General features: G+C 38.0%; 6 protein-coding genes across 13 annotated transcripts; 3 read left to right on the forward strand and 3 right to left on the reverse strand.

Moving 5' to 3' along the window:
• Nucleotides 1–15,937: 15,937 nt before the first annotated feature.
• Nucleotides 15,938–47,720, reverse strand: ypel1 (yippee-like 1). Its single transcript, XM_020640764.3, has 5 exons — nucleotides 47,483–47,720; nucleotides 41,934–42,218; nucleotides 25,759–25,802; nucleotides 23,613–23,721; nucleotides 15,938–21,594 (listed from the first exon to the last, which is right to left on the reverse strand). The coding sequence occupies exons 2-5, from the start codon at nucleotides 42,048–42,050 to the stop codon at nucleotides 21,505–21,507; spliced, it is 360 nt and encodes a 119-aa protein (XP_020496420.1). The 5' UTR covers nucleotides 42,051–42,218; nucleotides 47,483–47,720; the 3' UTR covers nucleotides 15,938–21,504.
• Nucleotides 47,721–53,274: 5,554 nt separating this feature from the next.
• mapk1 (mitogen-activated protein kinase 1) lies at nucleotides 53,275–82,864 on the reverse strand. The gene is made up of 9 exons (XM_020640738.3): nucleotides 82,492–82,864; nucleotides 63,830–64,012; nucleotides 62,906–63,095; nucleotides 62,440–62,556; nucleotides 61,943–62,057; nucleotides 61,341–61,472; nucleotides 60,164–60,273; nucleotides 59,866–59,994; nucleotides 53,275–57,839 (listed from the first exon to the last, which is right to left on the reverse strand). The coding sequence occupies exons 1-8, from the start codon at nucleotides 82,635–82,637 to the stop codon at nucleotides 59,878–59,880; spliced, it is 1,110 nt and encodes a 369-aa protein (XP_020496394.1). The 5' UTR covers nucleotides 82,638–82,864; the 3' UTR covers nucleotides 53,275–57,839; nucleotides 59,866–59,877.
• Nucleotides 82,865–84,950: 2,086 nt separating this feature from the next.
• Nucleotides 84,951–92,823, forward strand: grsf1 (G-rich RNA sequence binding factor 1). Its single transcript, XM_020640778.3, has 10 exons — nucleotides 84,951–85,367; nucleotides 85,622–85,766; nucleotides 86,408–86,563; nucleotides 86,826–86,960; nucleotides 87,137–87,275; nucleotides 87,389–87,510; nucleotides 88,500–88,585; nucleotides 88,688–88,823; nucleotides 89,769–89,820; nucleotides 90,138–92,823. Exons 1-10 carry the CDS (start codon nucleotides 85,149–85,151, stop codon nucleotides 90,139–90,141), a joined length of 1,194 nt encoding a protein of 397 aa, XP_020496434.3. The 5' UTR covers nucleotides 84,951–85,148; the 3' UTR covers nucleotides 90,142–92,823.
• Nucleotides 91,607–108,590, reverse strand: rufy3 (RUN and FYVE domain containing 3). 2 transcript variants are annotated; one of them, XM_020640783.3, is made up of 18 exons: nucleotides 108,045–108,590; nucleotides 102,326–102,499; nucleotides 101,956–102,073; nucleotides 101,631–101,732; nucleotides 100,980–101,103; nucleotides 100,364–100,428; nucleotides 99,779–99,844; nucleotides 99,619–99,688; nucleotides 99,413–99,502; nucleotides 98,509–98,592; nucleotides 98,097–98,264; nucleotides 97,159–97,256; nucleotides 95,966–96,085; nucleotides 94,972–95,089; nucleotides 94,820–94,863; nucleotides 94,696–94,723; nucleotides 94,397–94,474; nucleotides 91,607–93,623 (listed from the first exon to the last, which is right to left on the reverse strand). In XM_020640783.3, exons 1-18 carry the CDS (start codon nucleotides 108,295–108,297, stop codon nucleotides 93,480–93,482), a joined length of 1,944 nt encoding a protein of 647 aa, XP_020496439.2. In that variant the 5' UTR covers nucleotides 108,298–108,590; the 3' UTR covers nucleotides 91,607–93,479. The 2 variants fall into 2 exon arrangements, with proteins under 2 accessions (XP_020496439.2, XP_020496440.2); XM_020640784.3 differs by lacking the exon at nucleotides 108,045–108,590 and adding an exon at nucleotides 104,560–105,200.
• A 5,445-nt stretch (nucleotides 108,591–114,035) lies between these two features.
• On the forward strand, nucleotides 114,036–172,248 carry slc4a4a (solute carrier family 4 member 4a). 7 transcript variants are annotated; one of them, XM_065966691.1, is made up of 28 exons: nucleotides 114,036–114,191; nucleotides 114,930–115,027; nucleotides 120,114–120,187; nucleotides 126,970–127,143; nucleotides 138,892–139,027; nucleotides 141,030–141,190; nucleotides 143,060–143,239; nucleotides 145,859–145,954; nucleotides 147,518–147,594; nucleotides 151,674–151,831; nucleotides 153,832–153,919; nucleotides 154,279–154,433; nucleotides 155,413–155,538; nucleotides 155,905–156,079; nucleotides 156,174–156,307; nucleotides 156,516–156,790; nucleotides 157,859–157,929; nucleotides 158,383–158,568; nucleotides 158,703–158,816; nucleotides 158,991–159,152; nucleotides 159,997–160,175; nucleotides 161,926–161,998; nucleotides 162,725–162,793; nucleotides 162,886–163,059; nucleotides 163,749–163,910; nucleotides 165,573–165,666; nucleotides 166,351–166,430; nucleotides 169,010–172,248. In XM_065966691.1, the coding sequence occupies exons 2-27, from the start codon at nucleotides 115,011–115,013 to the stop codon at nucleotides 166,392–166,394; spliced, it is 3,354 nt and encodes a 1,117-aa protein (XP_065822763.1). In that variant the 5' UTR covers nucleotides 114,036–114,191; nucleotides 114,930–115,010; the 3' UTR covers nucleotides 166,395–166,430; nucleotides 169,010–172,248. The 7 variants fall into 7 exon arrangements, with proteins under 7 accessions (XP_065822763.1, XP_065822759.1, XP_065803730.1 ...); XM_065966687.1 differs by lacking the exon at nucleotides 165,573–165,666; XM_065947658.1 differs by lacking the exon at nucleotides 145,859–145,954.
• Nucleotides 172,249–212,694: 40,446 nt separating this feature from the next.
• Nucleotides 212,695–242,158, forward strand: npffr2a (neuropeptide FF receptor 2a). Its single transcript, XM_029278674.2, has 4 exons — nucleotides 212,695–212,913; nucleotides 218,705–219,039; nucleotides 229,226–229,325; nucleotides 233,210–242,158. Exons 2-4 carry the CDS (start codon nucleotides 218,712–218,714, stop codon nucleotides 234,060–234,062), a joined length of 1,281 nt encoding a protein of 426 aa, XP_029134507.1. The 5' UTR covers nucleotides 212,695–212,913; nucleotides 218,705–218,711; the 3' UTR covers nucleotides 234,063–242,158.
• The last annotated feature ends 16,789 nt before the right edge of the window (nucleotides 242,159–258,947 follow it).

A 258,947-nucleotide genomic window follows, 5' to 3' on the forward strand; every position in this document is an offset into this window, starting at 1 on the left:
TAAACCTTTTGTTTCTGTTTCCTATTTTCTGTTTTCCCAAAACCCTTTTAAGTCTAAATTGGCCATTAAAAAAAAAAGAAGCATTTCCTAGGAGCACTTAAGTGTTTGATTGTTTCCTCAACACTGAAGAGAAGTAGCCATCCTTGAACGTCCCTGAGCTATACAATGTGAGCAATTACCTGAAACCCCTTAAATTTTCCAGCTTCTATAAATATCCATGAAAGACAATACACTTTTGTTGTTTTCTATGCTAGCAGTAAGGTGTGAGATTGTTGCATATTACTATCCTATTAGATTTACACTCAAGTCTGAAATAAATAGACAGTGAGCCTTTTAATAATATAAAATCTTATTGACTGTCTGATTGGCCAGAAGACTATTTAAAGTCATTGTTTATGAAACGGTAAAGGGAATATTTGTAAATGTCACATACTATCCTCCTTTTCAGCCGGTTAAAATAAGTCTCAGAGGTCCTCAAAACATGTCTGTGAAGTCTCTAGCCTGAAATCCACTCTGATCCTTTATTTTAGCTTGCCTATAAACCCCTCTGATTCAGCCCTGCTCAGAACAGGCTGTTTCTGTGACTGTAGCTTTAAATGCAAATGAGCTGTGTTCTTCATGACAAGGTTTTTAGTACATTACGTTTAAGCTAACCGACTAGCTAGCTGTTTGCATACGGGGCAGAGGGGCAGTAAACATTGCCAGCAAGCTCAACCAATCAGAGAAGTCGCTGTGACACTCTGTGGTCATGGGTAGTCTAGTTCTCTGCCCTGATGTAGCGATTAAATCTTGTTTTTCTTCTTTTTTTTTTTAAAAGTGTCTTCTACAGGAGCATACATGGTTTCACACTCAGGTAGCTCATAGTAAGTCTACCTTGGATGGTTTCGATATTATGGCTACTAATTAAATACACTATGGGGAAAATGAATGGTATTTTTACTTCTGGAACCACACTGTTGAGCCCCATGGTTTACGCTGAGAAGGCAAACTCAGAGGACAGAACAAGCACCTAGCTGCGGGAGTGTCACACACCGGGCAAAAGGCGAAAAATGAAGAAGATGGACTTTCCTCATAATTTTGGGGTTTGTTGACAGACTGGGGACACATATTTGTGTTAGAAAACCATGGTAAAGTGCATTTTGCATAATATGTGACCCTTAATAAAAACCAAAGACAAAGTTTCCTCCAGAAAACAACAATACATTGGAAAATGTTTATTTAAAGGTCACATAAGATGCAAAATGTACTTTACCATGTTTTTCTAACACTAATATGTGTCCCTAACCTGACTACAAACCCCCCAATTATGAGAAAAATCCAACCTCTCCGTCTTTTGCCTGCTTCTCTTTTTGGAAAATGTGTGCTCAATCAGGCCGTTCGGAGATTTTCCCTTCATGACAACAGGGATGAAAAAAGATATTATCTTGAGCTTGACAGGCACGTAAGAAGACTGTTCCCTGCCCTGCTCTTCGTTCAATCCACTTTCTCTACCTGCTAGGTTAAAATTTGGATCAGTTCGGTCTATGCAGAATGACATTTTCTTGTGAACATATATTAATTACTTTAAATATTGCCATTATACTCAAACTCTATTTTCGGCATAACAGCAGACTTAACTCAGAAAAGACTGAAGTTATTGTGCTAGGCCCTAAAAACCTCAGAGAGACTTTTTCTAGTGATTTGCCTGTCCTTAATGACATCAGCCTGGCATCAAGCACCACTGTTAGGAATCTAGGAGTTCTTTTTGATCAAGATATGTCCTTTAGCTCTCACATCAGGCAAATTTCAAGAACAGCCTATTTTCACCTTCGTAATACATCCAAGATCAGGAATATCCTGTCGCAAAATGATGCAGAAAAACTAGTTCATGCATTTGTTACCTCCAGGTTGGATTATTGTAATTATCTTTTGTCAGGGTGCTCTGCTAAGTCTCTAAAGACTCGCTGCAGCTCGTGTACTGACTAGAACTAGGAAAAGGGACCACATTACTCCTGTGTTGGCTTCTCTGCACTGGCTCCCTATACAATCTAGAATAGAATTCAAGATCCTTCTTCTCACTTACAAAGCTCTAAATGGCCAGGCACCATCTTATCTTAAGGAGCTACTAGTGCCGTACTGCCCCTTGAGAACATTACGCTCCCAGAATGCAGGCCTACTAGTGGTACCTACAGTCTCTAAGTGTACTATGGGAGGTAAAGCCTTCAGTTATCGGGCTCCTCTCCTCTGGAATCATCTTCCAGCCGGGGTCCGGGAGGCAGACACAGTCTGTATTTTTAAGAATAGACTTAAAACTTTCCTTTTTGATAAATGTTGTAGTTAGGGCTGGTGCTGGTGTAGACCAGCTCCTAGTTATACTGCTATAGGCTTAGACTACCGGGGTAGTCTCTCTCTCTCTCTCTCTCTCTGTGCATATACAGTACATCATATTACTGCATTTATCTATCTGTAAATCTCAGTCACTAAACACCTATTTTCGTGGGAGCTCTTGAGCTCTCTTAGGTTCCTCAAGATCGTTGCCTGATTGAGCCTGAACTTTTGTGTCTCGAGATAACACTTGTTATGAGTTGACGCTATACAAATAAAAATTGATTGATTTGTTGATTGAATTGATTGATTGACATCAAGCAGAAACATTGAAAAAGAATTCGGAAGTACATGAAAAATGTATGACGTAGAGCACATGCTCCCCTGGATCTGCAGGCTTGACATGATGGGGACATGCTGTAACTGGAACTTGAAGCTTTAGGGATTAGACGCCTCTTCTAAGACAATTTTTCCACCATATGGAGCAGAAGTCCCCTTTGGCCTCTTTAAAGTCTTGTGGGAAGTGGGCTTGCAGAAAGAATCTAAGTTAAGATGTTCATGTTTGACCTGGAACAACAGCAGACAGATATTTCTATATCTTCTGTGGTTTTTATCCCCATTGGGTATAATATAATAACTGACATGTCTTTTGGAAAATGCACACTTGCCTTAAAATAAAATACATCTTCAACTTAAGTTTAAAGTGACAGTAATTTGAAATTCAAAGGCAGTTCATAAGATTCACACAGTTACACAAACACATTTCAATGGACAACAATTACACAACTAACAGTCATAACAATCATTCTTATTACTTTATATCTTCTGAGTTCAGGTCTATTAAGCAGCATGCTGATGTTTGGTTAAGCAAAAAAATAGACTGATCAATCCAATACTTCTTTTTACGATGTTGCATTTAAATGGAGCGACTAAGCTGTTACTGGAGTTTTAGCAACTATTAGCTTTTTTTTTTAATGTTAATACTTTGTCTTCAAAAGAGTAACACAGGCAAATAATATTTCAAATCTAAAGTCAAAATAAAAACAATAACACACAGCCAGTGACAGAAACATTTTTATGATTTGGAATGATGATTTTGAAGCTTGGTTCTGCTCCACTTTAAATAATAAGGAAGCCTACTGGATGACGTTAAGGGCAGCATGCATGGTGATGGTGCAGACGAGGCTTTAGAACCCTTTGGATTTGATTAAACAGTTTAAAGTTCAACAGAAAGGCCACAGGACATGTGGAGTTTTCAAGTCCAGAGCAATATTTTAAATGAGCCACCACGGGCAGCACATTTTCAAAGAACCTGTTGTATCTTGAAAACACACTTACCCAAAGAAAATGCTTCCCAAAACACCTTAAAAGCAGATTTTTAGAGCAGCAAATATAAAAGCTTTGATGGTCTGAGATGCATCAACATCACCATGATGCAGGTGATAGCCTAAAATGAAGATGTGTGGGATCATTCTTTTTAAGATCCTTGCAGCACTGCCGAAAAATAAATTATTGGTGATAGCACCCTTGTGTCACATAACATATAATTTATAGTATGCCTGGTTATCGCCCTAACACTGCTCCACTTGAGCCTCATTATATAGCTACGCTCCTGGCAGCCGCTGCCAGACTTTGGGCTTTTACCTGAATGAAAACACCCCTGAGCATCCTCAATGTGTCCCCTGCCTGAGCAAGAGGAAGTTTTGTAAATACAGAAGGTGGGAAATGAAGTTGGTGCCCTCCAAACTCTAGCTTCAGACCTACATGATTATCCTTTTCACACATGGAGAGCTAAAATTGAGCTGCAGTGGGATGGGAGAGTCATTCATTTTCCCTGCTGTCTTGTTAACACAACAGCATAAAATGACTTCCTGCAAGCTAAAAGTCATTCATTTAATGAATAATTGAAGGATGTGGTTCTTCAGGACTGGGATACTTGAGACTTGGGAGTGACAAGCGAACAGTAACTTTATGTTGGAAGTCATCACTTCGTGTACTTAATAGTCAAGCAAAGACTGGCCTTTAAAATATACTGAGTTACCAGATCATGAGACACACAAATAGATTGGGTTTTGTGATATTGAATGTTTGCCTTTTTAAAAGCAGGTGTTTAAATCTTACTTTAATAAATAAATAAAAACAATGCACATATGATAGGATAAAATAGGATACGATACAATTGTTGTCCCTGAAGGGAAATTGGTCTTGGACTTTTCTGCTGCTTACATTCAGCTGCCACCACAGTGGTACTGATTAAAAACAATAGAAACAAACAACGATTAACAAGCCACGTTTAACACAGTAGCACATACCAGTGACAAGCATACAACATACTGTATTGCACATTTCTCCATATTGCATTTTTCACATAAACATGACGTCCACTCCCTAGTGGAATAAGTTCTCTGTCGATGGAGTTTTGCTTATTTGCTTGATTAAGATGTGGTTGTCCAATCAGTGATTAGTCCAGTTGAAGCTGTAAAGTTACTTTTCACAGAAAGGGCAGAGCTGTTCCAGCAGTGCCTAAATGTACCAGAATACATTAAGAAAAAATAGTTGCTGCCTCTGTTCTAGCTTTGTTGCATTTATTCAGCCTTCTGTAATCACCTCAAATGAATATGCATGTCACCAAAACACTATGAAGAACAACAAAATCCTCTGCACATAGAATTCAGGACAGTTTTCCCCCTGTTCTTCTTAATGAAGTTTTCAATGCCACCAAAGGCAGAAATAATTAGGCCTGTCATATTCCAGGACACCCACTATGTCAAATGAAATCTTTTGTTATTCTCCATTAAAGAGGTTTTTTTTTTCGCTCCCCTTAGAATCTGTAAAGACACAAAGAGGAAGCCAAGTTTGTAGATCTTTCTTCATTAGATTTTTAAGATTAGACAGTTATAAGAGTGGTAGGAATATTGGTCACTACATCTCAGTATGAAGCATTCATTTACCTTAAGTTGACATAGAGCTGTTTTTCAGCTGTAACAGAAAGACAAGCAAAGAGTTGTGTGTTTGCCCTTCAGGTGATTTCTTGCTTCCATAAAAATGAGCTAACTTTAATGAGCAGGAACAACGAACTGCAATAAACGCAATGATGAGCATCATGTACACAGTTGTTATATTGGATGCTTTTGAACATCGGCCCTGTTTGTAATTAGTTTTACCCATAGACTGTAAATAACAAGTATTACCTTATATAAAAAGCAAAGAGAGGACATAGTCTTCATAAAGACATCACCCTCCTCTTCGGTGCTTTGATAAAAAATGTTACATTTATGTGTGTGTGAAACTGTACTGTGAGTCTGTGCACATTGTCATCTCTCCCCTCTCGTTCTTCTATTTTCAGGCCTCCTTTGAAGTCGACCATTGAGAATAGACATCAGCAGACACTGTAGAGAAAGAGAGTGGGCATTTGTTGAGTTACTCAGCAGTCGCTTATTACTCCTTGTCTAGTTCAGCATCATCCTACAGTCTGGGAATATTCTTATTGTTTCTAACTGTCAGTCATGCTGTCATTTATGTCTGAACTTTTTTTTAATCAATTTTTGCACCTTGTGCGGGACCAAATAAAATTAATTTTAGACTTGTAGATAAAAAACATGAATTTCAATCTGTCCACCGCTTTTGTCTGGATTGAATTCTCTAAAAATCTGCTGGATTGATTGCCATGAAATTTGGTACAGACTTGTCTTCAAGACAATTGATCAAACAGGCTTGAATGATTTTCTGACACCTGATATTAAGTTGATTTTTGTGTTTTTGGGTGAGTTTTAAAAACAAATGAATGGAGTGGCCATGAAGTGTGGGCCTGAAAGTCATGTTTAACTCCACGCTTGCCATGTCGCGGACACTGATACATTTTCTCGCAGAATTGGATCGCTGTCTTTAATGCTCAATATTTTTGTTTGGGTTGTACTGCTATGTTCAAAAACTGGCTTTAACAGCAAATATAATTTCTGTGTTTTTGGCCAAAAGAACCCAAACAGACCTCCAACCTTGAGTCTTGTTGGACCCTGAGTGACCTGCTGTCAACACCAGTCTTCATGCCTTTTTATATCCCTCCATTTTAAAATGACAACAATCAGCTGTTTCTCTGCACTCATTTTGCAGGGCGGTCCTCTATTTTACATGAGGCGACCATTTCACTGAAAGTGTCAGAAAGTAATAGAGACCACTTGTTTCTTTTAACAGAAGGAAATGAATCACCCATCCTGGAAAAATGGAGACTGTGTGACTCTCAAAACTCCCTTCCTCCCTGCACCACAGCAAGGGCAAAGGGTTTATTTGAGCTACATCTCAGCTGTAGCTTTTTAAACTAAAACATTTATGATGTTACACAGTCCAGAGGGAGATGCTGAAGTGAGCCACAGAAACTCCCCATCACCTTAAAGCTGGTAGCCGAGACAAACTTTTGTGGAGTTATGTGCTCGTTTCAAATCTGTACTGAGCCATTTAGCAGTTCAAAGCAAAAGCTGAATATTGTTTGGTAATGTAATGCCAACTTGGGATAAGTACTCTATTAATATGTAGTTATGTTTCATAGTTAAGTTAAGGTTGTGCTTTTCAAGAAAGGTAAAGAAGAATGCAGCTGTAATGTCGGCTAACACACAAGAATAACCTAGAATGCAAAATTATACATACCGGTATATTAAACTTTTTTTTAAACCTAGCTTCATTTTTCTTTAGGGAGATGTGTCCCTCACAGTTCATGGAGTAATTCTCCAATACAGTTAAGAACTATTTGGATCATATCTTTTGCTCTAATCTATGTTATAGCAAGCTAATGTTAAGCTTAGTATGAAAACCAAGTTACTTAGGTTACTTATCTATAGCCAACATAACTAGGTGTACACAGAGAAATGTTTGGATAGCGTGTATACAGCATAGATATGAATATAGGCCTACACTGTTCATCTGATATGATTAGCAGGCAAATGTTAGCATCAGTTAATTCAGTCAGTTTAGCTCTCTGATAGTATAAATGATGAATCTGTAAGTAGCCTACTTGCACGGTATACACAATACATTGTAATGTTTCAGAGATTGTATTCATACAGTTTAGATTGAGTAGGAAATAAACTAGGCCTAATATAATTATGCTACATTATTAGCAGGCTAATATTGGTTTCTTCAATTAGTTTAGTCATCTAACATGTTTTTTATGGGAAGGCTATAGCTTCTGACAAAATCAAAAGCTGCTTAGAAATGTCCTTGTATGTGTTTACAAATACATTTTTGTGTTAAGCGAATCATTCATTCACAGTTTACTGCATGAAAAAGCTTAACAGGAGGACTTAAGGTGCAATGTAAACTACTTCCATTAGCTTATGAGTTTCTGTTCTGTAGCCTAGCCTGATATGATCATCTTATGCTTTTCAGGGTGTCTCTAAATCATTTTCATGCTTTTCATCTGCAGTAAAGAAAGACGCCTTCTCATTTTACATGACATCACCAATGTTGAGCTATACAAGAAGAGGCACTGAATCATCAGCTGCGACACTGGGGGCTCATCTGCTAAATGAACTGTGACTGCAGTCTGGAGTTGTGTTTACATTTTGGTACGTTTGTCTGCTTTCTTATAAATAGTCTAACACTTTCTCTTTACTAAAGAGAAAAAATGGTAAACAAACAATCTTGATGCTTCTTTTGTGGCTCTAAGCAACAAAGGTAGCTGCTGCTTTGTGTGTGAAAGGGACCATAGGCAATTTGTTGGCTTTCAAGGTACAACATGAAAGGTTCTGAAATCAAGTATTTTGCTTTTCTCATGATATTTTACTGGGTGTTTTTGTGTGAAAATGGCTTTTGAATGCCTCAAACATATTCACCCGAGCTTTCGCACAGCAGACAATTGCGATCAAACAAAACCATCTTGACTGGGACAATTGGGCAGCTGTATCCTAATGGAAAAAGGGGAAAGTAAAACAAAAAAAAAACAGCTAGAAAGCAGCAAATATAAGTTTTTCAAAGGGTCTGTTCACCAAAATCACCAAAGAAGAAAAACTTTACAACACGTACATAAACCTGGCCTGACTTCTGCATATAATGATCGTAATTGATTCAAAGCTCAGACTATTGTCAGGAAATCAAGAGTGAGGAGGACATTATCTATTAAGCCAAAATAGTGACAAAGATTTGCCACAGAAATGGAAACAAGGCTCCCATGGTGTATAGTTCTCAGGGAACTCCCTATTGGATAGTTCCTCTTCAAAAAGTCACCGGAACTGTTTGGTCCGAAAACACCTTTTGTGTCTGCTGTTGCCATGGTGAATTGTATTCAGGACTCTATTCATTTTTTTTTTTTTTTTTTTTATAGTTGTGTTGCACGCACTGAACTCCCAGTAAACCTACTCAAAATTGATTGGGGAAACTCAAATCAGTGGTTCTGTTCTACATACTGATGTCTCTGGGTACAAATTCATATGAAGATTCACACGTGTACTAGATATAATTCAGTGCATCCTGAAACACCCTGTGATCACATCATTACAGAGGCACAAAAACCGACATAACAAACCGTACACAGCTCTCAACCCAGAGATCTCCTGGCATGTTTGTTTCAATCTAGATCTTCACATATTTGATCTCAGGCCCCCCTGGTCTCGACAAGAGCCTCTCGATAACTGCTAATGTGACAGCCTCTCTTGTTAAGTTGGTGCGTCAGCAGAAGATCTCTCACAGTCTGCGTTTGGAAAAACATCTCCGCTTTCAATGACATCACTCACCTGCTCTCTCGTTGGACACAGCACCTGTCAGTCCGCCACACACTGACCAATGGCTGCCTGTGTGGCGCCCGGTAGTTCGGGCGCAGGGGAGTGTGGCAGATGCAGTGCTGTAGCCATGGCGACAGTCGATGATGAGAGATGCCACGACTTTGTGTAGGCAGAGTCTGAATGAGGATGACATCACTCAGGGAGACCAGAGAAAAACAACATCTCCTACAGCCCCTGTGTCTGTTTTTCTGCCCATGACGAGACCACTGAATGTTATCTGGAGGCTGATGCAATACCAGAAGTGTGTTCCTGTGAACAATATACATCTGGAAATAAAGCAGAAAAGTAGAAAGAAACTGTCGGTCTCTTTATAAGAAGATTAACCGATGAGAGTTTATCAAAGCCAGTACAAAATGTATTGTATCCATCAAACCCATAATGTCTGCTTTATTTTAATTCATGGCTTTAAAGTTCACGGCTTAAATTGTTTGTCCCACAATGATTTACAAACAGCATACCATGAAGCATAGAAATGCCAGTAACCTTTAAAATATCAACAACCACTAAAAATGTACCCAAAAATATTGCGTAGACATTAGAAAATCTCACTTCTCATCGCAAATATCCCTCCCACAATTAATACAATGTAAACAAATGTCAGTTAACTACATAAAATAATAATAATTATAATTTTATGCCTTTTAAAGCCATAATTTAATTACCTGTACTTTTCTTGTGTTTGATATCATAGTACCTTGAAGAACAAACTTTTTTGTTTGTTTTTTCTCCAAGTTGTATATGTCTTTTGTGTTATACCACAAAAAAGGCCAAAAACTTAAACTTAAACATCAACATTTCTAAAAACTATATCACAAAATATACATTATAACACTGAAAAAAAGCACTTTATGCCTTAAAAAATTGTTGAGGTTAAAAAAAAGAATCGACAATCGAATATTTTTTACCACAAAAAAGATAGTTTTTATTATATATTATATCTATATTATGTATTTATTAATACATTTAAAGTAATGTTGTCAACAAATAATTGCTGACCACCAGATCAATATATGAATGACTGACATTAACTTGTGGAGGATTTTTACTGATTGTTTAATGTAGCTTTTATCAGAGAGTTTATTCAACAAAGCTGACTGGTGCATACAGTATACAAATAAATACTTTTCACTTTTTGACAGTATGCCAATATGAGCCCAGTTACACCAGTATGTTATTGCTGGTCATGACTAGTTTTGCTTCAGCTTCCAAAGCATGAACAGTTTTGCCATTTTGCAGGGGACACCATGGGAACAAAGACGTGAGCCACAGTTGTTTTGATGCTGTGTACCTCTTCCTCACTGAAACTCTCTCCCTCTCCTCTCTGGCTGTGACTCACCGCTCTGGGGATGAGGGCCGGCCCCCCCTTCGGATGACATCAGAGGGCCTGAAATAGCAGCAGCATTAAAGCTTCTAGTCATGGGAGCCTGCTGCGAGGCCTGTAACCCAGGGCAGCCACTTCCAGCTGAGGGGGAGTGAGCAGGGGAGGGGCAGGGGTGTGAAAAACAAAGTGACAGAGCAGATAATGAAGAGACAGCAGCAACAAGTAAAAGGGGGTCACTGGCTCGACATCCTTTACGAGCCTAATATCGCATACAGAGGTTGCGCAAAATGCGGGGGAAACCATTATATTCTGTCAGACTAAGTACCTGTGCCTGAGCAATTTCTCACTGTCTCCTTAATGTATATTCAAAGCATAAAATACACGTGGTCCAAACTGTAGCTGTCTATCCTGTAAAGTACAGTATGTGGTGTAAAGTAGCTTCCTTTGACCACAAGGTTGATCTTTTGGGTAGTATCTTCTTCTTGTCAACTTTGAAATAAAGAAAATCATTTAGCCTTGTGGTCCACCAGGCGGATGGCCTGGGTTCAAATCTGACCTGTGACTCTTTTAACGCATGTCATTCCCCACTGTCTCTCCCTGATTTCTGACTCTATCCGATGTCCTGTCTCTAAATAAAGGCATAACCCCCCTTGCCCCCCCCAAAAAAACAACGTAAAATGTTTTTAGTAAAAGAAAACATTTTGAAAGCGTTACAAAGAGTATTCATAGAGGTGTCAACAATGTATTTTTTTATTTAAGCATTGAATGCATACAGTGAATGACCAAGCCATTCACCCATGTTTTAAGTCATTCAGCTATATAGTTAACAAGCTAAATCTTAGTAGGCCTTTAGGTTTACTTTTAGTAACACCTGTTGGCTAGTAAAGGCTGGTCCTCCCTCACTCACTCAGTCTACTGTTCATCCATCACTATGACAGCCTTCACTTTCTGTTTCTCCATATCTGTCTCCTTCCTGTCCCACACACAGGACCTGTCTGTGCTGCTGGACTGTCAACAAAAGAAAAAAAAAAGACCCAAACCCATGGACGCCTGGGCCATGACACCACCCTTCTCCAAACACACGCAGACACATGAAGACCCCCCCAACCACCCACCCACCGTGGCAGAGCGTGAACTGTGTGACTGTGTGTCACATAGAAGTGGGTCAGGAGCCACAGTGAGCATGAGAATAACACACCCTGACATAAACAGCTAACACCACCACATCCTGTCTATTTGCAGCCATCACAACTCTGATAACAAACCCACCCGCCCCTCCCCACCACCTCAACCCCCCCCCCACTCTCCCTCTCTCCCTCTCTCTCTCTCTCTCTCTCTCTCTCTCTCTCTCTCAGGGGTCTGTCGCTCTAAAATATGCATGTACTAAATGTAACACGAGGTGCTCAAGATAAAAGCATCCATCAAGAAGAATCTGCTCTCTTTCTGACATCTGCACTCAGTCCACTCTTACTTGCATGAAGGTCAAGTAAGAAATAGTTTTGCTAAAGATGATGAATACATTTTGAAACGCAAATAAGTGCTTCCTATTTGTTTGGTAAAACTGCAACAATATAACAATATCTTCATAAGGTACTCTGAGCTAGTGACCAAGCAGATCAATACATACATACACATATATCATTTATACAAACTATTTGCTAATTTTATAACAAAAAAGTTAAAATTAGAAATTAAAGACTATTCTCAGTTGATATTTTCACTCGTTAAATAATTGAATTTGAAACCAATTTTCCACCTTTAACTTTGGAGCATATTGTTGTGTTTTTGTACTTATCTGTATAACTTTCACATCTTCAAACTGTTCTGGCCCTTATCAAACCACTTTGTGCAATAACATGTTACACTTTATGTGCACTGTGTGCATGTCTGTGATACACTGAATATTACGGACTACACTTTTGTCAAATAGCTGATCTATTTTTTATTTTTTTAAATCTACTTTCTAGTATCTATTTTTTTTTTTACATTCTTAATTTTTCTTTTTTTATTCAAATTGTACTGTGTTCACTTTTTGTTTGCAATCTTTGCTCTTTGCTGCTGTAACAATGTACATTTTGGGGATAAATAAAGGATTATCTTATCTTATCTTATCTTAAAGCATTTTGCTCTATTTATTCCAAGGACACCAGCTGCTGCAAAATGTTTGAGGATTGTTCTAGCTGACATAATAAGTATTATTGGATGGATAAAGTTCTTTAAAATGTTGCAGTTTATCCTCACTTATTTTAACCATTGAAACTTGTATCAATATTTTGGATCTTTCATTCTGCAGAGAAAGCTGTTTATGTGACCAGTGTGTTAGCCTGGTAATAATCCTGAGTCACCCAAACCCAAACATAACATTCATATGTTTACAAGACGTGTTTCTCTCTTTTTTTGTTTTGTAGTATATTTTTTATCAGACATTGCAGATACTATTTATTACAATGTAAGGAAGGTTGTTTTTGAAAGCCCTCAGGATTGTTTTTCTTTCCAAACAAGCATGTGGATTTGGGCCGCTCTTTACTCACATCCATGTGTTTTTGCACGTGTGTTGAAAAAACGAAGGAATAAAAAAACCTCAACAAAGCTGAACAAGAGAAATCACATTTAATAACAACCATATATTCACCACCAAACACCTAAGTCATTCAAACAAACATGGATATTGCATACAATCTGTGTTTTTTATTAAAGATCCTGATTTTCAAGTGGCAGGTTTGTTTTGATCTATTAAAGTATTGTAAATGTTGTTTCATATAACAGGACAGGGTTTTCTGGATAACAAGTCAGGAAGCATAAAGCTAGAACAAATCTTTTATACCTTGATTAGCTGTCATTAGCAATGATTATTGATTCATCAGTAAGAGGCTGCAGCCGTAATGAGATGTTTGCTTTGAACCAGCATCAATAACTTATGTGTAGAAGTTCACCACTGGTCTTGACTTCACACATTTGTCTACAAATAGAAATAATTGGATGTAGTGGTTGATGTGAAATTTCTCTTTCAATACTTCTACACTGTAATTTCTTTTTTTTACTTCCTGCTCTGACTGTCTGTCTAACCTGAAAGACACATTTCATACAAACTAGGGTTTACATGCACAGTCTGCAGGGACTGTTAAGACTTAAAATAAGCTGTTTGCTTCTTATAAGCACTTGAAAATGTTAAATGTTAAAGCTCTGAGAACAGTCAGAGAGTGTGAGATAATGTTTCAGTCTGACAGGCTGCTTGAAGGCGAGCCAGCCACCTCAAGGACATGAAAACATGAGACTGTGTGGGCATTAGACTCACAAGTAAAGAGACCGATAATACTATGCAGAAAGAGTCATCTACCTCATCAACTTCAGCTCATACACTCTGTACTTTATCAAGTGGTTCCCGCTAATTAGCTATTCTGCTGCAGGTGTGATTATCTTTCATCCTTGTTCTGAGTAAACTGATGATCATAAAGCTTCAAATGAGTTCATTGATATAGATCATTCAGGGAATCAAGTCCAGGTTCAGAGGTGTAAAACACAGAGATGAAAAATGCTTTTGGGAAAATAGTGTCACTACAAATGTAAGACATACATCTCTGTTGGCTTGAAACAGTGTTTAAATTTAAAATAGAAAAATGATTAATCTCACTGACCCGGCTGATTCCCTTCTTCCCGTCTAACACCAATGTGTAGTTTACTTTGAAGGAAAACTGATGACATTTCTATTAACTTTTCTCTCTGTTTAGCACTTAAAGAAATGACCTCACACATAGAGAATATTCACCCTGAGAAGTCATAACCCCTGGCCCTCTTCTATTTTTTTTGTCTTTAGGACACTGCAGGATTGTACAGACACCCTGAAGTCCCAAAAATGTCATTTTTACTTTTTTGCGCACAAGTTATTATCTTGTTCACACAATAGCCTATAATTGGTTGGGTGATACCTTGCAACATAATTATCTAGTGTGCACAAGATACTATTTTTTATACAAACGTGGATACTCTGTGCACAGTACTGTGAGTCCACCACTATCGTGGAGCAGGTGATGGCAGGAAACATCATCTTGACAGCAAATGAGGGGATTCACCGCACACAAGGCTGAATTACTTCTTTGTATTCAACAATATTCCCAAATAAACAATGCGCCATGCGGGTGAAATGGGTTGTTTGCTTTGGATTTGGGATGAGCTACATTTGATTAAAAAAAATACAGAATGACAGAAGTTACTCATCAAATCTCAATGTCCTACACACACATGGCATGAGACATGAGTCTTTAGCGAAACAAAATCAGTGTTTAAAGTGTGATGGCATGTTTCCTAGCTTAAATCTAAAACATCTAAAAACTAAATGCATTTAAATATCAAAACATTGGGTCACACCATTATTGCTTGGATCCAAAACAAGAGTGACAGCTATGTAAAGAGGAAGTCTGTCTGCAGATCATGAACCTCAAAACAGCTGACGTCTAGTTTAACGGAAAAAAAACAAACAAACAACACCAAAAATAAGAAGAAAGCCATGTCATCAGTTAACAACTCCAAAAGTCTCTCAGTTTACATGACACTTTTTCAATGTCAGACAGTCCGTCCCCTCTCTGTCTGAGACTCCCACATCAGTCAGACATCCATCAAATTCATGCTTCAGTAATTGTTCTAGATTTAAAAAGAGATTTTCTGATATACTTTCTTCTTCCCTGGGGGCGGCTGTGGCTCAGAGGTAGTTGGTCGGGGCAATCCCCAGCTCCAGTCAACACATATCCAAGTGTCCTTGGATAAGACACTGAACCCCGAGTCGCTCCTGCTCACACATGTCAGCAGCACTGTGTGGATGGGATTAGTTTATACTGATGAACACTTTACATAGAAGCCTCTGTCATCAGTGTGTGAATGTGGTGTAAGAGTGCTTTGAGTGAGAAGACTATAAAAATGCTATAAAAGCTCAGGTCTATTAACCATTTCCCATTTCCACATATCTCAATCTCCAGACAGGTTCCTTTTGTAACCTCTGAGTTGATGCAACATGATGTTCTTCTTTCATTTTTATTGTGTGTGATGTTCTCGTAGTTTTCACCTGGTGAGTGGTTCTCATTATGTAAAAATATATGACAGATATCCACATGTTGGACTGTTTGTTTAGTTTGTTCATGTTATTAAATATATGACAAGGCAAATATATTTATTGAGACCATTACTTATTAACCACAGCCATTTATGAGGACCTATTTACATAATAACAAACAAAGATGATGGAAATAAAATGTTGGTTTTAAATATTAAAGCACATACTGAGATGTTAAAGTCATCCAGATGAAAATGGAAATACAAAATAATGGCCAAATACTATTAAGATTTAGCTGGATATTTTATTCAAGAATGCTTTAATTACTTAAGGAAAAAGAGAAAATGTAGTTTTTGATTTCACATTTTAGATTATTTATAAACGGCTAACCCTTCCTGATTAGAAAAAAAGAAACAAAATGTACTGACACGCACACAACCCAAGCTATTTACCTTTTCCAGAAAATACAACAAAATTGAGCAACCACTTCACACAATCCACAATTTAATGCCATTGAAAATTTATTGTGATATCTGATAGTTTACATTAGAGTGAAAACAGACATGTGACATGGCTTCACTAAGACAGAATGCAAAGCAATGTAGTCAAATAAAAAGTATATATTTTTTAATTTAGGAAGAAATAATAATAAAACAGGCACAACATATAGCCAATATAAATACAACATGCTTCAGACCTTGGACTGTAGTTTAACAGTCCTAAGAAAATAACTTGTACAGTCTTTTCCCCTGGTATATCCATCCTGCCTTTGATTGACATCCTTTCAGGAGTGTTTGAGACAGTAACAGAGCACAAAAAGGCGGTAGCCAGTGTCACAATTAAACAAAACGACAATAAAAAGTAAACAGTTTTCAGCAGCAAATATCTACATTTGTTGTCCAGGCTGCTTTGACGCTGTTAAGTTCAGAGAATCAAAACATTCTACAGAAAGACAGTCATCAGTGACAGGATTTCTCCTCTTTAGTTTTGGTATATCAGTTTGATCTCCAGGAGACACACCAACATGTTCCCTGGCTTCCTCCCTGCACACTGATGCATTTGATAGAACCTGGTTCTTATTTGGTACACACCGGCAGTGACACTGGCACCTGCTTTTTGTTGGTTAAACTTAGATTGACTGATCATACTATAGAGTAAAGAGGCTCTGCAGTTGGGTTACAAATCACCCAGATATCACTGCTTACTCCATCTTGGAGGTCCTTTGGAGAAACTGGCTGTTTGCAGGACTACTGCGGGTCCATTCAGTAACATTTAAAGGTGACAAATTTGGTAAAGAATATCAGTTTTGTTTTCAAATGTAGCCTCCAGTGCCAGAATCTTTGTTCTGAGTTGGGACAAGTTCATCAATTTTAACGGAAGAGTTTTGACATTTAAGCCATATATGTCCATCGTATCAGACAAAAAGGGTCGGCTGACTAGATTAAAGCTTCCAACCTTCCAAGGATACAGCCCTTAAAAGTGTTTGCTTTGGTGGAACTAAAGGGCAGACGCATCAGTTATGTCTACCTAATGGTGCATTCAGGTGTTTTATGTCTACAAAAGTCTGAACCGTTTAGTTGCTGTTCTTGGAGCTTTCCACTGTATTGAAATGGGCATTTAATTGTCATAGAGTTGTAGATGTTCACATCTCAACAAAAGCCAACACAGGCAAGTACTTGAAAAAAATGGGATATTTGAACATCGGCAGCTCTAATACAAGGTGCACTGTATTTGCTGAATGAACCATAAAGCTATAAAAGACACTGTGGGGTAAAATGTTCCTGTCTACTGTGTTTCCCAAGGCGAATAATTAACTTTCTGTCTCAGGAGTAATCAAATATGTTACCAGGAAATGCCTGGTAAAGTGGTGGATACCAGCCTGTTGGTTATGTATTAATCTCTGAGAAGTTACGTGACATGAAGCCAAACACATCATGTCCTTTAGCAGAAAATGGAAAAGCACACTTGAATGCACCATTACAGAGAAATATACACCTGTCTAAAACTTTTGTTAAGATTCAGGTGAGTTGCACCTCTGATCACACCTTGTAGTGATGTCACAATGTATTGACACCTTCCAAACCATCACTGATGAGTACATAAACAACCCAGTGTCATCAAAAACAAAGACTTTCAGCCTCTGTCAAGACTTTACGAGGGGTGTGCAGTGGATTGTGTGACACAGAAGGAGGCTGCATTTGAAAGTTTACATCTAGAAAGGTCTTGTTTGACCTAGGCTAGATGCAGACCCAGTACAACAATGCAGGGACAAAGCTAAAGTAGCTGACAAGCTTCCTTCAGCAAAATCAAGCAATAAAACCAAACAGATAATGGATGTAACAGTTCATTATCAGGAAAAGTCTGCACAAAATGAACATGAAATACAATCAGATATTCACAGCCAGTGTTGCCAAAAGCTAAGGACCTCCAATATGGCCGCCATAGGGTGCGTTTGATCAGCTGAAAGCCCTCTACACAGGGGGCACTGACTGTGGTGGCGAAAGGGTCTTGGTAAAGGCTCTCCCTGCGACACGGTGGGAGATTCCAGCTCGCCCTCAACGTCTACACGACTCAGCAGAGACCTAAACACTAGCCCTCTAAAGGGCTCTCACCACACAAGCTAAATAAACAAGCTAACAGAAAAAAACCCAGAACAAAAACAGGGATAAATCACCTCCAATAAAAACTAACCTGACTGTCAACCTCACATAGAGAGAGAGAGAGAGCCAGTTAAAACCAGCACAGGACAAATAAAAACACTTCCAAACCAAATAAAAGAGGAAAACAAGAGAAATAAAGTCAAAGAAACATTCACTTTCGTATGCAGTCATGCATGTGGGCTAATACACATGCATGCGCAATGCACACTCACACACATTCAGACACACACAGCCAGAGGTACAGTGAACAAAAGTGCTTCAAGTTGGGGAAGTAAAACAACTAACCCAGTAGAAATACGTATAAAACCTTAAATATGTTACTTAATATGTACAAAAACCGTAACATGGGCCAATATCTCAGCTGTTTATGTCTTTATATTTTCAAGTAGATTTCATTGTTAACAAGTAAGGGTTTGCATTGTCATTGTTCTAAAGATAAAAGGTCGTGTGATCTGACTGACCTTGCCGGCAAAGTAATCAATCACTGCTGATTTTTTTTTAAATCTCTAACATCCCACCCTGCTGCTTCGGTTTTTATCCTCCAATAAAAAAAAGTCAAACAACAAGCCCCGGGAAAAACTTTTTCTCTATACTTTACTCTAAGAAATAATATACTTAATATCCATCTGTTTTTGCACCTCAAAATCTTATCTCAGAAAATATATGTGTTTATATATACCAAGTCTCCAAAAGAAACAGGGATAAACTCTACGAGGATTTTGGCGATTAAAGTTATTTCTGAGGGCCTTTTTTGAACCAGGATGGGAGGAGACACATCGATTCACATGAGGGTATATTTCAAAGTTATGCACCGCACAACAGAAAATAAAAAGTTAAGGAAGAGGCCGTTATTGTTTTGAAGAGGCACAAGATTCATACGGCTTAGAGGCAAATGACAGATGCCGTCAACAAAGAGACAATACATATAGTACATCATTTGACAGAAAGAGAAAAGATGGAGAAGCATAAAGTGCAAAAGGCCTATGAAAGAGGGGGGGGGGGGGGGGGGGGAGTCCTAGGATAGCAGCAAAGAATACAAAACAACACTCCTCTCTCACAAAGGAAGAGAGAGAATGTCGGCTTCGACATGTGACTATTTTCATTATTGATCACACTGACGATTGTTTAACTATTTGTAATTATTATAGAAGGATATTTTTCATTTTTGAGTGGGTGTCCCTGAAATGATTCATTGGGTAACACATTTTTAAGCCATTTGATCAATTAATGAATTAAGCCCCGCGGCTCTAGGTAAAACCAAGAAAACACAGAGAGGAAAGGCATGATTTGTCAATAAAACTTCACTAATATCAAACCAAATACTTTCAGAGCTTAAAGTAAACGGGAGGTTCGGGAACAAGAGTTTTAACCTGCTCGAAAACCTCGCGTTCTAACTTTCTTTCTGTCGTCAACAATCCATTGTTAATTTTTGAGAAGGCCATTAAAAAGCATTTTGCCTCTAAACTGACATGAACCAAAAGCCTCTGCAAAGTGCAAGAGATGTAGCATGTTCAAGTATGTCACTGTGTAATGTGTGACCACACACACAGTGCATTTATACACAGTCATAGGCATATATATATATATGTGCATGACAGCACATATATATATATATACACATGTATATAATTCTCATAGTATTTATGGATATGTAATCATACCGTGTGTATATATATTCATATGTAGTTGTGTCTCATTGCTAGACAGTTGAACAATACAATCTTCCAGAATGTTTTATGACGCAGGGACGCTGATTTCAGGTCCCTACAGTCGAGAAGATAGTGTATGAAGTTACTCCTGTGCCATTACTATGCAATCAAATTAAAAAGGTTGAAGAACATAACCTGAATCAGAATCAGAATATACACTGCAATAAAAAAAAAGATTAAAACATAAGTTAGAGTAAAAATATGAACAATTAGAAAATGAAATGCAAAAAAATGTAATGGATTTTTTTTGAATTTGTATGTTCAAAATTTTGTAAACAAATCCTCAGTTTTACTTTTATTCCAACAGTTATTTTTTGCAAATCCAAACGTCTACATTAGGAAAGTCTTGGTTGCAAATTGAATTTTTCCGTTCCAGACAGGCCAATAGAGATGTTTCATGGCGTAGGTCCCGCCCACAAGATTTAGCTTAATGAAAAACCAAATCCAAACTCTTTGATTCTGAGACAAAACATTTCCATTATAAAATGTTTCTAAATTTGGTTCCAGTTGCACTTACTCTATTGGATGCAGTGTGTTCAGTTCTACTTTTTTAAATGTCTACATTATAACATAGTAATGATGCAGAAGTGACCTCATAATACTATCTCTACTTCTTTTCATGTCTTCTCCACTTATTGTACTGCTGCAAAATGGGACCAGCCACTATCGCATTAGCCAAAACACTACACATATTTATATATCTATATATGTATATATATATATATATTTATATATAACCATTTATGTCAAACAAACGAGGTTATGTCATTAATGCTATTTGTGTGCAGAAAGGTACCAGAAGGGGGGAAAGAAAAGAAAAAAATCACATGAAAAAAAAAGGAAACAAAGAAAATTCAGGTCCACACTACTGCAATCCCATCCTTTGTCAATTTGTTTCAAAGAAAGAAAGCAAGATAATGTTACGTATTTTCCAAAAACTAGAATAAACTCCCTTTCCCCTCCGCTCCTCACCTGTCCCTGATTTCTCATTTGGACAATAGCAAAGAAAAACATGCTCAGCTATGGGAAGAGATAAACAAGCCAAACACACGAAACAAAACATGACAGACATGACAGGGAAATAAATGCTAACCAGTAACATCCATCTGCCATCAAACCAAACCCTTACCAAAGCCAGGAGTGAAAACTAAAGCAAATAACAATAAAATAACAACAGTCATCAAAGTCATTCGTCTCGCTGGATAGGTGAAAGTAAGAAAACAAAGAAATGTTCTTTCAGTGAAAACTGTCTCCTTTTGCAAAGTGGTCGCCATATCACCACGATTAATTGTAAGCGTTGTTTCAGTGGGGGGTGGGAGGGTGGATGTGAGTGGGTGGGGCTCAAACCCAAAAGCTCCAGAGCTGCGAAGGAGAACACACAATCTTCAAAGTAACGACAGGACTCCTGTGACGTGATTTTTCAACAGCTGCTCCGCCTCCTCATCGCCGTTTTTTTTTTTGTTTCATTTGCTCTGTTCGGTTTCAAGATGAGCAGGTGGGAGTGTGTGCACGTGAAGGAGGCGAGGGGTGGAGGTTTCGTGGAGGCTTTGTAATTTTTATTTCCAAAGGGGGGGGGGCGGGTTTGGGGGGGGGGGGGGGGGTCAGAAGGTGGTTAGTGTGGTCGATGGTTGACACTCCACGCAATTCAATAAAGAGCATTCCAAGGTCAGAAAAAAAAAAGAGTGCAGTCGGAGTGTCACTCCCATCCGTTGTCCTTGATCATGTGAGCCAGCTCGATGATGAACTTTCCCTCTTTGTACTTTTGACTGCTCTCAAATGCGTGCTCCTGGAAAACATACAAAGAAAGATGAGAAAACTTAAGCACTTTAACACAAACTTTCATCCTTGTAAAAGCAGAAGAGCCAAAGTTACTCTAAGTCAGACCTTTATCTTTTTACTGACTGTACAAAAACACCTCAGATGTGTAAGAAATATATTTGACCCATAAAGTTCAACATTAATCTTAAAAATAAAAAATGTTAAGATTTTTTTAAAGAGTGCTAGTTAGAAAACCTCCCACTGTAACTTTTAGTAAAGGCTATTAATATGAAAGAATATGCTTTAATGCTTCAATCCTAAAGACGTTACCAAAAAATATATCAGAAGTGGAAGTTGCCGATGTAACCTCATTCTTTGTTTGTAAGTTAGCTTGTTTCCTTTTCTTGGAGCTACAGATGAACACACTTGAAGGGGATGGTGAATACACATTGCTCTTTCTCCTTCCTGAATCATAGGTTGACCTGCCAATCAAACTGCATCAATTCATGAGTCAATACACTAATCAATCAAAAGATAGCAACATGATGAATCATTCTCTGTTTTATTGTCTATTTAATGTTAAATGGGACCATTAGTGACAATATGAGCCTCAAGCTATGCTGAAGACTTCAAACTAGTGATTAAGAGCATAGACTCATGAGGAAGATGGTTACCATGGTAACAACAAAGGGGCTTTTAATCAGTCATTGTAGTGGTAGTGATTTCAGGCAAGTTTCTAGAAGATCATCAGTAAACATTTTTAAATGTTTTACAAAAAAATTCAATCTTAATATGCAAGCTTTTTTTTTTTTTTTAAAAAGAACATTCACCCACATTTACATTTATTATCAGCAGACTACATTGTGAGATTTATCCCTCCCCACATAGTCCATCCACTCTCATGTGACCAAAGTTTAGGGAATAACCACAATTGAGATGTGATTAAAAACCTGAACAGGAACCTCAGATTCAAAGACAGAGGACTGTTTCCTTATTCAAGAACAAATGTTTTTGTTGGGCCTTTTTTGTAGAGATAGGACAGTTGATAAGACTCAGATATCAGGGGGAGAGAGAGAGAGAGAGAGTGGGGAACGACATGTGGGGAAGGAGCCACAGGTCTGACTCGAAACCCGGAGCGCCCGCCTGGAGGACAACAGTCTCTGTACATGGAGTGTGTGCACTAACAACTACACCATCAGCGCCCCTATAATGAACTTTCACTTTTTTATTCCTTATCCTCCTGCTTGCCTTTCTACTAGATGATATCCAAAGGTAATGTAGTAAGAAATCCTGATAAATGGATTTGTATTTTTTTAGACTGACAGCAAACTCACTCATATTATCTGCGTTCCCATATCTTTATCTAAGAATCTTTGAGATGCAGAGAAAAAAAATTCTTGCTAGCAACCAGACCACCATGTGTCTGAACTTTCTGTCTGATAATAGTTCTCTCTTACAGCAGTATGATGTCCTGCATTCGTCTCTACTCTTTAAAGCTGGAGTGTTGATGTGTCTCTGTGTCTCTGTGTCTTTGATTATCGGCTCAGCTTGCTTTGCCTTGTAAAACCAGCCCGGCTCTGCTGTGCTGGCTAAACCTTTCGGAGAAACTCTAATTGTTATTGTCACTGAAGGAGCGTCTTTAAGTGAGTCCTTGTCTTAAACTGTGTTCAGTTATTTTAAACCCTCCTATAGTCTTTTCAGACAATTACCAGAACAAGCCTCTTCAAAACAGCCTGACATTTAATCACTGTAGACTCTCAGAGGTACGAGTCTGCCCATCTGCAGGCAACCTTTCTGCACTGTAATTATGTTCAGCGCTAGGAGACACAAAAGTGCTCAATCCCTCTAAATACAACCATTAGGGGAAAAAAAAGTCACCATGAATTCAACACACAGCTACTAGTGCTTCATTTGTCTCCTCTGAAGCTAAGAAACCACATAGTTGCACAACAACGAAGCGGCAGTGAAATTAGTGAAAAAAAACATGGGAGATTAAAAAAAAAAAAAAAAAAGAATTCTGAGGTGGAAGTTTCTGGAGTGACTTACATATTTCCAGCCCAGCGTGGTTTTACAGTTTTCACAGTAGATATCAGCCACAGCGTGTAAACCTGTGAGGAGAACCCGCTCCTCTGCTGGCCCGCAGCCGACATTCACCCTGTGAGGAAGAGGAGACGAGGTCACAGAAGGCAGGGAGAGCGGAGGTAGGAGAGCTTACATCTTCTAACTAATGTGAAAAAAAAAAATCAAGTATTCCAAATAAAATTCAACATAACATTCCTGTTTACAACATTATCTCTATTTAATCGCTTATCAATGCATTTAAACCAAATTAAGAAACAGAATAACCTTTATCTGGGTTGTACCTTTTATGATCTTATGGGACAAATGTCATTAAGGGATTGTTTAACTATTTACCACATGTGCAGTATTACACCTGAGATTGTGTCCACGTTGCTTATGTCTTCCCCTTAAACATGTTCAAAGATTAAATTGAACTGTTTTAAAATTTTCAATAAATGAAAGGGTATCAAGCTTAAAAAAAACAAAAAAAAACCACATAGCGTGGACTCTTAAAGGTTTTCTGAAGATTTAAAATGACTAGAGCTTTAAGAAATTCAACAAAATATATACAACATCTAAGTCCTGAAAAGTGTAAATACTACATTTGTGTGCATCATTTAAATAGATAAGCTTTATTTGTTCAGGGAAATATGTTATTTTCCAGGACTTGTATAGATGAACTTTATCTCTTTGTAAACACACCATTCCCTCTTAGTAAACAATGAGCAGCTGATTAACTTTTGACTGACATTTTCATTAAAGCACACACTAATAGACATAGTGAAGTGCTGTTGAAATCATCATTACATGTAGCCAAGTTACATTAGTCGTGTTCAGGACTTTGACTTTCTACCAAATGTAGATGTTTGTTTTTGTAAAACACACACAAAAAAAACAAAACTGTTCAGAATTTGAGTTTCATGCTCATTGGGCATATTATGAAACTATTCATCTTGACTGTGGAGAGACTATAGAGAGCTCCTTTTCATTCAGTTCATCCGTGCAGGTGAGGACATTGGTCTCTCCACTCGTCTGGCACAGAGCAGTTCCACTGTCACACATATTCCCGAAGTATGTCTTCTGTGGTTTTTAGGAAGACTGAGAGCCAAGACTTAACAAAACCAACCAGCCAAGAAATAAACCTCTTAAAGTGCTTCATAAATGTAAAGAGATAAATGTTAACAAGCACTTCCTGTTACATTGTAGCTTACAACATAGAGCCAAAACGTTACATCACCTGGGAAGATTGGGAGGTCAAAAAACAAAATTCAGTTAAAATTGTTATCTCTTTGTTAACTTTGTCCATTAAGCGTAGGGCTGATATACTAACAGCCCCTCACACTGCTTAAAATATTCATCAAGAGAGTTTCAAATATTTTATCTGTGATGCCTTATATTTTGTCATTTGTATACATTTCAAAAATGCAAAACTGTATAGCTCACTTTGATAAGTGGTTGGGGTGCATTCTTCATCAATGCAACTTTTGAGGTTTGGTTCGTGCCAAAAAAGTCTTTTGCAAGTCTTCACCCCTTAAAAAACTCTCCAATTAAAGCATTTAGAGTTACATCGGATGTGCAAATGATCAGGCAAGCAGGCGAAGGGAAGGCCAATATAAAATTCTTAGTGCCCCATAAAGATGATGTGTGGCCATGCATTAAACACTGCATGTTTCCAATTTGTTTCGATGGTGAGTAAATCTGCTTGTTCCCCTTTTTCGACATGTACGAGTGGCTCCACCTGACTCCACTGTGTTCTATATCTTGTACTTTAAAACATGATATTGACATATGTGGGCAGCCGTGGTGGAAACAGCAGCTGTGTGAGTTGAAGGACTAAACTAGGGGACAATATTCAGAAAAACAAAAGTGAACTAGTGTGACAGCGAGGCAGAAGGCTAATGTGAAGGGGGGACAGATGAACTCTGGTTGAATCTCAAATAAATGCACTTAGACTTACAACACAGTTCATAACTCTGGCCAAAAATAAGCAAGAAGAGAGTGCGTGTAAATGATAGAAACAAGGCCTGTATCACTGTTAAATTATTCTAATATGATTTCGCAATCATAGCAAGTTATACATTAAAGAATAATAAAATACACAGAGGGGTTAAATGTGTGGGTAAATACTTACACTGAATTAAACAGGTAGGCTCGTCCTTGACTGCCTTGAAATGACTGAAACAAGAAAGAAAGAAAGAGAGAGAAAACACAATCAGGTAAGTAGACGATACAGAGCTGCTGCACCACAACGCTGAGTACAAGAATGTCAGCAAGTGACGCCCCGGGGTGCTTTTCACTCAGTAACTGCTGTGCATACTTGTTCTTCCACCTTGCCAAGGTTCCCTTACACAAGTTTGGCCGGAGGTAAGAAATAAAATGAAGCTCAGAGAGCACAGGAGCTGCTATCTGAACACGTAAACAACAGGGAGTCTCTTCACCACATCCACTGTCATTCTCTTCTTGGTTCTGGAGAAGTTAAGCTTCATTCATCACATTGCCTTGTAACTTAGTTATATAAGAGGAAAACTCATGTATTTACTGATAACTAACTCTTGCAATACAACAAAAAAAATGAAGGAGTGTAAAAAGCCCTTGGAAAATAATCAAATTAAAGGGGGGGAGGGATTGGATGGAAGAGGAGGAGAATGATGATATTGTGTTTTGAATTGAGGTACCTGCCAACATCTATGACATTATACAAAGTTTAGAAAAATCTAAGCATCAAAGCAGATATTACAAATATTCATCGTTTTCTTTTGCAGAACAACAAACATCTTCTACCAGATGATAGAAGGAGAGACTTCAATGAAGACACTCTCCTTAAATCAATCAGTCAATAAAACCAAAGCCAAAGTCATTGTTTACGGGTTGTTCTGTAAACTGTTCACAAACAGAGACAATCACAAAACTGAGACCTGATTCAAAACATCCCTATTAGCCCCAGAAAACTTGAAGCTGAACCCCTGTTAGCTTGTGGAGTAATAAGTGGAGTTAAAGGTTCCCTGTGGAGTTCTCTTGTAAACAAAACACTGCTTTGTTTACATTCAGCGTTCTTCCCGAAAATGCAGAAAGTGTGTCGCTGAGGTTTAACAAACATGTTTAATGTATTTCCTCTCTCATGAGGCAGGAATTAAGTTACAGTTACATGTCTCTGCAGACCTACTGTACACAGAGAAAGGCTTTATGGGTAACAGTAGGATGCAGAGATGACATTACGCACACCTTTCAAGGTCTCAACAACTCATCCTCCAAGAAAAAATTATAACTCCTAGTGTTCACTATATGCCACTACAGTCTTTCAGAGTGGTGACCCCTCAACTTGTTTGCTTCAGAGCGACTCAGACTCTCTGGGATGTCACTAACTTGTTGCCAGTGAACTTCTTAAACTGAGAGATGCTCCATCAGGTTTTTTTTTTTTTTTTTCCAGGCATTTCACAACTTTTCCAGTCTTCTATTACAACTGACCTGACTTCAATCAAATATAGGTTTATAATGTTTTGCAAATAACAACAATCAAATATAATTTAGAACTCAAGTTGTACCTGAACTTACTAGTCTTCTCTAAGCTGCTCAAAATGTCAAAAATGTTGCTGGAATAATGTGTGTGAGTCTGCAAACATTACACAGGCCACACTGTGCGAGACTGCCAAAATAAATGGCAACAGGTCAGAGACAAATAAGAAGAAGCAGAGCCTGCTGAAGAAACACAACAAGGACAGAACAAACATGCAGAAGAAAAAAAAACCCATAAAAAAATATCAGTATAAGTATTCTGCAGATAATTGAGAACAGGAAATACTCTTAACAGTAACACAATGTTGGAAAAAATGATGTCATCAGTGGTCTCAAAGTGCTGAGAAATTTAGGAATGTCATCTTTAAGTTTTGAAAATAACTGACTCGCTGTGTTCTGTCCTGCTTTTCTAAACTAAATATGAAGAGTTAATAAACACATCCATGATAAATAATATTGATGAAGTGCTTTACATAAGAGCTTGAAGTGACAATATGTGACCTGATAATGACAACAGCAAAGCCGACTGTAGTAGTGACAAATACAGATGCTTCACACATGACAGTGCTGCACACTAATGTAAACACGGAGCAGCAGAGTCAGCCTGCTCTCCCTCTCCTGCTCCGGCATCGTCATCCACGGCCGACAGAAAGGCCCCAATCAGCTTTGCTTTTTCCATTGCAAATGACTGCGGTAGATAAGTTTGTGGCTGCGGCTGAGGGCGCTGAGCTAATACCACCTAATAGGAGCACCAGCTGCCTCGTCCTCCGCTGACCACAGACACCAAACACCACCCGACAGCAATCACTGACACAGAGGCTCATGGGAAAAGTCATGTCAATGCTTATCACTAAAAAGCTCGAATGCCGATCATTTAACCATAATAATAGGAGAGAGCTATATTGTAATATCACCTTTGTGTGCATCTTATTTTTGTTTGGTGTATTTATTGGTACTGTTCTCTTATTGAAAGCTCTTGGTGAACTTTTTTAGAAGTGCTATACAAATGAAGTTATTATTATCAGTGTTTGTATGACATGATACTAAAGGAGGATTTTTTTTCCTAGACTCTGTAGGTGTTACTGTCTCACTGTTACATCCTCAACTTCATTGTTTGTGTTTGAAGTGAACTCTATACACACACACACACACACACACACACACACACACACACACACACACACACACACACACACACACACACACACACACACACACACACACACACACACACACACACACACACACACACACACACACACACACACACACACACACACACACACACACACACACACACACACAGTCAGCAACAAGACATGTGACCTTTAGCTGCGTGAGGGAACTAGGTCGATCCCAGCAGAGTCAACAAGTCCTCTCCACAGTCCATGTGACAAGAGCTGGGTGTCAAATCTGTGCTCCAGCCATCAACCAAACCACTGGCAAAAAAGGGACGGCTCCGTCTCTCCAGCCCTTATCTCTTTCCCACCGTCTATTTATACTTTGTCTGTGCTTTTTTTTTTTTCTGACTGTGCTGAGCTGCTTCGATGTAGATCACTCGGCTACAAAAACATTAAGAGGAGGAGGATGCTTGTCACATTAAAGCCCCGTTTTGAGGTTTTACAGCAAAATCCTACAAGATAAAGTGGAAAAAAAAAAAAGACAAAAGAAATTGGATCATGTTTTTTGAACGCAGACAGCAGCTTGACAGATTTTTTTCCGGGGGGCTGCACTAAAATCCTCCCAGCTCCCAACAATCCTATTAGCAACCCAACAGGATCCTGCAAGGATTGTTTCCAAAAATTTAAGAGTGCAGGGAGAGATGCATTCTGGGAGAACTCCTGCATGGTTTGCTGCTTAATAAAACATGAGCTAAAAGATGGAGCCTGGTTACAGAGCTCATTTTCTTAAGCTGCTGCAACTGTGTTAGTTCCCCCCCAAGAAATAATTTCTACAAAGCAAATCTGAAAATCCCTGAATCCTCTTGACCACACAGGACTGAAATGAACAATACCACACATGGAGAAATCCACCTCCTTTCCACCAAACACACAAAGTACAAATCCAGCCCGTGTGGCAAAACGCTTCCTCTGCACAGAGCAGGAAGTTCTCACAGTCAGAACAAAACTGCCCTCTAATTTGAATCAAAATACAAAACATGGGATGTCACTTCTTTGAAACGTGTGTTAAAATATGTCAGACTGAGACTGGAAATGCAGATTAAGAAGAAACTATTTACAAACCTGCTGAGGTTGACTTGTCTTTACCATCTGTTTCAACAGATGCCGACTTAGTCAGCTGAGGGTTCAACTTAAACGTGTCCTGATAAACCCTTAAAGCTTGCTTTGTATTCATTATAAGGGGATTGTGTTTTACGGCATTGAATATCTTACAACCTTACGTTATGTTATGTCATGCAAAGGTTTTGTCTGCATTTACATCTATTCATGAATACTTAACGTTACAAAGAGTTAAGTCTTCTATGATTGAACACAACAAACTGACATATTGTACCAGAGAAATATCAATCAAGATACATTTTTTTCCACTGTAAAACTATCCTATTTTTTTGTTTTTTAACTGTCACAGTGAAACTGTCAGTAATAGTTCCTAAAATCCCACTGTATGAATAGCAAGCTGCATAAAGTTGTGTTAGCATGACTGCTAACGGGACGCCACAGTGACAACTGAAATGAAGCCAAGTTTGTGGTTATTTTGTTAACTCCTTTACCCAGAAACATGCTGAAAACAACAAGTGCATGTCCAAAATGTGATCTGACATCAGTTGCTATTGTCACCCTGAGCACGCTGTATCTTTTCTACATCACTGTCACTTTACATTTCCATCAGATTTAAGTTACATCCTGCAGCAGACGGGAGCAGCGTCCTGAATCAGCTGGCAGTGAGCAGCAGAGAGCGCCGAGCGTGAAGGCCTGCAGTGTGAACGTGCTCCTGGAGCCGCGCGCATGACACCGCCTGAATACAGAGGAGGGAGGACGAGTGTTTTATTCAGCAGCTTGGCTTCGTCCCACCCATTAGTCTAATGAAGACCCCTCTGATGGATTCATCACACTTCAGCATTAACATAGGCGGCGTCTCTTTGGTCTCGTTTCAGCTGAAAGGGCGCCAACAGGCTGATGTTTTACATGTGAGTGACAGAAGAGTCCATCAGCTACTGTTCCCTCTCTCACTCTTTTTCAATCCTAATTAAACAAAGTTAGAAGGTCACAAAGGTCTTATTACACTGTAGTATACATGCTTTCCAGCTCTGTGGATAGATATATGGATCAACTGATTTACTGTAGTGGTGAGTGTAATATCACCACATGTTTTGACCGGATGGACTATGTGCTGCAAGTGTCAAGTTTAATTTTCCCACCCCACAATTTAGCAGGTTAATTGATCACTTTGTAAACTATTTTGTTATACAGCTTAACAGCATCATCCTCACTTTGTGTTCATTAGAAATAAACTTCTACTAACACATAAAAAAACACACCAGGCTAAGATGGTGAACATGCTAAACGCAGCATTACAATCAGATATTTTATATTATTTTCTTTGACATTGTGTTTAAGGTGTGCTTATTTCTGATTGTGAGAGTTAAGTTTTGTCATACTGAATGACACACAGTCCCGCAAACATCAGTTTAGTCTCAGACACAGAAGTTTGAGAAATGTTTATATCAGGTGGGGCGGGGCGATATGACTAAAAATGGTATCTAGATAAATGTCATATCAGTTAATATAGATAATTGTCACGATTAATGTCAGCTCAGATGTTTTTTTTGTGGTTAAATGATATATGATAATTATCGTTATCGATTTATCTCCCAGGCCTAATAACAGGTTGTTCATTTTACAACTTATTTTTCTCCATCACAGTAAGACTCTACAGTGGCTTAAAATACGATGCGCCAAAAATGAGAAAAAAAAAAAAAACAGCACACAGTGAATTCAATTAAAGTGATAATTGTGTTAATTTAGGACCTTAGTCTGAAATCTTGGTAATGCATTAATGCTCACAGCCCTATTAATCTAAGATTTTATATTTGGAATTTTTCAGAAAACCCAAAGAAAGAGAAAAACTGGTTTCTTAATAATGAATAACGTAAGTTGCAGCCATACATTTGTGTGTCAGTGCTAGCATACATCCCAGAACTGCACAGTATCAATTGCATCAAACATTTTTTTTTTTTTTTTTTGTCTGGTAGTTTTACTGCAAACAGAAACGTCAACATCTCCATTCAGGTCTGCAGCAGTAAAACTAAAGCCTCCCATATTAAGTTGAGTGTTAAAGGGCAGGAGGGCGGGGCAGAGCGAGGGCACTGTGCCTGCCACACTTCCCCTCTGGCCCATGTGCTCAGGTTAATCCTCTCTTTCTGCTGCTCCATCTGCATCTTTGCTTGCCGGCTGGCATGCCTCGAAGCCTCTGCGAACAAGCTCGGGGAGGGGAAACACATTTTACACCTGGCTCAGGAGACTTCCATCTAAAAAAAACCCCAAAAAACTGCAACTGTCAGAGAAAAATGTGCCAGAACATGCAGAGGTATCCTCCAACACGGCCCTCTGTGTTCTTTACTAGTTTCTACTTTCTGAGGGGTGAACAGCGAATAAAGTTGCTTAAACAAAACGTGTTAACAGAGCATGATATTTTACAAATATCAACGCGAAATGAAAATCATTCACGGAGAGGGCGAGTGGCCTTGGCACCGTGTCGTGGAAAACACCAGACTACGGTGTCATCTTCTCCTAAGTAACATAATCGGCTTAGAAGGCTTGATGCTGAGGACCGGTGATGCTGCTGAGGACGGCCGAACACACAAATGCCAACAGGCGTGGCAGAGCACAGAGAGCTTATTAATAGATTTTTTTTTGAGCAACGCCAGAATTATTTACGAGATATTAAGATACAGAAGATCATTGTAAAGAATTATCAACACAAAATTAATCAGTTTTCCTAAAGGCTGACCTAATTTATCAATCAAATATGAGAATAATCCCTGATAACAGTTTCTGAAAAGTTAAAATCTGCTTCTTTTCTCTGTTTCATTTTATGGTAAAACTAACATATGTAAGTTCTATATTGTGGGTCTTGTAAAAGGAACATTTAAAGATATAATACTTTTGATCTGGGAGCCTGTCATCGGCATATCATACAGTTCTGTTGGAGATTCAGATACTGAACATTTGACACAACACTTTAACAGGCACGCCAGCAATCAACACTTTCATTAATAATAACTCATTGTTGACGCTTTGTTTCACATGCGTCTCAAACCCGGGCCTTCTGGGTTAAAAGTCCTGTCCCTTTAAAGACTCCTCTCACTGAGCTTATACACTCTTTTTCTGCTCGTACGTCTGTGGAACCAGTGTGGCGTCTGAAGTTGTCAAGACAGACACAGAAACGTGATTCTGTGTCAAAGCAACCAACGTCTGATGTTTACTGTGTGAAACTTCCAGGACGCAGGCAGACTATACAGAGTAGATCCTTTAATTCAATCCACTTAATATTAAAGGGGATTGTGTGTCAGGAGTCACCTCATGGCATTGACCCAATAAACAAGAAGCACACAAACTAGACAACAGTTCAGTCCTCTCTGTAGAGATTTTAATGCTTCATCAAGCAGATATTTACTGTTATTTTCTCAGATTACATACAGGAAACACATGCAGAGACGCTTTGACTTCTGCTCAGGTTTATGAACTGTTGAGTCACAATTGATAGTTTTGATATTTCCATCTTTGCATGTAGCAGCAGACAGTTCACACCAATCCAACAATACATAATCCAAATCAATTCTGACATGTCTTCATTTGAAAAATGTTGATCATTCAGCATGTTTTCCTCCACAGGAAAATGATATAACATATCCCGAACTTTTAAAGTACTTCTTTCTTCATCTCTTTCGTGTGACTTTGACTCATGATGAGCTGCGTCTGTCGCTCATTAAGTGACAGATAATTAGACCTGAGCAAGATATATATCTGCTCTCGGGCGTCGGTGCGCCTCAGGTCAGCTGTGGGAGAGGCTGAAAATGTTTGAGCCTGTTGTGTTAGTGTTTTTGTTTGCTCTGTCACAGTCATGCTACGCTGTTCTCATGGCTCCTCACAGCTGACACTGGGAGCAGGAATGCCGGAGAACCAGTAACACCCGAGCATTTCGAATTGTGAGATGTGAATGAACAAGATTTAACTCTGTCCAGTAGCCGCAGCTCCGGGAGTTGAAACAAGTCGGCCATATTTGGAGAGCGGCCCAGTTTGGTTTGTGGTTTCTATTTACACAAGAATTAATTAATCTCCGGTTATATTGTGGTGCAGTATTTACTGATGGCTATTTTAATTAGTTGTTTTTTTAATCCCGACTGTTTGTTACGATAAGGCACCAAAATTTACAAGCATCTGGATAGAGACGTTTGGTTTGTTATGGTTTAAGTCACATGGAGTATCTTAATATAAACCCAATATAAATGCACAGATGTTGCAACAAATAAATGAAAATAATTCATCTTGTCCAAAATGTAAGCAAAAAATGTGATGTTAAAAGACACAGCATTTAAAGTAAAGGGAGGAATATTGGGAGCATATCGCATGGTTATTCTGGGGTTTAAAAAAACATGATTTGATTTGAACGTGATTGATATACTGAACAACAGTTCAACATCCCAAAAAATCAAAGCTAAAGCTTCTACTGGATTGATTTTCCATGCAAAACCATATCTGATTTTTTCTGCAGGAAATCTAATCTCAACAGTGGATCTGCAGCACACAGGTCATCAGTACAGCAAGCATCCCCAAATATATCCCAGCTGACTCTGAAATCTTCTGGGAAAAAAAAACAAAAAAAAAAACTCATTTACAAGCTGACATTTAACCTCCAGTTGGTGTTTTGGCAAAGGCTTAATTGTAGACTGCAGATTGACTTCACTCAGCTGTATCACAGCCAATAATCTTCAAAAACATTTCCTCTTTTTCCTCTTTTACAAGGTCTGCTATTCATCCCCGTCCGTGTGGCAGCAGAAGAAAGTGAAAATGGGGTGTTGAACTGTAAAAACATGGTGACATGCAGTGATAGAGAGCCAGTCAATGGGGACAGAAACAGCAACAAACACTTGACTGTTCAGTCTGCTTCACTTTATCTCCTCACATTTAAAAGTGAGGCTGAAAAATAAAACTGGCACAGATAACATGTTCCAGATCTAATAAACTAGAAGTCTTTGACACATTAATTACAAAAACTTGTGATTATTGTCACACATTGTAAAAATAGTGTGTTGAGTTTACCAAAAAATAATCTATTAACTGTTTTTCTACCATTCAATGAAGAGATTAGGTCGTTAGGAAATGCTACTACTTTTTAAAAACATTTGGCAGTTATGTGCTCAATGTAGTTCCAGGTTCTCAATTGTGAACAAATCTGCATTTCTTTGTCTTAATTAAAAACGTTTTTTTCTTCAGAGATTTGCGCTATTTATGCGGGAGGGGGGGTTTCTCAAAACGCTGTGAATTTGCAGAAACAGTAATTAATTCACAATGAAACTTGTTGGAAAATTTCAATTCAAAATGTAATTAAATACTTATTAGATTTGTATTAATACTTTTCCTTATTTTAAAATGTTTTTTTTATTTAACAAATACCATTATAACCATCTTGTCTTCTTTTTTTTGGTTCCTCTTTATTTGAAGCATTTCAAAATAAAAGAACCTTTGCTTTTCTTGAACCTCCTTGAGGCCAACTGAAACTCCTCCCACACCCGGGCTTTTGCCTCCGCAACCACTGAAGCCACAGCCCTCCGAGTCACCTAACCATGCCCGAAAGGCCTGAGGTTGCACCCACGACAGGCACCGACAGTCTTCTGGCCGCAACTCCTAGCCGCAGCTTCTACAATGGAGGCTATTAGTCTGGCCCCTCCCCTGGGACCACTTTGCCTTGGGAGACCCTACCAGGGGCTAGTGCCTCCAACAACACAGCTCCCGGGTTCACCGGGACACGCAAAGTCCTCCACCACGTTAAGGTGGCGATTCTTGGAGGAGTATAAGCAAAATGTCTTCTTTAAAACAATGACTTCACATTAATCTCATACCAGTCTGCATCAAGCTGAGTGAAGATTCTTTAAGTTCTCCTTTTTTTTTTTTTTTTTTTTTTAAGAGAGACACTCTTAGTTTTAACTTGCTGATCTTAACTCAGTTTTTTATTTTTGACATCAGTGGTGTTTTCTTCCTTGTTGTACTTGGAATCTCAACCCCATGAACGTCCTGTTTGCAGTATAAAAAAAGAGGATGTGAAACAGAAAGGAGAGTGACACTGAACAGAAATAGTCATTGTTGTCGTCATGTTGTCACATACACTGAAGTCTGATTTCCTCTAAATCTGATAAGTTTCTCATTCAAAAGATCTTCAATGTAAAACATTACTCATTTGAATCATCCATTATTCTGATTAAAGAGATGAGTATTTCTATTATCTCCTTCTCCGAACTCCTCTCTTGTTTCCTTTTTTTGCTTTTTCTGCATCCAGAATAAATTTGCTGCAGCTGCATTTAAACTTCCAGCACAGCCGGAGCCAATAAAACCTCCCAGCATCCAAAACTCATAAAACAACTCAACGCCTCGTCACAGTGTTACGGAACGATAAATCCTCATATGTGACACGACACTGGGGTGAAGATAAACGAGGATATTCCCTCTTTTCAGCCAAAGTCCCATAAGTATGATTTGTGACAGTGTTTAACTATGAAAGCCTTCTGAAGTCCTGGCTGTGCAGACTTCACAGCACTCAAATGACCATCTTGAGGCTGCAGAAAGGAACAACACAGTCTGCTGGTGGAGGCTGTTTACTGAGCTCGTCTTCCTGCTCACACTAACAAGTTGTGAGCTTCCAAAACTCTGCGCCGCAGGAGGCAAATGTATTTGGACACGGAGATGGCGAGCAGAGCAGATTGATCATCTTTGCCACTCGAATAATCAGCTTAGTGCGTGGTGAGAGTGCAGCCAGCGCACGGGGAGCACACTGTCACTGTCGTATTATAAGACGGAAAGGTCATCGCTCCAGTCGCTGAAGCTCCGGTTCATCTGATATTTTAGAACTTTGCTCAAGCAGCTGTCGTTAAAAGCAGCACTCTGACAGCTTTAGATACTTCTTTGGCTCCAAATGTCAACAACTGTTTGGATAATGTGGACTTCAGTATCCAGAAATCCTCTTTGTTGATACATTCATGCTTCTTAAAAAGAAAAAAGATACCAAAGGAGTCCAGTTCTCAGCATTTGTCACTTACAGGACAAATAAATAACCAGATCTGGCAAATAGGCCAATGTGTGATCTGATCCTTAGACAAATCTTTTCATTGTTTTTGTCTCTGTTTGGATTGATAACTATTGAGGAGAGGATGTGTATACGCATGCAGCCAATAACGTTTTAATAGTTGTTGTGAAGCTGGAACTTCTCAGGAAGTTATTATTATTAATATTTTTTTAAGAACCAGACATGTTGTATAGAAAACTGATAAGCAGCAGCTTCATCCCAGAGGAACATTTTTCTTGGGACTGTCCTGCTGCTGTAGCACAAATGGAATTACTTGGAAGAATATCTGAAGGATCCAGTTGATTAACTCCGTAATCCCCCGTCGGGATATTGATTTGCAGGGTTGGCTCAGTTTAAAAAGGCTACAGGCACTTCAGAGACTCGAGACAAAAAAAAAAACCTGTGACGGTGAAATGTCACCAAAATGGAGATGCACAGTGCAAAAGGACTTCAACACTCCAACGAGTTCAGCTGATCTCTCAACCTCATCAAATAAAATGGAAAGACATGCATCCATCAACTACCCTCTGGTAGTGAAGAGGTCCTGACAGTTAGTTAATCCAGCAGCAGTTCCCTGATGACACAGCCCACTTTGATAATGTTTGGGGCTTTCTGGTGAAACAGAGGCCGGTAATAGTGAATGGAAGCTGGATAGAGTAGTTTTGCAACCACTGTGACTTCAAAGTACTCCTGCACCCTGATCCCATTGACCATTAATGCATTTTCTAATTTGAAAGGCCATTTTTTTCTTGTATTGCAATACGTTTATTTTTGTGCACAACTGTTTTTTTTTTTCCACATTTTTCTCAATGGAAAGTCAGCATAACAAAGGTGAATGAGATGAACTTACACGCTTAAACAAGTTATAATGGGATACAGAATATCTGAAAATACATATTTCCCCACTTTTTTTGTTTTGTTTTAATATTTATTTTTGGACTTTTAGTGCCTAGAATCGGAAATCAGGGAGAGAGTGGAGAATGACACGCGGGAAGGAGCCACAGATAGGATTCAAACCCGGGCCACCCACTTGTAGGACTATAGCCTGAGGCACGCACTAACCGCTCTAGGCTGACGCCGCCCCCCCTTTTTCCAACAATTTTGACACAACTGAGACCGTCTCAATGTTTGTGTCATTGGAGATGAAGTAAACAGACTTTTTAACTCAGAGTGAAGTTTAAAGGATTGTTCACTTAAGTATTTCAACATCTATGAGAACCTTATCTTGAAAACATTAATTCAAGAAGCACTTATTTCAATCCACATCTTCACTTTTAGACACTCATTGGTAATGAACTGTCATTTGGAGTCACTTCAGGTCACAAGTATCTCAAACAGACATCTGACAGCAACACTGCATTAAGCAACTGACATGTCTCATTTTCTGTGAAAGCAGGAGAGGCGAGAGGAGAGGCTCCTGTTTAAGATGGCTCTGCTCAACAGAGAGGGATTATTGGTGCAGATGGTGATGATGACATCTTTCAGTGTTTATATTAGAGGGAAAACTCTCAAACATTCAGCCCACGAGTTTACTAAGGATATGTATCATACGTCGAGACAATACACATGCCTGACTCAGAAATATCTGCATCAAACCGAAAACTGATTTTGTCGTATGCGTCTAGGAAGAAAAGTACTAAAGGTCAAACAAAGATAATTAGTTGGATTCATTTTTGTTTTCAGGGAAAATTAATAAATTTGAGGAAGACAAAATGGGCTTTAAAATCTTCTAAATATATTTTCTTATAAAATAATCAGGTAGTAAGTTAATACATAGATTGAAAAGAATCTCTAATTGTGGCCTGGGGACACCACTGACCTCAAAATTATGTAGAATTGTACAAAGATCACTACGAGGACATGTAACCGCATAAAACAAAACCTAGGAATGAGTCCGTTCTGAAACGTTCATCTAAGTCTAAAAAGCAGAGACAGTTCCACTTTAAAACACTGACTGGCTCCTTTGAGCAAAGCAGCTTCAGTAATAAACACTAGCGTCTTTCATGTGAGTCTCCGAGAATCAGGAATAAACTTCCGATGCAGTAGCAGAGACAGGTACACAAGCTTTAGAGATGAAATAAGGCAGGTGAACATCTAATAACATTCCACTGCTGTCAAGCCAAAGTTCCATTTACCACAACAACCAGATGACACCAATCGATCTCTTTGGAGAAAATGAGGGAGATTCACAGTTTAGCTGAGCACAGATTTATTAATTATCAAATGTTACCAGGAGACTGTCTAATATTATCATTGTGTCACAATCTCGTCCAGACCATGATTAATGAGACAATGAGAGTAATTTACATACACAAGGGAGTCTGTGGCTGTATCAGGGTTCGATCTGAGTAATGAATAAACTAAAAATTCAATAAAACTTTGAATTGAACAGCTGACAAACTCAAGCACTTAATGCTCCTAATGTGTTTCAGTAGACTTTTCTCCCTGTACTCCCAAATGAGTACCAATTACCTCAAAGTTACATTGATCAATATTTTTGCTATTACATGCACTGAATCGTGTGTTTATGTAAAGGCTAGGCTATAGATGGTGGAATTAAAGCCTTACAATACTATGAGGGCCCCTCTGCGGATTTTCTAGCTCTTCTAAGCTTTTTATTGTCTTATATCTGATTGTTTGGTTTTTATGACTCAATCACTACATTATATTTCATATTAGTAGTTGTAAGACGCTGCATTTTAAATCCAATCCAATTTAAACTTTACGACAGAATCAAGGTCAAGTTAAACAACACAGCACATAAAAAGACAGAAGGAGAATTTTTCAAAGCTCAATACAAATTCAGTTTATATAAAATACATAATACACAGACACACATACAATCATACATACGCACCTATACAACAATCTTAAAAAGAGGCATCTGAACCACATAACTGGGACTGGTAATGAATAGTACTGTATCTAATGTTGGACATGACCAAGATGATTGAATTCTGAAAAGTGCCGAGTCAGCAAATACATTTACAGTATACACAAGATTTCTTAATACAGCTTGGAGAGTATTTATTCGTGCAGTTACAAACATCTCACTTGCACCGCACCATCTAGGTCTCTTCACTAGTATTCTCAAAGCGTGATTGTAAGCTAAATAAGTTTGTCCAGAAGTGTGCTGTACAGAGGTGTACAAATGCTTTAAACAAAACATCTTCACAGCATCTGAACACAGACTAAACCTGCGTGCAGGAATGTTTGCTTGCGCATACAACTTGCAGCATTGCCTGTAGATATCATCACTGTCAGCACTACTTGGGACTAAAAACAACCAGATCATCAGCATAAGATGGTTCACTCAACTGTTACCAATCATGCACCCAGTCTTATAGGCTTTCAGCTCCTCAGACAGATTACCAATATACAAATTAAAAAGAACTGGGGACAAAATCCCCCCTTGTCTCACACCATTACTTACATCAAACAGCGCCGACATACTTTGGCCCCACTTTACCTTCATAGTCTGGTTGGCGTACAAATAAACTAAGATTTTCACAATATCTTTGGCAGTCCTCTTTTGGTCATTTTATAATTCACTCGATAAAACGATTTGGATGCATCACTAAAACTCATAAGAACTGACATCTGTACCTGTTTACAATTCCCTTTAGTGCATATATATACACAAGTCTGGGCCCCCCTAATATAATGGTAAACACTGAACTCTTACTTCCTTCCAGAAACCAGAGACATTGTTATGTAACAGTTTCTTGGCCGAAGAATCCACCCTCTTAACCTGCTTTTACAAATAAAGCGGGTGGCATACTTGCATTAGTAAGCTTCTTGGGCACTGGCCCTTGTCTGGGTCTACCTGCTACTACCCATGATATAAATGCCAACCAGGCTTTAGTATGACACCCAGCTACATACTCACTCCACCCAGGCCTTATGTTATGTGTCTTCAGTTTATGCTTGTAGCAGAGCTGACTTTCCACATACAAATAGCTTTCTATACATACATACGCTCAACACTGCAACAATTAACATCACTATACATACTGTAACAGCATCTCTTGCTAGAGGAATTTTACTGAAGGGTTTGTCAGCGTGAACATAAAAGTCCAGGATTTCCTCCTGTGTTAAGAGCAGACCAGTCAAGTTTTTCTGCTTTGGCGTTATTTAGATTTCTGGTAAGTACAGTTAGACATTCAACATTAATTGACATTGCAAATAGTAGTAATACTTCATGATCTTGAGGTATATGAAGTACAGTATATTACACTGTTGCAGCATAAAGAATATTCATACAACTTGATGAGGCTCGTGCATCAGCCAATACAGTGGTCCAGTCATGATGCAGTGTGCCAGGCCTCACTTATATTAAAGTTAAACTGTCAGCAGGCAAAAAAAAAAAAGCATGTTGCTTGACAAAATTATGGATTATTCTGACAAAACTGACCCAGATGATTGGCAAATATTGATTTCCTGTCTGAGATATGTGCATTCATATCACCAATGACATAAACACTAGTCGTATGATGTTGAATCAAAGAATGAATGAAGTCAAGCTTATCTAGATATTCATTCTCATTCTGGTAACACTCATAGGGTGTATACATGTTCACATTAAAGTTAGCAAGCCTTCGGTCTAAATGCAAGTTAGTTAAATGTCATTGTCTCTTCCCAAGGTTTAGTGTTCACTAACACTGGAAGAGATGGATGAGGTTTCACGTTGCAGAAGTACAAAGCGAGATAGACCTTCTTAATGCTGTTCTTCAGCTTAAAAAACGTTTAATTTCTAACTAATTTCTAATGTTAATTCTGAAGAGAATTTAAATGATTGTGACAAAGCTGTAGTAAATGTACATACAACCGGTCTTTGATATATCTGCTAAATGTGAACTATTTAGAGATTATCATGAATGGAAACGTGGGGCCATGGAAACATAGCTAGACTATCTAACCAGCCTGGATGACAAGAGGTTTACAAAGTTTGTAGAAAGGCAAATTTATCCCCATGACTTTTATCTAATAACTGTGTAGAGGTTGGCAGTGTGAGGACAGATTGATTTGAGTCCATAGTGTGAAATTCAATCATATTCTATGATCACCATTGCTTATCGGGTCTATACTCACAGTTCATGAATATATTTCAAGTATCTTTTACACACACACACACACACACACACACACACACACACACACACACACACACACACACACACACACACACACACACACACACACACACACACACACACACACACACACACACACACACACACACACACACACACACACACACACACACACACACACACACACACACACACAATATATATCTCCTGCTGACCTTCATGATGTCACCAAATGTGGCTACTGGGAGATTTATGACACATCTATAAAGTCCCTGTAGTCTTTTTATATGAACTGTAAATAAATAAAAAGAGACATGTTGAATGACACGTGAAACGCTGCAGGGTGTCATATGTGAAGGACAGGATATACTGGATGTGAACTCACGGGCAGCTGTCATACCTTTGAGATGAGCTCGTCGTGGTTGGCCAGATGTGCCCGGCAGTGGATGCAGCTGTAGGTGCGGTGGCAGGAGGGCAGGTAAGCCTGGAAAGTCTTCGACTTGGTCATCTTCACCATGTCAGTTGGGCAGGGCTCTTCGCAGGTGTCAGGGCTGGCACTGGAAGAGTTGCAGCTCTGCTGGACTTGCTGACAGAAGAAACACTGGAAGATGCAAGCAAAAGCCGTCGTTGTTGTGGAGTGGGTGTGTGGCACGCTCCACACAGACACCACAGGAGAAATTCAAACCTGCGGGGGCAGAAAGGGAAAGGGAAGAGGTGTGGTGAGAGACACATTCACTTTCTGAACTCATGATCTAGATTGCATCTCCAATATAAACACATGTCGTTAGCAATCATTTGATTACAGTGATCTATTATGTGATAACAATGGCATGTTGTTGACCATACCAACATGGCAGAGTGCTGATGTAACTTATAATTATGACATGCCAAACAAAACATTGCTTATGTTAAACCACATAACTTATCTCATTGCTTTAATTTCCATAGTTTCAACAGAAACAAGCGTGTGTTTGTTTTGTTCCACTGAACTGATGGATGCAGGTGGAGAATATTGAAATTTAATCTTCTTTTTTCTGTCCAGGAAATCCTGAAATGTTTCAGGAAACCCAAAACCACTGAAGAACAGTTGTTGTATTATAAAGTTTGAGTTTTACTTGGAATTACAGGACAATTATTTCTGTGTTAAATATTTTTTTATTAATATTTTGCTATCGAGTTTATTTACCATAAATAAATATAACTTTAAACCATTGATAAATATGAGTACTTAAACCCTTAACATTTGTCAGTCAATATAATGAGGAAACGTCATCATCAGTAGTTACATATGTGTTGATAATTTTTGTGAGAGTAGAACAAAAATATGCATATACTAGCATTTTTTGCAACTTGGATACATTTGATCGATTAGGATGAAAAGACATCGTGAATATGGTTGCATTGCAAAGACAAAGTCATAGTCAAATAATAAAACCTTCGTTGTTTGACTGTGAAACATAAAAGTGAAAGCACCTGATATGTTGACAAACCTGTCATTTCATTGCAGGAAAACTGTTATCAACCACAAAGTACTGTAGGTGTAAGTGAAAGCAGGAGACCGTGTGAGAATTTCTTTTTTTTGCTAACCTCAGGGTTTGTTTACAATCTTTGCTGATCATCTGACTGCTCATGCTTCTAGCTGCTTTGAAGTACAAACAATGAAAAACAAAACTTAAAATATCCCCCAACCCAAAAAAAAAAAATTCTAGTTCTTAATAATCAGTTTAATCCAAAGTGAAAATCAAACTAAAAGCTATTTAGAGATGATTATCACATGAAGAGACACAAATATCTCTAAACAGGCTGGGATAAATGTTTCAGGTCTGCTGGAGATTCAGCTGCACAGCAGCAAATGCACACCAGCTCAGTTCATATACAGGCCAGACTAGAATAGACGATGAGACAATGCAGCCAAGACAATATGAGGGTGCAACCTTTTTAAAAAAGGGGTTCAGATTGACAAAAACAGGAGCAGGTGAAACACAAGCGCAGAAATTCAGCTGGACCTTTTGTGCAACTTTGTGTTTTTCCAGTTTACAAAGTATAACTTTAAGGCATACAAAAAAAAAGAAATTCTATCTATTTAAAAATCACACCTGGAGACAACATCATCAATCAGACTATTTTTATTTATGATACCGTATTTCTATATTTAAAAAAATCCACCACTCTCTGCTTCACTTTAAATTGATGCTGTCTCCATGCCACCCAAGGCCCTCTACTTATATGCATGTCATCCACTGATTTATGATCATTAATCATTTTGTTTGTGTTCGTGGTTTACAGCGAGGGAGAACTAAAAGGCTCAGCTGTCAAAGGAAATATTTCACACTGCTGTTGTTCCTGTTGCTCTCTGGGTTCAGAGACAATGGCTGTTTGGCTGCTTTAAGTGGACTCTGGGGTTTGAGGTTTCAGAGGTTTGCTGTCCTTTAACTAGTTTATTTGTCCGTGGTTTGTTTCAGTTATATTGTGTTAGATCGTGTTAATTGATCTTCACTGTATTGATGTGTTAAGCACTTAGCTTATATTTAGTTTAATCAGGCGGGATTTAAACACAATAAGCTCAAGTTACAGTTGACCTGTTTTGCAGTCATGTGAAGTAACTAAGTAGATTACTTTTAACACATTTTACATATTTAACTGTCTTTTTGTATAGTCTATCTTTAAAATAAAATAATTTTTCAAATTTGCCTTTTTCTGACCATTTCATCTTTTACTTCTAGATTCATAGTTATCTGCATGGCCTGTTGATTTTCTGTAGATATAAATGTTTTTACAGTAATGTTGCTGCTGTACAAATAAAGTTTGACATATTGATGGAAGAAGTTGCAGTAAGTGATTTTTCTGTTTACTTTAGGGGCAGACGTACAAGCTACAAATACAAAACCTGACATATTATGGTCCTATAAAGCTGTAACAGTGTCGTGTTAGCAAAAAGGCTGCGTATCATTAAGTCAACTCACTGTAACATTAGCATAGTTTTTAAACACATTTCAAAATGATGCCATTTTTCGTCCTGTTTTAACACTTCCTGTCATCTCTGTTTTGGTCTCAACCAACGCCTGAAAGATAGAATCTCTCTGTTTAGCCAAATGCTACACCTTTTTCAGCAGCTAGCAGCTTCCTCTGTCTGACTTTGTCTTTAGCTGAGTAAACTTAAGCTCTGTATTGATATGTCATGTGAAACAGAGCAGGGGCCATTCCAGTTTACGTTTGATTCATAAGGTACATTAGCCTATTACAGATTACATTTTGGGCTTTTACCTTAATTGGCTTTTGCGAGCAGCACTGTGTCGCACCAGTCGTCCACAAAGTCAGCGAGTTTGAATTCACAGTCCATTCACAACTTCAAGCTAGTTTCAAACAATTCAAGACTTTGATAGGCTAATGCTTACACTGGTTGCTAGGAAACAAGTGCAGAACTGCCCAGTCAAGATCAATACTCAAAGTAAACAGGAAGCCACTGGAGCATAACAATCTAGCGTGGCATAAATTAGTTTTTTTTAGACTTAATAATGTTCATAAAGTTAAGAATGAGGCAGGAATATATAATGAAACTTAACAAACTACCTGTCGCCTCTCATTTAGTCAAATATAATGAACAAAATGTTTGTAATTGTAGGCAAGTTGTTTTATTTTTGTGAAACTGAATTACAATACAGCTAACATTTAGGTATTAAAAACTCCCAAGTCAGTTATAGCAACATAATTCAATTTTTTTCTTTTACTTTAAAGAAGTATTAGCATATTAACAAGCTAATGCTACCTCTTTAAGTTGGATCTGTAGCCTCACACACCAGTTACAACTGATGTAAAGATTCAAGTAGACCTCATCATTTGTTTGTTTGAATTAGTTTATTACGATACCTTTACTTACATTCAAAGTAATCATGACTTTCTCCAGTAGTGAAAGGGCTGCGCAGTTGCTATGGATCTGTCACTCAAGCAGTGTATGTGGGACTATGACGTCTTGTTTCTTTTGTTGTTGAGAACAATCAAACAGCCTATAGGTGGTGCAATTTATCCTATGCACCACAGTTGTCTTCTTTTTATTAACTGAACACATTGCCATCTCCCCCCCCCCCCCCCAAGTAAAGACCAATCAGAAACTTACAATAGTAATCAAGGGATAAAAAAGAAAAGCAGTTCTTCTTTAGAGCTCCACTTCAGCTTGGTCTATAATGTATTCATATGGTTGTCAACAAATTACACTTTCTGAAATCCATATTTTGCAACCTGATGTGTATTTTAAACTAGTTTTAATCTCTTCGAACAAATGATCGACACTTTAAAAGGCAGTCTTTATTTACATCTTTTGGCTGACAATCTGGGCGCTGAAATGAGAAAAAAAAAAAACAACTACCTGTTGTGTGAAACGAAGTCTTTGTCTTAATACTACATTGTATAGATCAGCCCACCGGCTCAACAGCCACTGTTACCAACAACAAACCTTCACAACAGATCGCACCTTGTCACAAAATGACAACAATAGGCAATGCTGCATCCCTGAGTGTGAAAACACAAAGAGATTGAGCTTCAGCAGCTCCAGAAGTTTCCAGTCGTGCTCAATGTGCTGCAACAGGAAGAGCAGCGCCGAGACAGCAGCCAGCAGCCAGACGAGAAAACAAAGGAGCTTCCGCGACTCAACAGGAAGCAGCCGTGACGTTCAGCATGACTGCTCTGCAAACACACACAATAGGTATAAACACACACACACACACACACTCTTACACAGCTTGGAAGGTGCAGAGGTGACAACAGGCAGCTCGACCCAGTGGCCCCAGACAAGCCATATTTACATACATACTGTATAATCTGCACAGGTGCCCAAGGCTTAATCCCTCTATGAAAAGGAGAAAATCCCCTCTCTGAATTAGCCAAGTTTAACCTCCGCCACACGTGCACAGGGGAAAGGTAAACACACACACACACAGAGAGCTGTCTAAAGTGTCACACTTCAGCATCATCAACATTGGTGGTATCAGCTTTGAGTAGTGCATCCATTTAGACAAGATTGTCATTCACGCACAGACAATGCATGCTGTTATTTGCACCCCCCCCCCCCCCAACACACGCATTGAGGGACTGATATGACGCAGAAACCTTGCTTTTGTCCTTATAAAAGCCTAATAAGACAAGTTGCCACATTTCTGGAACTCTTGTATTGTTTCTTTGCTTTGATTCCCCTTTTGAAGACAAGTTATAGACTCCAGGCATGTGACAGCACATGGTTTTATTTTGGGTCAGTTTTGTTAGATTTTTTTTAGCACTTTTGGTGCATTTTAGTTGCCAACTATTAGACTTTTAAAAAAAAAAAAAGTAAGACAGATGTCTATAATGTTCAAAAGTTAATGTCTGGCTCTGAAGTTCATGCCTCCTTTGTTTCAGTCTTCTTCCGCACCTGGCAACAGTTTAAATTTTGCTTAACATTATGATATGTCGAAGATAAACAAAGCAAACACTCAATATAAAGGCGACATGAGTTTAGTCGACAGGTAAACACAACAGGAACAGCTGATGTTCAAACTGAGCAAAACAAAAAGAGGCAGCACACTGTGCGTCTCCACTAACAGGAAGAAGTGTCCAGACAAAGGACTCCACCGAATCTAGCCAAAAAAAAGCAACACTTTTACAACACAACATGCGTTTTCATGCTATTTTTCTTATTCTAAACAAGTTCATCTTCACATGACAAGCATTCGCAAACTCAGTAATTCCGGTTTTTCTTCATCCATCCTCTCTTCCAAATGAGTATACCTCCAACAAAGAGCACGACGCCAGCTCAAGAGCAACAGTGTCGCTGTTCTTTAAACTCTTTGTTTTTATCTCCGAGCCTGATGCAGCCTTTGAATCCAGCACGACACCAGAAACACGTTTACTGCTTTTCTAGGATTTTTTTTTTTTTCCCCTTTAATTTGGATGTAAACATTGCCCTGCTGCTGTACTCACCACCTGGATCAGATCTGAGCGAAAGGCAGCCTGGTTGAAAACTGCTTTCTGAAGATCTTTTTTTTTTTTGGAGTTAAATAAATGATTGTCGTCGTCCCAGGCTCTGGTCCATGGGTGATGCTGCCAGATGGGAACTTATTGTTGTATCTTTTGGGTGCTGACGGATCTCATTTTTCCCAACACGGGCTTTTGTTGTGTCTTTTGTGTGCATAATGGACTGGCTTCGTTACTTTGGTACGGAAACGTCACCACGTGGGAGGGAGATGGACCTGAGATTGACAGGCGGGCTGGCCAACGGGTGACAGCGCTGCCTTCAGGCTCCCGTGGGAAAGATGGAAACCAGGTTAAGAATATAGTATTCAGGTGGAAATAAAATATACGTATTTCTATATTTCTTTTTAATGCATCTATTTTCTGATTAACTAGTTCTATTCCATTAATTGAAGTTATTGTATCTGATTATTTTTGGAATAAATGTTTTTTTATTTATTTTTTTATTTAGCCTACTCATGATAAATTTGTATAGTGTATATAAGATGATTCAAATTTATCAGGTTTTTTTTAAGGATACTTCTCTGTACAATATATTTGTTCCTCTATTTCAGTTTCCCTACCTTAATGTCAACTATAATCCCAAACTAAAGTAGGTTCTGTGAATGTTTCCTTTAACTCCAACTTCAGGATTCAGTTGTTATTATAGGCCTATTGTTGTGCATTATACAGTTGTTGTTGTTGTTGTTGTTGTTGTTGTTTAAAAGTGCTTCTTTTGTGACCTTTAAATTAATAAAAGATCAGTTGCGTTTATTCCTTACATGATTTGACACAGGCTGCAGGTTGTTGACTTTGGAAAGTAAAACATAAGACTTGAAGAAATTTGAGGTAAAAGTCAATTTTTTATTTTTTTTATTTCTGACATAAGTAGGCCCAGGCAATTTCTTTTCCTTTATGTTTAGTCTGCATTAAACCTTGAAGTGGTGCATCACATTTAAAGTATCTGCACGCCAGAAAGACCAAGTCAAGAATCATTTATTAAAAGTAAAAAAAGAAAATAACATATTTGGTTTCTCAACAATAGGCCTACATGTCTGACAGTTATTGTTTAGTTATTGCGGGAGATATTATTTCCCATGCGGCGTGAACGCGCCTGAGGAGGAAAGAGGGAACGCGCAGACACCCGGATGTGTAAATAAATACAAGCTGAGAATATGAATCTGACTCCTTTTCTTTCTCTTGTGAAAAATAATAGTTTATGTTTGTCATGCTTGAGTTCGACCCCTGGATTCTTGATCGTAAACAAAGACAATTTCAAGTTTGATACCCGGTCGTTTTCTTCACATTTATCACACAATCCAATTCAGTGTAATGATTCTGTTTTCTATTTGAAGATTATCAGTCTTTGAACTGCATGTTTGAGATATTAATCAAATCAGTTTATGCACAGGATCCCGACATGTTTATAAAGGTTATTAAACAAAGCTATACAATCTGCAGTAGGAATACAGTAGGCCTATAGGCTGGGTTGAGAAAAACAAGGAGATGTCAATATAAGAAACCACAAAAGATTTGTTTCCCTGAAAACCTGCAGCCACACAGCTCTCCGAGGTTCTTAGCCAAAACAAGCCTGGCCCTATTAGGTAATTTTAGAAACGGATCAATAGATCTCTCTTCGAGTAAGCTGTTTTTTTTTAGCTTTGGTGTGTCAGACATTCTTCTATTTAAAAAAATAAAGAATTTAATAGAATAAAAAACAAAACAAAAAAGCAGTATGCCCACCCCACCTCCTCCTCCTGCTGCTGCACTGTTTATGTGTCAGTCTTTCACACACTGACATGTTGACATTGAACACATCCATGCCTGATATGTAATAATGAATTATGGCAATTATGTAGGCTATTATAAAAACCTTTCAAAATAAAATGGATGTAGGCGATCAGACCTATAGCTTCCACCCAGCTTAAAGACTACAACAAAAACAATGTTTGGACTCTTTTCTTTTTTCATATTTCCTCTCATCGACACACTAGTTTTTGAAAGCGCAAGCACGAACATATTGCATGACATTGAAACCGTGAAAAGAGATACTTCGCTGTAGGATGCGTGTTAAACACAACATTGCACACTGCAGCTTCCCTCAGTGCAGGTTATGAAATCCATCTTTTTTCGCTGTGTTTTTGTCGCTTGTTCACGTGGCATCATAAGCCCTCCCTCTTCAAAACACTGACCGAGATCTGCAGCCGTGCACCCGATGACGCTGATCATAACAGTGATAGCGCAAGCGATCGGATGAATGGGGCTGCATGGAATAGTGCATGTTGAACACGGAGATCAAATGGCAAAACAAAAAAAAGGTGTCTGATCAAAGAAAGGAGACGCCTAAATCTAACAATTAATTCAAAAGAGTGGTATCGTAGATCTACACAAACCCGCCAACACGGAGGCACAGGAAACTTCCAAATGAGCTCACAAATATCACGAGTCCTTACTATGTTAAACTGTTTTTCATGCGTTTTACAGTCTTACAGGCTTTGCGTGCAACCCAGAACACAAGTAGCCTAATCCTCTTGATGAATTTATAAATATAGGGTAGAGAAACTACAAATCCCTTGGTGCATCACAAAACAGCACAATACAATGTCTGAAACAAGCAGCAACAAACCGCACACACGTCTTTTAGGTGTTAATAAAGCAGTTACAGCTGCTCTGTGGTTGAACTAAAATGAACACGCGTGTCCTCCAGCAGGTCACTGGTTTCTTGCACTTACCCCAGAAACCCTTCGCAGTCCCTCCATCGGAAAACCCAAAACAACCCGGAGAGGAGCCCGCTGGAGTTGCTGGAGTCTGGATGTCAGCTCAAACTATATAAATTAAAGACACCTTCACCTTCGTCCCATAAAGGTAGCAGCACTCTGTCTAGCTGGGGCCGAGTGCCATTAAAAAGTATCCTAAAACATCAAATCTTCTCGCTGTGTCTTCATTGGCGAAAGACTGCGTACAGCTTGAAATCTGCGGGATTCCTCCGTAGGTCTGGTTTGAGAAGGGTCCCATCCGTGAGGTGGGTCAGAGTGTTTGCATGATGGAGCAGCTTGGAGATTTTGAAGCGTTTTAACCTCTAAGTATACCTTCAGCTCTCCGACATCAGCGGCAGGACAGGCCGAGCTGTCCCGTCTGCGGCCTTATTTATACTGAAATCCTAATTAGCTCTGTGATGCGCAGCGCGCTTTGAATAATGCACAAACACATCCGACAAGCATTATCTGTCACAGAAAACTCTCTGATGTGGAACACAGGGTGTGCACTTTCATCAGGACTCAATGTGTGTGTGCTGGTTTTAGGATGAAACTCAAACTTTAAGTGCAGAAAAAAAAAACAACAACAACAACAACAATGTTTTATCTAATACTGCTGCTGCATTTACGTGCTGCTGGAAATGAAAGGTTTCTGAATTTTGCGCACAAGAAAACAACTTGTGACACATGTGAACTGTTCATCATATCACATGAAAACATCGTTTGGCGACCAGCTGAAACACGAATCCTTAAGAAGCATGGATGCCAATAATCAGAAACAATCGAGCCTACAGGAAAAACAAAAAACAAATAGGCCTAGGCTGAAGGTCTGTGTAGCCTAAACCACAAACATTAGAACTCTAAGAAGCCTTACAGAAATTGTGAAGTAAAACTGAGGTGGAACCATAGACTAGTAAAAACCAGTCTACTTGTTTATGAAGCTTGTAACAGTAGGTCCAGCCTATAAACTCTCGACACCAACAGCAGCTGCTGGGACTTGTTACAATTATGTTAAATACCACTTTTAGCCTTTTATTTTATTATAAGTCTTTACTAATCGCTTAGCTCTTAAAACCACGTATAGTATAAACACAGAGTGTGCATGAAGACGTCCAGCTGCTTTTATTCTGACCATAACAAAAAAAAAAAAAAAAAGCGTAAGCCTTCGTATTTTTTCCCCTTGATTTCGCCAGGTGTACCTGAAGGCAACAGTAGCCTAGCTACACAGCCAGTTCTACAAATAGCGTCCAATAAGTGGGCAGAAGAATCCCCGTCTGGCCAATCCGCTGCAACGAAGGGCGGGGCCAAGTTTCACAGCCAATCAACGAAAGGCTGTAGACTTCGCAGCGCGCTCTTGAGGCTGGAGCTTGTTTTTAGCTGTGCGCGCCACCGACACAAGACGCGTGCCAAAAGTCAATCCGCCGTTGGGCGCATGCGTGGCCGCATTGCAAGCACGTGGTCAAGACTAGCAGGTAAACAAACGACCCCCGAAATCTATGTAGTTGATTGGTGTCGTGTACGGTTGTTTTTAATGTAGTTTAGTCACTTATATTGAACTAATAGCAAAAATGATGCATTTCATCCACTAGTAGGTTGGAAACAATTTCATAAAAAGGTATTACTTTTTTTAATTTTATTTTTTTTTAAATCAACTTGTACTACTATCATTCTTTTTTTTTTATTTACTTGGCTATACATTTGTATTTCGCCTGTTTGTCTGTATAGCAGAGCAATACAAAATAAAATAAAAAACTAAACATTCAGCTGTGACCTTGTTAAAGCTTGTCAGCTAAACGTGAATGGCACTAATTTATGAATCAGGCTGCTGAGCGGATCAAGGACACACTGCAGTACATTTTATTAGCAAGGACGACAGCGCCCCCAAAAGGACACAGTGGCACTGCGCCCCTACAACACAGTATGAGTGGGATTGCTCCTTCTATAGACTGTAAATATCCATCTGAGGAAAATCAGGACTTGTAGTTTTTTTTTTTTTTGTGTGTGTGTGACGTCATCTGTAAAAAATGAGACTTCAGCATTTAATGTTCAACTCCTTACAGACACATTCATCATTTTCACAGCTTGATTTAAAAAAAAGTAATTGTGATACCGTTACACAGCATTGCCTTGTCCTTGGATTTCAATACCTTTAAAAGGAAGCGTAATAATGGGAGTTTACGTCATGTGATGACAGTGAGAACTTATCTCAGAAGGAAGCATTACAAACTTTGTTAGTGCACAGTAATAAGCTCATTTACTGAAGTGCTGTAATCAAACAATATTACATTTACAAAACTACACTTATTTATAATTTAATTGCTTTCATACTGAAATTACCAACAATTTTGAACAAGCCAATGATGTAATATTATGAACATAAAAATATAGTTCTTCCCCTTTGGGTGGTTCATGTGAACCAGCAATGAAATCAGCCTATCGTGGAACAGCTACAACTTTTCAGTGTGGTACACAAGTGCATCAATTATTATTTTCCAATGTTTTATTTTCTTCTGAGATCGTAGGAGATCGTGAAGTATTAGTACTTTTACTTTGGCAATTTGAGTTTACTTTGATGGAAAACAATTGTACCATTAGTGGAAAAAAAAAAGATCAGTAATATGGCAGCAGGAATAAACGTTCAAGTTTGTTGTGCAAAAACTTTCCTAACACAGACACGTTTCAGAACTATTGCAACAGAGGTCCTGACCTAGAAGTAGTCCAGCACATGTCCACATACTAAGATAAAGCAATGTTGTTTTAGCCAAACCCGAGATGTTGTTAAGTGAGCTGAAGAGATAAGATTCAGAATGTTTTCTCTTTTGGACATGACATGCTAAGATGCTAAATAAGCTAATCTAAAGGCTGCTTTCTCTAGATCCATATCTAGAATGCACTTTGTAATTCCTCACAATGAAGCCAATAAGTCCTTTTCCTGAAGTGTAAGACCATTCCCTTAAATGCTGAGAATGAAAACAAAGTGATAGACAAAAAAGGGCACACGTCAGGTTTTTTGGAGTAATACAGCATTTTTATTAAGAATTTTCACTCATTTCATTAAACACATTTATTTGTATACTGTGTCGCTCCTTGAAACTTTTATTTTGCACTCTTGTATGTACTGCAAGGATTGATGCAGACAGCAGGTATAGAAGTCGTCTCTAATGCTTACTGTTGTGAACATGCCAGTTGAAATGCGTCTCCAACAAAGAGACCTCAGAGATGTTAATGAAGGTACGATGTCTTTAATGAACGTCTATTTAAATGACATGACAGAGTTGCAAAACAGAAAAAAGAAAAGATAAGCATAAAAAAAAAAAAAAGATTTCTCTAGTGGCAGTCAGTCTTTGATAATAGCAAAGAAATGCCTTGTTCTGGTCAAATCCTTCAAACGACAGCAAAAAATAAACTGACCGATCATTTCAAACAGTTTCTATGGCAGGTCAAACAGGAACCTTTCAAATACAACCAAGGATCTTATTTTTTTAAATTTTTTTTATCTCTTTCAGAAATGTTTAACTACACAATTAAAGGTTTATACTGATCAAAACATACAGAGTGAAGGAGTTCCACTGGAGACAACTCAAACAAGATTAGTGTCTGATAGAAACATAACATTCATTTTACAATAAAAATATCTGCACAAAAACATCCAAAAAAGAAAAAAAAAAAGGTTCAAGGAAAAAAGGGTAACGCAAAAAATATAAATGTTTGCTTTTCATCTTTTCAATACAGTCACAAATCACACAGCTGTGGCAACAAATCTCTTTAAAATTTACAATAACTGAAAGATAAGGATATACCCGGCCATGATCCCGCCCAAACCCACAGACTTGATTGTGTTCATTTTCAAAGAGCGTATACTGCAATTACAACGGATTCCCGACTAAACAAAAGCTGCACATCAAAATCTTGGATATCAAGACTATCAAAAAAGGCACAAACAGACAGGTTGCACAAAGAACTCAGCAGAAGCTTTTTTTTTTATACAACTAATCCCAGTAAGGTTTTTAGTGCCCTAAATGTTAAAACTAACCCCCCCCCCCCCAAAGTCTATCTACAGGTAAGTCAAGTCCCGGCAGGCACCTCGGATTACAACGCCCATCCCAACTACTGTAGAAGCAAGTGCATTTAATCATCGTGTATGTGTGTGACAGACGGGAGGATACAGAGACGAGGAGGAGATCTATGAGTGTAAAAAAGGTTATTTCTTCTATGGAGGTTTGGTCTGTTTTCAAATGTCATCATCATCATCATAATGCGAGTTTAACGTAACTGACTGAAACAGGTCGATTTGATCCAAATATTTCATTTCATTGAAAAAGGTTTCATTAAAAACAGTGTTTCATTTCTCACTAATCAAACAGAAAGTGAAGATTTAGACAGTTTTTAAAAAAATGTTATCTACTGTGTAAAGTGAGTTGATTTTTAGTGATTTGTCTTAATTTAATTTATACTGAAATGTATGATCTTAAACTTGAATTTTCTTCTATGCTGACAGATTCTGGGTTCTTGAATGTTCATGTTCATATTGCCAACTGTGATTTGTTCTGTAGAATGCTGTCACAACTCTTATTTAGAATGATTTAATCGAAGTGGATCAATAAAACAAAAAGGAGAAAAAATTACTTCAGAAATTGATTAGATGATTGAATATAAATGAACCATTACAGATTCTGTCTTTTATCTGGGGAAAAATACTAAACATTTGCTGGTTACAGCTTGTCGTATGAGGAGTTCCTGTGTTTAAAATCACAGATAACTCTGGTTTTAAACTGGGGATGGGATTTAAAAAAAAGAGCGATCTTGTGAGCGATCTGGACATTTGTAATGAACAAGAAAGACAGAAATTATTATTTGTTGTAGCCCTGTTAAACATAGACTCTGAATTACTTACAATTAGTACCAAATTACATGTCTCTCACGAGGAAACCAGCTGGGAATGATAAGGATTTACAGAAAAATGATTCTTTTTTGTCATCAGGTTAGCTTTTCTTAAGTTAGGTACATGTAACGTCCTTAAATCCCAACTTGCTAACTTTCAGTGGTTTAAAGTCTCACTTGGCTGCAGTGATGTAGATGTGTAACTCATGGGTGTGTCAGTACATGGTGACATCACTGGGTGGGCGTGGTCAGAGGTGCAGCAGACTTACAGACTGACCCATTATGGCTTGAGAGTGTAACAGCAGAGCTTTAGTGCGCTCTGATAGCCCCTACTCGGTCTGAGTCGACATTAATCAGAAGTAAAAAAAAAAAAACACAACATGACGTTTAACTGGTTCTTTGGCTCTGTCCACTGTGATTGAATCTGACAGAGCATCTTGGCCCTCAGAGAAACATATGTTTCAAGGAGAACAAAAAGTTGAATTTAAGGTAAATAACATCTGACAGAAACATAAAGATCTTGAGCTTACAGCTTGGGCATTTTCTTTCCCACAAAACAACTGTTGAGGTTTTTTGGGAAGAATGTAAATCAACCTAAGCAGTCGATAGTTGTTCCAATTTGTCATTAAAATTTCAATTTGAAGTGCCAGCAGACAGATTTTAAAAACAATTGATTTAAATAAATGTTGACAGTATTGTACTTAAAGATGCTTTAATGTCTTAATAATACTGTTTTTTGTTCCATAATTCTATCAGCCAAGCATTAGTCAATGATGATGCTAGCCTAGGTGAACGATGTCTATTTGAGGCCCTGTTGTGTTCAACATGAAAAGACAGCTGTTGGATGCTGCAGTGATACTAAGATCAAGTTGTTTGATGAAGCTCAGGGCTTCTGGCTTCTCTGTTACAACATATAGAATCTTGAAAGTCATAAATCCTCGTCTTTAAAAAGAAAATGTGTAAATTCAACAGTCTTCATTTAGTAGTTACTGAAAAGGATTCAAAATAGGTTTTAACTTAAGCTCTGCTTTACATAAACTCTACTGCAGCTGTCTGGCTCACCCAATGATATGGCCTATGGATTAAACAGAAAACATGATGTGATACCTTTTGAGTATTATTTTTAACTCTTTCTCAGGTTGGGAAAAAACACATTTCTATGTTTTGCAATTGTAATAAATACAAACAGTTTATAGTTATTCTCCTATTTGCAACCACATGATGACTTCAGCATGCAGATGGAGCTTGGATGGAAACGGAAGGATGAGTGCTGAAGCTAAAGAAAGATAACAAAAAGCACCATGTGATTAGTTAACGTGATATACCACAAAAGGTGGAACACAAAGAGCCTGGGCGGCCTGGCGCGTGTGGCACTTTAACATGGTCGTCTTTGTATACCGAGCTTTTAACAGTCATGCAAAGGGCACAGTTTTTTTTGTTTTTTTTAAACAAGGCGAGAGATTAACAGAGACAGAAGAAAGAGAAACCATGAAACAGGACAAAGAAGGAGGCCTGGCAACATTTTTCTCCGGACACACAGGATCCAATCTGATCACTGAGTTCTTGTCCTGACACAGTTAATTGAACCTTTAAAGAACATATTTGACTGTACATACAGACTTGTATGAGATAAACAGACTTTTCCTTTTAGTTTCTTATGGCTAAGGCAGACACTGATAGGGAAACCTTTCAATTATACGCATTTATACACAAACTGACATCTTACTGAAGCCGGCAAGAAATGAAAACGGGCGTTTTTTACGTTTATAATACAGAGAAAAGAAAGGTTAGAAACTTATTTGTCTCACCTTCTATCTTCACTCCTGCCTTCATTATATGTTAAGACTCTTTGGGCTGTGTATATATATATTTATAATGATTTTTTTTATATTCATATGTATATATTTGCATTTGGGCTTTTGTATGTGTCAAGAATTAAAGTACAAGGTCTTGGTTAAACTATAGCTCCTCATCCACACCAAGTGACAGCTTGTGGCCTCGAAAGTATCTGGCTGATAATGTGATTTCATTGCATAAATCAATATGGGATTTTTTTTCTAAAGAGAGAATAAAGATCGAGACCAAGGTATCCCTTGTAACAGTGCGACAGAGGTTAGAAAATCTGAAAGACCTTTTAATTTAATGATGGATGATTCTCATAAGTAATCTTCTGTTGTTTGTGCAATGTAGGCAGAGTTATAACAACAACAGCGGCACTGAAAACACAACAGCTAATCTATCACTGCCATTCAACCAGACAGAGAAGGTCTAGAATAGGAATAGCCAGAGCCAAACGCCTTTGAGACACACGCACACACACGCACACACGCAACTTGTTTATCTTGGCTTGAAACACAAAATCACCCCACCCCCAAACTTTAAGCTGTGATGTGAATACCCCCCCTTCCTTCCTCTCCCCTACCCCTTCACCTCAGAGAGAGAGAGAGAGAGAGAGAGAGAAAAAGAAAAAGAAAGAGATACAGAGGATGATCGATTGATTGATTCCTGATGCCATTCCTGAGCAAAGTGGACTTGACGAGTGAGACCCAAGGAATCCAGGTGATGTGGACAACAGGGAGGGGGGGGGGGGGGGGGGGGGGGGAGAAAAAGAAGAAGAAAAAACCCATCACAGCAACAGTGTGGAGGCAGGGAGGAGCAGTGGCAACGCAGAAGCCAGTCCACAGAATCATCTGAAAAGGAGAAGCAGTGACCAGGTGATGAGCGGTCACAGATGTACTTTGGTTTTTAGTCATTTATTGAATTGACATACTAAGTATTTATTTTGTTGTATGTCAAGGGGCCTTCAGAGCTTAATGCACTGCAACTTCAGAAAACACTCGCAGATCCAATTTCTTCACCACTAGCACATGGATTTCATTGGCTACAACCTTATTGAGCTGCAAACGACTACTTGTTCGTCGATTTAAAGATACATTTACAGAAATGAACAGTAGTGAAATGTGATTTAAAAGAGTGAAAATACATTTGAAAGCTTTACAGAAATGGCAGAGTCGCTCTAATTTAGGAGAATTCACACTCTGTTTTTTTTCAGTGGACTCTTGTTATAGATCAAATGCTGCAGAAAGGAAACAGTAATTACATAGGCTGGCACAAAGTGGATTTTAGGCTATAAAATGTATCACTGACAGTTATTATTACAACAACAGGCCTGACAGGGAGCAGCTGGTGGTTTGCAAAGAACAGGAGGGGAAGGACACCACATCTAAGGAGTGTCATTAGTTCAAGAAATGATGACATTGTCTCCTATTGCTCCTTTCTTTCCTGGCCTTTTATGGCATCAGTTACTTCCATGTATTGATTGTTTAATGCTCCAGCAAACAAGGTTTTTTCTATTTTAAATTATTATATTAAGGTGTCTGTGTGGTGACATGATCTTGCATTCAACAACAGCAAAAATAACTTGCCATGTAAACGTTTTGAAGGTTTCCGTTTCCGTTTGTCAGATTTCAAGAAGTCACATTAAAACAGGAACATCTGCAACAGAGCCTGAAGTGTTTGGATGAACCAACAGCTCCCTTTACAGAACATCCCACTCCACTTAATGAGCGCTGTGACACATTCACTTCAATTGACAACACCTAAATGTACAATATGTAATATTTTATAACAATGTATATTCAAATATCTAAATTAATTAAAGATGGACTAAACCTATGTTTATGGGACACAGAGAATTCTTATGATGTCTTCTTTTTGTATTGATTGACGTACAAAATGGAATCGACGTGCTGTGCCTTTAAAGAACATTAACCAGCTTTGAAAATTGAAGGGACATTTTGGGTGCAGATATAATACCAGCATTAGGTCGTACCAGCTAAGATCTGTGCTGAGATTGGGTGTAAAAAATATATATTTTTAAGCCATATTATATATAAGACTCCTGAATAAAATGTAGTCTAAAACCTGCCAAGAGTCACTTACACATAACACCATGAATAGACATGACAAGAAGGTACTGAGGGATCCACAAAGAACTAAAAATATCTGTTCATTCTGGAAAAAAGATACCGGTAGGATGTTTCGGGTGAGTCAGCATATGAAGGATGTTTAGAAAGGTTCTATACGCCTGTTCTCAGATCCATTTTCTATGTGTTATTATTCCTTTAAATGTTAGGAGTAATTAAAGGAAACATTTGGTTACATTAATGTTTGTTCATAATGTCAGTTCATCCTCCAGAGCATGAACTAAACCTTCAAAACAAATCCAAGCACCACTGTCAGACTTTTAGACATTTTATTCACTGTTTTCCTTTAAAGGACAATTTTAGATGGATGGCTTTTAGAGTACTTTTGTCCTCATGAAGAGCCTCTTCTTCACACTCTACTAAAGTCAAATTCCAATCTATATTCCATGTGCTCCGGGTTCTTTACTTCAGCTCTTATGTGGTGAATTGTTAAATTTAGCTGGACTGAATCAGAAGTTTTTATAAGGCTGGAACACCACTCACTCCATGTTTTAAAGCTTCAAGTAGTTTTCCTGATGAACACTCAATGCTACTGTGTGTTTAAAGTGGTGGAGGTGGGACAGCGTTGAGGATCACCCTGATCTCTTTGACATTTAAAAGTTTCGAGACTTCGATGCAGCTGATGCTAACATTGTTATGTAATTTGTAGTTATGAACATTGGAACTGTGTGACTTTTTTTTTTCTTCTTCCAGGCTACAGTCTGCTTCTCTCTCTGAGATGTGGACTCACCTGTGTGAGACGTTAGGACCTAAAGCCGGGCTGGAAACGTGCAGTTTCATCAAAGATGAACCCCTTCAGTGTCTCTTTGGGTAGGTCATCCAGCTCCATGTCAAACTTGAAGGGGGCCTCAGCAACAGGCTACACCAAAGAGTAGAGAGGACATATAGTTGGAAATGTATAGTGGACCCTTTTGGAGTTGATCCCACAGAGACAATTAAATGTAAGGAACTCGGGAACATAAAAGATGCTATCTTGATTAGAAAATACTTATGTGTGACATCTTAACAGCCCAGGTGGAATGTCTCACCTCATCTGTGGGGTCGTAATATTGCTCCAGGTAGGGATGCGCCAGGGCCTCCTCCACCTCGATCCTCTTGTGAGGGTTAAAGGTCAACATCTTGTCCAACAGGTCCAGAGCTGCAGCAAGGATGAGCATGTTAAACATGGTGGAGACTTTTTTACAAATCTACAATGTTCACAGTAAGCTTTCTTTTCCACTGGTGGGCACTGTCACACCCAGCTTGCAGATTAAAGTTGCACCTCCTAACCCTCCAAACTCCTTAACCCTCTAATATAACAACGTTTTATATCTATCTTAAACGTTCCCTATACAATGTGGACAAGAAAGGTGTACTGCCCTACTGTGTAAAATGGGTCTAATCCAAGCTTGATTGAGTCAGAACTGTCAATATAAGTTGGATCCTTGTCTGTTTTCTTTCCCATGGATTGTCGTCCCTGCCCTTTATTCTTTATGTTGCTTTCTGATTGGTGCTTTAAAGACATGGTTCAAAGTCAGGAATCACACAGTGAGAATTTGGTTCTAAAATTCAGACACTGTTAACAAATGACCAGTAAATAGAGGTCTTCCTCCCATCAGCGGCTCACAATAGCCCACCATCAGACAGCATGAAGGGGTTTACAGTGGACATTTCAATACAAGCAGTAGTGACATTCATTTTGGGTCAAAAATCAGCTGGATGTCAGTCAGTAAGGATGAAATGATACAACATTTAAGTTAAAAACGGAAGCACCCACAAATCCGCTTACTTCTAGGCCTTATCCTGACTCCTGCTTTTCCTACATTTGATCATCATTTGGATTAATAATGCTCTAATATTTTGCTCGTAGTCACTGGTTTCTCCACTGGAAAAGATTTGCTGAGGAGTGTCTCCAACATATTCTGTGTTTCCAGTTGTTTCTTTCAGCGTGAGCTATTACCAGGAGGGTGCTTAGAATCCCACCACAAGAGCTGCAGTGACTACAAATTGATCGGTCAACAGTTTAACAACCCTGAACACTGCTCTGTTAAGTTTGACTGTTGTATTGACAATAAAGTGGATTATCTCTGCATAATCCAAATGTCCGGGAATCCTCTCAGGAAATCCTTCAGCAGCCAGAACTCTTATCTGCGATACAACTTCTCTAAATGAATCATATTCTAGATATTCAAAGACCAGTGGATGAGGAGATGTCCTGGTCCTGACCTTTGGGATCTGCGTTGGGGAAAAGGCGGTTCCAAGGCACTTTGCAGCGTGCGGGCAGTGACAAAAGATAGTTCCTGGCCTTAATGTTGATGATGCAGTTAAGATCCTCCTGACAAGGAGATCCCAGGATCCCTGAAGGGAGAAAAGAAGATTAGAAAGAGGATTAACAATGCCGATTAGAGACTAGAGTGCACTGTTCATGCCTCCGTTTCAATTCTTCATCTAAGAATGAAAGTTTTCTTGATTGTTTTCTGGCTAACAAAACGACGGCTGGGAGAAGCAACATGTGGTCTAGCATAAAATGAAGCTGATGTTACTGATAGGAGGTTGACATGTGGTTCAAGACTACAGATGTCTAATATTTTAGGCAGACAAAACCTGTTTTACAGTTTTTTAACAGACTCACATTTGCCTCAACTGAGAGGACAACATAAAGCAACTGATGCGCTCGACTATCGTTACTCAATTATTAACTGCAGCTTCAATGAAATTCATTTTACAATATCGAATAAGAAGAATTTCACTATTAACTAGATTTAAAAAAATCACAAGACTACAGCACCACACCACTCCAATAAAACAGTGCATTCTTAAGTTATTACCCAAAATGTGGTTAAGCTGATCCAAGTAGTGCTTTCCTGGAAAGATTGGCCTGTTGGACAACATCTCAGCCAGGATACAACCCACTGACCAGATGTCTATGGACTTGGTGTAGCCCTGAGAGAGGAATACAGATAGAAGAATTACACACTAACTTCTGTGACTAATCTTATTACTGTTTTCATTCATGCTATATGAATTGCTTTGTAAGACAAAGTCCATCAGTAAATATTTCCTACGTTTTTTATACTGTAGTCATCATTTTGTCTTTGTGCCCCTCCCTGTGTCTGTCTCTAACAGTGTGACTAAATAAGATTGCCTTCAAGATTCAGAAGGAAGGAAGATTAATGTTAGAGTTTTAGTTGTAATGTAACCTGAAGTTAAATAAAAGAAAGAGCTACTATAAGGTAAAAAAACAGCACTCCAGAGATATCGGCCCAGATGTATTGAATTCTGGAGGCTGTATGTTAAAATGCTCGAGTATCACATCAGCCTTCACCTTGGAGTTCAGCATGATCTCAGGTGCTCGGTACCACCGAGTGGCAACATACTCTGTTAGGAAACCAGTGTGATCGTGGTCAGGATCAGCCACACGAGCCAAACCAAAGTCACAGATCTGGAGAAAAAAATAAAAGACAACAACAGAGGATATCAGATCACAATAAGCTGCATGTTTCTTTGGGGAAATGGAAACTTAAAGGAGACTTAAAACAGTTAGAAAGACTGGACAACATTGCAGGAAAATACATAGACTGTGGCACATCTGCACACATCTATATCCAACAAGTGATGCTTCAGTGTAACAACAGCAGCATCTTAAGCTATATCTGTTTGCTAAATGGCAGTTAATAGTTGGATTCATCAAGATAGATGAACAATGCCCCCCCCTCCCTGCACAGGAACCACACACAGCACAGTGACTAATTATCAATTTGAATAGTTTGAGTGCCTCATTAAGAAACTACCTTGAGATCACAGGTGGTGTTGAGCAGAAGGTTGGAGGGCTTAAGGTCGCGGTGCAGGACGTTGGCAGAGTGGATGTACTTCAGTCCTCTGAGGATCTGGTAGAGGAAGTAGCAGATGTGGTCATTGCTCAGGTGTTGAGTCTTCAGAAGCTTGTACAGGTCTGTCTCCATGAGATCCTGGACAATATATCTGCATGGTGCTAGATTAAAGAAACTTTTTATAATAAAAATAAACAGTGACAGTTTCTACAGACTCGACAAGTTTGCTATAGTTGCTGCGGGGCTACAGTGAAGAGCGTCTCTGCCAAATAAATGGTGACAGGTGGTTATTATGTAATAAAAATACAACTGAGAAACAAGACTGAACCACAATTTCTATGTGAGACCAATCACTGGTAGCCCAAAGAAGCAATTTACACTGTCTATACAATCTATTAGCAATTAAAACTCAGTGGCAAACCGTCAAAAGCAAAACGATTAGTAACCTGAAGGCCATAAAGCAAAATCCTGATAGGTAAACAATAAATATAAGGTATACTTTATTAATCCCACGAGGGGAACTTTAATTATACACTCTGTTATTGAGACATGCTGCACAGATATAGGCTGAAACAGAAAAAAAGCACAAACAGGATCCTATGGTCATGCATTAATTAAAATTAAAATATGTCAGAGTGAGGGGGCTGCCCACAGCGAGCGCTCCTGTGCCTTGCTCAAGGGCACATCAGCAGTGCTCAGGCAGTGAACTGGCACCTTTCCAGCTACCAGAGCAATTTCCAGATTTGGTCCGCAACAGGACTTGAACTAGCAACCCCTCCGGTTCCCAACCCAGGTCCCTACAGACTGAGCTACTGCCGCCCCAAACATGAATATATGATGACATTCTCTAAATCATAAATGTGTCACAGGTGTGTTTAAGGATACACATCCTTCATCTGGTCGATGGTCGGTGTGCGGATGATATCGTTGATACCGATGATGTTCTCATGTTTGAAGCGCAGCAGGATTTTAATCTCTCTCAGGGTGCGTTGGCAGTACGTCTGGTGCTCAAAGGGGCTGATCTTCTTAATGGCCACACGGATCTTGTTGTCCCGGTCGTAGGCAGAGCTGAAGTTTTAGAAAACACAAAAGTCACCAGTTAGACTTCAAGGTTTGGAAAGCTAAACAACACATTTTTTATCTTGAAGACATTGTTTCAAGCCATAATAATACCCAGAAAAAGTGATACTTCAGTTTTAACTTCCTATTAGAAATGTTGTGGACAGAATCTTTACTGCAAAGAAGCCTGTTTTGCTGATACAGAAAGCTTGAGAAGCCTGATATCTCTTTACCAGCTGCCACGATGGCACTTTTTTTTGGGATAGGACACAAAGCTGTGCCTTGAGCTATATGACGCAGTTAATACAGATTGCTTAAGATACTAAGCATGATGACATTTCGCAGATTTGCTGATTGGCAGCTGCAGTAAGGGATTGTGGCCTGCAGCCTTTAAAATAAGAACAGAAAAAAATAGAAGCGTATATCTTGATGTGGTGACATAGTTTTGTTGATCAACAGCAGTAACACACTAACTTCAGTGACAAATGCAGCTTCACTTCTGTGGTTTTCAAGTGGAAAGCTTTTAATGCAAGGAAATAGGTGTTTGAATGATCAGTATCTTAAAAGGCAAAAACATACCTCTGATGGAAACACTAAGACTGCTGCTATGTGTGTTAAACAAACGAACAGGAATGTAGGAGTGAAACAAAACTCCCCAGCAATGATACCTGACCAGTTTAGCACAATGACACACAGCCCGGCTGAATCAGAGACTATTATAGGTCCAAAATACTGAAACTCAGCAGAGAGGATGCAGTGAAATTAAATCTGGAGACGCTGCACCTAATGCACCTAAAGTGTGCGGCACCATGCGGGAGCCAAAGAAACAATGAGCTTGCACTTCCTGATCAAGACAAACCTGATGCAACTCTGGTTTCCCACCCGTTCACTCCTGTAATGCACATTTTAACCTGACAGCAATTTGGAATTGTGACTATAAAAACATATATAAACATGAACATTGGCTTTATTAGACACATAGTTGTTTAAATGCATCCCTGACATACCATAAGAATTCATCTGATTCAGTATTAGTGGCAGCCATAGCTTTATTTTGCAATATTAATCTTTAATATCTAACAAAGAAAAGAACAATATTTACATGGCGTGTTTGCATGCATTGGATTCACAAGTGTTATGGATTGCTTTCAGTAAAGCCAGTTGCAGAGGAGGAGCAATAAGTGAATGTACCAAGTTCAGGAAGCGTGTGCCTGTGTTCACGTCACACATACTTCTCAGCAGAGGAGATTTAAGGTCAAAAGCCAGTCAAAGCTGAAACAAGGGCTGTAAGAGTCATAGGAAGGTTTTTCCCACAGTGTGATGAAATAGATAACAAATGTATCTACTTATTGACACTCTAAGCAGTCAGCATATAAAAAAAATTTCTCAAGGATTTTTCTTCTCAGGATGTTGCTTGTCATTTTTACTAATTTGCACCAACAAGTATCAACATGTTTAATGATCACTGACATAATTTGAGGTTTCCGGAATTTTTCTTTACACTGTGCACTTTTAAATTGTTTTCTTTCGAGCACTTGTGCTGAGAATGCCGTTTTCTAGCAGCTGTAAGGTTCAGGTGTGTGTAATGACTCTTGGGAGTAAAACAGAGTGATAATTACCTACGGCCATCAAGTGTTGGATTAGGATAATCATCTTAAAGACAACAATAACTGTTCTCCAAATTAAGCAAAGTGTGATAAAAAATAAGAGTAAGAGTTTCACATGTGGGGAAATGTTTAAATTTCTGAATGGCTGATTGTTGAATTCCACTTCTCCACCTTTTTCCAGGTACAGACTTGTTCACTGTTGACTTTCTTTCCACTGGCTGGTTCTATTTCCTCACCCTAATTCATCCGTAGATACTTTGAATCACAACCCAGTGAAGGCTAAACCGGCTAACTTCATCAATAAAATCTGTCATATCAATTATTTTCATCCAATCAACGGAATTGGTGCTACAAACTCATCCATGTTTTTAGCTCAAAATTTCAGTCCACAAGTTTGGAAGTCTTTAATTTATAAGCACGTTATAGTCTGGTTTTGGTACGCAGACTGGCCAGACATCTTAGCCTGTCAATAATACTATTGCTTTAAAGACAGAAAATCAGCATTGTTTAAAAATCAGTAGTGTCAGGTCACACCAGGTTAACAATCTGAAATGGCAAGAGAAATGTAATCAGTGCATCTCTACAAATTAAGAAAACTGACATAGTTGTGATTTCTTCAAGTTTCTCAGCTGCCTCATTTACATCTAGCCCAGTGTGATTATTTCTGTGCATTACAAACAACAGCAATGGCAGAAAAAACACCCACACAGTATGACAGAATAAGACAAGGAGTTGCTATGGTGAAGGTGGTGTAGAGACTGAAATATAAACACAAGTGTGCCAGCTTTCTGTGAGGGAAATATGAGTGACCTTCCTTTCCACTTGTGTGAGAGGAATGTGTGCATGCGTGTGGGAGGAAAAAGTCCTCCATGTAACTGTTGTACAACAGCAGATACCCTCATGTACAGAGAAGCAGGGGGCTGCTACAAGACTTACTCATGATGAGAGCTTGGATCTGATCCGGAGCACAGACAGATCGTCCCTTTTTTTTTTTTTTTTTTTTTTTTTTAGAACAATGGTACAGTAGCCTGCAAAGATTTTGTACACCATTTTTTCTCCTGCATTATGTAAACTCATAAGCACAAAGTGTTTGCAGTTCTATGCCATCATTATGTGCAAGCAAAATGCAACTTATCTGCAGATTGGAAACAATAAATGTAACTTGAGTCCCAGTTTAGTCATTCATAAGTAAAAATCACAAGGGGTTGACGTCATAATAATGACATTTACTGTACCTTTGTCTGTTTCATAAAACAAGCAATCTGAACATGGAACGCTGTCCTTTAGGAAAAAAAGAAAGACTACATTTGTATTCATCACAGTTACTGTATCATCCAACATCCTGGTACTTTTGGAGAAAAGGAGTTAACATTACCTGAAAAAGTTGAAAATGAAATCTCAGCATGTAAACTGCTGATTTGAAATCGATTCAGTGTTTTTGTGATTTGTTACAATATCACAATTTTTATAACTCCAATTAATAATCCCATAATGCTCAACGTTAATGACCAGTTTTCAGGATAAATATTTAATTGCTTGCTGTCGATCTTTTCCTTACCAGTTTTAATCAAAAATAAACAAACCCCAGTCTGCATGTGATGTTGCTGAAGGCACATGAGAGGCTGTCTTTGGTGCAGAAAAAGCGAAGCACATCTTTGCTCACTCTACATTTCATCATAACTTAATGAGGCAAGCCCATCAGTTCCTTTTCAGTGTGTCCAGGCGTGTAACAGAGGTAACTTTTTGAGGAAGTACAAAGTACACAGTGAGTGAGTGTGTAGTATTAATGTGCTTGCATCAGATTAGTGCGAGACCTAGCCTGTTGAGCTGCATCACGGTGTTCTCTGTGGCTAAATATGGTGCTTTCAGGACACCCAGAATTTCTGAAATCTAACTTTGAAAGCTTTGATTGAGTTTTTTTGGGTTCTCTGTCTGGAAGGAAGTAACACGTGGCCTACTCACAGCCAGCTGATGGCAGCACAGTCTTACACAGCTAAAAGTAGTTCTAGTGGTGAAACACAAATCTCACAGCTTGGATCAGATCACAGATTTTGGTGAAGGATCGGACCGTTTTTCAGATTTTAAATCCCTTAGTAAATAAAAAGTTTGCTGCAACCAGCAAAAACAGGGCTCTTCTTTCTGATATGAGCTTTGACAATGATGAACACGTATCCTTCACATACCGTTCATATAGCAAATTTTTGTTGGTCTGTGCACAGGCTGCTCCTGCAGCACGTGTTGTCTGAGACAGACAAAAAAAGAAATGAGGACCACGCAATTAGGGACTCATTTTCAGTTAAGGGATTTTGCGGCTGTACATTTATTTTACACATTGATGATACATTTTCCATCCATCTGCTGATCATATGCGGCCAAATCCAATCCAAAGCGGATCATAGATGAACTGTGATCCACTTCACTACTAGTAATTAAGGAAAGCTGCACAGTTGAGAGTTTGAGCCATTTTAGCCAACTTTATAACACTTGAGGATAAATGTAGCTATAAGAACTTTCATAGACATATTTCATAATGCAAAGACAATTGTCATTAAATGTGATGTCAGTATTAGATGTCTCGTACTTAACTCCCTGTGCATGTCTTAAAGAAGATGCTCAGGTTACAATGGGGGCTGCAGGCTCTGGTATGCAAGAGTGAATCTGTTCTGAGCTGCCTTTCCTGTTTCCTCTGCGTATGCATTGTTCTCTGAGCATGCTCAGTGCCCAGGAAGGAGCGCAGAGGGGAGGGGGGTTTAAGAGAGAGGAGGGGGATGTTCTGTTGCCAAGGAGATGAAAATACAAGGCTTTACAGTGCAGCTGCTGTGTTATGCAATAGGGCTGTTACCATGACGATGTTCAAGGGGTTGAGTTGAAGGAAGAAGGGGAGAAGTTCACTATGCTTAAGGGCAATGCGTACCGAGAAAGTGCAGATATGAACGTCCCTGTACACACTGCACAGACGTGGCAGAGTACAACGCTTTGCAGAGGATTTAAAGACGGCTCAAAGTGGAGAGACGGGTTTCAAACAGCACACAAAGGCCGGTGTGCAGTGAGGGAGTGTTACACATGGATACAGTAGGATTAAAGGGTCCTTGCATTATGCTATTTACAGTACATTCCTGTATTTGCATTAACTAATGTAGTGTGACACTGAGTCACCGTGCATTATTACTCATGTCTCTGAGTGTTCACTGTGTTAAAAGGAAATTCAATATCATCTTTACCCACACTTTCAATATAAGTTACCAAAGTAGAAAATATTCTTCTCATACCTCAAGTAAGAATAAAACACATTTGATGCCTTCATAGCTGTTTTTATTATTTATTTGTAAGAGTTACAAAAAAAAAATCTACACTTTATGTCTGTGGTTAATGTTCTTTACAGCTCAAGATATGTTTGAACAGTTGGCCTGTGGTGGTTCAAACTGATGACCCGCCTTGGTTTTTAGTTGGAAATTTATGTGGCAATGGTTGGCAAATGTTGCCATTGTGTTGTCCATTGAATATTTTGGGGATTTTGCGTTGCTGGTTACACAAATCATGGCCTTTAGGAATGTGAATTGGAAAGCTGCGTTGGTCACAAATCTGTAGCTTTAATGTTTCATGGATTATTCACATTTTGCTCTTGCATTTTATCGTTTCTTCCCCCCCTATTTCCAAAGCAATAATTTATTGTATATATTGATTTGTCTGCCACACAACAAAATAATCCCAGACCACACTCATTCATTTTGTTAAAGCACTCTTTCTACCTTTGATTTTTGTATTTGTGTTTCATTATTCTCCATTTTGGAGACCATCCGCCTTCGTTTTATCTTCAATGGAATCTGTATCTTATAGCTGACAAGCCTCATTTGTTGTCTCTGAGGTTCCAGTTGTAAAGCTTCAGGCTTTACTGACTATCGCCCACAAGAGCTCACACAATATGGCCGTATTAGCCGAGTGAAGAAAAAAAAAGAGGATTTGTAGTATTGGGGGTCTTCAGAGTGTTAAACTCACACTTTGAGGACACAATGTGCATTTGCTGTGTTGCTAACCAGAATGCACTTCCTGCTTCTGTTGACCTCAATAACCTGTTTTGTGTCAGGTGTTAGGTGTTTGTGTTTACAAGAGCTTCTCTCTGAAGCTTTGATTGCTTAAAAAGGAGTCCAATATGGTAAACTAGCTCTGTGAAGAACCGGAAACATGTCATAGTTTTTTATCTCTGTGAAAGGAAAGCATTGATGCGCACCTAGCAACCTTAATACCAGCCAATCTTAAATGCAACCAACATGGGAAGGGCTTTACTGGAGCGATTTTATGTCCTCTTCTCTTCAGCTAACAAGAAAGACACATCTTAAAAAAGTCTGAAAAGCTCTAGACATTATTCACTATGTAAATGTTGAGTTGAGCGGTATAATAAGCAAATCTAATTGTAAAATTGCAAATACTGAACAAAAAGAGCACTTATTCTTAGCAAAGAAAGTGAAGAAACTTTGAGGAAGTGACTTTGATGAAGCAACATTTCCCTCCTTGCATAGTGCACTCGTTTGTCTGCAGTGTTTTACAGCTGAGGTGGGCCAGTCACGCCTACAACATATAACAACTCTACAGACATCATAAAAAAAATGTGTAGACTTAAATGAAACAAAACAAAACATTAACTACAAGAGGCTGTGAGGACTGGAAACTTTTCTGTAAGGAGAAACACCACGTGTTTGAAGTGTGGGTCCACATTGTGTTTGTCTGTGCTGATGAAAGTGTGATGGTTTGACACTGTTCCACCGATCAACAGATTTAAGGTTCTAGTAAAAAACACAAAAGACTTAGAGGAGAAATGAATACTGCTGTGATTACCACACTAATATTTAAGTATTTTTTTCAATCTTATCCATCAAATATTTATGAGGAAGTTAACAACACTATTAACCACGGCATAAAATGTCATGGTTAATTAATCGTAAAGGCCGCTCTACAGGGCGTTCTCATGCCTCTCAGATCTTTGGCACAACCTGCACGGAACAAAAACAAATTGACACCAGGCTGCTGCACCAGATTTATCATCTGTGCTTATCAGGATTTAGCTATGCTACATTAGCTTTACTATGGTGGAGAGACACTGCAGCGAAGCTTTGTATCGACCGAAGAAACGGGTGAAGTCGGCAGTGTGGGGGCATTTCAGGTACACCAAGAATGACCAGCGAGTAATCCAAGACGATGGAGTCTCAGTCTGCTAAACCTGTCTGAGAAAAGATTCAGCTAAAGTTTCAAACACATCAAACTCGATGCAGCATCTGTGAGATCAGATCACCATCCAGCACTATACATCAAAGTAAAGCGTAATAACTGAATCATGTTATTGGAAAGTTACCTGACGAAACATTGAGTGGTTGGGAATCAAATATAAACGTGTCTCTCACAATGAAAAGCGTAGCGGTGAAAGGTTGGCTTCAGTGTAACGTCAGCGAACTGCAGATACTGTGCACGTCGTTCCAAGAAAGAAAAATAGGCCGCTGAAGTGCTTCAGTTAGTGACCGTTTAACATTTCTTGCTCTCTTCTGTGTGGAGTAAACACTCTGCATGCATTGTAAGTTAATTTAACCAGAGTAAAACACTAACTTCACATCAGGAGACTTCCAGCACTAAAGCCTAGACTTAATTTATTATTACCATTACGTTATTAATAACACTGCATAAGAGATGTTGATTTTATTTTATTTCATTTCAACTAAAACTTCAATCGACAATAAAAAAAAGGCATGTTTTAGCTTTTATTAGGCATTTAAGACAGTTAACAAGACTTCAATTAATTACCGACATTAGGGGAATAAAACTCCCCTAGGGGATCAATTAAGTCAATCAAAGTGTTGTATTAATTCTAATGCTTAAAGTATTACCTTGTAATTATTAAAAATCTACTTAAATTATTATTTCATCAGTTGTTCTTCCTTGTTTATGTTAATTATTTTGAACTGTATTTTTGATCACTGTTATTTCTACTTCAAAAAGGCAGCTAACTTTCACATTCCTAAATAATACCCATGGGATTATTTACATGAGTAAACATGAATTTAAAAAATGATAACCATAGCACTGAGATTATTTCTCAGACTGTAATCGTACCATAAAAACCTATATTCGTTGCTTCTCTTGTTTGGAGTCTATAATTAATGTAATTATTGTTGAGTAACTTGTGAATCATCCTCCGTCATCAAATGTCTGTCAAAATCAGAGAACTTTGGTTTTAATTTCTTATTTTATAACTTTCTTATTTCTATTTTATAACAAAACTGCAAATAATGTTTGCATTTTTATTTTAGTTATCAACAATATTTAAGCCAACTGGGCAACATCAGGCAAAAAAGTGAATCAATATTATTTTCTTGGTTTGAATTGCCGTCTTGTTTGGTTTTGACTCATTCCTACTGAGCAGACTCGTGCTCAATCCACCCTGTTTACCGATTGTAAAATGTGCCCTGTATAGAGCGCCACAGGAATGAGTCCTAAAACCCGGATGTAAGTTAGCATTTGAGCGCCATGGGGTCTAACATCTAAAGGTCAATGGGGATTTTGAATGGGTTTGTGGTTAGACGCCTGAAATAAGTCATATGGTTTGTTCTCTATTGTTGTCAGATAGTCTAAATGAAGTTTGAGCCATTTCACTTTTCTGATTCTTTCAGGTGGTCAAAGCATTACACAACAGGCTGAACAGGTTCCACACTGCAGGCTACAAACAGAAAACCTGGATTATTTTATAATTTATAAAGCTCTACCTATTTGACATGTTCACTTTTGTTCTTAGTCTGTCTGATTCTCTAGTACTTTGACACAGCACATAACTTCAGATTGCATATCAGTCAGTAAACTTCAGCCTGCTGAATAACTGCTAAGAGAAACATGGTGTGTAAATAGCAGCTGTGTCCACTGTTAGAGGCTCTTAAATGGCCTCTTTGTGCAACCTTGACAGGTATGTCAACTCGGCCTGATACATCAGTGAATAAAGATTTATTTTAGTGTAAACATAAACATTTGCTGATTGTGGCCTATCAGTGGTGAGTAACTCACCCAGAGAGGAACACTGTAAATACTGTTCGTCTAATGGGAAGAAGAAGTCCTCCTACTTAAAGCGCTTATCTTTATTTTTTATTTCTCAGCCTATAAGCACTCAGCCACTCCTGGAAATAACTGCTGTTGACTGTCTAGATCTCGTGGACCTTTGTATCTCTGTTTGAGCTTGTTATCAGTAAGGTCCTCGTAGATTTTATAGCCAGTGGAGTCTCTACTTTCACAAAGGTGCAGTCATTTTTATTTTACATATATACAGTATATAACTCTGTCACATAAATGAAGTGCTATGTTGTACCAATAAATAAGGACACCAATTTAAAATGGGCCAATATATCAACTTTCTTCTCTTTTGTTGTGCTAATAAATAACAGCCAAACCAAAAATCTGATTGAAGCATCTCAAATGTTATATTTGCAGTTCTTTTTTTTAAAGAATTTGATTAAGAGGCGCACATTGAACAGCTGGTAATCTCTATTCACAGATTGTACATAGAAATGTTGAATCTGTACACAGGGGAGTGGATTGTCAGTATTGGAATTGCTCTGGTTTCAATTTGTAGTACATTTGTAGTCCAAGCTGTAGTGACCAGTTATGTGGTAGCAGGCATTGGTGTATAGAGGAGAAACAGTCGAGCTAATGGCATACCAGCTCCAATCAGCCATAATATAACGTTGATATATTGACCTGAACAGATATCTGGATACAATTCCGGCTTAAATGTTTCTTGCATCACAGCGTCTCCATTTGCAACATAAAAATTGAAGACAAGATCATAAAGATACTTTGACTTGAGCCACTAATCTGCTTGACACTGTATCCCAACAGCCAATCAGCATTCAGCAGGTAGCTCTGATTTTCGGGCTACCTGAAACACTTCAGAAGTAAATGATCCGTCCTCCATTCAACAAAACAAGCTAACAAGCTATTGTTATTTTCTTCTGCTCTTGAGGACAGACCTGACAAGGCGTGCATGTTTACTTTTTACAAATCTGCATCACAATTATTCTGTTTCACTTAATCTCTCAAGTTAATCATTAGAAAACAATCAGGTTCATACTAGGGATGGGAATTTACAGTGATCCCTGTACCCGATTACTCGAATTACCTAATGAACAAGTACTTGAGTACCCTCAGATCTAAATTTTTTTTTATTTTTTTTAACTGAAAACAAAAAAAAGGTCTGTCGGACACGGACCTCCCGGACCGGAATTGTAGACTTTATGCCTGTAAAATGACATAAACATCCAATATTTAAACATAAGTATAAATAAATAACCAACAGCAGAAAGCAATTTCAATTTCAACGACGTCGCTAACAACGACGTGTGCTAACAGGGCTAACAAATTACGTGATGCGAGACTTGTTTTCTGTCTCCGCTGTTTTCTCCTTTTGCTTTAAGCGCATGTGGTTAAGCATCGAACTAGTATTTCTATGTGTGGTATGCAAGTTTAACGCCACATATCTTGCACTGCACATTAACTTCATCGTTTTTGTCGAAGTACTTCCAGACATCACTTTTCTTGACTGACATGTCGCAGGCTGCCGTAAAACAGTTGTTTTTGCTGAAATCTGGCTCGGTGTGTACTAAAGCTGAAGCTGTGGCCGGAGAAGTCATACGTTTGTATCCCGTTAATTATTTTCCTACCTAGTATATTCAGTTAGGCGAAAACAAAAAGCTGGGTCACACATGTAACGCTGTATGAGTTCAAGTTTTGTAGCCAAAAGCAGCGCTTGCACAGGTGCGCGAGTAGCGAAATGTTACTCAAATAATGGGGTCAACGGCGAGTACACCCATCCCTAGTTCATACCACTAGGAAAAAGCCGCTGTGTAACATATTATCAATTATTGAACTGAACTGAGACCCAACAGACGAACAGGCGCTATCCAGGGATGTTAGGGCCAGCTACTGACCAGAAGATTTTCAGGATGTGCGGGTGTGATCAGTGATCAGTCTGTCCTCTCAAATATATCCAAATCTGTGCAGATCTTCAGATTCATGCCATGCACAAGTACAGCAACAAATACATACAAGTACAAAGGATCTGCTTGCGTTGCCCCTCCAAATCCAGTTATCCATGACAGACACACACTGCGCTGAAAAGCGCTCTTATTACATCCCTTCCAGTAAATGCACTCCTTCTTTATGGAGCAAGATGAACAGATCACCAAGTGAGCTGGTCACATAAACTGGCTGCAGAGTAGGGCTTTGCAACTAGTTGCAATTCCATTGTTGTCGCAATATGAGCAGTTGCATCGCAAAGGTCAGAATTTATCACAGAAAATATAAAATAATATTTTATGCAATCTGACTTAGCATGTGTGTTTTTTACTCATTGAATTGAGCCCTGGGTATAATATCCATGCACTCACACCATTCTTCAGTTAAATGAAACTCAAGCTAGATATCAGCAATCCTCAGAATTTGGAGAGAAAGGTTGCAAACATATGTATTGTCCAAGAACGAAGAACAGCAGATAAACATAAAAACTTAGTTATTAATTATACTGTGCACTACTTAGTTATTGTTTATCATTATTTCAATATTCAACAATGCCACTGCAGCAGTGCACATCGTATATATTTTCTTAAATCGTGCAGGCCTACTGAAGACAAACATGCACAAAGCTGATCAGAATAAAAAAAGTACCGGTAATTGCATGGAGAAAACAACTCACTGAGTTTGTCAGATATGTTTATCATTAATGCTTGTGGCTCTCCAGTTGCACGACTTCACTTAAAAGATGAGTCAATAACTGCAGTGCTCATCATGATAGCACTCATGTACATATTTCCATGCAACTTCAATTCCGACAAACAGACTTTGATAGAAAAATGAGAGGAAGAGATGACATCAAAGCCATCTGACCACTTCTGCACATTTTGGTTTGCATAACATCACCATCCTTTCTAAACCCTAATTTCTTGAGATGTAACGTAATCAAAAGGGTTTGTGCTCATAAGAACAAGTCCATTTCCTGTTAAATATATGGATGCAACACATGAAAGGCCTTCATGCAGCAGCAGTTTAGTGACTGAATGATTCCACCAGGCCCTGATGATGATGAACATTCAATATCTGCTTTGGTGCAACAAGCAGAAGAGTGCGTGAATCTTCTGCTTGTTTGTTGAAGCAGAAGGCGTCATGCTCGTCTCTGCAGGCGTAATCACCCAAATTACATCTCCTTGTGAATTGCACAACAGGATTTCAGAGTGTCAAGGCTCTCATTCCTCTCCCTCACTCTCCCATTGGCTGTGTAGTGGTGGTACTGATGTCACAGGCAGAGAGGTTGCCATGGAGATGGGCGCCACAGTGGCATTTCAAGAGGACGGCTCATGGCAGAATGAAGCAAAGCATCAGCAAAGGCTGGGAATCAGACGGGTCAAGGATCCCAGATCAAGATTAAACTGAGTCATTGGAGGGAGGAAGAGACTGACAAAGACATTTAACTTAGGATTTATGATTCAATGTTTACTAGACTAGGAATGTGTTAAATAGCTTTGAAATGTGTGCAAATACCAAGAAAAGGGTACTTTGTGGCAAACCCTGTATTTCTAGGCAAGTGATTACATCGATAAAAGATTATTCCGATAAATCTGACAAAAACGTCCTGTAGAGTTTGTCTCAGCTCTACAAGTGTTCACGGTTAATTGAAACCTTCATGGCATACAACTTCTCAGAATTCAAGACTTAACCTGTTTTCTCTGATTTTGTAAAACATTCTTTTTACACTTTTTGGTTGTGAAATTACAAAAATCTAAAAAAGATAATTCATTTTCTATTTATTTGTTCCCATAACTTCACCTTCATCTTCATACAATCTATCAAAGATAAGGTTAAACAATTAAGTTTATGCAAATAAGAGGCTAACCCACTGTTCTCATGAACATGGGATGAAAACTGACTAACAAACACAAGAGTTGTGAGATATTGAACTTGCCATAAACACAAGCTACTTCAGGTCAATTCCCCCATGTTCCCACTGTTGTTGTGGGCAGGTTGAAGAGGTAGAGTACACCACGGCAGCCTCCGAATATCATCACAGAGGGGGTTACAGTATCTCATGATTGTGTAAGCAGACGGTGAGCACAAACTGAGGATCGAGTTAAGAGGCTCAGCCACTAGACGACCCCGACATAAAAAGCCTTTGCATCAACAAGAGGCTGTTGTAAACAGAAATAGGCACAGTCTGAAAATGACACAGCATGCAGCACAGTCAGCCAGCCTCTTAGCTTTTGGTCAAACAGTAATACAAAGTCTCAACTGAGTATCACAAATACCCATTACAGACCTTTATAGGAGTTGTATTTTTTTAAAGGCAACAACAAACATTAAAGAAGTGTTGACTTATTCTTAGTCCCACATATATTATCTAAACTATTTACATTCAAAAAAAGTTAATTAACATAGTTTGACTACAATTTGATATCTACACTTACGAGTGGTAACAGAAATAAGATTCACTAAAAAAGAAACTGCTTGTTGATGAAAAGGATGAGAGAAAAAGATCTGCTGCACACTTGTTCAAATACCACAAAAAGTATTAATTTAATCAAACAAATGATCCCATGAAGAAGACCTCTGGTCCAAACGTTGTAATTAAATAGATCCTTCTTGTTGCATTTGAGCAGCCTGTCTCCTTCTCTCTGCTGTTTTAGTACTGCACTGCACCTACTTGATGTGTGTATAACTAGCCTCTTTTTCTAATAAAAGAAAAAAGGATGCCATCATGAAAAAAAGCACTAACAATTCTACCTTTTTTCTCCTGGTCTTTTATTAACTTCATTAATCGATGTTTAGCTTTGAACATGTTGCTACAGGCTCTGTATGCATTGTGCATGAGCAAGTTTGCATTGGTATTATTTTGAGGTGCTTACATGGCTGTTTCTTTTGTACTCTGTTATGTAACATACATTATGTGTAGAAAGAAAGGTAGAGATGTCTAAGAGCATCTCTGCAGAAGTATCGCTCCAGCCCAGATGCACCGATGGAGAAAATCACGGCAGATAACGATGTTTGAAATAAGAAGTACGATACACCGATTGTCAATTCCAATACCGATGTTTGTTTCATGACTTCTTTTGGTATAATACTCCCACAATGCCAACATTTTAAAACAAGTCAGAGTTAGTTCAACAGGTGACTTCATCTGCCCATTAAAAAACCTCTTCTCTGAGGCAGTAGGTGTACTATGTCAGTATTTAATTGATTTGGTGGAACAAATAAACTTTGGCTAGTGACATCGGCTCATGCCGAATCATTTGCCGATATGCTGATGTCTGGCAACAGGGCCAAATCAGCTGATGCTGATGTTCTCTACTCCAGCCTTAGGAATAACAAATCACCAAGCCACCGGCTTGTAAAATTGTGAAACATTCCCACGTTATCACAACATAACTTCTTGTATAGTTTTCAAATCAGAGTTAACATTGTGATTATGCATAACATCAGCACAATTAAATATGATCTTAAGGCTGTCTTGATTGTTGCGTAATGAATGTTGAATGCAGCCAAAAGGAAATGGTAACACTAGTACGATGGTGCAATACAACCGCAAAGAAACCTGATAAAGAAGAAGGCTGCATGCCTTTCTCTGGCTGCTGCACAACAAAGCATCATGACCAACAGACTCAAAACTACAGGTTTCAAAAAGAACAAAACGAGACAAGTGCAAGGAGGCTGACACGTCGCCCACTCCAACTGCCTCGTAGCATGCCACAAATACAGAAACAACACTACAGTAAAGAGGACTGTTTGTATAGCCTCTGTGGTGGTAAAAAGGATCGGTGGATACAGTCATTTAAAAGCTGTAAGAGTAAAAACAGTCAGTAGCCAAAAAAGTAAGGAACCAAAGTTTCTCCTTGGAACACCAGTGAACATGTTCAACACAGCTCTCAGGATTAGTTGGGGTTGTAAAAAGAAAAACTGTTGTGTTAATGGATACAAAAGTTTGAGAGGAGCTGTCGTTTTACCAGACAAAGAGATTTTGGATTTACTGGAAGTCAAAACAAATACAATCCCAGTCCTGGAAACCTTAGTCACGCATGATCCACCTGCCTGGGCCTGTAGCTCTAATTTATCATTACTGATATATCAGGACACAAGTGTCTTCTTTTTACTCATTCATAGTTGGTATTTCTGTTTCCTGTAGTTATAGGGATTCTCACTTCAAAAATAGTGTTACCCTGTTGTTTGTTTTCTTTTTAATTTAATGCACATCATCTCTGACCTACAAGACACAGTTCAAACTGCTATTCACATGAGCCAAACAAATGGATTAAAACATACCAAGTTGGCATTTCAGGTCACAACTTGCTTCCTTCAAATGAACTCCCAACAATTATTAAGTTTTCCTGCAGATAGGATTAACTAAAGCAAGGAGTCGACGGGCAGAGCAAATATTCATACATGGCATGCAACATTAGAAAAGTAAAACACTTGTTGGAATGCAGACGCCCTGATGGCTGTGATGGATCAGAAGATAAGGAAAGAGTTCAGTTTACAGAAACTGAAATGTTATTGGGAGAAAGTTCAGAGATTAAACGGTCACAGTTCGACCCACACAGTTCCACTGATGAACTCTGGAGGTGTCGTGTATCTTTAAAAACAAATCCTACAAGTTACCATGAGTGAAGATCATCAGAGATTCTTTGTACACACTTGTTGTTTCAGGTACGGCATTACAAACATGAACTAGGGCTGCTAGATAATGGCAAAAATCATAATTATCATTATTTTGATTAATATTGAGATCACGATTACTTACAGATGATTATTCATCTGCATCGCATTCATTATCGAACTTTAACACTATAACCATTAGTTAACTATGTTTTGGAGTACGTGGTGATGTTCTCTTGTGGCTGAAACATAAACACTTTGAAGCATTTACCACCCATGACGAAAACTTAATTTCCCACCCCTACATGAACAAGATGATATCAACCTGTACCTGTTTGCATGTTTAGAAGCTTTAACTGTTGTGTTTGGCCTTAAGGTGTACTCCAAAGTTAAGCTTTTCAGGAGGCCAGTCTGTATTTTTCCCCTGGAGCTTTTCGGATCCAGGTTACACTTTATGGCAAACAAAAAACAAACCTGCTACCAAGACATGTCGATGAGATATTTCTTTGATTAATTTCAACTACACTTTATGTCAGTTACTGCTTTACCCATTTAATAATTGTTAAAATGTCTAGACATATATTATTTTTAGGGCTGGGAATCTTTGGGTGTCTCACGATTTGACTCAATTTTGATTCTTGGGGTCATGATTTGATTTAGAATCTATTGTTGATTCAAAAACGATTTTGGATTAATGATTCAAAGTCTATTTTTGAATTAGTACATACATTAGGATCTACTCCAGTCATCTGTGAGACTGGCTGAATTTCTTGCTGCTCGATTTGGCTTTCTAAAGAGCTAGCCTTAGCACTTAGCAGGGAGTGACTGATTAGCCACAAAACATAAATTGATTTTGGGAAATTACGAATCTATTTAAAATCTCGGAAGATAAGAATCTCGATTATATTTTATAATAGTTTCTCTATCTATCTCTCTATTCTGATTGCGGTTATCATAAATTAGCATAAATGGAAATGTGCTTGGATAGCAAATTTGACTTCATCATCTGCAATGGTTACAACAGAAAAGAAAATCTGAAATACCTGAAGGATAGAGACATATAAAATATTTCTCTATTATATTTCAATTAGCAAACATTAGTTAGCTGCCACTCAGATTTTTTTTTTGTGTATTTGCACAAGTTAACATGACATGGCAATTAAAAGTAAGCAGAGAGGTAAGAACTGTCTTCAAATCAGCTAGCGTGTCTGGATAACAGTAACAAAGCAAAAATCTATTACCAATATAAATCTGAGAAAAATCCTACATGTGCACACAGCTTGGTATTTTTCATTATTCATCAAGGGCTTTAACTGAAAATCTTGTCAAAACTTGAGCTTTAACGGGTCTGTGTGTTTGATCTGGACGACCTGCATCGAGAAGCAGCATTCATTTCTAGAAGCTCATTCAATTAACCACCAGGACTGTTTGTTTTTGGTGGGTTTTCCATTTCGCTGACTAAAAAATGCCTCTCTGTGTGTCTGCACTGTAGGCAGGCTGTGTGTCGAATCAGTGTTCTCAGAAAGCCTACCAAAAAGGGAAAAAATAACTTGACTGCTGTTTGACACAAAGACAATATATGATGTAATAGTGGAGAATGAACACTTAAGGCCAGCTACAGTACAACAGATGTAACAAACAAGATTTGTATTGTGGTTTTAGAAAGTCTTTGTTAGAAAGTTTTTGATCCGTCTTTATACAATCTGTTTAAAATAAAAGAAATGTATCAAGTACATTTTGAGGGTAAAGTAGTATGAAACAAAACCAACAAGATGCATTCACGATATGACAGGTGAACATTTCTAAACAATTAATAAAAAGGAGAATATAATAACGTTTTAAGAATGTATCCCTTCCCTTGCATACTTGACAACATTGGTTGGAAAATACTCCTTCTAATATTGATGTATCTATATTGTAACCAGGCAGCAGTAACACCAGGACTGATATGGGATCATTACTATACAAGTTATAGCAAATCTGATCTGAAATAAGTCCCTTCCAAAGAGATTTTGTCTTTCTCTGGTAAAAATGACACTGTCCTCTGTACATTAACAACGGTTTGACACTAGTGAGCCAAAACATACAGTTAAGTTATTTTTAACAGAAAAGATGCAAATTAGCACCAACTGGAACAAACAAACCAGTCGGTTGACCATTAGTAATAATAGAAAAAAGCTTATAGAATTAAGGCTTCATCAAAGAATTGAAGGTTATATAATCTATAAAACATGCAGAAGATATGTGGTATATTAACGTTTGAATGTCTTCATCTTTCACTGCATTCCTGAAAGCTTATGAGGTGATAACATATGGATCTAGAGTGGTTCTGTCAATACATTCCCTCATGTGTATTGTGTATCCAGGCATCTGTCTACTGAAACCCCTTGAGGAGCCTCCTGCACTACTTTTCCACACAAATTATATAAATATAAGCCAAAAGAAACCACAACATCTTAAATTAGTTACCACAGGTGTTCATTAATGCATGATAATAGGTCTATTTGTAGAAATAAATCAAATGTAATAGTATCATGGGGACTACAAATTGCTGTATTGACTACGTATAATGTGTATGCTGTATTCAGTTGTTACGCATTAGAATTGAGTAATTTATTAGACAGATTAAAACCAGGACAATATAATTTGAAATAGGCATAACTAATAATTAAAGATGAGGGTGAACACACCCTGTTGTGTGCCTGTTGAAAACATTGACGGCCAAATACTGAAGTTTTTCATTCCATAAGCAGTAGACCTACGTTGCGTTTTAATACAGGTGATTAAACAATTCAACCGCATTTTAAAGCGATTTAAAATGTGTTTATGTAACATTAGAACCCTGCTCCCCCTTTTCAAGCAAGTTAGAGGAAAGCATCCTAATTAAATACATTTCCAGGTAAGAGAAGTGCATTCACGTCTGGTCGGGATCATCACGGTGCAAAATCATACCAAATGTGAACTTAGAACAAGAAGTTTCAACAGTGACTTTTTCTTCTTCTTCAAACAGACGCTGTGTGTTCGTGTAACTATCAAACGGCTTGGCACTGTTGCTGGCGAGCTAAAACATGAAATGTAAGCTAGTTTGTTTTTATGTTTTTTTGTTTTTTTTTTAAAGGTAAAGGTGCGAGTTAACGTATTTTAAACTGTAAACCCCGTCACAATGTGAACAAAAATGGGTAGCTTGAGTCTTTTTTTTTTTTTTGGCACACTTACCACACCATTCCATAGGCTCCCTCCCCGATGTAGGAGAGGTTGCTGTACCGAGGCCCGACGTCGAAGGCCTGCCCGCGGACAAGCTCCGTTCCAGTCCCGGGGCTGGGGCCGCTGCCAGCAGGGGCAGACACCGCAGCTGTCGCCATTATGAAGACGGATTGTTTTTCTTTACAACGCTATTAAATTAAAAAAAAAAACGTAACTAAGGTTACCAGTACGTATAGTGTGTGTTTATATCCGTCGCTGTGGCTGCAACAGGGTCTTCAGAGTGGCAGAGGCCTTCACTACGTACAGAGTGTTTTTTCGTTTCCGTTAACGTGCGTTAAAGCGACCACACCACTGCTGTGCTGTCGCAGGCAGGAGCGAGTAGCGGAGGAGGAGGAGAGATTGTTACTGCAGGGAAAAGCGGAGATGGTCATGTGATCCAGTGTTTTCTTTTTTTTCTTTTTTCCTGACTCTGCTCTATCTTTCCCCCTTTTTTTTTTAAATTCCAATGGATAACAATTGTTACCTTCAGTTACAGTAAGAAACAGAGAGGTAGAAACAACTGCTTGGAAACAACTTGTTTTAATGTTTGGGAGGGAAAAAAACGAATAAAACAGAACAGCCTATGCAAAATCAGTTTAGTTATTGATGGGTTCTCAGAATTGAATGAGAATTTCCAAAGAGTAAACACAAAGTGCTTCAAATAAGTGGCATACGCATAGCAATTAAGCAATTTTTTTTGTTTTTAGCCTTTTCGTTAGTAGGCTACATAAAAATAAAAGCACTAAAATAATTTGATTTATCATTTTACACTGACTTGTTATAAAGAAGGGCCCCTCTTTCATCACCAATCCACAATCTGAGCTTCCCTTCCTAATCTTATGAATAACTTTTAAGCAGGTGTGTCTCCCTGGAGAAGAGACTGTTTGACTGATAGCCTATACATTTTCAAATAATGAACACATCTCTGGTAGGCTATTTCATTTGAGTATAACCAGTTAGTGGTCTAGAGGAAACTCTTTCACTTCGTACTTCACTTAAACTATTAATTTCAATTTAGGGAGAACTTTAAGTGCCTTTTCAGAAACTAATTGCAGCTGTTACATTTGTTAAAATGTTTTTCTTGAGTTTGACACCAAACTTTGTAGAGGAGTTTTTCACGGAAATTCTAGTTGTTATAAGAAAGCACCATGTTAGTGTATAGAGAGACAGTACTTTGTATAGCATCATATTTTGTATTCGGAAAGATCACTGAATAGGCCTATATTGTGAGAGAAACCCCATTTTGTTGAGTTGTGATCATCTAGTTTTCCTATATATTTGATGTTTTCTCTCTTTTTATAGGCAAGTTCAGAATAGCAACCAATCAAACTATCTCCTCCGGCAGCTTAAACTGACATCAATTGAAAATGGGAGCTTTTGTCTGTCATGCAATTTGGTGTGTAATATCAAAAATGATCAACCTTTCTGAGTCAGGGGATTAGCATTAGGCTATCTAAATTAGTTATTATATTAGATGTTTCTGACGAACATCTTTATTTTGTAAATGCCTCAGAACCTGTAAACAGAGCCTCTTTGTTTTACTTTGAATAGCCTAGGAACTCAAAACCTTTCATGAGACTTTATGGAATATTGTGACATCCTAACCTCTAGGTGGCAGTGAAGGTGAAACATGAGCGACAGCGGAGCGAGAAAGAGGAAGTGCTTTCTGTAGAAAACCATCGTCAAGCTCAAAGGACTTCGTGGATGTTTTCCTGTACAGCAACCAAATAAAAGGATCTAATTAACATTATATTATATTAGATGTTCATGTGCAATTTACTTGGAATACTCATGTGATGTTTCCCCATTTGTTTCACTTAACATGTAAGTGCCTTTTTAAAAGCTAAACTTCAGAAACGTGTATTAATGTCGTGGAATAGATATGAGAGAATTTTAGCAGGCAAGAAAATAGGTTTTTCTTCTATCAGTTAGCCTAATGCGAGAGAGCTTTTTCTGTTTTTGACAATTAAATCTATTCCTCTTGTTTCACAATAGGCCTACCCTGATCCATTGTGCCTGACAGCAGGGCGGCGAGGTCAAGACAGAGAGAAAGGGCAAACAACAATAGATAGATAATGATCATAGACTGTAAATAATGATTCGATAAATGAAGAAAAGCGAACAGGAAAAGTGGAAACTTAACTTGGAATCAAGATTTTAATTTACTTTTTAATTAAATAATTAAATATATTTTTTTAGGCTACTTTCTAATGTAGTTTTCTCTCTTTAAAAAAAAACGTTAAATCGGTATGTGTTTTTTTTTTAATCCTTCTTGTTTCTTTTGTTTATTGTTTGATGCCAAATTTTACAAATGTTTTATATGCGTGATATAAATGGCAGCATATTAACTTTTTATTTTATTTTGATGAATATAACATCATAATAAAGTTAACAGGAAGTTAGTCGCGCTCTGTTGTTGGCTTGACAACACTGTTACTGTGACAACATCCTTCGAGCGCTGCTGCCCTTGACTGACCCACGTGAGGCAATCTAGCCTCTCAGAATCTTGCTTCGCCGGTATAGCTATCAAAAGTAACTAGCTGAAGGGCTTAAATCGGAGAGAATTGGTTCCAACATCTACTTGTTTCAGTCTTACGTTCTGCTCCACTTAATTTGACGTCCGGTTAAAAATGTCTGGCCACAGTAAATCGGTGCTGTTTTTACTGCAGCGGTGTGTCGCAGTTGGGCAGGTAACGTTGTCAACGGGGATCAAAACAAGGGGCAGCGTTTTGTCAAGCAAGTTAATTCAGCAGCGAACATGGACATCAAAAGCCCTGACAGTCTGTCTGCAGAGACCGTGTGAGCTCCAGTCTGCAGTGAAAACCAGCCAGTACAGCTTCTGTACCAAGGTGAGTGACACACAGAGTGTACTCACTTCATTATCAGGCAGACTGCATTTGTGTGTGCTTTACTCAGTTTGCTTTGTTGCCCAACATTACCCAATGCCTTGCCTTTTAAGTTGCAGAAATACCCTAAAGGTGTTTTGATATTAAACTAATACAAATAAACAGCAACACTTATGAAGTAGATTTCAGTCTATTGTTTGGTGTGTTGTAGCCTATTAGAAAAGAGTTTTAATCAAATCTGACCTCTTGTCTGACAGGCAGGAACATCTTGTGAAGATGAATACCCTCCACTGCCGGCCTACCAGACTGATCCAGAACCAGAGAAGAAGGACGTGTTCATTGTGCAGGTTAAAGGCTTACCTTGGTCGTGCTCGGTTCAGGACCTTCTGCAGTTCTTCTCAGGTGAGGGTCGTTTTTTGTTAATGTTGGCGAGCATCTCACCCATAGACTGCATATAAAAGTCAAATGACTCACCTGTACTTCAAGGTTTTCTTTACAACCTAATTAAGTGTCAATACCCTAAATGAAAAAGAAAACATTTGTATGAGTCCATATCTTATCTGCTTATTATTTTATCTAAATGTGTCTTATCTGTGTACACTCCTTCTGTTTGGAGCCTTCTAAGGCCCAAAGTAGCAGATGACTCTTAGTAATAGTAGAGTAAGATAGGAGGATTAGTAAGTGATGACACGTATGTGATGCGTTCCTACTTCTTCTCCTCCACATTTTGAAAAGATACTTTTCGATACTTAAAAGTTTAGCTTACTTTAGCTAGTTCCTTCAAAATTGCAATTACCTGTGTGGTGTGTAATTGTAATAAAATGAACCAATTGAGTGTGCTACAGGAATAAACTGTCTTTGTCTGACCTGTGGCTCTTTTCCTCCACCATTTGTCAATGCCACAAATGTTAGTTTTAAGTTTAACGGTTAATTGTAAACTTTGCTATGATTAAGAATCACTCTCTTGTTGTAGTCACATAGAAAAGATCCGCAAAGTAAAATTAGAAATGAATATTTCTTAACATGTTGTCGTCTTGTTTCAGAGTGTAGGATCCGTGATGGTGAGAAGGGAATTCATCTCCCTCTGGACCGGATGGGGAGGCCGTCAGGTCGAGCCTTCTTGGAGCTGGAGCACGAGGAGGACGTCAGTAAAGCTCTGGAGAAGCACCGGCAGTACCTCGGTCCACGCTATGTTGAAGGTTTGTCACTTTGGAGTCCCACCTGTGGAGCGCCGAAATACGAATACTGATTGGACTTTTTCCACGAGTATACTCTGACATCCCATAAGTAGACATTAGTTATTAATTTTAGGATGGATGACGGCTGGATTCCATAAAGTTTCCTCAGTTTCATCGTGCTGTAATTGTTTATGCTGACTCAGTTTCATACTTCTATGGCTTACTGGAAGTCTAAAATATAAAGCAGCTATCATTAATAAAGTCATACTTTGTGTTTTTGCAGTGTATGAAGTGTCCAACTGTGATGCAGAAGAGATCTTGAAGAATACCATCCAGACTCCAGCTGAGGACGGGGTGGTCCGGCTCAGGGGTCTTCCTTTCAGCTGCAATGAGGCAGACGTGGTGCAGTTCTTCTCAGGTAAACACCTCTCACCTCTATGTGCATCATCCAAATGGGACCACCATACTGACATCTAACTAACACTCACATACACTGAATGCTACAACATTTGTATTCCCCATTACAAAATGTTTTGGTGGATTCTGTGTTTTTAATTACTAAAGTTAAATTCACAGCCTGTTTGTGTTGTTTAGGTTTAGATATCGTGCAGAACGGAATCACCTTAGTGAAAAATACCAAAGGGAAGAATTCTGGAGAGGCCTACGTGCAGTTTTCCTCTCAAGAAGCGGCCAATAAAGCCCTACAGAGAGACCGAGAGGTCATCGGGAATAGGTAGGATGCTGCACACACTCTCGTCATGGCCACCACAAGCTTTATTACCCTACAGTTCTTACCTCACCATGTTACTTGGTTGCTAATTGGTTTGTCCCTGTCTGTATTTGCAGATACATTGAGGTGTTCCCCAGCAAACGTGCAGAGATTCGTACTGAATGGCAAAGGAGGTCGAGTTCATCCTCTCCTCAAACCAGCTATCAAATGCCCCTAAACCAGGCCTACCCTAGAACTGGTGAGGGGATTTCAGACCTACTTTTTGTGAAATGAATTGTCTTGATTTATATTTGGACACGTATTAGGAAATGAAATGTTACAAAAGTCAGTTTTTGAAATCTCAAATTGAAATAGTGATTTTTAGTTGAAATTGATAATATTTTTTTAAGTATTGGAGGGACTTAAGGACATAATCAGCTGCCCATTTACACATTTTTTTTTAAAATTAACTTTCAATTACCAAATTAATTTTGGAGTTTTAAACATAAAAAGAACTGGTAAAATTTGATGTTCTTGCAACCCCCCAAAATAACAAAAACAATTCTGTTGGTAGGCCTGCACAATGTTAAAACAATGTGTGATGTGGGACCATGTTGTTCAGTATTGTATCACCCAATATGAAGTGCAATAAATACACAACAATTAAACAGTGCATAAACGCTATAGCCCAGTTTTAATGTCAATCTGCTGTTCTTCATGTTTTACACAGTACCTCTGTGTACAAAGTGTTTCACCTGAATCCAAAATAAATCCAATAAGCAGCTTTTTTTTCTTCACAACTACACTGGCACCAATTAATCTGAGAGTAACAGGACGCTAGCTTAACCCTCATCATACTGCATCAAAGTGTTATGAAAGGATTCCCACTTAACACAGGCTTCCATCAGATAGTTAACATGTGCACATGAAGGGTGAGAGGGCATTGCTTATTTACATAAATACATTTTTCTTCTAGTTGAGATGAGATTATTGCAAATGATCGTTTCCCAATAATGTTGAAAGTGCGCTTATTTGCACAGCTGTAGTTTTTAGAAGAACCTGATGAAAATCAGTCGAAATGTTAATATTTAAAAATGTATTTCCTTTCTAATAAAACATCGGTAATATTCAGGGACTGTTCAGACTGTGGTTAAGCCAAAACGGAAGAAAATGAAGGGAAAGCTAATTCAAGTTTTTAGAGCAAACGTTTGTGTTCCCTTATGTAAACTGATGTACCTCCTCCATCAGGACTCCGTCAGAGCTCGGCCCCCCCAGTTCATTTCATCCACATGAGAGGACTTCCCTTCCAGGTTTCCGGAGAAGACATTGTAGAGGTAGAAGATTCTGAATAACAAACACTGAGATGTAAGAGTTGGATGAGTTGCTTCTGTAAAGATCTTATGTATTTCATCATGTTTTTGTTCTTCTTGTTGCAGTTTTTCTGTCCCCTGAAGGTCTCAAAGATCCTGATCGAATGTGGTCCTGAGGGGAGGCCGAGCGGAGAGGCTGACATTTTTTTCAGCTGCCACCAGGACGCCACCACTGCCATGACCAAAGACAGGCAGCACATGGGTGAGACTGTTAGAAATCTTCAAGTACAAGGATCACCTAAACTCAGATCTGTCAATTAATCTATATATTTTAGACTTTTTACCAAAATCTGATCCGGTGTTTGAGTTTAAAACTGCTCATCAGTTTTAACATAACTGTAATGTACGCACCCTAAGATATTGACTTATCACTGGACCGGTGCCTTCTTGCTTAGCTACAGCTCCATCTATTGGTTCAATGACCTCATGTTGTCATGATCACTCCGACATCATACCTAAACTTGTCAACCAAATGCAGTTACATTCAGGAGATATGACCTGCACTAGGAGTCTGAATGAACTTCAAAGGAGAGAGAAAGCAAAAACTCAATGGAACATCAAAAATGAAAAAGACTACATTTACCAACATTAAGTTGGTCCACAGATGTTCTCTTCCAAATATGGTGTATATAACCCTAAGTCGATTATGACCGAATTCAAAATAGAAGTCTGTGAAGTTGTAAATAAAGTTTGGTTTCTGAGACGCGCAGTTCTAATGTAACGGGCCAGTTCAACATCTGGCCAGGTTTTCTGACATGCATACAGGACTATATTTTTCTGTGTAACCATGTTCATTTTTAAGCGGGTGCCATTTAACATTGGACTTTTCCCTCTTTTTTATTAACTTAAGATGATTGTGCAACCTTGGTAAAGCTCTGCATCACGAGTGTTTTTATATTTACTGTGAGATTGTTGTATAATGTTGACATGACATGTTGGTGCTAATGGGGATCTGTTAGCACCAACATGTCTGACTACATGAATGAAGAAAGAAAGACAAACATGCAGCAAAAACAAGGATCATGTACTTCATTATTAATGCATCATAAAAGTGAATAAATGTGAGAATATAAACATCTGGAGCAGCTCTTCCTCTTTATTATTTACAGTCTTTGGCTCTAACATTTCAACGTTGTCTGATTTTCAGGAGAAAGATACATCGAGTTATTCCTGAACTCTGCTCCAGACTGTAATGGAAGGTAAGTAAACACTGAATAAGATCCAGAGTTTGAAATTCTAGCATCTTGATTACAAAAATAAACCATTTATGTTTCTTACTCTTGTTTTTAATGGAAGTTATAACGACTGTTCAGTGGTCAATTCTAAGCTGTAAAACAAGTCAGCGTTTCGACCATTCAGTTATGAATTTTCAGCTTTTTTATTTTTAAAGAAAAACACGTGGAAGTCTCCGTGCTGCTCTTGATGTTTAACAACTTTTACAAAATAAAAATGTAGATGTGTTTTGTTTTTACAAACTATGATGATCTAATTTACCGTCATGTGTTTACTCCTGCAGGTGAATGTCGACACAAAGATGCCAAACACATAAATTGGACTCTTGTATTTATTCATCGGCCTGACATGTACATCGAACAACAATAAATTACCTGGATGTTAAGACAAACTCTGCTGTCACTGACTGCCCTACAACAGGGGGTTATTTAGGGTTTCTACAAATATATAATATGATAGAATATATGAAGTCTCTCCACTGAATCATTTTGTACATTTACGTATATATCACTGTGATCATTTACACACACTCTGCTGGACAAACTGTTTTTTATCCCCCCCAAGAATTTTGTTATGCATTATATTTTCTATAAAAAGTCTTGTATTGGCATATAGTGTCAAAATATGTACTTTGATATTCATGGGCGGATAATATTGGCTGGTGCTTATGTATATTTTGGGGCTTTTGCCTTTATTTGATAGAGAAGGAAACCAAGGAGAGAGAGTGGGGAATGGCATGCAGGAAAGGAGAAAGGAGCCACAGGTCAAACTCTAACCTGAAAGGACTACAACCTCCTTTTATGAGGCGCATCCTAACCGCACGGCCATCTGCGCCCCTTTCATAATAACTTCATAGTCAATTAGTAAAATAATAATTTACTTGCTTGAAATCATAAATCATGATGAAGCAGATACCAAACAGTCAGTTTTCAAAATAAGGGAATAGGTCAGTGGAATAAGACAAAGCTCAATAAAAATAATACAGTTATTTCTATAAATTGGGTACACATAATTAAGTCAACTTTAACTCTCAAGATACACCTGAATGTCACCAGGTGAAAAAGATAGAAAAAGAAGAGTTTGATAGAGGCAGTGGGGGAAAAAAACTGAAAAGAAAAATACAAAAAGAGATGACAAGTAAGGGATGATGGGGACAATGAAAGGGACATTACTGCATTGAAGTATTACTTCAAATCCAAAGGTAGGCTGTTATGCAACTTATTGAATGCCAACTACCTTTAAAAACCAACAAAGAAGAAGAATGCCTGCAGGTGAAGTGAGAGTTATTGTTCTTGGCAGACAAAATATTGACATCAGCACCATCATTGGAAAAAATACAATTAGGTGTTGTTCATGATACAGTATATTTAGTTTTGGAAATCACTGAGCATGGTGAACTCAAAACTCCAAAAAGCTTAAACATGTAGAAATCTACTGAAAAGGAGGAATTACACTACACTGGTGGAAAAAGTATTCACTTAACTAAGTCGTCCTTTATTAGATAGATATATACTTTATTGGTTCTTAGGGATATTCAAACTATTACTATTAAAAACTAGATTTGAGGGTGAATGTTGTGTTGCCCTTCAAAATAAAAGGTTGCTTTGAGTGGTGAAAAACATTGCAGAAGGATCTTTTTTTTGATCTGAAATATGTTGAAGTAGAAAAAGGAATCGGGGGTGGGGGGGTGCTGCTTATCTTTAATAATTTAAAATGTCCTCTAAAATACTTCATGAAAGAGAAACACACGAGTAAAAGTGAATAAAAGTTTATTGATCAAAGAAGCATATCCATCTCTTGTGCTAATTGTCTTTAACAAGAACATCTACCTCAGACATTACACTGAGCTTCTAATTACTCTTCATATACATCAACAGAACATCAAAAATAGCTTCTATAAACATGACCTGATATGTCTACTTCAAAGCAAGCAGGCACAGAGCCGAGCCCTTAAAAAGGCTGAAATATGTTAAGAGCTCCAGAAAGGAAGTCCAGAGAGAAGCATGGATTCTAAATATGTGAATGTTACATTTCCAGATGTTAAGTGCTGTTAATAATCCAGAATCGGATGAAAATATGAACAGGAGATCACTTTGAATCACGTTTTGTTAATGCCACTTCTGGCTAATGACAAAAAAATGACATTAAAGATATATTACATCAGAGATATTCAGCATTTTAAAACCACTCTTATGTCTGTACCCTATTTACGAATCTACAGCAAGCAGCTAGATAGCTTAGCATAGCGTTAACACTGTGTCCCTCAATTTAAACATGACAGAATCTGCCTTCTTAGCAGAATCTCTACAGCTGCTTCCGAACAAATTCAAGACTCAACGAAACCTTGCTAGCTGTTCTCTGTCTTGTCAGTGTCTGTGATTAGCTCAGCAAAACAATTTCAAAGTGAACAGACAAATCTCTCGCTCATGGGGCTCCAAGAGAGCAGCCCGGGTTCAAGTCCGATCTGCGTCTCCTCTCCTGCATGTCTCTCTCCACTCTCTCTCCTGATTTCCTACTCTATCCACTGTCCTATCTACATGAAGGCAACAGCCCAAAAAGAAATCTTAAAAAAAAGAAATAAACCTAACTGCTCATCTTGTGCAAGAACTATTCCTTTGAAAACTATACAGCAAAATCTACTTCCTTCTGCAGTCTGACCCCCACAGCTGGATGTCAGGTCATAAATCACGATAAAAGACTACAGAGAGTCCAGCACTTTAGGATGACTTACATAGAACTTCAATAGCTATACTGGTTTTTGATTATTTGTAAGGCATTAATAATGCATTACAGTTTTTCATTTTTTCTCACATCAGAAAACTGAGTCTATCATAAAGCCATGTACATCTAAGATTGTTTTGAACAATTTCATAGTGTCTAAAAAGCTTTGTCAGCACATAGAATCTTACACAAAACACTGACATGTCTTTTATATCAAAGTATAATAAATTATTTGGTCAAAGGTGTTATGGATATTTGATTTTGTCAGTATCACTTTGAATCAAAGGACATGTTTAGCTCTAAAGTCTGGATGTAAACCCTTCGGTAAAGTTAAGGAATGAAAAGTTTCCATTGTAGATGATGTTTTTATGTGTTTATGAGTAACCATAGTGTACTGATGGAGGGTAATTTAATTTGAACTACAGAGTTGAAATAGAAGACGTTTTTCCTTTTTTGTCTTTTAAAACTGAGTTTAAAAATATTTCCAGTTGACCACTTACAGTAGTAATAATCCACTTAGTGGACACTTTGTAAAGTCAGTTTTTTAAATGCATGACATGATTCAAGTAGTCTTTTTATATCACTGACCTTCAATTAGGTGCTTTTAAACTTTTTGAATGCAGGTTTTACAAAAACAAAAAAACACCACTTCATATCAATTAACAAACTTTCTGCAAGAAAGGAGGAGTTACAGCTTCACCAGTATTTAAAAATTAAAACCTGCATCGAAAAAGCTCCAAACAGTTTGACACCGCTTTAAAAGTTTTGCGAGTTCAGAACTGGCAGGACTCCATCAGCTCTGTCCCATCGTCTCCAGCCATGAAGTCAAAAAGTGCATTTTTGCAGTGCCAGACGTACATGAAATGTGACTGATCTTCTCTGTGTCTTTTGGTAAACTGCTGCTTCATGGTGGTGTTGAAGCGTACTGTTGGAGTAACAGAGAGTAGCAGGCGGTGCACACAGTCTCTGGGAGGATGGAGGAAGGTAACGGCAGCTCGTTGGACACGCAGCTCAGACAGAAAACCCTGCTACAGTTCTTACACTGTTTCTACAGAAAGAAAAGAAGGGAGATTAAAAAAAACAAAACCTAACTCATTCATGTTTGTCTCCGTTCAGTGTGATAGTGTTGGAAATATGATAATGAGCACCAAAGTTAAAGAACAGCAGAGGATGGTCAACAATTCTCTTTTGTTTATTAACCAAAATGTTGAACCATTAATTTTCCCTCCATGCAAAGCAAACGGATCACTTGCACTACGTTTTACAGCAATGTATGTAAAAGTTGAGCTATTTGAAGTAATATTAAAGAGATGGATCCACTGACCAACAGACTTTGAGTTGTGGTGGTTGAACAGTCTGTTGTGATTTTAATGGAAGGTAAAACAACAATTTACCATATATACTTTTATAATAATAATAATAATAATAATAATAATAATAATGTATCCCTCCCACCTGCTCCCATCAGTCCTTGCTTTTAATTTAACCCTTTGTTCATAGGTTGGTTTTGCTTGTGTGGATATGTTATCTTAAATAACTCCAAGGGACCAAAGTGACCTTTAGGATTAAATTCTTGATTCTGTAACTGGTTCTGACTGGTTTCAGAGCAGAAGACAAGTTGCTTTAGAAGTCTCATACATGCTTCTCTTATCTTGGACCTTGTTTGCATAATGTATATTAGCTGGAGACATTTAGCCCTTGACAGATCCGTTTTAATATCCACCACTCGTGTTGTTGAACTACGAGCTGTTTTAATAAACACTCTTCTTATTTGATAGCATGTATCGTAAACTAGTGCAGAGACCTCTTTAATCCTCATACCTTTGTCTTCAGGAGGGAGTCCTCCTTCTCACACATCGTACAGACAGAGGGCTGACTGATTTCCACGAGGGATTCCTCCTTCAGATAAAAAACAAATATGGGTTTTAATTACCGCCATCACGGGAACACTCAAATATCCAGCGACAGCAGTGCAACAACGCTTAATGACTGTTTCAGGTTTAACTTCAGTGCATATTTGAATCTTCACAGTACAAGCTGATATCGAAATTTAGTTTCCAATCATAGGCAGTTGTATGCGAGAACAATTAAATATTTATTTAGTGCATCTTATATGTCACCTGTTCATCCTCATGGTGTGACAAAGACCTTAAAGGAAAAGAAAGTCTAAATGAATAAAGAAACTTCAAACAAAAATGTCCTCTTGTGATCATATATTCTTTAAAAGCTGTCAAAAGTACTTACAAGCTGGAGCTCAGACTTGATCTATCCTCTGCTCCAGAGTGACGCTGTAGGTCAAATCACACATATCATCATAGGGAAAAAATGTAGATGACAGCTAAAAGAAGCTGAGCAACAAATGTTTAATTTCTGCACATTTTGGATTGCAGGTTTACTTTTGGTATGTTCTCTGGTTGTTTCCTCTGAGGAGTCCCGGGCAGTAAGGGTGAAGAGTCTTGATGCTGCTCATTCCTTCGCTCTCGCTCTTTTCTTAGCTCCAGGTCAAGATGATACCTGAAGCAAGACAAACACAAGGTTGTGATGAGAAGTTCTTATACTTAATATTTAGTACATTTCTGCTTTATCTAAAAAAAAGAAAAAGATAGCCAGTAAACCTACAAGGAAAGCTATATGCAGCACTGAAGTATGAATGAAAGGGCTTCAAACTAGAATGTATAACGTAAGATAGGGAATCATGTGGATTCCAGCTTAAAGGTCTAAGAGCTACAACTATTAATATCAGCCTTACATCTATCATCAGTAATATAAATATAAAAGGGAATCTTAGAGCTGAAATCTCGGAAATTGTTATTTAGCGTTCTAGTTCCCTTAACCCAAAATGAAACCTACACAAAACTGATTTAAACTCCAAACAGAGAAGTGAAATGTTTGTATTTATCGATTGTGAAAATAGACTTTCCTGATAGCCCGGTTTCAACGCTGATTAGACTTGCCTGCAGAATTTCAAAACCGGACAACATGCTGAACACTTAAAAGTTTTCAAAAACACTTAAAGGATGTGTTTTTTTCTACTTTATGATCAGTTGTCTCAATAAACAGCAGGCCACCAAAGATTTTTAGACAACACAAAGTTGAAGGTGTTGTTTTTTTAGGATTAATAAATGAGTATTTTTAGAGGCAGGATGGTTTATGTGGGACTGAGCTAAAAAGAAAAAAACATTGTGTGTGATTATGAAAGTCGACGGACATTTAATGAAGTGCAGTAGTGTGTCTCATATACTGTATGTGTCTGTAGTAAGGTTTCTGACAACAATAGAGCTGTAAGACAAAGAAGAAGAAAATATCAGACCTGGGCTGCACAGATGATGATACTTGAATAGTTGGCTCATATTTTGCTATGTTTACATTAAAAAATCCCTCAGACCTTACCTGTGCTTCCTCAGCTGCTCCACCTCCTCTTGCAGACTCTCTATTTTATCTCCAAACTCCTGCTTGAAGAGCCGGTTGGCCTCAAAAGCAACGTCCCTCTCTCTCTCGGCCTGTTTGCATCTGGTTTGGGGAGGGAGGGGGTGGGGGGTGTCAGGAAAAACTCATGGCAAAATAAAAAATTGATGGAAAGAAGAGTGGTTGGAAAGAAATGTCAACTAAAACTGAAATAAAACACAAAAAAATGACTTGAAGATTAAGTGTCTGACGCCCAATGAGGTCAAAAGGAAGCGTTTGCCAAAAGAAGATGAAGCAGGCTGTGTTTGTTTCAACTTTTTATTAGCCTAATGATTACTACAGTTAACACCAATGCTATGTTCACATACAATTCAAAATTAATCAGTTCATTAATTTTGCCCCATTCTTCTTACTGTATCCTGATTCTGTCCTGTACCAAACACAAGTTCATATTTTCTTCTTGTTTTATTATTTGTTGATATATTAAGCACAGTCTCTGGTAGTTGTTGGATTCTTTGGAAAAACATTACAGCATGTCTTCTACCTCCCAAATGTCCAAGAGGTGTTCTTTAGCTAGATAGTATTTGAAAAAAAACTGTCCACTTTGGGATCCCTCTCCGTCTTCTCGTCTAACCCTTGCCAGAAAGCATTCATGGAGTATTTGTAAGAAATGCCTACCAAACTTATAAACCTGATGTGGCAAATACATCTGTCAAGGAACACAAGGAATAGAGGGTGCCAAAAATCAGTCCACACTACTCAAAGCTGATGCTGGAGAGCCACTGCAGGGGGGTTGTGGGATAAATGTTTTTTCTTTTTTTTTTCAACAACAAAGGAGCATCGTACAGAAAAGATAACATCCTAGTTTGGTTATTTCTATATTAGGCAGGGATGTATGTTTGTATTATGATTTTGTATGAAGCTGGGGAGCTGCTACTATTGTAGCTGAAGCAGCTTCCCTGCTGCTGAGTTCAGGTTTTTAGCCTGCTTCACCAAATGTTTCTCACTGATTCAATGATTAAAATGATCATGAGAACGAAAAAGAATGATAATGAAAGTGGAGAGGGAAACAAAATAGTGACAACCAGGATAACAAGAGGATTTGATTTTGTGAAGAAAACAGTCAAATGTAACTTAAATTCAAAACAGCAACCATGGCTGCAGAGAAGTGTCCTTACCTTGTCTCCAGATGTTTTACAGTCCCAGTCATCTGGTTTATTTTCTCCTCCAAGCGAGTGATGGCTTCACTCTTCTGTTTAGAGCTTGTTTCAGTGCTCTGAGAGATGAGAAAAAAATGTTGGTCAACTGGAAACAATAACTCAGTATGTGCCATTTGTCTCAAAAGACTTGTCTGGAAGACTTTGGTGATTATTTTTATATAAAAGATACCTAGTCAGCAGCCAAGGCTTATGTGTTTTATAAAAGGGGACAAAAATGAAACCAAACTTTGGAGAAACAAACTGTATTATTTCTGATTTTGTTTAAAAAAAAGTATCTTAGTCATCTGAATAACTATGGAGCTAAATGTTGTGTTAATGTATGATTTTTTCAATGTGGCAACATGTGCATAAAGAATAAGAAGGGACCAAGGATGGAGCCCTGAGGAATACACGTGGGTTAAAGGTCACTTTTCGGGCTACGATTCAAACTAGCCAACTTTTCCAGATAGTTCAATAGAAGGGAAAAGGTTATAGGTCATTTTAATAAAATACATTTTGCCACTTTGATGCAATTTGTCACAAATATTATTTATTATTCAAGAACAAATCATTGCTGGACTTATCTGACATGTTTGAAAAATGGCATTATAGAAATGGGTCTTAAATTATTTAAAAGTAGTGGTCAAAGCCATGTTTCTTCGGTAGTGGGTACATTTTTGCATGCGTAAGGCAAGATTGGACAGAACCAGATATTTCTAAACCGATTTAGTTAAAAATCCTCATAAGAAGTTCGGCAGGCATCACATGGTATCACTAAAGGACTTAATCTAGGCTTTAGATTTTCATTTGTGTCATAGATAATATTGTTCTTTGTAAAGCATAAAAACATAAGTGGGTCAAACACATTTATTTTAACTTTTGTGAAGTGAAGTACAGGAAGCAGAGTTTAGCCTCACCTGTGACTTGTGGCTGATCTGTTGGTTGATGACACGGAGATCTTCCAGCTGCTGCCTGAGCTCCACCAGAGAGTCCTGCTTCTCACAGATGTCTTTCTCCAGCATCTTCATGGATAATTCCATCTCCTGCTTCATCCCGATTTGCACCTCCAGCTCCTTCTCCACATCCTGCAGAGAGATCCGCTTTAATTTTAGATACACACTTAAAAACCTAAAGACCACATACAGGAACAGGCAAGTGACCAATATAACAATTAACAACAATTACACTATTAACCCTGTCTTCCAGTGAATATAAACAATTATAAGTTGAACATACATAAATTATGATGAAAGCTATAAAAATAGTCCCTGACAATATTCACATCCAAACATTTGAGTTAAAAAGTCCTCGTAAGAGCCAAAAACCCACCAATCGAAGCAAAGTTTCCTCTTTGAGCTGCTTGCGTGTTTCCCCAAGTGCTTGTCCATCTGCTACTGAGTCACTTCTTGATGCCTGAGAGACAAACAGTCACACACAAAGAAGTGATGTAACACACTCACTATCTGTTGCAGTATCTGTCCAAAATCAACATCCATATCAGTATGACTAATGGGGGATAAATCAAGAAAAATGTTTAATGACATGAACTATGTATGTTTCTTGTGAATAATATCACAGAAGAAGGCAAAATTCTTCAAGATCTTGGTTTCTATTGTCTTTGGCGCCAAATATGGCAACAAAAGGTAAATGCAGGTGTGTTTTTAGACTTTATTCCAACAGGATCCTCAATGACAGTATTCATTTCTTGTCTTCATCCACATATTACATTTGATTCTTTATTTTTAGATTTCACTTTTTGTGGGGTGTCATTATCTCTTGTTTTCCATATTTTTATATTATGGCAGGGCCCTCTCAGTATGCACATTCAATCAGTAGTTTTAGCGCTAGCCTCCTGGCTAACATTAGCTTCCTCTGCTCTCTCTGGGCTCGCTAGCAACAATAAATAATATGTGTCTTTTTGTTGCTTTAAGAGTTAATGCTGAGTATTTAGGTGAAAAATACGATTTGGTTATTGTTGCTTGAAATTAGGTTGGACCATGTTTTCGCTAACCTCCATTGGCCCTCCCCATGTGACTGGGCCCTGGGAAGGTTTCCCCTTTATCCCCCTGGCCTTGCTGCCATCTAATGTATGTGTTCCAGGGAGTTATCGTCGTGACCTTTGTTTTAAAATAGTAAACATTTTTGAATGACAAGAGAATATTACACTGTACTATACTGGATCTCAATATCAAAGGAAAAGATACAATAACAACAAAATGTATGATATATTCACCTTTCTTGACTCCAGCTGATATGAGCTCTCTTCCTTAACTCTCTCCACATCTTCTTGTAAAGTGATGATCCTGTTATTTGCGACTGCAAGCTGTGGAAAAAAAAAAGTCAGCAGTTCGATCAAACTTGCACTGTGCAGAAAAACAGGAATACTGAAGATATTGTAAAGACAAGTACTTATACAGAAAGTGTTTGTAGGCGTCTCACCTCTTCTGTTAACTTTGTGTTGGACTTTTCCAGAGCGTCCACCTTGGCCTGGAGGTTATTCACTGATGCACTAAAAACAGACCGAAAAAAGAAAAAACACATCAGTCAGAAGCTCAAGAAACTACTGAACAAGGTGAAGACACATAATCGCTCTACAAACCTTAAATGTCTATTCAGCTCTTCCACATAATTCTTTTGATCGAGTATTGCTGTGATCTGACCATCGCTGAAGGAGCAGAAAAAGATATGAATGAGACCACAAACAGCCGCAGGAAAGACATTGTAGTAGTTACAGAAAACCAAACGTGATCAAAAATGTAAACAAACATCAAAATGTGCCTCATGACAACATCGAAATATTGTCTCTGCAACTTTCAAAACAAGCAGAAAAACTCAATGTTATTAACAAAAATCACAAAATATTTAACATTATGGTCAGTCTCTAAAAGCTGAAAGACTAAGAGAATCTAAACTTAATTCAAATATGCCAAAAATGTCATCTAAGTAGTAAAAGACTTAACATTTTTTGGGGCATTTTTCCATTATTTAGATAGGAAGGTAAAGAGAAACAGGAAAGGTTGGGAGAAGAGAGTTGGGGAAGACACACAGCAAATTACCAGGATGGAACTCCAACCCTGGACGGCCATGGGGACTGTAGCCTCTACCTTGGGGCTCAAGCTCTAACTGATAGGCTAAACTGGTGCCCAACACCATACTAGTTAAAGATGAGGAAGGCAACACTCACCCCTCTGCACTCTTACTGCTGTGTCCTCCATCTTTGAGGTACATTGAAAAATCAATCACTCCGACCTGCAGAAGTAATTCACAAAAAAAATGAAAATCAATGACTTATGAAGACACACTGTAGCTCCGGTTTTAAAAGGCACAAAAAAAGGTGTATAATGTGTACACTCAGACACTTTAAATGTCAGCTTGGTATTGAGGACAAAACATTTTCATCTTGGCAGTGATGCAATAATTCTAACTAAATATTAAGTCAGTCAGTACAACCTCAACTAGAAGTTTGTAACTGGAGAGGTTCCACATCATTGTTAGAAAAATACTTGTTTATTAAGATGATGATGACTAACTGGAAACCTGACGATCCTCCTTGTCATCCTTTTCTTTGTTCCTAAAGTGACAACTGGTACGTGCACAAAACTGAGATTTCTGAACACTTGTGAAAGGGCTACTTGTTGTCTGCAGAGACACTACAGGAAAACAGGTAAAGTGTCTTATTTCACAATTCTTTCTTGGACATTATTTGATGTCTTACATGAGCTCAATTTGATTCTGTCATTATTTTGAGTGTTTCTTCACTACAGCTGTGTGTTTCGGTAGAAGTGAAAGTTACAGCACACCTGCGAGTCGAGGTCCTCTCCCTTCATACACAGATTGGCATCAATGACATTTAGTCCGACAAGCAGCCCAGCGATAACAGCTCCCTCCTCCTCCATCATCAGCGCATTAGCTTCATAGAATTCACTGTAGAGACGAAACGAGAGAGTTACTTTCACCGACCACACAAGTGCTTTTAATAGATCTTGTCTAACTCCACATAGGTACATATATATAAATAAGTTCAAATTACATTTTAAACTCTCCCTTTCCACACCAGAAGGCAAAAACTATTCAAAACACAAACAACATTAGCAAATTATTTGTTTATCATAGTCTTACATGGTTATAGCTATCTGACACAAATCTCTTCAACCTAATTTATGAAGAGCTTTAGGTCCACCACTCTTGTTGTTAAAGGTGAACACTCATTTGAAATGGGAGCAGAGGTGATGATTAGTGTGATGATTTTAAATTGTTTCCCGATTGTCATGTCCATAGAGGAACACAGAAACTACAGTTTTAAGAAGTATGTCCCTTGAAAGGCCAATTTCCAAAATGTCTTCCAGACAAGGCCTAAATGTCATCTTGTCCTCAAACAGTTCTCTGTAAATAAAGACATAACGCTAACTAATGTTTGATTCTAGATGTCGACGGGGATGATACAAACACACCTGAGCAGGTCCTTTCTGTTGATGATCGTCTTCATGTAGTCTGAGAGTTTCTTCTGCATCAGGGCCAGTCTCAGCCAGGCACGCCCTCGTCCTAATGGAGTTCTGTAATACAACACATAAATACACTTGAAATTACAACACAATACATAAACATGAAAACTTTACCAATCATAAAAACTTGCAAAAGTGCTCTGAAAGGGAACATGAGTTACCTTTTACCCCTACCTAACACCGTTATTAATCTTTTCCTCATTTTGCACAATAATTCTCAAGAGTGGAATTAAAATATCAACATATCTTCTCTTAACAGATTTAGTGGACTCACTTGAGACCAGGCAGGTCTTTTACACTGGCAGTGATCTCTCCTGCCTCAGGTGTCAACTTCTCCACCAGTTCCAACGCCCCCCAGAACGACTTGTTCTGCCCCAAGAAGGTCTTCTTGGCTGAAAATTCAGAGACAGTGCTTGTTGAGACTACTTGGGAGTATTTAAGGTCAGTGAGCTGTTGTATTGTGTGTTATAAAGGGAAAACTAACCAGGTATAAAAGACGAGTATAACATTATACCTTGACCGTTTTTACTTGATACATTTTTCGTTCCCCGAGTTACCGCAGTGATCAGAGGTAGAATTTATTTACATTTTCAAACTTTTCAGACTTGTAAGTATACAAATTGTCAGAGGTCTGCTATACATACTTTTCAGCCCATGTTTCAAGCAGTGCTCCATCACAACAAAGAACTGCTGGAGGGGTGCATAGTCAGAGTCCAGTGTGCGTCCGAGGTTCAGCGCAGACTCGATGAGGCCTTTGATGCTCAGTTTGGCCATGTTCATCAAGTTAAGCCTTTCGATAGCGATGGGATCCTTGGGATCTAAAAAGAGAGAACGTAAAGGAGAAAAGAATCCTTATAGATCTGATAGTAGTGACACACACTGCTGTCAAACTTCAGGAGTGACTCAGGAGCTAAATTTATCCCGAGCTGTTAAGGAAAAAAAAAAAGCTTAGTTCTGCATTCCTTCAACACAGCAGAAGTAATGTTCCTTGATACAAACACAACAAAACAACCAGGCGACAGTTAGAAAAGAAGAACGCTTCGTTTGATCTGCCAGAATGACACCTTTAACTGACTTAAGGACCTGACAGCCTTGTTTTCATTTGTAATATGAAACTACAATCACCATTAGCTTTGATGAAGATTAGATTTAAACTCAGTGATTTTACAAAACCATAACTTAGAATGATCAATGACTTCAAGATCTGCTAACAACGAGGAAAAAAAAAATCATACTGTGATTATTTTTGACAGATTGAAAACTGCCATCAGAATCTTTACTTCCACAAAAACAACAAATATTTACCAAACAGGACATCTCTGCAGCCCCACACTACTTCATGAACATCCAGTATTTGCCTTTTTCAAAGAATGGCAGCTTGTGTGGTGTTTGATAACACTTCTTCATGATGTGATGGTGTAATATTATGATTCATTGTGCAGCCTTATTCCTGGATCCGTCTATACATTTTTACCTAATCCATTATTTATACAAGTAGTTAAAGACACTGAGGTGCTTTTAGTTCTGGGTAACTATACCTTTCAGCATTTGTTTGAATTATACATCCAGGTCTGTGCTTTGCATTCTCATAAAACAGTATTAATGACTTCCAACACTGAATGACTTCAATCCAAGGGTTGCAGAGCATCAGTTTCATGCTCTGTATTGAAACTATGTGGAAGAAAAAAAAACAGCATCATTTTAATAGCTCTGAGAAAAAAGATGGTATCCAGTTAATTACAACCCACAGTGATACACCCAAATAAAAACAGAGATAGAAAGAGGACAGCTGGTTAATGAGGAATATTCTGTATTATGTTTCCTTTCATTTGATATGCAGACAAAATAAACCCTTAGATTGGACCATAACATGTCAAAGCTAGCATTTCATCACTTAGTTACATAGTTCACAGTTAATGTTTATCTTATACTACCTGCATCAAGCTCTGAAACTTCACTTCAATGGTAGCTCCATTTGTGGAAACCAGACATGTGGTTATTTCAGCTAAGACAATCAAATAAAGAAAAATACCACTTCAAATGTAAGGACAAATTGCAATTCTAGATGTTACTAAAGAAATATTGGGCATCTTATAAAATAAACACAGTAAAATAAGTCGCTGCATAAGAGCCTAGTGGCGAGAAATGATCCTACAAATGGGTCTGTTGTTGTTTGTTAATGGTTCTCCGTTACGTCCTTACAGTACACGGTTACTTCTTAAGAACTGGTGGTGAAGTGCTGAAGGGTTGACTCTGTTAACCGGCCGGAGACAAAAGTCTAAAATGCCTCCCCTTGGACCTGCCAACCACCAAAGAAGGCGTGGCAGGATATGAGGAGTGGAAAGCCCGCCCTGTACAGAAGAGATGCTGTTCTTCATATTATCTAAACAAAGATGAAACATAGAGCTGGATGAATCAGGTCACAACAAGCCTGTTCACAGCTAAATGTGTCTGTTATAGCTGCATCCTTTCTTTGCTTTTTTTTTTTTTAACCAAAAAAAAAAAACAGAGTGAATCACCAATATGTACATCTATTTCATGCTGTTTGATTGCTAAGATTAAGAAACCAAATATTATCGAGTAGTTAGTTGTTTACTGTTCGCTAAATAATTCTCACAACACTTCCTGTTGTTTTTTTTTTTTGTCACCCAGCCCTTGTTTATTTACACGTAGCATCCTCCTCCTGCCTTGTAACCTCAGACCACCAAACAGTCTTCCCAGAATCCGTTATGAAACGGCTCCAAAAACAGCACACATTATCAGAGTTCACTGAATAAAATGTGTATCGTCCGGGGACCTTATGCATCACCACGCCCTAATAGAGATCCCAACTGTGTCCACAAGCCTCCTCGGACGCTGAGCTAATCTGTCACATTACCTTCATGGGCCGGCTCTGGGTCTGGGGTGAGGGAGATGTCGTTGAGCTCGCGGAGGCATAGCCACTCGCCATCGACGGACACGCGAAAGTTGCAGAGATAAATGGTCTCCCTGGCGGCCTGAGTTATCTTGTCGGTGGTTGGAGTCGCGGTTTCGCTCTGAGGTGTCAGATCAGACATGATGACTCAGCTGATGCCAGGCCGAAGCAGCACCACCACAAGGGAAAATAGGAGCAGTAGCTTTTGTTTCCGGGAACCAGCAGAGGCTCCCAAAAAAATAACAAGTCAGAGAGGAGTCGACAACAGAGAAATCATGAGGGGGGAAAAAAAAGGAGATAAAAGGCCAAGTATTGAAGGCCTCAAGCAGGTGTTTCAATGGTGCTGATTTTCCTCCTCTTTATGCCTGCATCTTCTTCTGCCTCGTCCTTGTTACAACTGAGAGAAATATGTCTTGAGAAAGGCTGCCCTGCCCCTCTCCTCCAACACCTCCTCCTCCGCCTCTTTCCTCTTGTATTATCCTTTTTGTGCAGACGGGGGGGGGTTTTTAAAATGCAAGAGAGCACAGTGCTGAAAATCACAGCCCTCCTCCGGTCAGCTCAGCACCGGCTCGCTCTGATTGGACTGCCTGTGCTGTGCTGCAGTGAATGCACTGGGTGGGTGTTGACCAAGATGGCTGACAGTAGTGCTGGGTACAGCAACACATTGTCACGTGAGCAGCTGGTGCATGCGTAAAACAAGGGGGGAGGGGGATGAGGGAGATGGGGGGGGGGGGGGGGGGGGTCCCCTGAGTACCCAGCCAATGCTAATGATGCAGCAGAGGAATCATTTGTCTCTCAAGCATCAACAGTGTCCTCTGACCTGATGCAGGCTTCGTGTTTGACAATGCAATCATAAAAAACAAACACAATGCAGATAGCAACAGGGATAACAATGAGGCCAAATGTTCTGAATGTAAGTAATCATGTGATTTCACTTGATTCTTTAGTATGCTAAGTGAATACTGCATCAGTTCACATAATTATAATAATAATATGATAATAGGTCATAGGCACATGACAAACATGAGGGGAAAAAAAACTATAAGCCTAATACAACATTTGTCTGCAACGACAACAGAGCATTCTCTTTTCATTTCACTCAGAAAACATCCGTCACATTTAATGAGGAATAAAGTAGTCAGGACTAACAAGCAAACTTCAGATCCTCTGGAAATAGAGCTGAAATGTTCTATTGGTTGGTGCACATGACTGGTTGATTACAAGCCCACCACCATACATCCATCCATATAGACAAAAATGACTTCTGGTTCACCGATATGAAAAACCTTTTACACAAAAACAGACTGCTGAAAAACAATGAATGCTTTAGAAATGTTGTCCTCTGCTCTTAAATTGGTATTAGTTCAAACATGCAATATTTGCTTAAGCTACTTCATTCATGCTATAGATGCGTCTTGTTGCTTGCAGCTTCATATCGAATAAATATTTCAAACATCAATAAAAACAAGTCTTAAAATCAAGTAACTTGTAAATTTGACTAATTAGATTGACGTTTCCTCAAAGAAAAACTGTGAGTGGAATGGTTTCAACAGAGTTATTGAGGTCTTACAGATTAATGTGGAAGAATTCATTTAAATATAATGCTTAATAAAAAACCAGTGCAGGATGTTGCTGTGGCAAAGTCACTGTTATAAACTCACCATGTAACAATGTCCTTAGTTCAAGCGAGGAACCTTTGTTATAAGCCCAAGACAAACATCCATGTTGGTGTCTTGGTCAAAGTTCTTTAAAGAAAACATTTATGGGAACAGAATCGAAGGTTGTTGTCATTATTGGCCTATTTGTTTTGTCAAACTTCATAATCTCAATGCAGTCCCGGTCTAAAACATGCAGCTTATCCATTAGGGCTCTAAAAATGTCTCAATCAAGGAATTGTTCACATTTAAATTACGTGTGTAACTAATGGATGAGAAAATTCACACATTCACATTTAAAATCAGTATTTTGACCATGATGCCTTGTGATTCATCTCTGGGTTTGTGTTTCTGCAAACACCTGTGCAGCTTTAAAGAGAAAGTAGGTTTGTGTTTATTATACAACAGAAGAATGAAGCACGGCTACATCTTTCTTTACAAGGCATGCCTTCTTATTCACGTTCTTTACCGACTCCTGAATCTGTCAGTGTCTGAAACCTTCGGTCTCATTGGCACATTATGTATGAAATTCCATGAATCTCTCCATCATGCTGTTCTGAGCTACAGAGTCACCTTAAACATGAGCATTGTATTAGCTTAGAACGTTTTAAAACCAGGGTGAAGGATAATTTGACCAGTGTATGCACGTTTTAATACTAACCCCAAGTTGATCCCGCTGCTGCAGTGGTGGTGTATGAAAGTGTATAAATGGGATTAGTTACTTCAGATGGTGACATTTACCATTTAATTTATTGATTGATGTATTTTTTTGTTTTTTTAATGGTCTATTGGTTGATATTTGTGTTATCGCTATTTGTGCTGCTGGCCAGGAATCTGTCGTAAAATAGATTTTCCTATCGAAATGTGAATACTCATGATAAAATAAAGGCTATATCATACATATATAAAATACATTAAATTACTATTTAATGAGTGTTTTTCTTGTTTGATGAATGATTACATGACTTTATATTTCACTTTTATCACACTCGCTGTAAAAAAAAAAAGTCTAAATGTCAGAACATAATTTTAAAAAACAGTAAAGACAACAGTACTACTCAACCAAGTGATATGTGCCAGCTGACCATCAACTAAAACTTCAGACATATTTAGTTTCATACTGCGATATTATTACACTGACAGTAAGCATCGTGGGATACAATGATTACAGTGTAACCCCTCCAGAGTTATAAAACAAAGAGATTGTACTCCTATGCAGAGTTGCAGATGATTCATAGGCTACAGGCTCATTCAATATTTCTGTGCAGTTTGGAGCAGTAGCCCACTTCCTGTACATTTTTGGTTATCTAATGTGCCAATATGAAAGACAAATACGGCATTTCTCACAGAAACAAAACGCTTTAACGCTCAGCACAAGTTAACTGTGTGACTAAGCCACTGTTAAATCTCCACAACCAGTGACGTCGCAAAGCGTTTAACCAAGTCTGTCAAAACACCACATGACACTCACAGGAAATCCTCCACAAGAGCATGAAGTTTAAACCTCTGTTGAAGTCAGCTAAGCTCCTTAACTAGACCATTGACTTAAATTAAGAATTTCTTATATGCAAATATGTGTAACAACCATGTTAAGAATCAACTAACATGTCAGTAAGTGTTGTTAATAAACTTCCTGACGTGGGGAAGGTCTTGTGTCAAAAGGTGGCTGGGATGAGTTTGTTTTGGAACAGTCAAAAGTCACAACACTAACTGCGGGTACAGTTTGTTGTTGTTGTTGTTGTTATTAAGTATAAAATGACCTTAAGTGGTAAATTAAGACTAAAATGCTCTTACTTCTGCGCTTTGAGTCGATCCTTTCAATCTTGAAGTCAAACTGGCGAAGCGGAGTCGGTGACAGCGACCCAGCCTTCCCAAATCTCAAGTTGGAGGAGTTTAAAGCCTCCTTGAAGTAAATCACCGAGGTCGGTGACAGAGTGTCATCTGGACTGTCAGTGTGTCCATTTTCATCGGAGGAATTTTGTCTCCCAGAACTTTCCGAAACCTCTGAAAAGGATTCCCGAGTCAGATCTCTATCCTGCTCCGCCATCCTCCCTGTCGGGTCAGATTCACTTCATGTGACCAGTTGAGAGGACTGTCAGCCACTGGGCAGCTAACACAAGGCTATGTGCGGTTAGCTACTAGGGCCATGCACCGCCGTGGTTAGCAAAAAACAAATCACTAGATCTGTCAGTTTACTCGAAAATATCTCCAGTTATCCTTCGCCTTTCGTCCTGTCCTCTTGAGCCTGCTCCTGACCCGGAAATAGCTCGGCATAAAGGTTTTTTTTCTTCTGTCAAATCTGATGCCAATTTCGCGAGAGTTTGCGCGCTGTGTCAGCGATCCAGCGATCAGTTCACATGACCAGAGAGCATAAAAATAAACGAAGATGTGCCACTAGAAGTAGATCCAGGTTCGACGCCGTGTATACAGATTTTCCCATGATTCCTTGCGAAGGCGCATATATTTTTTTTACAGTCTATGGCGCATATATGCTCCTCTTCATTTTTTACATTCTCTGATCTCTTTTAATATTTCCGTGTCGACGGGGTACTCCGAAAAGATTCAGAAATACCAGAACATGCTGAGAAGTAGGCTACTAAATGTTCTACACATTTATAATCTCACTTTATTTTTCTATTTAGACTTAAATAATAACTTAAATAATCAAAGGGAGGGAGGTATATGTTAAGTGAAGCCAAAGATTTCTTGGTACATGTGAACTCAAAGTGACCTCACAGTAAAACTGTAAAAAAAAAAAGAAGCTGTCCCTAAACAACTAAACAACAAACACAACTACACACAAATGCCTGTCAGAGGGGCATAAGACACAGCAGTCCCCACACCAAAAGCCTCCTCTCTTCTGATTTCATGACTGGGGTCTACAGTGTTCCTGCACCATGTGCTGCTCATTGCCAATCAGGTTCACCTGGGCAGAGCTAAAGGAAAAAGAGAGAGGGTAAAGGGACTAACAGAAAAGGATAACATATACAGCTGTTACAACTGGGACAGTTCCTCCCAGTGTTCCTCACATGCTGTACCAAAAGTGGACAACAGGAGGAGTTACAGTGAAGATTAAATAGACATACATGGTAGAAGTTAACAGCTTGAGTTTAATACATTACATTGCTTTGTTTCTCCACAGCCTTTTATACTACCTTAACCATCAAACCTAAACAACTGCACTTGTCAAGTCTTACATTCTTTTCTGTAAGACTTTGAAATAACATTCATGCACAAGATACAATTTAATGCAAGTAGCTTTTTGTATAATGAAATAAAAGAGATGATTCACAAAACTTCACAGCTTCTTCAAGGAAAGTTGGACTAACAGGTTTACAGTATTTAAAATGGCATTAACGTAGTATGATCTCCTGAGAGTCCTCCACATTTTAAAAAAGTTGAGCTAAAGTTGAGAACATCTGCCCCACTGACACTTTCTCATTAAACATTTTCCTTTTATGAGTGATCAGGACAAAATAACTTGAATGACCTCATTACGACAAGTTGCATAATGTTTTTTCAATCAACTCCAGACACTGTCCTTTTTTATTCTTGTAAATGGGTTGTGTTCATTTGCCTGTTTTTCCTCTCATTGGACATTTAACCTCTTCTTTGATAAATTCTTATTTCCTGCTTTTTTCTAAATAATCCGGCTTTATTTCCTTGGCCCTACCTCTCTTCTTCTGTCTTGTGTGAGTCTTGGGACAATTACTTGTTTCTCAAGGAATCCCTACAATAATCTCTCAGAAGTTGCTCGTTATTGATTGTAAGATCGGCGTTAAGCAGAAAGGGAAAGAGAGTAAGATACCATAATATATTTTCAAAAACTGTAGTTGTTTGTCGATTATTTATACATTTATTGTTGACAGTGCATGACACACATTTAAAAAAAAAAATCTCTTCTAATTTACAGAGTGTGGCTCAACAACTTGTTTTTATCTTTATTCCCGGACAAAACAGTAAAAACACAGAAGAAACAAAATAGCTGTAAACAAGAGCTCTATACGTGGCTTTAGTATATTTGAATTTTCCCGCTTTTCCAAAGAATGGCTGGTTTAATTTACTATGTGACTACTCTGGAAATACATTCGGATTGCAGAGAAGTTAGCAACATGAGATGATTATTACCAACAACACTACAAGTTACACCTGATATTTAGGACTGAACTAAATGAAATTAAAACAAGAGTTTGTCCCTAACAACTTTAATTCAACTATATGACCAGACAGACATTTTCTTATAAATATAGCCGCTGTGATAACTTTTTAATTAATTGACTTCCTGGGAAGCCTCATTTTCTGAATGCTTTATATTAAACTATATTTCTTGTTTATTTTTAATGTCTGATGTGGCTCGAGGAGTCTGGATCTTTATTTCCAGGAACAATTTCACATCAAATGTCTGAGCTGGCACACAATGAAACACCTGTGGAAAGACAACACAGTTTCAAACAGCAGCATCAGAAAGTCACCTTGAAAACATTTCAGACTACAAAGGGCAAGCAAAGCCTTGCAAATACCTTTCAAATCTGCTTCAAAAGTGCAAATCAACTGGGAAACCAAGTGAGCTTTACATTTTGAGATTGAATTTGAAGTAAAGCTAGGAACAGCACACTTGAGGAGAACGAGTCGCTCAGTCTCTTTCAATGTTGCTGTCTTTTTTTCCATAGATAAAACATGTTGTGTATTATGGGGTCGGGGAGATGGAAACGCTGACATGCTTTTGGTTGTAAATGTGTTATGCATTATACACTCACAAATGAGGGACCACATGGTTCCACACTTACTTGTCTCAGATATCTTGTCCTGATGTTAGCCTTAACAATATTTTGTGTTATGAATAAAAACATAAAACTATGTTTTGAGAACAAATTACATGTTCTGGAAAATTAAAAAAAAAAGTAGGAAAAAGCACAAGACAGCAATCTATTAGTTTTGACATTAGCATGTCCAGGAATAAGTGTTTAGATGAGTCACTCACAAGCCATTACAAAATCATGCTGATGAATGCGATCACATCCTATCCTAGATTTGACAAACACAGGAGGTTTGTACTCTTGTATAAATGACTGTTTCATTTTTTGGTTAAGCATTCTAAAGATGTCTTCCACTATACACAATAAATAAAACATACTTACTTTGAATCATTATTAAATACATCTTAAATTATCATCCATATCCAATAAATCATATGATCTTTTACTTGTGCTCAAAATCTACTTGATAGATTTTTGCAATGTTGGTACTTATGCAGAAATAAACGTTATATCCTTATTTTTAACTGCTTCCTGAGCTCACTGGTGCAAAATGCTCAGATATCTTTTTGTTGAAACTCCTTTACTTTCAGTGGTCGAGTTAAGGAAAAGTGTAATAATCTGTGTTGAAAAATAAAACTACTCATCACATTTGACACAGATTATTGGAACCTTTTAATACAAGGTATGATATAAGTTTCAGGTTGATATATCAGGTTGAGTAATTTCACCAGCCTGATTTCTTGGAACAACAAAGTCCAATGACAACCATGGTCTGCCTCATGCCTTTCTTTTGGTAATTGTGGCTAACTTTCCAAAAAGAATCAGGTTTCAGAGCATGTTATCAAACACCTGAAACACTGAAAACTATAAACTGGTAAAGATGAAGACTTAATCTCAGACAAGTCACAAAAAGCCTATTACAGTGTACCAAAACTCAGGTTTGTGTGTTGAAAGCTGGACAAGAATTTCCAGGTATTCAAAGAAAAAGAAAGCACATTATGAAAATAATTACTGCAATGCAATAGCTTCTTCTATCCTTTAAGCTACAAATATAAACAGCTTTAAATAAGTCAAATAACTTTCGGACACTCCTGGACTCTTTAAGCTCATTGTTTTGATTTTACAGCTCATTTAGTTTACTTCATGTTCAATCTAAGCGTTGTTTAGTAGACCGCTGTTGTCAGCAAACAAACTCTGATAAGGCCATTAACCTGGGTTCAATGGGTTTATTAGAGCACAAGTGAAACACCAAGCAAACATACCTACAGAAAGTCATTATTATAGGAGAAGAGTGGAGCTTAAAGGTGGGCCTAAATGATCTTGGACTTGGATTTGTCACATGGCAGTCACTCCCGAGTGAGTTACTCGTCTGTTTCAGATTTTTGTCATCCTTCAAACAGTGGAGTGCTAGCTTATGAGTTTAGCTTGTGATTTACAGTAATGCAAATTGAACTCCAGTAGATGTTAGCCAATAAACGGTCAAAAATGCAACCTAAAAATGTGAATTTTCCTGTTTTTCATAGGGCTGCATGGTGGTGAAGTAGTTAGTGCTGTTGCCTCAAAGCGAGGACTTTCCTGGTTGGAATACCCATCGAACAGGAAACTCTCTGTGTGTAGTTTGCATGTTCTCCCTGTCAATGCGTGGGTTCTTTCCGGCTTCCTCCCACAACCCAAAGCTTGTTAGGTTAATTGTTGATTCTAAATTTTCCGTAAGTGTGAATGTGAGTGTGGCTGTTTGTCTGTCTCTTTACGTCAGCCCTGTGATTGACTGGTGAACAGTTCAGGGTGCCTCTCGCCCATGACAGCAGGGATCGTCTCCAGACCCCCATAGATCCATAAATAATGGATGGATGGATGGATGTTTTTCAGTTGGTTTAATTATGAGATTCAATTAGTTGTCGTTCCTAGTTTCTGGAATATTCCACTTGACTGCTGTTTTTGTGCACTTTGACCCTCAGTAACAAAATTGAAAATAAAATGCCCTGATTTCTGTTCTTTTTATTTAAGAACGAACCGACCTGCCGAAGATTTTCCGTATCAGAAAGGAAAAAGAAAGATATCAAAATCATCTAGATTTGCTTTAATACTTCATTTCTGGTGTTTGATTAACTCACTTGAGTTGCATATCTTTATTTTAATGTTAAATGCAAAAGGCTATTAAATGAAAATGTTCTTATTTCATGACCAATTAGGACAACTATATGCATTTTAAATATAGTGAGTTGAAATGACAAGTCAAAAACTCTATCTTTATTTTAGAATACTCTAGATTTCTTATTTCCAGAGTCTACCTGTTGTACCTCTTTAAACTGATATTCAAAAGGCCGGAATGTATGGTATGGATGACAGCGTATCTTGCAGATTTACCTCCGACAGAGGGCGCTAGAGACTCAGTTGGCACATCAACCAAATGTGAGTTTAACAACCACAGTAAATGTGTCTTATATATATAGTTAATGCAAAAAGTTTCTAGATTAATGATAGTAGAATATCCCTGAGGAACATTATAGTTTAGGGATAATACAAGAATGCTTTGTCTAAGTGTGCATAAAAAACAATATGTCCAACACACAATATATAATACCAATGACAGCCATAGGACAAATATTATAGTAGGCTTTATGTGTGTTAAAAAGGTATCAACAGAAGTGCATCTACAGGAGTTTGTATTCATTTATACTTTTTTGTTTATTCCCCTTTCTCAGGTCATTAAAAAAATTAGGACGCTTTTCTCTGCACTAGTCTACTTCAATATATGTTTTTGTTCAACCAGCTATTATTTTTATTACAGATTTTATTTTTAAAAACTACAAGACGCCGTTTGTCTTATTGCTCAAAGGTCTATGGATGGCTTTCCTTATGTTTAACAGCTCAAGCTTTGACCTGCTTGCTATAGCTGTACAATGGTCTGGTTCAATTAGGCTTTGGGCGTATTAGGGTGGGGGGGGGGCGACCCTTTCGAGTGAGGATGGCGCTGCAGTGAAGCAGTCTGACCTCCCACCGGAGGAGTGGCGTTGACAGAAGGATGGTCCAGTAGATAGAGGCGGCAGCATGCCGAGCGCAGTCGTCGCACAATGCAACATAGAAACTTACCCGAGCAGTGGAAGTAGACTTCTTCACCTTCATGCCAACACAGGGTTGACTGCACGAGCGACACAAGGAGCCAAAGTCCAAGAGTACAGTGGTGAGTATTTTACTCTTGGAGCTGTTGACAACTCATTTGTTCAGGCCTTGTGAGCATGTGTGGAGACGCGTCTTGAACGTGGATCAACACAGTTTACCTTCTGCGTGCAACAGCTGCGTGAGGATTTTAGCGACTTTATCGTGCTTTATGTAACTTTGAATGTATTACGAGACATGTGATCTGCACACTCATTAAAAACCTCAATGGATTTATGTGCGATTCCTGTGGCTTGTGCGTAAAGGCGCAGCTGGAGTTTGTTTTGTTTTGGTGAAGCGGCTCAACGAGCCAGTTAGCAGGATTTATGATGTGATAAACTCCGGTGCTGTTTACTGTCCGGTTTTCGAGTCTTCACAGCTTTAATATAAGATACTTTAGTCAGCAGCTTTTTAGCAAAGTGTCTAGAAATTCACAACAGTGTTAGTTCTTGCAAGGTTGTACAATGATCATAGTTTTTCTAATCTTCAATTTGAAAGTGGTGGCACTCCGGGGTCATATTAAGCTGAATTGCGTTTTAGAATTATATCAGTCATTCAAGTTTTGACACTAACAATACAATTAATACCTCTTCTTGTGATCCCTGTGCTTTATAATAACTTTCACAAGTTTTTCATTGTGTCATTGTTGCTCAAGAGACATCCCTTCAGGTGAAACAATGTGGTTATGAAAGACCCTGTGAATGTGCACTGACTGAATCCACAGAGAGCAGAGAAATGACCTCCCCATGTGTTGCTTTGGTAGGTCAAACATCAGCAGCGGCTCTGGTGATCCGCTCTGCTCAGCACCTTCAGTAAGGAGATTTGTCACACGCAACCTGAAGAGATGAGCAGCACCAAAAAGTAAGTGACTTTGCAGTAACACTTTTCACTCTATTCAGAGCTTACTGACTCTTATACTGTATATTTACAATGAGGAGCACCTGTGAGTAAGAGATGAATATAAGTAAAGAATTTATTCTTTCAAATCAGCAGACGAATGAGGCTTTAATGACAAAATGTGGGCTCTAATTACCAAGATGAAATATATATTGTCTAACGCTGATACCAGATGAGCTGCCTTTGACATATTTCAAATAAAGTTAAAAGTTAAATCAAATTTTATGTAACTAAAATCTACATTGTGCACTAGCCTAAGAAAATCTCTGTGTATTGCAAAACTACATAGAGTGGGACACTGTCAACCTCCTTAAAGTTTATTTTAAATCTGACCATGTTGAATTTAAGCATAAAGATTTAAGACGGGATTGACCATCTAATTTCTTATACCCTGAATGTACCATCTGTGCTGCTCTAATGCTGCACAATGCAGGTTGTGATAGAGAAGCCTGACATCAGTATATATGAGATTTTCCAAGAAAACAGGCTTTGTTTAACAAATGTTATACGTTTAAAAGCAGACTACTACTAATCCGCAGAGATAGACTTTTTAACTTGAGGGGAATCTGGAGCCTTGATGACACTTTATTATTGTGACTTTATTGTGGCGGCTGTCAGAAATAATTCCTCAAATTCTTGTCCATGCTCGTGCAAATGAAACACATTTTAGCACCAAAGCTTGAATTAATTACATCATGTGGTTATACATATCAAATATCAAAAGAGGGAAAAGGCAGATGGAAAACCCAGAGGAAATTTTAGGAAAATCTGACAAAAACATCAATTGAGTATTTGAAAAAAAAACAAAAAAACATTTATTTTTTAATTTATCAAGAGGATTTCCAGGATGTTATGTCCCAGCTGAATGAAAAGTTGTTGCCCATGTCACCCCCATTCTTTTGATTTACAGTTAAGTAAGTTTTTGCTGTGGTTTGTCAGACAATTACCAAGAAACTCTGAATAGTTACCTCATGCACACTGAACCACTGACAGCTGAAAGCCTAGTGCGGGTATTATTTAACCTACACTTTCGGCATCCCTTTAGTGTGTGGAGGGGTTAAGTGAAATCTGATATCTGATGACATTTTGCCTTCATTGCATGAGGGATTACACTTTACAAACATGACTGGAGTACAGTATATATATCTCTTGCCATGACTACAGCAGAACCTGTATACCATAACATAGACACAGTTAACAGTTGAATCAGCTCGGGCACAGAGAACACACTCTCCTCTCCAAACAGATAGTGTTTGTAGTATGTAGATTACAGTAGAGAAAACTAGAATACAAGGGCAGGGAGACTGATACCTTATCTGTGAAGTGTCAGACAGATAGTAGCTGATGTACCATCAGAAGTGCAAAGTAACAGCTTTGAAGTTTTGAATGCTTGCATACCTTGTCATAGAGTGTTTTAAATGGTTAGCTATTGACCACCAATACATGCATAACTTAATTACTGATTAAAAGACAAATCAGATACTTTTACACTGTTATCAGAAGAGATATTTTAAGCATCACTCATTCCTTGGTTGCCTGTTCCTTTACACTTTCCTCTTATGAAAAAAGATATTGGCCTCATAAGCTCAAAATTGAGATATTTCCTGTGTAGAAATAAAGGATTATTTTTATTTTACAGGTAGACATAAAATGTAAAATCGTTTTTACAATATCACATTTTCTTAATCCCAAGCCCAAAAAAAATCATTTCAGAACTTCAATCAAGTCAAGGACAATTACAAATCCTTACATTTGGTATCAAATTCTAGAAAATCAATATTGTCTTTTCAGTATTGGAGTCAGTGTTACTTATATCAAATGTGATGTGGAAGTATACCTAAACACAAAGAAAGTCACTTTGTTTTGAGGCCTAATAAATCATATTTAAATACAATTTACAAGGCTTCAATGCAGGTGACTTCTTTTTTTTCCCTAAGTGTTAAAATCAACGGGATGTCTCTTTTTTGTTCAAACTAGGGATCATAGCAAAGACAAGGTTGACCTTTTTTTTTAGAGTACTGTTTTGCTGATTTATCAAAAAAAAATGAACAACCAAAAGCAAGCAAATAAGAAAGTGCATCAGGTCCCATTCATTTTAATGTACACAATGAAACCAGCAACTAACCACCGACAGATATTTGTAGAAAATAAGCCAAATTTGAAAATTCTGAAGAAAAAAAAGAATATAAAGAACAAAATGACACAGAGCCAAAAGATCTGGTGTCCTTCAAAGAGCTGTAATTTCCATTTCTAGATTACAGTATAATCTTTATAGCACAAGGTTATCAATTTGGTAGCATTACAGAACCACAAAGACCAGATAGTCTGCCAACTCAATTAGAATAATATTTCCTTTCTGCTACTGCAAAGGCTCTGCAAACTTTCCCTGTATAGAGTTAATTCTGGTTGTTAGCCGCTTGTTTTTTCCCAAGCTCAAAAACATTCTAGGAAAAGAAGAGTTCATGTAAAAGTGACTCAGTACAAAAATAGTCTGCAGGTTAAAGCAATGTGGAAAAGAGAGCCTGCAAATTATCTTTTTATGATGTGGTTTGAATTAAGGAGGGAAGCATTCTGGCAAATGTAGGAAATTACTTTTTCAAGTAAAAGACAACACAGAACATCAAAAAAGAACATCAAGATTAGAAAATATTGATCTGTACATATCATCAGAAATTATTATGATGCAACAGTTAAAGTGGATTCATACTTAGTGGCCTCACATAAAATCAAAATCTTAAACATTTCTTACTTGCTAAAGAAGTGTACACAATATAAGCACAGAGTCGTCATGCCCATTCAAAATGTATGGGTGTGAGGAATTTTGCATGATTTAACTCAGACTTTCAGACAGATCGAGAAATAATAACCGTTTTGCTTTTGAGTATAAATGTTACAAAATGCAGAAAAGGGCATCACTCTTCTTTCCTTTTTTTTCCTGAGAAGGACCCCTTGACCCCGCTCTCTTAGTCCCCAGAATGTTGACTTGCATGATGCCCCTGTATAAGCATATATTAAAAAAAAAAAAAGGGGAGCTGGTCCTGCTATGTCCATGATTGTTCCATAGGTGGCAATGGAGCATGTGGACGGCCAGTACTAGTAAGACAGCAGAGAACTCAGCCTTTAAGAAGTGCATTACTTTTGAAATTACCTTTGAGTATTTATCAGTGTGTTTTATTTTGAGGCAAAATTATGAAATTGACCCAAATTCTATAGTGAAGTGAAAAAAACATTAGCAAAGAAGCAAAAAATGTTTCTCTTTTTCATCAATATAAAAGTAGTTCACAGTCAATGAATGATATCTATTAGTATATTGATTTTTAAAAGAGAGAATACATTTTGATCCTGATCCATCCTCGAACAGAACCCTGAACCCCAACCATCTTAAAGAGTATTGTTCTGCAGCTCACCATTGACACTGTAGTTTCCAGGGTACTTAACCCATGCTGTCAGGTCCACTATGACATACAATGGACTTAGCTGGAGAACACTGATGACAGTATGAATGATACCATCATATTAAATGTATATCTCCTCAATACCTACACAGTAACAAAATAAGAGGACGCAAAGTGAATTGTTTAAGTAAATAATGCAAAGACAAAAACTCAAAGAATCAACACTTTAAGTGATTCCTTTGCTCCTACTAGTCTTCTTCCTCCTTCTAGTATCAAAATGACAAATGATTAATAATACTGAAGAAATTATTTCTGAATAAGCTTTACATTTATAAAAGCAATTCCGACCCAAACACCATATTCTTGATTCCATTTCATAAAAAATTGAAGACAATGACGAACCCTTTGACTTTTCTGTTGTAAAACAATAAAAAATGTTGTTGCAATTGTTTCCCAGAAACAGCCACTTTGTCTGTGATCCCATTAGGATAAACCCAGGGCTTAAGTATTCCAGTATTACTTACAACATGGCATGTGTGGGATGTGTTATATGTGTTGGTTAAAGGGAGTGGGGGGACTCTTTGGTTGGATTTGGATAGCTCTGCTAACATTTTTTTTTTGTTATCCGTACATGTTCTTTAACACTTAAATATGAAGAAGTTTTTATAAATAAAAGGTGAAAATGTGGTGTTTGTGTACGTAAATAAAAACAAGGATTTGTTAATCGACTGTTAGGGAAGCCCCTTACTCATCATTGAGCTGACTCAATATATTCTCTTAATAACCAAACACCAAAAAAAACCCATCTCTTCTGATATGAAGCCAAAATATTTCATCACTCTGTGACGTTTGTTTTGAACCCCCCCCCCCCCCCCCCCACCCAGGTGTGTTTGACGTGAGGACAAACTAGCGTAGAGACGTCTTAGAGAGCAACGGAGGCTGTGACGAGCCCAGCCGTCACGGGCCTGTGTGTGTCTTGTCACTTAAGTAAAGCCGCCGTAATCCTGTAAGGGAGGATGAGTAGACAGACATGTGATGCCCCACTTGTTTCTTAGGTAAAGGGTGGTGTAGAGAGGGGGGCTGGCAGGCATTACTGACCAGATGGACAGGCTTTGTAGTGTGTGTGGGTGTGGGACTGATTAGGCACAACAAGTACTGATACTATTTCAAACATGTTCCCCCCCCCCGCGCAAGTTTTAAAAACATCTTGATGTTTCTTATAACTGATTAAGAGACAGTGCCAGGTGCACATTTTGATAGGTTCAGGTCTCAGTCAGTGGGGCGTTTCATTTTTTTTGTTGCGCATGAGCAGCAACAGTCAATCCGGCCATCAAACTCAATTAGCAGAGACTTCCTGTCCTCTTCCTCAACCCCCCTCCGCCAGATTAAATCCATTGCATCGTACCTAAGGACTGCACACTTTGCCCTCCTTAAGGACGACACACATTTTACCGAGTGTGGTTGACTTACTGAAAAGCGGAGTTAAGAGGTAGTCTGTCCATGAGTTTTTAATGGGTGGAGATGAGTGCCACCAGTAGCACCAGACTGAGCCCCAGTCCCAACTTACTGCAGGTGAACGAGCCAAAGCGATATGGCTCTACGTTGTCGCTGGAGGAGAAATGTGAACAGTCTTTCTTCCTCTTTTACTACTACAGGATGGAGGACGAGGCGGTGCTGGACCGGGGGGCGTCCTTACTAAAGCACATGTGTGACGAGGAGGAGGTAGAAGGTAAGTTCACCTGCTTCTGTACCTTAAAATGTATCTGCTTGTGTTAGGAAAAAAAGATTTTACTTTACTCAGAAATTCAATAAGCTCTCATATTCTGAGTACACAAACATGTTTGGGGCCCTTTTCTCTTTTTCCTTAACAACCTAGTTCTTCTTAATTGTTTAAGTTCAAAGTGAGGCCACTCATGAGCGAAACAGGAAGGGCGAGATTAAGCTTTTTAGAGGCTGCCAAATTTCGCTCACTTCCTGCACGTAGACTGTGACGGCTCACCTGTTTTTTGCGAGCTGGCATGGGAAAGATGTAGAACGCTAAGCATGTGATCCTGTGTTTACCTCACTAATCCCTACAAAGACATACAGGAAAACAAAGGAGAAAGGACAACAACCAACCAGTGTTCTTGAACGTCTTTTTATTCTGTTGGTTTTTTTATCTTGCTTTTGAGTTTGTATATCTAACTTTTACTCACTAATCATTTCCTCGCCAACTATCTAATAAATGTTCCAATTTTACCATGCTGCTGATGGTACTTTATGTTGCCGAGACAAAAGGTTAGGTTTAAATGGTGATGACATCAGTGTGCACCACACGTCGCAAGTTTCTTGGTTCACGTCCAGCAGATTAAAGAGGCAGACATCGGGCCAGTTTAACCATCCAAGAGCCTGATGTTTTGTTTTGTTGTTTTGGCCAATATATTCAAAGTGCATCCAGCACCAACCTTTTTTCCTGTTGATAACTACGATTATATAGACCAATATAAGAACAGAAACCCAGACTTATTTTTTTTTTTACCTGACTTAACCTCGAAAACTGAAAATGAACCTTTCGAACTGTGCATTACAAATTCACTTTCTAAAAGAATCTATAAAGTTGATTGCCTAAAGGTCATTACTACTACAGTAGAAAATGTAAACTTTGTGTACAACAGATCATGTATCATTACAAACAAGCAGCCATTGGTTTTTCATTTGTTTCTGTACAACAAATATCTATTACACTCTTGAAACACAAGTTTCATAGCAGTCAAAATGGAGTCAGCATTATTTACTCTACATATTAGTGACCAGATATAAGGTGCAGACTTCTTAAATCTTAAATAATCATGTTAAAAAGGTATTGTATATTTTTTTGATGAATTTTTGAGACAACCTTCAGAAGTCTACTTATTGAGTTATGTATTATCCTTACATTTCTGAAGTAATTGTTGTAAATAAGGAAGTCCCAAGGCTATGGATTTTAAAGTCAATTCAACACAAATTTAAATTCAGACTAAAGTTAAGAAATTGAGCCAGATTTATTTAACATTGCAAAATAGGGATCACAGCGTCTGAAGGTAAATTATGTCAAATTGGTTTGCCGAGTGTGGCTGACATTAGCTGAGCTAGCATTGCCAGACTTTCGTGCTTCCTAGAAGGTTGATATCCATCAGTCTGTGCTGGATATACATTGCTCTGGTTGAGTGTTTTCATTCCAGTTATGTGTTACCTGACACAGCTTACATACAACTTATCTCCATTTTCTAGATCTAAATAGACTGCTCGGAAGAGATGCCATTTGGCTGGCTGATAAGACATCAATTTAGTAACTGGGATGTACACATGATTACTCAACAGTGGAATTTGCACAGCAGTGTCCCTCGTGCTGGAGAGGTCAACATTTTGTCAGGTGTCACCTCAGCTTGAACCCTGCTTCAATCTCTCCAACTTCCTGTGCACAACCAGCATCTCAGCTGTGTCTGCGTGTGTCCTTGTCTGCTCGCTAAATCTCTTTTTTTTTTTGAGTCTCCACTGAGGTCACAATCCTCCCCGCTGCTCGCTCACTGCCAACAGCCTGATTTAAAGACAGTCTGAAGTCTGACTGATAAAAGAGCAACAAGGGATGAGTTGGCTTGACATTTCTCACATTGTACAAGGTAAAAGTCAAGGATCTGTTGTCCGAAAGCCAATTCATCTCTCTCTGACACGGATTAGTCTTTGGCTTCTTCCTGAGCAAAGCATTTGGTGTCAAACTCTTTATAACAGACAGTGTTAAGGCTCAAGATAGACGGTTCAGTAATGTATATATTATGTGACGTGACCTGCTACAGCTAATTTAGAAGTAAAGAGGGAAGGCAATTATTTCTTCTGACTAAAAGTCAAATTACAGGACCCCCCTGGTTTCATTTAACGATACATTTTTAAAGCAGTGTTCTATTAGCATGCTGTCAGTGCTGTGTGGCGTGTTGCCACCCTCCCCACTGTTCTGGGCAGGTCCCAAGCGGCCACAGTTACTGGGGAAACTGGCGGTGGCGTTGCCTCTCCTCAGAAATCTTGCGAGCTAAACAAACCTCCAGGCGAACACAAGAATTGCATGTCATTCAGAGTGTGCTTGCGGGCAGCTCCAAAAGAACTTCTTCTTCCTCCAAAAAAAGGAGAGGAAGTCGTTGCACAATACTGCTCGGGCAGTGTGCAAATCTTCCTTTCCAGTTCCTTGACTTGACCATTTTTTATTCCTTCACCTCCATCACTCTCTTCTCATTCTCTCGCCTTTTTTCTTGTTGTGGTTCAGCTTGTGCAAACGTCTTCACCCTCTGCTTTATTGCTCATCTATCACCTCTAATAGCTCTGTGGTCCTTATTTCTACTGTCTGTTCTCTTCTTTGTCGCTATCCAGCCATCTGCTTCTTGGTCCTGTGATACCCACATGCTGCATTACAAACCCTATTGCTTTCAATGGTCTACGCTTCTTATAAATTAACTAAATCTATTTGGGTTTTGTCCTTGTTGTTGTTGTGTTGTTGTGTTGTTGTGTAACTAGAAGGACTTTGTTACAGATAAAGAGAGTGAAGCTATTCGTATTACTGAATAAGTGCTGTTCCATTCCCAACATTCATTTTAGGCAGTTATAAACTGAGTGTTTTAGCTTTAAAATTCACAAAACAACAAGATAAATAGTGCATATTGAAACCCCCAGGATTTCTGTGCCTTCTTTAGTACTGATACTTCACCCTTTCTTTAAAACTCTGAATAAAGTAGTTTCAAGTATAAAGCTGGTGCTACAGTAACTCGGCTTGTTTTTAGATTCTCAGCCTTGTTAGTTAGAAAATCTGTGTGGCTCGAAGTTGGCTCATTCTGTGTTATACTGATTTCTCAGTTTCCCTGATCTGTTTCTTGTAGACCAGATAAATTCTGTTTTTATTGTCATCCTTTCTGGCTGGCAATGCAGGCATGGTTAAGCTGTAAAAGATTGATGTTGTGTTTTTATATTTTACCGTAAACAGGGACCAGGTACCTTCTTTGTTGAACCTAAAAGCCTTGAGAGCAGCAGCTCTGCTGTGGGCAATGTGGGTCTGTTTCTCCTCATACAGAGTGTCTCCTCATTTGACAAAGTTAAACCAACAGAACAATTGAATCTTCGACTGAAGACGAAGATTACTTGCAATTTTGAATGTTCTTCTCGATATTCCGTTGTCACATCAGATGATCCGTGTATGACGAGGCTTATTGATGATGAGGCGTATCACGACGATAATCCTAAACTAAGACTGCATTACAGCATCGGCAGCAAGCAGCTCCATGAGTTTAGTTTAGTTTGACATGAGTGTTGCACATCAATTGGTGCCTTTACGGGAGGGACTTATGTACAGCGGACCTCTCTCTCTCTCTCTTGCTTGTTCCCGCTGTCTCTTTCTCACTCTCTCTCTCCCCCTCTCTCTGTTTCGAGATCACTCTTCTGGCAATTTATGAATAAACAAAAAAGGTCAGTAAATATATTTGGGTGGCCATAAATATAGGTTCCTTGGGCGGCCTGCCCAGGTATCATCTATGCGTAGGAAACACTAAGCATTGTTAAAAAGAATGGAACATTTGTCAGAGAGAAGTAGAAAGTGAAACTTAATAAAATCTTCCTTCTTATTTAAAGTTTTCTTTCTGCTCCACGTTAGCACTTGGTGCTGAACCGTTGGTGTCAGTGAATTTAGATGAACCCTGAGAGAACAAGGCATTGTGGTACAAGTGAATAATGAATGCTGTTGTGCTTCAAGAGAGATCATTGTTTGTGGTGTTGAGGGGTTCAGACACTTCCTGGTCGAGTCATGTGCAGTGCTTGGCTCAGCGTTACCCGTCGTCTTTCAAAGGCAACATTTGAAACTGATTGTGTGGAGCCTTTTGTTTCAGATGGACTTTTTTTGTAATCTGTGCAAGGTTGCATTTGAAGTCTCAGGAAAGATAAACTTTGGTGGCCTTTTCCCAAAAATACCAATTCATTACTTGAATATCCCTATATCAGCAGGTCCCAGTAGAGTAGATATTATAATAAAATATACTTTTTTTTCCCAACAATATCAACACAACACCAAATAATATTTGAATTAATTTCCCCTAGAATCTTGACCTACACTAGTAATAAGTTCAGGTATTGCATGTTGGTTAGGAATAACTTCACTGAATCAGATAACTCGCCACAATGTCTAAAAAGAGATTCAAAGCACATTGGTATTATTGGGTTACTGCTTCAAGCAAACAGACTGGTCTGCTTGCAGGGTCCAACATTAGTACCTACCACTTACCAAATGCAGGTAAAAATCTAAATTGGTTCGTTTGAATAAAATAATGGAAGTTGGGTGCCAATGGCAGGTGCCCCCATCCGTCCAAAACATAATCTTATTTGATGACATCTTTTATATTTAAACAACTTGGTCCATCGCTGCATGACCATCAGTAATTGTAACACACTCTTTTACTGACACTTGCTGTCCAACATCGGCTCACTCCTGTTTTTAGTGAGCCCATTTCTTCAAAACTGTGTGTTTACATTTTCACATTTTCAAGTTGTGTTGCAACGTTTGGTCAGTATCCTTAAGCTTCCAGAAAACATGCAGAATTATGGATGTAATTAATATAGAGAACGGGCAGAAGTTTTCATCTGTATGTATATCGGACGTAGAGCTTCATTAACCCCTTTATTGGGACTGGTTTGCTAAGGCAGCTAATAGTTTCCATATTGTGGAGACCACCACTATAAGCCTTGCTTCCATTGCAAACTAGACTACCGTATTGTCCGCACTATAAGGCGCACCGGATTATAAGGCGCACGTTCAATGAATGGCCTATTTTAGAACTGTTTTCATATATAGGGCGCACCGGATTATAAGGCGCATAGAATAGAACGTGTTTACAACTGAACAAGGCTGGGAGATATTGTGAATATATAAATATAAATACGTTTTATACGTAGTGCATTCACAATAACTCAACGTTGTTCAAACGTTAATGTGCATATTCACAATATCTCCCAGCCTTGTTCAGTTGTAAACACGTAAAAGACACACAGTCTGATACCGCTAATTCAAACGTTAGTGCATAACTCAACATTGTTCAGTTACGTATAACACGTAAAGCTCACTTTTTCAGTTCATTCCCCGTCCACGAATCCCTCGAATTCTTCTTCTTCAGTGTCCGAATTGAACAGTAGGGCGAGTACGGCATCCAACATGCCTGGCTCCCTCTCGTCATTATCTGAGTCAGTGTCGCTGAGCGCCGTGTACAACCAGTATGGATCAACCAATTAACCAATTGATCCATATATAAGGCGCTCCGGATTATAAGGCGCATTGTCGTTTTTTGAGAAAATTAAAGGCTTTTAAGTGCGCCTTATAGTGCGGAAAATACGGTACATTAATAAACTGTACCACTGTCCCTGTGGGAGGCAGAGGAGTAGCTTTACACCTGACAAATGTAACAGAAGAGAAAGCAGTTTTTTTTTAGCAGTAAAGGAATTAGGACACAGATATTTTAGTAAAGAAAAGGTAGTATCTTACTATGAGGTGTCGAAATAAAGCAAAATCCCAATAATAGCATAAATAATAAAACAAAATTAACATGAAGTACATGTTAATTTTATTTCATCTATTTCTGTATGTAGAGCATAAATTAGTTAAAATGATTAGAACTAAAATATTCTGACAGAACCATAACTTAAGGCTTACACGTTGTATGGAATAGGATGTGTCAGAATTATATCACTTGATTATACGAATGCATGCAATTGATTTATCAGTTATTGATGTAATGTATTGATTTAATAACTGATTAGATTTCACTACTTTGTGAACTACTTTAATCCATTTACAAAGAAGTACCATTGCCTCCTCTGAAATGGATCAAGTATCAAAATAGAAACGCAGAAGTAAAGTAAATATCCTCAACAAAATTTGCCACTACAAATCCCCTACTAAACTAAATGCATTTTAAGATGTTCCACAAGTGTTTTTTAGACCATTACATCTTAGTTTTGGGGCAGATTAAAAATATTTTGGCCAATAAAATGTTTTGGCCTACCAGCCATTGGCAGAAAGGGCCCCAAAGTTAATTTTATATCCTGTCTGCTTGACAGTATTGACCCTAAACTACCCAGCTACATGTTAAACTGCACGTCCTGTTGGTATTGTGCCATCATCATGACAGAGATATACAGTCATGCAAGCAGTCATGGGTTCTTCTCTGCTTCTCTGCTATGTCCTACTTCTTTTGTCCAAATATTTGTTTTGACAGTGAACTGCAACCTCAATCTTTCTGCTCTGTGCCTCTGCCTTGAGAACTCTTAGAATGTTCCATGTTTAAGTGAATGACATGGGGCCAAGACGAGGCTATTTTGAGTATAAATAATAAGCTTCTAATTTTGCACTTCCTGATAGGGATTTTGCGTCTTGATTGCTATTTTTTGCGAGTCTTCTGAAATCTTAAAAAAATCTGGATCTTTAAAAAGACAAAAAGAGAATTCACCTGCTGTTTGTTTTTGCTTTCACAGGCCACCACACCGTTTACATCGGCGTGCATGTGCCCAAGAGCTATCGGCGTCGGAGGCGTCACCGTCGGAGAACCGGCCACAAGGACAGAAAGGAGAAGTTGACAGAGAACACCTCTGACAAGTCGGACACGGAAAACAACGATGAGGCCAGCAACAGCATCCTCAAACCTCTCAGTAAGTTCTGATGGACTCCTTGTCAAGGCTGATTAGTGGTCATGTCCGTCTTGGCTGAAGGCTGCTCTCTCTTTTTCAGAAAAAAAAAAAACCCTGTTACTCCCTGTGACCCCAAAGATTTGCTGATTCTACTTAGTGGCCAGAAATAGCCGTGCTTGTCGTGCTGATTGACAAGTCTGTTTGGACAGAGCAGTGTGAATTTTCATTGGAAGTAGCTCGCTGCTCAGATATGAGCCTCTTGGGTTCAGAGTGTAAGTGCATGCCTTCCTGTGCTTTTGTCCTTGGTTGTACACATAAGTGTATCTCTCTTTGTGTGCCAGTGGATGTGTGAGCATTTATGTTCTCGGTATGCCGAAGCTTCTTCCATCCCCTGACGTGCAAAGAACCATTTGCCCTCAGGCTATGCCGCTGCAATCTGCCAGAGCTTGGACAAAGAGCTGAGGTCAGTTCAAGAGAAACTAGAGAGTGAAACCGATTAGAAATAGGTTACACTGGGTGACTGGGACTTTGAATGTTTGTTAAGTCATATTCAAGTTAAAGTTTGAATTTGACGAGCACTGTAAACAACATTATGATTATATCATCATTTATAGATGTCTTGTGGAGTTAAATATCACACAGCTTATGGTGATTTTTACATAGTGTGAATCTTCCACTCTTTTTAATAAAATAATGAATAAGGTTTGGGCTCCTCCAAGGGCCCTCAAGAGAAATCTGCTGGAGTTGCAAGACAATTAGAAATTAGATGTTGATGAAGAAGCATAAATAGCTCAAATATTTCCTTTTTTTTTTTTTACATCTCAAGGCCTCTAAAATCTATTCAGGTGAATCCAAAAACAAGTTTTCAATTTGGAACACAACACGACCATGCACATACAGATATGAAATGATTCTCTGCTCTGTTTTGACAATGTCATCATGTCATGTAAAAGTGTAAGGGTCATTTTCAGCTGTATCAGCAGCAGTAGCTAAACTATGCAGCAGAAAATAATATTGTACATTTTATATTCTAAAGCTCTAAACATTAGGACATGCTGACCAGTCTGACCAGTTTACTATCTAGGTGTGTTTACTTCCCCTGCTACTCTCTGCTGCTGATGCAGTGCAAATGCCAAAGCGCTGTCCCTTATTAATGCTAGCATGAGGAAATCAAATGAGGTATTTGAACTGCCCATACTTCACAACAAGTAAAGGGTTACAAGCTTTATAATAAAATGTTTTAAGTTTGGAGAAAGAAAAAAAAGGGCAGATTTCCTGAGTACAAATCTACACATGTGACATTAGTCTCCGTTACAATAGCTTATAATGTCATTCCCTCTTTTAAATCCACTACTGAGGTTTCACCCCTGATATCTCGAGAGAATTATATCATTTTACACACACCATCCTGCACATGAATTGACAAAAAATACCGAAATACGCCAGAGCTGGATCTTACAATCTGAACACATCACTTGATGCGGAGGATTTTCTTCAGGACATAAATCCAATCAGTGAATAGATTACAGCCAGCCCATATGTGGCTGCTGACTGTGATGATGCATACAGTATTCAGTAAAAATTACGATCTAAAGATGTATGTTGTATGTTTCCTGATTACAGTCAGAAGTATTGAGTCAACCTAAGGGGTTGCTAAGTGTGTATGAAGCTTTCAACGTGGCTAAATGTTGATGTTGAGTTCAGTGTCAAACATATTGTTAGCAGTCTGAGAGAGGAAAAGCAGTGGATTCTAAACGTGTCTGTAACCAGCTCTTATAACAAACTACTTTTGGGTTTATTCTTATCAATGTATGACCAGTTGTCACAAGTTAATAATTCCCCTAAAAGGTGAGCTTTTCTATCAGACATGTGTTCCCTTTTCACTTTGTTTCAGGTTTTTTAAGAGGCCAAAAGCAGAGCTTCATTGTATTAAGTGTATGTATTGTATTCATTGCTCAAATATTTCTATTAAGTAACAATTTTATCAAAGGCATCAAAGAAGAAACTGATCAAATATGAAGAAAATATAAAACACAAAATAAAAAAAAATAGGAAGATGTTGAAAGTACAATGTCATCAACTACAATATGTCTACCTATACCTCTTCGTGTGCATAAAGCCACCTTTCAGATTCATTCTAAAACCCCTTTGTGGGCCTTGTCTAGATGTGTACCAACTGGAGAACAATGACATTACAGAATGATAAACAAAAAAGGTTACAGAATATAATAGTGGATCTGGCAGGTGACCCAAATCTGCAAATTTTAGGAATGTTCGGCTGTGATTGCTGATTGGCCGGTCTTCTCAAGAAAAGCCGATTCCATGCCATTCTAGATTTACACACACGCCACAGGTTTCATGACATGTGCACAGCAACACCATCACTAATCGGACAGTGACCAAAGTGTCATTTTATAGAATGACATCTTGAAGTTGAATGTTGCTTTATCACTCAATCGAAAAAATGACGTCCAAAGTTAATCATTGGTTTCATGGTTATGACCTTTCATAATAAGCAGTCACTATTACTTAGACCATTTGCTGCAGTTCATTCCCTCTCTCTTTCCTTTTCCCTTCATGTCAGTCTTAAGCTGTAATTGTCCAGAAAGACAAAATTGTCCAAAACTAATCTTAAGAAAGAAAAGATGAGGATCTCCCTGTATTTAAAAATAAGAGGGGTCACAGAGAGGACAGCATCTGGGTGTTGTTCTTTTTGGTGTGCTGGTAAAGTCTTATCTCTTTGTTGATGCACTTCATATCTGACGTTCATTTATTCAGACTTATGATGGATGTTTGAATGTACAAGATGAACAAGCAACTGCCTGCTTGTGTCTTGCTTTCCCTATTTCGACGTAGACTCAATTTTCACATTCTTAACAATAACATTATAGACTTACTGTTGAAAAATAAGATCTACTATGGCCAATCAATCATGCTTTCATTAGGTCTTTACCGTGTCTTTCAAATACCCGATTTGTCTTTCAATTTTCGAAAGGTTTCCTTCTTTTAATCATTCTGAGTCTTCATTGGATAATCCCCTATAGGGATAAAGTGGAAATATAACCCACCCTCAGTTCCTTAAAAAGTGAACTCTGTCTGAGATGAGGAAACATTACATAACTCTGTTGTTAACAACAACATTTCTTATTCTCAATTCACAGAAAATCAGACGTTGTTGTCAGAAGAACTCCAGTACTGACGTAGTTGTTTACAGTTAATACTGTGGTATTCACTGGGTCATATGGGTAAAAAAGCGCAAGTGCTGTTGACTTGATAATGGCATAACACAGAGATAAAACTGTACATTTGGTATTGTTGTACAGTTCATGGTTCATTTCCATTATTTTATGTAAACAGTACACTCTGTTTTCCATTTGATTTGAACCATTTAGCACTCTGCTACCACCAGTCCCATTTTTTAGGCTTTCCAGTTATCGTTTGGTTTAGCAGAACAGGTGTCATGTTCCTACTAACTGGAAGTTTCCACAGGATCCGTATGCGTTGCAGCACACACGTCTTGTGGAAACTGCCAGCAATAGACTCTAGCTTTAGCTAACTTGGAGAACAAGCAGATGAATATCATACTTTATTTTTTCTTTTAAAGGTAATTGGACTTTGCCAAGAGTGAAAACAAAATGTAGACATTTATTAAAACAACAACCTCGACTAAAAATAAGTAAGCAAGTATTTTATGGTAACTTGGAGGCAAAGTATCTTAAAAGTAAAGTAAAGTAAAAAAAAAAAAAAAGAAGCTAACTCTAGTTTAATTAATTTTTCATATGTTTTCCTGTATAAAACAAGTCTTAATGAACAGCAAGCAGACTACTGCACTACTATGAGTTACAGTAATTGTTCATAAGGATTTGTATAGGAATGGTGTCATCCAAAGCTTTTGATCCATATAAGCTCTAAATGTGATCCATATAAGCTGTTTCCATTGTTGTGACTTTCTAGAACAGCACTACATGAAACTCAAATCTGCAGGCATTTGTTAGGCATGTAAAAAGTGACAGGCATGCAGTATATACCTAATGTCCCACTGTTATTCACTGACCTCCTCTGTGTCACTCTCTGTGGGAGACATGGCCGCCACCCAGGGAAAGGCCTATGTCTGTAGTCTGACTGAAATCATCTTGTTTGGTCAGATGGACACTGCAGGAAAAACAAGTCCATCCTCCAGGCTACACGTGTGTCCACTGCAGGGCCATTTGACCTCAGCTCATTTTGATGAGAATGTTTTTCTTCCAAAGCAATCCACTTTTTTAGCTGGATCAAATGTCTTCTCAAAGTGGATTATAAGGATTACTAAGAAACTTGGTTCAGATACAAATGGGTTTGATTTCTCAAAGTCAGATAGGATGAACTGAAAGTGCTATTGTGTTTTTTTTTTCTTATTTGTTTGAACAACTAAATGTCTCTTCTTCACTGATTGATACCTACTTCTCGCAAAATTGAAAGTACAATATAGCGAAACATGACTTTTTTTTATTTGCTTCCTAATAATGTGATATTTTGCAGAAAATCAGCTCCATGAAAACATCAGTACTTGTAAAATACCTAATCATCACAGTTGTTTTTTTCCCCATTTGTATGAATCTGATACTGCCTAGAAACTTTTAATACACTGAGGTATTTTTAACTGTTATTTATTTTAAAGTCCCCATGAAACAGAACTTCGACAGTATCTACCTGCTGTGTTGTGACATATTTCCAACTAAAACAGGATAGAACCAATCATAATATAGAAGGCGAATGTTGGGATGAATATGATTGGCTTGTTAGCTTCGACAGAGCTTTTTATTGTTCAAAATAGTAAACACCCCTGAGTGCAGGATGAGTCATCAGACATTTGAAGCATTTTACAGGAAGAGAAAATACAGTGATGTGAGGTACAAAATACTCAGATAATGCTTTTTGAAATATATTTGGCAGATAACGGCAGATAAATTAACATTTTAACAATATCAATTTTTCATTTCCTGTGGACTTACTTACCCCAGGCTATGAAAGCAACATTATTACTTTCAGTGGAGTATTGTCAGTGTATTGGAGTATTGTCAGTGTTGAGTATTGTCAGTGTTGTATTTATTTCTACTTAATCAAAGGCTTTAAATACTTCTTTAAACACTAAAGGGAGCCAGACTGCTGGGCTATTTTTCATAGTCACAGGAAAAAAAAGTAAAACGGTTATGTCAGAAGAAAAGGTCCCTGGATATTGATTGGATAAAAAATACCATGCCTTGGAATTTCATTTGAATATGTGTCTGTCTCTAGACATGACTTATAGTTAAGATTAATCTCCATTGACTGACACGTTGATTAAGAATGATTCCCATCCAGTCAAATCATCAGCCTATCTTTCTCACTTGGTTGTTGCACAAGTGTACAAGTCTTAGTTCTGCTACAAACAATCAAAACATGACAATTTGTTGGCTGCTAAGACCAAGATAATCAGTGATATCCGCCATTCTAGATGCTATTGGGTCAAAATACTCTGTCATTAAGATAAGATAAGATAAGATAAGATATACTTTATTGTCCCTAAAGGTACATTTTTCTTGGACTCTTTCCTGGGGTTACAAGATAATACAAGATAATACATAAATAGAGATCATACAAAACAGAAAATTTCATGTAAGAATTCAACATATACATAAGACCACCTTCTTGCAGCAGTAACATATTGGCATACTTACCTGTGATACATAATATTAACAGACATTGGCACAAATGAACGTTTGCAGTGGTTCAGCCTGGCTTGAGTGACCCTGAATCTTCCCCAAGAGGGTAAAAGCTGGAACTCTATTTTCTGTGCCTGTCTAACAACAGACTGCTCATAGAGTGTTTGGAGAGATGGATGTTTTTTGACACTCGTGACCTTCATAGCAGTCTGCACAAGACGAAATAAGAGCTTATGCTGACCAATGTCTTACCGTTCCTTATAAGACATGTCAAGGCAAGCTTCAATCTTCACTGTAATGTTTTACCTACTTTCTGTGTATCTACGTCAGTTTGGTAAAGGATAACTTTTACTATGACCTTAGTGAGACTTTGGACATGAGTGAGTTTGTTGCCATCAACGCTTTTGACCACTATGTACAGTGCTGTACTCTGTACAATGTACAGCATGTTTAATATTCAATTAACCCAGTGTTGCATGACAACTTTGAATACTCTATGTTAATATCCTTGTTTGGTTGAAAGTGAAGAGTCCACTGTCCTGGGATTCTGGCTCTGTATGATGGTTGTCATTGGTGTACAGAGAGGGCTTTCTCTTTGAACAATGGGTTTTATGGATAGATGATTCAAAACTGCTTCAGTGTTCTGTTACCTGAACGGAGACTATTTTTTTTACATCTTTTTGTCGCCTTGTCACACAGTTTGCAATCATCCCTCTTACACTCACTTCAGTGTGTGAATGCTTTCATTTTTTATCACCTCCTCTGATTAGGGTTACAACACTGCCATGGAGAGCTCTGCTGATTCTGCCAATTGCCTCATAAAATCCTTAATCCCTGATTGATATATCTAACTTTAAACAATGAACACATGCTTTCTAAATTTTGATCTCAGGACATCTGCCACTACCTAACCCTGTCCTCCATCTTTGGTTGATCTTAAACCCGAGAATAAATAAAAAGACTTTGAAAACTTGAAATACTACAGTCTCACACCCTTTCACATCCATTAAAAGATGAGAGGAAATGTGAGTAGTTGGGGGTAATTAAAATGATTGAAAACTTTCCCTTTTTCCTATAGATTTAGGCTTGCCCTCCTTTGATGGTTTGCATTGTTTACTATATTGCACAGAAAACATGTGGCTGCACATCAGTATAACTGCAGAGAGCATTTCATTTCAGGACCTGTCCCCTCAGCTGGTATGTGTTAGATTCAAAACCCTCCCACCTTGGCTATCACAACAAAATACCAGAGATAGATGTCCTGGGCATAAACACTGTGCTTTCAATGAATCCCCCTCTGGGTGTTACTCTGCATTCAGCCCGGTCCCTGTTCTCTGCCCGCGTGCTCGCTGCCCTGCATACTGAATGTCAGACTTAGTGGCATGGAAAACATTTCCTGTATTCCTCGGTGATCCTCTCTTTAGTTTGAATGAGGTGACGGGGGGGGGGGGGGGGGTGCATTATCATTGCATGTACAGTCACACACAATGACAATGCTATTAGATCCCATGTAGCCTTTTACTGTGCACAGTTCTTCAAAAAGGTCAGGGGAGAGGGAAAGTATTTGTGTAGGATGCATGTCAAGAGTGGGACTAAACAGGCCTTTAGTAGCAGCCACACTAAGCTTTCTGCCGGGCAGCGGGCATTCTTCCTCCATCCCCTATCCCATGAGCCTCTGCTGCTGGGACAAAGTCTTCTTTGTATGCCCATGGCTCTTGGCTAGAGCACACAGAGCTTTGAAATTGTGTTTGAACGATGGGATTTTCATTTCTATCCCTCCTTTTCGTGCCTGCTCTCACCCCTCTTCGCTTTCACTCTGCACTGAGTCTTGACCCTCATAACCCTTCTCACCCTTCTCACCCTTCTCACCCCCCAGCTTTCTCTTAGCAACTACTCAAGTGGGACAGTATTACTTTGACACCAACACTGCTTGTAACCAGCTTCAGTTTTAATTAGATAGCACAGGTAGGAATCATCAATTTATCATACAGACTTAGAAAACCCCTTTAGATAAAGAATTTACAGTAAATACTTACAGGAGTGACTTAAAAGGGTGACTTAAACACTGTCAATGTCTCACGACTAGAGTTTTTTCATTAAACGTCTTACCCTCCAACCCTCCTGCTAACTCTTTTTTTAGTGGTGTGAGTCTTTCAATATCTTTTGATTCAATTCCATTTGGATTCTTTGGGGTCACAAGTCAGTTAAGAATTGATTTTTGTTTCAAACAAATTACTAATGTATTGTGGACCGATTGAAAATGCATTCCCTATTTTTTCCCCTGATAACAGCTAGGCTATCAGGGGAAAGGAAATGAAACAGACGATGGATCTTGGCATTTTCTTTGTCCGTTCAGAATTGGCTGCAGTTTGGTAAAGTGATGCTGTATGTGTCGGTCGGCAGTTGTTTGCCATTGTTCCACTTATTTAAACTCCGGGTGGTGAGAAGTAATGTGAGGTCGGCCATTTGTCTCGTTCCTAAAGGACTACTTTTCAGTTTGCAGATGCTGCATCCTGAATACGTCGGGTGAGGCTTCCCCTTACCTGATGGATTGGAGGATCCACAGTGCCCTGAAACGCTTTCCGTCAATGAACACGGGACGGGCTGAATGTCTTGCTGCTCCATATTTAGTACAGGCAGTACGTTAGTGTGTCGGACAAAGCCAGAGGCAACATTTCTGACGCTGAGAGCTAGATAATGTTAGCAGCGCGATTGAGGATTCAGGAGCTCTTGGGGGCATCTATGTACAAAGGAAAGTGGAGAGGGTGAATAGAGGAAAATGCAAGCATCAGGTTTGTCGTGCTCTGGTGAGAATTCTCGTAGTAAGTAAGAAAGTATGTTTTCAAAAATCTTTTTTTGGAAGTTTTGAATCAGTTCAGAATCTTCTAAATAAATAATTGCGATGCTGACTTGAATCGCATTACTGACAAGTCCACCACAGGCGGCTGTTTATTATTTTACACTTCACTGTTTGTGTCTTGAATGTTGAATATAGTGCTGGGGTTACAACCATGTTTTTAAAATTCTACAAGATCAGTATAAATTATCTGTGTCAGAAAGATGAAACAGGGAACAGCATCAAATTTGAGGGCTCACCTATACCCTTCCTGTCATCTAGCTGTGAAAAAGCAACTGCACTCTCACCTCGCCAAGTTTTCTTATTGCACACACCCGCTGCTAGTTGTGAGTTTGGAGTGGCTGAAGAATTGGGCAAGGTGCCAATTACAGATGTGAAAGGAAAGGAAAAGGTAATACTTAGAAGAAAATCAGTGCTTACCTTGATTTTAAAGGGAAAATTATGAAGACAAAATATTCATGAATATTTCTTGTGAAAATAAAAACGGTTACTTCGATGCTTTTACGAAACAATATTTTTATATTGACTGCACACGTTTAAGGTATACAGCATTAGTTTCTCTGTACGTTTGGGGCTTTCACACTCACTTTGCATCGTTTGCACATGATTTAGGCAATATAGCTATTTCAAGCTTGTTTTAACTGTTTACTGTAATCATAGTAGATCTCAGTGTATGTGTGTCAGCTAAATGTGTGAAAGGCACATGTAAATTATTCCACCTGAGGTGTTATTAAACAGGCTGCAGTGACTCAAGCTAGTTGCAGCTTGTGTTAACCTGCGAGTGTGTATGTGTAAGTGCCAGCAGACAGTTTATCCCCCCCACCCAGTAATCTTACAGTTGCATGTCTGGCTAGTATGCTGTTTTTTCTTTATTGTCCTGAAGAACACCCAAAGAAGAGAAACTGCATGTCTCCAACTTATGTTCTGTTTAGTCGCTTTCATCTGACTGACTAAAAGAATGAATCACTCAGTGTGGTAAGTGGCATTATACCTGGTGTTGTATGGATGTAGATGTCTTAAAGAGAGCACAGTAAAGTACTCAACTCTAAGGTGAGAGATATTGATAGACCCTTTATTTGAGAACAGAATACAGCTTCTTATTTCCCTTCTCACCAGTTGGAAACCTTGAAGAAAAAGGCCAGCGACACAAAGAACTTTAGGGACTTTGTTGCCATCCTATGTGCCACTGCTACCCTGTGAGAATTGACTGACTTCCACCAACTCAAACGCAAACTCACACCAACAGATAGTTTGCTGAAAAAAGGCTGATGGACAGCGAGGTTATTCAAAGTAGTGCGACACATACACACGTGTCAGAAAGCAATGGCAAAAAGTGATTGATTGATTTGTCCCAGACACTGCTGATAGCTTTGCTGCACCAATTTGGCAGAACAAAGTCACACCTTTTTAAAATTCAATTTCTTGCATCCAGTTTTTTTACGACATTCATAGCTTGACCAAACTGTAATCCTAGCAGAGGTTTTTTTTTTCATTTAACAAGAAAATTTTTAGGGTACTGGGATCCAACTGCACAAGCTGTTCTTAATTTCTAACTTAACATGGAGACAGGAAATGTATATGGCTTTGCGGCAATACAGTTCACACGCCTTCAGTTATTGAGATAAGCCAGATAACTCATCCCAGTACTGTTTGATACAATGGCTGAGGCCTAGAAGACGAGGAGGGTGACAGATGAAGCTAAGAAGAGAAAGAGTGACCGAGTAAGAAGCAGAGTGTACATTTCTGCAGATTGTGATGCAAGGTTAGGCTGAATTGTTAATGGGCGTTGAGGTTGTCTCTTGCATACAAAAAAATAAATCCATTGGAGGTTTTAATTGCTTGAGATGCTACAGTGACTTCCTGTTGACATTGTTCATTACTGTTGATTGGACAGCATAGATACTGCCCAGTAGCAGATTAACACGTTATTTAGGACATTAACAAACTTCCTTATATTTATTCAACCTGTTTTAGTAAATCGCTAGGTGAAACTAACTCTTACTTAGCTTGAATTTGGGAAGGACTTTACTTTCCAACTGGTGCAGTTCTCCGCCTTTAAATGTAGATGTGCCTTGATAAAGTCATGAATCACACCTTTGCTTTTCCAGCTTTTATAAGTCAAGAAGTTTGCTGTAAAGAGGTCTGCTTGCAAAACTTTAATCAAGCAGTATTTGCTTGTCAGAGAAATACTATCAAATTTGAAATTAAGTCGAGTTACTTTGACTAGGTAAATGACTCTTGAGCACACCATGCAAATATTATAACACTGCAGTTCAATACCTGGAGCAGATATGTGATCATTTCATTCATTTTATACTTTCAAGGAACACAGAGTACCTCTATTGATGCACCATGTAATGATCTTGTGAGGTCATTTGCTGATGACATAATTATCTTTGTGTGCAGTTTTCTACACGCATGAGTCTGCTTTCATGAAAGGAAGCAGTGATTGTGGGCTATCATGCAGAGTTCAAACATTGTATCCACTCGTTGGAACTATAGCTTTTATGGTATTTGCTATTGCCGGCGTGTTTGAAAAGCACTGAAATGTTTAATGTATGTATCAGTCCTGTTGAGATTCTGTTTGTGTTGCTCTCTAAATATTCAAACGAGAAGACAAGGGGAAGGAAAGCCAAGCCTTGGCTGAAGAATCGGCCAGTTTGTGAACCATTTCCTAATTGTTAATGAGGGCCTCCAAGGGCAGCTTGCCAAAGCTAGAGGGCCAATGGCGAAGGCCTGTTTGAACAGGGGGGCAGAGAGGGAGAAGGGGCTAGCTGTGGGGACACGGTCACTGAGGGGGACCCCTAAACCCCATTAGCCCCCTCCTACCTGGTTCACAAAGTGCTGGAGCAAGCAGTTGAGTGCGACTGTCACTTCCACCCGAGACTTAAATGAGGGTCTAGCAGCGTCTTTGGGATACTGGAGAGCTTCTGTCACTTACCGACTGCTATCAAGGAGCTAAACCTGGGTCAGCTGATTGAGAGAGCAAAAGGGGAGTCACTTAGTTGGTAAAGATGTCAAACAATAACAATAACCAAGAGGAGAAGGAGGAAAAGGAAGAAGACACGGAGGAGAAAGAAGAGGAGGTCATGGTGAAAATCCCTCCGCCTCCACCTCCTCCTGAGTTCAACGGAAAGAGTTCACCTGAGGAGGGGACGCCGGTGCCCGGACCTTTGCCCAACGGGCACCAGTTTCAACCTGTGAACCAAAGTATTTTTACTCTCTCCTCAGTCTCACCAGCAGCCGAGAGGATCCGCTTCATGCTTGGGGAGGAAGATGATGGCCCAGCACCCCCACAACTCTTCACTGAGTTGGATGAGCTCCTGTCAGTGGATGGACAGGAGATGGAGTGGAAAGAAACAGCCAGGTAACAGCTTAGTCTAATTCTTTTGGATCTCTTTCAGCAGGGTTCCTGTATCTATATCTTTTGGTTTTAAAGTCATTGATGTCGTCAATTAATTTTCACTCAGTCAGTCAGTTAGTATAAAAGTTATACAAGTTGATTATTAAATCATCATCTCCATCGTCTCATCATCATCTCCACTGCAAAAATCTTTGTGTTTATTTTCAGGATATAATAAACTCGCTTTTGATGCGTTAGATAACTGACAACCATTTCATAGTCAAGTAACTGCACAAACATTTGTAAGCCTCAACTAACAGTAGGAAGCTTGCTGTGTGCTTTGAATTTGGAGCAGCACAAAAGGCAAGCACACAGTGCTCCACAGGTTCCCTTTGTGTGGCCCACTAGTGGGTTGGGATGGGATAGAGATGGGATGATTGTTTGTGCATCATTAGCGTGGATGAGTGAAGCTCTCTTGAGTAGGAAACTGGAGGCCTGGGCTGCTGTTTCAGGCACCAAATGAGTGGATTTGTTATCTTAACCTCTGACCAACTGTACTTCGGATAGACGGTACATTTTGGTTCACTGTTGGTGCAATGATTTTCACAGAACCTTTACTTAAGAATGCTTTCATCACTGACTCTCTGTATGCTCTAAAACTGCAATTACATTTGTTCAAAGGAACTCTAAAAGTCCAATTATTCCAAGTGAAATTATCTCGACATTTTAAGCATTTAGCAATATTATTCACAGATAATAAATCTTTCTAGATTGAGAAGTTAAAGGTCCAGCATTAGGCTTTTACTGAATCACTTACTCAAAATGTCACTTTCATCACATATCAGTCAAAATTCAAATTATTTTAAGAGAGGATTTTGCTGTCCCACACAGTGGGTTGGGAAATTATGTTTCTGATCTTGTTAGGTTTACTGGAAAAAACTCTATTACAAAAAAACAAACTGACAAGAAAAACGTTAATCTACCTGGGATTGTTTTTTAGGTACAACTAGGTTAAAATAGAATTTATTGTCACTACTCCAGATTATTATAGTCAGCATACAGGGGAATACCAAGACAATGTCTTCACTAAAATGGATCGATTCGTGATCAGATTTCCCTGACATCAAGAATTTCAACCCCTGAGGAATGAATGAATGAAGTACCACTGGGAAAATAAAAAAACTAAGAAACTGTGAAGGGGATTAAGACGGGTTAGAAAGGCTAAAAGACAACATCAGTTTCAAACCATTTAGTAGTGTTTAAATACTTATAATTTTCTGACATAAGGGAAATTAAATTAATCTTGCATCTTTGAATCTCATAATCATAACTCTGCAAATAGCTGCAGAGATTCAGATCCTGTCTGATTTGTCTTACCAAGTGCACTCAAGATCTGAGAGGTGCTGGGTAGTACTGGCTGATGGCCCAGTACAATGTTGGCAGCCAAACTGGACCAAAAGAAAAACCCTGCTATTGAATCAACTCAGTACTAGTTGAGTTTCTCATCTCTATGACTCCGAGGGAGGGAGGAGGGTGACTGATTAAAAGAATACATTAATGAAAAAGGAAAGATATCAGGGCTTCAGAGGGCTTTATTTTGGGTTGTGTATCATAAAGTTGCCAATTGAACTGCTAGATTTTTGATGTAGCTTCAAACATTTAATTTAATTTAGTTCATTTTATTTGTCCTTTTTAAACTCAAACCGTAAAATAGGGTCTCTAAAAACCCATTTGAGAATATGTTTGCCCAGACAGAAAGCTGCACCAATGCACTGCTTCAGGCAGACAATACATTTAATATTTTGAAACAAACTGAAAAATGAGAAAAAGGTACATAATTGGATAATTTGAAAAAATATATATCCACATTCAAACATCAACAGCAAGATGTGCTTGCTTCGAAGTCAATTTGAGATGCTTTAATTGTATCAAGTCAGACCAGCTCTTTAAAATAAAATAAAAAAGAAATCTAAATATTAACATGTTCTATCAGTGCCTGTAACACTCCTTTTTTTCATCCTTCCAGATGGATCAAGTTTGAGGAGAAAGTGGAGAAAGGAGGTGAACGCTGGAGTAAACCCCATGTGGCCACACTGTCCTTACACAGCCTTTTTGAACTGCGCACGTGCATAGAGAAAGGCACCATCATGCTGGACATGGAGGCGTCCACTCTGCCTCAGGTTGTTGGTAAGTCGGCGGCATGATTTGATGTTGGAGCTTTTTATGTTGAACCCCCCCAACACCACCTCCTCATTTATAAGGGTTTCTAGGTGACATGGGAAAATATAGAAGTGTTGAATTCCATGTAGGTAGCTTCAATAACTGGGTTAGTGTGAATAGATGAAAAGTTCATCAACATTTCCATGATTACGTTGAAAAAACAAGGCTGCACAGACACCACTCATTGGTTTCTTATTAGAAGAGACTGAAAGAGATGGAAGAAGAGTAATAAGAAAAATTATATATAGAGCATTTGTTAAACTAAAGCTTAGAATATTATAGTTTTTCTAAGGCTCATTATCACCCCATATAACTTTTAAAATCATGGGAGATACTACCGTGTACTCAATCAAACCAAGACATTTACAAACTGAATTATCACTTATAAATTCATTTGAACTTTAATTCCATTTACTATGGCATGATCATTCCTTTTTTTCCCCTACACACCATTTATTTCAAGTCAATTGTTGTTGTTGTTGTTTGATACAATGACATTGATGAAGGTCAGCATCGTCCTGCCTGTACAAAAAACCCCTTCCGTCAGTTTGATTAGATGTGCTCTGTGATGTACAGTGAACAAAGAGGCTGGTCTGTGGTGTTGCGTGCAGGTTAATGGACTTGCACACATCACACACAGGGGTCAGAGGCTTTTGTTTTAAGAGGAATAAAAGGCCACAGCTCTGTGAGGTCCAGCCTGAACTGTACTTTATAAGAGAGTGAGGCATGCAAATAATAGTTGGTAAATGGTCCTACAAAAACTTCCTAATTTGAGGACAACCAAACCTCGTTTCTGTTTGCATGAGGGAGAAGGAGGGAGACTCACCGCTCCGAGTGATTCATGGGAAGTAATTGAGTGTGCTGCATGGAGTGTACAGGCTGAACGGAGCTGGGCCTCTTGCTTTGAGGCTTGGTGACTTGATGGATGGGACATTAACAGCACTAAACCCCCCACACGAGGAGAAACTCCCTCAGGGCTGCTATCTATCTTTTTTTTAAAGTAATAGTCAAGGCCTTTTTTGATTGAGCTGTTTCATGATGCCACTTTCATTCATTAGAATCACACTCTGGGAGGAACAAATTGAGTCCTAACGAGAATCAAAAGGGTATTTTTTGCTTCCAGAGTGTTTTCAATTTTGACAAGCAGACTTCTTCTGTTAAGTCCACCTTCTATCCGTTGAGGCTTATAGCTAAAGTAAAAGCCTATCTCCTTCCTAAAGATTTAGAGAGGGTGATCCATGCATTTATAGCGTCTCGACTTGATTACTGTAATTCTTTGTCTGTGGGCTTGGATAAGAAATCCATCCGGTGTCTGCTACAGTTCAATACTCCTCGCCTCTTTACTGTTAAGAAAAAGAGAGACACATTAACACCTGTGTCTCTCTCCCTCCACTGGCTTCCTGTTTGTTACAGGATCGATTTAAAATTTTTGTTGATGACTTTCAAAGCTCTTAATGGATTGGCACTGCCTGAACATAGCCATGCTCACACTCCAGCTAGAATGCTCATGCCAACCAATCAGCTGCTCCTGGATGTAACTAAAACTACTGGTCCAGGGGCCATCGAGCCCTTAGCATGATTGCCCCGAACCGGGAACATGGAACAGCTTACCACTTCATATCTAATCTGACCCCACTCTTGAGTTGTTTATTTTTTTGTAAGCGCCGTTGAAGACTCATCTTTTCTCTTTTGTCGTCTTCAAGATGAGAAAATGATTATCCCAACAGATTTGACAATTGTTACAATGAAGGAATGTGTATTGTTATTTTCTTGCTGGATGATTAATGACTGAAATCATTTATCCTCATCCTTTCCCTTCCTTCTCTGCATCTTCAGAGCTGATCACTGACAACCAGATTGAGATCGGCCAGCTGAAACCAGAGCTGAAGGACAAAGTAATGTACACGTTGCTACGGAAACACCGTCATCAGACCAAGAAGTCAAACCTACGCTCTCTGGCTGACATTGGAAAGACAGTCTCCAGTGCAAGTAGGCTGTTTACCAACCAGGAAAACGGTAATACTGATGCCAGTTTGGTGCAGTCTCCTCTTTGTTTTTTTTTGTTTTTTTACACATAGTGAAGAAAAAAATTGGCTCTTTAACTCCATAAGAAATTTGATCAAAAACATACAGTAGATTGACTTTGTAACTTCAACATAAGACCTAATCTTTATTATGAGTTCTGAGGGCTTTGAAAGAAAGCCCAAGTGTGCGATAAAGTATGCACTTCTGCCATCCTCTCCATGTAACCATCAATGTGTCCTTAACAGACTCCAAAACATCTTTTTCATTGGAGACATAACAAAAATGTTGCCCCTTATACTAAATCATGAAGGTGTAAACTCAAAATCCTTCATGTTAATAGTACTAAACCTGTAACTGAAGTAGTCAACTAAAGCTTTCAGATGTCTTACGCTAATTCATTAGAAACATTTGGTATTATCACTCTAACAACACTTTGTATGCACTTACTGTTGGCAACTGGACTAACTGCACAGCTGAGATACTTTTCAAAATGGTCCTCAGCTTAATATTTTAAAACTAAACGATTTGATTTTTTTTTCCTTGTCCATTGGAATTAGTACAAACATTTCCAAGAATTTTTATACTAAGAGATTAAGATTAGTGCTTGCAGCAGTCAAGATCTAACGTCATTGAACTGTTAATCCTCTTTACATTTCAATTATCACAGAGGGTGGGCTGTCACTTTGCTTCACCAAGAGTTATCTCAGACAAGAATAACACAGAACACTGTACATACAACATGTTTATACAATAACATGTCTGTAGTAACCTTTCAAACATGAGTAGTTTCCAACATGGGCGAAGTGACAGCCCTAACACAAACTGATATCTATACCTGAACTGATAGTTACACATTGAAGTTGTGTTGAATATGTTATTGATCTATTAAGAGCCATGAGTCTTTGGACATTTAAATGATTTATTACATGATATCAGATTTTATGAAACTGGTCTATGACTATCATAATAAAAGTTCTTAATGTTTATGAGCTGTTGTCTTGCAGTTTTTAAAAAGAAGCTAGACCCAATTAAAAGTCTGAGCCTCTTATTTTTGTTTTTTGATTTGATTAATTTATTTTCGTGTCATGCACACCAAGTGCCCAACCCTCATGGGCTTATAAGACACCAAAGAATTCAGTTGCAGTGGTTCACATTTCCAAATCATAACATTACAAAGTTGCCAGCGCCTGTCACAGTTCAGTCTTAAATAATGTAATAATGTCTTTTTTCCCAGGCTTTACAAACAAAATCTGCTATTACAAAGGTTCCTTTTTTAAAACACAACTCAAGTTTTTCATAGTCGTCTAGCCAAAAGGAATCAACATAAATTGAAGACATTCTTTTAAAAAGAACATCGCTGATGTCAGCATACATCGGGCAGTAAAACAAAAAGTGAATCTTGTTTTCAGTTTCTCCTAACTCATACAACAAACAAACTCGGTCTTCCTCTGGAATGTAAATTAAACCTGCCGGCCTCTAAAGCTAAAGGCAATGTTGCTGAATGTAGCTGAGCGCAGAGGGATCTTTGTCTTTTGGTTAAATTAAATTTAGCATAGGCTTCTACGCTGTAGCAATCCTTTATGAGACAATACGTTCTTAGTTTTGGTTTGCACCATATATCCACAGACCAGTTCTCTTTGTACATTAGAAAAATATTATTTTTTATCTCCTGAATATCACAAGTTAACTTATTTAGAAAAATAAAAGACATATTATTCTTATGGAATACAGATTTTATCTCCTTTGCCCATGGGTGGCAATGGCAGGTATCCCAAATAAAAATCTTTTTAGTGAGTCTCTGATCCGACATCTTTACAAGTCTATTCCAAAGCCGAAGCATTTCACATTTATGTCTGATGTTTGGAGGCTCCCATCCCATATCTCCATTCACAGCGAGGACTGGCGTTAATTTATGGACTCCCAAGAAGGACCTCAGAGCTCTCTGATGTACAGAATTGCAAATTAGATGTTCCGGGAACCCCCAGACATCAGACACTGGACACGCACATGAATGATAGAGTTGTGTATAAATCTGAAATCCCAGATTACCACAGTGTTTAACTTTGTTCAGTACAGATCCCAGAGCTCGACCAGCTGACTGAGTCAAAACACTCACAGCTTCTTTAAAAGTCATGTTTTCATCCAATGTGAAGCCAAAATATTTATATTGATCAGCATATGATAGCACTGTTATGCCTAAATTAAAAATAACTGGACTTCTTGCTAATGATTTTTGCCTGAAATGTACTACCTGTGTTTTTTCTTCATGCTCTTATCAGGATCACTGACATAAAAGGCTCAACACATACTAGTTTATGATCATGTCATTTGACTCCTGTTGAGGCGTCCCTGTCCAATGACTCATGGTTTACTGATTTAACAATGTCATTCCTCACACCTCACAGTTTCTCTGATTAACTTTTAGAAATACTTATCAATCATGTTTTCATGTCTCTTAAACACTTGATTTTGCTCTACTAACAATGCTATTCCTTTGGATCAGTGGGCTTATCATTATACTCTCCTGTCAACTCTCTCTTCTGCTTCTTTTCCCTGCTTTTTTCTTGCTATTCTGGATTGGATTTGATAACCTTCTGCCGCTACTAAAAGCTCGCAGTCCTCTTGACAACTCGGTGACCTGCCTGTCAGGTCGTATGTCAATGGAGGACTTGCAAAGCCAAAGGAGTTCCAGCATGGACTGGCTTAGTAAGTTCACTGGACTCAGTTCATGTACAAACTGCAGACCAAGGATCAGTAGAAAATCTCTGCTTGTGTTTGTACTAAAAAACACAGCTTTTATTCTTTCTTTATGGACTTAATTAAGGCATATTTTAAAGTACAAAAGAGCTGGTGTTTTTTACCTTTTAAAAAATGTGCTCTGTGAATCTACCAAGACATCAAAATGATATTTATATTTTAAATTGAATGTTTAATTTCTCTCAGATGCTACAGTATCTAACTTTTTGGCACGTATCCAATCCGTGTGGCTCAAAGAGAAATTACAAAAATGTGATTATGTTACTTTTGTTTGGTCCAACGATTGGATTACTTCCAACTGGAACTTGAAAACTGCAGTTTGAACAAAGGAACTACAAAAACATTGTGTTAAATGTGAACACATCAGTCAATTAGACTAAATGTATCAAGTAGAGTAGAACTAATGTGTGTGCATCCTTGGTCGCAAGTGGTTTATTTATTCATTTCAGAGGTTTTTTTTTTTTTTTTTTTTTTAGCTCAAAACCTTAGAAACTTTATTAGGCCTATATCAGGCATATTATTTCCCACTGGCTGCATCATACTGACAAGCATGTTATTACCCAGAATGCTCAGGGTGCAGATGTATGAACCTGAACCACAGTGGCATCAGAATTTGCTCTCATTTGCGTCTCTCAGGACACAGCCTCTTATCTCGAACAGCTGCAGCACTAAAATAAGGTCACGTTCTTGCTGTCAGCTCTCTGCTGCTGAAGTTGACGAGGTGGAACCAAAAGTCAGCAAAGTGTCAATCAGAGTGTGCCGTCGACCTGCTTCTGTGAGGAAAGCACTTAGGGAAAGACCCTCATGGGAAAGATGGACACTTAACAGTGAAGCTTTTGATATATTTTTTTCAGACTAAGGATAGACATTAGAAAGTATAAGCCAAAAAATACAAGAGAATAATGTTTGAGGAATAATAACTTCATTAGTCCAGTAGAATAAAGTGGTCCAATCTGTAACCGCTCTGTAATTTCTGGTTAATATGTGGAGTTTTAATGCTCTATCAGAAACGTTTTGTCCTACTGTTTAGCATACACTTTAAATTGCATTGAGAGATGCTTTAGTTCCGTATTTGCAAACATGTTATGAGCTAGAAGATAGCTGTGCCTTATATTATTTTCAGAAAACAGTGCAGCTTCATTAAATTCTAATTACTATTTTTAGACTGGCTTGTTAGTTTGAATGAAGCAGCAACAGTCTTAAAGTTTTAAGCTTCTAACACATTGTATGGAAATGCAATATTTGTATCTTTTAGCCAGCCATAGTGGAGTGGTATGAGATTTTTCCTCTTGTGCAGTCCTGGGTTGATGGTGAACAATCTCTGTCAGTGATTGTCTTTCGGATCGCTTTAAGAATTTGCTTGTTGATTCTTTTGGGTGCTGCATGTGGAGCAAACTGTCTGGGCCACTGTCTTTTCATGGGTCTCTGCCATCCCTGGTTTCCATCCAGTTCTTAGTTCTTGGTGTTGAAGTGAAGCTGCTCTAACTTTTCAGAGTTGATATGTTTGAACAGATAGTCCCACCACAACTCACAAGAACCTGACCTCCAGCAGCCTGAACGACATTTCTGACAAACCAGAAAAAGAACAGGTGAGTTAACCTGAATACTTCCATGACTTCGTTGTCTTGTTGTTGTACTCTGTGGTTGCTGGTGATTCCCTGGTAATGTGTTTACCCTTTACATTTCCATCTGGATAATTATTTGCATATTTTTAGCAATTTAAAAAAATGCATTTTCCCTGTCTTAACATCCAATTTATAAAGAGAGTGGGAAATTGTGGTGCAATTAAATGTGTTTACTGGCATAGCAGTCAGTGCTAATGTTTTTTGGACTGAAAATCTAATTTAATCATTATCAAGGAGAAAACCAAAACAAACCAAAGCTTTAGAGGATTGTGACAACCCTGGTTGTTATAGACATTAATTAAACAGCTGTGTTAAATACTTGATTCTCATTGGTCAATTACCTATAGCAACAGTCGGCTATCCCTTGATAGGTCACACTGTTACTAGGAAAAGCAGGCGGTTGCTAGGGTCAAGCTTTTATCAGACAATGGAGGACTAACTGTAATCATGTCAATACGTGGAAAAAAGTCCAGTTAATTTGACGTCTGTGTGATGACCGTGGGAAAGGAGAAAGGAGAGGATAACAGCGGAGAAAATGTAAAAACCATATGCTATGACAGAGAAATCAAAACTAAAAAAGGCACAGGAAGTTAACACAAAACATAATGTGCAATGGAAAAAAAAGAGTGTCTATTCAGGGATATATGTTACAGGTGCTTGGAGTGCCCAAAAAGGGAGATTACAGCCCTGTATTTCAGAAACCGGTTACTAAATAGGAAATATAAAACATAAATTAATCAGTGATGAATGGGAAAAAGATACAGTATTGTAATGCACATTATATGATATCCATGATTGTGTTTGCCTTCTCGCATTTGTAGAAACAACACTCATCCGTTTTGCTTATATAGAATGTTTCTGAAATCACAACATAGCTTTTTGTTGAGTGACAGTGTAGCAGATATAATATTGTAGTTCATTCAGTATATCCCATAGCATAATGTTTGATAGATTTCTGTAGCTACTGTTGAAGCAACAATCCTGGGGTAAAAACTCCAAAATGTTCAGCTTTGATTGGGACTTCTTCCCTATTCAATCCCTAAAATCACATTTCATTTTAGGCTCTGAGTGGATTTGTGACTTTACAAAAATTGGATCAGCAGAAAAGGAAATTAGTTTTCAGATCATGTTCCTCTGCAGGGAGCAGCACTTGTAGTTGAAATGTCCGCATGTGACAAGAAAATGGTGTTTCACCTTATTAATATTTAGACGTGTTGCTGTTTATTTAGATTACCACTGTTTATATAAACCTCTTTATTAATTTAGTCTCATGTCAGACCGGTCCTCTGGCAGAAGAGAATTAGGTCAGACTTACCCAGTAAGACTTCCTGTGGGACAAGTAGAGTAAAGAGGTAACAGGACAGGAAACAAATCTCCTAAACTAAAACTCTTTTTCACCCACTCAGCCTATAAATACCACTTATAAGGTTCCCTCTGTGGGCCTGCATGCAGTGATCATCTCCACAGCGGCCACATGTCGAGTAGTACAGTAACAGTTTATAGTACACTTTAGTTTCAGTGCCTCAAGTATTTAAACATTCCTTTTGAACGTTGTTTCACCCTCTTTTAATTATTGAAGTAAATATCAATTTAATTATAGTGATGAAAAGTTTAAAAACTTCACTTAAAAACAAAAATCCACTGAAATCAATCAGAACAAACTATGACCAGTTTTCAGTAAAACTACTCTTTACATTATTGTTCCCAATAAAGCTGCTGATTATGGATTTGGGTTACAATATCTCATATCTACACAAGCATAGTTAATTAAACCGTCTTAAGTTCTACATTAAAGTAGTGCTGCACAATAAATCACAGGTTTATTGAAATCACAATACTGTTTATATATATAAAACTAAATATTTAAAGCTTATCACAAAAGTCTGAATTTATGCAATAAAAAATACAAATTATTACATGGAAAGAAGCAATTTTCTCTCCCCATGTTTACATTTTACCTATTGGTAAACATTACCTATTGGTAACATTCTCATAAGTAACATTGTCCTGAGAATAATGGCCACGCTTTCACAGCCTTTTGATGCAGTCAGATGAGGCTCAGGCCAGCTATCAGCTGCTCTTTCAAAGCTTTCACGTTTCATGCTGAGTATCCCTGCATAGTATCCCTGCATAGTGCGCTGTCAGAGAGGGCATTTAGTGTCGGCGGCTGCATCTTTTATCAGAAAAGAAAGACACAGTGGGCCTGTATTGATCAATAGGACCAGATTTGATCAGCAAACTTCTCTTCCTCGACAGCAATCCTTAGTAGACTGTCTGATTTATTTGTGTCATTTGTTAATCTTGATTATCTTGTGTTATTTATGCATTCAATACCTAATTTTACTTGTTAAGTACATAAACGAGTGTAGCTGACTGATGTGTCTAAACCAAAAGGTTCCAGATTCATGCCTGTTGTACAACCCAGGTTTAAACCCTAATTTCCACATTATTTGTTGATTCCATCTTTTTGCGTACTAGATAAATGAGGGACCTACAAGGAAATTTGTGATTGCCTGCTCCACCTGCACACCTTTTAAAACTGCACACTCCCAGGAGATTTGTGTTTGGATCCCAATCCCAATGCAGCCTGCTACTCTACAAAAACAATGAAAACATGAATGACATAAATGAGTATCAGCCTCATGTTCACAACCAAACTGGACAGATTTGATTGTCTAGTATGCTTTCAGTTTAAAAGGGCAGTCTAGTCTAGTGTGGATTAGCAGTGAGCAGACATGGTTTGCATTTTTAATGCAGCTTTAACCTCACCACTTAATCATTTACAGACAAACCAAACGCTAACACGGCTCAACAGCCTTTGATTGGATCTGTATGAATCTTGCCAGCTGAAGGTCACCAGTTTATAGGATTTCAGTCTTCAAAGGTTGACAGCGGGATTTTGCCAGTGCATGATCTGGGGATGTTAAGATTGATGACAAGTGATCCACAGACAGTCTGTCTCCATTTTGTTCTTTCTTTCCCTCACTAATGGCTGGTCCTAAAGTAGAAGGATAAAAAAGGAATATGAAAAATTAGGGCAACTCTACGTTTTAACCATTTGTGCTTATTTGTATTTAATGATTTTGATGTACTGAATTCATATCAAAGTTACAAAACTGCTCTTACGTCACATATTTAAAAATAAAAAAAATCTACTTTTACATAAAATGTTTGGTATTGGCCTCACTCTGACCTGGGGAAATGTCAGTGTTCACTCTGATCTAATCTATTTAAATCCTGATTGATAATGCCAAATTTAACATCATCCAATCTCCGTTCTCTTGACTTGTTGCCCAGTTTAGTTTCTTTTTCTACATTTGACCATCAGGAGATTTATCTTTTGCAGATTCTGTTATTTATGGATCATATTCATTAACTGTTTGAGACGGGGTTTCACATTTCTCTACAACAAATGTCCTAAAAAAGTTACGGGAAAAAGGTGTTTCTTGATCTCCTTTCATTTTTAACACTATTTCAGAAGACACCCCTGATAACAGATAACAATAACAATAATATTTACCTGGAGGGGCCCATGGAAGTTTGTATTTCACTTTGAATTTTTCAGCAGGGAAAATAAATTGAGAAGAATTGTCTTGAATATAGAAGCTGAAAGTTTAAAAACATTACAGCTCTATTTGTTTGTGTACATGTTAATATTGTTTGTCAAACTTCACATCAGAATTTTAAATGTCTACAATACATTTACGGTAAGATGTTAAAACGCTCATTTGAATCAGTTTTGTCAGTCAGTCTGTGAAGATAATGAAACACCATTGTAAGGCATTATTGTCGTGTAAACTGTGTAACCTGTGTTAGCTCAGCAGGCATCTGAATGCCATATACATGCACCTCCTCATCAGTGTGACAGAAAGAGATACAGCCTAATTTTCACACCACAGGAGATCCTGGTTTGGTATTTCGGATGAATGGGATTGTCCTTTTTGATATAGGTTGTCTAATTGAATGTGTGCTGTAATGACCGGCTTGCTGGTGTGAACATAAAATGAAATGTCTCCAACTCTTCTTCTCTTTTGTGCTTTTAGCTGCGGAACAAGTTTATGAAGAAGTTGCCAAGAGACGCGGAGGCCTCCAATGTGCTGGTGGGGGAAGTGGACTTCTTAGACTCGCCGTTTGTGGCGTTTGTTCGTTTGCAGCAAGCTGTGATGCTGGGAGCCTTAACAGAGGTTCCTGTTCCTACAAGGTAGCTGAGATTCATGTCTGAACTTCTAAACTTCTACAGAGAAAGTTAAATGTGTTAGGGGGCATAGTTTAATAGGAAAGAGTCATTCAAAGGATAGACACAATGACTTTGCAAGAACTAAACATGAAATGCATCACATAATCAGGTATACATATTACGTATTTCCTGTGTTCGCTTTAGATTATTGTTATATATAAAAAGGAAATTAAAGATATTAAAACACTCCAAAATTGAATTAACATACAAAACTTTTACTTTTACAGAATTTTATCAGCTTAACATAATAAGAGGTAAAATCTTCTGCAGGGCTTATGTGAAAGACTGGATTAGTTTCTGAAAACACTGCTTTGTTGTGTCGTCTACCTGTGGTGTTCATGTGACTAAAGTGCCATTAAGACATTTCATTTTCTTAAGTTCATTGAGGGAACTTTCCAAGAATGGTCTCATTGACATTGCATTTTGCATATAAAAACTTCTTTAATGAATTTCTTCGCTATGAGGACATATGAGGAAATGTTTCCCTCTTATGACCATACAAATGTAAACAGCTGTTAAGATTACATTGTTATATTGTAGCTTGTAAAGTACTTATAGAATGGATGTCTGGTATATGATGCAGACTCTTGCTTTCAGATTGACAGTAAATGTAAGTGCTTTCATTAAACATGTCCTCAGTTTAGAAAGCTGTGAATAACAAGAGCTTTCTTATGGGACACATCATACAGGTCCTTCCATCCCTAAATGTTACTTTCTATCTATAAGTTGTGAGTAATTTCTCTGGCAATTCATAGCTTCCAGTGACGTCACCAGAGCGGAGGGCTGGAGGGCAAAAAAACCCTGAAGATCTGCAGCCCGGGCTTTTATTTAAACATCTACTTTAAACGACACATGTTTACATCACCTGACAACCCTAGCAAAACTAAGATAAGATAAACTTTGAGTTTGGGCAACTTGCGATACTTTAACAGCACACGGGACGCTATTTATATCGCTAGAAACGGCCAAGTCCGGTTAAAAGGGTTACCATGTTAACTGGTGACTTTCAGCCGAGTGAGTCTGGTTGTTGTACGTTACGTGTCCTAACGAAAGCCTATTTGTTTAGCTTTCATTAAAAAATATCTCATAAGTAATTTTGACATTATGATAATACAAAAACGGAACAAAGAGGCATTTGTTAGGACACTTTCAGTCGCGTTTATCTGAAAGTCATCAGTTAACGTGGTCACTCTTTTAACCATAACACCAGAACTTCACTGTCACTTCACTGATATTGCGAGGAGAATCCCTCTCCTTACACCGCTGTAGGATGAACGTCTACAAACATACAGGCAGCTTTATGTATTGTTGATCGGTCTGGGTCGATAATGCTGCTGTTTGAGAAGTGAAGGACAAGAAATACCTCATCATTAAGCACCGGTGAGTGCTAATAAGTTAACATAGCTAGTTAGCTAGCGATAGCGTGAGCTGTCAATCTTAGTGTTCTGGGGCAGTAATTTGAGTTAACGGCAGGAATATTTAGCTTTGGTCAACACTAGCCTATATTTGATTTAAGGATGAGGAGATGTCCGATGTTTCCCGTCACAGAGGGTCGCGGAGGGTCTAACTGCATTTATCCAAAAACGTCCTCCTTTCTGTTTTTTTTCTCAGATGAAATTCTGTAGAAGCAAAACTCGGGCTCGTCTCCTCGTTCGTTAGTGTATCACATTAAACAACAACTGTATTTCATTTGAAAAATTTAAAAATAAAACAGATAAAAACACGTAGGGGGCAACTGAGACCACTAACTTCTCAGTACAGTGGTAGAGAGCCTTTCTTGCCCTCCAGGTGGGCGGTTCCAAAATAGGTGTGACGCCACGTGATGAATACATGACCATGAACTTGGAGGCCGAGGGTGGGACGTTTTTGTTTTTCTACTTGGTTATTATATTGAAGAGCTGTCTTCTTCAGATACCCCATCACTTCCATAGTTTACAGTAGGAACAACTTTGCTCTGTTTGCAGATTTTTATTCATCTTGCTTGGACCCAAAGGCAAAGCGAAGTCGTACCATGAGATCGGCAGAGCCATCGCGACGCTGATGTCAGACGAGGTCAGTATGCCAATACCACACCTCATCTTTGACTTTATTACTGTCTAATTTCTGACACTTGAAGCCTCATTAAGCTTGTTCCAGAACAGGGAGTAAGACAATGCAGGAGGAACAACATGCAGCTCGATGCAATTCAGCACAATACCCAATCTATGAATTCTTTGTTTTTTAAGCAATACTTTGCTCAGAGTCAAACTGTAGGCCAATAATAAAGTTAGAAAGTCATAGGATCTCATTCTCTTTTCCACTTGATTGTCATATTTGATATCACAGATGGCTGCCTGGTGACACCGCATGATTTGACAGGCCTCTTTCACAATTGACTGCCTCGTCCCCTCACTCTGTATGTTTGTGTTCAGGTCTTTCATGACATTGCGTATAAAGCCAAGGACAGACAAGACCTGCTGGCCGGTATCGACGAGTTCCTGGATGAAGTGATCGTGCTTCCTCCTGGAGAATGGGACCCGGCCATCAGGATAGAGCCTCCAAAATCACTCCCCTCCTCTGACAAAAGGTCTGGCAACAACTCCAACTTTTGAGCTTGCGCTTTGTTGCTTTGTCTCAGCTTAAAAAACGAACAATAATCATCATCATGAGAAAAATGTTTATAGCAAGCCGTCTGCAGTGTTACTTTAGAGAGAACTAGGAACTAGAACTAGAGGTTTAAGAATGAGAAAATATAACTTCCCTATCTGTGAACACTGTTTTGATAAATGTCAAATTGTTTGTAAAAGCTTTAAGAGGATTGTGAAGTGACTGTAGCCTAGAGGTGTAACCACTTAAGAGATTTCACTGTTATGATCTAATCTGAACCCACAACTGTTCACTGATTCTACAAGACCCTCGGGCTGCGCACAAGTCTTCTGGTTATTTATTAAATCCATCTCGACATGCACACAGAGCAAAGACTGCAGTGAAGAAGACATGCATGTTTGAGCTGAGACAAATTCAGGCACCTCCACATATGTACTGCATAACAAGAGTTATATTCTAACCAGTGTTATGTAGTGTGGTTGTGTAAAGCTAAATGGCAAACTAAATGTAACTAGTATCAGTAACAGGATCCGACGATTAAAAAAAGTTAGTGGTTACAGTATCAATACAAGAGGAGATTAAAGAACATGGTAAACAAACAGAAATTGATGGAAAACAACTCGACCCGACATCAAACATTTAAGAAGCCACCTGTTTAAAATGCTGTGTGTGCAGTAACTACATTATCGTACAGCTCAGCAGAAGCTGCAAAATCACTGAAGTGTGTCCATAAGTACAGCACAGCGTTCAATTATTGAGCAGCAGCAGTGGATTTTATTTAAAGACACAGTTTAAATCGGTAAAGTCAGAGCATTTCAGTTTATTTCGTGCAGCTCACTCAGACAAAAAGGCAACACAAGACCCTATGACCTGCTTTGAAAAAACTCTTTAATGAATTAAGTTATTAATATATGAGGTTATGAGCCTAGTAGACTGATACTCAAGTTTGTTTATTTTAGGAAAAACATGTATGCAGGAGGAGACTCTCAGATGAACGGAGACATGCCTCATGACGGAGGGCATGGAGGAGGAGGAGGAGGAGGAGGAGGACACGCTGTAGGGGACGAGCTTAAGAAGACCGGAAGGTATCAAACAGTTAATTAAATCAACATTTTCTTAATTGATTCATTACTATAATTTCATGTTTTTAATGAATATAGAATTTTTGAATAGTAGTTTTTTTTTTATAACCATTGATAAATGTGTCAACCAACAAAAGTATGACCTATAAACCTCGGTAAAGCAAAGCTAGAATGTAACTTATGTCAAGCACATACTAGAGTAAAAATGTGGATATTTAAAAAATTAAAACACACTATTCTTTCTTGACTACGTGACTGAACCTGAGTGCGGCATGACCCTAGGTTTGACTGCAGCGTCACGAATACAATAATTTCTATGTTTTGTTTGGTATTCCAAAAACAGCCCATATGTTGTGTTTCTGTTTTCAGGTTCTGTGGGGGTCTATTACTTGACATAAAAAGAAAAGCGCCTTTCTTTGTCAGTGACTTCACCGACGCGTTTCACATTCAGGCCTTGTCAGCCATTTTGTTTATTTACTTGGGAACTGTGACAAATGCCATCACCTTTGGAGGTCTGCTGGGAGATGCAACAGAAAACATGCAGGTCAGACTGAGCTTTGATCCTTACGTTTAGGATTAAAGTTAGAGGTAAAAGACCGTTTTAGTTCTTCCCTAACTCTTTCCCTTCATGTGTGCAGGGTGTGCTGGAGAGTTTTCTGGGAACGGCAGTTGCAGGTGGGGTTTTTTGTCTGCTGGCCGGCCAGCCTCTCACTATCCTCAGCAGCACTGGTCCTGTTCTGGTGTTTGAACGGCTGCTCTTTAATTTTAGCAGGTACCCTCCCCCTTTTCTGAGTTTTCCAAAGTTCTAGTTAAACGCAAAGTATGTAAATCCTGCTGCCAGCGGGCTCTCAATCAAAACAATAACAAAAGATGACGTCTGGGCTGACTTTGCTAAATATCTCAGCTTTCTTCTCTAAGTGAATATGTATTCCCTGTATCAAATCTATTTGAGTAATTTATTTTGTGTTTTTTTCCCCCAGAGAAAACAACTTTGACTACTTGGAGTTCCGGCTGTGGATCGGTCTGTGGTCAGCGTTCTTATGCCTCGTGCTTGTGGCCACTGATGCCAGCTTCCTGGTTCAGTATTTCACACGGTTCACTGAGGAGGGCTTCTCCTGCCTCATCAGCTTCATCTTCATTTATGATGCCTTCAAGAAGATGCTCAAACTAGCTCACCATTATCCTATTAACTCCGAATTTACGATGGAGTATGTCACACAGTACGACTGCCTATGTATGGCCCCCACTGTCCTCGGTGAGAAATGGTTTAACTTTGAAGTCTAGATACTGTTATCCTGGCTTTGAGTCAACAGTGTATTTAGTCCCTGAATATCACATTGCTATTGATTTGTCCATGTTTTAATAACATGTTCTCTCTGAAAACTAACCAAGTAAACCAGATTTATTTGTACAAGTTTCATACATATGGATTACACTTAACAGTCACAGTGGATTAGCATCTTACTCCTCTAATTTAATGTGATCCTCAAACATAGCATTGATCACCAGCACAGTTTAATGACAGAGATCATTAAAAAAAAATCAGAATGCAAAGTATAATTTTTCAACCAGCCTTTCAGGCAAAGACACATACAAATAGCAATGATAATAATTTCATAAATTAATTAATTGATAATAAAGAAGAAGAAAAAAAACAACCCAAAAATATCCAAATAGTAACTAGGACTCTACTACAATCCTTAACAATACGTACTACATCGATCAATAAATAATAAATCAAGTCATTCATAAAGCAACAGGATTATCAAACTGTATTTTCAGTCCATGTCTTCAGGCTTCAATACCACACAAGTGTTTAATTCTCTTTTGTGATAGAGAATAGGAAATGCAGAAGGGGCAGCCTGAATTTTGCTTTGAAAAAAAACCTGTCTAACTGACTCACACATACACACAAATATACTGTCTGTACCACTCTCAGCCAAACCAGCTGTTTGCCTCAATGAATTACATTTCTTGGTTTCTTTATTGAGCTATTGACCCCAATTATTTCTCCTTGATTCTTAGGTTTTTTATTTTTGGGGCATTTAATGCACAGCTACATTCGATAGACGAACAGAAAAAGAAGGAGAAAGAGATCAGATGGTCATAACATTTGCTACACTCATTGATGTGGCTAAGATTAGCTTATACCATAGGCTATATGAGCCCATGACAATGATAACTTATAATTACGGTGGGATTGTAACATGCATGGCAGATATACTGAGAAAGCATTAAGGTATCAGAACATAAAGCTGAGTTTCAGATGACTCAAAATCATTAGAAACCTGTGCTGAAGGGAAGTTTTGCCTTGTCTTTGCAGAGAATAGTTCAACAATCATTGGCGATCCTTTGGAAGGTACTTCAGTCTGGTACTGGAACAACACTGATCTCGTGAGTTGGTCTTGTGTTTATTGCTGTACGGAATGCAAAATATTTCTATATGATATGATAGTTCCTCTATATACTACATGTTGTGTGAACCATGGCTCGATTATACTTAAGTGTGCTGCATATACATTACAGATTTACTTCAATCAGCGTTCAAACTGAAGAACTCTGGTCTGACAACCTTCAAAAGACCTCAGTTACAATCTATAAAGAAGCAAAATGAATCATCCGATAAGCACAATGTTTTCAGTTTGAGGTTACTCTGACAATCTGTGACTCTACTCTGAAGCTATAACAGTCTGCTGCAGTTGTCTCTCAGCTCGTTCCGCCTCTTTGGTGCAGACAGTTGTTACATTCAAATCCTTACACTCAAAAACCCCCTCTTGTATCTGCAGAGCTTTGTGTGACACTCATCTGTCTCGATAGCTGTCTCAGATTCTCATTGTTTCTGTGCAGCCAATGAACGCTACGTGGTCGTCCCTCACAAAGACGGATTGCTTGAAGTACAAAGGGGAGCTGGTGGGCAAGTCCTGTGACTTTGTCCCGGACATCACCCTCATGTCCTTCATCTTGTTCTTTGGCACTTACACCTGCTCCATGTGTCTGAAGAAGTTCAAGAGCAGCCCGTTCTTCCCCACCACTGTAAGTCACTGTTGGCCACACAGAGCTGATCTACTCTGACAGGTTCATCTGTTATCAAAATGAATGTGGTGTTCAAATGTTGGAACAGCCAGTTAACAGAGAGGTGTTTTTTTTTTTTTGTTCACTTCCACCAGGTCAGGAAACTCATCAGTGACTTTGCCATCATTCTGGCCATCCTCATCTTCTGTGGAGTTGATATTCTTGTAGGAGTAGATACTCCAAAACTCATTGTGCCAACTGAATTCAAGGTGAGGCCCTCCCTGCTTCCCTAATAAAATAATAGTTTAATAATACAAAAAATATATATTGAAATTCCTACCTTGTATTTACAGTACTGTAGAACAGTCATTTTACAGTCTATATCAAAGACACTAAAGGCCAGTTATTCATTGTAATAATTTTTCTGTCTTTCTCCTGTGCAGCCAACAAGTCCTCACAGGGGCTGGTTTGTGCCCCCTTTCGGCGGAAACCCCTGGTGGGTGTACATTGCCTCTGCGCTTCCTGCCCTGCTGGTCACCATCCTGGTTTTCATGGACCAACAGATTACTGCTGTGATCGTCAACAGGAAGGAGCACAAGCTGAAGGTAAAAGACCATTTACTAATAAACAATTTATTTTTAAACAGGTAGAAATGTATAACCCTAATATGTAAGGCTTAAACATGCCTAAGTAACTGTTCTTTTTAGATGTATACTGGAGCTAATGTTCTTCTTGTTAGTGAGGTAGTGTAGTGAAGTGTTAATAAATCACTTTGAAATTGCTTTAATCTGTGTACAATCTATATAAGTTATTTTTAGATTTTTACAGACAAAAAAAAACATTTTCATTACATGATAAGAGTAAGACTTCTTCTCTCCCTCTCTTTGTATCTCACCTGATTTACGTGAAGTGAGGATTTTCTCCACTACAAACCACAGCTTGTACTGAACACTGTCTACCTTCACACTGTAGTTAAATATTGTTGTCATTCTTCTCATGGGAGTGAGAGATGTTTCATGGCAGTGAGTGAACACAGCGCAGTTCAAAAAGCAGCTACATCAGATGCTCAGAGAGCTACAGCTGAACTTGAGAGATCATGTTTCTGATATCAGCTCTTTGACAAGAATCAACACATCATTAGTAGCAGAAAGGTGCCAGAAAGCCTAGTCATTATATCACGCACAAGGATATAGCCATTGAAGCGGACAGCCCAGGGTTGACTCCCACCCTCAGCATTTTGCCTCATTCCTCACTCTCTCACCCCAGTTTCTTCTCTATCCACTGTCCTCTACTTAATGGCATAAAAAAGCCAATGAAAAGAGAATGTTGGAGATTCTTGCATTGTATTAGGCATTGCCTGGGTCTGCAACCAAGCTCTTAAAACTGCCACAGCCTGACAGTGCACATATAGTAAACAGTGTTTGACCTTGAGTTTCTTGTCTGTACCAGAAAGGGGCAGGTTACCACTTGGATCTGTTCTGGGTGGCAGTCCTGCTGGTGGTTTGCTCCTTCTTGGGTCTGCCGTGGTACGTGGCTGCCACAGTTATCTCAATCGCTCACATCGACAGTCTGAAGATGGAAACTGAAACCTCGGCTCCGGGAGAACAGCCCAAGTTCCTGGGTGTGAGGTAAGACCTTGACAATGTTTCAGAGAGTGCATATGATTAACTATACAGTATTGTCAACAGAAACATGTTAAAAAAAAAACTTTACTACATCCACACCAGAATAAACATTATCATACATAATCATGCTGATGTCAGCAACAAGTTATAAAGGATTTCCAAAGTGATGTCAGGGGATAATAGAGATCATTAAGGGGGGACCCTGATTTTCATTGACATTAAATAACTACTGAATAACTACCCCCTTTTTCCAAAACAAACAAGCCATTCCATTTTATGCTTATCTAAAATTTACTTTTTCCAATAAGAGGAGTTCATTTGATATATAAATTAGGATAATTACATTTTTGAGATTATTACAGTTATTTACAATGACAAAATGTGAGGGATTTGTGTGAACTAATTCCAGTTAAATGTAATGAACCGCATCTTTTTTGCAGCATCTGGAGTTGACGTGCCAACAAATGTATAGAATGGCACAGCGATGTTCTTCGTACTAACTCTTAACTTAATAGGGTTGGGCTTTCAAATTGGCAACCAATACCACTGGAAAGCAGAATAATATGGCAAAGAAAAACACCAATGGAGTCTTTTTGGTACTTTTCCATACTGTTTGATGAAGTGTGGCATAAAAGTTGAAGGAGGTTTGGTGTAAACTTTTTTTTACAGAAATTAGTCTTTCTGGCTAGAGAAGAAAAATGCACGTCCTAATTTCTGATACAAAAATGATTCAATTCCTCTTCAGCCCACAGGCAGAATTTCCACAAATCCATACACAACTTGCTGACATAGTTTTGAGGTGTCCTGTTAACTAACACAAACATAAACTCTGCAATGAAAACCAACTCTCTGTTACATGTAATGACCTAAACTGTTATAAGATGATTTGGATTGTGAGTTACGCTAAACTTGAAAAACATTTACACAGTAGATAACAATCGGATTGTTGACCCGGATTTGTTTATTTCTGCCTCTGGTGTTTAAAACTGCAGATTTACTTCACAGGGAAGTTGAGGAGTTTACATCATCTCCACTTGATCAAAGAAGTGTAACATTTCTCTCTGGTATTGTCTGAATTTTGCAGAACTACTAGCCACTCAAGCCCTGCCAGAAGGGCGTGGTAAGACACAGCTCATTTGCATTTAAAGCTACAGACACAGAAACAGCCTGTTGTGAGCAGGGCTGAAATAGAGGGGTTTATAGTCATGATAAAATACAGGAGCAGAGTGGATTTTTAACAAGAAACTTTACAGGTATGTTTTGGGAAGCTCTGAGACTTACAGTATTAAAACTTGTTGAAAAGGAATATAATATGAGAACTTTAAGCTTTAACTTTAAAATGGTCTTTGTTGCTGTGTTAATAAACAACAAACAGTATTATGAAATGTTAACATGTGAACATGTTCTAGGTTTTGTCCTGGAGGTGGAGTTGTTTCTGTTTGTCTAACAAGTGTTTTTGGTGATGTCCGTCTTCAGCTCCTGATGGGTCAGCTGTAAGCTGAACAAACAAACTCTTGTCTTGCATGCCAGTGAAACATCTGCACTGACTGTGAAGTGTTGTATCCAAATGTTGGGCTTGTTTTTGCTTTGTTTTAACCGAATGTCCTTTGGGAAAAAATTATATCAATGTTGTCAACAAAATGTTTTAGACTTTTGGGGACTTGGTTATTTTTGGTAACAGAGACTGAAAATGTCCAAACCATACAATTACAGAAAACAGTTTTTTGAACCTCTTATTATTCTTATTTTGCAGGGAACAGAGGCTTACTGGTGTGGTTGTGTTCATCCTGACAGGACTATCTGTGTTTATGTCTCCAATTTTAAAGGTAATTCAGATATTGTCTTTTTATTTGTTTCTGTAGTTTGTTCCTTAGCCTTCTAGTTTAATCTTTACAAGACAATTGAAATATAGGAGGTATTTAAGGGAAACACTGGAACCTTTGAAATAAATCAAAATACATCATTAGGTTTATGCTGTGCAATTTTTTTGACCATCTGTCTAAAAAAGGGGGAAACTAGCTGTTATGTCTTTAACAGTAAGTTCACAAACCTGTTTGGTTGGCTGCTATCCTGCAGGCCATGTGTAAGGACGTCAGAGGTCAGTATAGTGCAACATCTTAGCTTGGAATAACTTCCAGTGAGACAGAGTAAAATGTAAATTATCACAGATTTTTCACGTCTCTGAGAGATTGTGTTGAGTGGGAGGTAAACAAAGAAAATGTCTATTGTGCATATGCCAAACAGACAAACAAGGAACAATTTTATTCATGATCAAGAGGGAACGCATTTTTTTAATACAAAGGTGGTCCTCATGGAATTGAATCATATTATTTACTGACCAAATTTTGCACATGATATTGAGAGGTGGAATTAACATGATAACTGAGCACCAAACTAACTATTAATATTTCTGCTTGAAGCACTTTTAACTTTAACACTGAGCGGGAATGGCTGCGTAGAGCATTTTTAAAGGTTTTCTCTTTTCTTCTATTGCTCTGTGAAAGCTACAGTATCTTACAGAAGCTATGTTTTTCTTTCCATGTGTTACCTAGTTTATCCCCATGCCTGTGCTGTATGGAGTCTTTCTTTATATGGGAGTCGCTTCACTCAATGGAGTGCAGGTAAATACTGCATTTACAATACATTTTGATTGTTAACTTAAACTATTAACATTGATTATTTTTTCTAATTCTGAACGTCTTGGTGTGCGTAGTTTATGGATCGTCTCAAGCTGCTTCTGATGCCAGCCAAGCATCAGCCGGACCTGATTTACCTGCGACACGTCCCCCTCAGGAAGGTCCACCTCTTCACCTTCATCCAGATTCTCTGCTTGGCTCTGCTCTGGATCCTCAAGTCCACTGTGGCTGCTATTGTATTCCCCGTCATGGTAAGAGGCTCTTTAGAGCAACACCACGCCAATTTAAGTTAGTCCTGAAGCTGAGAATTACCAATCAGGCAACCAAAACAACTATTAACTTTATACTCCAAAGGATGAGAGAAGGAAGTTAGGACAGATGACTTAAAGCTCTCAAAGATAAAAGCAACTTACTCCAGCCATCTTGACCTGATCAGATTGAATTATGTCGATACAAAACCACTGTGACATTTTCATGAAGCTTATCATTTGTACCGAGACAATTGTGTATGCCAGTGAAGAAAGTGACGACTGTTTTAGTGTTTTTAAATAACTACTGCTCAGGGTTGATAATCTGGCACATAAAAGTATGTTATGAGATTTCTTTGACCTGTAAATGTTTTTAATTATGCTTTGTTTTAAGTTTGTTAAATTATATCCCTGTACTTTATTCTTTAATTTTCACTTCTAGTCTAAAGACATGTTTATTTCATCAATTTAAAAGGTAACCAGTGACCTAATCTGAATATATAAGTTTATTTAGTGTATTTATTATTGGCGGTACAACTTTCCTTGAACAGAAAGTTCATATTTAATATTCCTTAACGGTTTAAGCAGTGACATGAAAATGTTTTTGCTTAACTAAATGTTCAATGTGAGCCGATTGGTAATCGTGCTCTTTTATCACAATGTCCAACAAATGAATTCACCTCTACTTTTAGATCCTGGCTCTAGTAGCTGTCAGGAAAGCGATGGACTACATGTTCTCCCAGCATGACCTCAGCTTCCTGGATGATGTCATCCCAGAGAAAGACAAGAAGAAGAAGGAGGACGAGAAGAAGAAGAAGAAAAAAAGAGGCAGCATAGACAGCGACGCTGAAGACGTAAGGAGTTTTTTGTTGACATTTTTTACGCCCACATATCTCAGGAAATAATGCAAAAGCTTGTTGCTTCTATAATGCTCCTAGATGACTTTACGTTACAGAACTTCCCCCATTGGTCCAGCTGCTAACATCAGTTTTTCTTCCCTACCTTATATTTTTATCAAAATTCATTTTACTTTCAATTGAAGCTATTAGTCACAGCATCAGCAACATCAATTGATGTCTCCTGGGTGGAAATGATGGACAGGCCACCCATTTAGGTTTTGGTCACTGGGAGTCGACACAATTATTTGACTGATTTTCAGAAGAAGCAACATGATTTATTTATTTTGAACAGGAAGTGCTATCATTTTGTTGCATAAGCATGTTGTCAGATGTTTATGCTTTAAATGTCAGATTGATTATACACAAAATCAATGAGTCAAGTTGTCCCTCTTCAATTCTTGAGTGAATATCAGCTTCTGTGCAAAGTGATGGTGTTATATCTGCTTTTAATTTAGGGTGAAGTGTAGTTATAGCCAGGTCCTCTGATCAGGACAAATCAGGACTTTTTTTAAAATATTTTTTTTTAAATAATTTTTCATATGGATATGTTTCAAAGCCAGTCCAAACGTTTGGACACGTGCTATTACTCACAGCACCAGCAACATGTTAACAATGTAAACCACAAGTTCAAAAGGTTTGCTATGTCTATAAAGGGGACATATTATGAAAAATGTGTTTTGTACACATTTTTGGGTAACCTGAGTGTCGTGTCTATCGACCCATAAAATGGGAAATAAACCCATCCTGTCCTTTGTTTGTGGTCTGCATAAGTCTTACAACACAGAGAAAAATGCTCCGTTTAAAATTTGCACTCGTTGTGACATCACAAGTGGGATTCTGGTAAAAAAAATAAAAAAAACCCTCCCTTCCCTTGATATCTCCACCCATGGACTCTACCCCTAGTCTAGAACAAAACTGTCGCGCAGGTGCGCCATTTTTATTCTCACTACAGAGGAGTGATATCTACCGGGAAAGCTCATTGCATTTAAAGAGACATACACACCAAAACGGAGCGTTCTGAGAGAGCTGGTTTATACAGTGTCACAAACCTCCTCTGGTGCTTGATCCATGTTATATTTTGACCAAAGCACAGCACAGATGTTTCATTTAGACCACAGGTGACTGTTTGAAAAGGTGGAGAAGGGGTATAATATGTCCTCTTTAAACGTTAACAGTTATTATTCAGAAAGTTCCACAGTTTAAACTGATCAAAGTGTTGTAAAATAGTTGCAGATGAGTTTATAAACCAGATTGTGGCTTGGGCTAAAACAAAGACTCAACCTTAGGTTTCAGTTTAAACAAATCCTGATAAAAAATCCTGCCAGTTGAAAGTCCTACATTTATCAATCAACCTGATCCCTGCAGACTATATTGCTCTTAATAAAACATGAAACCATTACCAAAATGAAACAACACGCAAATCAAGAATTACCAAGTGGATATGTTATTAACTGGATGTTTCCTTTAAATGAAGGGACATTTCACTGCTGATGACAACAAAGGTGATCTCATGTTTAGTGATGTGAATGCAGAAGTGTGTTCACTGATGCTAAGTGAGCTACAACCTACAGAGGGTACAGAGGTGCTGTCTTAGGATGTGTGTTTCTCTCTCAACAGTCTGACTATCCTTACAATGAAAATGTTCCCAGCATTAAAATCCCCATGGACATGATGGAGCAGGAGCCCTTTTTAGGTGATAAGGCCTCTGACAGTGAGTAAACCTCCGGCCGCACGAGGAAAAATACTTCATCTAGTCGAACCTGCCTGAGTCCTGCTCTGCTTCGTCATCCAGCCTCTCTGATGAATTCTTCTGTTTCTAACAGCCGTCGCCTGTTTTTCTTTCACTCACTGCATGGTGTTAACTTCTCTATTATGCTTTGCCTCTCTATTTCTTAGGTTTACAAAACCTGCATGAAATTAACTTGCCTTTTCTCCTTTCGCTTTGGATTACGATGTGGTGCGATAAGAAAACATGCTATCTGTACGTCCCTGACAAAATAAGTATTGTTTCCAGTCTCCCCTAGCATGGGACACTCAAACTCAAACAGTAATTTGAAAGACATACATGAATTAATAACTGCTCAGGAAAAAACTTTTTTCTTTGGTTTATAAACTTCTTTGATGTCTTTTAATTTTGTGTTAAATTTAAGTGGTGAGCTGACATGAAATACATGATCTCTAGATGCTCTGAAATGATCGGCAGGTTGTCCATCCATTCATCCAAACCCATGTAGCATCTAATCTCATGGGCTGGTTTCTCCTCCTCTCTGGTCGAAAGTGTTTGTCAGTAACATTTAGCTGCTAGTCTAATTGATTTTAAACTTTAAAGAATCTAACACATTTTAGCGCTTCCTTCATGCACACTCATGGCTGTTTGTGTGTTCTTCTTTCACAGGAGAGAAGTCCCCTTCATTCCTTGAACGACACACATCGTGCTGAGCAGCTGCGCTACTACCAAGCTAACTGCTTGTCCAGGTGAGGTGTGAGTGTGCTTGTGTTAGACTTCAGAACCAAAGACTCTTGGCATTCAACAGGCTAAATTCAATAGTCAAAATGGTACAAGGCTTAAAAATAATTGGAACTGATTTTCTTTTTGAATTCATTTATGACTCTGGCAGCAAAGGTCGCTAAAGGTCAGATGATGAGCTAACAAGGAATAATTTGATGCTAGTCTGAACTTTAAAGGTCATCCTGGCTAATTATCTTATCTAAAGTATAGTCAACCCGTAGTTTTTCCAAGGCTAGCAGATGTGCCCTATCTTTGATTTCTCCTTTCTTTGATCTTGCTTCACTCTTAGGAATTTAAACCTACAGTAGTCACTTTGCAAGAAGAGGAAGAATTAGTAAAAGTAATATTGTGATTTTTCCACATCTTGTTTCTGGTCCTATGATTGTTATCCAATTTTCACTTTATTGTTGTTTTTGGTCTCCATCATCTGACAAAAAAAAGTCTCTTTAGTTGCTTAATTCTCTAACCACTGTCACTTTTGTTGTATGTCTGCTGTTGAGCAGGTATAGTGCACAGTAAGACACCATCAGTGAGCAGTGAGAGTGAACCCAAACAGTAAATGTGTACACTGGAGAGCAAAACAAGCACCCAAAACTTTTTAAAAACAAGCACCTGAAACTTAAAAAAAAAAAAATGGAATTCTCTGTGGGCTCTATTAGCAAACCTGAGCTCAACATAAGAACTGGTCTGCTGGCCCGGATACAAAAGTGAAAGACTCTGGGGCAAGCTGCATGTTCCAGTGGCCTGATTGGGCCAGTTAAGATACCGCCCTTAAAAATAACAAATAGTAACACAACATTTCTGAAGCGCCCACTTGCCTATGTGTCATAGTAAAAAGGAAGCCGCTTCAAACAGCCTCTCTACACTTTGATTTGACTGGGACACAATTGAAGCTTGGGTCTTGTCACATTTACCTCTTATGGTAAATATCTTTAAAACTGCTTTTGCCAAAAGCTGGGCAAAAAAATAATAATTTAAGAAAAGACAAAAACAATCATTAAAATTTGAGGGAGAGTTACAGAGAGTATAAAAACTGCAAAACCAGCCAGGTGATGAGGAGATGGAGGAAGAAGTCAATGAATAAGAAAAGTTTTGAAGTGAATTACTTTTGTATCAGATGGGTTCATTTTCTTCATTTGAAGAGTTAATTATGGAGTGTTATATTCAAATCAAAAGTAATGTACCTGGGCCGTCTGTTTAAATGACGAGACCAGTGATCTCGATGATGAAGTACGGCTACATTAAGATTATTTTCCCGTACATGATCATCATTAGCCTTCATCAGCCAATCTGGCTTGCATGTGCAGTGTTAAAATTCACACATTATTTCCTAGCTTTTTTAATACTGGGGGGATTTTTTTTTTTGCCTTTTTAAATACATTTGTAGGAGACTGGAGGCAAAGTTACAACAAAGCTCCCTGTTCAGATAAGGGTTGTTTAAATGAAATCTTAGATCCCAAGGACACCCCTAAATGTCATTGTCATTGAGGAATGTAATCTTGTTTACATACATTCAGATGAGCGCTACGTAGCACGTTTAACTACCACATAAATTGCTGACTAGATCAAGACAAGCTTGTGTTGCATAACACTTACGCACAGTGCGTGAGTGATTTAAGCTTTAGAGCAAACAATCAGTCTTAAAGAGGGAGAACAAGCTTGTTTTTTTAGGCATATATTTAGAAAGATGATTATGATGCTCAGGAAGAGATTATGTTTCTCAAATCACGCCCGTGACCTCCACCATCGACGGCTAGTATGCACGGGTCAAATTTTGTTTCAGCCTTAGCCTATCTGCTGTACGACTCTCATGGCAGCGCAGACGGAGGCGGATTAGTGTTTGGGTCAATGTGTGAAGAGCGGCACATCTGTGATGCCAAATAACAAACTAAAGGATTTCTTTTTCTAATTGGTTTCCAACTGTGAGATCAGGCGGAAGGGTTGGCGTTTGTTCAAATTACTGCTGACGAACCAAAAGACAGGCAGTCTATCAATGTGAACTATTGGAAAATGCTCTTCAAACTATGCTAAATTCATTGAGCGCTCACTGAATTTAAGACATTCAGACATTTCCCTTAGACAAAAACTGACTTATATTGTCTGTTTTGAGAAAAGAACAACCTTAATCTCATCCTCTTGACGAGAAATCAATCAAACAAGATGGAACATTTTGTTGTGAAATGAAAGAGTAACGGTATGATTTGGTGTTGTTTCCTGGACCTTTCAGTTGTCTCATCACATGTCTATTAGAGTCAGTAACATCTGAAGGGGCATGAAACACAGTGATGACATTACAAAGTAATCCTGTCTCCGCTAAGACTGAAGCCAAATTGCTTTGAGCTTAAATGACCTCACGAGCCGGCAAACAAAATGGTTGAATTTGTGCCTCAAGAGTGCAAAAACAAAAATGTTATTAAGTACACTGTACACGTTCTTCCTTAATATCAAATGTCAAACTATGACATTAAAGTGGAGCTATTTAATGAATTTATGATTACACAACATCCAAGTCTATGTCCAAATAATGCCTCTCTTTTTGTTTCAGCCCTGAGATGAGTCCGCTGAAGTCTGTGCCTCAGATTAGAATAGACATGGACCCAGACGATGATAATTCATTCTACTGGAAGAGCCGAGGATCAGAAACGTCTTTGTAAAGCACCGGACCACAGCTGAGCAGGTGTATCCCACGGCAACTGCAGGGCCACTTGGATGTTTTTCCTTTTTTTTTTTTAAATGTTCTTTTTTAACTCCTTCAATTCAAGTTAAACTGCCTCCCCCGCCCCCCATCCTCTAATAATTAAACTATTTCAAAGATTCCCTTCCTCACAGTCCTCTATTGTATTTTTCTCACAGAGTTAACAGTTTTTAATGTCTCTCAAACACAGTTAATATAACTTCTTACTACTCTTCTATGCATCTCCTCTCACACTTCACTGATCTACAGTAAATGCTGAAGCTCTCTCTGATCACGCACGGACCCCCCCCCCACCCACCCACATCCTCCCTACTCTTTTTTATATCAATATATATAAATATCATCTATCGGAATTTTTATATAAATGGAATTACTCTTATAACATTTTCCTGTAGCAGGAAAAATATGTTTTTTATAGCTCTACCTCTTTGTTTTAGAATAAATGCTTATTATGAAAAAGGCAACATGTTAATTTTTGACGCAGCATGGGGTTTTCATATATTCTCTGTCGTCTATAGTAGAGTTGAAATGATTCAAGAGATTCACTCTATTATAGCTGGTTAAAGGAAGGTGTGCTTAGATCTTTGAATATAATAACAGTGAATTAACGATGCATATTTGTGTGTGCAGAAAAAGGTAAATATTTTTATGATCACTTTTGATGCAGTTTTGTTCGCTTAATTTTCTCTTTCTAATTTTCAGAACTTTTCTTTCATCTTCTTCAAACTTTTGTTATTTCTTTAAATTAAATCACTTTATCTTTTTTTTTTTTTTAAGATTACATCATTTGTGTATGTCCGTAACTTTTTCTTGTGTCTTTCATGTTGTTTTTTTTGTGGGTAGAAGAAAGTAAAGCAATACATAATCATCTGATATTTTCAGCCAAACTTTAACTCTAGGGAATGCATATCATATGTTTGCTTTTTGCTGCACAAACTACTTTACCTAAGTGGCTTATAAGAGATCGATCCAGACTGAAACTCTTATGGTAACGCTATAAAATAAGAAGGGAACCCAACCCCATGTGAACTCCAGGTTGTCAGACAGTTTCAGTCCACAGCAGGGGGCATTTCTTCAGTCTCAGCTTCTGATTCAATGATTCTAAAATAACCTGTTACAATAGGTTTAAACAGAAATCTCAGAGGTTTTTTATTATGAAACTTACATGACTTTTTTTATACTCTGAGTTCTTGGTCACTACTAGCATTTTTCCTCTCCATACAGGCTGAGACGCGAGCCTTGTTTTTAGAGCAACGTAACTGGTTATGGGGGAAAAGTGTGCTAAAATGCACAGATGCTAATACACATGATGATAACAATTACAGATTTGCTTTTTACTTCAAGTTTCCCATTCTGATACTTAAACCTCTGTTGTTGTAATGCAGATATGAGGGAAACACTGTACTTTTGTCTCCACTTCTTCTTTACACTTTGAAAATAGAAAAACAGATGATAAGATGCGTGACAAACTTTTTATCCAGTAGTTAACAAAGTGTCTTAAACTGGCTCCATGTTGTTGGTTACTATACATCATTAATGCTATAGCTAAATGATCCAAAATACTTCATCCTCCACTTTTCATTTTCAATGTGGGTTTTTCAGTGCATCATTATGTTTGTTTTAAGTCTTACTGTCTTGTTAAATTACACCCTGAAGGTTTTAAAAACATGAACTTTGTATTTTTACATAGTTTAATGGATAACAAAAATCCAACCAGGTTTCATGAAAGCATCAACTGATCACGGGATTTTTGAACCAGAAAAATCTGGCCAAAGAACCAGAAATACTGCTTTTACAATAACGTCCTGTATGAAACTCCTCATGAAGTTAAAGAACAAAAGAATTAGCATTCATATTCACAAAGTAACAATAAGTGATGAACCATTTTAAAAGGACATATAAACTACATTCATGTGTAAAACACTTAAATGTTAATTGTAAATGTGGGCCTTGATTTTAAAGATATAGCACACTGAGCTTTATCGTGGGAATGAAGTATAAAAAAAATTATGTGTATTTATAACCAAAATCTGTAAAAATAAGTGAAGCAGCCAGACAACTGGCATGCAGTAAAATAATTAAACATTTCCATCTAATATACGATTCAAATTAAGTATTTTACTGTTTGGGTGCTACAAGTGTCGAGAAAATTGAGAAATATACTCGTAAAATAAATGAAAGGAGGACTTTCATATTTGGGAGATCCTCTTTTCTGGGAATACTTTCGATATCGGATACTTATATGGGCAATACATTTTGTGTACCATCTTTTTCTTTTCCATCTTTTTCATTAACTCTCAGTGTACATGTGACATGTGAGTGTGTTTCTTTCTAGACTTGTAAAAATCAGCCTAAAAATAACATCCACTGTTGTCTTTAGGACGCAAAGGCAAATGTTGTAAAAAACTCTGTTTATCATTCAAAAAGGCCTCTCAGATGTGACGGCTTGACACCTATTGGCCAGTATTTCCTACATATGAGCCAGAGTTGATGTTCATCACTTCATTTACCCCCCATTTGATCTGTAAAGGCACACTGAAGCACTTTCTTGCTTGTTTTTTTGTTTTAGTGTAAATGTGTCGTCGCAGATTTCATTTGAAGCTGGAATCCTGTCTGTCTTCATCACCACTATAGAAATCAAATGTTTGATCAATGAGCCACCTTCCTCCTCCTCTGAAAATCATGTAAATAAAGGGTAAAGGAACGTCAGCTCAAACCGAAATGCTCTTTTTGTATCATCACGTTCATTGTGTTATTGTTTTGTTCAGTTCGTTTCAGATTATCAATGAAAGAACTGATTTATACTCCATATCAGTCGAAAAGCAGAGAGTGGAGAAAAGTGTGACTTAAGGTCCCAGAGATTTCATGTGGGAAATTGTTCAGTTTAAGTTGTGTCACTCTGTAAACGTGAAAAAAAAAAAAAAGAATCTACAATATTAATGAAAACACTTGTTAATTTTAGAGAACAGAATACTGATTTCAATATTATTTTTCTTTTTGTGACTCTTAGAACAGGTGAAATGGTTTATTTTAGAATTTATATTTTTCAAATGAAATGTATATTGAAAATAAACACAATGATCAAGCAACGACGTATGTGTGTTTTTATTTGGAGTAAGAAAACATTTATAAAATGTGTATTTAAAATCTTTGCTCGGTATCGACGATTGTGAGATTTTAATCACATTTTAAATCTGTTTATTTGACAAAAGAAGCTGTTTATTCTCATGTTTATCTTTAGAAAATTCTAACATGGGCTCTACACTATTTAGTGAACATTTAGGGACTGAGAGCTGAAACCATAATGTAATTAAGACTAGCATCTCATAGTGCTTCATCATGACAATACCACTTACACATAATGTCAGCAAATAGGAAACTATAAGAGCTGGGAATAAAGATAAACAGTTACAAGCAAAAACTTTCAAATGATGGTGTTTTATGACAAATTATTTAAGCCCATCACATAATCATTGATGTCAGGTTATGAAACAGATTCAATCAGTTTGGTGAGAAAGAGAATGGAGTTGTAACGTGAGCAAAAGCAGTTCAACAGATTTTTCATTAAGAGATCATAATAACATGTAATTTGATCTTTAATTTCTTCTTTAATACTCTATCAATTTTTTCATCTTCGTGTTTGTGACCTGAGCATCTAAATATGAAGATTTGTTTTTTTTTTTATTTCTCCATTTACTGTCAGCTGAAAGTTTTCTTTTTAAACTGCTGGATTTACAAAATACTAAAAAAACACTAAAATGAACTAAAATAGTGAACATTTTCGTAGAATTTCAATAAATTCTACTAAGAACTTCAAAAAGAAACAACAATTAATATGAATAACTTATTTAGACAAAGGGGAGAACCGGGGGGAAAACATGACTGTTAAAGAAAAATGAATTTTTATTTTAGTTGGTTGATTTTGAAAAAACAAATCTGCCTTCCTATCTGTAGGAGTAGATTAAATAATTTAGAGAATGTATGTAAATTACTTAAATTACTTACAAATTATTGATTTTAACTAGAACATATTATAAATACATGAAGTTTACGCCTAAAGCACAAATCTTATTCTACAAATTTAAATGTTTTCTTTTTTTGCTTATGCTACCTCACTAACTGAACTGAGCTGCTCTGGAAATATAACTGAGGTAGCAGCTCCCTCTAGTGTCTGTTGAGCTGCATTACAACCTGCACACCTTCAGGCTCTCTATACCTTTAAATAAACCTTTCGTGTACATGTTTGTGTTATGTCCCTCTTTTCAATGCAAATGTTTTTCTTTTTTAACTATTGGATTCACATGATTCGTTTCCCTCTATTTTGAGGTGTCTGCATCATGTTGGGTGTATTATTGCAATTTCTGTTATTATTTTCTATTGAGAGTTTATACAATGTCACTGTAACTATGTTCTAAAATAAGTACAATCTAGTCAAACTGGAGTAAATATCCCAAATCCCACTGATGTAAGAAGTAAAACTGATCAGACAAACAAAACAGATAAATTAAATAAGTGGTAGATTTGTTCATGTTATTTCACCCCAGCTCCGATCAGACACACCACAGTTAATTAGCAAATAAACACAGATCAGAAAATTTCTAAATTGCTTCAAAAGCTAGATTTCATGCCAAAATAATTACCTGAATACAAAATCACATCCCACACTGTTTACTTCCACTAGAGGACTTACAAGTGCTGCACACAGAGACATGGTGTGTGTGTGCGAAGAGTGAGCATATGTGTGTCTTTTGCCTGACTACACAAAGCTGTTGACTTGGGGATGGGGTTAGTTTAGGTTTAGGTTGAGGTTACAATAACGACTGGACGGCTGAAAATAAAATAGAAGAACACAACACAATGCAACAGAAAGTATCCCCTCTGATAGGATACACTCTTCATATGAGCGTGTAATAAAGCTGTTGTGTGAGGAAACAGAGTGTGAATAATCACTGAGCTGCAGCAGTGATCTGTAAAACAGACTGTTTATTTTCTGACGTCATGTGACATCATAGCTGTGGGAGCAGCGAGAGCACAGACCTATAAGAGAGCAAACTGTCACGTGGTGCTTTTGTTTTCCTCTCAGTACTGCTTAAAGGTTGCTTCTGTGAGTTCTAACTTATATGTTCAGCACTGTAATGAAGCTGTCATCTAGTTTGACTACGGTACTTTGTGTTTCAAGCTCTGGGCTTGAAGTTCCCTTTCTTACACAATGATGAGGAAAAAGTCATGAAAGAGAAAGTCACAGGGGCCTCAAAGTCGGCAGCTTCAGCACAGCAGAGACTGACATTCTGTCTGCAGGCATCCAATACTACAGCTCCGCCGTGAATTCTGCTTTGTTAATGCAGTATGTTCTTTTAGTCCCTCCAGGATTTCACAGGCTGTCCACTTGTTCGAACCTGAATGCCCAAATGTCAAAGTATTGTTTTTTTGCGATTGCAATAAGAAATGATTTTATTTTTTTAATGATATTTCTGGAGTTCAAGGATAGGAGATTCAAGGAGATTTTCTTTCAAAGTTTACTGATAAAGAGACCCTGAGACAAAAGAAGTTCAACAAAAACTGCTTCTCTTCAAGAGTAAGAATTACGCTGGGGAGGTAATTCTCAAAGCAGAAAATCTTTTAAAGCTCGGAAATCAAAATGGCAAGAACAAAACAATAAAAGTTTCAAGTGTAGAGAACATTGATAAAAGTCAGTAAGTAAGTCAATCAATTCAAAGCTGAAAGAAGAATGTGTTATTTATTACATTTCTGCTGTTGTATTTGTTCATTCAGGTTGTGCCTGGTAAAAAATAATCGATGAAAAACATCTGTGAAAGAGCCTCCGGTTTGTAGTTTATATTTTAACATCCACATTTAGTGGATTGTCAGGAACAACAGACTTAACACAAGGTATCATGGGATGTCTATGTGGACAGATAAGTGTTTTCAACACACAAATATGAATATGTTAGTGATTAATAATGACTACAAAACATTAAGTAAGAGAAGTATTACTATGAATTCACAGCCATTCTGAAACACTTCAGAATGAAAGTCCATAACAAACAATCGTACACAATGCTTACACAACATTGTTGATACAAATAACAAGTAGACCAATACATTTCTCCTGATATAATTTAGAGAAACAAATATTCTTAGGGGAAATGTATCTGATATTTTAGCAGAGTAAACGTAGATGTAGACAGGATACAGTCGGGTACAGTACAGATATTCCCAGAAAATACTTGAGTACTGTAATGAAGTACGCACTCTGTGTTCATTTTTAAAGATTCTTTTTTTGGGGGCTTTTTGTGCCTTTAATGGAGAGATAGGACAGGGGATAGTGTTGGAAATCGGGGAGAGAGAGAGGGGAATGACATGCGGGAAAGGAGCCACAGGCGGGATTTGAACCTGGGCTGCCCGCTTGGAAGACTATAGCCTCCATACATGGGCCACCAGCGCCCCAACTCAGTGTTACATTTTTAAAAAAGTCTTTCCTCTTCTTCAGCAAAGCATATGATTGGTGTGACGTCACTAGTAACGGTAACAGTCAAGGGTTATTAGGCTGTATCAAAACATTTCTGGTGCTGAGCTGTGATGTTAGCTTTGTTGAATAAGTTCATTGTGTATGTTGGGAAATGGAGCGTTACAGAAATGAGCAAACAATGAGGAAGCAATTTAAAAACTTTCAAGCTTTTCGAAATAAAAGGCAACTTTGCAGAAGACAATAGCCAGCTAGTTCATGATGAAGTCCCAGAGTAATCTAAGATCGCAGATATCTCCATCAGCATCAAGCCCAGAAGACTCCGATATTTACCCCACACGCAAAACATCCTCAGTATGTGCTACCTCGGCTTCTCCAGGTGACTTTTGCTTTATTTCAGTCGATGAGCTAAAAAGGGCAACTTTTAATTCATGTTCCTATGCAATAGTTTTAAAAAATATATTTAACCATTAGAGACTCTTGAGGTACATTGGTCCCAACATTCAGGCTGACAGTTTTTTTAAGGCCAGTTGTCTGGCTACTTGTGGTCAATCTGAGTTTTGGTGTTGTATAAAGGTAACTTCAGTAAGCTGGCTTTCTCTCTGTCTTCGTGATTGTGTAGAAAAGGTGGGGAACTGGAAGATAAATTTGTCCTTTATGCACTGGCATGGTTCTTAAGCATACTAAGAAATGTAATGCTGGCATGATTACTGCTGACAAATGGCTTCAATAACAATAGAGAAATAATCATTTATTATGCCGAATCAATATACATTTCAGTCTGTTTCATAATCAGCTAATTATTCCTCACAGTATCTTTAGATAAATCAACGTTTTATTGTTCACATTGGCCCAAACCACACAATGGTTCATGTGACGAGACATAACAAAGTCAATCACTCAATCAGTCAGTCAACCAGTCCATCGGCCAATCCATCAACCAACAAACCAATCAATCAAAAAATCAAGAGAGAGAGAGAGAGAGAGAGAGAGAGAGAGAGACCCATCCGCTTGGAGCCTGGGGCGCGCGCACCAGCTTCCCTCTTAACTTCAAGATAAAGAAGTCAGAGACAGTGTGAGTGAGGCATAATCTCTCATGATACATTTTCAACACCAGAAAGTGAAAAGTTGAAATGCCAAAAGGAAAGAAAGGCATGCTGGTATAAGTTAATTTAATGGATGTAACAGCAGAATTCACACAAAGGGCCACATGCAGAAATTTGTTCTGACTTTCTGCTCAAAAAGGAAACAACAAAGTTTTCTTTTTTTCTTTGAACAGCAAACAGAGGTAAACTGGAGGAATCCACATTACAGGGGAGGAGATTGAAAAGTGGTCCCATCATGCTCACTCTGCTTTTTCAAACAGGTAAGTTATCAACAAGACCTGAAACACACAGATACAACCTGAACAGGCTGAGAGCAGTGTACTGTGTAGGTTTCACATAGCCATGCACAGACAACTGGTTCATACTGGTCTCCACCTGGAAGGAGTTGATGTGAATATGATGTCATTTCTTTAAAAGCAGATTTAGGTAAATAAATATCTTGATCGAGACAATACCTTCAGGGTTAGGAAATAAAACCAAAAAGAATCATTCAATTTATCTTGATTAATTTAATTACAGAATAGAAGCTGGTATATTTTTTGATTAAAAGATTAACTACGATAAGAAAGTTATGAATAAATTAAAATTCTACAAGCTTCTTGATAAAACACTTAATAAATGTTCGAACGAAAAATGGTTGTAGATTGATTTATGGATTCATCTTTTGAAACTAATTGTTTTAATATCTTTAGGAACACATCTTATGATGCCAAGATCACAGGATATTTAAATTACAACTTTGAATAACAAATGTGTTTTAGTAAGACTCATTAAACATCAACCAAATGTCTAAGACAGATGATGGAGACTGTGGGGAGATTATTTCTTTATTTTTAGTTAAGCCTAAACCCTAATGATTTGATATGTGAGTAGAATTGAAAACAATGTTCCTGCATGATTTACCACGTACATTAGATGTGATGTATCTTGGCAACCTCACAGGGAAGATGTTCAATATGAAGCTAGACATAAGATCAAATTTTTTATATGGAAAGAGTCACATAGCTAGTAATAATTCAACATCAGATTTTCATGAGGAATTTGATAAATGTGCTACTTATATGATCTTTCATTTAGACACCACTGAGGGTTGAGTTGTATTATTATACATTATATGACAAAGAACGTAGTTTAATATCCCTCATAGTCTAGAGCACTGGCAATCCAGATGTGGTAATCCTTAAAAGTCTGCGTCTGGATCAGGTTGATCCCATACCCACTTTTATTTATTTTTTAACCTGATCCTTGATCACAAAATGTAAGCCTACAACTCCGAATCATCCTTTTTATCTATTTAAACCCTTTTAACAGCCGTGCATCGTTCTTTTTGTTTTGGAAAGAAAGAAAAGAGAAAGATTTTTCAGCCATACCCTGAAAACCTTCTGAATGTTTTCCACTGAAGGGTCATATCGAGACCCTTCAGCAGACTGCATGTTGCTCCTGGTTTGCTTTGTGTTTACAATGACTCAGCTTACAACAACTCAAATGCAGAGATAAGAGGAACAAAGTGGAGTCAACTTGAGGACTTTACGTTTCCAAACGAGTGCTCTTTTAATATGCAGAGAGTGTTGAGATGCTCACACAAACTCACAAAGTCGACTATATGTGGTCCATAAGAACAAGCTTAGTTAGTCTAACTTTACCAGCAGCTACAAATATAGTGTAGTAGAAGTGTTTTCCGGATGGTTCACTTATAATGATTCATGCTGTCTTGAAAGCAGCTCTGTTTCTGTTTTTTTTATCTTCCTCAGCATCCTCGGCACTCTGCCTGTGTCTCAGAAACAACCTGCACCACACAATCTGCAGCTCCATTTATTAAAAAAAGCACCATCCACCATCCAACCGAGAAGAATTCTCTTATTCAGTATAAAAGGACAAAGAGCACAAGGTTTTTTAATGAACCCTGATTACTTTATGAACATAATGACTTTCCCTTTTTGTCCTTACTAGTAAGACCTTACTTACCTTATCTTTGTACTCATTATGTGAAAATTAGTTTTGCAGATTTACTTACGTCACAGATATTTGACTATAGATATTACTTGATTTGTAATTTTGTGTTCTTTAAGAGCCTCTAATTTTTCCTCTTTGTTGTTTGTTTATCTGAGGAGCTGCTTTCCATTACTCATGATTCTGCGAATCTCTTTTGCATGAAAAAGTGATGGTGCCACATTGGAAACAAAAAAGATGTGAAATGTAATGGATTATAATTTAGCTGCATTGCATTTTGTTGTCCTAAATGACCAATTAGAGCATCTCATATCATGCGCCTCATCTTCAGGAAGACATTATCTAGCAGTGACCAAGGCAGTGTCTTAAGATCATTTTCTTTATTTCAAAGTAAATCAAAGGGTAGTAATTGTGACATGTGAGAAGGATGACCCACAAATGCACAACACAATAACAAAAGAGCCAGTAGAGCAAAAAGGTAGGACCAGGATAGGACCAAAAACTGCTCCTCCACCTTCAGATATGTCTATGTGTCCTGTATGGTCCTCTTCTTGAGGACTATCAAATAATCGATTCCATGAACAGGGGGACGGTCATATGGAACTCATGAAGTGCCTCACTAACCAAAAGATGATTACATTTAATTGGGAAAAGCAGCACATTGTCATTTGTGAAGCTGGATGCAGAAATCGACATTTTGAAAAAGAAAAAAAATACTGGAATAGTTGCAAATGTATTTTTGATTGATTGTCTTAGAGGTTAATCGACTAATTGTCTGGCTCTCCTTTTTCAATTAAAAAGCAACAACCAAATTGTATTTTCAGGAGTTCAGTAAAGATTGGGCAAAGAAAGGAATTGTTCAACCTGAGAAAATTAAGGTTTGGGGTTAGAAAGAAAACCTGCAGTAAAAAAAGTAAAGGATTGTGGTCAAGATAAAAAAAAACAAAAAACAAAGCAGAATGAGAATAAAGTAACTAAGAATAAAATGTTGACATTGATTTTCAACGCAACAGTGAGACACTTTGTGCACCCTAACACTGATTGAAATCTCCTCTATAAGACGTTTTTCTTTGGAGATACAACACAGTGATAACTCACTGTGTTGATTTTCTGGTAAGGATTGTCTTCATGGCTGCTGCTGGTGCTGCTGCTGCTGCTGCAGCAGCTGCTCTCTGTGGTGCTGTTGTCCCCTTGCTTTGCTCTGATAATGACCTGAGTTACATTGCCTCCTTGCTCTAAAGCACTATACAAATGAAACAAATACACAAGGGTTCCAAATGAGCTACAAGCTACACAGAATGGAAAAACAAACACCAAACAGAAACAAATGAGCTCACACTCGCATTAAGATTCCTTAAACGCAGCCCTAAAAACAGAAACAGAAACAAATACAGGCTGAAAGTGAGTACATTAGTAATCGTTATCATGGGAACCAGGACACAGACAGTCTTATAAGCCAGACTGAAAGCAAATAAGTAAGATAAGGCTTCATAACTGCAGAGAAAAGATGAAGAATGAACAGTGTCACCACTGATGACCAATGATGAGCAAATATTAAAATCAAATGTAAAAGAAAAAGGAGTTTTCATCTTACTGAAATGACTAAGAATCATCCCCAAAGCCTGTACGCACATTTTTGTATAAGAATTTGGCAGAGTTATGTCAGACTGAGTCAGAAGAATTGTTTTGGCTTATTTTAGCAAAAACATACGCAATGCAAGCATACTGAACAAACAGATTGACAAAAATAAGCCGATTATGACACACACAGATGTGTACACACTATGTTACAGCCAACACCAATCAGTGTGCGCCAAACCCTTTCCAATCTTATCGTGTGTCTGTGTGTGTGTCTGTGTGTGTTTGCGTGGCAAGTGTGTCTCAAATCCCGTCAGCTATTGTCTGATGATGTCACAACAGTTTGACCTCAGAGAGGATAATTGTCATGGGCTTCCAGTGAAGCTGGCTAATATTCTGTGTGCACAGCTTTGTTTACACCTGCCAATCAAACCCAAGAAGCACAACCTCTGACTGGTTTTTGGATCATTCTGATGGTTGAGATATGGAGTCTTTCCCGCCCAAAACATGGACACAATCAGTGATCGAGCTCACCAACATGCATATCATTGACTGTCTTTGGCTATGTTCAGACTCTCTCTCTCTCTCTCTCTCTCAGTTTATAGATTTGGAAGTCAGGGGGAGAGAGTAGGGAATGACATGCGGAAAAGAAGCCACATGCTGGATTTGAACCTGGACCGCCTGCTTCGAGGACTACAGCCTCCACACATAGGGTGTGCGCACTAACCACTGTGCCACCAGCGCCCCCAGATGTTATTTTGTTTTGAGCAAGACGGTTGTTTTTCCTCCTAATAAGCTGGGTTTTTACTCACTTCAAAGATTAATGTCAGCCAGATCACAACTTCCCCAGCATCAAATCCTCTCACCTCTGCTACAGACAAGCTCAGGCCAACAACCCGCCTCATGTGGCCTTAAGCTGCTAATTATCCAAAAGCTGGATTTCGATGAAAAATGACTCAACTAATCAGTTTGGAGCACCTCTGCCCCTGAGAAATGTTACATAAGTTCTCCTGTGTTGTGTTCAGGTAAGCGTTACATTTCAGTCTGATGCAGCACAGATGTGTGATCTGCATAAATAGACAGAGAGCGGATGTTTTCTACAGTTTGTGTGCTGAACCTTCCTGATCCCTCAGTCTCTAACACTTAGTCTGCATCACAGCTCCGAAGCAGGGAACGAGGCCTTTCTTTTCTCTGTTTATGCGTGTCATAGCTGCGACTGTGTGGCTGAACAGATAAAACTATTCAGCTTATTCAGTGAACCAGAAGGGGGTCTGAGAGGAGACAAGGGAGAGAGGAAAAAACACACAAACATTTTCAAAACTCAGACGCTGCCTGCTGTTACTGGAGACCATGCAGCGTCAAAACAGCAAAACAATCAAATGAAATGCCCGTCTCCTTGTGAGCTTATATAGTTCCATCCTCCTCCTCCTCCTCAGTTCACCATTTACTCTTTACTTTTCCTATTGAACTGTGCTCAGTCAGTGGCTGCAAAGTAAGTCTATAGTGCAGTATGTATAGACATCTTTACAACAAGATATTTTTCCAGAGACTGTCGATCTACTGAAGTGAAAGAAATCTCTTTCATTTAAGTCATTTATAAAAGTAGGTAAGTTAACAAGTCTTTTGATGAACTGTTATTATTTAATTAATTACTTTTAAGCAGGCCTGGCGCCAGGACAAAAACTGACTGATGGGGTTGATAAAAATTCCTGGGGTGCAATTTTTTTCCCTGTAAAATAAAATAAATTAATTTAGCTTTGCACATTAGCTCAGGGATGGGGGATGAAGGGTGCAGCACCCCATATAATCAGGCCCCATTCGGTTCTGACACACTGCCTAGCTTTTCTGCTCACTTGTTGTCTTTAAATAAAAACTCCTCTCCACAAGGTTTATTTACTAAACAATAAATTACAGTTTTCTACAAATGTATTTATTTGACACAATGAGGGAGAAAGGCTCTCATAAAGTGATGCTGGTGTTACAGTGAAGTGGGTTTACAGGGGGAGAGGAAGAGAGGAGTGACAGCGGGGGAGGGTACGGTTACCCACAGAGGTGGAGGGACATAACTCAGGTTAGAACCGATTGAAGTCGTAGAATGACGCTGACCAAACTGCTCCAACATGAGCTAGTATGTCTGCACATCCGCTCGTCACCGTCACTGCTCTGCAGCATGCACACACCAATCTAACTCTAAGAAGGTTCTCTTGTATTTGATGATATTAGACCTCGTAAATTTGGATTTTGGAAAAAAAACATCAATAAGATTGAGCAAGCTGTAGAAAACTGTCACTTTTTTTCCCAAAATTCTGATCATTAGTTGTAAATTGGTCGTAGAATTCAGACAGAGATACCAGATACCAGATACCCAGTCCTTGTCATATTCTGTAAATAAATATATTAAGATGTAAGAGGCTGTCAGACTTCAGTCTTTTCAAAGTTTTTCAAAGTCGTCTCGTGTGTATGGAAGGGATTCATTTAGGTTTGACTTTAAAGGTGCTTTAAAGATAAATCTGCCTTCAGTCCTTGGAGAAAGGTAGAAATGTCTATATTCCAGTTCAAACAAGGAAGAATAAATATCAGTCAAAAGTATTCATCTGGTTTCGTGGGAACTCAATGTCAAAATAAAAAGTTTGCCTGATTATCTGGTGACTCAGTGAGCATTAGTGTCAGAACAATCTCTTTGATTTATATATGACTGATTTATTTCTTTTATCAGAGACGTCTTTGGCTTCGTACCCACACATTGATGCCTGAAACCACAGTGAAATCTAATTAAAGAGAAAAAAGTGTTCAATTCCATATGTTGGAAGAATTATCAATGAATTTTAAGATGGATTGGATTTAAATAAATCTTGGTAGAAGATTTAAATTTCTGCAGATATTTGTCACCACATTTTTGTCATTACCTTAATTGCAAAATAATTGCATGCAAAAATGCATTTTGGCTCGTTATATAATAAGCTCTCTAAAGTAGACGAGGCAGTATGCTCCTGCTGAGGTTGTCCGCGATCCATCTTACCATATATCGTTTGGACGTTAACGGAAAGCAAATTCAACAGAAATTAAAGGCTTGGATAATCGTTTTTCAAATTAACGTCCAGGTTAAAAAATACTTCACAGAAAATCAGCACAGATAATTAACAGATTAACAGGCATATGTTAAGATCTGAAAACAACATTTGAGCTTCTCACCTTGATCACGTCGTTTGAGGAAAATGGTCGCTGTGAGAATATGTCAATTAAGCATCCATAGAAATCTATTGCTGTGAGTTAGCTGTTATCTAAACTGAGATCTCACTGTGCACACCTTGGCTCTGTCGGATATCACCAGAACAAGATGTCAGCGCCCGTTGCAGAGAGTATTTTGGCTTCACCTTTTGAGGGTGGCAACCAGCGGCCCATCTTTATATACAATATACGATCCAAACCCAAAATTCTAAAAATAGAGCATCAAAGACCTGCAGCTAAATATAGTTAACTGAAATCGACTGGCTATTAATTGATTAATTAACTGATGACACCAACATTTAGTGTATAGTTGGCTGTAGGTAGGAATAATTTTGGTTGCAGAATTAATATGTATTACATGTCCGAGTATAACCGGGCACCATTGAACCCAAGATTGAGAAAATGTAATGAAAATATTTAGAATGTGTTATCTTGTTATACTCGTTTATTTTTGGCAACTAACCCTTTTGACTATTTAGGTTTTCAGCATCTTCACACACAGCATGAAGGAAGTTATCAGGGGACAACAACCTTAAGAGAGGAGCTTGAAGTTAGCAGCTTTAACGCACACATCATATCCCTGTTATAAGTCACTGAGATTTCAAATATATATATTTTCCTGTTTAAAACATTTCTCTCTAAATGAAGAAACCATGTGAGCCATTCTCTAAAGATATAAAAGCCAATATTTCTAAATGTTGGCTTTTAAGGATGTCTCAAGTGCTGGCTGTTGCGACGGGAGGAAACCTGCGAGGCAATAACTTTTGGCCTTTGGGATAATCAGGGTCCTCTCATATAAGAAATGTAACACGCCTTGAAGCGCTGCCTTTTCGATTCCACTCAGATTAAGCCTTCATTTCTGTGTGAAAAAAATCCATTTTGCCATTTTACCTTGAAATGCTTTTCTCTCTGTAAGTTTAAACGTGTTCTGGTACCATTATTGATATTTCATCAGAGACTTTTTTGTTTAGAGAACCATTTATTCATGCCTTGTGTTCATCATCTTTTTCAGACAGAGTTATTGAAATTCTTGCCACTTGGACACGATTTTCTGTTCTAAGGAAAGAAACTAAATTTTTTTGCTCAGCCACAAGAGAAATATTATGTTTTTTCTTTGAGAAATGTCTGTCATCAGTTTTCTGAGTAAACTAATATTGAAATCAGTCAAAGTGCAACATGGGAACAATTATAGACATTTCAGATCTGTTCAGACAAATATGTAATTTGATAAGCAGTAGATTTCAGCAGTGAGAAAATATATTGAACATTATAACCCGCACTCACATCATACAGTGCTTTTATTCCTTCAGCTTTGATATAATGGCTGAGAATGACAGCCTGTGCAGAGCTTTCTTTCTTGAGTGGAACATTTACGACAAATTTGATCTGCCCGTGACAGCATGTTCATTAAGCTGACTGTGACAAAGCAAACCTGTTGCTTCAACACCCTCCTATATGCAACACGATGTCATCACGTCTGATGTATTCAAACACTCAACAGAAAACTGCAATGAAACAAGGTAATGTGAATGAACTGACGTGTTATTCTCACTTCAGGTTACTGAATCCGACGAGACATAAAAAAACAACAGCCATTTATTTTGATGTCCTTTATTAATCCCTGAGGAAAATTCGGTTTACACTCTGTTATTTTATAGGGACATGCTTCTTTCACACAAACAGGCCCGAATCACACAGATGCACAAACAGGACCTGTGGACATTGGTGGAGAGATGTCAGAGTTGGGCTGCTACAAGCTGCTAAGCAGAGAGCACACCAGGGCAGTTGAGGGTTTGATGCCTTGCTCAAGGGCACCTTGACAGTGCTTGGGAAGTGCCCTGGCACCTCTCCAGCTACCAAACCAAATTCCAGATTTGGTCCTGGACTTGAACTGGCAACCCTTTGGTTCCCAACCCAAGTCCCTACGGACTGAGCTATACTGCCGGCCAAACCATATCAGTGCATAAACAAAAGATTATTCATCATCTTCCACACATCCAACAACTGTAAAGTCTGTTGATGTGTTGAAGACGTTACTCATCAGGACTTACTCTATCAGCTGTTGTTAATGTCCTTTTTATATATCTGCTAACATTGTGCTTGTGATAGTGACATGCTTCGTGCCATGTGTGGCATGAGGCAGAAAGCAGCAGGACTACATCTCTATGTCCATCATCAATACATACTAAATGGCTCTGAGCAATGTTCAAGCACCTTTAAAGTGCAGAGGAAAACATATTGCCTATAGAGAACTACTGAACAGTATAGCTATCATATATAACAACACTTAAAGAGTACAAAACTAACCTCCAGGCTTGGGTCTATCTTGAAGGCCGTTCCTGAGAGCTGTCACACGTGCTGCTTTAACAGGCTCATTGTATGTCTCTTTGTTAAACATTGTTCCACTCAAACTAGTTCTTGGAAACTGATTATTCTTCTCTCCCCAGTGAAAGTTATGGAGTTGTAATATAGAGGGTGTATTGACATGAAATCGTGACAAAACTGTGTGTACCAACAGATATGGAGAGAACCGATGTCTCTAAACAGATGAAATCCTTTAAAGCAATCAAAAACATTCTACTTTTAAACATTACTTTAGAAGAGATTGCATTACATGTTTTGTTGCTTTGAAGTAGCTTACTTAGAGACATTTCCCAAATGAACTACCCTTGTACTTTTTAGCTATCAATCAATCTAATTTTCCTTTTGGCAATAACGATTGTTACCATTCATGCCAATGAAGCATCTTGAACTTAAACTTGAGAGAGAGAGAAATGGGACATTAGATTTTTAAAATTACAGTTTACAACTACATACAAAGGTAAGACAAGGTGGGTTTATCAGATATGTGTCAGACTCTGTTCTGGGAGTCAACATCCCACATGGACCTGTAGTTCTTAATGAGTTATTTAAAATGAGCCAAGAGACAAACGACTCAAGACTATAATATCACTTGATTAATGAAACTATGTAAGTCATTCCATCACTCGCCACAAAAATGTGTTGATTATTATGTTAAAGAAAGGATTCTACTTCATGAAATCTTTAAAATGAGTGAACTTCAGATGTTATGAGCTATCCATTATTTCAACATTTTTGTCAAATCTTCACATTTTCCCTTATATGAGAAACATATGAATGAATAAATCTTTGATTTAAGAGGGGCCTTATAGAAGTTAATGGTTCTGACATGCATGTGGGAATGCTTTTCCATCTTTGCCATCATGGAGCCGTCTTCTTCATGGTCACTGATCAAAAATTCACCATATTACTCTCTTCTAATCGTAGAAATATTATAGGGCATGACACATGCCAGAAAAATGTCACGTGTCCTTTCTGTGGAGACTCTGAGCTGAGGCACTGGAACCAGGTGGGCACATGAGAGATCCATGAGTCATGGACACAGCATGGCATCTTGGCTCCAATATTGTTCAGGATGACAGCTAAATTGCTAAATACTACTTTTAGTGCAGAATGTGAAAGGACTTCCTTTTCAAATGATTTTAGATCAGAAGTCATCATTCATTATGTTCTTAAGTCAGTGCACTGCGCCTTCACAATGTTTAATACTGAGAATGTGCTGAAATGATTGACAGACCTAAACGCACAGCATGTATTAAAAAACAAGGAGGCTCTCATTCAAAACAAAATCAAAAGATGATGTCAAGACTGGCAGGTAATTATGGGAGTGATTCTCTCTGCTGCTACCCCCCCCCCAAACCCCTAATGAAAACAAGACAAACAGGCAAATCAGACATAAGGAAGAGAATATGCTTACCTACGAGCTAATGTAGCCAAATATAATTTACATGACATTTCTATCACAGCAGGCCTATGGCAGCTTTCAGCAGCAGTTCCTGCTCCCGGTGTTTCCATGGCAACAATAAACATTTGTTCAAACGTTGTGTCTGTCATGGCGACTACCGCTACAAGACATGTCCCGTTGCAACTATAAAATTGAGGATTTCTCTGGCTTTGTTAACTGTTGGGAATATTATATATATGGGAATATAAAGTGATGCAAGTACTCAACAAAAATTAGATAAAACAGGTTTAGTCAATTTTTTATGAATTTGAGAGTAAAACAATTCTATGTATTGTATCTTGAAGTAAAGGAGCCAAGATACAGTTAAAGAAACAGAAATACTCTAATGGAAACAATGACACTTTCTAACAGGGGTCTGATCAACCTCACTTGTTGTAAACATGTTATGATTAACTTCAGCCTTCATGTCATCATGTTTTTAGAACTAGAACCATGACCCATGTCTGATTCCTGATTTATATTTACTGTGACTAGAAAAAATCTGTTCATATATATTCAATTGAATTCTCAGAAAACACATTGAGGGAGAGCCTTCATTTACAATATTGCCAAAGTACAACCAACAATCGAGCAAGTGCAAATAAATTCCGGCAGGAACAGATGAACCCACAGAGAAGGCCATGTATTAGAAAAAACAGAGAATCCATGAATAAAACAGGAAAGTGTCTCATCTTTAGAAGTAAAGGAGTACGAATGAACAATGAAATAGATACATAATAAAACAATGTCAATATTTAAAGCAAAACATTTAAAAATCAGATAAATCAGGATTAAAACTTTGAATTATGTCAGCGGTATAAATGTGGTCAGCTTGTTGTTTTTTCTGAGCAAATGTCCTGTACTTGGGGCGTGGTATAGGCCTACCTGAAAACAGATCTTCACAACTCTGTGTGAATTTTGGGATCCTGTAGGGTGAGCCATGACAGGGAATGTGTAGGGTAGCTACCCATGATAAAAGACAGCAGAGTTTAGAGGTGAGGGGGATATTTAGAAATTGTTTTAAAAATGTGTGTTTCCCAATGCTTTGTCCAGAAATTAATTTTTAGTGCTGAGGGATACGCTGCATCTGACAATTTAAGAGTTGTAATCACCCCCCTTTCCCAAATAACATCCCTATAATCCAACACAGAAAGGACATCTTCAAATTTTCTCGTATATAACAAAACAAAAGCCCAGTTGTCTCGAAGCCCAGTTTTGATAAAAAGCCTGTCAATATGCACATGGAAAGTTTATAATATTGAAGTCTCTCTAAAATTGGGTTAAGAACAGATTGAATCTTCACACTGAAAATACTTTTGATTTGAAAATAACATCCATTTATTCATTGCACAATTCAGGCTACTTCTAAGTTATGCAGATGATTTTGTGAGAAGGTTTAATGAAAGCTGAAGATTTAGAGTGGCATCACAAATCTGGAAAAAAGTAGAAAGGACAGTGTCATCATCATGAAGATGGTAAATCTGTTCAGATCAGTGACGGAGGGCTCCTGTCTGTTTTAAGCCTATTTGTGGGGGCTACGCACCAGATATCCCTGGCCAGATTTCACCCCAGCACATACTCACCCCAGCACATCCAGTGTCTTTCACAGTGCAGAGACGTCATAGGAATACCTCTTCAGCTGAGAAATGTTGCGAAAGACGGCAGAAAGAGAGGTGTAAACTGAGATGGCAGCTCTTACACCAGAGGACAGCTCTCTGAGATAAGAAAAGTAAATGATTAATTCAGAAAGTGAGAGTGAGAAGAGATGGCAAGAGAGGCAGAAGAGTGGGCCCTTGGTGAAAAATTCAAGAGAACAAGGTGAAAGAAACTGTCAGCAGAGAAAAAGCATGCTGTTATGCTGTTTCAGTCCAGAGATGAAAAAAAGTCGTCTTTCAGCTCAGGAAAAAAAAAAAACACCATCACCGAAAATAAACACAAGAGTCCTGACAAAGCCCCCCACTGAGGCTCCATGCTGAGTATCAAACAGAGGTGGATCAGCATCTTTTAGTGTCTAACAGGCGTTGTGCAGGCTGTGGAGGTCAACCATTATCCCGTATTTAGGGAAGACTCAGACTGTTTCTGAAAATCAGGCTGCATTACACACTTGAGTAGAAACAACACAATCTGTACTATAACTATTAGAAGATTTAAAGATTAAGGCTCAGAATTATTTACTGCAAAATATTGTGCAGATGATCATGTGTAACAGAGGCAGTAACGTATGAAATTAAGTGATACTGAATTAACTTAAATGAGCTCTCAGGGAAGCAATTGTAGAAATAACACCAACAAATAAAAAAAACAGAGACTCCCTACAACCTGCTTTAGTCATGTTTTGCAGATAGCAACAAAACTAAAGCACATTGTTAAACAAGAAGACAATGGAGCATAAGTGGGAGGTCTGAGAAGAAGGTAAAATTGTGTCTGACCCCTCTCACCCTGGACATGGACTGTTGGAGACCCTCCCCACTGGTAAGAGGCTGAGACCAAAACCTCAGACCACGGGAATAGTTTCTTCCCCTCTGCTGTCAGCCTCATCACTAATGTACCGCCCCCCTTCCCCACATAACGCAGACTCCAATCAGCCCCACAGTCAGAGAACATTACAGTTATTTGAAGGCTCAATCTATGCGTTACATTAACGCACACTGGACTTAATATTTTCTGATGACACTGCACGCAATCTTTAACATACCTGCACAGTTCCTCGATTGCACATTTTGTACATGTTTTCATATTTTATATTCTATTATATATTTTCTAATAACCTTTATATTTGTACCTTATTCCTATTTAAGCTGTCAGCAGGATCTCTGCTGGTTTTATATTTCCTTGTGAACTGTTTTGCACTAAAACACAAAGTCAAATTCCTTGTGTGTAAATGTACTTACACAGATTCTGATTCTGAGGAAAGTGAGTTATCTATTATGTACTATCAAGCGCATACTGTAACAGCATGTTTAAAGACACAAAGTGCTGAAGGTCACTGTCAGCAGTGAAACAGTTTTCTTCTTATTCCTTGGCTTAGTTCACAACGTGTATGAGAAGTCATCATGGTCACCTTGGCATGAGCTTATATGAAGGATCTCTTCATGAGTTAGCAAATTTACTTCACCGGGGTAAAATGTGATGTGGTCAAATGCTCTTCATCAGTACATGTCAAATGAAGGTGTCACCACTGTATAAGCTTCCAGAGAACCAGCCTCCCACTGAACTGTTTATTGAAACATAAATAGTGTACAAGCCACGGCTGACAACAGCTTTATCAAAAACCTTGGACACAACGCATTGGCTTTTGAAAAATTCATTGTTATATTAAATAAAAGCATTTCAGCTTTGCGTGTGTCTTGGGTTGGTTTTAGAAGGAGGCTTGAATTTCAAACTTTAGTGTGAGCATGTTCTGTTCATGTTATACCCACGTATGACTCATTCATCATGTAAGAGAAGTGCAAAATACTTCAAAGGTTGGATGAGGAAACGGTCTGTGAGACGCAGTAAAAAAATAACCCAGAAAGAACATGAAATAAAATGTTGACATCTGTGACATATCTATATCTATATCTGTGACAAAGGCAGCTAAGAAACATCTGAGAAAAGGATTAAGAGGTTTAATCCTGCCTGAGTAAGAACCAAATGGATCATCAATTGAGCATGTCACAGGTTGTGCTTGGACGTAGATGAATTTCATGAGACCGGCGTTACTGAGGTTTTTGGAGAAAAATGGCAGCGTATAACTTTAACAAACTAAGAGAACTGCATTTGGAAAGGTTTTAAAAAACAAAAATACACAGAGACAGTTGAGCACTGAGCCAGAAGCTTTAGTTTAGTAACAACAAATCATTGTGAATATGAAGCTATTATTCACATTGATTCATTTCAGAAAACTGGGCCTGCAAGATGAGCACTGCAAAACAAGCTTAACATAATCAGAGACAGCCAAAAGCAAGCCACAGTACACATTTCTATCCTCTGCACAGTCCATGGTGCCAATTCATGTGCAACTCTGTCAGACAGTCTTGGCCATGAGGAGCTGGCAGTGAGCACACACCTGGAGCCATGGCTGAAAGAACATCAGGCTAGCTGCCTGGGAACAACAAAAACTTTTCCCTCTTTCGTACTGGGTCTCTTCTTATCAGGTTCAAATTTTCTATGGGGAAAATGTTCTGAAATGTCCCAAGGAGAGGTGCTCAGATGGTATTTCTTGATGATGATTAACAGAGGATGCTAATATTTACTTTTAATAATGAGGCAAGCTCCAGACTTTGTGAGAACAAACTCAAGATGTCATTTACCCTGAATGAGGGTAATCAGCTCCTGAAGGTACTTGAGTTAAACTTGGACCCATTTTTTTTTCTATTGTTCTATTTAATTTTAATAATAATTGGTCTTTAGGATTTCTCCTTACTAAAAGAGATTGTCATGTGATTTGGAGTGAACACTTTTCATTTGGTGTGACAGATAATAACAAGAAGAGTTTGAAGTGAAAAAGAATAGGATGAATTTCTGTGGCTAACAATAACTTAGTGAAAACAATATTTTCAGTTCCATGACATTTACAGAAATAAAGTTAGTTAACTACATTTGTAAGATTTATGTTACTCAAAATGAAGACAAATACTCTGATGATCGCCACAATATATCTACAGCATAAGATATCTATATCATGTTAAGATATCATGTCAAGATATATATATATATATGAACTTGAGTGCTTAAATGTTTGACCAAGTGTATAACATGATGTTTTGTGAACTTAAGAATAGGCTTGATCAAAATCTTTGTGATGTTTTTAAATACAGGAAGCAGCAAAGCATCATGCTGCACACACACACCTTATGAATTAGCTTACTCTATCACAGCCACATAAAAGGTGTTATTAAAGGAGTTTTCTGACAATATGTTCCTGACAAGCACAGTCATAACACTACATAGGCACAAAGTGGAACAGCATTTTAATTATCTTCTCTAACTCCCCCTTAAAGGAGGTCAAGAATTGTGTTGCATAAACAACTAGTCTCACCTGCAATCATTAAATATTTCTTTCTGCAAGAAACAAAATGCTGTGTACATTTTAAGAAGGTGTTTTCTATGGGATGGTTCAGGGTCCTTTTATAAATGTGTTTTGGATTTAAATAGTTCTTTAAGAATGTATTTGTTCATTTTTTAATGAGTTTGTATTGTGTTTTTTTCAGTCCAAGTTCACTCAAGTCTCTTGAAAGTGTAGGTTTTACATTGTTAAAGAAATAAAATTTAAAATACACAAAATTGACAGTGTGCACTGTCTTTATACTGTAAATGGTAAATGGACTTGAGCTCTTATAGCCCTTTTCTAGTCTTCTGACTACTCAGTGCTTTTACACCGCATGTTACACCAACCCATTCACACACTGATGTCAGAGGTTGCTATGTAGTGAGACCATCAGAAGTAACTAATCCTACTTATTCACATTCATACGCTGCCAACAAAGCAGCGGGAACAATTTGGGGTTGCCCAAGGACACATCGGAGCTGGGGATCGAACCCCAACCTTCCGGTTGGAGAGATGACAACTCTACCAACTGAGCAACAGCCACCAACAGAGCCACATCCCCCCCTAGCAGCCACATAGCATATTTGAGAATTCTCTTTATGTCCAATCACATGTGTTGGTGTGATTTAGAGATTGATTAATAAGACTCTGGAGAAAATGAATTGGGGTATTACATCTAAACTCAAAAATGTTCATAAAATCACATGAAAAACAGTGAAATCGCCCTCTGCTGACCATTAGAAAGAATGCAGGTTAAGGCACTTCTAGATTGGCTGTAACTGCGACGCTCAGTCAATTTCTATACCTAAAATTTGAAATGCTTTATTTTCCTTTACATTTTTGGAGCAGTATTTGACTCAACATTGAACTTGGCCTTGTGTACTGCATGTCACAGTCTGTCTCTCTGTGGCTGGATGCCCCTCAAAATCTCTCCCAGCAAAATCAACACAGCCAGTGATCACACATCACATCAACACATCAAGGGAAACTGAGCTGCCTCTTGGCTCTTAAATCCTCAAGCAAGGACACAGCGGTCGTCCCAAAAGTCTTGTCTACAAATCAAAGGCTCAGCGTTACCCGAGATGTCCATCCGGACATCCAAATGATACAAATTGCTTCTGTGTGTTAACAGGCATGATTTGTACTGGTCCACTTCAATTTTTCTTTTAAAACAGAGAGTGTGTTGCATAATTGTGTTTGTTTTCTCTTTCTTATGCAACCAGGTTTATACAAGGCATGCAGTTTCATTATTTCAAATCTTAAGTTGGTGTTGGTACAGTACACAGCAGGAATTTCAGAAACAACAAGACTTACAAGAAAAAACTCTTTCTACCTTATTATTCTGTGCTCAGTCTGAGCTGCACGTAAAAGAAGACAGTGATGAATACCCCTCTGTTGGGGATCAAAGGTGAGAGCAGATATCAGAGAAGTCATGTGGTGAACTGTACAGGTGTCTCATTTGAAACTGGTCTTGCTCATTAATTGGCCTCCTGGGTTTTATGTTTCCGTTTCAAAGGTGCCAGCTCGATTCCTTCTAGATTGAAGTCACTAATTGGCGCTATCATCGTTCCAGTTTTGCCTCAGATGAAAAATGAGCCTGAATGTTATATTATAGAGAATGGTTGGGGTTAGGCAGGCTTTGCTCACCCAGAATATGAGGCAAGAGGTCAGCAACAAGGTAGTTGGTTGCATTATGTTGTTGTTGACATTGAGAGCTGTGAACTCTGCAGGTTTTCAAAGGTTAACACATGTTTCACAGCCAACCCTGTAATAGACTCTATAAGTGATATAGTGATAATGATAATAGAAATACCTTTATTTATATGGCAACTTTAAAACCACAGCTTTACCAGCTAAAGCATACTTTAGAGCAAAGCACAAGAACTCAAACCCAAAAGAAACCAATATGCCCGATATGCTACACAAAGTTGGACACAGTCACTTGCACTGGATCAATTTTGGACTCAAGGGAGGGGAAGGCTGCCTCGACTTTTGCCGAAAAAGTAACCTTTAGTTGGCCTGCAGGTCATCCTAAAGTCCTTAGTGGTTGCTGAATCCTCGGGTGTGTAGACCTTATGTTAGTCTGTTTCTTTGCCTTAACTTGTTTAATAAGAAAGGACTTGTGGTGAAGGGATACGTTTTATGTGTGGTAATGGGAGGAACACACACCTACTCCTCCTTATTAGTCATTCTCTGTAACCACCAGGCACTTTATTATAATATGGGAACAAAAAAAAGCCATATTTAAGTTAATGCAGTGATGTAAATATGGTCTGAACATAGTGCCATTTTTGGCATGTATCTGTTTTGCAAAGCAGACTTAGTCTAGCAGAAACAATATTTTTTTTTTTTGGCAGATGGCAACGTGGCAATGTTTGGAGGAGTTGCTCTCAGATGATTGTATATTTATTATTCCACAAGCTTGAGAGAGCAATAAAGTTCTGAAGGAGGGATCCCAAAAGCAGCGCCAAGTTGCCGCCAGAAAGTAGTCAGACTTCTGTTTATAGAGGATGAATATACTGAAAATCTATATTTTTCCTTCTGTCAATAAAACTGAAGAATAAGACAAAACCAACAATGAATTCACCCCCATCTGCATTGAAAGCCTGATGCATCATATTCTTTTGTGCCAGTGGGCTCCATTGTTGTTCAAAAGCTATTAGAGACACATCAGTATATTACCATGTTTCTTTGGATGACCTGTACCTTCAGTTGCAGGAAAGAGCCAATACCGCTTTGAATCAATCCCATGTATACATCGCCTTTCTGTCAGAGATTGAATTGAATGGGCTTGGGAGCTAAGTGCCACAGCCAAGGTAGGGATGTTTCATTACAATGTTGTTTTCCATTTTGTCAATACATTTGAAGATGAGATATATGCAATACCACAAGTTGTCTCAGAAAATAGGTTTATGGTAAAAACTGCCACAACACGAGAATGCCTTCCCGTTTTACTTTTTCCATAATACTAGTGTCTAGCTGCCTATGTGGACAAAGATTAGTCTCATCTCTTTGCTGATCATGTTCTGTAGTTACGAGTCTTCTCTGACAACAAAAAGCAAAAGTACATTTCTGCTGTTCTTGAACTGGCTAAGTGATTATCTGCTGTGAATAATTTCCATGAAAAAGTAAACAAAGGCTCATTCCATACATGTTGTCAATAGCTTTGTCTGACACTAACTTGGTGTTGGCGATGACATTGAGAAGTAATCATTGGGCTTTGTTGATATGAGGCATCAGTATGTTTTATAACCACTTAAAAACTCCTGAAGAAGCTTTAAGGATTCAAACCTTTAGTATCAGTAATTGATCTCAGGGACAGCCAAACAGAAGTTTCGAGATAGTTTTGGGGAAAATATACGGTAGTATATTGTAGGAGTGTCAGCTTCACCCTTTTACAAAAAAACACGATTATAGAACAAAACTATGTTAACTCTTTGGTGAATTTAATCCTGTTTCAGTCAGAAACGGTATATAAGAAGTTGCTGCAATAGAGCAGCAACTGCAAAGGGTCTGGTTGCAAACAGAAATGGTCCTCCCCACCACTTGATTTATCACCTCAGAAAACATTTACCTAATGACCATTGTGTCTGAATTGTTTAATTTCCAGCATGTTAAACACAGCATGATGTCAATTTAACAATTAATGGTCACATTTAGGGTTAAATCAACAACATAACAGAATTTGATGTTGGGTAGGGCTGGGACTATATGCTTTTGTCGTGATTCAATTTTATGATTCAATTAGCTTAAGCCTTTCTGAAGTATTGGGATATAGAAAAGTATTGCAATTGAATAGTATTAATTGTTGGGAGAGAAAGTATAGAATCATGACTAATTTAAAAAAAAAACAAAAAAACAATGCACATCACATGTCAGTTGGTCGATCTGTTTTTGAATTTCTATCAAACACTTAGCTGTCTGCAACAACAAGGTGACCTGTACCTACAAATTCACATTCTCTGTGATGATCATGTAAAAAGCTTCAGTTTTGCTTCAAATCAAAACACCATATGTTACAGATGTTTGTTGCTTGCTCTCTTTTCTTTAAGTGTTGATAAAGTACTTGCAAAATTAATAAATTAAGAAAAAATATCAAAAAATCAAAACCACTGGGGACATCCAGGGGGCTGTGAACTTCCTTTAAACAGTCTAATGTCTCTCTAAATATAAATATTAAGATACAGTTTAGACTTGTGTAACAACTTAATACAGTAGTTGGTATGTAACATATTGCATTGATCATATTGCAAAGGAAACATAAACTAATTCAAGGGTTAAAATATTGAAAATGTCCACATAAAAAAAGGCTAACAACATTTCTCAAGGGACTTTATTCCTGCCAGATGTGACACATACACGGTGCACTGCTCTGATTTTGTGGTGCGTTAAACTCTTGCAAACATTCAGCCAGAACTAACACAAAAACATGTGACTTTGCAAAAAATGCCAAAACTCTCATTTATTCAGACACTAGTTTGCTGAAAAATCATGTGAAGAACAAGCTTTGGGAAATATAGTTGGAGCTTGTTTGATTGTGTCCTGATCGTACGTGAGCAGATATAGATAGAGCCTTAAATTTTGTGATGCTGATGAACCTGTGGCCCAGGGAGAACAGGCTGCCAGGAGGTGAGAGGCAGACATGTCAGCTTGTCAGTTGGTATCTGCTGAACTCAACCCTGATGTCTGTGCCAATCAGGATCCAGGCCTCAGTCAATGGCAAACTGCTGTGCATTAATCCCTAAACTACCAACTCTACGCTCTGCAGAGAACTATTTTGCTTTCACACAGTATTTGATGAATGAACTGTTTATAACCTGAACAGCTCTGAAGAGAACTTTTCAGGGAAGTTAGTGAAGCTGGTAAACTATGAGAAGAAAATATTTTTTTAACAGAGATAGTAGTCATCATTTATGAACTTATGGAGACTTACTGTGTTTCCAGGCATATTTGGCAACCAACAAGCATATTTTTCACAGAGTACTCTGATATTATAAGATCGTTATCAAATCTTTAGTTATAATATACATTCCATATCTGTAAATAATTTAAACTGTTGTACAACCCACATGCCAGAGAAGGTCTACAGTATGTGACTTAAACATGAGTGTGGAAAATAAGTGTATTTTCCTAAGAATCATTTCTTGTTTAAGAAAGCCAATCTCATTTTCACATAATGATTTGAAGATATATGTGTGAGTATGGGTGTTGAATCAAAGCATATTCCCTAGTGCTGTTAATAGAATCAGAAAAATGTATTGGTTTTAGTCAAGCAAAACCTATTTCACAATCTTGCATTTACATCAGAAGTTTTGTTTGTTTTAAAAATCGTTTCAATTTTCCCCTCTGTTAGTTGAGCTTTATTAAAGTTATACCTCAGCCACGTTACTGCATCTTTGTTTTTTGAGAGCTGAGATTTTGCAGTGATTTATTTGTTTCTTTTAAGGTCTTTGCATGACAAGAAAAAAAAGGCGTCTGGCCCGTATTCACAAAAATAAAAATTCTGAGAATCCTCAGAGAGACCTCTTAACTTAGCTGAAAAATTCCTAGCAAGGAGTCCAAGTTTAGGAGTGATTTAGAAACATTTTCTCTGAGCAGGGAAGAGACAGAAACTTTTTTTAACACATTTTTTTGCAGAAGCTGTGATTGGTGAATCCAAATAATCTTATTGAAAATGGACATATAAGGACAGTGAAATGGTTTGGGCCCAATCATAGAATCTATTCAGACATTATGTAAGTATGAACACTAGGACATTAACATCTCTGTTGAATGAATTGTATGCTGTACTTTAAAGTATTAGCCTACAAAATGTTTGAAAACACAGGATAGCTGAATACCTACACTTTAAACATAGCTGCTCCACCCCTGGCTTTAGAGGCTAAGGAGTATAAATCAGTGCATCCAGGTCCAATATAGAGCGGAAAGTCTTCTGACAGGTATGGAGGTTGTCATTTTTTGTATGTATCTGATGTCCTGGTAAAATGAAGACAATTTTCCATGGACGATGATCTTTTCTATTCTATTCACGGGCCCTTTCACAAAAGTAATTTGTGTTCCCTGCACAGTGAACACAAGCTTCCGGCGGAGTAACTGCCTCCTGTGATTGTTGCTTTCAAATTACAGATTAATCTCTGAGTTTCGCAAAGCTCCTGCATGTCTTTGCACGGGAACAGCATTCGTTTTGATTTATGAAACTTGTCAAAACAAGCGAGAGCAGATGATTTCATGTCGCAAAATGTTTCGAGCTTGAACACAAGCTCGTAGAAAAGGGCCCCGGTTGCGGCCGTCCGGTGAACTTTCATGTCACAGCACTGTAAACTATTCAACAGAATCATGATGAAAATGTGCTTTTTTACAAATAAGAAATTCAATGCCTCAGTTTAAAAAACACAAAAGTCTGATGGTTTGGGATTTCCAGCTTTTGCACCAGCTACATCCTCCTGTGCTGGTGACTCACACGCCATGCAACACTAAGCAACGGTTAGTCTTAAAACATCCATGTTAAAATGATACAAGCTTATTACAAAAGTCTATCCTACAAAGAACCCCTCAAATCTTTACTGACATTTTGTTTGTGTCTATGTGTGTTTGTTAGCATGCATGTGTGTGTATGTGTGTACATTTTAATTGTGTTTGAATGTACAAGCATCAGAGCAGTAGTGCTGACTCTGTGCTTGAAGACTCTGGGTTTTTTAAAGTCAGTCCTCAGACAGTTGGCCCTTGGGGCAAAGCCGACGCTGTGGTTAGCATCCTGTCTGCCCCGTCACTGGAGACAAACACCCTGCTGTGTTGACAGAAGTTCAAAAGGAAAACTATCTGACAGATGCTTCACTGATTTTTCCACCCTGAGGAAACTTGCTTTCAGACTTCCACATTGTTCATGTAAGATGCAATGTCTTTTAACACATACATAATTATGATATAAATAACTTCAAGTTACCATTCCAAAGCTATCGACAGAAAGCTCTGCTGGGTCAAAAACAGAAAATGGATCTCAATGGATCAAAATGAAGCAAAAAGAAATGAGTACAACTTTTATGAATGCATTTCAGTTCAATATTATCAACTTCACTTTTCCAAATGCCAGTCAACAAAGCACAAAGCAGACTGGCGATAAGAAACTAAACCATTGTAATTTTATTAAAGAATAACATGTGACTCTCCCTTTTAAATGTAAATGTAGGTACACACGTAGGTCATTAAGTGTACTTTTTTTTCAAATAGCAATATCTGGTCTTTTGTGAAGCCTGTGGTCCTCTGAGTGAGAGGTCAAACAGGCTGCTTATAGAGCTGTCCTGCTGTTCTTCAGGCTATTTTAGTCACTCTAACCTACAGCAACATATAAGTTAATAAGCTTCCCACTGACCTGCCTGGAGCATAGGATAATACTTCATTGAAATTCGGGAACAATCATGAATACCACCTTCATACAGAGATAATTACCTTTAGCACATCCAAAGAACCAGAATACAAAAGATTGTAATATAATTGAAGACTGTACTGGTGAATTGTGGACACAGTAGATGAACATTTCCAAATGGAGATTATGGTAACAGGGATAAAAGTAATAGAAAACCTTTTGACTGAACATTTTCGGCATTAAACATGGGATTTAGAGGAGCTCCATACAAAGCCCTCTAACTTTTAAAAAGTGATTTCATTCTCCTGTTTCCTTTTGCTTTTATTTGACAGTTCTAGTTTGTGCTGCTACCTGTCTTTGCCAGGACACTCTTGAATAAGATGTTTTGAAGCTTTCTTTCCTGGTTAAATACAGGTTATACAGTATAAATAAATAAAATATTTATTTAAAGAGACAGAGACAACCTCACTGTGGCTGCTTTCAACGTACAGTATGCATTGCTGAGAAAGTGACTTTCAATCAAATACAAAGTACGCCCATCATACAAATAGTGCTGCTGTAGCGCATCAGGTCGGCACTCTGGGACTGTTTTCTCCAAGTGAGGAAATATTTGCAGTTTGCATGATCCTGTTGAAATTCATCTACAATTTTGAACATATTTCAAGAATCGATCAGTCATCATTGTGACATATTGGGTGGATTGACTGAGTCATGTCAACTCATTCTCTATTCTCTGAGTTACAAAAAAGAAAATAATCCACCTTACATTATTTTCCTGGAGCTGTCAAATAGCGTCCGTAGACTGCAAGATAGCGGCACGGTGGATTTTAGTCTTACCACTGTTATAAAGATGAAAAAGCAGCAACAGCTTTTTTCAACAGCTAAAAAGAAAAAAAAAGTTTATGAAGAGGGTTCAAACTTGTGTGGTGGCACCACATGCCCACCCCGGGGCTCGGATTGGGTAGCGGCAGGATGTGGCTGGCTTCTTCTAATGCTAACTAGCTAGCTAGCATGGAGGATGATAACCGTCATATAACATTACAGCCTCTCACACACCAATTCACGGCAACCGCCCTGACAACTTCCAACCTTAAGAGCTTCATAGGTGCACTACGATATTAATAAAAACAGCACTCACCACTAATGCCCATAACAGCTAGCTCTCACTTGTTTATAATATTCCTCATTTTCACAAACTCTATAAGAAGTTTATAAGGTGACAAGAAAAATCACAAATTACAAACATCCCAGCCATGTAAAGTACAGAAGCCACAGAGAACTATCATACCTGAGAGTAAAAAGTATGATTTAAAAAAAACTGAATTATGATGCGCCTGCACAACAATCATGAGTTCCTGATTTCACTTTAAGTTTCTTTCATACTTCTGCAATTTGAAAGATCTGCACCTGAAACATGGATGACTGACTGACAGAAGCCTGTCTTATGTGAGATTAAGTTAATAATGACATGAGAAATACAACAATTTAATTACTGTTCCAGCTATGTACGGTAAAAGTAAGGAGGATTATTTTCACAAAAGACCTGAGGAAGATTGAGCAACGAATTAGGCTACAACATGACCGTTTTCAACTTTGAAAGGCAAAATCAAAAGTAATAAAATAATGATCTGTTTCAATGAATACTTGAGGACTGAGACTTGCCAAAACCGAGTACTCTCTTTTGTCACTAGCCTAAGCCATGGCAGGTGATATTATGTCTTCATATTGTCTGTCTGTTTGTCCAATTCTTGTCAACACAATATCTCCTCAACTCCTAATTTGGCACTAAGGGCCAAAAACATCTTACTCATGGATAACTGACCAGGTCTTGGTTGTCCAATATCAAAGATCAATGATCTATAATCTCAGTGATCTTTTAAAAAAGGTTTAAGACATTAAGCCAATGATGTCATGACTTGTTGTTGTTTACTTTCGGTTTTAGTGTATCTGTATCCCTTATGTGTATTTTGATTGTTTTATTTCCAAGTTTAGCCTTTAGTGTTTTCTGTTTTAATCATTCTGTTGTAAATCTGTGAACACAACACAAACACACTGAGCTTCAGAAAAAGTTAACTTTTCAATTGGAACTGTCGGAACTGTATTGACCAGTTTCACTTTCAGCAAGTTGCCTGAATATATAAAACACAAAGAATATTCTCATGCTCACTCCTGGGAAAACAAGATGAATCCAAAGCTACAGCTGTCAGCCTCGCAGAAGGTCTGTCATCGGCTATGCCTGACAAGTCTTCTTTTTCAGTCGCATGAGTTGGAATAAAAAAAGTTAAGAATCTAAGTTGGTCAAAACAACAGCAAATGGCCTCAAAGACAACTCTTAAAAGCTATAAAAGGGTCCAAGAATTAAATTGAGGCATAAAAGACATTGGAAAAGAAGTAAAGCCGGAGTTTTTCAAGCAAAAAATCCAAATGTCAAAAACACCAAAGATTACAAGACGAAAAGTATTTTATTTAAAGTTCTTGAGATGTTAGCACACTGACCAAAGTCAGTTCAGACTGGTGTAAGATCCAGTTCAGAGGAACCTCGTCCACCTGCAGCTGCTTCAGGCCAGCTGGCTGATGTATGACCCTCCCCCATCTGCTGTGTCCACATCAGCACAGATAGAAGATTTTGAAAGGAAAAGTAAGAAGTCCAGAGTCTCTCATCCTGCATCTGTCCGACTGAAGTATTTTCCATCCCAGACTGAAAGGGAGCAGCATATTTACTCCTCAATGCAGGTTTGTTGGAATGAAAAATAGAAATTCATTTCTAAATAATGCTTCAGAAGGAGTATGTCAGGAGGTGATTTATCTATTAAGGTAAATCAGAGTTTAATTAACCACAGAAAAAGCTGATGTTTCTGAATGTATATATGAGACTTTAGTCTCTTTTGCCAAGGATAATTTGCCTCAATAGCCCCTGTCACAAATCTCTTCAGCATGTCACCATCTATCTTTGTTTAGACCCTTTGATTTGGGTGCCAAAGTTAAGAAATAACCTCCTTTTAAAAAAACATGCATATTAACTTTGTCTAATAAGCAAATACAGATGCCAGATGATTTGTTTTAATAGATTGATATGTAAATATACTATTGTTTTTCTGGTGTTCATAATGCCATTCTGTTACTGGAATCTAATACTTTTGTAACATAACACAAAATGATTAGTTGGGATGATAACATGAAGGGTTTTTAAAGCCAATAAAGATCAATGCTGTTGTTTTTATTTTTAATAAAAATTAAAACACTTACTCAGAGGTAAATGATTTTAACAGCTTGGCGTTTGCTTATTCTCCAAATGGTTTTACTTTTTCAAATTGCCTAATGAGTCTCACTGTGTAAACAGAGGGAGTAAAAATAGTTTTTGCTGGGTTGTAGAGTAAGTCACACCACCATTTGTCATAAAACAAACTACCAAGAACAATTCTTGTCTTTGGGTCTGTCAGGAGGAATTGTTTTTTTTTTTGTCTGGGTTTCTATCAAACAGGAACCAGGGTTGAAGCAGACTATAGTATATTCTTCTGTAGGAGGGATAGTTTGTGTGGTGAAAGTCCTTCCTCTGTGTGTCCCTTCAGCAGCCGATTTGCCCCAGCAGCCTCCTGATATCTGAATTAATTCAAGTCAACTTTACCTCCCTGCAGCAAAAACACGAAAACACGGTGGAAAAAACAATTTGTCGCTCTGTCTTGTGAAATGAATGTTGATGCTGGAAACAGTTTTACTTGCCTCTCTTTGGTTCATCACTTAATGCTCACTGGACATTTTTTCCCATCTGAGAATCAACACTGGATTATCATGACAAAGTCTGACCTGTCTACAAAAATATTTTTAAAAGGAAAACGTAATGGTGCATGTTTAAAAGGGAGCCAAAGTGAGAGGAAAAGGAAATAGGCAGAGAATATTAGTGTGAGGGAATAGTGGTAGCATAAGAAAAGGCAACAGAGCATTAAAACAATGCAGCAGCGGAATGAAAATGAATAAATATGCACATTTAAAAATTATATGGGTGAATGGGGGGGATGTCGGTGGTTGATCAGGACGTTCTGTAATAGAAGAGGAACCCAAGCGTGAAGTTGGAGCTCAGCCAAACCTAAATCTGGCTACATATATATTTTTTTTTCGTTTTACCTTGCACTCTGAAGAACCGAGTTCTGTTTCATTATTCATGGCAGCATCTTTAGACCAGTCAAAGAGAGAAAGAGAACAAGAAAAAGTGCATGAATCCGCTCCTCGATATGCACATGATTGTACCCCGAATTGTAACTAAAAAAGTTTGAAAAGTTAACCTTTCTTTAACCTCCCACAAGCACGTCATCACCTCATTACCAAAAACAACAAAACAAAATTAGTTCGTTGTGAATGTATCTGAACAAATGCTGATAACAATCAAATTCCAGAGCTTTATATGTTTGCCCTATGATTAATATGGAGAAATAATGCACAAGAGTAATGAGGTCTAGTTACAAACATTTTTTAAAAAGCAACACATTTCAGGAGTGGAAGGTAGTAGAATCACATTTTTTTATTGCAGTAACAACAATATGCATAGTAACTATTTACCTTAAACAAAGTTCTCCCTTACTCTTATATTATCATAAGGCACAGTGTAGCTTCAAATCAAATATACACTACAATATGTGTAATTGTGAATTAATTGTGGATGGAAATATGTTTCCACTTACATACATACCTCTTTTTAACTAAACTCTGCTAGACTTCACTTTCCCAACAGTTTGAAAAAACTCTCTTGACAAAGCACCAGTCAAGGAGGTGCCAACTCAATAACCCCAGTGATGTGTTGGCTCATCTAGTTTCACAGTTGGGTTGACGGGGGCATTAGTGGCCATGAGGTGGGGAAGAAAGTATAGGCCTGAGCTGGGCACAAATCTGTGAATCTGTTAAACGTTAGTACCAGCATTACCTTAAAAACTATTTTTTTTAACAATGATGTAACTTTGTAAAACAATGGTCCAAACATTTAACTCAGGGTGAATTGGGTTTCCGTTGAGGTTTTTTTCTTTCTCAAATTCACTTTCAGCAACTCAAGTCAGCTGACATCATTTGCCCCCTGACTCTCCGAAAAGACTCTTTAAGAATCCACTCTATTACAGTTTAAAATAAACAACTGAAAATGATCCATGAATGTAAAATGAAAACGGTTCTAGCAGCTGACCGCTTCTACGCCTGTAACAGGAAAAATGTAACCGTTTTTTTAATGCTCGATGACTTGATTTTAGTCCATCCTAATGGATAGGATGTTTTTAATCTCATCACAGATTTTGAATTTGTTGTGCTTTTTAACCTATATCAGACTCTGAATTTCTACTACTATTTCTTTCACCTCATCATATATTCTTACTAAATATCACTGAAATAAACGTTCTGTTTTTTCATTACATTTACAGCTAGGTGACCTCACTGTGACTCTGAAATAGATTTTTCTAACACAAACCTAATAGAAGCAGGACAGAGAACACCCCTGGGACCAAAGAGTCCTGCACCGTTTTCTCCATGTCGACATCAGAAGTAATTTAGTGTAGAATTGTTTTGCCTTAAACCCAGTTACGTACTTCATTTGCTGGTGTCCTGAGATGTCTTTTTGAAAGTTTAGAAGGCTGTGATGCTAACACATTTTTCTGCCAAATATAATCATAATTTATTAAACTAGTTATTTGAAGTGCTTTGAACATATGTACTGGTGCACACACTTTTTGACTTTAGAAGGCAATCTTAATTTTTTTTTAAGTCTAACCACATTTAACTGAATGAGCATTTCCAAAAAACAATAAAGGTGTCCTGAGATTGTAATTTGTAGTTTATTTCAAGGATAGCCCCTTGAGATGCATTTTTGAGGGGCTCCTTACAAAACATAAATATATTCATCAGTAATACAATGTCAAAATGAAACCGAAACATAATACCAAAACATTTAAACACAGACACACACACACACACACACACACACACACACACACACACACACACACACACACACACACACACACACACACACACACACACACACACACACACACACACACACACACACACACACCAGCCAATATTACACAATCAGAAAAAATATGGAGAAAAAAAAGCAACAAGAGCCATGTACACCCATGCACACATATGCACCATATAAATGCATATACATATATATGCATGATACACACTATACAGTACACACACATAGTGTACGCAACATCAAGGCACAAGGTACAGCACAGTACATACATCTTGATATGAGGTACATGAGCGCGAGCGCGAGCAAGTCCAGACAGACTGAGTCCGATAAAGAAAGAAAATCAAAAGCAAGAGTAGGATGTTTGACAATGAATAAGTAGAGATAATTTAAAGATATGAAAAGAGGTGATAGAGCTAAGTGAGCGAGGTAGGTTATTCCAATCTGATGGAGCTTTAAATTTAAATGCATGGCGACCAATTTCTTTCCTGAGTCTTGGTGTAAAGAAAAATAGATGAGCAGTATGCCTTAAGCTATACTGTGAACTGAAAGGAATTAGAAATTGTTTTAAATTGTATTAAAATAGATACATTTAAAAGTAAATAGCGACCAATGAAATTTCCATCTGGACCTGGGAGCCAGCCAATTCAAGGACTCATACATTAGGCAATGATGGGTATGGACACCTCAGAACAAATCTACAGAGACTGTTATATAAAATAGTGAGAGGATGAAGATTTGTCTCTGAGGCATTCCCATAGATAACATCAGCATAATCAAGGATTGGCAGCACCAATTGTGTCACGATTCTTCTCCGGACTTGCAGGGAAAAACATTCAACAGAACGATAAAGTGATTTTAGACGACCATATATTTTCTTAGAGATTGAGTTGATATGAGGTTTGAAAGATAACTGGGAATCTAGCCAAAGGCCCAAATATTTAAATTCATCTACTTTTTCGAATGCTGTTCCATCCAGGAAATTAATATACAGTTTTTTGTTAAAGGCAAAGAATCTGGTCGAGTGCAGAACAACATAAAATATGATTTTTTCTTATTCAGAAGAAGCTTATTGACAGAAAACCATTTTTGGACTAGATTAAAATCAGATTGTATTGAGTATTGAATTTGTGAAATGTCCGAACTGGAGGAGTATATTACAGTGTCATCTGCATATAAATGAATTTGACAGTCAGAACAAACTTGTGAGAGGTCATTGATGAAGATGGAGAATAATAGAGGACCTAAAGATGAACCTTGTGGCACACCTTTATCAATAATCTTGAAGTCTGACTGGCTGCCCTGAAAAAAACACATTGACTTCTATAATGAAGATAAGAGTTGAAAAATAACAAAGAGACAGTAGAGAGACCAATAGCATGTAGTTTATCTAAAAGGAGATGATCAACCATCAAGGTCAATGAATATAGCACCTGTAGGCATATTGCTATCAGATGCTGACTGTATATCATTGGTAAATTTTAGGAGAGCAGTGGTGGTCGAGTAGTTTGGTCTAAAACCAGATTGGTGTGGTGATAATAAGTTATAATCATTAAGGTATTTAGATGATTGATTAAAGATGAATTTTTCAAATATTTCTACTATGCTATTAATAATTGAAATAGGTCTATAATTATTGATGTCCGTGGGGTCACCCCTTTATGGAGAGGGGTTACTCTGGCACATTTCCAGGATGAGGGAGTTTTACCAGTTGCAAGAGATAAATTAAATAAATCAGCCAGGGGAAATGATAAAACATGAGAGGCAAGTTTAAAGAACTTAATCTCCAGACCATCTGGACCAGCACTGCATCCAGAGCTTAGACCATCAGTGACCTGTTGGACATCAGTTGGTGTGATAGTTCTGAAGGAAAAGGAACTGCCACATCTGTTCTGAGAGGCGATAAAGTCAGAGTGAGAATAACCAGACAGGGAGCTACCAATTGTAGAGAAGTGTTGGCTAAATGCCTCTGCAATTAATGATGGTTCACTGACAGTTTCATTGTTTATTTTGATATGAGTAGTAGGATTTCATGTGGGTTTATTGGTTATACTATTGACTCTCTTCCAAAATTGCTTTGGGTTCTTAAAATCAGTTGACAGACAGTCTTTGTAATAATTTGCCTTTGCATTTCTAGCATTGGTTTTACATTTATTCTTATAAATTGGATTAAGTTTATGCTGTTGAAGAGATTGCGGTCATTACGAGATGAGCGATCTGCCCAATTGGAGTTGAAATCACCTAATATAATTTTTTCACCAGTGCAGTCTAAAGAATTAGTGGTGGATATAGGATACATTCAGTTGTTTCAGCAGGAGCATTGGGAGGTTTATAGATATTTCCTATTATAAATCGTTTGTTCTCATGTAAAATAATTTTAACAAAAAGGCATTCAAAATGCAAGGGATTCTCAATTGGTAAAATAAGTTCTGCAGTCAAATTGTCTTCTATGTCGACTCTTCTCATATACAAATTAACATTTTTCTAAGAAATGTATAACCATTTACTGCCTGAGCAAATACAGCAAAGTCTTTCTCTCTCTGGAGAGGTCCTCTCATGCAGCTGTACATATAAAGGATTTATTTCTCGGGTCATGAACAAAGGTAAATGTTGTTAATGTCTCTCGGTTAAAGAAGGTAGATCAGTCTATGGGAGACCTTGGGTTGAATGTTTGGAGGGGGTTTAAGAGGGAGGTCATGGTATGCATCTTGATGACGTACATTGCTATAAGGGTTAGCAAACTTATTCACAAATAAACCAATCTGGCATCTGATACATTCAAAATGATGCATGGGTTGATCAACCCAGAGGGAAAAACACTGCTGCCTTCATATCAGCAAAACATATGAATTTGTTATTTGTTCATAATCATAATAATTAATTGATGTTCTAAGTCTTTTCAGTTGAAGGGGATGTTGTTTTCATCTTTCAAAACGTGAAAATGTGACCCATCTAGACTTTCTGGTCCCTGCTATAAACCTCACGCACAATGAATACTTAACAAATCCCACCAAGTGGAGCATCCAGAAACAAGCTGATGCAAATGAAGCTAGAGAACATTGGAGAGACAGTTTCAAAATGTGTTTTGTTACTAGTTCTTAAAGGATTTTGTTAGGTGTGTTAAGTATAGGTATGTGTATATATATTTTAATATAATGAATGCAGTAATTAGCCAATTGAATGGCCAGATATTTTAAGTATTTTTTTATTCATTATAAAATAAACCAATTCTGTTTGTGTAAAGACAGTGTCAATGACGTACCAGAGGAGTCAAACTTTCTTAGTTTCTCTTTCCTCCTCAATCCAATTTTTTGTCATCATTCACAGGAAGAAGTTACAGTTTATTTTTTCTAATCCCTTCCACTTTCCAGGTTATTCTGCTTGCAGTTAGCGGATTTGCTCATGGCATGCCACTGGCAACTTAGAGTTGAACGCAGAGCCCATGTTCCTGTAATTTGTGTCTTTTAACGGCTGCAGGAGTTCACTTGAATTTGTTCACCTTTCAATCAGAGAACAACTGCAAAACTTTAGCTTAGAAGCATTCTGGATACAGCATTGATGTACTGTCAACCCAGCAGCTATGTTCGGTTAGGGTGCAGCTGAGGTGATGGTGCTATGTAAATGTGGAGCATCAAACGGATCATCTGTAGGGCAAGCTGCCACGTCAAAGCTGCAGTCCAGGTTAGAATCTAAAGAGCTTGGATGTCGATGCTCAAACATGGCTTTTAATGCAAAACTAAATGAAAAGATAGAAATACCCCACATGAAGAGAAATGTGAAGGCTCAAACTGTTCTTAAAGAGCCTGGAGCCATGAGGGGTTGAATAAATATTAAAGTCAATTGACCCTAATATGAACCATCTATCAGCCATTCTCCTTAACGGCAGGAGGAGCCCAGAGGAGGGACTCCAGAGAGAGTTGAATCGTGAACTGAGTGAACAATGTTCAAAATGTAAGGGTTTTGATTCACTAACATACTGTCATTCAAAAACTGATCCGTAAGGAACTATACCTGAAAGTTGGAAACAGCAGGTTGGATACTGGTCTGTAGTTATCTGGCATAGATGCATCCAAATTATTTATCTTCAGAGGAGGTTTAGCTATGGCAGTTTTAAAAGCAGTAGGGAATCCATCTGTAGAGAATAGTTTAAAAAATGTTAAAAGGGTCGAAATGAAAAAAGCCATGAAAGTAAAAAAAAATGATGTTGGGATGGGATCTAAAAGGCACGTTGCTGTTCTAAGTTGAGGAATAACTTTTCCAAGCATTTCAGCATCAACCAGGACAAATTTCTCGAGTGTTTACTCATTTTAAAACAAAGATTCTTGAGGTTGTTTTTGTACGATATATATTTGATAGTGGGGCAGATTTGATCTAATAAAATCTATTTTACTTCTGAAGTGGACTGCAAGATCTTCACAGGATCAGTCTGTAGACAGAGTGGAAGGTTGGTTCAAAACAAGGTTGATGCACAACATGGGTCAAAAGTGACCCTGTGGAGTTTTGTTTCTCTATATCTTTGCCAAAAATTAATTTCATCCATGCCATGTATGTAGGATTATTAGTTAAAAGGCAAGTGAAATATATCCCAATACAGTTGCATGGCATGAACTAAAATATGTGATTGTATTCAATGTTAATGATTTTCTGGTACAGGGTTACTGATATTATGTTAAGTGTTATATATCATATCTATAACATGTACTATTGTCTCTTACAGGTGATATAACCAGGTCGAAAAAGATATCTGGGAATTCGGGGCATTTAGTTGGATCATTCGTTCAGTTTTTTAAAACCGTATTGGACATAAATTCCATCATATTCTGATCAGTTTATTAGTATATGTCGAGGGAGATACAAAGCTCAGAATTTGGATTCGATGGCAACATGACGATGCTGAGCTGGCTATGTGCCGAAGAAGGTAAAGGCTGTTGCCCCCCTGAGCACCATGCATGATGACAAAGCAGTGGATGACAACAGTGCGAGGAAGTGATCCAGTACTGTAACAAAACAAAAGGAGGAAAAAACTAAACACAGCCACCACCCAGCCACAGGAGACATCAGACAGGAGGGCGGTTCAATAACAGTGATATATGTATGTTATGGGCGGTTCAATAACAGTGATATATGTATGTTATGGGCGGTTCAATAACAGTGATATATGTATGTTATGTGTGACTAAGAGAAAAACACAAACATTTCAGATATTAAATGTATTATTGTGTGATCCTAATTGCTGCTAAAATAATTAATTTAATAACATTATATATATGTATATATTGTATTAAATCACACTTGACAGCACGGGTCATTTTTGACCCATCTATGTAAACTTGACAAAATAATACGAAAACTATTTTTTAAAAGAAAATAAGCAAAAATAAAAAATAAGGATTTGTGTTAATCAAAAACAAATATTGAATGAATACCTGGGTTATTAAATAATAAAATACATGAATTAAAAAAGTTGGCAGAGAAACACCCAGCCATGCATGCAATCACATGAATGCGGGTAATTTTTGACCCATGTTGTGCATTAGAGGGGGTAGGCATAGCTTGTGTATCAAAGGGTTAAATGGTTAAAGGATTTTTGGATTATTGTGATCATCATTTATTAAATGTGAGAATTAGCCCTGCTTGCTTGTTTAATTGCCTTGTTATAAAAGCTTTTTCACCAAGCGAGAAATGTCATAATAAATTGTCATTTTTTTATTTTTTTTGCCACCCTCTCTCTGCTATTCAACAGGTTCTCTTCAATTGAAAGATGTCTTTGTTTCTCCATGGAGGTGTTGGATTTGTTGTGATTTTTTCAAGTTTTAATGGTGCCACCGTGTCAAGTGTTGACCTAAGTTTTCTGTTAAAACAGTCTACCATGAAATCACAAAAGGAAGGTAAAGTGTGTAGCCACTTCAGTTGAAAGATAACATTTCTTCACAGTCTTTTCTAGATTTTCCTGTTACTTAAAATCATTTACAGTAAGAAAGACACAGAAATGGTCAGACAAGCCCACATCCACATCTCGCTCTCTGTGCATATACAGTACATCATATTACTGCATGTATCTATCTGTAAATCTCAGTCACTAACCACCGACTTTCCTGGGAGCTCTTGAGCTCTCATAGGCTCCTCGAGATCGTTGGTTGACGGCTGTCCAGAACAACCCCTTTCCAACAAGGATAAAAACTTGAAACAGCTCCTTTCTGTGACCACTTAACATTATCTTTCTGCAAACGTCATTGCTTGTGTCCCCTTCTCTTGTTATTCAGTTTTTCTGTTGAACCTTGAAGCCCACTGTGATGTTTTTTTTACTGAACATGGTGACAGGTGCAGCAGCCAACAAAGCGCTTTCCTGAACCAGATTCAGATACAAATCTGCTCAGTGATTCAAACTCTCTGTGTCTTTGCCAGTGTAAGTCTTTTTTTAAATTTTATATTCAATTGATCAAGTTCAGCATGATATGAGTCAGAAAAGGTATCAGTGAAATCAGATGTATCAATTCAAATTGAGAATCATGAGCAGCTAAAAATTCATTCTGAATTAAACAATTACAATGATTTAATCTAAATTCAAAAAAAATCTGTCAACTAACTGTGAATAAAGCTTCATTTAAAAGAAAAATATAATCTCTAGGTAATAAAAAAAAACACATGTCATTACTGGATCAATGAAACATTTCATTTAAAAATTAATTTAACTTAATTGTTTTATTACATCAGGATTTTTGGCATACAAATAGCGACCATCATCAAGTTCTTTTTCTAATTTTTCTTTAGCGCTGTCATTTAATTTAGTAATCGGTAAAACGAGAAGCATCGGTGCGCTCCGCGGCTCAGACCATCTGCGACCTGCCCTCTCACTGTCATCATCACATCTGACAGTTTTTATAATAGTCGACTCTTGGCATTTCAGAGACAGCATCTGGGAGAGATCAGGGGGATATCACTCAACCATAGCCTGTTCATCCCACTCTCATCCCTCCCCCTTTCGCTCCCAACGTCACCGCATCAAATACGGACGGCTCGGGCTGGAAACACTCCACTCGCGCTCTGAGCGGCTGCTTGAGCGCATCTCTGTTCCACATGAAGCGCATCAAGCGGAAGCACGAAGCCGGACTGAAAGTCAATACAGCCGGGACGAAGCCAGACGTTTTCCTTTTCCTTGACGCCTGTGGGTTTCCCCCCCCCTCTGTGTTAATGCATGTCTTCTTCACAGGAAAGGGGACTTTTTTTTTAACTTTATTTTTCCTCATCGTCAGTTTGACTTGAATAAACCAAGGTAAGAGAAGTTAATTTGCTTATTTTACAATCAGAAGAGTGCATATTATGGCACGTCGGGTGCCTCTTAAATGTATGTATGGAAACTAATTTTCTTTTTTATGATTGATTACTTAAGTTCAATAGTGTCATTGAGGTCTTAACAGGGTATTTCAGGTCAAAAAGTGATTCGGTGCGCGCATTGTTCTCTCTCCTGCTATCTGTATTTCCAGCCAATTCCTTACGCTTTGGTGCGCCGATCACCATGCGGACACAGAAACCTCTTTGTTCAGGAGCGGTCGTTCATGCATGGTTTTGCGTATGGCTTCTGAAGTTCGCGTCCCCATCCCATGGCACGATCTTACGCGCAAACTTCTAGCAGAACAGAAAAACCAGTAGTCAAATGACCCTTCACGGTGAAGTAACATTTGGCCATCAGCGCGTGTGACGCGTAAAAGCCGTTATATGCGCGTAATGTTAATCTTTGCATGTATTCTTAAGCAGTTCAGGTCCCGTCTGCACTAAGGAAAAGTGAAGCTCATGTTTGGTTGCGGTACCCTTAGTGCTGCTAATGGGAAACTAGGGGCATAGGGTGCATGCTAGTCACAGAGGGCTGGGGACTTAACTTGCCTGAAGCTCATAGAAGCACAATGACCTAGAATAGAAGGCTGAACATACTCATATGGTGAAATCAAAAACAAATAACTTTGTCATGTTGAGATTTATATGACTGTGCTGTGAAATAAGCCTTTAAACCATTTGGTTCCCCTGACTGTTTCTCGGATGTATTTAAGGCTGTTGAAGTGGACCATAAGACATGTATCAAACTGGAGGCAAGGTGATCAGTGTAGCATTAAATCATGCACTGTTACTAATATATTACACAGCAAGAAAAAAATGTTAAGAATTTAAGATTAGGAAGGTTTTGTGAACATACACATTATTTCCCTGCTGTCTCCTTCCTCTTTTTTTCTTCTCCTTGAGCTTAGGTATTTCTCAGGGAGGCAAGTGAAGGATTATTCCTCTTATTAGGTGTCTTTGAGGGACAGTTTAGAGGATTTATGGGATTAATGAAGAGTGATAGCCCTAGCTGAACCCAATAAATATGGTTATATTGTTTAAGTCTGGGACATCTTGACAGTATTGGTTTCCAACCCATCTGCAGCCAATATCAGTGAGACTGACATGAAGTGTGATAACATCGAGGAGAGAATGACATAATGAAGCCTGTAGTTGATGGAGCCCGATTTCTTTCTGTTCTTTGAATTATTAAATGTAGTTTGCAGGGGTCAGAAAGGCAGCCTAGGGATGCTTACAGAAAAGTTAGTGTTAATATGAGTCTTAATGAACGGTTGGTTTAATATTAGGCAAGGTTTTATTACTAGAATACATAGTTTAAGCCTCTCTCACTCATTTTTGCAAAACACAGATTCTGTGGACTATTGAATAGATTTCATTTCAAGAAAACTTACTTACCTGGAGCTCAATATCTTTACCTATAACATTGATCTGACATTTGATAATGTGTTTTACTTGACCCTACATAGTCATAACTGCACATTGAAAGCAAATCTTTATCTAAGATCTGAACCCAGGATCTTATGACCACAAACATAGCACACACTGTTTTCCACCAGCATGAAAAGGTCATGTATTAAGGTAACTGCTTGCTGAGAATGCTGTTCCCTCTCAGTATGGAAACAGATTCTTAAAGCACCTTTACTGGACCCTAATGATTGACATTAAATCCCTTAGAATGACAGAGTTGAGCTGTGACCCACACCCACATTCTTAGTGAGCACTATACAGTAACAACCACACAATACAGCGCTCTCTCTGGACAAATTGATCTCTTTACAAAACCACTGCAATCTCTTCATGTTGGCAGTGGAAGCAATTTACTGAACTCTTGAAGGAAATGGATAAGGAGAAAGATGTAATCAAGGCATCTACAGTGAATGGACAGATTTTCAGACCAAGATGAGGAAGACTTGGACTTTTAAAAGGATTGTAATTAGATTTTTGGATCTATATATCTGTGCTCTCACACAGAATATGGGTTAATAATATAGGTGCATCTATCCCTCCTATATGATTCTCTTTAAAAATACCCAAACCATCAAAACAACCGATCTGACCATGTATACTTCTCGTTAAATTGGTAATGGAAAAAAAAGAACTACAACTTCCTGTTCAAGCTCTAATTAGCACACTAACTTTGTTCGATTCTCTTTACTTAAACCCTTCAGAAACCCCCAAAGTGAAGCCAATCCTTTTCATTTAACGAGAGTTTTGCCAGTTTAGGGAGAGATAAAATATAAAACCATCACATTTTCTTTCTTTCTTCAGAGGTCAGAGATATGAGATTTAGGCTCAAGATGAAATTAAATTGGTTAAATTGTGTTGAATCCCACAGAGCCTAGCTCATCACATCCTTAAAACATCTGATCCAGAGAATGTGTTTTGGACCTGCCACATCCTTTGGGTACACAAAAATCACATTTATGGGTAGCTTATTCTGTGGTTCACTGCTTGAACTGACTAATGCATGAGTGTCCACAGGAAGCAGCAAATCAGTTTGGACATTTGATATGATTTAAACCTAAGAACATGCATCATTTCAGACATGATTAGATCTGCATTCACCTTTGACTCTACAAACCTACCAAGACTACCAGGACACATCTATGTCTCTATAAATAAGTCATTTAATCTGCAGAGTTGGCGTCACATTAAAGAGCTTCTAATCCCATGCTTCCCTAGTTCCTTCAATTGGCCACCCATGTTCCCTCTATTAGCCGTTTCATGTTTTATTCACACTTATTTTTTATTCATTTCATTCAGACGGAAAGAGCAGCGGTAAGCCTATTGTGAGATTTTACCAACAGCGAGGTTCACGACCATCAGTGACGCAGAAAATAACTCCAGAATAATGGATTACACTTTTACAGAAATTTCTTTGGCAGTATTTATAAAGGAAGGATTTTTAATTGGTCTGAAAATGTGGCTAAGGGAATACATTGGAATATTTAACTGCAAAGCCAAGGACATCAGTTTGACAGGTAACATGTTTTCCCACCATGAGAATCTTTAACTCCCTGAGCATTACCAAAGTAACATCCATCATGATAACACATTGTCATCAGATATATAATTAGGATTTCAAAGTGTTACAGCTGCAGTTATTTGATGCAAATCTACGCGCCCCTTGCTTATTTCACGGGTAGATTCTGTCGCAGCTGTTTATTCCACGTTGACATAGAGGGAATATCCACTTGAAAACACTTGTGCACCTCAGGAACAGCTGCTAGGGAAGAGGTGGCGTTCATTTTTCAGTTGCTATTTCATTTTCCACTTGTGGACAGCAATTATTTTCTAATTTCTCTGCAGTTTCCAGGGAGGCTACGACAAAGACGACGCTTACAAAGATTACAATCTATGAAGGACTTATTTTTGAGTTTTTATGTTTTACAGTGACTACAATTTCTACAAATTTAAGTCTGAAGAGCAGATGACTTTTAATTTAAGTCCTTATCAATTGTGTCTAAAGCCATGCCTGTCTTTATATGAAACATGTATACATTCAGACTTGTGTTTTCAATTCAACAAGTTCTCAAGGGATCTTAGACCCCCTTTTGAGGCTGTATTAGACATTATGCCCAATTATTCTACACATACTGCAGTGAAATTTGACTTCTTATTGTGCATAAAAGTCCTTCCTGTGATAACCAGAAACCCAATTAAAGCAAACTTGGACCAAAGAATGTTTCTTGAAAACTGATCTTCATTATGCAGTAATTTAATTAATTCTATTCCAAAGCAGTGGAACAGGAATTTTAATTTCTTAAAACCAGAAAAGACCACTAATTCAAGTTGAACAGGCATGAACAGGCAGATACATGGGTTATAAATGGACTGCACTTGTGTACCTCCTCTATAGTCCTTCAACCCATCAAAAGGCTTTACTGCCTCACCCATTCGTACAGTGATGGCAGATAATGCTAACTCATTCTGACTTGCACTCAGACATCGATGGCTATGTCTTTGGGGTTCCGTATCTCATGCAAGGATAAACTGTAGTAGGGAGGCTCAAACCGTCAGTGCTCTGTTTTTTGCTCTGTTCTTTTAGAACTCTCTTAATCTGCAGCCAGCGTAGTTCAAAGTTTAATTTAACACTTCAGAAGATTTCATAATTGTATTGTTAGATTATTGTTGACCTCGTCCATGGTACAACTGAAGCTGAAGGAAAAAATATTGATTTATCATCTTTTAGAAACTAATCTGTTAATCTTTAAATAAAAAAAAAAGAAGCTTTTTTTGAAAAGCAAAATTGAGACTATTTTTTGACACTTAGTAGACAAAACAATTACTCAATTACAAATAAATTTGAATTTAAAAACACTATTTTAGAATGCAAAATGAACATGTTTAATTAACAGACACCCATTTAGATGATGACACACTGGTTTCTATATCAACAGAAAAAGGCCAAAAAGCAACACACAGCCCTCCTCTTGTTTTAGGATCAAGAGAACACCCTCCAAACCATATGCTCTTCTCATTCCTCTCTCAACACCTACATGCAAAGAGCATGAAAACCTCCTTTTCCGAGGACTTTTCAAAGCGTCCTTAAAGGAAATTCATAAAATCACTAGCTGGAGAAGATGAAGGGCGGCAGAGGGAGAGCATGCATTTCATCATGAAATAAAGTAAAGCACTGAACATCACAGATTGATGCTGAAGCACAAAGAGCAAAGCTTCATCTCCATCATCAGTCATTTCTGATTTTCATCTCAACAGTACAAAGGATGAACACATTGTAATGCATCTCTTACTCATCGCAGAGTTAAATTCCATCAAACTTTTATCTTCTGGCTTCACATCTGTTACTTTCCCCATTTAATACATGGTAGCAACTTTTGTCTGACAAGCTGATGTTTGGCTTTAAACTCTTTTTTTTCTCACACTAATTAAGAAAGTGTCATATTGTCAGGGATCGTAATGAGCATTTGGCTCAATCGCTCAACTTACTGCATTAACTTGTCAATGTTCTGGAAACATACAGTACATTTGAAGAGCTGAGGCTGTGTCTGATTTCTAAGTGACTCTGGTGGACTCTAATGACACTAATGTCATTACAATCAATTATGCACACTCTGCATATTAATAAAAGTGTGAGACTGTGTCGTACATGTGCTCATAATTACAGTTCTAGCTTGAAGCTATACTAATTGTTATATTTGCCAATGGTGGAGTGCAAAGTCTCCCATGAGATGACGAATGCACAGAGTTATAACTGCAGTTCTACTCAGCTTGTGAGGCACTTCAGCATCTTCAACAGTTCAATTCAATTCAATGACCATTATTTATCCGTTAGGTGATTTCTATGTGCAAATGCAGCAGTGCAAACACAACACAAAGCTAGGCAGACAGAAAAAGAAGAAAATATACCAGTGCAGTTTAAAATATTGCCAATAAGAGTAAGTTGGACTATAAATGTCTATGAATGAGTAAATAACTGCTTGTAACTGTTGTATTTTATACATTAGACTTCTTCATTTCTCAGAATGTAAAGATCACATAACTAAAAAAAGGTTTTTGTCATGGATACAGATATATTTTTCTTGTTCTATATTGCAAAGTCTTTTTCAATGTTTTCAGGGAAATCATTTTCTTCTTTCTTCAACTCTTAAGTAGCAAACGTTTGACCTCTGAACAACAGCACTAGTTTGGTTACAATTATCAAATTCCTTAATGGAAAGCAATTTGATTCGCATGAAGTAATCTGCCTGTCTTTCTTCTTTTGTTTTTAGGTTTAAAATGAACGAAGGACTTGTGAACAACTTGACTCAACTGTATGACAACTGGACTCTTTATAACTCCTCTGAGGAGTCCGTCATACCCAGGAACAACATCACATATGTCGGATTTTACCTGCATCAGCCGTCCACAGCAGCCATCTTCATTGTGTCCTACCTGCTCATCTTCCTTGTGTGCATGGTGGGGAACGGAGTGGTGTGTTTCATCGTTCTGAGGAGCAAAAACATGCGGACTGTCACCAACTTGTTCATCCTAAACCTCGCTGTGAGTGACCTGTTGGTTGGGATTTTCTGCATGCCCACAACACTACTAGACAACATAATAACAGGTGAGCAGGACAGTAAGACGGTTTCCTTAAAACTCTTATGCTGTGTGAAAAAAGTGGGAATTTTTAACAGAGTTGACTGCATGGTTATACATAATTCTACTAGTTAATTGGTTGTTCTAACACTTCGGTCCAGGCTAATATCTGGGCAATTATTGGCCTGGTTGCTGTAATGCTTGTTACAGTTATTCATGCTTTCATGAGGACAGGTCTGCTATGTGACCCTACCAACACATACTCTCATGACAAGAATCCTCAAAAGATGTAACCCAATAGCCATAACTATTCAGTAAATGTCTATGTAATTTAGTTAAGGAATTCATGTTACACAAATGCATCACTCCCCATGGCATTGGTTATTTCCAGGCTTGTACTCTAGGACAACTAGGCTGAAATTTTGTGGTTTGAAGAGGAAAATCTAAACATCTGTTAAATAGGGAACTATTTTTTTTTTTTTAAAGATTTATTTTTTGGGCTTTTTGTGCCTTTAATGCAGAGATAGGACAGTGGATAGAGTCGGAAACCAAGGAGAGAGAGTGGGGAATGACATGCAGAAAGAGGCCACGGGTGGAAGTGAACCCGGGCTTACCGCTCAAGACGAGAGCCTCAACACATGGGACGTGCGCCCTAACCATTGCGCCACCAGCGCGCCCTAATAGGGAACTATTTTGATAAATTACATTTCACTGAATAACATTTTAACTATCGTTTGATTTGCTGCATTGAGCATTAAAATTTGGAATTTCATCTTTCAAACAAATATCCCCTGATGACAGGCTGTTACTTTATGTCCTGGTTTGAATCTGTTCTTTTGTGTTATTCAAATATTTTCAATCATCTCTCTATCATCTACATTGTTCTTAGATTTGTGTTGCCAGGCTATAACCGTTTTATGTGGAATCGCTATTTTTTTTTCTTTTTAATTACATCATGATGACATTCATTATGGTGTTTTAAACACATGCCTCCTTGTGTTGTGTGTCAACTGTTTAAGTTGTAGGGAAGGCCTAGTCCTATAATGAATTCATCATTTATGGGATTAACACTTGAGCTCTACAGACTGAAACTCCTTTGTTAACCATTTGAATTATCCAGCATCCAAGATAGATTGTAAGCATTTAAGTTCCTTTGGTATTTTATGGCTCTTTGAACAGAGTTTAACAATAATAACTTGTTTATACTACTGGCGATATAGTAAACTGTAATCGTTTTTCCCAGTTGCCACCCTCAGGCCTAAATTCACACAAGGCAAGAGAAAAAAAAACAGATTTCTGCAGCAAGGCCGTATCTTTATTTCTCCTCCAAACAACAATTTTGTTTTCTCTTGTGTAATGAAGCGTCACAGCTTGTCAGAGCTGCTAGCCTTTTAAATCCTATGATTAACATTCATCCCTAACCCCCTCATCAGTGATAATACTATATTCAGTGCAGGGCTGCCTTTCCTTGTGAATTTAGACACCATAAGTATAGCCCAATGAAGTATACATTGAAGCCATCCCACACAACACGAACCTCGTGATGCCTATTGAATGATGTATTGTTTTAGCAGCCTGTGGTGATCTAAAGCAAGACATAAAGCTCAGGGGGATGACATTGTGGTTTGTCTTTGAGGGAGCAGTTATTCCTGATATACATGAATTAGAGCAGAACTTTTACAAATTGTGTTCATTGGGCTTGACAGTCGGCTCTCCATGACACAAATTTATCACGAGCAAAATGTAGCCTTGTATGGTTAACTATAATAATGCCATGTGAATAACAAAAGAATTTGTTGTGAATGTAGTGACTGTGAATCATCAACTAAATTGCTTTATTCACCTCCAGAGAACATTTAGGAGACGCTAATGTGAATAAATAGATACTTACACACAATTCATTTCTCTTCACAATAGCAGCATTATTGTCTTAATCAAGAGCATGTCAGACCTTGACATTGAGTTAAGGGAAATCCAGCAGGCAGAGAGCTTTGTATGATTAAATCCCTGGGACAATGACGTAACCTAGAATTAAATCCTGAAACATTATGGACAGCTTGCGAATCTCAGAAATAAACAAGAATGAAAGCTTATTAGTTTTGCTTATAGTTTATCACATTCCAAAATTATCAAAAGTTTTAGATTAAGCTCTTTGGCAGAGAATGTCTATCCTCAGCTAAATTAAGCAGAGAGCTGTGATCAACATCTGCTGCTCAGTGCATTATGTTACCAGGCTTCCCATCCTAAAGCATTATTATTTCCTCTTTTTAAGGCAAAAACAGAATACGTTTGAGTGCAGGTTGAATGGAGTGCATAAGGTGTGCACAAGTTTAAAATGGAAATGTGCTTTCTAATTGACACTTAAAGTAGAGGTCCTATGGCAGCAGATGAGTTGAACCTTTCAACATAAATAGACTGTTTGATGCCAGAATTTAAAACTTTGGCTCAGTACTACTATAAAAAACAATGCTCAGTACCTCTTTTACCAGGGGAAAAAAACAAGTTGTCATTTGTCAATTAATTACCAACCAACAATGCTTGGGAGGAAAACTGTCACTGAACCAAATTTACCTTACCTTACCTTAATAAAATACCTCTACATCATCAAACCTTGAATGACTATAAGTGTATCTCTGTTTCTGAAGGGAACCCTTCATTGTGCCTGAATTTAGATTGCTGTTTTTTTATCTGTATGGGGACACTCTTGAGCATCAACCCTTCGGCCGTGCTATGTAGCCCCCATCCATCAGTCTGCAATCTGTGAGGTTGGATTCTCCTCTGTTCTTTCTTTGTCTTGGGAAAACACAAAGACCCGAAACTGTGTCTCTGTCTGACCGAGGATTGGGCCAAGCCTAACAAAGACGCAGAGAAAAAGAAACACTTGCAAAGGATGTTGCTCACTCTGAAGCGCGACTCAAAAAAAATCTTGAGGCAATTCAATGTTCAAAAAGGAGCGAAAAGACTTGCAAAACTAAAATATGAGGATTTCATCCACAGCAAGATCAGCCAAAAGAAACTCTTTCAAACAATCCAGTGAAATCTGTTTATACACATTCTTTTTAGAATGTTAATTCAGTTCTAAAGTTCACCTGGGGATCTAGCGTTGCACCCTGTGACACCCCTGCTGCTAAACTGAGAATATCCGGCCCTGGAAGAGCAGAAACTGTGATATCTGCCTCATCACTCCCCTGTTGGGTGCACAGACTGAGTGACATCCTGTGACATACAGGCTTTAAAAGTACAAGATTGCTGCAGAACAAATGTTCCTGGCTTGAACCCATTAGTTCACGATGAAGCCATGCCTCCACAAACATGCACCCAGCTGGGCATCTGTTCATTCTTATAAGAACAAGCAAAGTAAGAAAAAAAAAAAAAACATTTATACAATCCAATGAGAAAGGTGTTATTTGTAAAATGCTCTTCCGTTAACATGTTTGGCATAAAGGAGCATATTGACACCAATAGACTGAAGGTTTCAAACAGCCTAGGAGAACAAGTGTCAACCAGAGCGAGGTGTTAATGATAGTCTTAAACCACAATTTCTCCCTTTTACACTCTAACACCAGAAATCCCACATGGCAAATGGACCTGACTTGTGGAAAAGGAGATTTTCTCTCAGTAATACGAGGTAAAATGTTAAAATTCAGCGAACACATCTCTGGATAGAAAACAGACATTGTTGTCATACCAGGCCTTACACATTGGACATTAGTTGTGCATAGTCTTTGTGTCTGTATTGACAGGCAAAACTCAAATCACCAATTTCTCCATTTGAGGTGGGTTTAGGATACCCAGGAGCTGTAGTCAAATATACCCATGGTCCTCTGTTAAAAAAATAATGTTATCAGAGTGTCACCAAGAACATCCATTCAACAGACCTACAATCTCTGAGCAGCTGAGGGCAGAATCATAGTTGATTCCCTGGTCGAGTTTGGTGTCCATTAATGCAAACAACGGAAAAGTGTATAAGATGTTCAAACCTCTGTAAACCCATTTACTTGTATGTACAACAAGGTTGAAGTCTAGTTGCTCTCCAAAATCCTCTGAATACATCTCAGATTATTCGCCTGTTCTTTTCAGCATACCTTGTAATGCGACTTTCTTAACTAAGAATGCTCGTTTGTGCAAACACTTTGCCTTTCACAAATAAGAGCCATTTTTATCTGCCTCTTACCAACTAATTTCTAATGATTGCCTCCCAAAATAATCTCTTTCCATCCCCTGAATTTATTAGATTCAGTTGCCAAAAAGAATTGCTTGAAAACTGTATGACTTTGATAACTTAGCGATGGTCAAAACCTGCTGTTGTGGACCAATATGTTGACCAGACTAAGACACACTCCGATGACATAGCAGCTCTTAGTGGCTACACCACGAGTGAACAAAACATAATGAAAACATTGAAATACTTTAGTCTGGAGTTAACAAAATAATATTGTAGATGCGCCGTCAAGTGAGAGGATAGAACATAGACTTGATTGTTTGCAGATTGAAGCAAATAGGCAAACAAAGGAACATCTTTGTATTCATAACATGAACTTTTACTAAAGCCTTTTTATCAGAAAGGGTTACATGCAGGTGACATTTACTGTTTATTGTCTTCAGCATTTAATGGGGCCACTTTTTTGTTGATGCTTCAGTCTGAAAACAAAGTGGATCAAATTACAACTACCGGAATGTCACAATACAAACTTGATTATAATGTCAAAGAGTTTTATGTAATTAATTGATGTTGTTTTTAAAAAAAAAAACAGAATCTATTTATCTCTCTGCCCAGACAGCTAATTAAAAAGCATCCCAATTATTTTGAATAGTATTGGGATGTGTTTCCATTGGGGCTCAGCTGTTGCCAATTCAATTCATCAACTCAAATAAAAACCCAGCATGTGTCAGTCTGAGGTCCCAAAGGTGCCAGAGCTTGTCAGTGTATAAACTGTCAAACAGAAATCAGAGCGTTATGGATCTGAAGAGGACTGTGCAACATTTTCTGCAACACTGGGATTCCATAAAGCCTAGCTGGCTTTGTAAGGGGAAAGTAAATAAATATTTGATCATGTTTGAACTGATGAGATTCTAAATTTTGATTTGATTATGCTAAACAGGAGGCTTGTGCTGGCTTTTGCTGTATTAGATTCATGAAGTCCCTTGACTCTTTTTCAAAGATCAACAAAGCAGAAATGGAATATACAGTAAACATGGCCAGGGCTCGATCATAAACACAAATGGAAATTGATTAACTAGGAAGTGTTGCAGAATATTAAGTTTGCACATAACAGGGATAGGGATCCTCTCCATTATGTGTCTGTGTAATTGAGTTTCCATTTAAAACAAAAGATGTGAAATAGTTTTGAATTAAAGAAACATTTAAGAATTTTAACGACCTGTCTTACTGTTTTAAGTTAAAAAAAATTAAAAAAAGAATTGTAGCACTTTTTAGATTCAAATTTGTCTTGAAAGCATTATGATCTTCTTTAGATTGCTGCACTCTAGCTTCATTTTATTTGTCCACCCAAGTATGTATTGTGGCATCCCAGTTGAAAGGTATTCAACAAATATGGAATGGCTCTGATTTTTCTGAAAGCTGACAAACTGAGCAAAAGGAGAAGGACTTTCCTCAGGGAGGAGATCAAGCCAAGGAACATGGACATAAAATAAACAGTGCTCTTTGGCTGCCAGTAGTACAACAGTCAGAGTAACACATCTCAAAACTGACAAGAGTGGGTGGGATGGAAAAAGCGATGCCTGGAAGAAGGGTCAAGTTGATTCATACTGCAGGTTGCAAAAAGGCAAATGAAAGACTGAGAGAGCAGAATGTGAAAGACTTACTGGGTGTCACAGAGATGAAATTGGACTCACTCAGCTGTAGCACAAAGTACCACGTCAATCAGAAGCAAGCCAGAGCTCATCACCTGTCCACCAGTATCTCAGTCAGGACTACTTGGGATGACAGCATCATGATATGGGTTGGACACTCGGTCAGCCAACGACATTGGACCGGTTGATAATTGAAAGTGATGCAGACTGTAAAGCTGAATACAAGAAATCTGTTAGAGGGGACAAGTGTTGGTTCAAATGAAGTTTACTAGGCTTCAGTGCTTTTGAAGCTGTGACTTCATAGAGGATACAAATATCCTCTGGACATGTTCAACCGTTTTTGTGACATTTGTATCCCTCTGCCTCTGAGTGTTTGTATTGTTGATGAGTGATCAGTTAGACAGAGCATTTTGCTCCCATTTCCGTCACATTCTGCTTCATCCTTTAAGCCTTTTGTTTTGGCCACAGAGTGGTCTGTTCAGACTCAATAACAAGCATTCTGCCACTGTCTCTCAAATAAATGTTTCTTCTCATGCTCCATTGGGATGTTTGCAGTGCAAGATGATCTAATTGAAAATCATGGAGATATTGCCTGCTGCAGGCAGAAACACAGATTTTTTTTAGTGTATCAAACTTTTCTCTTTTAGGTGTTTGAGATAGGCAGACCTGTGCATATACATTGGCTGTGTTTATCGATGACTAGATTTTGAGACGATGCAAATTTGACATCATTAAATGTTACTGTTTTAGCATTGCTCTTTGTACAATGACACACTAACTGTATACTAAACAAGAGTGAAGTTACTCTACTGAAAAAATGCACATCAAGTCAAGGACTTTTTGACTCATGATTTAATGAACATTTACCATTTTAAACTACAGTATGTAATTTTATTTATTTATTGATTCAGCTGCCAGGGGGCTCTCAATCAAAACAATAACAAAAAGACGTAGAGACTGCAGGAATCATGGGAATTCTCTACTCTGACGTTAAACAGCAGGCCCATCTGTCTCAGAACAGACTTAAAACATGAGTCAAGCGTCTGCAGTAGTTAATAACAAAACAAATGAGGGATCATTAAGTGGTCTGTGATACCAGACATTCAGTTAGTAGGCAGCTCATGATCCGTCAGGGCTGCAGGTCACAGTACTTACCATTTTCTGCCTACAGTGAGGGTGACATTTCTGTAAAGGAATCAGGCTTTGCTGTAAGTGTGGGTCACAGTTTTGTCTAAATGCTGTTTGCTTTCATACATATTTCAGACTAACTGAAAAGAGACAAGTTTGTCAATGCTTCAAACTAAAATAAATTAAAGAGAAAATTTAGTTCAACAGTCTGTTACCTTGAATATTAATCAATTAAGTCGAATAGAACAATGAAGTGTTTGGACAATCCATTTATATGAAGAAGAGTGAACGGAACATATTGTTTTAAGGGCTTTCATTTTCAAGCATCAAGTGTTGTCTTCAGCCACAACAACTTGTTTTTTTTTTTTTTTTATCATTTGTCGGTTTTGGGTGTATTCATATTGCTAAGCTTCTATACTGGTTGATTTGTTATTGGGAAAATCACAACCTAGCTACCCTTACACTTGTTCTGCTTCCTTGTCTATTTTAAAAGGTCACATATTGTGCAAAATACACTTTTCCATGTTTTTCTAACACCAATATGTGTCCATAGTCTGTTTACAAACCAGTTATTAGAAAAGTCCACCCTCTCCGTCTTTTGCCTGCTCCACTTTTCAGAAAATGTGTGCTCAAACGGGACGTTTGGAGATGTTCCCTTCATTACATCACAAAGGGCAGTAACCCCTCCCCCAGGTTGTTGACACTCCCATAGCTAGGTGTTTGTTCTGCCCTCTGAGTCTGCCTTCTCACCATAAACTATAGGGCATGGAATGAGAGAGCCAGAGTCACACAAGCCCTTCCAGACACAGCTCATTTGCATTTAAAGCTACAAGACACAGAAACAGCCTGTTCTAAGCAGGGCTGAAATAGAGTATATAGACAAAATAAAATACAGCATCAGAGTGGATTTTTAACAAGAAACTTCACAGACATGTTTTTGGGAGCTCTGAGAATTATTTAAACTTGTTGAAAAGGAGTTTAATATGTGACTTTTAATGTAATTTTGCCCATCATTTAATATTGTGCTTTACTTACCATACTTCTATTGTTAATCTATTATAAATAATTATTTGAATTTAACATTTGTGATTTTTATATTTCATGTTTATTTGGCAATCTGTTCCCCCCTCCCCAATGACACTGAACCAAATCACTCTCTTCAGTATATAGACCTTTGCTGCACTGAGCACTTTAAACACACTGCACCTTTAACAATAATGACTGGATGTAGTATTTGTAGTAATGTATAGGGACAGGTTGTTTCTAAAGGAGGTTGTTTTTGATTTATTGTTAAATTGGTTGTTTTCTGTTAAAATCGTATGTGTCAAGCAAAATCCCTAACTGAATTATTTGGGCTGTGTTTGAACAAGGCTGCCAGTGGCTTTCTTTGCATTTCCATGTGGCACAATTAGAGTGTCTTAAAAATTTAAAAATGTAATAAAAGGTATTTTAAATTTGAATTATAGTAATTATTCACCCCTGCTGTCATTAATCATGATTCGTTTTTTTTGTATCGATTGACAGTACCAACTTCAACCTCTAAAAGGCCTCTGTTTTTCGAGCTGACTGGGCTGAACTTTGCTGTGTTGGTCATGTCACAAGAGTTGAGCTTACTGCCAAGACTTCAACGTCTGAAATTGTTAAAGAAATGCCTACTCATACTTTCAAATTAGCCTAATCGCCTGGAAACTTAGAAATGATTTCTCTACATCAAAGCCCTTGGCCATCTGTAACGTGATTGGCCATGCTTTGAAAATACAGAAGTGACCTGGGTCAAAGTCTAAATAAGTTTAATTTAAATTTAGAACAGGAAGTCGTTTGGGATCAACTAAAGGGACGCGCTGCCATCAGCTTCGGAGTAATCACTCCCTGTCTCTAGTAGGGACCTTTGTCAGTGATGTCACTGTTTATTGATTGCTGTCAAACAAGAAGAATTTCCCATTTGGGACAATCAAGTCTAATTTTAAGTCGAAGTCTTCATAACAAAGACACTGTAAACATATTTTTACATGTTTACAAAGAAAATTCCCTCGATTGTATAGGTTTTACCATAGTATCAGTTGTATCCATCAACTAGAAAAACAAATATTTCAGGCAAATATCTGTATTTCTCCTGAGTATAAGGTAGTCTTCAATGCTGATATTGATCACATTTTACATTTCAGTAGTGTCCTAGTGATGCAGGCCTTCTTTCTCAAATGTAAAAGTAATTTTGTACATTCATAGTTGGGGTGTTGAAATGAATCGTTTCTGCGATGCATTTCTTATCTGTCCTATCCATATTCTGTATTAATGCCATAACAGGACATAATCCATTATTATGTACTGATGTTGCTTGTAGATTTTCCAGTCTTTGCTGAACCTACATAATTTATTTATGTTGGTTTACAATGTAAGACATTTTTGTTGACATTGATTTCTAAAGCGGTTTCTAAATACCACACATGACAGTATGACTTAATTTAACGTATAACATAATGACGAGTAGACAGAAGAATCAGCTTTCTGTTGCAAATCAAATTAAGAATCTTGCTTGTATAGATTTAGGTTTAGATTGCCTTAAACAGGATTATGATTTAAAGGTTATCCAGCAGCTCTCTGCATGGAGAGGTGGGGTTCATTGGGTTAAAGAATCTCACTGGGTATAGAGAAGGATGTAGCCTGTTTTTTTCATTCTAAGTGAAGACCAAGCAGAGATATTTGCTGAAATTACAAGTATCATTTTCTAACCTTAATCATCTCCCTTAGAGACATAGAAAATATTAAGGAAAATCACAGAGCGAGTATGCTGTGAAATTCTTCCCTAACAAAATGTATCTTCCTTGCTGGAACAACATCTTCATTCTCAGATTTACTTCTTAGCTTGCACATATCTCAGCTTACACATAACCTCCAACAGAGCTTTAAATAGTCAGTCAACCTTAATTCAAGAAGTGTTGGAGAATTTTACAAAAGCCAGGGGTAAAACTGGTAACAGTCTGAAGCCAGGGATCAATTTGAGCCAGCCACAATAAGACACCTACACTGTCATCACCTCTACTGTTAGGGCACCAGCAGCTCTGATTAAGCACATCTAAGAACACGGTGTTAGCCCCTCAAGACATTTACATGTCACATTACTGCATGCAAAGCCCTTCAGCTGTGTACTCTGATGTGTCTGTGGATGTGAATCAGTTTGATGCAGTCAGTCTCACTTCACACATGAGCTGCTGTTCTGTCTGTACTTGTTTTCCTGGTTGTAAATCCGCTGAATGCATCTCTCCTGTCAACAGGATGGCCTTTTGGAAGCCTTGTCTGCAAAATGAGCGGCATGGTTCAGGGGATTTCTGTGTCAGCATCCGTCTTTACTCTGGTGGCTATTGCTGTTGACAGGTAAGATGGTTTATTTTAATGCTACATTTCCTCTAAGCACCTTTTTTTTCATAGGAATTGTGTCTTGAAAAAGTGGAAAAGAAAACAGAAACAACCAAAAGCCACCATGGCTATGTTCATATGGCAATCCTTTAAGTTCAATAAGTATTTTTTTCTCAGATTGGATTTTTTTTTGGCTACATATTACTTTTTAAATGTGACGTGTATCAGACCCCCTGGTGAAATGGTCACACTCCTGAACTGACCCCCATGCGGAAAAGAACAACAAAGACATCAAACGCAGCAAAACACGCAGAATTTATAATGGCCATCCATCCATTTTTTTCCTCTTATCTGAGGTCAGGTCACGGTGGGAGCAGAAATCCCTCTCCCCAGCATTGTTTTCCACTCCTTGGTGGTTTTGAGGTGTTCCAATGCCAGATGGGATATTCAGTTTAAACCCTCCAGTGAGCTCTGGGTCTACGCCGGGGTCTGCACCCAGTTGAGCGTGCCTGGAATACGTCTAGAGGAAGTCCTGGAGGAATTCTAATAAAATGCCTGAACCACCTCAACTGGCTGTTTTTAAATGCAAAGGAGTACGGGCTCTAACCTGAGCTCCCCACTCATATCCAACCACCCTTCAGAGGAAACTCATTTTTGCAGCTTGCATCCATCATCTCATCCTTTCGGTCATGAGCCAAAGCTCATGACCATAGGTTGGGGATGGAACGAGAAGAGGGAAGGTCTTAAGGCTCTGCTCCCTGTTCAACAAAGCCACACTTGTGAACAAAAACCCAAGATACTTGGACTCCTTCACTTCTAACTGAAAATTGAACAAGCAAGACCTTGTGATTGGTAGATTCATAGTAGCAGCTTTATTTATGACTCTAACAGCTCTTTTCTGGACTTAAATTATGGGATCCATATTTGCATATGTTTCCACAGACCTAAATACAGTATGTCAGCATGATAGTTGAACAATATAATACATTCAGGCAAACTCAGAAAGACACTAACTGTTTTCTTTCTAGAGATGTCCTCTGTTTCTAAGGTCTTATTCTGCAAATGAAAGACAACAAAAATTAATGTATTAAGGAAAACATTCAGTCTCTACTAATTTATTAACCAGCACCTCGAATTGTTGTACCTCAGATATACACATATTCTGTTCTTATTAAAACACTAACAATCATCTTAGACAGTGAAACTTGGAGTTTATAACATTTTTACCCAGTGAACTCAATACAAATATCTTTATCAGACTCCAGGCAAAATATAAGCTATTTACTTTTATTCATTTACAATGTATGTGCAATATCTTTAAAATATGTTTTAAAAAAAAGATAATACAACATTTATAAGTAGAAAATTCACACAAATGCATACTCCTGCTTTTGTTGGGGCGGCACGAGCTCAGTCTGTAGGGACTTGGGTTGGGAACTGGAGGGTCGCCGGTTCAAGTCCCGATGCGGACCAAATATGGAAGTTGGTCTGGTAGCTGGAGAGGTGCCAGATCACCTCCTGAGCACTGCCGAGGTGCCCTTGAACAAGGCACCAAACCTGCTCAGCTCCGTCACTCTGACATCTCTCCATTAATGCATGTCCATAGAATCCTGTTTCTGCATGTGTGTATATTTCAGCCTGTGTGTGTTCATGACTCACAGAGTGTAAAAACTGAAATTTCCCCTTGCGGGGATCAATAAATGTTAATCTTAATCTTTTGTACCAACGTTTTTCAGACGTGTGTATGCATGTAGTTCAGTGGATAACGGCATGAAGGGAATAATATTTTTAATTAATGGAAGTACTTTGCAACTTTTAATTTAAGAGACAAATTGAAACTTTTCAAATTTTACAATGATATTCTCCGCTTTTATTTCCCTCCCTCCCTATATTTGTCCTCTCCTCCTTTGAACAAGTGTCTTCTTGATCGAGCCGAATTGCTTAATTGCTATTCATGAAGATAACAACAATTGGATGTAAATCCTGCATAATCTCTTCGAAAAACATCGGAGGGGGCTGTAGAGGCTCACAGTGGGGAAAGAACAGTTTGTGGCAGAGAGTAGAGCTCAGTGAACAGACTCCTGCAGTGGAATTCCAGCAGCTGCATTGTCTACAGCAGACTGTGAAAATAACAGATCTGGTATGTAACCGTTGCCCTGTCGTCAGACACCAGAGGTGCAGTGACGTCGCTCTGTGGCAATCTCAAGTCACTGGAGGCTGTCTGAGCCTCTGGAAAGGACAGGAGGAGGTTGAAATGCTTCAACATTTAATGGTCAAAGTCACCTTACATATCTATCAGACACATGATAAGGACTGAATTTGAACTGTGGAGGAAATTAATTGCTCTCCTGTGTGCCATTTTGACCAGTATATTCATGCCAACTCTAAAATGATGCAAATTACTTGGCAGTCTTTGCTAGTCTTTCCTGATGTCACCCTGCCTCCTGACATACCTGTGGTGACATTATCAATTACATTTAAGGTTCTTAAACAAGGGCCCATAAGGCAACTGAAGAGACACATGGATTTTCAATGGGAAACATGATGAGCAGAATAGAAGTTGCAAAAGTGTAATGTGGGATCAAAAGAAAGTGCTCTAATGCTAGAAAGGCCTTCCTGCTAACCTGAATCTTTTGTTTGCCAATAAATATGCTGCTAAGCTAGTTACAATATGTTGTTTCTACAAATTTAAAGACTGAATCTAAAAACTACTTCCTTAATTTGTGTGTGTACAGAGATTGAAAAACACAAAAGTTTGAGAACAGGTTTATTTTAGGGCCGTCAAACAGAACATTTATAATAGTAATTAACTGCAGAATTTCAACAACTAGTCATGATTAATCACATTTTTAATTGCATGTTTAAAATTCCAGTCTTTTGTTGACAAACCAGTGTGGTCTGACACCATGATTAAGAGGTATAAAGAAAACAGCTTCAAATCACACACTCATCATTTTTTTTAATGACAACACGGTTACACACTAAGAAATATGCAGGAGTGCGTAAAAAATTACTCACTGACATCCAATTATTCCCGGTTCATGTGACAGCATTAGCACATGTCAGAAGTTCCTTAGTTTCACTTTATGAATACAGCTTCAATTACGGTAAAAACTATCGATTATTGCTTTTATTGCATACTGAACTCTACATTTAATGATTAATTCATAAATTATTGACTCACTCTATGATGTAATAAAATTATAACACTATTAGGAGAAAAATATTTGGCCTGCCCCATAATGTAATAACTGACCCAAAATTACTACGTTTTGGGCTCAGCATCTTGTTACATTATCGACCAGATATTACATTTTGGGTTTTATTACATTTTTTTTATTACATTTTGGGTTGTTGTTACATTTCGGATAGTTGTTACATTTCGGGCTCTAACAAGCCTGTCAATATAGAAAGAGCTTAGATTTGTCCATTTACACCTAAATAGAATATTGCTGTCCATAAAACCAATCTGATGACAAATTAATTCCTTTGAAGGAGCAGAAAATACCCTGAACTTAAATTATACCCTAATCACGTATCAGGTGTGAACTCCGAATTCCAATGTTTCACCATAGAAGACGATGTTGTTGCAACTGTCTTACAAATGTTCAATGTCCCAAATGTTTGGTGACAGTCCTGACCTGAAATCTATATATATAAGTTATTTAAGTGCTTGGTTGTTTGTGTTCTCTGGCACCACATAATTGACACAACAATTGACAATCAAGGTAAAAAAAATATCCGAGAGTCCTTTTCCTGCTTTTTACAGCTTATATTATATTGTATTTTGCCATTTAAAGTAAAGTATGTTTGCTGTTACTGATTGGCTTGTGTAAACATGTATTTTCAAGCATGTTAAGTGTACATGTTCCTTATCTGGTCTTTTTTCGATCCCTTTGCAGATTCAGATGCATTGTCTACCCATTCAAGCAAAAACTGACCATATCCACAGCGACCCTGATAATAGTTATTATCTGGGTTCTTGCTGTTTCCATCATGTGTCCCTCTGGGGTAATGCTACAAGTAACCAAGGAGCAAACCATCCGGGTGTTACTGGGCTATGACAACAAAACCACCCCTTTTTACTGGTGCAGAGAGAACTGGCCAAACCAGGAGATGAGGAAGATTTACACCACCGTTCTGTTTGCAAACATCTACCTTGCTCCTCTTTCCCTCATTGTTATCATGTATGCCAGGATTGGCATTACTCTTTTCAAAACAGCAGTTCCAACTGGAGGGAAGCCGGGCCATGACAACCGACACTCTGTGTCCAAAAAGAAGCAGAGGGTGATTAAAATGCTTCTGATAGTTGCACTGTTGTTCATCATTTCTTGGTTGCCTCTGTGGACCCTTATGATGCTGAGCGACTATGCCAGCCTGACGGAGCAGCAGTACAGAATCATCAACATTTACATTTACCCGTTTGCCCACTGGCTAGCCTTCTTCAACAGCAGTGTCAACCCCATCATCTACGGTTTCTTCAATGAAAATTTCCGCAGAGGATTCCAAACTGTATTTAAATTTAGCCTGTGTGCGGCAGATGGACAGCGGAGGAAAACCTACTCTCACAGGCTTCAGGGGAACTCTGTGCTTCCGGCTAATAACGCACAGACCTCCCTGGAACCCATTTCTCTCAACAGCCTGGATAAGAACACTTCCAGGCGACTCAATCATGTCACTGAACAGGACTTGGTAATGGAGGACTTGGAGAAGGGCTCTTGCAGCAGTGGGGGTGTGACTGCAGTGTCTATTTGAGTGACACAGAGACATTCTTCTAGGTGATAAGCTAAGTTGTTCACTTTCCAAGAAAACGGTTGCCTGAAAAGGATTTTTCAACACTGTGAAAATAATGGTAATGAAAAAAGTACAATACTGGAAGGAATTGACTGGTAAAGCAGTAATATATGCTTTTTACTTTCCTGTAACACTTACAATACACAGAGCAGGATACCTCAGTGTTTGCTCAGAAAAACAAGTACACGTCAAAAGCTAATATTCAAATGACCAAATTTTTTTTAAACCTTTGCTTATCACCTTTAAGACACACAATGTATGTTGCACATATTGTGCCGTTTAAAAATGAAAGCAGATTATTCTGGTAGAATTGAACAAAAAGGATCAGTTGATATTACACTGATAACAGCCTACTTTCCTGCTCACTAATTCTGTATGTAAAAATGTATAAAGATGCATCAGCCACAATGTACTTTGATGTTTGCAGAGCAGATTTCAAAAGAAAAGTAATCAAATGTTCTTGTAGATTGGCACATGCAACAGAACAGAGCATTTGCCCACATCAGTCACTTATTGGTAATTGCTATTGGGAATAAAAGGTACTTCAACTACTCTTGAGTAGGAATGTCATGTTGTCTATTTCATGAGGCAGATTTTTTTATAAACCAAAGTGCAGTACAAAATAAAATAATAAAAAAGCCTGTGAAAGGCCTCAAACATGAAATGAAAGAAGTTGATGGAACAACTTTTCACCTTCCTGTGATCACGGTCATTCAGTACAGTGGTTTCACACCCACAACTAAACACGATGGAGAGATACTAACCACAAGGAACCAGCCAAGGCTTTTACTTTGTTAGATCCTTTTGAAAGCAGCGTGTTGAAATATAGGACAAATCAAGCCTGCTTTCCTTTGACAAAAAAAAGCATGATATTCTAAAAGTTACCAATTAAAATCAATATCCTTGGGAAACTTTTTATGAGGACAATTTGTTTTTTCCCTCATCAGTAAACGTCTCTGCTTGCTACATAAGGAACACCTGTGACCCAAGATGTCAATAAGTAATAAGAAGTGTCTGCAAGTGAAACATTCGGGTTGGCATGTGGCCTAAGTTGTCTTCATACATGAAGTTTTTATTTTATCTTTGTGGTTCAGCTGCAGTAACCTCATCCACCATTGTAACTTTTTTGTGGCCACTTTTTGCTCCTGATGTTTCCTGCTGTGGCACAGGAAGTTGAAATGAAGCAGCTAAATCAAATACACTGCTCTGATTGGCTATACTGCATTTCATATCAACAAAAAACAAAAGCAAAGTAAAATTTATAACAAAGACAGCATGTTACATTTCTCACTTTTTGTTTTGTTTATGTCAAATAGACAATTAGGCTATCTGACAGTTAAAATAGTTTGGAATCTTTGTGTTAAAATGCTAGAAACATGAATCATACATCAGTTGAAAAAGGCTAACCTAAAGGACAACTACTTCACCTTTAAGATATGAAAGCCAACATTAATGATGAATACAGATTTTTAATATCAGACTAAAGAAACATTTAGATGCAGAGAACAAAAGAATGCTTTTGCTGTTCGTCTACAAACTTTCACTTTTAAATGAATGTTATATCCTTGCATTAACACTGGAATCTGCCCTGACAACTTGTACATTAAAGGTGTAATGATGCTGAAGTAAATATGGATTTATCTGTGAATATCTCATGAGCCTGTTAAGATTGTGCCATGTTGACTCATCTCAGAAAACTTTTACTGTTTATTTTTCTTTCTATGAAGAGTTTTGTGCATTCACCCATTCAGAATATGGGAAAAAAAGAAGAAGGTTGTGGCCGCTTAACATGTATTGTCTTCTGTAAGTTGTTGTTACCGACTACCAGTGATAACGTGAATCTGTCTTTGTAAAGTGACTACTAACAACGTGCTTGCAAACATCCTTTGGTTCCAGTTCTTTTAGATACTTTCAATTTCTAATGTCAGTAATGACTGCTAATGTTTTAAAGGGTACATTTTTTAAATTTGAAAAGAAAATGTGAAAAAACTGTATAAAAATGTCAACTTATTTCTGAAACCACACGTTTATAAAATAATAAGAGTGATTTTCACAACATTTTATGAAACATGATGCAAGATGCAGCAATATTGAAGGTCAATCTATCGGTACAACAGTGCTCGAGTGATCCAATGGATCCATATTTGTTCACTCAAGAGCCTTTACAGACAGGTTCAGACGAATATATGCTGTATGGAGAATCTGTGCTGCATTGGAGGAAACATGTTTTATGTTTGCAAGACAGCTACTGTGCTGTTGCTCTTTCTTCAACATAGACACCTAGAGTGAGTAGGAAAAGTAAAGAGAGGCACCTAACAGACACTTAAGCTAATGTAAGGAAACAAAGCATGAAATGTTCAGCTAGGTTTTTAAAGCTTTGAACTGACAGGAAGCTACAGGATGATGATGTTAAAATAAATCATGCCACACAAAAAGAAAATTGTCTCAGGGGTGCAAGGTGGTCACAAGCAGTATAAGTTCATGTATGCATCCTCACTTCAGATGTTATCAGACCATTAACTGGCCTGTTGTCAGTTGTTGTCATTACTATTAGAGTGCTTCAGATGGGGTTCATTCTATCAACACAGAGATGTTACAATACCAGAGTTTTCATATGTTTTTGTTTTAACATGAGTCCAGTGAATGACAACATCCTGTTTAGCCAAATGGGAGTTGGAGCATGACCACATTCAAATGTTTCTGATGACAACTGAAGGCAACCATTGAATGGGCTTGTAAACTATCAGAGTAAATACTCCGTACACTCATTTGTGTGGGGCACTTTCAACTCGGTTTAACATAATTGAAAACCAGTTTGTATTTTCTAGCTGAGTCATTAGTATTGTCATGAATCAGTGCCAAATCTCATAAGACTCCCCAATGTGTGTTTATAGTAGCATGAAGGCTACCGTATGCTGCCTCTTTAATGACATGTACAGAAAAAAGCAGCTCTTTTCCCACTGGGAGGGGTGGATCAACGTTTTTTGCTCTGTCTGCTACCGTTGCCGAGAAATGAGATCTTTCCGATTATGAAAATATGTTTTTTACAGTCTATAGTTGAATTTTCAATTTCTTGTTATAAAGACCTTCAATAGATTAAAAACATTTTCCTATACTCCGAGCTTTCAACCAGTATAGCTGCACCATGTTCCCTCTGTGCTTTTTAAATGTTCACCAACAATGTTTCAGTAGTGGAGCATCTAGCTTTATTAGTTAGTCTTGCTGACATTTAGTCTACTTACAATCATAGAAACAACGATTCATTTGAAAGGCATGTTGTACAGTAGCTGTACCTAATAATGACAAACGTGGTGCATCTTACCTTATCGTTAATCATCTCATTTCCAAGCGGATCTCTGATGAGGTTAATCTGTAATTATATCATTTTTTCCTGATTGTAGAGTAATGATGTTATCTTAAACTTAACAGCTTGGAAATGACTGATGGTGAAAATAATGTGGGACGCATTCAAATTACAAACTGGTTCCATTATCTGACTTAATCTGAATGTTTAAACTGTATTATGGGTGCGACTGCATCAAAACTCAGTATTATTGTTGATTAAGAGCAGTAGGACACTTTGGGCAGATGTTTGGGCCCTCTCACTCACTCACTATTCTCTTTCTATCAAACTAATACATGCAAATGAGTATTGGCAGAGATTAAGTCTGCTCTGGCAACGATAGACCCAAGAAAACAGAGCCATAAGTCTGACGCTCTGGACATAGACCGAGTGGACCCAGCCAGATGCTGTGTGCATTGGCAGTTAATCTGTCTGTGTGTGGCTTGAAAGGTCAAACGTAAAGGAGTCCCAATTCAACTGAACAGCTCAAGGGGGCTTCAAAGTTGATTTTATTAAGTAGCTCTGCACAGAGATCACAGCCAATGTAGCCGTCAGAGGAAACAAAATTGGATTCAGCATCAATCAATGAAAACTGACACTTAGTAGATGCTCTTCAATTTGACAAGTTTTCCACTGACATTTATAAAGAGCCAGCTCACATCTCCCCATTCAATTTCACTTACAGTTCATACTCAGTCAGAGTGATAGCTATTTCTCGTCTTTCTATACGCTCTGGCAGCTATATGTGATTTTCTGGCTGAGTGACCATCTGGGAGGCTTGTTCATTTATCCTGCTTAGAATTAGTTGCAATTCGTATGGGCCTCTGAACATACTGAGTGCATCTGTGAACGGCATGAATGCAACAATGCATTACAGGTCATTCATAATGGTTAGAGTTTGATAGCATTTAATTGAATCGGTGTCAAATCTGAGTTCCTTTATTCCTTTAATGTAATTTGGTTCTTGTATACTTTTAAATGAAGAAACAGAAATAAATATTATGCAACCCAAGGACCAGTTCAAAAGCAGGACAAGCACACAGTAATCCAGTCTTAGAACAAATGTATTTTAAGAATTTAAGACCAGGCCACAGCACAAAATACAGCCTTTGAACCTTTCTTAGCTATATATGGGGATTGTTTAGAAATGGGGTGTAGTAATGAGTTTTGGCACTGATTTCCAAATTAATATGTTTAACAATAACCTTTAACCAATGCCAACTTTTATACTCAACAGCTTTTAATTTTTAACTTCAAAATGTATGGATAAAAACAGGGTTTTAAACTGTATTTAAAAAAAAAAAATTGTTTTTGCTTCCAAACGGTTTCTTTAAGTTTTCTGCAACCACTTGCAATAGTTTTATTCCGCCGGCAAAGTCAGGAGTATCAACAGCCACTTAAAACAGTACAAGACTCCTACATGGCATTTGTATTGCTTTTGACAGATTTAACAGAGAAACAATGTTAAGTGTGAAACTCCAGTATTGAATGTAATGAATTTGTACTTGTTGGTGCCTGTGGTGAAAAAAGAACAACATTTTCTTTCCTGTGAAATATGGATTAATAACTGTGAACTTATTTTGTTCGGGGATCTGAAGACTCTGTCCCTTTGTTAAGTCTGCATGCCAATATTTTGTGTACTAGCATGTTTGTTTGTTGTGTCTGCACCTACATGTTCTTAGATATTGTTAAGTAAAAGCTTTTAAAGATTTATTTGTAGGGACACAAAAAGTTGATTGCAGTTTTACACAGGAACTGAGATAGCAGGTTTTTTTTTTACTGACCATGGAAGTTAATGGTGTCCTATGTATTTGTGAAGGGCTATTCATCACATTACCTATTACCTCTGTGATTGTCTGCACAAAATATTGCTGTGAGGTTTAAAGTCAAGGTTCTAGGAGTATTAACAAAAGCTTGTGAATGCCACTACTTTGTGGCGCTCTTGTGACTATTTTCTATCTATATAATGGGATGTAATTTACTTTAACACAAAGGGAATGAAAAAAATAATCATGAGAAGATTTAATATGATGAAAACTGCTGTGCCTGTGGGAAAAAGTAAACTCCCATAATTAAATATTATTTTATCTTTTACCTGATGGAAAAGGACAAAGAATCTAGCCTGGTGACAATATTGAACATGGTTTTGTTTTACGCCTGAACGAGGCAATAAATTGAAAAACACATCTTGTCCCGTTTATGTTACACAGAGAAATGGATCATCTTGAAAACATGCATATATTCTGCCTTTGTGGGGTTTCATGTAGAAAAACAGCCCTGTTTTCAACACAGCAGTGGGTGCATTGGTCAGAGTGTGTTTTCCAGGTGCTAGTGAGACAAAGACAAATTATTTATCCGCTACAGTTGGACAAAAAGAGTGCTTAGTTTAAAGGCTTCACACACGTCATAACACTGCAAACAGCTTTTAAAATTTAAGAGACAAGACCTTAAATCTATGTAAAGTAATTCTGGCAGAAACAGTTTAATCTCTTGTCACACTGATTGTGAGGTAAACAATGCCATTATGGTCAACACAGCCACTCACCAGATGATGTTATGTGGAAGCCACAATTGTGTCTGGCTCAACTATTCTTTTTTTTTTACTTTGTTTTTTGATGTGTAAGGCTGTAACTCGGCTCATTTATAACAGGGCCCAATCTTATCACTCAGTTTTCCAAACCAACCCAGACTCCAAAATAAGTAAGGAACCTGTATAAACAGATCTTAAAATACTAGGTATTCAAATATATAATAAAAAAGAAAAGTAGTTTGCATTTTCAATAGGCCTATCTGTTCAACCACTTGTCAGTAGAATTTATGCCAATAAGGATCTGCAAAAAGTCAAATCTGTTAGATTAAATATAACACCTTTCTAAACTTTTATTTTTAGTCAGGGTTGTAACTTTTGATAACAGGAAAACTGACTAAGCTTTACTCTGAAGAGGTATAAAATGATTCAAATGAGATAAAAGACCAGAGACGATCGCCAATGAAGTGTAGAGCAGCTGTTATGTAAGTGGTGCACAGTGGGAGGTTGAGACTAGGAAGTTTAATATAAAATACTTTCAACAAGGTCAGTGAATGATTCACACACAAGTTATTTGGAACAAGAATAACATACAAATGAACCATGCCCCACATAGTGACTCATTCAAGCCAAATCCTGTTTGAAAAATGGAAAGGAAGACTACAAATTTAACTATTATTCATAGCTTTGAGCCATTTTAACAAGGACTATTACAATCTACCCCTTTTATTTTTTTAATTGAGTTCTAGTAAGTACTTAATTTGTGTAAAAAAAAACAAAAAAAAAAACTTAAATTAAATTCTGAAGTCCTGGCAGTTAATTATGTACCTTATTTTTTTCAAATAACAGTTATTTTGCTATTAAATGTGGGTTGGATAAAAAACAGGGTTTGTCTTCAGCTGGTAAACGATGATATAGTAGAATTATTAATCCTGAAAGGATCATTATCTGTGAAAACGTGCACACTTCTTTGTCATAAATCATACTGTTGCTAAATTGTTGATCTTCAACAAATACAGGGTTATATTGTGAACCATTTTTTAAATTGTTTTTTTTATAGATGAGAAATTATGAAAATGTGTCACTTAGCTCCAAGGGGGAGAACAGGGTTGTGTCTGAAATCATTCACTATTTACTAATACATTTGTTTTAGCCGTAATTGTGGGGTCGAGTTCTGCAGAATTTGTTTAACTTGAGTTCTTAGAGTTTGTACGGTACAGATTTTCTTTTTACACAGAGCTCTGACCGGGATATAGTGGTATGTATCAAGTGTGCGATTTCTGACACCATCCTTAAAGTCTTATTGTTTGTTCTGATTTCTTCTCAGTCTACTTTGCTGAAAAGCTTGATTCTTTTATCTCTTTGTATTATATAAACACTCAGTGACCAGATACAGAGACAAATATTGACTACCCTCTTGGACTACTTTTGCTCTTTTAAGATATCTCAAATGTTGCAGTATAAGAAGAAAGATACTGATGTGGTGTTACAAATGTATAGGAATGATTCATAACCATACATGGCCAAGACTGGTGGAACTCTTACAGTATTATGTTGGTCAACCCATGATAATTGTTTCCATAAATGTTTCTTCATTGTCCTTGTTTTATGACAAGATCTACTGTGATTTGAAAGAGGTATACTGTCTTTTATGCACCATTCAGGTCCTAAACATTTTGAATGCATTGCAGGGGTTAAAATATGCATTCTGCATAAGCAATTTTGTCCTCACTGCTTTTTTTTCATAAAATTCTATCTGCATTTTCTCAAGGGCCATTTTGCAGGACCCCAAAAGAGACATGTACGCTTCATTCATGTCTTTGGAGACATATAATGTCCATAAGTCACTCAGTCTGCTGTCTAGACCATGATCACATGTAGACATTGGGTTTCATTTCTCACATAATATAACAAAAAAGGAGCGAATGGTTCTTCACAGGGCTGAAGGTTCCATTAGTCCCCGGTCACTGAGTGTACGCTTTCTTCTTGATAGTATGTATAGGGGTCTGAGTAGAAAGGGCAAATTGCAGTTGTGTTTATACTTTTAACAATTGTAAAAAAAGCTAATTTCTCTCTGGCCTTTGTATCAAGAGAAAATTCAATGTGTTCTTGTGAACAGCAAAATGTCAAAACATTCATCAATTAAGTTATTGTTCTTAACTCATTGGAAATAAAGTTAAAAAATTCCTCTCTTGAGCAGTGATTGATTAAGTTTGCATCTAGGTTCCCAAACGATTTTTCTTGGAGCCATGGGAAGCTGAGTGCCACCCAGAATCCACCAAAAAGGGACACATTTTAACTTGCCTCATTGATACATGTCTCTTTCTGGTATAATCTTAACATTTGACTTTTAAATCCCCACAGAATAAGCCCACACACATGTTCTTACCAAAATACATCTTTATTAATTATCCAGTATGTGTATTCATGATTTCAGTTCATTGTGTCAATCCAATTTTCACAACCTCAGAGCAGACAGTCTCTCGCACCCCTGTAAGATCTTTGGTGCCCCCCTCCTTTTGGGTCCAGGACCCCAGGATGGGATTAAATAAGGCAGTGCAATGCAAAGAATGGATGAAACACATTGCTGTCAACAGTATTCAGTCTAATTCATTTGCATTTACCCTTCAGGGACTGTTGTAACTGAGAGAAAATGTAATTAAGACATCAATATTATTGACATTATAATATAATATTATAATAAGCCCATAGTACAAAAAATGTGATTTAATGCCAGCAGCTCTCAATAATCAAAAGAAGTGTTAGGAAATGTTTCAAGTAACATGTATCACTTGCCTAAAGGTTGGGTATTCTTTATCTTTTATCTGTTTTATTACTAATATTGAATAGAAGGTTTGGGTTTTTGAAAAAAAAAATCACAAGACCTTTATCTAGAGTAATGGCATTTTTAGACCTTATCTGCAACACAGTCTAATGTATTAGGGAAGGATTTGTTTTTCTTTAAAGGTTTGAGAGCCTGTAAATGCAGTGAAAGCTGCTTTATCCAATGATGAATGCTGATAGAAAGCTAAAACATTTCTTTTTGAGTGACGAGGTTTGTGGTTGAATGATTTAATTCAATTCAGAAGCTTAGAGAAAAGGAGATTGTAACTGACACACTGAAATAGGATTTACTTTTATTTTTCACAGTTGCAGCCGTTTTAAGGTTTTGCAACTTTTAAATCCAGAAAAAGTATTGTTTTTACTATAATATAAAAATGTTGTTTCTCAAAAAATCAATTTATTACTTTGACTAATACACAGTCAATTTATTACCACATTCTACAGTCTGTTATTTCTTTATAGCACACTCCTGCTATAAGACTTCAGAATCAGTTCTAGAGATATCAGGACATTTCCTATCAAATTAAACTGCCAGCAGAAAGTCTGGCTTTTCCCAGGAGGCTGAGTAGTGTGATACCCTAAAAGGTTGAGCAAACCCTCCGGTCCCCCTTTATAAAAAGGAGGACCACTACCAAAGTCTGCCACTCCACAGGCACTATTGCCATACCGCAGTATAACATTAGAGCTAGAACATGACCGCCAAGAAAGCCCAACAACCTCCAGAGCCTTTAGCATCTCAAGGCGAATCTCATCCACACTTGAACCTTGCCACTGAGAAGCTTTTAAAATACCTGACCGACCTCTGCAAGTGTTAATGCTAAGGCTTCCCCTGGATCTTCAGACTCTTCAGATGTGTTGATTTGGTTCAGGAGTTCCTCAAAGTGTTCTTTGATGCTACTGAGTCTTAATTGTGAACTGACATATAAGTGGCATAAAGGGTTTCAATTGTTAATAAAAGGACGATCTACCAAAATTCTCAAATGTGGTACTTTCAATTTTCAGGTTTGGTAACTGGAATTCTTGCAAGCACAAAATATTTTAGTCTGTGAGAACTGATATCACTATTTACACTACATGTTGAACATCTAGTAGACAGTTTCCTTGTATAGTATGCCATGTTAACAGCAGATACTGTGCATTAATGCTACAGAAGTCACAAGCTAAATAATTCACAACAAATTACACAATTGATATCTGTACACAACAGTATTTTACCGTCATAAAGTGTTGTTTTATTTACTGAAAACCAACATATGTTACGTGAAAAAAATGCAGAATACATCATATTTGTTAGTAAATAAAATGTCATAGCATTTTTTCGAATGAGAGTAAGCCATGAAAACAAAGAAAACAGCAAATTAAAAAACAAGGAGCTAAAATCAGGACAAGAACCGTGAAGTGTGAACCGTCTCCAAGGTTTGAAAACATCTAAATACATTAACAGATCTGGGGCCCGTTTCTGAAAGAAGGTTTTGTGTAAACTCTGAGTCATTTAACCCAGAAATGAGGGAAACTCTGTGTATTCCATTTCAGAAGAGGAGGTCACTCAAACAAGAGAAAGAGGGGTAACTCCAGCTCGTTTCAGAGGGAGAGGTTACTTTACCTCTGAGTCAGTTACTATGGTAACTGAGTCTGTGAACCTAACTTGGTCGGGAGCAGGTTTTCTTCAATGAACCCCGAGTTTCTCTAGGTCTCGTCCCTCTTTCAGAGCCAGAAACACCGTTTCATTTCCTCATTCGGTCCGTATCACGCCATGTTAGTGAAGATTCACCGGTTGTCTGAATAAAAATCCAGGTTGTTTTAATATGATGTGTTAGGGTGTCAATAGCCTATTACAGCGTATAAAACAAACTATTTTATCGAACATGGCATGTCTTTAAGTTGGTATGAAGGGGCTGCATTACTCCATAGGGGATTAGAGCCTATGCTACATTAACGTCGGGAGATGTTAATTTATAAACTAAACAGGATAAAGGTGAGAGGACATTTAGCCTATGTGTGTGAATACAGCTTTATGTTGAGGATAAAGTTAATGCACATTCAAATAAACTCTGAATGAAGTTAACTATAAATCTATATGAGCCTATTATGTTATTTTACTTAATTTTGAGGTGTTTAAAAGTTGATTTTCTTCTGCTGGATTGCATCTTAATGAAAATAAATTGTAGGTTTAATAGCCTACCATTCCATCAGTTTTGACCTGCAATATTATAATTCTGATTACATATTAAATTAGTAGACTTTACATGTTGACGCGAGCAGTTGTTTTCTCTTACACCACTTTTCTCTCCTTTGCCGCTGCGCTGCAGCAGTTTTCCTTTTTTTCCTATTTAAAACCTGTTCATATTCGCCATAGCCTGTGGTCACATGAAGATATTGATGTATTTCAAGATGGTTAGAGTTGGAGGATCTCTTTATTGTCACCTGTTGCCATGGTGAATCGTAGAATCGGGGCTCCATTCATGTTGGCTTTTTATCATCGTGGTGCACGCACTGAACACCGAGTGGACCTACACAGAGTTGATTTAACTAATTAAAATCTGCTGATCTGGAACAGAAAACTCAGAGTTCCCCATCTGAGAGTAAATCAACTCAGAGCTCAGGGTCAGACTGAGGGTTTGTTCAACCTTCTTTCATAAACGGGCCCAAGGTCTGTAAGTGACTGCCTCAGAGTCAAACAATGTTTATCAGCAGTCACAGGGGATAATACAATCACTCTTAATGGATGTAAAATCTTGTAACCTCTTGCCACAACCACTGCAAAAGTTCGCCGTACATTTTCTGGGAGCTCTTTGCCACAATTTGGGCAACACATCATGAATTTTAAATCTCCGCTTACTTTGTTGACATTTCTCTGCCTGGCTCTAAAGGCGTATGAAGCATTTACTTCCGGTTAAAAAGACGGACATTGCGTTCATCAGCGACAATCCTTGTCGACTGCAGGTATCTACCTTTTCCGTTAAAGTTAATGTCATTGTGTTTTCTTATTTGTGGTTGTGTTTTGTAATTTTTGGTTGTGTTTTTTGATTTGTTGTTGTGTTTTGTCATTTGTCATTGTGTTTTCTTATTTGTGGTTGTGTTTTTTGATTTGTTGCTGTGTTTTGTGATTTGTCGTTGTGTTTTGTAATTTGTGGTTGTGTTTTTTGATTTGTTGTTGTGTTTTCTTCTTTGTTGATGTGTTTTGCACTTCAGAGCCACCATAGAAGAGGGTGGGTTACACATTTCATCAGGCCATCAAAAGATTTAAATTTTCCATAATCCATGAAAATCTTAGCCATTTTAGAAGCTCCATTATGTTTAATACAACTCTCAGTCGTTTCAGGGGTAATTAGCAGACCCCCTATGGGCCTCAATGGAGGTAATTATCATTTGTATGTAAGTTAATTGTTATGCAAAAGTAATGTATCATTATTCTTATATTGTTTTTTTTTATTACAGTTTATTCAAGGTTTCTTAAAAGGACTAAACCTGCTGCTAACACTCCACTGAGCTACACAGTTTCTTTGGAAATTGGTGAAGAATTGGTGAACTGCTATGATGACTGAATGCTTTCTTTCAACCATAATCGTAAAAACAATTTGTACAAAGAATGTGAAAATAGAGCATGGGCGCTTTACCTGGTCAATCACTGCTGTAGGGGTCACCTTGGCCTGTTCTGAACAATCCTGTGGGTACAAATCATTGAAATGTTAAATGGCAGTTTTTCATCCTTGTCACTTTGTTCCATGACTGAGCGCCAAGTGCAACAAAACACAGCTGAAAAGTTTTAGACGGGTAGAAACGTGTGGAATTGTATGGTTTTGGCCGGTTATGATATCTATATTAAATAGAACAATTAATTATGGAGGAAATAAAAGGTTTGAAGTGTAGAAACGTAACATTAATAGTGTTTCATATAATTGACTGTAAAATGCCCAGATGTTCAATTCAAGTAACAGCAGCAGAGCAGATGAATATGTATTCTCTGTTCATCTTCACCTTCCTACATTTCACTGCTCTTTCTTTCTTGCATTTAGAATGTCAACATTTTCTAAACAGTCTACTTCATCGTATTCTTAACAATGACCTTGGTGACATGCTGAAATAGAGTGCTCTCTGAATATAAATTATTCTTATTCACTGATATTCACTGATTTTCAGCCAATTAATGATGGCCCTTTGAGTAAGCGCTGAATGGCTCAAGGAGCTACTTAAAGCTTCAATATTGCAGGTTTTTAAATCAAATGGAATGTGTGTGTGGGCGAAAGGAAACTGTTGTGCATTCGTTAAATATTAAAAGATGCACGTAATCAAAGACCATGTTCCTTACAGTTTTACTGCAACACTAAATTCTCATTGTGATATCTCATAATTTCATACGAGCGAAGGAGCAAGTGTTTTTTTTTCCTCACAGTCTAATGAGAAATCCATTCATTTTTTTTTAAAGCCAGCTTTGTCGTACAAAAAGTGAAACTCACAAAGCAGGAAAGAGCACAGTTTAAAACCAATGATGCATACTTCACTTGGGTGTTTTGTGTTTTTAGGCCAAATTATCAAGGCTAATACCTTGAAAATTGCTTTTGATGCCAGTTCAGACCAAAGATTTGCAATCAGAAACTTGTAATTTTTCATTTACCAGCCTCACAATACAAGACAAAGATATGGTGTATGGCACATACCCTCTGTGCTTCATTTTTAAATGCCTGCTTTTGTTAGGTGTGTTTTGCTGCTTGTTAGTTGAGGTTTTTTGGAGTAAAGTTGTATAATGTACTCTATAAAAAATGTACTGCATACAGTAGATAAGGTTAGCGTGATCACTGTTTTGAGTAGCCGACTGGAGTTCCATCTGAGCCGAGATCATTTGAAAAAATAATAAAACAAAATCCGTTTGGTCCAAAAATGACAGCAGTCCTGGCTTAAAAAGGCAAACTATTAACTAAATCAAAAGACTTAGACTGGGTTCGAATCTGACCTCGGCCCTTTGCTGTATGTCATCCCCCACTCTCTCCTCCCAACATTTCCTGTCTCTCTACATCTGTCCTATCTAATAAAGGCAAAAAGGCAGAAACAATAACTTTAAAAATAAATAAATAAATTCTAGAAGAAACTGTACACATCTGAGGAAGAGGTAATTTATTTTTAAAGGATTTACATCTGCCTAAACTCAATGCAGCTCCAACGCGCTCACGATTCTCGATTAAGGTCACAGCTATTCAATGTAACAACCTTTCTATATTTCAAATTTTAAAACATGAAAAAGGCAAGGTTTCGTAAATCATTAAAGAATTAAAAAAAAACAAGTATCACTATTCTGAACGATATGATCCATTAGACAGGAGTGAATAGGTTTTTCGTCTTGTTTATCTGTTAATCTAGATCTAGCAACTACTACTTTGTGTCAATGACCTTTGACAAAACGTAAGAATATTTCATGAAAAATTACTTCAAACATTGTATTTTCAAACAAAAGAAAACTCATTTGGACTTTTTTTTACATTGAGGTCAAAAACTCTAAACCATCTTCTGTGTTGATGTTTCCTACTTATTGACCAACGCTGTCTATCACCAGTTTGAAGAGGCAATACTTAACGACAATCAAATGAAAATCCCAATCAATGAAAAATCAAAGAACTACTTACATGAAAGTATGGAAAAGTTTATAATCTAAGTTAGTCATTGTCATTCATTGTTGGACACTCCTCACCTCCCTTACAGTGCTCATTGGTATAACCAACCAATGTAACCTTTGCAGGTGCAAATTGGCTGATATAGATGTGGACGTATAATGGTTATATTTATGTAATTTTTCACCTTTTTCATTTTTTTTCCATTTCAACTTCCCTATTTATATGATGCTTGAAATGTGTGTTCTTAATGCCCCTGATCTTCTTACTACAAGTGCTGCTCCAGCTTTTGACCTCTCAAGCCGTGCACTCTCCATGCACTTTTGTAGTTGTTGAAGTTGAACCAGGAAACCCTACTCTGCCTCCATATTTACACTAACACAATTTAACTCATTGTTAAACATTTCAAATATATATCTTTGTTAGTCACCTGTTGCTCCACAGCCTTGCTCACACTCCTTTAGTAGAGGTGTTTAGTTTAGTAGAGGTGAAGGGGTGTTTAGGTTGTTGAGATTAAATATGTTCTTTAAATTACAATTTAAGTATTTACTTAAATGAAATGCATTATAATATGTTTTAGCCTTATTGCAGATGTTTTGTGTTGTTTGCAGAACAGGTAATACTTTCCTAAGAGTAAATTGGTCGGTGCCAACTCCTCAAAAAATGGCAGCTTGAGAGGCCTTGCAGGTTGTTGGAGTGGCACAGTGTTGGAGAGTGGTGACAATGAAACAAAGCTTGTAGAGCTACAAGGGCATAGAGTGGCATTGTGCAGCTCTGTCTCTTACTTTCTTTGTCATGTTTTGCATATAGTTTTTGTTTTTTCATTTTTACATTTTTCACCAGGCCTGCACTGTACATATTGCTGCTAGTTTTTTATTTTTTCTAATTTTAGGCCCAAGCCACAAGCCCATCTTTACACTTGTATTTACCTTGTATCTTCTGGTACACTTTATCCACTGACAGCTTTCTATTTTTTTATGAATTCTATTATGAATTCTATTATTCTTCAAAAACCTTCTCAGAGAAAATGTCCTATAATTTGCAGATAATCTGTCCTTTAGTATGCTTTGACAAACAGCCCAAACCACATGTTTTAAGGACCTTCTGACAAAACTTTATGAAAGGACTCGTTTATAACAGGACAATTTCTTCATTATTTAAACTTCAGCCAACAACAGGAAAAGGCAAATTGCAGTAAATGAGAAATAAGAAACCGCTGCTTTGAGGTTTTTAAGAACATGATGCTAAATGAGAATAGACTACACCTATATAGCTTTGTTCTGGTCATCCGAACACTGATCCTTAATTTGGGGTTGATTATCATGATCCATGATATATCACCTTTTTCCAGGATGAGCTGAGGATCAAAAAGCAGAAATTCCTTCCAATTGGAGGTCAATCTGCTCTATCACAGTTTCAATATATGCATTTAATCCAATTTGCGTACAGAGCCTATCCTAATGACGCAAGTAGAAAAGTGCTAAGAATTTGATATGGAAAATAAAATTGATGGCAAATAAAAGTTTGCAACATGTGGAGTTTGAACAATACAGCACTACTGCGGATATTAAGTTGAATACATGTTAAATGGGATCTCTCCTGAGGTCGGTGATACAGAGTTGTTTGTTTGTGCTAGTTCCGAATGAAAAGTTAACCTTCTGTCCGTTTGAACAAATCTCTTAAGTTTACTCCACTACGAGTACAACAGATTTAGGCAGGATAAAGGCTCTCACAATTACATGTTACTGATAGCAAAACAGCTAAAGCAAGAATAATTCTAAACAAATTGAGAATTTGATACACTAAATCAATTAACATGTAGTTCTTACCTCATCTGACACACCCGAGATGTTGATATGCAGTCTTCTGTTACTGCGGGAGGTTCAGATAAGACCCTAAGAACTTATAAGTAAGTCAGAACTCCCAGAGAGCATTAGCCTGAAATATAATAACATAGATATCATTTGATCAGGAACATTGCATCCTTTGCACTGACAACTGTCTAAAGGCCAACAAGTGACAGATTAAGGGACGTTTAACCAGCAGAGCTCTGAAAGAACTAACAAGCAGCCAGACTGACAAGCTGCACTAAGGCTGACGTCAGTAAGGTAACATTCACATATACTCTTTGGGTTTTAACAATTTATCCCTTTGTTATCTCAGCATTCCCGGACATTCATTACTCTACTTGCTGTCAGTGATACACAGCCAATGAGTCACACAGTAGATCTTACAGTGACACTATAAATTGTGTAATCAATATGCAGCCCAACGTCTAAAGCAATCACTTATGTGCTGGTGAAAACAGTAATGCTGTGTTGATGTGACCTAATTAGCCATACAAAGTATTTCCTCAAGACGAAGGTTACTATGATGTGTACAAGTGGGATCTCACTCATTGTGCTATTGATTATTCTGACTGTCTTTCTACAGTGGCTATAGGCCAACCTAATCAAAGAATTTCAACTTCTATCAAGCTCCACTGCTAGGTTAAAGATTGTCAAGGCGTGAATTAAGTTACAGCTAGCTAATGTAAGCTAGCTTTGAGGTCTGTCAGCTGATTCACATTAACGTCTGCCACCTGTAATAAATGAGTAGAAACAAGGAAATCTTTTCATATGTTTTCTTTATTTGCCAATAAATAAAGCATACCAAAGTTACACAGCAAAATAATACATGTTTCTGCACTTTGAGATTATCTGATTTTTTTTCTATTTTTTATGTTGATGTGATTCCATTACCAGTATAGCTGACTGTGGCACAAAAAGGCAGAGCAAGCACCTCATAATCCAATATACTGTAACAATGATGTGCAATTTGAGCCACTATAAACATGGACATTCCTCACTGACAGAGGAGTTTGTGCAAAGAGTACATGCATGACAAGCTCTCCTAATACATCAATGGCTCATACCCTGCAGCCCTCCCCATTCTGCCCAGATGATCAATACATTTACGAGTCAATCAATTTGGCAATTTTGCTTTTCTCTCTCATTATGTTTATGCTTATTGTAAATCTCCAACACGGACAAAGCTGTAAACGTTAAGAAACCTTTTCGTCATATTTTGTTTCATTCTCTTGAACTGTGACAATTCTACATAATCAATTTTTGCCATATTATTGTTTTGCAGCTTGTGATCTGTCAAGCTTTGGTTCTCTATTACTCAACTCCACCGTGGAGGCTTACATCCAAACCTTGCACCCTGGTAAGCATTACAAATTCAGCCCTAATCCCATCAATCCCATTGTCATAAAGACTAACCATACAATTAATCATATTTGGAAAAAAACAAGTTGAATAAAAATTCCAAATTGTTTTTACATTGTATGTATTTTGTCCAACATTTACGGTAATATTTATTATTATTATTATTGTTTATTATTTATTATAAACAGTCTCCTTCAATGACAAGATAAATAAAAAAGGTTTATGTAAGAGGATCGGATTTTGACTGTTGTTGAACATAGTGGATCAAACATGCAGTGCGTCACTGGATTTCTACTACATTGACAGAACTCCTCCTCCATAACACAGTTGGACACAGAACAGAAGCATGGCTCTCCACAGCTGGCTTAATAATGCAGATGAAAGAGAAGCTATATGCTGCAGGGGACAGTATGTGTGTTAGTGTAGGAGGGCAGTGATGCAGAATTAATAAACTGGGTGGAAAAGCACCAGCTCTGGTGTTGTGCAGTCAGAGCAGCGATGCAGGCGGATTTCAAACACAGCTGATGGTTCATTATAGAGTCATTCATGCACAGTGGAGTTTTACACACACTCCCTGTTCTCCCTTTAAGAGCCATGGTGCACATTGCAAACAGGACAATGCAAAAAGAACAAGAGATAAAATGATTTTATAATGGAAAAGCAAATAGGAGAGAACCTATTATCTGTTATCTGAACCAACAAGCAGCAAATCAAATAATTTAGTTCATTCAGCCCTCAGATTACACCTTATACAAATAACTTCAGTCTGTCAAGTGGAGCTTATTGTTTTGATGTTTCATTAAGGTTGGGTGATGTACTGGGAAAAGTGCAAAGACCTGAATTTAGGGGTGGTAGTATGAGTCAAAGACATTTTTATCCATGAGACTGGCGTTTGATTCCCAAATAAACAGAGAAAAATGTGTTGACTTCTTTAAAGTTATTTGTTGCCTTTTTTCATACAAAATGAATTCACTTAAGTTTCTCACATGACCTATGTACTTTAGTTACAACAACCTTAGGTTTTAATTTTGGAAGATTTGAAAGTGCTTATTTACGCCCAAACCTTAATGTAGCAGCGTTCCTGAATATGAAGCCGCTGAGAGGCTGAGGTTGGGCCTAATATATTTGTCCGACGCGCTTTCAAAAGAATACTGTGATGTAAAAATAAGTTTGACTTTTTTATTAACGTAAAAAAGATAATCAACTTAACTTATAATAACGTGCATTAACTCATAATCACAGTGAACTAGAAACAATAGCGGTCAAAAAAAATACGGCCACCCAGCTCACCCCCTCTCTTCCACTGAGAACAAATGGTGAACAGGTGAGTTAAATCAACACATCTCCGCCCATACCCATGTGACCCGACATCCCCTCACTCAACACAATCCTAATAAATGATATAATAATCAATAACCCAAAACACCAATATATAACAAACTACCTTAACCTTAAATAAATAGCACAAAGACAATTATACCAATCCATTGCTCCAACACATAATCTTTTCTTTTAACTAATCGAGCCTAAACGTACAAAAAGGGTGTCACTTTTGCAACGTTCTGCACGTGTTAGTCATTACTGCAACTTCATTTTTGAAAGTTTAACCAGACTCAGGTTATTATGGCGGCTGGTAGGGGTCAAACGCTCAGCAACTGATGAAACGACATACATTTAGAAAAACGTGCAGCATATATAGAAACGCTGCACATCCAAAAGCAAATGCAAACTACCACAACAAATGCAAAGGCTGAAACGCGCTGCAAAGACACAAACGCAGTGCAAAAGAAACAAACGTGCTGCAAATAGGCAAAACAACTGCATAAGCATCAAACGCGCTGCAAGTACAGAAACAAAACTGAAGTAAAAACACACACAACCAGAAAACAACAGCAAACACAGAAGCGCTGCAAGTTCAGCCTAAAGTGGAAGTGCTCCAGGCCTGTAGGGGCGCTGTGGAACTGTTTATTTAGCCTACTGGAGAGAGTAAGAGAGACAGCTAGGATCAGAAAGTTATGTTTAGATAGGGAAGTTGTATCGTTGAAAGACAGGATAACCTCAATGTTACTGAAACGCGGAGATAAAGCGAGTCCGACCGGGATTTTGACATCGGGGACGAGAGCCGAGTGTGGGTCCATGGCTGTAGCCCCGGGATGCCTGGAGCTAGTGCTAGCTCAGGGGCTATGAGCTCCAGCTGCAACTTATCCCTCTGCACCCGCTTTACCATCCTGACACTTCGTGATTTCGCCATCCCCAGAGTCCGTGTTGAACTCGCTACTCATCTCTTTGCAACAGTTTATCATTCTCCCTGTCATCAAACACTGACACTTCACCCATGGAGAGCCCTCTGCCCCAGGCCTGACAACTTCAAAATCCTGGCAGACGGAAGTCCTCTAGCCTTCTCAAGCCGGGCAACGGTGCCGGTAGCTGGGCAGCCAACTTAGCAAAGCTACCGCTCAACAAGAGCTCATTTCTCAGAGTTGTGTTTTTCCACCCTACATGTTATGAAGTCGTGTTTGCGCACAATAGAAAGGAGGGCATAGCCCCGGTGAAACTGCCAGAGTGATATCCACGTCGTATTTTAATGGGAATGGCTGAAGCTGCGGCTGAAGCACATAGATCATCTTACATATTACTGTACTTTTCCTGTATTACCGTATTTTCCGCACTATAAGGCGCACTTAAAAGCCTTTAATTTTCTCAAAAAACGACAGTGCGCCTTATAATCCGGAGCGGATCAATTGGTTAATTGGTTGATCCATACTGGTTGTACACGGCGCTCAGCGACACTGACTCGGATAATGACGAGAGGGAGCCGGGCATGTTGGATGCCGTACTCGCCCAACTGTTCAATTCGGACACTGAAGAAGAAGAATTCGAGGGATTCGTGGACGGGGAATGAACTGAAAAAGTGAGCTTTACGTGTTATACGTAACTGAACAATGTTGAGTTATGCACTAACGTTTGAATTAGCGGTATCAGACTGTGTTTCTTTTACATGTTTACAACTGAACTAGGCTGGGAGATATTGTGAATATGCACATTAACGTTTGAACAACGTTGAGTTATTGTGAATGCACTATGTATAAAACGTAGTTTTATACGTATTTATATTTATATATTCACAATATCTCCCAGCCTTGTTCAGTTGTAAACACGTTCTATTCTATGTGCCTTATAATCTGGTGCGCCCTATATATGAAAACAGTTCTAAAATAGGCCATTCATTGAAGGTGCGCCTTATAATCCGGTGCGCCTTATAGTGCGGAAAATACGGTATTTAGAATCCTGACATCTCCGACTCATTTCAGTTCCTTCCTTCATGGTCCCGATCTCAATCGCCACCCTAAAGCTCAAGCACTCACAGAGTGTGATATTTTCTTTTTCATGGTTGTGACTAGCGTGATTTTTTGATTTTTGCCATTGCCCTACTACTGTAGATGTGTTTGCTATCTCTGACTGCGCTCAGTTACCTCCTTTTTAAGTGAATATCAAGCCTTTTTCCAAAACATTTTGTGTCCATGTATCTCTGCATCTGAGAGTCTGCTGAGTGAGAATGTGTCGCAATTAGGACTGTCAAAATAAATATATTTTTTTGCAATTTATTACATAAAAAAAAAACTGCTAGGCTTTTATTTTGAATGTTTGTAATGTCTGAAGCTAAGAGTACTTTACTTTTTGTGATAATTCAACCCTGCATTTATTTTGAAATAAAGTAAAGACCTTCCATCACTGTGACTAAAGGGAGACACTACAGAGGAAAATCCACGGTGCCTATCAATGGACAAAGAAAAGATGTGATTAATCGTGATTAACAAAATGAATCCATGTTTGGATTAAGACTATTTTGTTTGGAGGCTTTAACATGTTTAATGTTCATGAGGTTGATTGTTTTCTAAAGATGTTGTATTAGCATGCTAATGCTAATACAAATGCATGTAAATGCATGTAAATTTACCTGAAATGACCGTGATCTAGAAACACTTACATGACATTCAATTAAGCAGTGAGTACAGTATGTTATTCTTCTTTTCTCTAGTCCCTCAATCAAACAACTTTTTTCTACGTGAGGGGATGACCCGGCCGGCCGTCCTGGCGATGTAAACAAATTGAAGACAGGACTCGGAAAACTCGGAAAACATCACAGGCAGTGGGACTCGGGTGTTACACCCATTGTAGACAGTCATGACTCACAGAATTATTTTCAGAGGATATACTTGATTTCTATTATATTTAAGTGTGAAAAATCGCATATTAAGCCTTTAAATAATCTGTTGATTCAAACCAATAGATCAATAGAGGGGGAATAAAGTTGTTTTGTCAACTGGCAGACAAAATCAGTGTGGTAAGTACTATATTGAATTTATGGTTACATTCATGTATTTGTATATAACTACCTTGGGTTTTCTCCTAAGAATAAAACAATTCTAATATTGGTGTACTGAGTATAGTATTAATGGTCAGTGAAATTAAGTCAAACACACTTACTTCTTTGTGTTGGTGATGACCATCTGTATCCAGGTGTCTTCAATTTCGATAGACCTAACCACTCCCCTTGATTCTTCCTCAAACACTCCAGTTATCTATTTCCCACATTGATCTATATGAAGCCTGACAACTCCCACAACAAAAACATGAACCTGTCTGTTACAGTAACTTTGTTGCCTGATAATTTTAATTATTCATGAGCACAGGTATGATCGCAGGGAAACCCTGTGTGGTGGCTGCTCAATGCCAGAAAATGCAAAATAGATGCACGAAAGGCTTGCAGATGTTTTTGGTTGGGGGCCTGTGGCCTTCATTATAATAGGAGTGGTGGATAGAGAATGGGGAGAGATTGTCGGAGGACATGCAGGAGAGGAGTTAAAAATTGAACATAGCCCCCCCCTTTTGGGGGACTTTAGCATACATACATGGCTGCGACCTAACTGCTAGTCCATCTGCACACACGGATTTTATCTGAAACCATATTATCAACTCAAAATTTGTACTTAAGTTTTGAAGATGTTATCTTAAATATCAACCAACACTAATGCAGCAGACACATGTGGTGTGCACGGTGGATTTTAATGGTCTGATGGGGTAAGCTGAATAAATTGTAATATTAGATTGCAAAGGTTTACATTCATCACGTAATTAGGTTCAGATATTGAACACATGCCAGTTTGAAGAGTATTGTCATGATGACAAAGGGGCCGAAGACACCAGATGGCTAATTACTTCAACTGTCCTGTAATTGGTTCATACTCTCGCTTTTAAATCTCTAAATTAACATAAGCATGTTAAAAAATGTAAGTTTGCACCAATATTACTGATTGGTTGACTCAAATTAAAAAAAATCAGTTCGATGTATTCTTGCCTCAGGAAAAAATGGGCCTCTCTCCCACACCAATTTAAACCGGTACTTTCAGAGCCAAAAGGACCTGTCAGTCTGTTCTTTCAGCTAACAAAAGGACAAGCAGTCATCAATAGATGAACAAATGCTTCACTCTACAAAACCACCGTTGTTCCTCCTAGAGTTGGTCCAAAAAAAAAAAAAAAATGTCATGTCTTCAAAGCGGAGCCATTTCGTGGCAACATTTTAGCACACTCAGCCTCATTTTTCTGAGCCCACACAATGTGTGACACTGCAATGCAAATGAACAAGTTCAAGCTGACCCCTGCTGGCAGCCTGCCAAGGGGAAGGACTGCTGCTGTGGCTAACCATGCTACAAAAAGCTATTGTTTCACAAAGATTCATCCTTTTTCCTGAATGGTTGAAATGCAGTTTCCACAGCAACCATGAAATGTTCGGAACAAACTGTTAACATATAGCCTACTCTGGTATTGTTTTGTTATTAGATATGATTTATGATGGATTTGTGATTGTTCACTTGTTGTAAATACCAAGACTTAAAAAACTAGTTACAGATCCGACGGCCACCTGCGTCGCTAGAAAGATACGCTTCATGTGATTCTGACCGTGTAAACCATTTCAAGATCCAACCACCACAGCGGCAACAATCTACTCATCTGTCAGACCAATGACAAACAAACTGTAATAAAATTACCATTCTAAGGTTTCCTGCAGCATCACAAAAGGTCTGAATGATCTATATCCAATGAAAAATGTAATCCAAAACACATTAGATCCATTTAGTACTTGCATCACTTCATATTTGCCACCACTATCATGAGTTTCACTGTTTTTCCTCTAATAATTCAAGTTATTGAAATATTATGATTTTTTCCCCACACTTGAATTACATCAAAAAGGTGACCACACTGAACCTTTTGACTGACACGTCATTTGACCAATAACCAACTCCATTTACTGTTCCCAGCCTACAATAGCCAATTAAAACCTGAGCTGAAAGGAGTTGTATGCCCGGATGACTGACGTTTTTTGTAGCCAATGAAATTCTGAACACGTGGATATGATGCTCCAATTAATAACTCACATTCTGAAAGAAGGAAGGGCATTTCTAAAGTCAAACAGACTACGGTCTATGATGAAGCTCTGACTCATTTCAACAGTAGCAGCACAATTTAATGATATTTGGAAGAATTTCATCACAAGTGTTAGCTTTCAGGAGAGACCTTATTCTTGCTGGTATTCCAAACTGTTCAAAGCATTTCCTCGGATTATGTCCAGATATTAATTTTAGGGTGAATGTACAGGATCTTTAGATTATGTATCCAATCACACTTTTCAGGCTAAAGAGATATGCTATTGTGTATGTGGTGGGGTGGTGATGGTGATGGTGGTGGTGGTGGTGGAGGGGAGGTATGAAGACAGGGAAAGCAATTATGAATACCACTGACACGATCTGAAGCTGCAAAAAAAAAAGAAGCACATTGATCATCTGGACATCTTGACTAACTTAACGAGAGCATCCGAATGCCGGCCAATAAGAAGATGATGAAACAAAAAACACTTTGCCAACATTTTGTTATGTAAAAATGTCAGAATATATTGAGTCCAATGTCAGTGCAGGATTATGGCTCTACTACTGTACGCTTACATCACGTTACAGCATCTCTGCCAGAGCAACCACCCAACTGCAGAGTATTTTATAGTGTGTCAGCTTAGAGGATCAGCCCTCATCAGTCATGCACTGTGGCTGCTGGCTCAGTGGCAGAAGCCTCAGCCTTGAGCACAGCAGGGAAACGAAAATCACAATGAGAGAAAGTCATAAGTTGCTGGTTTCCAACTTCAATAGTGCTCTACAGAAAACATAATTACTCTTTTCAAAAGAAAAAAAAAAAACAGGGAAAAAAGCAGCAAATGTCAATTTTTTTCAGTAGACCAGTCAGCCTCCTGTTTCACTTAATGCTCTG

The sequence above is a fragment of the Labrus bergylta genome, chromosome 2 (assembly GCF_963930695.1).
Source record: "Labrus bergylta chromosome 2, fLabBer1.1, whole genome shotgun sequence".
Classification (NCBI taxonomy): Eukaryota; Metazoa; Chordata; class Actinopteri; order Labriformes; family Labridae; genus Labrus; species Labrus bergylta.

Excerpts from the sequence above, each read along its gene's own strand:
- npffr2a (XM_029278674.2), top strand. The coding sequence starts at position 218,712 with ATGAACGAAGGACTTGTGAACAACTTGACTCAACTGTATGACAACTGG. Across the intron at positions 219,040-229,225 it reads ACTAGACAACATAATAACAG|GATGGCCTTTTGGAAGCCTT; the intron begins GTGAGCAGGACA and ends TCCTGTCAACAG. Across the intron at positions 229,326-233,209 it reads GTGGCTATTGCTGTTGACAG|ATTCAGATGCATTGTCTACC; the intron begins GTAAGATGGTTT and ends ATCCCTTTGCAG.
- ypel1 (XM_020640764.3), bottom strand. The coding sequence starts at position 42,050 with ATGGTGAAGATGACCAAGTCGAAGACTTTCCAGGCTTACCTGCCCTCC. Across the intron at positions 23,722-25,758 it reads GCCTACCTGTTTAATTCAGT|GGTGAATGTCGGCTGCGGGC; the intron begins GTAAGTATTTAC and ends TCTTCCTCACAG. Across the intron at positions 21,595-23,612 it reads CCACGCTGGGCTGGAAATAT|GAGCACGCATTTGAGAGCAG; the intron begins GTAAGTCACTCC and ends TATGTTTTCCAG.
- mapk1 (XM_020640738.3), bottom strand. The coding sequence starts at position 82,637 with ATGGCGACAGCTGCGGTGTCTGCCCCTGCTGGCAGCGGCCCCAGCCCC. Across the intron at positions 62,058-62,439 it reads AGATCATGCTGAACTCCAAG|GGCTACACCAAGTCCATAGA; the intron begins GTGAAGGCTGAT and ends TTCCTCTCTCAG. Across the intron at positions 61,473-61,942 it reads TCAGCTTAACCACATTTTGG|GGATCCTGGGATCTCCTTGT; the intron begins GTAATAACTTAA and ends TTCTCCCTTCAG.
- slc4a4a (XM_065966687.1), top strand. Across the intron at positions 127,144-138,891 it reads CAGCATCCTCAAACCTCTCA|TCTCACCAGCAGCCGAGAGG; the intron begins GTAAGTTCTGAT and ends CTCTCTCCTCAG. Across the intron at positions 158,569-158,702 it reads GCCCGTTCTTCCCCACCACT|GTCAGGAAACTCATCAGTGA; the intron begins GTAAGTCACTGT and ends CACTTCCACCAG.
- grsf1 (XM_020640778.3), top strand. The coding sequence starts at position 85,149 with ATGTCTGGCCACAGTAAATCGGTGCTGTTTTTACTGCAGCGGTGTGTC. Across the intron at positions 86,564-86,825 it reads CGGTCCACGCTATGTTGAAG|TGTATGAAGTGTCCAACTGT; the intron begins GTTTGTCACTTT and ends GTGTTTTTGCAG. Across the intron at positions 87,276-87,388 it reads CGAGAGGTCATCGGGAATAG|ATACATTGAGGTGTTCCCCA; the intron begins GTAGGATGCTGC and ends CTGTATTTGCAG.
- rufy3 (XM_020640783.3), bottom strand. The coding sequence starts at position 108,297 with ATGGCGGAGCAGGATAGAGATCTGACTCGGGAATCCTTTTCAGAGGTT. Across the intron at positions 102,500-108,044 it reads GATCGACTCAAAGCGCAGAA|ATCCCAAGGATCCCATCGCT; the intron begins GTAAGAGCATTT and ends CTCTCTTTTTAG. Across the intron at positions 94,475-94,695 it reads CACACCATGAGGATGAACAG|GAGGAATCCCTCGTGGAAAT; the intron begins GTGACATATAAG and ends TTTTATCTGAAG.